This window comes from Oryzias latipes, chromosome 3 (genome assembly GCF_053564925.1).
Source record: "Oryzias latipes strain Hd-rR chromosome 3, Olatipes_Hd-rR_3.1".
NCBI classification, from domain to species: Eukaryota; Metazoa; Chordata; class Actinopteri; order Beloniformes; family Adrianichthyidae; genus Oryzias; species Oryzias latipes.
Genome location: NC_136239.1, coordinates 1,074,833 through 1,363,190, shown reverse-complemented (window position 1 = coordinate 1,363,190; position 288,358 = coordinate 1,074,833). Strand labels below are relative to the sequence as shown.

The window sequence follows — 288,358 nt, the reverse complement described above, 5'->3', positions numbered from 1 at the left end:
AGTGTGCAGCCGGCCGGCAGCAGCTTGACTGCGTTCTTTGGCTTCACAGACTCTGTGTGGGTCTGTAGCGGTCGTTGTCGTACACTTCCTGTGTTGTGACTGTTTTCTCCTTCCCAGATCTTTCCCTTTGCACTTTGATGAGACGACTCTGTTTGCTGGTGATGAGAAGGAAGCGGCTAAACTGAAGGTCAGACGCCAGTGAAACTGGCTTTGTTTGGATTCCACCAGCAGTTACTGTCGCCTTCCTACCAACACCCCCCTGAAGGAATGATAGTGAACGATGGCTAACTTCTGTTTCAGATGGCAAAAGTACATCTTTACCTTTTTACTCTCATGATTTGAGTTTTGGTTGAGATCTCTCTATATCTAAATATTTTTAAACATCTTAGATGCAAGACTAGTGTGACTTTTGTTTTAGATTTTCTAAAAGAACCTAAAGGTTTGGATCCCTGTGGCTTCACACTGAGGCTCTCCCTCGCAGCGGAGACCAAGAGTCAAAGCAGAAATCTTTTAACAGCAGAAAAGTTCATCTCACTGTGACAATAATGATGGTTTTATAGAGAAGATTCCCAGATGAGTTTGCCTCAAAGCTCCACACTGACGGCCAGAAAGATCAAATCCTGTCTATATCCTGCTTTTCTGAAGCCTTTCAGAGGAAATTATATCCATTAATGTGATCGTATGTTCCCTTTGGCACACTAAACAGTTTTTTATTAAATAGGACTTATTTTTGCAGCTCGCTTTCCAACCTTGAAGTAAGACGACTCGATCTCTGAGGCTCCGCCTTTCTCTCCTTGTGGGTCCCGCCCATTTCATGGCGTCATCCTAGAGGCGGCCTCAGCAGCGTGTCTGCGTTCCTCCCACCAAAACAAACAACTAAACTTTAGCAAAGATGGATGTTGATTTATTTAAATATCAATCAATGTTTCAGCAGCTGCTTCAACAGAAATATTAGCAGAGGAGCTACATTCCATCCATTGTCCTAAGGCCGGATAAAAGGTTCAACAATTACATGTTCATAGAAACAAAAGCGTTTAGCCGATCACCGCTAGCTACACTGAGAAAGGGGGCGTGTCTGTTAGCCTGGGGGCGGAGCTGGCAGCGCAGATTCTTCCTGGAAGGGGCGGTTCCTCACTTTGTGATGTCACAATGTGAAGACCCACTTGTTTTCATGGGTTGGGAGGGGGTGGTGCTCAGAGAGCAGGTTTTTAGAGGAATACTTAGAAATGAATGAACAGATGAAAATACCACTTTGGGGTTGTTTTTCACGAGTATTTAATGTTATAAAACACTTAACAGCTCAAAAAGTACATTTCGATAATATAGACCCTTTAAGCCCAGTTATTGTCCTTGGCTTTAGCTGAGGTCATTACAGTAAGGCCAAATCGTCTGTATTATAACAACTGTTCTCTAAAGCAAAGCACCGGCTTTAACATCAGATCCAACATGCTTTTTTTAGTCATGCTGGGCTTCCTGGCTGCTGGATCTTCTAACTTCTGTCTCTCCTGTAAATGTCAGGAGGACATCCGGCTGGCCTTTGTCAACATCTCCAGGATCATGGACTGTGTTGGCTGCTTCAAGTGTCGCCTGTGGGGAAAGCTGCAGGTACTCTTTCTAAATGAAGAGCAATTCTCTAAGCTCTTTTTAAAGTCCCAATCCAACCCTCTTCCCAGTGGTTTTTTCAGTATGATGATGCAGTTTTAGGAAAAATCCAAAACCTTTTTCTGGGACGTAGTTTCTGCAGAGCAGCAGGAGTTCAGTCAAAATTCACCTCTGAGTTGAGGGCGGGACCGTTGGCATAGAGTGAGCCAGCCTTCACTTCCCATCATCCCTGTGTTTATAGTCCCTCCCACTAGCTTACAGCCCCTCACAACCCCACAAGCTAACATTAAAGTGCAACAAAAGCAGCATCGCAGTTATCCAGTGGTCCAGTTCTGATCCAGATTCCAGCTCAGACCAGGAAAACAAAGACCATCGTGGATCTGTCTGTCTGCAGATGATCAGAATCAGGTGGATTCATGTCTCCAGTCGTGTCCAGACAGAATAAAGGCTGATGTTATTGCAACATGTTTGCACATTGCAGCTTTGACTGTTAGCGCATGTTAGCCTACTCCTGACCCTTCTACCGGCTCCGTTCTGCAGAGAATAAAACACTGGCTGCATGGCTTTAGAAAATGTTGAGCCCTAATAATAATGAGAACTCATCTCTAGAAGATCATCTGCTCTAAGCTGCAGCGCGTTTGTTTACAGCAGAACTCAATATTTCTTCCTTTACGGTCATTTCTGGTATTTCAGAGAGATCTGCTCACAATGATTATTCTGACTGAAAGTGTGGAGAATGGAAACGGTTGTTATAATCGGATCATGTTGTTCTGGAACCGTGGACACAGTTCAGTTCTAATGCCCTCTTTGACCTGACCAAAGACATTTGGCACATAGATCCACAGCTACTGTTGATTTAGGAGGAGCAAATGTGACGTTCCCGCCCTGGTTTTCCCCGCTCAGAACCCTGTGGGTGGAGTCAGAGATGATTCGCCCAGTCTTTCTGTGTCTTTGACGTTGACTTGATGTGGTTTCACGCCGGGTCTTGTGTTTTCTGCAGACTCAGGGATTAGGCACGGCCCTGAAGATTCTGTTTTCAGGACGGCAGATTGAAGCTCTGCCCAAATCCAGATTCCAGCTCAGCCGGCAGGAAGTCGTCTCGCTTCTCAACGCGTTTGGAAGGTGAAGTTCGGCTGCGTCTGCGCATTTTTACATGATTTATATTAAACGGACAGATTTTCAGCTTTTTTCCTGTAGCAATTTAGTTGTTTGTGGGTCAGAGTGGACATTTCTAAATCCCAAATAAGCGATCTGCTTCCTGTCAGAGACTGGACCACACCAGAACTGAGCAGAACCACACGCAGTGGTTGTGAGGTCACATTTCAAGTGTCTTCTGCCATTTTCTCTTCAGGATTTCCACGAGTGTCAGAGAGCTGCAGAACTTCCGATCTTTGCTGTCAGAGAACCGATGACATGTCTTACCTTCAGACGTGGACTCTGGAGACCCTGAGCCCCCAGTGCCAAGAGTCTCTGCTGCTGAAATGATGCCGGATCTGCTTTTGTGGTTCTTTTGGACTTGAAAGGAAACTTTGAGTCCTTCGATTTTTTTCTCATTCCCGCCAACGTTCAGATCTTTTTTCTTGGACTTTCCTGATCACAGAAGGAAACCTGAAGGGATCCATCAGTCCAAGGAGAGGAAATCTATGTGGTGTATTTCTTCAAATCAATGATGTCATGAATGGAGGGAAGATTTCTGTCCTCCTGCCCTGTTCCTGTAATCCAGCTGTTGTCCAGAGGATGGCGCCACTCGTAAAGAAACTGCTCCAAACGATGTCAATCAGGGACGATTCCTCTGTTTAAAAGTCATTTCACCCATGATTAAAGGGGAGGTTTTTAATTTGCACTTTTGCATTTGACTTTTTACATGTTTTTTAAAATACCCTAAAGTACACGTCAATGACTTGACCTTCCGTGACCTGATGAAAACACCGGAGCGGTGAACACGCAGAGGGAAACTGTAGAGTTTGAATATGAACTTCCTTAGTGCTCATCTGCAGCCTGTAGGAGGGATTTTAAACTAAAACTAAAGCAGTTTCTGTTCCATTGTCTTTGTGAGATCAATAAAGTTTGATTCTGTTTGAATGACTATAAAAAAAACGACTTAAAATGAAGTCGTCTGCTGCTGTTGGAGGATGGAAACCAGACCGTCAACGCAGAGCAGCTCAGCGGCTGAGTGAACAAACTGGATCCACAGTGGATCATAGCATCGGTGATCCACAGTGGATCATAGCATCGGTGATCCACAGTGGATCATAGCATCGGTGATCCACAGTGGATCATAGCATCGGTGAACGCGATCAGACTTTTTTGACGTACGATAAGTTTTTAACCAAATAGGCGACCAACTTGATTCCAGTGGATTCTGAAGTGAAGAAAAGCGGCGGGAGTTTCTTCCTCCACAGGTCATCTTTCCAGAGAGCAGCGCTTTTTCCCGGAGTCCCTGAAGGCAGCGTGCGGCCAGTAAAGTAGTTTTCCCGGAGTCCCTGAAGGCAGGGTGCGGCCAGTAAAGTATTTTTCCCGGAGTCCCTGAAGGCAGCGTGGGGACAGGAAAGTAGTTTTTCCCGCAGTCCCTGAGGGCAGCGCGGAGAGTGAAGGGTTTTTCCCACAGTCCCTGAACGCAGCGCGGACAGTGAGAGGTTTTCCCTGCAGTCCCTGAAGGCAGCGCGGATAGTCACACGTTTTTCCCGCAGTCCCTGAAGGCAGCGTGGACAATGTAAGTTTTTCCTGCAGTCCCTGAAGGCAGCCCAAGGACAGTGACGCGTTTTTTTCCGCAGTCCCTGAAGGCAGCGCGGACAGTGAGACGTTTTCCCTGCAGGCCCTGAAGGCAGCGCGGACAGTCACACGTTTTTCCAGCAGTCCCTGAAGGCAGCGTGGACAATGTAAGTTTTTCCCGCAGTCCCTGAAGGCAGCGCACGGACAGCGACGTGCTTTTCCCGCGGTCCCTGAAGGAAGCGCGGACAGTGAGGCGTTTTTCCCGCAGTCCCTGAAGGCAGCACGGACATTGACATGTTTTTTCCCGCAGTCCCTGAAGGCAGCGCGGACAGTGAGACATTTTGCCCGCAGTCCCTGAAAGCAGCGCGGACAGTGAGGCGTTTTTCCCGCAATCCCTGAAGGCAGCGCGGACAGTGAGGCGTTTCTCCCGCAGTCCCTGAAGGCAGCGCGGACAGTGACACGTTTTTTCCCTGCAGTCCCTGAAGGCAGCGCGGACAATGAGGCGATTTTCCCGCAGTCCCTGAAAGCAGCGCGGACAGTGAAGGGTTCTTCCCGCAATCCCTGAAGGCAGCGTGCACAGTGAACCGTTTTTCCCGCAGTCCCTGAAAGCAGCGCGGACAATGACATGTTTTTTCCCCGCAGTCCCTGAAGGCAGCGCGGACAGTGTTAGTTTTTCCCCGCAGTCCCTGAAGGCAGCGCGGACAGTAAAGGGTTCTTCCCGCAATCCCTGAAGACAGCGTACACAGTGAGCCGTTTTTCCCGCAGTCCCTGAAGGCAGCGCGGACAATGACACGTTTTTTCCCTGAAGTCCCTGAAGGCAGCGCGGACAATGAGGCGATTTTCCCGCAGTCCCTGAAAGCAGCGCGGACAGTGAAGGGTTCTTCCCGCAATCCCTGAAGGCAGCGTGCACAGTGAACCGTTTTTCCCGCAGTCCCTGAAGGCAGCGCGGACAGTGAAGGGTTAACCCGTGTAATCGGATGAATGGAGATTGCGGTGAGCAGCATCTGATTACAGACACGCCAGCAGCCTTCAGAGGGGAGAGACACGCGTGTCCGCGCGGAAGAGAAACACTTTTTCTTTCTGCTCACGGAGGAAAAGTTCACCGCAAGCAGAGAGAAACATCAAGACCTGCACAAGTTTCCCGCCGAAGAGGAGCTGTGAAGATCGGCTGTTCTGGTCGCGTGAACGGCCGAGTGCGGGGAAGAAACCCGCGGGATGTGGACGGAGCAGTGAAGACCACGTCTCGACAGCAGCCCCGGGGGCAATCTGCTGCAGCTCTGCGCCTCCGAGCCGGGGCAAAACAGGTAAGATCTCCCCTGGCCGACTGCGCATGTCCACTACAGCTGGGGGTTTGTGGGACGGAGGAACAAATGGCGCTAACGAGCTTAAGCAAAGTCTTTGACCGCCACCGTGGAGCCACAGCGCTCAGCCTTTACTGTTTTCTGCTACCAGCAGGGGGCAGAAAACCCCCCAAACTGATCACTTCTAACAAGTTTTTACCCGACCTGACTTTCTGATTGGAGCGCCCCCTGCAGGGAGGACGGCTAACGTTGACCACGCCCACTCCTCCGTCAAAGTCAAAATTACTTCGCTTTTTCAAAATTGCCAGTTGTGTTATTGGAATAATGGTGCAGAAGAGAGGGTTAGCCTTCTTACGCACAATAATTGTTCTGACGCAATGCATTGTGGTCTATATTCACCAGTCCAGTGAGCATCGATGCACACTGGGTTTGCAGAGACTTTTAGGAAATTTCCAGAGCACTCGGCTTTGGAATTGTAGATTCGGACGGCACTACAAAACGGTAAACGCACCATGTAGTGCACTATATATGCACTACATAGTGCACTATATGCTATATATATAGCATATAGTGCACTATATGCTATATATATAGCATATAGTGCACTATATGCAGTGAGTAGTGAAGTAGTTCAGAAACAACCACTCTGTTAGCATCTGAAGGTAATGTTCCAGAACAGCTAGCATTCGCACGGCCGCAGTCGTCTGACTTGTTGCTCATCATCTGGTTTATGGCTCAGCCAGAGGAGGACCCAGAGTCCAGACCCGCCTGGTGCTGTCTGGCTCATGTCTTGTGTGCTGCACTGTGATGTCTTCTCGTTGGCCAAATCCCACCTCTGACACCAGTGCAGCCGCTCCACCATAGCCTGACTGATCCTGGGCTAGGCTGGAACACGTGCAGAGCTGCAACATCCAAGCGGTTGGCACGTTGGAGATAGATATTTGTAGCTGAGGGAACATTTAATTACTGTTGTAATTAGAAGTTGAGATAACTGTTAGCTTAGATGACGTGTGGTCTTTAACTGTCTGCCTTACTGGGCATGCTCCAACATCAACAGGTGGGTTAATACCACCTTCTGCCTGTTGTGTTCAAGGCCAGGGCTTGATACCCTTTAAGGCAGACCTCCATGTCATGGCTTAGTGATGCCATGCTTGCATTTTCTGGGCGGTCTCAGGTGAGCGTCAGGTGCTACTTCCATGGAAGCTGAGCTCTGGAGGAACTTGTTTGTAGAGACTGAATTAGTTCTTCAGGATCTGGGAAGGGTTGCTAAACGCCCACATTTTCCTTCCTCATGTCCTTGTTCTGCCGTTCTGTGCAGGAAAGTCCTGTTTTCATGCCACCTGCAGCTCAGAATCACAGGTGTGTTGAAAAGCGGTCCAGTCTACCCTCCAAATTCAAAAAGAATCGTTGAGTTTCTTGATTGCGCCTGACAGTTTTGACTTTTTACACATTTATCTCAGGTCCAACCCTTATTGACGGCTTTAGCGGAACACCACTGGACGATGTACAGATGCTGTACTTTTTAGACTCGATAACTCTTTAATATAGAATTCTCTTTATATCCTGGATAAGTGTTCATAATGAGTTAGGACAAGAGTTACTCAGGGGCGCTCACACCACCACGCGTTTGTTCGTAAAGTAGAACATAGGCTGTGTCCAAATTCCCACCTTTACCCCTATATGGTGCGTTTGTCATTTTCTAGTTCTGTCTGAATCTCCAAAATCCAGAGCCCTACAAATTTCCCAGAAGTCTCTGTGGAAAAGCCAGTGTGCATCCATGCTCACTAGATCTGCAAATATGGACCACAATGCATTGCGTCGGAACAATTTTGACCAAAAGAATGTATTTTTTAAAATAAATTATCAACATTTTTATCTTCAAAAGACAATGGACTCATAAATAATCGTCCCAAAACGCTCATAATTAGATTTTAACTTATTTCTTACATATCTGCCATAAAAAAAGGTGAGCATGGCGTCTGAATTGGTTTTAAAATCCAGGGCACGACATCGTCCCGCTCTATCTAGTTTTATTAGTTAGCGGTCAGGGAGGGGATTCAGACACAACCATCGTCTCTGACGTCACCCAAAGGATTCTGGGCCGTTGAAACCTGAAATGAACGTTGGAGCAGAGGAAGCTCGGGATCAGGTGAAGCTAGCTTTGATCAGTCGATCTATGTGACCACCCACCTGCCAATCAAAAAGGGTCATTACCAGGCGGGGTTTACGTTCAGTGGAACTTTGAAAACATTGGCTTTGTGGGAAATTGGTCACTTTATGAAACCTGCCTTCAGTGGTTATTGAAGGAACTGCAACATTTGGGTTTTTGGGAAGGTGGGGGCTTGGGTTCTGCAGCCTGACATGAAGCAGCCTGACATTCCAGGTCTGTAATCTGCCAGAGTCCACTAGAATATTTAAGTTTGCTTGGAGTCTATCATTTAAAGAAAGCCAACAGTGCCTTGAAGATTTGGCAAAGCGGAGGAGGGGGGGGGGGGGGGGGGTACCGATGGCTATTTTGAAGTTAAATCTGCTCCTTCCCAATCTCAGGAGGTTCTCCGAGGATCCTGGTTTCAGGCTGTCCGATGTGACCAGCAGGAATCGGGTTCTGCTTTAATCTCTGCAGCTTTTGGGTGCCGGTGTGTGGGCGGTGCTGGTCCAACCGTGGCCTCAGTCATGTGGTTCTGGCTCAGTCATGTGGGTCTGGCCTGTGGCGAGCTTGAACAGATGTGTTTGGGAGCAGGATTTTTCTTGGACACTGCAGTCTCTACACTGCTCCTTGTTTCTCCGCCCAACAGGAAAACAGTTGGAGGCTGAGGGAGAATGGAGTAGTCCCACCGTACTGACCGGGTTTAACCAAAACGATCATCTGGACTTGGAGGAGTGACAAAACATTTCATGATAGGAGGCCGTACAGCAGGGCTGGGAGTCACTGGGTACCTCACCATACGATACAATTTCTGATATATTGCTCACGATAACGATACTATCACGATATGGCGATGATGTGATAATCTGTATATCGTCTCTAACAACTCACGATATATCAAACTTTAAGAAAGAAGAACTTGAAAAACTGCTTTTTGCTTTTATTTTTTAGTTTTTAAACACAATAATAATGAATAACTTGTGTCCTATTTGGTGTAATGAATAACAGACTTTTGCTTAAATCAGTAATACTCTGTCTCTGACAAATAATGACAATTTTCAATTTGAAATATCTGTTAAATTCAGTTAAACAATAGTGAACATGAACAGCAGTTCCATTATTTAGTACAAAATTGCTGTAAACAGGATAAAAAATGAATAAATCAAGTAGCTGCCAGGCACATTGGTATTAACTTATGAAAAACAAAAGCATAGCCATCGCAATATTAACCCTTGTTCTATCCTAGGCACTTTAACATTGGCAGTGGGGTCATCTAGACCCACTAGACAGTGCTCTGAACCTTTTTTCTTCAATGATTTGTGATCTTCAATGGTGTCCATGGATTACATGAAATCTTTCCACCTTTATCCACCTTTGTCATGGTAGGGGGAACACGTCAATGCAAGGGGGGGTCATCTAAGATAGCACAAGGGTTAAAGGAAATGGCTGTGAATCAGATATTAATTCTGTGAACTAATTCTAGTGTCTTTGTTAAAAATAAATGACACCATTTAGTGCAAATGTGGTGTAAACAAAAATAAAATTCTCCCAGAAAAATAAAAATCAAGTATCTAGAAACTTTCCTTTAAGTTATTTAAGACATAAACTGCTTTCAAAATAAATGACCAGGAATAAAATCCATGAACTTAAAGTGCATCTAAAAGTAAACATCTTTGTGAACAACACGTTTGGGTAAAGCTGCATGTGATGTATGTTTGGATGTTCATGTTTTTCTGGAGAACCACAGGCTTTTTAGCGTCAAGACGCTGCTGGTCTACCTTTGAGGAGAAGGGGGGGTCTAAGGGCAGGGATGCCCCTCTTTCTTCCGTTTCCATCTCAACCATAGCTCTGGTCTGGGCGTTCAGTGCAGGGATCATTGTTTCAGTATTTCTGAGAGGAAATATCAAAGCGTTCAACAAAAACCCAAATCCCTCGTTCTCCACCGCGCTGCAGGGACGGAGCCCCTAAGTTGTACATTTAAACAGCAAACCCGTTTGTGTCCCTGCTCTCTAGCAGACGGCGGTAGCTCCGCCTGGACAGAGCTATCCATGCCGGGCCGTGTCGGCTTCAGGCCATCAACAACCACGACTTTCTCACAAACCTCCAGGTGATGCAGCTTCAAAGCTGCCGGCGCGTCTTTTAGGTTGCCGCTCTCACTATTCTCCTTGTTTTTCCCCTCCGCCATCTTTGTTTGAATGTGTGTTCTTCTTCGTCCGCCTGCGACAGACAATCTCACAACGAAGAATCGTCTTAGCAAAGGATGGTTAATATAACGTTTTACAGGGTCTTTAAACGTAAATAAAAGGTCGATACTTGATGAAGACGCATCGAGAATCAATCACGGTACTAAATATCGCGATATCTCACCATATCGATATTTTGGCACACCCCTACTTTACAGTAGGGCAAATACCTATTTGAACACCCTGTGATCTTGCAAGTTCTCCCACTTAGGACATGTTCATCTAAGGTGCATGTCCACTGTGAGAGACCTCATCTAAAAAGAAAATCTGTAAAAACAGTAGCCTTTAGTTGCTATGAAACAGGGTTTCCTGTAGTTTTTTCACCAGGTTTGGCCCACTCCTCCTCCCAGATCTCCTCTAGATCAGTCAGGTTTCTAGGCTGTGGTTCAGAAACAGAGTTTGACCTCCCTCCAAAGAGTTTCTATTGGGTTGAGGTCTGGAGACTGGCTAGACTGCTCCAGAACCTGGATCTGCTCCTTATGGAGCCACTCCTTGGTTCTCCTCACTGGTGTCCATGGATTGTGTGTCTGTGTGCTCCGGGTCGTTGTCATGTCGGCAGACCCGGCCACGCCCATCTTCAATGCTCTAACTTAGAGAACGATGTTGTTCCCCAAAACCTCTCAGGACATGTTCTGGTCATCCTCTCCTAAATACAGTGGAGTCGTTTATGTGGAAAAAGACCTGCAGCTGAGCTCCAGAACAGCTGAGCTCCAGAACAGCCGAGCTCCAGAACAGCCGAGCTCCAGAACAGCCGAGCTCCAGAACAGCCGAGCCCCAGAACAGCCGAGCCCCAGAACAGCCGAGCCCCAGAACAGCCGAGCCCCAGAACAGCCGAGCCCCAGAACAGCCGAGCCCCAGAACAGCCGAGCCCCAGAACAGCCGAGGCCCAGAACAGCCGAGGCCCAGAACAGCCGAGGCCCAGAACAGCCGAGGCCCAGAACAGCCGAGCCCCAGAACAGCCGAGCCCCAGAACAGCCGAGCCCCAGAACAGCCGAGCCCCAGAACAGCCGAGCCCCAGAACAGCCGAGCCCCAGAACAGCCGAGCCCCAGAACAGCCGAGCCCCAGAACAGCCGAGCCCCAGAACAGCCGAGCCCCAGAACAGCCGAGCCCCAGAACAGCCGAGCTCCAGAACAGCCGAGCTCCGGCTTTCACCATGACTCCCAGAATGTGCTGCCTCCGCCCAGCTCCCAGCCTTCCTAACCGCTCTGCCGCCTGACTAACCTCTCCATGTTTTCTCTGCTCTGCTCCTGGGGGGTCCTCTCGCTCCTGCCTCTGCCCCTTTACCTTTCCAGCTGAGGAGGCGAAGGCCGTCTTCTGGTTGGACGTCTGTCCATTTCTATTTCGTCTCTGATAAGGTGAGTCCTGCTGCCTCTGTTTGGTTTTTAGAAGAAGAATTGCTCTTTTATGCTGCTGGTTCTGCTTTGTTTTATTGAACATATCTATGATTTACTCGACGTCTGTCGGAAACAGAAACTATTGAACAGAACCAAAGTCTGAGAGCTTTTGGACTGACCAATCCTCTGGTGCACCTTGTGCTGCCTTCAAGAGCATGAAGGAGTTCTGTTGAGACGGGAACCTCCGATCTTCATCTGCCTGTGGAGTCCTGTCGGTTCCTTTCAGTTTTTGGTTGGCTCTTGCAGTGGATGGAAATTTTGGTTGGGATTGTTTTAGCACCTGAATGCACCACGATCACGTTTGGTTTGGGATAAATCTGTTTAAACAGGACTACCAGGAATGATTACGGTTCCAGTGGGAATCCAGACTTTTCTGTGCTCGTGTCTGTTTTCAGGCGTTGTTGACTTTGGGGGCAGGGACAAATTCCAAATGGGACTAAAGTCGAAGGTGCAGCTTTTGCTCTGATTAGGGTCTCCAAACAAAACCTCCTTCTCGGTTGAAAATCGTCTTTCTGTTGGATTTCAACCGGCACACTTCCCTGTGAGTCAGGTGACTAAAACATCCTGAACTTTACGTAAGAAGCTGCTCCACATTGTCTGGTCTAAAAAACCATTTTAAGTATGTTTTTTATGGATGGTTCTGTTAGGCATGTCAGGGTTCTGATTTTTCCTTGATAAAGAGAAGCACCACACAGGAGAGGAGAGCCGGTCTGTCTGACTTCTGTCTTCCCGGCGCATGGAGCCTCTTTATTGAAAGCTGCAGGTTGCAGACGTGAACGTGGTCCTTCAATCAGGCGGGACAGGAAGGTCATGTCCTGTGTAGTCAGCCAGTGTGTTCTCACTGAAAGATGGAACTGAGACGATCATATAATGGTGGTTATAGCGTGTAAGCCAACGATGATTACGTAACCCCAACAACACAGACGGGTGTAGAAACGGGGCGACAGTTTGACCGTAGATCAGAAAGTAAAGAGTGGGATTCCTTTACTTTAGGACTTAAGGAGTTTCTGATCTGAAATGGTTCTGATGAGAAGTGCTGCTCTTCATCAAAAACTGCTGACCGATTACAACCTCTGATTGTCCAGCGCTTAGGGATGGTGGAACCGTCTCTGCCGGCTCCATAAAGGCATAGAAACCATGAGATCCACGACGGTAAACAGTCGGACGGTTTTTCCGTCCGCATGAATTCTCAGCTGCGTAGTCTTGGTCCAGGTCCGAGTCTCTTCTGTCCGGGTAATTTTCTCAAGATCAGGGGCATTGGCAGACGACAGTTCTGCTCATGTTCACCTTCGACCTTTGTGTCATTGAGAAGGTCACAGCTTCCTGTCGGCTGCAGGAAGGACCAGATCTGGTCCTGCTCTGACATTTGAAGTGGGTGGGAGCCTTGACCTCCCACGTTTGCCCACAGCGATCATCCTCATCCTAAGACCCGACTGGAACGCAGAAGAGTTTCCTCTGCCCTCTTCCTGGCGCCTGCAGCTGCAGGGAAGCTGTTGCTTCCCAGTAATCAGATTATTGGGCAGGAGTTTTCCAGGGGAGCTTATACGGTCTGGACTCGTCACTCCGTCCTCATCCCCTCCTCCTCTTCATCACTGGCTTGACCCACTTCTTGATAAACCAACAATCAGAATCCTCCTCCTGTCCTCTCTAGCAGATCTGCAGAGGACTGCAGCATTATTTACTGCTCTCGTTGTGCTTTTGTGTCTCTTTTGTTGTCTCAGCAGCAGGAGCTGACGACAGCCTCTGGGCTGTGGAGGATCCGTCTTTGAATGTCAGAAATAAAAAACTCTGGGACACCAAAGCTTTACAGCAATAAAAATCCAAAGACCAAAATAAAATGACTGACTGTGGTTACATGATGCACGCAGGTGTCCTGATCTACCAGCCCCAAATAACAACCTCCAGTCTGATTGGCTTAGCCAGGATGAGGTCACATGTGCAACACGCCGTGCTCCAGATAAGGAAATGCCCGTTTTCCTAAAATGTACTCTTGTTTTTTAGATGGATGGACTTAATGACACATTGGGTAAAGTTGGGTTCAGATGTTTTGTCTGAATCCATCTTAGCTTCCATGATCCAGCATTGACTGAGGAAATCCAACATTAGACATAAAAACATCTCATCCGTTAGCTGTTAATGTAGGAAATGTATCATTTTTCTATTTACATTTCTCAGTTGAAATCAGAATATTTGGGTAAATAAAGTTTTTCACATCCAAACTATCATTTATGTTTAACACTGTGTACATTTTGGAACAAATATTTCAAAAATAAACGAGTATTTAAATGAATTCTGTTGAGTTATCAATACATAGATTCAGGCATTTGGCTGTGGTACTTGTCCCCACACATATTATAGTACTTGTGGGTACTTGTACTCAAGAAAACAGTCTCCTGTCTGTTTTAAATTTTGTGAAATGTTTCATTGAGTCTCCTGCCTTCACATGAAGACAACTGAGTCCAGGAACCTCTGAGTTCTGGCGTTCTAAGTTCTGTTGTCAAGCGTTAGGAAGTTACCCAGTATAGGAAGTACAGCCGACACCAGAAACCTGATCTGGTTCAAGAGACCTGATGGTGGCAGATGGGGGCATGGAATGGTTGAGTCTGTGTTGATGAAGTTATCCTATAAATACGAAGGACTCGATGAGATGTTGTCAGTCTCAGGTCAGGACAAAAAAGGCCAGTTTTAGACGGAACGTTGTCAGAAGGCTCATAACCAGAAAACCCAGCTGGTTGGGAGGTTAGAGGTCCAGACACTCTGCCAGTGCCCTGAAGACATGCAGAACGCTTTAGTTCTGTTTAGCAGCCACAACCAGAACTGGGTGGAGACGCTCAGGAGAACCGTCCATATGAGCTTTGGGTGCACTTTGAAATTGAAACAGGCTGCTTAGCAGAAAACACTGTCGACACATTGCAGTGATGTCATCAGGCTCATTGATTTAAAGGGTCCGGTCTTCCTTTGCATACGCTACACTCTACAACAGGGGTGGGCAACTCCCGGCCTTAAGGGCCACTGTCCCTGCATATCTTTTCCAGATATCACTGCTCTGCTCACAGCTGATTACCTGGATCAGGTGTGTCCCACCAATCAGATGCCAGATCAGGGTAACCGGTGCGACCGTCAGTACCTATCCCTGCCTACGACCCCCCACAGTGTGCGGGGTGTGTCTAGGCCTTTATGAATGTCACCTCTGTCCCTCCTTTGTAAAGCTTTTGTCAAAGAAAGGAACTCTTGCAGTACACCACTCTATTATGGCCCGCTTTCAAATGCATTCTTATGCCTCTGGACCAACTCCTGTCCTCCTGTAATGACTCTATATGTCCCTGTATGACCCACAATCCTCACTATATGCACCTGCACCACCTCCAAACCCCCATAATGCCTCTGTAATGCCACTATAATGCTTCTGTTTGCCTATATACTGCCTCCATACTACTTCTGATCCCCTTCTAACACCTCATTGGTAACACCTCATTTTACATCTGTTCCCCTTGGAATGCCTTTGTATGCTTCTGTACCACTTCCAAACCTCCCTGTAACCTGTCCTTATGCTCCTCTAACACCACTTGGAACACCTCTGTATGCTGCTAAACTGTCTCTGATCACCCCATAACACCTTCTTTTGCCTGTCTGCCACCTCCAAACCCCCCAGTCAACTGTACACCTTTTTAATGTCCCATGATGCCTCTGGACACCTCTATACCACCTCTCACTCCTCCATAGGAAGGAGCAAAGTGCTCAGAAATAGTCTTGCCAGGATTAGAGACTGGCTGAAGGGTTGACCTCCTGAAACAATCCTATAAGGTGAGGGCAGAGGAAGCTGTTTACAAAAGGGAGGGAAAAGGTCTGAGAAAAGTCTGGATTAGGCGAGTCAAACTGCAGAACAGAAACTGAACAGCACAGCGACAAACGGTATATTTAAAAATGGGTTTTGAATTTGAGTGGCGTCTTAGAGCAAGCCCTCTGTCCTGTCTGAGCATAGAAGACCCCCTGGGGGGCTTTGGTGCAGATCGTCTGGTTGGATCCACCTGCAGCCGCAAACGTTGCTCGCTGTTGTCAACAGCAACAACACTGGCCAAAATACAGATCAGAGGTTTTTCTCAGCAGACGACATTGTATCTCCATGAATTCTTGAGTCTTTATCCATCCCTCTAGTCGTTAAAGAGGTGTTGTTCATGGCTCCTTGCCACTTCGACCAGCTGGTATCAGCTGTTGTCTTGAAGACAAAAACATGAGACCCTCAAGGAGACTTGAGAAGTGTTCAGATGATCTTGTTGCTCCCAGTAATGTTTCTGCTCTAAAAACAGTAATTAGCTTCCCGGGCAAAGTCAGTTGTTGGTCTACATGTTCAGACACGTCAGTGGCAGATTCCTCGCCTGCTTGCAGCATACTTTCTCCTCTCCTGTGACACAAACACACCGTTCTGTCATTTCCAACACTTCTGTGAAGGTTACACCGTCCATCCATACGAGGTGTTGCCCAATCCTGAGCATACCTCATGAACTAGACTGTGTCAGACCCGTCTACCATTTATGGTATGTAATGCCTTTAAGATTCATGGGAGTGCTCGCCCTGACTCCTGCTGCTGGCGGGACCACATTGTTCCCTGCAGACCTCGCCAAGGTTACAGCTGAACTGATGTTAGCGCCGCGCTGCTCCCAGTGCTGAGAGGCTGAGAGCAAAGGTGTCATCAGGCAAACAGCTGATCCGTGTGGGGCGGTTCCCTACAGAGTCTGTTCAGGCTGGAAATGTGTCCACTTGGCTTTTGCAAAACACACCAGTTGATGAAATAATATGAAGATATCAAACAGAATGTGCCCAAGACATTAAAACGGTTTGTAAAGGAGAGTCATGTGACATTGCATTATAAATTTAACACCGACTGGAAAGCAAAAATAAAACCATTCAAGATATAACTCATATTTTAGTCTTAGTTTTATGATGACCAAAACAGGAATATGAACAAAGACCATCGTGTTTGTGTGTCTCCAAGGCTGGATCCAGACTGGACACATTTGATTCGCTTAAAGTGAACCAGACTTCTTTTCCCCTGATAATCCAGAACAAATTTTCAGTCTGGACACACCCAAGCAGACCCTGGTCCGAAACCCGGAATAGGAAAGGAGCAACGATGAGACACAGCAACTCATTGAAATGTGGCTGGATGGATGCAGACTCATTGAAACATCTTCTAACGTGACAAACGTAGCTTGACGCACTGTTTTCCCAACAATCCATATGTCATAAACATCTACCCGTGAACCTTCTCAGCCGCCATCTTGTCAGTAACCGCCCCGCAGCCTGTCTGCAGCAAACCAAAGCAGCAATAAAAAGGGTTGTACTGACGTTGATGCAGACGTTCAAAACTGGTCTGTGAAATCTAAACTTTGAATAAGTGAACTATTCCGACAAGGATTGCAAAGCGCAGGACTTCCGTCATTTCAGCCTTTCTGCCCCGCCCTCGGAATTCCTAACCAATGACTGAAGAGATCTTTAGTCACATGGTTTTGTTTATAAGCTTTGGTTCAAAACAGGAAAGTTCAGCAACGGCAGACTGAATATAGACCAACCGAGCTTCAGGACCAAATGAAGTGGAATGAGTCCAGACCAGCAGACTCTTTCAGTCGGAATTCACCTAAAATCCATTTTCCTGACACGTTGAAGCCCTGGGCTGAGCCGGACCGGGTCTATGCTCTGACCTTTGCAGAGGTCTGCAAAGGTCAGGGAGACGCTCTCATGACTCCATTCAAACTGCTGTCTTAGGTTTGATGCCCCCCCCTTCCTATTTGACCAAAAACACTTGATAGAAATCCTCGTTAAAAACATTTGTTTTTCACATCAGAATAAACATGAAAAATAGCTGTAGTGCTTTTCTCTGCTCCATGCTTAGAAGTTTGCATAATGCTGACTGAGCCTCTGAAGCTACGGACACAGCAGGCGTGACGGGGGTTCAAGAACACACGTGTAGCCAATGGTGTTCACACTAGAGCAGGAAGGGGCTTCTATTGTTTTTCTACTGTTTACCATCCATCCATCCATCCATCCATCCATCCATCCATCCATCCATCCATCCATCCACCCACCCATCCATCCACCCATCCACCCACCCATCCATCCATCCGTCCATGATGGACACGTTGGACACGTTTAAAAGATGTTTCAATGGGTCTGCATCCATCCAGCCACATTTCAATGAGTTGCTGTGTCTCATCGTTGCTTCGTTCCTATTCCGGGTTCTTCTGAACAGCTTTTGTGTTGGTGTATCAGTCCTTTGCCTTTAAAATCTGTCAATATTTCACTCTTTGGGTGGGCTTTTTTATGGTTGATAAGCCTCTGTCACACAAAAGTGTTGAACTTTTCTGCATTCTGTTCCTAAAAGCAGAAGGTGCCTGATGGACTGAGAGTCTTGAGCTGTTTCATCTCCTTTTCTTTTCAACAGTCTCTTGTGCAGCCGCCATCATTCGGTGCTGCAAGGCCGACCCCAGCATGTCTTCAAACGGAGACCTGGGTTCGCTCGGGAGCTCGGACAGCTTCTGGGAGGTAAGCACTCTTCCCCTCACTACAAACCCGGCAGGCTGCCTCCCATCGGGTCTTCTCTGCTTCAGCTCATCAGAGGTCTCTGGCTGTTAGACCTGACCAGACGACCCTCAGACTGCTGTCCATCATTCAGCTCATTCAAGTGATGGACGGCAGTGTGGAGTTGGGTGTCTTGGGAATTGAACCCCTGACCCACACATTTGGTTTTCATCAACAATCTTTCATTCGTCTCATTAAAGTGTCAAAAAGGCTATGAGGTGCTGATGTGAAGACAGACGTTGGTTAATGAGTTCCTTTGCTGTATGCAGTATTGGATCGGATGCAGTCTTGCTGTTTTGTGGGTTTTTAATTTCAACAGTGCATTGTGTTCTGCGTCCTGATTGGCTGTTGACCGTGTCAATCAGTCTCCTCAGTGCCGTGTTTCCTGTGTGCAGTTTGCTGAAGATCTTTGTCATTCTTTAAAAAAGTGGGAGAAGGGATCATGAACAGATGGAACGGTTCAGACAGGAAGTTTATTAGTCAAAGTTATAATATGCAATTCAGGATTTGAAGATGAAAATACAATTTGTAATTTAGAATTCATATGACAATTTAAAAAAAAAACATTATTATTATTTTATTATTGTTACTTTAGACGATTTATCTTAGGGAAAATGGAGATTTTATGTTCCCAGCGATCTGCTCTGTTCTATTGTTGGTAGTAAAGTCAGTCCGCCGGTGTCTCACAAAGCGCAGATGTGAAAACAGCAGCAAACAAAAGGAGCGACTTCCACCAGGCAGAGAAGGCGATGTAAATGATCAGGCATTCTAAGGAAATTCAGATTTATCCAAACAGGCCCTGATAAAACACTGAGTAGTTAGGAATATAAAAGATCATAAAATACTTTTTCTTTGTGTTTATTTGATTTTATTAAAGACATTTTGATAAGAATGACGGTACAGCGATTTAGCCGTAGCTTCAGCTGTTTTAGGAAAAGTCCCGCCCCTTTAACTGTCTCCACCAATCATTCTTGGAGGCTTAATCACATGTCATCAGTCTGACCAATCAGAAGTGGTTAAAGTCTTCACTTCCTTGTTCTGATTCTGCTCATAAAGTCTCTCAGTTCCAACAGAAATACCAGCTAAAGCTCGTCTTTAGCGGTGTAGCTTTCCACAGAATCCGGTGTCAGACCGTGGAACAAGAGAACAAAACCATGAAGCTCAGAGAAGAGAGTCTGTCTGACATCACTACATCTCCCATGATGCATTGGGTTAAAGTGACAGTATCTCAGCGTACAATGAGTCTTCCTGTTAAACGTCTCAAACCACAACAAACACACATTTAACAGTTTTTAAGTCTTCTTGATGAAATCAGAGGTCAGAGGTCAACAGTTTAGTTCTCCTTCCAGGTTTGTGTTTCTTAACAGCCAAACATCCCAGAGTTTGGTCCAAGTCATCTTTCTGACTGAAACACTTTTCTAAGAACGTCTGGATTATTTTAGATGTTAAACTTAAGAAGAAGTAAGAACAACATTTAAGACACAGGATGAAGGTGAAACAGACACAATTAAACTAAACTGAAAGAATTTAATCATCTAAAAAGAAATAAAACACTTTTGTTAAAGTTTTCAAAGACTTCATCTTTGATTAAGACAAAAGAAAAACTAATAAAACTTCAACATCTTCACTTTTGTGTAGCTACAGAAAACATAAATATAATGTTAGTCTTTTTTGGGATCATATTGTTCTAAAATTACAGATGTCTTTGCACAATCATTGAAATAAATATTAAAAAAATAAATCACTATTTAGAAAGAATATATTTGTTTTTTGTGAGGTTAAATAAAATTACATGTTAATAAACTGGAGGGAAAAACAACTATCAGGGTAAAATGTCAAATAATTTAGTTGAAAATTACTACGGAAAACAAACTTAACTTTTATTCCAACTTTTAGAAAAAACAGCTGCAACTTCCAGCTTTTTCTGCCACAATCATCATAATAATGTACGTGAGATCATAGAGGGACTGTCCATCAGTTTTTATTTGTATTTACTTTTTACATTTTTTGATGCTGGTGTGCTGCAGGATTTTTATCAAGGTTAAAATGTGCCTTGGCTCAAAAAAGGTTGAAAAACACTGTCCTGGTAGGGATAACACGTGACAACAATGTGAGGCTGGGGTCATTTTGACCCCATAAGATAGCATAAAGGCCCGTACACACCGGGACAAATTTCGTCGGCGAAAACGCCTCGTGACTAAACAAAGGGCACCAATGAGAGTGTGCACACCGACGCGAAAAAACGGCTCGGGTTTTTTTTTTTTTTTTGACGCGTCGCGTCGAAATCTATTCGACCAATGAGAATGGCGCTTTTGCACACGTGTCTGGAGCTTCTGAAGTTACAGTAAAACACAACTTGGGGGCGCTCAAACACAAAACTGCCTTTCTGAGCACACATACCAGCGAAGAAGATAGACGCCAGGTAGCGTCTACACTGCCGCATAGAAATAATGACGGACATTCTAAAATATCCCCGAACCAAGCACCAGTTGGAGCTACTGATGCTTGAAATATTCATGTTTTCTTTGTTTGATTCTGACAAGCGTGTAAATACTTGCTCTCTTCTTCTGAGTGAAAAGCGACTTTAAGAAGCGTAAAGTTGCGCAGCGCCACCTTGTGTACAGGAGTATTTCTGTTTACATTAAGCGCCATCTAATGTCAGGGAATGAAATTGCATGTTCACTCGGCTCATCGTCAGCGAAAATCGCCTGGGTGCGAACACAAAAGACGTGGCGAAAAACGCTGGCGAATAACGCCTGGCGAATATTCGTCCCGGTGTGTACGGGCCTTTAGGGTTAAAGCTAAAACGAGTGAAAGATGCATTTATGTGTAGAACTGAGATCCAATGCACTTTTAAAAAATACAATTTCGTAAATATATACAGTCCAGACCAAAGGTTTGGACACACCTTCTCATTCAAATGAATGGGAAGGTGTGTCCAAACGTTTGTTAAAGCCATTCTTCTGCTGCTTTTTGGAAGACTTGAAGGTAATGGTTGTTTATCAAAAGTCTTTGCTGATTCCAGTTCTGTGACGGTGAGAAACCAGGGAGAGGACGGGATTTCTGCCTCACAGATCCTAACTAAAGTCAGACAGAGGCCGTGGTCGCCCGCCTCCCTGTCACACTTAGTTTGTAGGATTTGAGAGCAAATCCCCCTAAAACCGTTTTCCCTGCTCACTTGTGGCTGGTTTGCAATTCCACAGCCCGGAAACTACAAAAGGACGGTGAAGCGAATCGATGACGGTCACCGGCTCTGCAGCGAGCTCATCAGCTGCTTTCAGGAGCGGGCAAAGATCGAGAAGAGCTACTCGCTCCAGCTGAGTGACTGGGCCAAGAGGTGGAGGGGCATCGTGGAGAAAGGTCACCTCAACGTTTGACCCCTCATCACTCATGAGCACGACTCTAAGACAAGCGGCTCCATTGTGACGTGTTTGTTCTCAGGGCCCCAGTACGGCACTCTGGAGAAGGCGTGGCACGCCTTCATGCAGGCGGCAGACAGCCTCAGCGAGCTGCACATGGAGCTGCGCCAGCGGCTGGCGGTTGAAGACAGCGAGAAGGTGCGCAGCTGGCAGAAAGACGCCTTCCACAAGCAGCTGATGGGCGGCCTGCGAGAAACCAAGGAGGCAGACGACGGCTTCCGTAAAGCTCAGAAGCCCTGGGTGCGCAAGCTGAAGGAGGTGAGGCTCCGCCCACGTCCACGGGGTGGGATCTTATGGAGGGGACGCGTCTGTTTTTGATGTTCCAGTCCCCCGTCTGTGGAAAAAAAGCTCATCCTCTAAAAGTTCACATGACGTAAAAAAGACTTTGAACTTATGAAAAGTTGAAGAAAAAAGTGTGATAGATTTGTTTCAGTGCTCTGCTTGGTTACCATGGTTACCATGCTCGTCATCTTTGAAGCGCTGTGAGGGAACGACGTGGACCGCAGCAGGTCAGCTCAGACTTCCAGGTTGAAGCCGCGGCGCCGTCCTGCTGAGGAGCAGAGAAACCTTTCAGGACCTTCTGCAGTCCTGGCTGCCTTACAAACCTGCAGCGATGCTGCCTTTAGCTAAACTCTGGAAGCTCTCCTGCCCTAAAGTCTTCTGGATCATTCGGTCCTTTCATCCACTCGCTGCTGAGGGATGCAAAGGCTCCACCCACATCTAAGCAGCACGCGTGTCCTCGTCCCTGACGTACAGAGAGTCCTTCAGATGGTGAGGCTCTGATCTGACATTTGGAATAACTTTGTGTTTGAAAAGAATAAAAAAAGCTTTGTCCCAGGTCATCTGAGCCTCACCACCTGATATCAGCAAAGTTTGACCCGTTTGGGAGGTTCTCCGGCGAAATCTTCCATTTTTAGCCTTTTTGTTTTCTAAATCCTCCTCATTTTAAGTCCAGTCATTCAGTGGATTAAAATATAAAAATTGAGTTTCACTGTTTGTTTTCTGTTTTGAAGAAACTAGAAAAGGAGCTGATGTGACATTTTTGTGGAATAAAATTCAAAACCACTTTCCAAAACGTTGCTTTTTGACCCTTGAAGCTCACACCAGTCCTCTTCTCATCCTGTTGTGTTGTTGAGGTGAACATTTTTGGATTTTGTGACGGCTGTAGAGCTCCCATCCCTCACTGTTCTGTCCTTCCAGGTGGAGTCCAGTAAGAAGAGCTACCATCAGGCCAAGAAGGAGGAGTGGACCGCCGCCAACAGGGAAACGCACGCCAAGGCCGACCCGTCCAAGTCCCAGGAGGAAGTTCGCAAATTCACCAACCGCACCGAGCGCTGCAGCCAGGAGGCAGAAAAGGTACGACTCTCGCACGTGCACACAGCGTGAAGCTTGTCTGGGCGAGTCTGTGGGGCGGGTGGGGCGGGTAGGTCGACCCGAGGGTGTTTCTGCTAGTGAAACATGACGGGACTCGTCTCCTCCTGCTCCCCGCTGTAGAGGAGGCGAGGGAAAATGGAGGAGGGATCAGCCAAAGCACGGACGGCTCAGGCAGCCCTTTCTGACCAAGCTGAGACTCGATGTCTGAAGACAAACGGAAGACTTCTTTGCCACTGGAAAGGCTTTTCAGTTGTTGGTTCTAGTTGATGGTGAACTTGCTGCCAAATGAGCAGCGTAAACTCTAAACTGAAAGCTAGCTTGATATTTGAAATCCTAAGTTTGTCACAAATGGATTTGAATGACAACCTGTGTGAAAGTCAACCTTGTTGTATTTAGCGAACAGTCTGCATCCTGAACGGCCTGCAAAAAGAGACTCGTCTGAAGGAGTGATGTGGACTTCTGTGGAGCTGCTGTTCACCCCTCTGGGTGTGAAGCTGCTCCTGGCCATCAAACATCAGGGAACCCAGAAGATAGAAGGGTTCCACCACAGAGCCATGGGGAACACCACAGGAATCATTGGCATCCATAGAGTAGAATTTTAAGACCAAACATTAGAAACCATCAATGAGCCAACCTTTCAGGAGCCTGTCAGTCACCATGCAGGAGTTAAAGGAATCTAAAGGTCTAGACGTGATTCAGTAGATCATTTCACTCTAGAACTAAGCTAATCCTTGATGGACAGACGGACAGCAGACTATGGGCGGCTCTGGACCCAGACCAGACCCAGGAGAGCCGATCTCCCTCTGAAAGGCCCATCAGGCTGGATCTTCTGCTGGATCTTCTGGATCTGATCCCTTTAGATCTGATCCCTTTAGATCATCGCTCAACCTTTTTGAAGTCAGATGTGAACAAATACTTTGATGAACCGTAAACGTCTTTTCTTCTGGATTGTGCAGGATTTTGGTATCCGGGTCCTGAGTCAAGATTGATCAGTTCAGAACCAGCAGCTCCATGAAAAGCTTTCACAGAGGCGATTAGGAAAGAACTTCTGACCAGCTAACATCTGTTCATGACAAAGAGGCATCAAAGCTGAACCTACACGTGTTCAGGGGGGTGAATAGTTGCTTTTTCCATCTCCCAAACCCGTTTGTCCCTTTTGGGCTGCCGAACTCGTATTCACACCTGGACAATTTAGAGGAACCAATCAACCCATGAGGCATGTTTTAGGATGGAGGAAGAAGAGAACTGGTGAGGACAGACCGCGCAAATTCAGTTTCAGGTCCCCCGGCCAGGACTTGAACCAGGACCTTCGTCTTATTTACCAAAAAAGGCGTTTACACACTCTGGGTTAGAAAATAACAACCAATTGTTTGTTCCGGAGGCCGTTGGGTTTATAGATGGTTTCCTCTGTAGGGCGTTGTGTTCGCGGATTGTTTGTTATGCGAGGTATTTCTGCCAACAGGCATTTGTTGTGAGGATTTTTTATTCCATAATGTGCTACATAGATTGTTTGTTCCTTGGGGTGTATGGTTTGTAGATTGTTGTGTTTGTGGGTTGTTTGTTGTGTAGGAAGGTTGCCATGGCGATTGTTTTTGTTTTCCAAGATGTGGCACTTTATGGTCTGTGAACGGCAAACTGGGGTCTCTTCAGCTGGAAGATGAAGGATTACTTATTTAGTCTGGAATGCCAGAAGACACCCAGGTTGAGTCATTTCAGATGCAGCTGCTGCTGACGTGTGTGAGTGTTTTCTCTGGTTGTCTGTCAGGCGAAGGAGCGCTACCTGAAGTGTCTGGAGGAGCTGAACCGCTGCAACCCTCGTTACATGGAGGACATGGAGCAGGTGTTTGACCTCACCCAGGAGGCCGAGCGGAAGAGGCTACGATTCTTCAAAGAAGCTCTACTGGACATCCACACACACCTTGACCTGTCCGCCAAGGAGAGGTACGCCAACGCCCCCAACAACCCCCCCTCACACCTTTAAGAGCCGCCCGCGGTGCAGAGTCTTCAGGTTACCGTTTGTGTGCACATGAGTTAATGGAGAACTCCTGCTGTAATCCATTAACTGCTGACCCTCACTTTTTATTTAATCAGCTCCCTTTCCAATGCAAACATGAATAAAGTTGACCTTTGAAAAGCTTTTAGAAACGTTTGTACCGGCACCTTCATTGATTGAACCGTTTGTTCCTGAGTTTTGGGAACAAATCTCTGCAGTTGACATTGTGGTGGAAAATGATGCTTTTAGCCGTCCCAGCTAATGACAGAGCACCTGCTGCCCCCAACAACCCCACCCTGCTGAAACCCAAGCAAAGACTCCCAAACTGGAACTGGCAGAGCCTGTCATCAGGCTGGCTTTGATTACCCAAAACACAAAAGCTGCAATAAACATGTTTGGGGGGGAAAACGGCGAAGAAAGCCGTGGAGAAACATGAGATGCAGTTAAACGTGTCCAGCGGCTGCTTCCTGGATAGAATCTGTGTGGAGGAATGAGAATCTGCCCAACATAATGGTGGAGCTTTACTTCTAGCTTTGAGCAGCAGCATTTGAAGGTGTGTTGTAGAAGAGATGCTAGAGGTTCTGTCTGTCCTCAGCTTCAAAGGCCTGTACCGGGACCTGGGTCAGACCATCCGAGCAGCCAACGACAGCGAAGACCTGCGCTGGTGGAGGAACACCCACGGACCCGGCATGAGCATGGGCTGGCCACAGTTTGAGGTGCGGAAAAACGCAATCTGTTCTCCCCGGAGCGGGATTTTCCTGGAAAGGCTTAACACAGAAGTGTCTGGAGGACGGACGGTCGGTCCTGATCCGATGAAACATTAACATTCGCTTTAAGGAAGGGGGTGGGGTCACAACAGACTGCTGTGAGCTTTACACAGGCCCAGGGAATATTAAACAGGTTTACAGTGAATGCCTGGTTTTGTTACCAGGAACACTGAGTGGGGCAGGAATGTCACACACACACACACAGAACTACACACACTCACATATGTACCAGATCTTCCAAGACGTGCACACATTCACATGCTTGTGTACACCCGCACATGCGCACGCGTCTACACACACACACACACACGGGTGCACACACCAACAGACAGAGCTCCTCTGCATGGTTTTTTATTTGCAGAAGAAAGAGCACCTCACTGTTCTAGAAAGGGGGGGTCCGGTGAGGAGTGGCTGGTCCTCCTGTTCCATCCCGTCTCCTGTTATCACCTCCATCCATGTAGTGTTGTTTTTTGTTGTTTTTCGTTTCCATTGTGTATTGGTGTTTTGGGGAGCAGTGAGCCGGGCAGTGAGTGCTCGGGCCTCAGGGTCCGCGGACTCTGCTCTCCCAGTGATGTTGTCTTTGATGCGGGTTTGCTGCTACGCCAATGAAAACCTCAACTTTCTCAGCGTCCAAGGCTTTGGTTTTAACCTCAGGCCCCCATCGTTTCCCCCCCACAACCAAGGAGAGTCACCAGTAGAGGAGGAATCTTGTGTTGGGCATCATGAGCATCAAGTCATGCAGACATGTTCTGAGTAGAGGGTATCTGCTCCAGGACTGAAATGTCTGTGGATGGATGGGTGGAGGGAGGGAGGGAGGGTGGGAGGGAGGATGGACGGACAAACAGACAGACGGATGGATGGATGGATGGATGGATGGATGGATGGAGGAATTGTTGATGTTCCACTTAATGGGACAAAGGCAGGTCAGCCCCAAGAAGGATTCTTGGTCAGCTGGAAAACAATCATCAGGATTTACTGACTGCCTCATGGGACCTGTCACTGATGTCCTGCAGCAGACGTCAGTGCTGGGGAGACCAAACGCCAACACCTCTGCACCATAAGGGAATGGGAAGCTCATCAGGGGAGGGGGTCCACAGACCTGGTTCAGACAGCGTCAACCCGATGAGCTTCAGAAAAGGTCTCCATGTGTGCGTTTGTGTAGTGTGAGTGACGTGTGTTTGTGTAGTGAGAGTGACGTGTGTGTGTTTGTGTAGTGTGAGTGACGTGTGTGTGTTTGTGTAGAGAGAGTGACATGTGTGTTTGTGTTGTGAGAGACGTGTGTGTGTTTGTGTAGTGTGAGTGACGTGTGTGTGTTTGTGTAGTGAGAGTGACGTGTGTGTGTTTGTGTAGTGAGAGTGACGTGTGTGCGTTTGTCTAGTAAGAGGGACGTTTGTGCGTTTGTGTAGAGAGAGTGACGTGTGTGTTTGTGTTGTGAGAGACGTGTGTGTGTTTGTGCGTTAATGAGGTTTCCAGCCGGAGGGGAGGAGCTGTTCTTTAGAAGGTGGCGGGGTTCTGACCCGGCTTCATGTGGATTCTGAGGGGAAGAGCGGTCCAGAATCTCCTGGCAGACTCTCAGGAAGAGAAAACATGAAGAGAGTGGAAAACTGACGCTGACTCAGCAGATCCTCTCTGCCAACAGGCAGACACTGAAACGTTCCCAGGTTTTTCTGAACTGGACGAAGAAGAGTGGAGAGGCTCCGCCCCCTAAGGGATCTCCCGCCGTTCCCACAGAGCTGCTCACAAGAGAACCTTTGTCTACACACAGACACACAGTAGGACACACACAGAAACAAACACTAACACACACACCGGGACACACACACCGGGACACACACAATCACGCAAAGCAGTTTCTCCATGTGGAAAAGAAGCAAAGTTTCAAATGCATCATCCTAAAACCAGGTGCAGCACTAGAAATAAAGATTTAAGGGTTTGGATTAATCATTGCATTTGTTTTTATGCTCTATATGAGTATATGTAGTATGAGTGTCTATATATATATATATAATTAGTGATTAAAACTGAACTGAGAGGTAAACTGAATAAAGAGACTATTTTCATGTTTTGATTAAATATTTGATGTTAAAACTGTTACAAATAAAAACTAAAGATATCTTTGTTGTTTGTTCATGTGTGTGTGTTGATGTGTGTCTGTGTGTTTGTGTGTGTCCATGTACATTTGAGTGTGTTCATGTGTGTATTCATGTGTGCATTCATGTGAGTGTTCATTTGTGTGTTTGTGTGTGTTTTCATGTGTGTGTGTTCTTGTGTTGTGTACATGTGTGTGTTCATGTGTGTGTGTTCATGTGTGTTCATGTCTGTGTGTGTTCATGTGTGTTGTGTTCATGTGTGTGTGTTCGTGTGTTTTGTGTTCATGTGTTTTGTGTTCATGTGTGTGTATTCGTGTGTGTTGTGTTCATGTGTGTGTGTTTGTGTGTTGTGTTCATGTGTGTGTTCATGTGTGTGTTTATGTGTGTGTGTTGTGTTCATGTGTGTGTTCATGTGTGTGTGTGTTCGTGTGTGTTGTGTTCATGTGTGTGTGTTCATGTGTGTTATGTGTGTGTTCGTGTGTGTGTGTTTATGTGTGTTGTGTTCATGTGTGTTGTGTTCATGTGTGTGTTCATGAGTGTGTGTTCATGTGTGTGTGTGTGTTGTGTTCATGTTTTGTGTTCGTGTGTGTGTTGTGTTCATGTGTTGTGTTCTTGTGTGTGTGTGTTCATGTGTTGTGTTCGTGTGTTGTGTTCATGTGTGTGTGTTTATGTGTGTGTGTTCGTGTGTGTTGTGTTCATGTGTGTGTGTTTATGTGTGTGTGTTCGTGTGTGTTGTGTTCATGTGTTGTGTTCGTGTGTTGTGTTCATGTGTGTCTTCATGTGTGTTGTGTTCGTGTGTGTTGTGTTCATGTGTTGTGTTCATGTGTGTTGTGTTCATTTGTGTGTTCATGTGTGTTGTGTTCATGTGTTGTGTGTTTGTGTGTGTTGTGTTCGTGTTCTTGTGTGTGTGTGTGTGTTCGTGTGTTGTGTTCATGTGTGTGTGTTTGTGTGTGTTGTGTTCATGTGTGTGTTGTGTTCATGTGTGTGTTTGTTCATGTGTTGTGTTCGTGTGTGTTGTGTTCATGTGTTGTGTTCATGTGTTGTGTTCATGTGTGTTGTGTTCATGTGTTGTGTTCATTTGTGTTGTGTTCATTTGTGTTGTGTTCATGTGTGTGTGTGTTTGTGTGTGTTCGTGTGTTGTGTTCATGTGTGCGTGTGTTCATGTGTTGTGTTCGTGTGTGTGTGTGTTAGTGTGTGTTGTGTTCATGTGTTGTGTTCATGTGTGTCTTCATGTGTGTTGTGTTCGTGTGTGTTGTGTTCATTTGTGTGTTCATGTGTGTTGTGTTCATGTGTGTTGTGTTCATGTGTTGTGTTCATGTGTGTTCATGTGTGTGTTCATGTGTGTTGTGTTCATTTGTGTGTTCATGTGTGTTGTGTTCATGTGTGTCTTCATGTGTGTTGTGTTCATGTGTGTCTTCATGTGTGTTGTGTTCGTGTGTGTTGTGTTCATGTGTGTGTTCATGTGTTGTGTTCATGTGTGTCTTCATGTGTGTTGTGTTCGTGTGTGTTGTGTTCATGTGTTGTGTTCATGTGTGTTGTGTTCATTTGTGTGTTCATGTGTGTTGTGTTCATGTGTTGTGTTCATGTGTTGTGTTCATGTGTGTTGTGTTCATTTGTGTGTTCATGTGTTGTGTTCATGTGTGTGTTCATGTGTGTGTTTGCAGGAATGGACTCCTGAAGCCAGCCGCTCCATCAGCAGGAAGGAGCGAGGAAGACTCTCGGAGGACAACGTTGTCACTCTCACTAACATCGTCTCCTCAGGTGGAGTTGAGGCTCCGCCCAGCCCCATCACCGTGGATACTGGAAGGTAGGGGGAGGGGCATAATTCTTGGGAACTTGTCTTGGAGACGGTCAGATGGTGGGATGAGGTCCTAGTCAGAGGAGTGCGGTGGATGTATAAGGAGGTGATGACATCACAGAGATCAGCTGACGGCGTTCCTTTGAGTTCACGCTGACGGTTTCTGATGATGGAACTGTTCCTGACATACGTGAAACACGGAGACTCATGAGCCGCTGCTGCTCAAAGAAACAGACGCTTTTTCCAGATGCACAACCAGAGGATCTGGAGCCGGTTGTGGATTTGTTTTTGGATGGAATTATTCAGGTTTTGGCGTGCACGTACATGCACACGCACACGTAAACAAACAAACGCTGCCGGATATCTGAGGAGGCGGAGCCGACCGGAAAGTAGACTGGATCTGTGGGGGCGTCCATTCCAGACTAAACACCAGACTAGGATCACGTCTCTCAGTGTCTTCAGAGGCGAGACCAGCGGTGACCTCCTGACCTCCTGACCTCCTGACCTCCTGACCTGACCGTACCTCTGACAGCTTCCAAACCAACTCGGCTTCCCACTACTTTGAATTGGTTCGTCGCAGTGACATCAGCAGCAGCTCTGACGCTGTTTGTCATCTCTGTTTCATTTCATCGTCCGAGGAAGGAGACATCTTTAAAAATATAAACAACAGTTACAAATGTGAACTTGAACTGCAGAAAAACACACTTTATGTCACAACACGCCTGACAGACCAGTTCAGAGGTGAACTGTTCCATACAGCTGATGCATCGATCAGGCTAAAGTGGTTCTGTTTCTGACTGATCCTTCTGGTCATTTGCATATTTGAAACATTTTCGTTTGTCAGTCATGCCAACCACCAACAGCAGCAGATCGGTGGTGATCTGGGTGGACAGGGACCCACCGGTGCTGCTGACCGCAGCGTTCTGGTGGAAACGGGTCGTCTGTTGGTGGAAGAAGGAGACGCAGAACCAGAGAGGAGAACAGGAAAGACAGGAGTGAAGGACTGAAGTCTGAATGGAGACTTTGACAGAGAGTCGGTGGACATGATGGAAAGAAGGAAGGCGGATCTCCTGTGTGTTCAGGAGACCAGATGGAAAACATGCAGACTGGAAGCAGCTTCTGCATGTTTGACCGTGGCGTGGACGGAAAGAGGAACGGAGGAGGAGAAATCCTGGGGGAGGAGTTAGAATATGTGCGTCCCGACCTCTGCCCCTGCAGCGCTCCTCTTTTCAGACGGTCGCTGGAACACGAAACAGCGTCAAAGTGATGGACTGAAGGCTGGATGCTGTCACGGAAACCCCCCTGTCAGTCAGGAGGGGGGGACCGTCCAGCGTGAGGAGACGCGGCGTCCCCGTCTGAGACTGCAGACGGGCTGAAGGACGCCGTCCTCTGAGCTCTGAAAGCTTCTCTGCTCCTTTTCAGGGTGAAGGATTATTCGTCCGACTGGTCGGATGACGAGAGTCCGAAGAAGGCGGGGGCTGTGAACGGCGTGGGCGAGTTTGACCCGGATGAGGGGCGGACGGAGGGGGTGCCGGTCCGAGCCCTCTATGATTACACGGGTCAGGAGGCCGACGAGCTCAGCTTCAAAGCAGGTATGGAGCCGCGTATAAGCCACATCGTATTTGTTAAGCGACCTTCTAGGAACCCAAGGTCGCCGTAGGTAATAGTTAAGGTTAAAAGATGGATTTAAAACCTGGGGGGTGGGTGTGGCTACAGGAACAAGATCTGACAGGTATGATGGTCGTGGATGGATTCAGGAGTATGTGATGTAATCTGGTGTGTGATTGGCAGCCAGTGGAGCTGCAGACCAGGAGTGATGTGACTAGACTGTGAACCAGGACGGCTGTGGAATGAGGACTGAGGGAGGGGTGAAGACCACAGGGGGGGCTGTGGAAGATGACACCCAGACTCTTGACCTGGGGGGAGGGGGACATAGAGAAGTTCTGGATGCTGTTTATAATGGATTTAGTGCCGATCAGGAAACATTCAGTTTTCTCATTAATCAGTCATTCATTCATCTTCTAAACCCGTTTTCTCTCTTTTGGGGTCACGGGCTGCTGGAGCCTATCCCTGGACTGTTCGCCAGTCTGTCTCAGGGCCACAATCACACACCCACGTTTTTGGACGCTGGGAGGAAGCTGGAGAAAACCCACGCATGCAGGGGGGGGGGGGGGACATGCAAACTCCACACAGAAAGGCCCCCCATTGGTGTTCTTCTGCAGGTCCCCCAGCCGTACTTGAACCAGGGTTCTTCTTGCTGTGAGGCAAGAGCGCTAACCACTGCACCACCGTGCCGCCCCTTCTTATCCCTCTATCTGTGAGGGAGGTGGGAGGAAGAGAGGAATTTAGAGCTGAGTGTCGTCTGCATAACAATGGAAGTCAATCTTGTTTTTACGGAGGATCCGACCAAGAGGGAGAAGGTAAATGATAAATAGCAGGGGCCCCAGGACGGAGCCCTGGGGGACACCTGTCTTGACAGGAGCTGTGTGGGAAGTGAATGTTTGTAATGGGTTAAATTGGGTGCAGTCTGAGAGTGGAACCAGTTGAGAGGTATGTTTGTGACGCCTGTGGCGGACAGTCTGTCTAGGACGGTATGAGAGATGCTATGGAAGGCTGAGCTCAGGTCGAGGAAGAGGAGGATGAAGAGTAGGCGGAATCAGCAGCTAGGAGGTCGTGGCTGAATTTGAGGAGAGCCGTTTCTGTGCTGTGAAGAGAGCCAGACTGTTCTGACTGAACACGCGTGGACAGACAGACTGTTCTTCTAAATGATTCTGAGAGAGATGCACACCACGTTGTTCAATGAAAGTCAGTTCACCTGCAGTGTAGAAACATGACTTTATTACCAAGAAACGACAGGAATCATGGGAAGAAGGCTTTGGAGCACAAACACACGTGTGCAGGTGAACATGGATGCACAGGTGACTGTTCAGGTCAATCCTCTGCGGTCACGCTTTGTGCCTCAGAGTTTGACCTTCCTGCATGGAAAAGTAAAACCGTGTCACATGACTCAAAAGCGCCCTCTGCTGTCTGCTAGTGCAAGTTTTATGAAGTTCAAAAATGCACAATCTGACACGGATGGGGGTTTTCCCACATACCTGACACGGCGTGTCACACGGCACACGGAAAACCCCCATCCGTGTCTGATAACAGAAAAACCTAAGAAAGTCAGTTGACAATCCAGAGACTATGAACAATCAAAGCTGCCGTCAGACTTTTTCCGGGACGTCCGTGTTTCTGTCCAGGTGAGCAGCTGCTGAAGCTGGGGGAGGAAGATGAGCAGGGCTGGTGTAAAGGACAGCTGAGCAGTGGGCAGGTGGGCCTCTACCCAGCCAACTACGTTCAAGCCGCCTCCTCCTGATGACGGGCCGCCCTCCTGCCACGATCGACCCGACCCGGTTCAGACCAGAACACTGTGAGTCCGCATGGACCGGGGTCTGCAGACCACAAACCGGGGAAGGTTGGGGTCAGACCGCGGTTAGGCGGGAGGCCGCAGAGGGAAACGTCCGGCCTTCGTCCCTCAGGAGGAGCCGGCTCCACGCCGACCTGTTGTTCCACGTCTCAAAAATGTCCCCTGAGGCCCGAGGCGGCTCGCCTCTTCTGCGTTCAGAGACGGACACTCAAGCCAAGCCGCGCAGCTTCCTGAGGTTTATGTCCATCTAAACGTTTGTGGAACTCCGTTGGACTTTGACCTTTGGTTCTGGGTTTCATGAATTTAAAATTTCAACTTTTTGTGGTTTAGTTTAGATTTGCAATGGACTCTTCCAGCTGGTGCCGCCTTTTTGTTGGAAACGTTGATGGTTTTTACCGTTTTCTTCTTTCCTTTGCAGTCAGTTAAACCGAAGGTGTTGGGGGGGGTCATTTTTTCTCTCATTTCATCGGTTGTCATCCCGCTTCAGGGACTTTCCTTCTCTGCCGCTCTGCTGATGTGAACGTCTAGACTAACCTGTAACCTCTGAATGTGAGGAAGAGGAGGATGGACGCTCTGTCACGCTGAAATAAAGAGCTTTCTGCACCTGGAATGCCGTCTGTCTTCCTGTCTTTTTGGAGTTTCACTCCACATTTCCTGCCTGATTCCTTCTTTGAAGTGTTTGACGTAAACATGTGGGACTGAACACAGACTGATCCAAACTCCAGAACCAGATAATAATCCAGATTATTCCAGTTTCTAATAACTTTTTTGAGACGGTAACCCTTGTTCTATCCTAGGCACTTTAACTTTGGGAGTGGGGTCATCTAGACCCACTAGACAGTTGGGTCATCTAGACCCACTAGACAGTTGGGTCATCTAGACCCACTAGACAGTGCTCTGAACCTTTTTTCTTCAATGATTTGTGATCTTCACTGGTGTCCATGGATTACATGAAATCTTTCCACCTTTATCCACCTTTGTCATGGTAGGGGGGACACCTCAATGGAAGGGGGGGGGGGTGTTAATTAAGCACAGGGGTTGCTTTATGAATAAACTAAAATGGGTTTTAGGAATATTACAGACCAGTTTCCTCATGAAAAAGGACAGTTCTGTCAGCGGGACTGCAGGCTCTTCATGAGTGAATCCTGAAGCGCTCAAATCCAAAGACGCCTTTGTTTCATCTACAGAAAATATGCTGCAGGTCAGTAAGTCTGTTGAAGTCTCTGAAACTGGTGGGTAAGTCCTGCTTTCATGCATGAAGCTCTTCAGCACTACAAGCACCATGATGTCGCAGTGAAGCAACAACTTTCCTGTCAGACTTTGACTCTGCACTTTGTTCCACTAAACGCTGAGCTTGGTCTGTAACGTTTGTCATAGGAACACAGAATGTGAAACCAGAATCCAGGAAATCCCAACGTTTGATTATTAAAGAATTGAATGCAGCAGAAAATGAGGCTTATTCTCCTAAAAATCCAACAGTAAATACTCAGCGCTTCATTCACTTTGGACCTTTCTTAGAAGTTCTTTAGTCACATTCACACTGACGGCAGCAGAACACTTGGGACAAACAGCAGGTACAGCTGACTGTTACATAAGGTTTTAGTATTTTTACAAATACTTTCAGGTTCTCGAGGGTTCTAGCCACTTTCTGGACCTCAAAGGGAGTTGAAAGTCTGTGTTTTCCAACAAAACCCCCCAAACATCTTTGCTCTGGAGAAGATCCGCATGGAGCAATGGACCAAAACAGCAGCCACAGTGCAAAGGCCTACAGGAGACCTTTGACCTCTGCCATTACCCACACTACAAAATACTGAAGGGGGGTTTTGGGAAAACTCTTGGCTGCGGAAGATGTGAGCAGGTGACCAGGTGGAGAGGCGGGTGGGGGCGGGGCTTAGACTCACCCCTTATGATTCCAGACCCCCACCAAACTAACAGCTGCTTCCTAATAATAAATATTCCTCATCCATAGAATGAATCTACTTTATTGGGTCGACTGGATTTTATGAAAAGGTAAAGAAAAACTAGAAAGGAGTCTGCATCCAAGTGAATCTGTTTCCATCATCTTCCTCATCTGAACTCTGGTGTTTGACAGACAAAAGGAAAATGGAGAAAAGATCAAAGGAAACATCAGCGTCCAGATTAGAAAGAAGAAAAACACCCCAAGGATGAAGGAATGCAGGCGGGGGCCAAATGAACACTCACTAGGGGCCAAATACGACCACATGTACTGATGGAGGGGTAATATATGAAGCAACATTTGGTTAATGGTACAGACTCTGAAAGATAATAATGGAGGATGTGTAAAGGAAGGACAGAGGGAAGACTGTCACCAAGTTTCAGAAACCTTCAAGGGTAGAGATTAAAAAGGAAAGACATCCACCACTTAATGAAGTAATAAAACAGATCTTTCAAAATCTTTTACTCAGATGTGTTGAGATCAATGCCCACTTTTTCTTTTGTCTTCTTTATGTTTCTTCAAACTTAGTAAAGTTTGACAGCTCGTGGCTTGACGACTCGCGCCCCCAGCCGTCCCCCCAACTTCATCTGAAGCTCGTCTGCTGGACTTTACATGTGTAGTTGTAGCGTTAGATAAGTTCATTCTTCTCTAAGAGTTCTGGTAAATGCCTGTCCGTCCTGGGGGAGGATCCCTCCTTCATGTGGACACCCCTGAGGTTTCTTCGTTTTTTCCAGGTTCCGTTTTTTTTAGGAGTTTTTCCTTACAGAGAAGGGGGGTCTAAGGGCAGGGATGTCCAGTTTAGTCAGTTTAAAGTTTTAGTATTATTCTATTGAATTCTATGCATTTATGATCCTTTTTAATTGTATGTTTACTTTACAATTACAGGCACAAGGCCCACGGAGACGACTGTTGTTGTGAAGGTGGGCTATAGAAATAAAATTGAAAGTCTCCCTCCCACAATCTGAAGCCCACAATTGGTCTGCATGGGTGTGTGTTGCAGTAACATAAGCATGAATGCCACCAAGTAGCTGCTGGTTCATGGTTTATCCCTTGTGCTATCATTGAAGCAAAAAGGTCCAGCGCACTGTCCAGTGGGTCTAGATGACCCAACGTTAAAGTGACGTTTTTAGGCTAAGTCATAAAACCTGTGTCGGGTTCTGCAGAGGGCGGGGCTTGTATGAGGTAGGAGGGTTGGGGGCGTGTCCAGTGTTTGTCCAGGGCACCGCCTCTGTTTCAGCTCACCCGGGTGGTTTTAGCGGTATGCTAATGAAAGGGACGCATGGGAAACGAGAGATAAATCATCTATGTATCCATAAAAAAAGCATCCGATGGGATTTTTGGACTTTTTGGCTTTCAAAATAAGTCAAAGATTTGAAAACTGCAGACAATTTTATTAAATTAATTAACTAATTCTGTACAATAAACCTCATCCTCACAATGATTAATTTTTTTTCATTTCACATGGAGTAGTTTATGAAAACTGCCCAAAAATTACATTTGTACAGTTTAAAACTTGAAAAAACATTTTGTTCTTGCACAGGTGAAACCAAGTGAGGAGAAAAAACTGTTCTGATGGTCAGACGTCCTTTCCTCTGTAAAAAAAATATTTTCTGAAGGAACAATAAACACTTGAATTCTGATTCACGACTCGATCATATTTGTGAAAGATTTCTTTGTTCTTCATCAACGATTTTCTAAAATACTTTTATATGATTTCAAATAGGAGCTTTATGTAGGAGAATAAACCAACGATCAGTCCAACCAACGATCAGTCAAACCAAAGATCAGTCAACCCAACGATCAGTCCAACCAACGATCAGTCAAACCAAAGATCAGTTAAACCAAAGATCGGTCAAACCAAAGATCGGTCAAACCAAAGATCGGTCAAACCAACGATCGGTTAAACCAAAGATCAGTCAAACCAAAGATCAGTCAAACCAACGATCAGTCAAACCAAAGATCGGTCAAACCAAAGATCGGTCAAACCAAAGATCGGTCAAACCAAAGATCGGTCAAACCAACGATCGGTTAAACCAAAGATCAGTCCAACCAACGATCAGTCAAACCAAAGATCGGTCAAACCAAAGATCGGTCAAACCAATGATCGGTCAAACCAAAGATCGGTCAAACCAACGATCAGTCCAACCAACGATCAGTCAAACCAAAGATCAGTCAACCCAACGATCAGTCCAACCAACGATCAGTCAAACCAAAGATCAGTTAAACCAAAGATCGGTCAAACCAAAGATCGGTCAAACCAACGATCGGTTAAACCAAAGATCAGTCAAACCAAAGATCAGTCAAACCAACGATCAGTCAAACCAAAGATCAGTCAAACCAAAGATCAGTCCAACCAACGATCAGTCCAACCAAAGATCAGTCAACCCAAAGATCAGTCAACCCAACGATCAGTCAACCCAACGATCAGTCAACCCAACGATCAGTCCAACCAATGATCAGTCGAACCAACGATCAGTCAAACCAAAGATCAGTCAAACCAAAGATCGGTCAAACCAAAGATCAGTCAACCCAACGATCAGTCCAACCAACGATCAGTCAAACCAAAGATCAGTTAAACCAAAGATCGGTCAAACCAAAGATCGGTCAAACCAACGATCGGTTAAACCAAAGATCGGTCAAACCAAAGATCAGTCAACCCAACGATCAGTCCAACCAACGATCAGTCAAACCAAAGATCAGTTAAACCAAAGATCGGTCAAACCAAAGATCGGTCAAACCAACGATCGGTTAAACCAAAGATCAGTCAAACCAAAGATCAGTCAAACCAAAGATCAGTCAAACCAAAGATCTGTTAAACCAAAGATCGGTCAAACCAACGATCAGTCCAACCAACGATCAGTCCAACCAACGATCAGTCCAACCAAAGATCAGTCCAACCAAAGATCAGTCCAACCAAAGATCAGTCCAACCAAAGATCAGTCCAACCAAAGATCAGTCCAACCAAAGATCAGTCAAACCAAAGATCTGTTAAATCAAAGATCGGTCAAACCAAAGATCGGTTAAACCAAAGATCAGTCCAACCAACGATCAGTCCAACCAACGATCAGTCCAACCAAAGATCAGTCCAACCAAAGATCAGTCCAACCAAAGATCAGTCCAACCAAAGATCAGTCCAACCAAAGATCAGTCAAACCAAAGATCTGTTAAACCAAAGATCGGTCAAACCAACGATCGGTCAAACCAACGATCAGTCCAACCAACGATCAGTCCAACCAACGATCAGTCCAACCAACGATCAGTCCAACCAAAGATCAGTCCAACCAAAGATCAGTCAAACCAACGATCAGTCCAACCAACGATCAGTCCAACCAATGATCAGTCCAACCAAAGATCAGTCCAACCAAAGATCAGTCCAACGAACGATCAGTCAACCCAAAGATCAGTCAACCCAAAGATCAGTCAAACCAAAGATCAGTCAAACCAAAGATCAGTCAAACCAAAGATCGGTCAAACCAACGATCAGTCAACCCAAAGATCAGTCAAACCAACGATCAGTCAAACCAAAGATCAGTCAAACCAAAGATCAGTCAAACCAAAGATCAGTCAACCCAACGATCAGTCCAACCAACGATCAGTCAAACCAAAGATCAGTTAAACCAAAGATCGGTCAAACCAAAGATCGGTCAAACCAAAGATCGGTCAAACCAACGATCGGTTAAACCAAAGATCAGTCAAACCAAAGATCAGTCAAACCAACGATCAGTCAAACCAAAGATCGGTCAAACCAAAGATCGGTCAAACCAAAGATCGGTCAAACCAAAGATCGGTCAAACCAACGATCGGTTAAACCAAAGATCAGTCCAACCAACGATCAGTCAAACCAAAGATCGGTCAAACCAAAGATCGGTCAAACCAATGATCGGTCAAACCAAAGATCGGTCAAACCAACGATCAGTCCAACCAACGATCAGTCAAACCAAAGATCAGTCAACCCAACGATCAGTCCAACCAACGATCAGTCAAACCAAAGATCAGTTAAACCAAAGATCGGTCAAACCAAAGATCGGTCAAACCAAAGATCGGTCAAACCAACGATCGGTTAAACCAAAGATCAGTCAAACCAAAGATCAGTCAAACCAACGATCAGTCAAACCAAAGATCGGTCAAACCAAAGATCGGTCAAACCAAAGATCGGTCAAACCAACGATCGGTTAAACCAAAGATCAGTCCAACCAACGATCAGTCAAACCATAGATCGGTCAAACCAAAGATCGGTCAAACCAATGATCGGTCAAACCAAAGATCGGTCAAACCAACGATCAGTCCAACCAACGATCAGTCAAACCAAAGATCAGTCAACCCAACGATCAGTCCAACCAACGATCAGTCAAACCAAAGATCAGTTAAACCAAAGATCGGTCAAACCAAAGATCGGTCAAACCAACGATCGGTTAAACCAAAGATCAGTCAAACCAAAGATCAGTCAAACCAACGATCAGTCAACCCAAAGATCAGTCAAACCAACGATCAGTCAAACCAACGATCAGTCAAACCAAAGATCAGTCAAACCAAAGATCAGTCAACCCAACGATCAGTCCAACCAACGATCAGTCAAACCAAAGATCAGTTAAACCAAAGATCGGTCAAACCAAAGATCGGTCAAACCAAAGATCGGTCAAACCAACGATCGGTTAAACCAAAGATCAGTCAAACCAAAGATCAGTCAAACCAACGATCAGTCAAACCAAAGATCGGTCAAACCAAAGATCGGTCAAACCAAAGATCGGTCAAACCAAAGATCGGTCAAACCAACGATCGGTTAAACCAAAGATCAGTCCAACCAACGATCAGTCAAACCAAAGATCGGTCAAACCAAAGATCGGTCAAACCAATGATCGGTCAAACCAAAGATCGGTCAAACCAACGATCAGTCCAACCAACGATCAGTCAAACCAAAGATCAGTCAACCCAACGATCAGTCCAACCAACGATCAGTCAAACCAAAGATCAGTTAAACCAAAGATCGGTCAAACCAAAGATCGGTCAAACCAACGATCGGTTAAACCAAAGATCAGTCAAACCAAAGATCAGTCAAACCAACGATCAGTCAAACCAAAGATCAGTCAAACCAAAGATCAGTCCAACCAACGATCAGTCCAACCAAAGATCAGTCAACCCAAAGATCAGTCAACCCAACGATCAGTCAACCCAACGATCAGTCAACCCAACGATCAGTCCAACCAATGATCAGTCGAACCAACGATCAGTCAAACCAAAGATCAGTCAAACCAAAGATCGGTCAAACCAAAGATCAGTCAACCCAACGATCAGTCCAACCAACGATCAGTCAAACCAAAGATCAGTTAAACCAAAGATCGGTCAAACCAAAGATCGGTCAAACCAACGATCGGTTAAACCAAAGATCGGTCAAACCAAAGATCAGTCAACCCAACGATCAGTCCAACCAACGATCAGTCAAACCAAAGATCAGTTAAACCAAAGATCGGTCAAACCAAAGATCGGTCAAACCAACGATCGGTTAAACCAAAGATCAGTCAAACCAAAGATCAGTCAAACCAAAGATCAGTCAAACCAAAGATCTGTTAAACCAAAGATCGGTCAAACCAACGATCAGTCCAACCAACGATCAGTCCAACCAACGATCAGTCCAACCAAAGATCAGTCCAACCAAAGATCAGTCCAACCAAAGATCAGTCCAACCAAAGATCAGTCCAACCAAAGATCAGTCCAACCAAAGATCAGTCAAACCAAAGATCTGTTAAATCAAAGATCGGTCAAACCAAAGATCGGTTAAACCAAAGATCAGTCCAACCAACGATCAGTCCAACCAACGATCAGTCCAACCAAAGATCAGTCCAACCAAAGATCAGTCCAACCAAAGATCAGTCCAACCAAAGATCAGTCCAACCAAAGATCAGTCAAACCAAAGATCTGTTAAACCAAAGATCGGTCAAACCAACGATCGGTCAAACCAACGATCAGTCCAACCAACGATCAGTCCAACCAACGATCAGTCCAACCAACGATCAGTCCAACCAAAGATCAGTCCAACCAAAGATCAGTCAAACCAACGATCAGTCCAACCAACGATCAGTCCAACCAATGATCAGTCCAACCAAAGATCAGTCCAACCAAAGATCAGTCCAACGAACGATCAGTCAACCCAAAGATCAGTCAACCCAAAGATCAGTCAAACCAAAGATCAGTCAAACCAAAGATCAGTCAAACCAAAGATCGGTCAAACCAACGATCAGTCAACCCAAAGATCAGTCAAACCAACGATCAGTCAAACCAAAGATCAGTCAAACCAAAGATCAGTCAAACCAAAGATCAGTCAAACCAAAGATCAGTCAACCCAAAGATCAGTCAACCCAAAGATCAGTCAACCCAACGATCAGTCCAACCAAAGATCAGTCAACCCAAAGATCAGTCAACCCAAAGATCAGTCAAACCAAAGATCAGTCAAACCAAAGATCAGTCAAACCAAAGATCAGTCAAACCAAAGATCAGTCAAACCAAAGATCAGTCAAACCAATGATCAGTCAAACCAAAGATCAGTCCAACCAAAGATCAGTCCAACCAACGATCAGTCAACCCAAAGATCAGTCAACCCAAAGATCAGTCAAACCAAAGATCAGTCAAACCAATGATCAGTCAACCCAAAGATCGGTCAAACCAAAGATCGGTCAAACCAAAGATCGGTCCAACCAACGATCAGTCCAACCAACGATCAGTCAAACCAAAGATCAGTCAAACCAACGATCAGTCAACCCAAAGATCGGTCAAACCAAAGATCGGTCAAACCAAAGATCGGTCAAACCAACGATCGGTCCAACCAAAGATCAGTCCAACCAAAGATCAGTCCAACCAAAGATCAGTCCAACCAACGATCAGTCAAACCAAAGATCAGTCAAACCAACGATCAGTCAACCCAAAGATCGGTCAAACCAAAGATCGGTCAAACCAAAGATCGGTCAAACCAACGATCGGTCCAACCAAAGATCAGTCCAACCAAAGATCAGTCAACCCAAAGATCAGTCAAACCAAAGATCAGTCAAACCAAAGATCAGTCAAACCAAAGATCAGTCAAACCAAAGATCAGTCACTCCAAACCTTTCAGCCCAACAGGCACAAAACAGCAGGGGGTTCCTCGTTTTTCCTCTGCAGGCATCGGCGTTCAAACCCTCCCCTTGCTGTGGCCTTTAAACAGCTCAAATGACTGTAAAGAATCCTGCAAACCTTTTAAATGGTCAAACAATTCTGTATTGTTCCATATCTAAACAGTTCTGATCTGTGAACTTACTTTTCCGTCAGTTTTCACTGAAAGAGGAGCTGCTTCTGCAGCAGAAACACGGGACAGACGCTGATCCATGAGCCACATCACGTGTTGCTAAATTCCTAAAGTCTTCCAGAGTCCTGAGCAAATGTATTAGACTGTATTGGTCTCTTACTTCACGCCATCTTTTAAATGTTATTTTCAACCCTTTAGATTCATTCCTGGTATAAGAGAAGTGAGACATGGTTCCGGTCTGGACCCGAAACATTTGTCCTCCTGGATTTCTTCATGGGGGGGCCTTGCAGTATGAGAGTCTGTGGCCGAGTCTGCAGAGAGAACCGGACTCAGACTCTCTGCCTGCTCTTAGTCTGTTTGCAGATGATGTTGTCCTTTGAACTTCATGACCCAGATCTTCTGCAGTGTCTGGTACTGACCCGGTACTGTTCTGATAACAAGTTAGTCCAATAAAAGGGAACAAATCAGTTCCTTTTAGGAGAAAATCCTTTTTAATTTAACTCCTGAATCTTTGAAAAAACAAATTAAAGCTGCAACTTCCATCTTTTCTGGAAACCAAAACCAGGTTAAAATCTTAAAAAATGTTCAACGTTAGTACAAATGAAGAGAATGAAAAAGCAGAGTAAACAACCTTCTGGACATGATCTGAATGAGAAGTGAAGTGCTGAAAGTTTTATTCTGATGCTGAGAAAACCTCAGGAAGAGCAGCTTCTTCACAGCATTGCTGCTTTCAGACTGTGACCTTTCTAAAGTTGTCTTCATGCTTTGCTTTTCATTTTTATAAGTCGGCTTTGTCAAGATTAATAACTTCTAAAACGCTTTCTAGTCAAATGAGGAGATTGGCTGCTTTAGTTTTTCAGGGAACTGTTATTGAAATGATTCAGTTCAGACTAGTTTGGACATAAAAAGCCTCTGAAACGTCACAACTGGTCTGAACTTCAATAATTAGAGGGAATATTTCAATAAAACTGTCTTTTAGTCTTTCTTACGATAAGGAACATTCCAGTGTCTTTGGCCTCAAACTGGGCAGATCAAATCCGGGACAATCTGGGGTCGTTTCTGACTCGACCTGCGTCTGCTGACAGTGAGACTCGCTTTGGACATGCTTTTCTGGAGCTGGACGCACGACAAAAGCAAAGGACGGCCTCTTTACAAACCAAGGCATCAACAATCATCCAGACGGGAGCAAAACGGAGCAAAACGGAGCAGAAGAATAAATAAAACACAATCAAACATGTCCGTCACGTGTTTGGTGAGAATCGGCTTGACTCTGGTTTCCAGTCCTCACCAGGCCTGAAGGTTTTTGGAAACGTACAGTGGGGGGCGGGGGGTCCACGCTAAAGTCAGGCGTCAGCAGACAGAGTCTCTGCTTGAACTCACCAAAAGCCTCAGCAAAGGGGGGGCGGGTGTGAAAGCGGCAGCTCATCTGGTGGAATGCTGCTGGAAGGCCACGCCTCCCCAGCAGCAGCTGGAAGGCCACGCCTCCCCAGCAGCAGCTGGAAGGCCACGCCTCCCCAGCAGCAGCTGGAAGGCCACGCCTCCCCAGCAGCAGCTGGAAGGCCACGCCTCCCCAGCAGCAGCTGGAAGGCCACGCCTCCCCAGCAGCAGCTGGAAGGCCACGCCTCCCCAGCAGCAGCTGGAAGGCCACGCCTCCCCAGCAGCAGCTGGAAGGCCACGCCTCCCCAGCAGCAGCTGGAAACAGATGGGCGGAGCTACCAGTGCGGAGCGCTTGTGTTTTAGGTTTAGATTGTGATGTTGGCGCCGTGCAGACCGAGCCTCGGGGGGGGGGGCGGATACAGAAAGAGTCCGGTCTTGTCAGAGCTCTTTCTTTACCGGTCCTTCAGTTCTCTCGTCACTCGCTTCGTTATCCGGCCGCACAGCAGCCCCACCAGGAAGAGGACGCACACGCTGAGCGCCACCATGAAGAGGAGGTAGTTCTTGGAGGGCGACGTCATCACCTGCACCGCCAGGTCTGAGAAGCCCTCGGCTGGCGCCACCTGCAGACCAAACAGAAGAAACCCGTTTTAGAGAAGCACGTCGCACAGACTGGAACCACCTGACATGGAGCTGTGGAAAGGGGCGGGGCTAGCGCTGTGACCTTTGCAGCGTAGCTCCACATGTCGATGCGGTCTTGAAGTCTTTTCTTGCACTCGGGCTGCAGACGGACTCGCTTGACTTGCAAGGCCTCCATGAGACACGACATCTCTGAGTGACAGAAGTGCCAGAGAACTTTAAAGCATCACAACCAAACACAGAAACATCAAACCATAGATGTTAACAATGAGATTCGTTTTCATCCACCAAATCAGCTGCTGCAGCTGTGGAGAAGGAGAATATTCTGGAACCTAACTGCTGGTCTGAGATCAGATAGAAAACTAAATCCTCATGTCTCAGAGATGACCAAAGACTGAGGAAGAAGAGTTGTCCACCTCTTTTTCAGAGCCTGACAATATCCAAAGATTTGGAGAAACTGGAGGAATCTCTGTGCGTCAGGGACTAGACCTGTATTGGTGGTCTTTGGACCCTCAGAGTCTGCATCCCACTGTTTCAAGGACATTCCTAACTGAGCCAGAACCCTTGTAGAAACCTCTGAGGGTAAACCCAACCCACTGCAGGGGCAGGAAAGCAGTCTCTGCCCCCTACAGTAGGACGAGGAAGAAGCAGCTTTACAGCAGCGCAGCTTCATCCTGGAAGTCTGGACTGACCTGCAGCGGGTGCAGCAAACATCTGGAGCTCCATGAAAGACGCCTTTCATGGAGCTCCAGATGTGACTGAACATCTGTCAGTAGCTGCGTTTCCATGGAGAAAGTAATGACATGAAGGTCTGATCAGGATGAAATGCGTCATGTCAACACGGCGTTCAGAACATTCTGCCCCGATCAGCATTTATTCTGATGGAGATAGCTGGTTCTGCTGATTGTTGATCTGACTGTGGTTCATGGAAACACTTCATTCTGATCCTGGGTCACTGCTGCTCTGGTTTACGTCACGCATAGACGTGTGGCTCCAGAGGAGGCTTTGGACCGCAAACAGGACCGACCGGCTGGTCCGCGACGCCCGGTGCGACGGAAGCCCCCGGGAGGGAGCGCCCCCCCAGGGAGGGGCTTCGTGCCTCCTGACGTCTGGACCCTGCTCGGTCCAGGCTCAGCTGCCGGTGGACCGAGTCTCTGAGCAGAGCAGCTGGACTTCTAACTTTGTGATGAGGGGAGGATGCTGTGTTACGTGTGGGACGCTTCAGACTGCCATCCGTCCCGCCGCTCTAGGAGAACGAGCTGCTGGACTCAGGAGAACCGGGTCTCCCGGTAGAACCGTGTGTCCGGGCAGAGCTCGGACCGTCAGCTCACAGCGGCTTTGGGGCGGTGTGTGAGCCTAAAGCAGAAATGCTGCTAACAATCACCTGGATTTGTGTTTCCTGTCGTGTCCCGACAAAATAAAGGCTGATGTTATTCCACATATTAACGTGCAGCCAGGATGCAGATTGCAGCGTTTTATGTTCATCAGAGGCTAAATGTTGTTAGCGCCCGTTAGCCTCTCTTAGTCCTGGCTTCTTCCACAGAGAAATCACTGACCACACGGATTAAATTCAAATGATGAGCGAACAGACGCTTCATAATAACCGTAACATTAATAAAAGCACGTTTGGAAGATCGTCTCGTATAATACGGAGCTGCAGCTCGGCTCGTTTACAGCAGGACGGGTCTCCTCTTCCGGTATTTTAGAGAGAAGTGCGGATGTCCAAATGATTTATTCCCACTGAGAGCGTGTGAACGTTTGTTCTAATCAGGTTCTTCTGGGTCCATCTACACGGTTGGATTCTAATCTATGATGCCATCACAACATTCTGCACATGGAACCGCGGCATGTGAGCCAACTGCAGCTGCTCTGCACTGAAGCATCATGGGAAACCCACGTCGGCCCCTCCCAGGCGTGACGGCCGCACAGTGGTGCTTCAGGTCCAAAGCACAGGCAGTGTGGAGGACGGGGTCCACGAAGATGTCGGCTTTACTCTCCTTCAGCATGTTCAGCACCTCCTGCAGACAAACGCCACGGCTCATGACTCCGCCCTCATCTTCACAGAGACGTGACGACCTTTCCCGGACGTCAGTTTACCTTTTTGCAGTCGTCGTGTTTGACCTTGAGGAGGTTGACCTTCAGGCATTCCTCCACCTGACCCATCTGCTCCTGAGCAGCCGCCTCCTCGGCACAGAGGCTGGAGATCTGCAGGTGGAAGCAGCAAAGTTCAGAGCAAAGCATTCTGGGGGATTCTTCCTGAACAGAGACGCCCAATCAGGAGGAGCACCGTCACGGAAACGTGCAGCTGGGATAGGCTCCAGCAACCCTAAAGGCTTTAGGGAGAAAAAGATGTGAGGAAGAGCTGAGGGCCATGGATGCAGGGGGGGGGGGCTTCCCTATAGACTATCAGCTCATGTTGGGGGGGGGGGGGGGGGGGGGGCTTATGGTCAAAGACACACTTAACGGGAACACGACTTAAACTGCTGCTTCCAGATCTTTGTAATATTTTGGGATTTTCTCTTTGTTCAACATGAAACATTCCTTCAGAAACAGGAAGTTGAATCCATTTGTTTCATGACATCAACCACAGAGCGTCTACACCTCCCACTGTGGAAACATTTTGTTTTCTTTTACCTCTTCAGAGCAGTGCACCTTCAGCTGGGGGTCCAGTCTGTAGTCGAGTGCAGACTCCTGGAGAATCACCCGGATCTGGTCTTCACAATCTGAAGACAGCTTCTGAACAAAAGCCAAAACAGAGCCTGTAGCTTCACACCACGGATGTTTCCCCTTCAGTTCCTGCAGCGGCCCGGCCCAGGTGGATGTGTCTCACCTGGTCTGCGTACTTCAGTTTAAGGCAGGAGATGACCTGACCCTCCAGCTCAGAGTCCTCACTCGCTTTATTCAGGATGGACTTGCAGAACTTGGGAATGTCGACTCTACAAGCTTTTCTCAGGACGGGGTTGAGCCTGTAGTCTGGAAGAGGCAGAGGAGGAAGATGAAGGCAGCGGCGGACTTCAGCTGCTGCATGTTTTCCACCTGTTTCCAGGTGTTTACCTGTATTTTGGGTGATTTGTCTCTTGGTGATCATTTGCTTGCACTTGGGATCCATCAGCTCGCTGTTCTTGTTCTGCTTCAGGCACTGCAGGATGTTCCTGGCGTCTGCTTCAGTGCAGAAACGCTGCAGGAGCAGTTCAGGACCCCGTTAGCCACCACACCCACTGAGGCACGGTTAAAGGACGCCACAGCTGCTGTAACCGGGCAACGGGTGCTGTCGCTATGACAACAAGGTGACACTAAACATCCATTGTGGAGGACAATGGCAGAGCCTGCCAGGTTTTCTCCGTTGATGTGGAAACATCAAGCTTTCAGACGTCTGAGAGGATGAGGACTGATGAGGCCACTGATATTCAGGGTAAAGCAGCCCCTCTGTCTAGCTGGAAAAGTGTTGTTTCTTTATGTACAACACTCAGTTTCAGGAAGAAAATTCTCTGATCAGTTTGAGTCAAACGTCATTTTAAAAAGAGAAGGAAACAGACCAGCATCAGCAGGATTGTTCACACAGATCTAACCGTGATCTTGATTGGGCAGACAGATGAAAATAACCAAAATAATGAACTGAAGGTATTTTTCAGAGATGATGATGGAAAAAGGTATAATGTCATATTTGGTTGAGGGGCTTAGAGCACCAAGCAGCTCATACATCCAGACCAGGGGTCTCCAACCTGAACCTCTCAAAGATCCATGTGGATCAGTTTCCCACTGAGATGAAAGCACAGGGAGCCAAAACACTAGATGATGTTTTTGCTGATATATCACCATTTGGTGATACTTGTATTGATTCAAAATGCTGTCATGATATTGATTTAATTACATTATTTTTAGTCTTAATGTTTCCTTTGATCTTTTGTCCATTTTCCACAACCGTGAATAGACTTTTCTGTCTGTCAAACACTAGAGTGAAGATGATGGAAACAGATCCACTTTGATGCAGACTCCATCTATTTATGTATTTTATTTAAATCCAGTAGACCCAATAAATGATATTCATTTTATGGATGACAACTATGTTTTATTAGGAAGCAGCTGTTAGTTTGTCTGGAATCATAAGCGGTGAGTCTAAGCCCCGCCCCAACCCTATACCTGTTCATTGTTTTACCCTGCATGCAACCCCCCCCCCCAGGAAACTGTCCTACACAGACAGATCAACATACGGTCATCGTAGCAGGAAGGTGACAGGATAGTGGGGGCGCCCTGAACCACACCTCACTCTGACTTTTGCTACAATGCCTGCAATATCCTGACTGTGCAGTAACTCAATATTTATAATGCTGCGCTCACAGCAACTTATCTCATTCCATTCTATTTTATCCACAAATATTTAATATTTACCAGTTCTGTACATTTTGTTCATTTTTTGTTAAGAGTGTAAATACAGTATTTCTATTTCTATTTTATTTCTATTTTTATTTTATTTAACTTCTTCACTCCAAAGCTGCTGCAATTTCATTGTATCCTCATGTACAATGACAATAAATGATTCTGATTCTGATTATGAAATGGGGGGTTTTAGTCTAGCGGGATAGGAGGATTTTTTTTTGGGGGGGGGGCACTCACGTGTCCCCTACCAGATCACCACTGACTGTCTTATTAGAAAAACTTTCCATCCCATAACAGACTCTGGTTGGCGTTCACAGCTGCAGACACGCCCCCTCCACGTTCACAGCTGCAGACACGCCCCCTCCACGTTCACAGCTGCAGACACGCCCCCTCCACGTTCACAGCTGCTGACACACCCCCTCCACGTTCACAGCTGCAGACACGCCCCCTCCACGTTCACAGCTGCAGACACGCCCCCTCCACGTTCACAGCTGCAGACACGCCCCCTCCACGTTCACAGCTGCAGACACGCCCCCTCCACGTTCACAGCTGCAGACACGCCCCCTCCACGTTCACAGTTGCAGACACGCCCCCTCCACGTTCACAGCTGCAGACACGCCCCCTCCACGTTCACAGCTGCAGACACGCCCCCTCCACGTTCACAGTTGCAGACACGCCCCCTCCACGTTCACAGCTGCAGACACGCCCCCTCCACGTTCACAGCTGCAGACACGCCCCCTCCACGTTCACAGCTGCAGACACGCCCCCTCCACGTTCACAGTTGCAGACACGCCCCCTCCACGTTCACAGTTGCAGACACACTCCCTCCACGTTCACAGCTGCAGACACGCCCCCTCCACGTTCACAGTTGCAGACACGCCCCCTCCACGTTCACAGTTGCAGACACGCCCCCTCCACGTTCACAGTTGCAGACACACTCCCTCCACGTTCACAGCTGCAGACACGCCCCCTCCACGTTCACAGCTGCAGACACGCCCCCTCCACGTTCACAGTTGCAGACACGCCCCCTCCACGTTCACAGTTGCAGACACGCCCCCTCCACGTTCACAGTTGCAGACACACTCCCTCCACGTTCACAGCTGCAGACACGCCCCCTCCACGTTCACAGTTGCAGACACGCCCCCTCCACGTTCACAGTTGCAGACACACTCCCTCCACGTTCACAGCTGCAGACACGCCCCCTCCACGTTCACAGCTGCAGACACGCCCCCTCCACGTTCACAGCTGCAGACACGCCCCCTCCACGTTCACAGTTGCAGACACGCCCCCTCCACGTTCACAGCTGCAGACACGCCCCCTCCACGTTCACAGCTGCAGACACGCCCCCTCCACGTTCACAGCTGCAGACACGCCCCCTCCACGTTCACAGCTGCAGACACGCCCCTCCACGTTCACAGCTGCAGACACGCCCCCTCCACGTTCACAGCTGCAGACACGCCCCCTCCACGTTCACAGCTGCAGACACGCCCCCTCCACGTTCACAGCTGCAGACACGCCCCCTCCACGTTCACAGCTGCAGACACGCCCCCTCCACGTTCACAGCTGCAGACACGCCCCCTCCACGTTCACAGCTGCAGACACGCCCCCTCCACGTTCACAGCTGCAGACACGCCCCCTCCACGTTCACAGCTGCAGACACGCAGTGTAGAAATGGTGTAGAAATGTACCTTGATCATCTGCTTGCAGACCCTCATCAGCTGGTAGTCCAGCTCAGGGTCGCTCATCTCCACCTCCTGCAGCCTGAAGATCCGCTGGTGGCAGCGGGGGCTGAGGTGCCTCTTCTGCTCCTTCAGGCACTCGATCATCTGAGGAGTGTGAGAAACAGACGCAAGGAGGAGGAGAAGGATGGGAGAGGGTGAAGGAGATCCAGAGGAAGTACACAAACCTCCCCTGACATTTGTTACCTGGGCGTTACCAAACGGCACGTTGGGACACAGACGACTGATGTCCGGCTTGCAGGGATCGTACAGCTCCGGTTCCAGCCGGATGTCCTCTGACTGAGACATGAAGAGCTCAGTCATGTGATGCTAAGCTTTCCAGGCCTCAGCTTTAGGAAACGCCCAGTGTGCTCACCATCTCCAGCTCCTCCACACGGAGCTGCTTCCGACATTTCAGAGAGACCCGCTGCTCCCGGGCCTCTTGCAGCGTGTCGTTCCTCACGGTGGTGCTGAGACAGACGACCACGTCCACCCTGCAGAGGACGGACACTGTCAGTTCCACGCATCAATAAAAGAGCTCTGAATGTTTTCTTCTGAAAGCCCACTTCTTCTTGATGTTGGGACACAAACGCAGAACGTCCTCCTTGCAGGCCATCTTGAACTTATAGGAAAACCGGAAATCCTTCATTTGAATCTGAAAGTTGAGCACACAATGGTGACAAGTGGATTCATTTATTCTCATTACATGAAGCATTCTTCATTCTTCCTCATCACTGTGGGGTGCCTCAGGGGTCTATTGCTGGACTCCCTTTTCTTACTGTCCTTGCTGCACATGTCCCCATCAGGATCCTTCAAACTGGTCCTGGGCCACATGAACAAGGATTAAAAGAACCCAGTGGAATCTCTAAAGGACATCTTGTCCCTTCACTTGGACAATAGTTGCAGAGCGCTCAGTGAATCCATAGAGACGTCTTCATGCACATTTGATCCTACCAGTATGCTACGAGCAACAGGTCATAGGGAACACTGTTACAACACGTTAGGGTGAAGTATGTGAGACGCAGGCGTGTCATAAAGATTTTTCATTGTCTTCAACCCCTAAATCCTGCACACTGCACAGCAGCATGTTAGTGCTGTTCATGTGAAACGTTGAACCGACTGAGTGTAGTTTGTGTGGACGTCCTACAGGCTCTTACGCATCACGTGCACGCCCCGTGCATGCAGCATTTGTGCACGGACAGTCAGGAGCCAGTCCTTGAGTGTAGCATAAGGTCAGTCAGCGTCTCCTGTAGGTCATCCGTGTGTGTAGCTTCCATCAGCGGGGAAAGCGCGAGGCTTTTCCTGGTGGAGGCTCAGTCAAAGTTTGACTTGATCTTTTTTATTGTGATAATACATCACCATGGACAGTACTCAACCCTGAAGCTACTACAGGCCATTTTACTTAGTTTACTCTACACGGCTTCATTTCTGCTGCTTTTCTTAGTTATTTTCTATTATTTTCATCGTTGGATTTTTGTTTTCATTCTCATGATTGTAAAGCTTTCTTACAGGTTTACTGGGTTTCATTTGGGGCTAAAGCTCCTTCAGTCATGGGGAACGAATACATCTTCAGGAGAATATTGGCCACAGGTGGAAGGACTGGCAGGAAACTGTTCTTCAGCTGGAAATGGTCTAATAAAAGGCCTGAAGTCATCCAGGAGCCCAGTGGAAGCCTGCATCCTAATCTGAACTCACTGAGTGAAGTCCTCACCTCTAAACTTCTGCAAATTTAGCACATTGCAAACTCACAGATGTTAAAATCAAACTCTGATCATAAGAAGTTCTAAAATCCGTGTCTGGATTAAAGAGCTCTGTGACAAAATGCCAGAGTTCTTAACTTTCAAAGATCACAACGTCTATAAAGGATCTGAAGCTTCTCTTGCTCCAACTCAGATCAAAACGGAAGAAACGGCAGAGGAACCGTTGGATACCAGAATGCTTCAAACAGCTGGGAAGACTGTGACTGTTTCCCAGCATTCACATGAAGACAACCCCAAACTCTTCATCAGCCATGAACCCATGACAGACTAGAGCATCAGACCTCCTCACAGCGCTCAGGAGGAGGAAGCTGTTCCAGCAAACTGTCTGAAAAGACCTCATTTAGTGGATACAATCTACATTTGACCCGTTTTCTTATTGGATCTTATTGTTATGAATGAAATGTGCATCATTCAAATGACTTACAGTCTTTAATCTCTTCAGTGAAGAAAGTTTTTTGGTGTTTTAGAGAGAAGCAGAAAGAACTGACCAGCTGGAAGTGTGTGACCCCGACTGCACATTTGTCGTTCATCTCCTTCTGGTGTTTGTTCTGGACCAAACACTCCATCAGAACACCGGTGTCCATCTGGTTGTCTGTCGCATCCTGCAGGCACACAGACAACTGAGCCGGTTGGCGAACCGCTCCACATGCACGTGACTCCACAAAAGCTAATGCTGCGTTCACAATGAACGGGATTTGCTCAGTGTTTACACATGCAGCCAGTTTACCGTTGGATGCTCATTTAGAAATGTGTTCATTAATAGATGCTCCTGCTGCGTATGGGAGGAGCTACTGTCCCTCGTTGCTACATGAAAGGATTGACTATGTACAGTGGTGGACAAAATAGTTGGCCCCCCTCAGTTAAAGACAGAAAGTCCACAATGTTCACTGAAATGACTTGAAACGTTCAAAAGTAACAATAAATGAAAATGTATTAAAAAATAAATAATCAAAATCAGCCATTGCTTTTGAGTTGTTGATTAACAGAATTATTTAAAAAAACAAACTAGTGAAATATGGCTGGACTAAAATGATGGTACCTCCATAAAAGACTGAGAACTAATTGTCCAGGGGGTCATGATGAACTCAGGTTTGTCCTTTAATTGACATCACAGCTGTTTTCAAACCCAGAATCAGTCTGTCTGCCTATTTAAAGGGAGACAAATAGTGAAAAGGTGTGAACCACACTGAACATGGACAACAGAAAGCCAAGGAGAGACTTGTCCCAGGACATTAGAAACACAATTATAGACAAACACGGTAAAGGTAAAAAGGCTATAAAACCATCTCTAAGCAGCTTGGAGTTCCTGTGACCACAGTGGAACATATTATTCAGAAGTTTAAGACCCACGGGACAGTAGACAACCTCCCTGGACGATGGAAGAGGAAAATGGATGACAAACTGAGGAGACGGATAGTTGGATCTGTATCCAAAGAGCCCAGAACAACCTCCAAAGACATTAAAGGTGAACTCCTAGATCAAGCTACATCAGTGTCAGATCGCACCATTCATGGTTGTTTGAGACAGAGTGGACTTCATGGGAGACGACCAAAGAGGACACCACTGTTGAAAGGAAATTATCAAAAAGACAGACTGGAATTTGCAAACATGAATGTTGACAAGCCACAAAGCTTCTGGGAAAATGATGAGACCAAACTGGAGCTTTCTGGTGAGGCACATCAGCTCCATGTTGGTAGACTCAAAAATGAAGCATCCAACCAAAAGAACACTGTCCCTACTGTGAAACATGGAGGAGGCTCAGTTCTGTTTTGGGGCTGCTTTGCTGCATCTGCCACAGGAGGTCTGGAAGTTGTGAAGGTCAAATGAAATCTCCAGATTATCAAGGCATCCTGGGTAGAAATGTGCTGCCTAGTGTCAGAAAGCTTGGTCTCAGTCTCAGGTCATGGGTCTTCCAACAGGACAACCATCCAAAACACACAGCCAGAAACCCCCAAGAATGGCTCAGAGAAAAGCCTTGGACTATTCTGAAGTGTCCTTCTATGAGCCCAGATCTGAATCCCATTGAACATCAGTGGAAGGAGCTGAAACATGCCATTTGGAGAAGACACCCGTCAAACCTGAGACAACTGGAGCAGTTTGTTCATGAGGAGGGGGCCAAAATACCTGTGGACAGGTGCAGAAGGCTCATTGACAAATACAGAAACCGTTTCATTTCAGTGATTGCCTCAAAAGGTTGAGCAACAAAATATGAAGTTATGGGAACCATCATTTTTGTCCAGCCATATTTCATTAGTTAGTTTTTTTAAATACTTCTGTTAAACAACAACTCAAAAGTAATGGCTCATTTTGATTACCGTATTTTCCGGACTATAAGTCGCACCAGCCCAAAAATGCATTATAAAGTAGAAAAAAACACAGATAAGTCGCACTGGACTATAAGTCGCATTTTAACTTTCACAACCTTATATGACACAATCATAGCAGACTGTTTATCTAATAATTTCACCATAATTCTTTCTCATACTTATTTATTTATTCCTTTCATGAAGCATCATTGGCCAACTAATACTCTGTATTCATCATGTATTTGTAGAAACAGTTTTCACTTTTATTGCATTTCTGAATCTATGAAATCATTGGAAAATAGAATATTATGTTGTTAGCCTTCAAGATCTTACTGTAAAAAAAAGTTTGCTGATTCTCTGAGTCACTTAACATACTCTTAACACTTAACATACCTCATACATCAAATTTAGCCAGGAACATCATCTCTGTTCCTCACAAATGAACATAACAGGAGGGTTAACAATGTATTTATTTCAATTTATTTCTAATATAAGTCGCTGCGGAGTATAAGTCGCACCCCTTGCCAAACTATGAAAAAAAGGGCGACTTATAGTCCGGAAAATATGGTATTTAATTTTTAATTAATTTTAATTTATTGTTACTTATGAACGTTTCAAGTCATTTCAGTGAACATTGTGGACTTTCTGTCTTTAACTGAGGGGGAATCAGCTATTTTGTCCACCACTGTATTTATCAAATACACTCACTGGCCACTTTATCAGGTCCACCTTGCTAGTACAACGTTGGACCCCTTTTGCCATCAGAACTGTCTTCTGGAAACATTCCTCAGTTTGGTCCATGTTGACATGACAGCATCAGTTGCTGCAGATTTGTCTGCTGAACATCCATGATGCTGGTCTCCCGTTCCACCACATCCCAAAGGTTCTCTACTGGGTTCTGGTGACTGTGGAGGCCGTTTGAGTCCAGAGAACTCATTGTCATGTTCTAGAAACCAGTCTGAGATGATTCCAGCTTGATGACAAGGAGCCTTATCCTGCTGGAAGTAGCATCAGAAGATGGTCCACTGTGGTCAGAAAGGGATGGACATGGTCAGCAACAATACTCAGCCAGGCTCAGTTGGTACAAAGGGGTCCAAAGTACCAAGAAAATATCCCCCACACCATGACACCACCATCACACACCTGAAACGTTGCTACAAGGCAGGATGGATCCATGCTTTCATGCTGTTGACCCTACATCAGAATGTGGCAGCAGAAATAGAGACTCATCAGACCAGACAACGTTTTTCCATCTTCTAGGGTCCAGTTTTGGTGAGTCTGTGTGAAATGTAGCCTTAGTTTCCTGTTCTTAGCTGACAGCAGTGGTACCCGGTGTGGTCTTCTGCTGCTGTAGTCCATCTGCCTCCAGGTTGGACGTGTTGTTCTTTCAGAGATGCTCTTCTGCAGACCTCGGTTGGAACCAGTGGTTCTTTGAGTTCCTGTTGTCTTGCTATCAGCTGCATAGGCCATTCTCCTCTGAACTCTGGTGTCAACAAGGTATTGAGCAGTTGGAGAGGTGTACCTAATAAACTGGCCAGTGAGTGTACAGTCTATGCATGGAAAACATAGATGATGTTAAGAGTAGAGCTTTATTTATTTTGCAGAGCTCTACAAAACCATCAGTAATCACGTCTCCATGTCTGGATTCATGGGATCATCCAGAGACTCTCCCATTACAGCGAGTCTACTGCCGCTTCTGAATGACGGACACTTTCAGCAGTATTTCCATCTCTCTGTGACCCAGTTTGATGACTTCCTGTCCCGCATTAGTCCAAGGAGGGGAAATATAAAAATTTGGAGGACCTTTTCATTATTGCTTTTAAACAAATAAGAAAAATACCATAAAGGTCAGAGGGAGATGGACTTTTTGGACTCCAACCGCTGATGGTGTCATCAACACGTCACGGGCCAAAGCTGAGTTCTTGATTGGTTGATGTGATGCAAATTCTACGGCAAAGATCAGCGCGGCCAAATAATCAGCATGCATCAGAATTTTTGTCGTGCCACCCAAAACATTCAGTTGCCAGACCGCCGTGCCCGATGTTCAAGTTGCGCTGCAGAACCTCTGATCACAAACGTACATTGACTTAGCATTGAAACTGTCCCTGACGCGCAAATCCCGTTCAGTGTGAACTGATGTGAGCGTATGCTCCCTAGGCCGACAGTATCAACTGAACCGATGTGTATGTGCTCACATGGCAGTGGGCCTGAATGACGGGCTCACAGGCTCTGATGAGCAGCGCGTCTATCTGGATGTCCTAAACAACACAACACACAGTCATGCTCTCTGCTTTGTATTTGTGATGCGCAGTGAGGAAATCCACAGTGTCTGCTGAGCTCCAACCTCCGACTCCAGCTCTGTCAGGTTGCCCACGACGTCCCTGCAGCTCTGCACCAGGTCCTCCAGATGATCCTGCAGACACTCCAGCTCCTGTCCTCACAAACAGAAGCTCATCAGAAATCCTGCATGTTTCTCCAAACTGCAACGTCACACTGAACAGACACTGCCTGGTTGGGTGATGCATCTAACATGAGATGGTCACTGCTAGGGCCTGGAATCACCAATCATTTCCAGAAGTGATTTGATTCATCAGAGCCTGGATCGATTCCATTCACGATTCTTTCAATCCACTCACACAGTTTACACATTTAGACATATTTGTATAGAAGTACATTAATAATCTACATATGTTTTGAACATATTCACATTATTCTGAGGCAGTATTAGTGGAATAATAAACCAATGAGATTGTTAACACCATACAGTGTTCCATGATTTTTTAGAGAAGCTCCAACTAAAATGTACAGATTGTTGAGAAAGCTGTGTTTCCGTTTGGCCACTAGGTGGAGCTCTTGCTATAGGTTTGGCAATGAGTTTTATCACTAGAGGAGATGCGCCCGCTTGGGAAGACTGGCCAACGGTGGCGGAGCGCAACGCCATCTTGGTGAGGTCGTCGGCGCCCACATGACAATGATTTCTATAGCCTTTGGTGGCATCTAAGTAGCTTTTATATAATATATATATATAATATAAAATTTATATATATATAATTTTAATATAATATATATATCTATATATATATAGATATATATATACATAAAACCCTCAATATTTAAAAAACGCTCTTTAAAACCAACCACGTTAACTAAAGTTTAAATTGAGATTAAGATCAAAATATTTATTATCCCCAATAAAGAAACTTAAGTAGTAGTAAAAAAGTATTAAAGGATTGTTTATGTTGAATTTTATTTAAAAGATGTTTTAGACAGACAGACAGACAGACAGACAGACAGACAGACAGACAGACAGACAGACAGACAGACAGACAGACAGACAGACAGACAGACAGACAGACAGACAGACAGACAGACAGACAGACAGACAGACAGACAGACAGACAGACAGACGCCTCTCACCTGTCCAGCATCGTTCTTACTACTGCACCACTTTCCGAGGTCAGAGATGCAGCGTTTCTGCAGCTCTGGGTCTAACTTCACATCCAGCGCCCTCTGGTGGAGAACCCTCTGCACCTCCATTTTGCAGTCTCGTGACAACTACAGCACAAAAAACACGTTTCATGCTAGTTTAGGTGCATATTACCAACATGATACATATTAAATAGATCTGCTCCTGCATTACAGGTTTGCACATGTATGTCTTAAGTGAATGCTTAAAAACTGAACTTTATTCCACCTTTAAAGTGTTGTTATTCATGCATTCGTTAAAAAAAGGAAAGGTATATTTTCATCCATTTTCCTTTAGATCACGCGAACAGGCATGCAATAGCATGACGGGCTTTACGGCCTGAAATGGTTCAGGGTCAAAATTCAACAAACCATCTGATTCAACTCGATCCTTTTTTAATTTTTCAGACCTCCAAGAATCAAATTTATATGACTTCTCTTTGAGACCAACTCAGTATTACAGTTTAGGCCGCAGACCTCAGCTGAGACCCTGACTCCCCCGTCAGATAGCCCGTTAAATACCCTGATCTTCCACATTATCAGGCTTCACCACAATCGAACAATTTGCCCTTTGACATTTCCATAAATCTTGAAATTTAAAGCATGATTGTCAAACCGTGGGTGAGGTCAGTAATTAGGGCCCGAGCACGGAGTGCAAGGACCCTATTGTATCTGTAAGAGTTATTATTATTATTATTATTAGGGCCCGAGCACGGAGTGCAAGGACCCTATTGTATCTGTAAGAGTTATTATTAGGGCCCGAGCACGAAGTGCAAGGACCCTATTGTATCTGTTAGGTTTATTATTATTAGGGCCCGAGCACGGAGTGCAAGGACCCTATTGTATCTGTTAGGTTTATTATTATTTTTCTTCCGCCGGAAGAATCGCATTTTTGAGGCCTTTAACATACCCCAAAACTCACCAAATTTGGCACACACATCAGGGGTCGCGAAAAAATTTCGTATTTTATGAGAAATTGGCATGGGTGCGCAAAAATGGCTCGACAGCGCCACCTACACTGACTTTTGTCCCGACGCCCCGCATACGCTTTAACGTACAAGCTTGATTTTTTCAGGGCATGTTCATCAGATGGAAACCTACAAAAAAGTCTGTAGGTACCAAGCTGTCAGTCGCACAGGAAGTCTGCTATATTGATGACAATATGTCATTTTTGCTGTATTTTGGTCATTTGCAGGCCTCGCTCTAGAACGAACTCCTCCTAGAGATTTGAGAGTAATGACTCCAAACTTTGGTTTTGTAAACTAGACACATGTCCGATGTTAAATTGCAAAGCTTTTAAGTTTTTATGGATGTTTGTGACCATGGCGGCGCGTCAAAATTGGAGGTCGTTTCGAAAACACGCCATGAAAAGAAAAATGGCCATTACTCAGCCATGCATAATCCAATCTGATCCAAAATTGATGTGCATGATTGTAGTCTGACTCTGAACACATCTGCAGTGAAAAAATCTGGAAAAAGTGTAGCGCCACCTGCTGGTAAGAGGAAATGACATGTTTTACTTGGAGCATCACTACTCCGAGTAGAATGAGCCGACACACCTGAAAATGACGTCCACCTGTTGAAAAGCCATTGAAGTTTACTCTGACAAAAAACCATAACTTTCAATGCGGGGGTGTGGTCGTGACAGAGCGGCAAAGTTGGGCATCTCGCTATGCACACAAAAGTTGCTCTCACGTGCACATTCCTTGTCCAATCTCACTGAAATTCAATGGATATGATGAAGCTTCTATTCTGAACCCATGGATATGACAATCTTGGACGAGCTCTATAGTGCCACCTAGTTATTGCATTGGGCACATTCTGCCCTGTATTTTCTCTTTGCTTTGTCCGATGTGCATGAAATTAAAACTGGAGATACTCAGAAGGGTCCTCTCTCATCATGTAAAGTTTCATGGGTGTACACCTGACGGTGCCTGCGTAACAGGAAGTGGTCGATTATGTGCACCCAAATAATAGAAATTTATTATAAATCAGCCGTTTGTCTCAGGAAGCTGAGATTTCAGAATTAGATGCCTTTAATAACCTCCAGCTTTGATATGTAACACTATAGGGTCTACGAGAAACTTCATCACTTGATTTTTTTAATGAAATTTTGGAATGAACAAAGATTTTTAGCATAAATTCTGTTTAGGTTATCAGCACCAAGAATTCAACTTTCATAGGCATTTATGTGCTACTGCTTCCTAAAAAAATTCAGAATTATTGAAGTTACAGGTGAACTTTTAGACAACATTTCATCCAAAAAGGTCCGAAAACGTCTTTTTAGGCAAAACTGCAAACACCTATTTTTTTGCATAACTTATCTTTCAAATATCAGCACAAAAAAATTAAAAACGGTAGGGATCTGTGTTTGCTGCCTTCCATATTTCTTTCAGACTTAAAAGTGTAACAGATGATTTATAAAAAATCCTTTTTCATCCAAAAACCTGTGTTAAATCTGTCTAGACTCCAAACAAACATTTTTTTATGGTAACTTATGTTTCAACAATCGACACCAATTTTCACACACCTATAGCTGAACATGTCCCATAGCTCCCTGAATATTTTCATAGATATAAAATGAACTGGTCATTCTAACATCTAGCATTCTAACATCTAACATCTTACATGTCAAAGCCTCTCTCAGCCTGGCTCTGCTGAAGGAGTCGTGTTACAACCCCGCCCCCTCCTGCTGGGACCCCTGCTATGTAAATTAGCAAGCAGTGAACAGAGAGATGAGGAGTAAGAATGGCCATTACTCAGGCATGCATAATCCAAAGACAGCCAGTTAAACACTGAAAGACATATTTTTTCGGTATGTCTTTCATACATCTTTAGTATTAAAAACTCTCCAAGATGAATGTGCCTGACTCCACCTGCAGGTGGATCACAGACTTCCTGACGGACAGACAGCAGTATGTGAGGCTGGGGAAGCTCGTCTCAGATACTCGGACCACAAGCACCGGATCCCCCCAGGGCTGTGTCCTTTCACCCCTGTTACTCTCCCTGTACACAAACAGCTGCACAGCTGGTCACCTGTCTGTCAAACTCCTGAAGTTTGCTGACGACACCACACTCATCGGCCTCATCTCTGACGGAGATGAGTCGGCCTACAGGAGTGATATAGCCAGGCTGGTGTCATAGTGCAGCGCTAACAACCTGGAGCTTAATGCTCTGAAGACAGTGGAGATGACAGTGGACTTCAGGAAGGCCCCAGCCCCCCTCCCCCCTGTCATCCTCTGTGACTCCCCGGTGACCTCTGTGGAGTCCTTCTGCTTCCTGGGAACCATCATCAGCCAGGACCTCAAGTGGGAGCAGAACATCAGCTCCATCACTAAGAAGGTCCAGCAGAGGATGTACTTCCTGAGGCAGCTGAAGAAGTTTCACCTCCCTGAAAAGATGCTGGTAGACTTTTACACCGCCATCATCGAATCCACCCTCACGTCCTCCATCACAGTCTGGTTCGCTGCGGCCACGGCCAGAGACAAGGCCAAGCTGCAACGCGTCATCCACTCAGCAGAGAAGGTGATCGGCTGCCACCTCCCGTCTCTCCAGGAGCTGCACATCTCCAGGACCTGGAGGCGGGCAGCCAGGATTGTAGCCAACCCCTCTCATCCAGGACATAATCTCTTTCGGCCCCTCCCTTCTGGCAAGAGGCTCCGGTCCATCAGGACCAGGACCTCGCGCCACAAGAACAGCTTCTTCCCCACTGCAGTCAGACTGCTGAACAGTACCCCAACTCCCCCAGGTGACCCCCCCTCCCCCCCCCCCCCCCCCCGCCCACCAAAGGACTGTCGGTGCCACTTACAGGCCCCACCATCCCAGCCCATCTGTGCTCCCACTTTAATTCACCTTACTCTACTGTATATAGTGTGTTGTTGTTGTTAACTTAATTTTTAACTTATTCTTAATTGCACTATACACCAAGTCAAATTCCTCGTTTTGTAAAGTGCGCTCTACTGAACCTGGCAATAAAACTTTTTCTGATTTCTGATTCTGATTCTATTAATCATTGTTTTTTATTCATTCAAAATGCAATTAAATCAATATTTTATCTTTTTTCTTTTCCTTTTTCTTTTTTTTTTATCTCTTATATCCTTTTTTATAATCAATGTTTGAACTTCTTTTCCTTTCTATTGTCATGGTTTCAGTTTGTTGTCTTGTTTTTCGCTTTAGTTCTTGTTCTGCCTTGTTTGGTTCTGTTTCCTGTTTTATTTTGAAAGGTTTCCTGTCTTGTCATGTTTCTTGAGTTTTACTTCCTTTGGTCCCCATCTGCCCTAATCGTGTTCACCTGTGTCTTGTCTGCCCTGTCTGTATATAAGTCTTGTCTCTGCCTTCCTCCTGTGCTGGTCCATTAACTTCTGCTCATGTTGATCACGTCTTCTTGTCTGGCGTCCATGTCCCTTGCCATGCCACAGTAAGTTTTTGTTTTTAGTTTTGTCATCCTGCTCTGCAGCGCTTTTTGTTAGTTAAATAAACCCACTTGCCCTGAACCCGTTTGCCTCCCGTCTCTGCGCCTGGGTCCTACCTGCTCTCGAGCCTCCCCCCCACACGACATCTATACATCCAATGAAATTAAACTACAAATCAACAAACACAACTGATAACAAATGTCTCTAAAAAATGATGTGTATATTTGCAGAACCTTAAAAACACCAAACAAATAACAAATGCTTCCCAATTAAAGCACAAAAAATGGAACACAAAATGTAAAACCCAAGTTAGAAATTGCAATTTGAAAAAGATACTTTTTTCAGCAGCTTTTCAAAATCAATCACCAATTCTACTCTTCTGTGGATGAAACAAAGAACTCCAGAACAATGAAGCCATTTCTCTAAGTCTCTCTCACCTTCAGTTTTAAACAAGGTCTGTGAAAATCCACCATACATTGGTCACATGAACTCAGAGATCCTGCTAAAAGTGCACAATTGTAAAAGCTCTTTTATATAGACAACTGTTTGTTTGCTTAGAGCTCTAAATATAAAAAAAAATGCTTTTCTATCACCTAGACACAGATGGAGAACCATATCAACTGGATTAATAACAGGGTGGCATGTTTAGACAACATGAAGCTGTCCATCACATTTTTGACCTAAACATGTAAACACATCCTTGGCTCTGCGGTTAGGAAATGGTATTTGGGAATCTCTTTATACCAGGAGCCAGCCTGGCCATTGGAACATCGCCACAGTGCCCATCCAGACTGGGACAGCAACGGGGTCCACTTCAGAGCCGTGAGCTGCTGTGTTTAACTCCAGCTGTCCCAGCAAGGGAGACAACTGCAGCAACATCCACTGACCAAGCTGACAAGCCCTGGCAGAAAAGATCCCCACAAGAAAAACACTGGCTCAGGCAGGCTGATCAAAAAAAAATAGTTTTGCCATTGTCTTGCAGCTCGCAGATCAAGTGGTTTAGTTTTCCAGTAATGTCAGTCAAGAATGCAAGTTCAGATTCACAATGTTCATATTCACCATATTCAACAGACATCTCCTCCAATAGCACCTTAAAAATCCTGTGCTGTTTTGCTTTGCAGCTGAGGTTGTTTACGATTTTCAGAATAAGAGTCATTATATGTCCAGAGCCAATCACTTCTGCACATAAGGCCTGCTGGTGAATGACGCAGCAGTAATGCAGACATTTTGGAAAGTCTGGGTCAGCTTTACAGTGAGTGATGAAACCTGTTTGTCTATTGATCATAGCAGGAGTCCCATCTGCAGTCACTGCTACCAGCTTTTCTAATTGTACCTTTTTCTGCACAAAAACTCCTTCACCGTGTTATACATTTCAACTCCTCTTGTAGTTGTCTGTTAGGGCAGATGTGTCAGGAGTTCTTCTCTTGTGGAAACCAAAAGCTATGCTGTACTGTTGCCGTCCACAGACTCATCACACTGGACGTAAACCCTCTGCACTTTGCAAGATCCCGGTCCAGCTAATTGGCCAAGTTATCAGACATAGCTGACACTCATCTAGACATTGTAGTGGAAATTGAATGAGTTCTATTGTTCTCATCCTTAGGGACAGTGATAGCAATTATCATCATTGCTTGAATTTTTTTCATGCTATATGCAAAAGTCTTTGTCCCTTAAGGCAACAGATTACAGCCCCCCCCCCCCCCCCCCCCCCAGGCTGCTGTCGTATTAACAAAAGCTTGGAGCTCCAGAATGGACAAGAAAAAACGACGAGAATGGCTCGAGCAGGGCGTTGCTCACGGGGCGGTCGCTCGTGCCATGCGGTCGCACGTGCTCGGGCCCGCTAAATGCTACTTGTAGCTTTAATTATTATTATTATTCTTCCGACTTTTCCGTCGCCTTTTTGAGGCCTTTAACATACCCCAAAACTCACCAAATTTTGTATACACATCAGGAGTCGCGAAAAATTTCATATTTTATAGGAGAACGGCATAGGTAAACAAAAATGGCTCGATAGCGACACCTGCAAAATTTGTTTTCGCGAGCACCTCCATATGCTTTATAGTACAAACCTGATTTTAACAGGGCATGTTCATCGGATAGAAACCTACAAAAAAGTCTCTTGGGACCAAGCTGTCAGTCGCACAGGAAGTCTGATATTTTGATGACAATATGTCATTTTTGCTGTATTTTGGTCATTTGCAGGCCTCGCTCTAGAACGAACTCCTCCTAGAGATTTGAGAGTAATGACTCCAAACTTTGGTTTTGTAAACTAGACACATGTCCGATGTTAAATTGCAAAGCTTTTAAGTTTTTATGGATGTTTGTGACCATGGCGGCGCGTCAAAATTGGAGGTCGTTTCGAAAACACGCCATGAAAAGAAAAATGGCCATTACTCAGCCATGCATAATCCAATCTGATCCAAAATTGATGTGCATGATTGTAGTCTGACTCTGAACACATCTGCAGTGAAAAAATCTGGAAAAAGTGTAGCGCCACCTGCTGGCAAGAGGAAATGACATGTTTTACTTGGAGCATCACTACTCCGAGTAGGATGAGCCGACACACCTGAAAATGACGTCCACCTGTTGAAAAGCCATTGAAGTTTATTCTGACAAAAAAACCATAACTTTCAATGCGGGGGTGTGGTCGTGACAGAGCGGCAAAGTTGGGCATCTCGCTATGCACACAAAAGTTGCTCTCACGTGCACATTCCTTGTCCAATCTCACTGAAATTCAATGGATATGATGAAGCTTCTATTCTGAACCCATGGATATGACAATCTTGGACGAGCTCTATAGTGCCACCTAGTTATTGCATTGGGCACATTCTGCCCTGTATTTTCTCTTTGCTTTGTCCGATGTGCATGAAATTAAAACTGGAGATACTCAGAAGGGTCCTCTCTCATCATGTAAAGTTTCATGGGTGTACACCTGACGGTGCCTGCGTAACAGGAAGTGGTCGATTATGTGCACCCAAATAATAGAAATTTATTATAAATCAGCCGTTTGTCTCAGGAAGCTGAGATTTCAGAATTAGATGCCTTTAATAACCTCCAGCTTTGATATGTAACACTATAGGGTCTACGAGAAACTTCATCACTTGATTTTTTTAATGAAATTTTGGACTGAACAAAGATTTTTAGCATAAATTCTGTTTAGGTTATCAGCACCAAGAATTCAACTTTCATAGGCATTTATGTGCTACTGCTTCCTAAAAAAATTCAGAATGATTGAAGTTACAGGTGAACTTTTAGACAACATTTCATCCAAAAAGGTCCGAAAACGTCTTTTTAGGCAAAACTACAAACACCTATTTTTTTTCATAACTTAATCATCATATATCAACACCATTTATTTTTTTAAATGTAGGGATCTGTGTTTGCTGCCTTCCATATTTTTTTCAGAAGTCCAGGTGAAACAGATGATTTTAAAAAAATCCTGATTCATCCCAAAACCTGTGCTTTTTCCGTCTGGACTCCAAACAAGTGTGTTTTAAAATTACTTATGCTTCAAATATCCACACCAAGTTTCACACGCATATAGCTGAACATGTCTAAATGCTTCTTGAATATTCTTTACAGATATAAAATGAACTGGTCAACTGTAGGATGTCATTTCCTCTTACATGCTTCAGTCTTTTCCTCATGCTGCAGCCTGCTCCTCAATCTGCCCTGTTGCTGGAGTCAAATTTCACCCCCCCCCCCCCCCCCCCCACACACACACACACCAGCTGCCTGTTCATATGCTAACTAACCCAGAAGTGAGGTGACAATAGTTTAGACACAAGAGGGAGGGCAGACTGCTTTTTCATTTGTTTTGTATGTCTTTCATAGATTTTTATGAATAATCATTGCTTTTCTAGTCATGTAAAATGCAATTAACTTAATATTTTATCTTTTTTTTTTTTACAAACAAAACATATGAATGTGCTCCAAAACAAAACCCAACTCTCAGTACAGTTCTACAGATGTAACATAAGACTTAGACAGTAAATGTCTCTTTTATCCTTTTTTAATCAATGCTGCAACTTCTTTTCCTTAATATAAATCCAATGAAATTAAACTACAAAACCAAAAAACACAACCTATAGCAAATTTCTCTAAATAAATTATGTGTATATACAATATGTAGCACTTTTAAACAAAATAATAACAAATCCTTCCAATACAAGCACAGAAAAATGGAACACAAAATTTAAAACCCAAATTTGAAATGGCAATTTTAAAAAGATAATTTTTTCAGCCTGCTAAAAGTGCACAATTGTAAAAGCTCTTTTATATAGACAACTGTTTGGTTGCTTAGAGCTCTAAATATAAAAACAATGCCTTTATGGACGTGGCACGGATGGCACGGATGTTCAGCAGGGTAAACCCCAGGAAAGCGGCGGGACCTGATGGAGTTCCCGGCAAGGTTCTGCGGGCCTGCGCCGATCAACTCTCCCAGGTCTTCACAAAAATCTTCAACCTGTCGCTAGCTCAGGCTTTCATCCCTGCTTGCCTGAAGTCATCCACTATCATCCCGATACCCAAAAAGTCCTCATCCACAGCCTTCCTCACGGACTTCCGCCCAGTTGCACTCACTGCTGTCATCACAAAGTGTCTGGAGCGGCTGCTCCTGGGACACATCAAAGACTCCCTCCCTCCAATCTTCGTCCCCCACCAGTTTGCTTACAAAGCAAACAGATCAACGGATGATGCCATTTCCATCACCCTCCACACTGCGCTGAGCCACCTGGAACACAGAGACACCTACGCCAGGATGCTCTTTGTGGACTATAGCTCAGCCTTTAACACAATCATTCCTGACATTCTGGTCAACAAACTGTCTGAACTAGGACTCCACCCACTCACCTGCACGTGGATCAAGGACTTCCTGACAAACAGACCACAGACAGTCAAACTTGACCCCCACCTCTCCTCCACCCGGACGCTGAGCACAGGCTCCACACAGGGATGTGTGCTGAGTCCTCTGCTGTACACACTGTACACAGCAGACTGCAGACCAGCCCACACCAGCAACACCGTGGTGAAGTTTGCAGACGACACTACTGTGGTGGGGATGATCTCTGGGGACGACGAGACGGCCTACAGAGACGAAGTCCTGAAACTCTCAAGGTGGTGTCAGGCTAATAACCTCATCCTGAACACCACCAAGACCAAGGAGATCATCCTGGACTTCAGAAAAAACAGAACAGATCCACCCCCACTCTACATCGATGGAAACTGTGTGGAGAGGGTCCACAGCTTCACCCTCCTGGGCACCACCATCTCTGCTGACCTCACATGGTCTAACAACACCATGACTGTCATCAGGAAGGCCCAGCAACGCCTGCACTTCCTGAGAAAACTTAGGAGGAACGACGTCAGCCAGGAGCTGCTGGTAACGTTCTACCGCTCAACCATTGAGAGCATTCTGTCCTATGGCATCACAGTGTGGTTTTCCCACTGCACTGAAGCAGAACGGCAGAGTCTCCAGAGAGTGGTAAAGACAGCGCAGAGGATCATCGGCTGCCCCCTCCCCTCACTGAAGGACATTTACCAGTCTCGCTGCATCAGCAGAGTGACTAGCATCACCACTAACTCCACCCATTCTGCTTTCCCTCTGTTTGAACTGCTGCCCTCTGGAAGGAGGTACAGGTCCATCAGAACCAGGACAAACAGACTAAGAAACAGCTTTTTTCCATAGGCAATTATCATACGGAATGCACATACGTCCACCAACCACACCTCACTCTAATTTTACTACAATGCGTGCAATATCCTGACTGTCTAACCGGGTCACTGTGCAATAACTTGATATTTATTAAGCTGTGCTCACAGCAACTCATGTAATTCCTTTCTATTTTATTCACAAATATTTAATATTTAACAGTTTCTGTCCATATTGTTCATTTTTTGTTAAGAGTTGTAAATACAGTATTTCTTTTTCTATTCTATTTTTATTTTTATTTTATGTAACTCCTTCACTCCAAGGCTGCTGCAATTTCATTGTATCCCCATGTACAATGACAATAAACGATTCTGATTCTGATTATATCACTTAGACACAGATGGAGAACCATATCAACTGGATTGGTAACAGCAACAACCACCGACCAAGCCGGCAAGCCCTGGCAGAAAAGATCCCCACAAGAAACACTGCAGGCTGTTCCATAAAAAATATAGTTTTACCATTGCCTTGCAGATCACAGTTGAAGTGGTTTAGTTTTCCTAAAAAAATTCAGAATGATTGAAGTTACAGGTGAACTTTTAGACAACATTTGATCCAAAAAGGTCCGAAAACGTCTTTTTAGGCAAAACTGCAAACACCTATTTTTTTGCATAACTTATCTTTCAAATATCAGCACAAAAAAATTAAAAACGGTAGGGATCTGTGTTTGCTGCCTTCCATATTTTTTTCAGACTTAAAAGTGTAACAGATGATTTATAAAAAATCCTTTTTCATCCAAAAACCTGTGTTAAATCTGTCTAGACTCCAAACAAACATTTTTTTATGGTAACTTATGTTTCAACAATCGACACCAATTTTCACACACCTATAGCTGAACATGTCCCATAGCTCCCTGAATATTTTCATAGATATAAAATGAACTGGTCATTCTAACATCTAGCATTCTAACATCTAACATCTTACATGTCAAAGCCTCTCTCAGCCTGGCTCTGCTGAAGGAGTCGTGTTACAACCCCGCCCCCTCCTGCTGGGACCCCTGCTATGTAAATTAGCAAGCAGTGAACAGAGAGATGAGGAGTAAGAATGGCCATTACTCAGGCATGCATAATCCAAAGACAGCCAGTTAAACACTGAAAGACATATTTTTTCGGTATGTCTTTCATACATCTTTAGTATTAAAAACTCTCCAAGATGAATGTGCCTGACTCCACCTGCAGGTGGATCACAGACTTCCTGACGGACAGACAGCAGTATGTGAGGCTGGGGAAGCTCGTCTCAGATACTCGGACCACAAGCACCGGATCCCCCCAGGGCTGTGTCCTTTCACCCCTGTTACTCTCCCTGTACACAAACAGCTGCACAGCTGGTCACCTGTCTGTCAAACTCCTGAAGTTTGCTGACGACACCACACTCATCTGCCTCATCTCTGACGGAGATGAGTCGGCCTACAGGAGTGAAATAGCCAGGCTGGTGTCATAGTGCAGCGCTAACAACCTGGAGCTTAATGCTCTGAAGACAGTGGAGATGACAGTGGACTTCAGGAAGGCCCCAGCCCCCCTCCCCCCTGTCATCCTCTGTGACTCCCCGGTGACCTCTGTGGAGTCCTTCTGCTTCCTGGGAACCATCATCAGCCAGGACCTCAAGTGGGAGCAGAACATCAGCTCCATCACTAAGAAGGTCCAGCAGAGGATGTACTTCCTGAGGCAGCTGAAGAAGTTTCACCTCCCTGAAAAGATGCTGGTAGACTTTTACACCGCCATCATCGAATCCACCCTCACGTCCTCCATCACAGTCTGGTTCGCTGCGGCCACGGCCAGAGACAAGGCCAAGCTGCAACGCGTCATCCACTCAGCAGAGAAGGTGATCGGCTGCCACCTCCCGTCTCTCCAGGAGCTGCACATCTCCAGGACCTGGAGGCGGGCAGCCAGGATTGTAGCCAACCCCTCTCATCCAAGACATAATCTCTTTCGGCCCCTCCCTTCTGGCAAGAGGCTCCGGTCCATCAGGACCAGGACCTCGCGCCACAAGAACAGGTCCTTCCCCACTGCAGTCAGCCTGCTGAACAGTACCCCAACTCCCCCAGGTGACCCCCCCCCCCCCGCCCACCAAAGGACTGTCGGTGCCACTTACAGGTCCCACCATCCCAGCCCATCTGTGCTCCCACTTTAATTCACCTTACTCTACTGTATATAGTGTGTTGTTGTTGTTAACTTAATTTTTAACTTATTCTTAATTGCACTATACACCAAGTCAAATTCCTCGTTTTGTAAAGTGCGCTCTACTGAACCTGGCAATAAAACTTTTTCTGATTCCTGATTCTGATTCTGATTCTATTAATCATTGTTTTTTATTCATTCAAAATGCAATTAAATCAATATTTTATTTTTTTTCTTTTCCTTTTTCTTTTTTTTTATCTCTTATATCCTTTTTTATAATCAATGTTTGAACTTCTTTTCCTTTCTATTGTCATGGTTTCAGTTTGTTGTCTTTTTTTTCGCTTTAGTTCTTGTTCTGCCTTGTTTGGTTCTGTTTCCTGTTTTATTTTGAAAGGTTTCCTGTCTTGTCATGTTTCTTGAGTTTTACTTCCTTTGGTCCCCATCTGCCCTAATCGTGTTCACCTGTGTCTTGTCTGCCCTGTCTGTATATAAGTCTTGTCTCTGCCTTCCTCCTGTGCTGGTCCATTAACTTCTGCTCATGTTGATCACGTCTTCTTGTCTGGCGTCCATGTCCCTTGCCACGCCACAGTAAGTTTTTGTTTTTAGTTTTGTCATCCTGCTCTGCAGCGCTTTTTGTTAGTTAAATAAACCCACTTGCCCTGAACCCGTTTGCCTCCCGTCTCTGCGCCTGGGTCCTACCTGCTCTCGAGCCTCCCCCCCACACGACATCTATACATCCAATGAAATTAAACTACAAATCAACAAACACAACTGATAACAAATGTCTCTAAAAAATGATGTGTATATTTGCAGAACCTTAAAAACACCAAACAAATAACAAATGCTTCCCAATTAAAGCACAAAAAATGGAACACAAAATGTAAAACCCAAGTTAGAAATTGCAATTTGAAAAAGATACTTTTTTCAGCAGCTTTTCAAAATCAATCACCAATTCTACTCTTCTGTGGATGAAACAAAGTACTCCAGAACAATGAAGCCATTTCTCTAAGTCTCTCTCACCTTCAGTTTTAAACAAGGTCTGTGAAAATCCACCATACATTGGTCACATGAACTCAGAGACCTGCTAAAAGTGCACAATTGTAAAAGCTCTTTTATATAGACAACTGTTTGTTTGCTTAGAGCTCTAAATATAAAAAAAAATGCTTTTCTATCACCTAGACACAGATGGAGAACCATATCAACTGGATTAATAACAGGGTGGCATGTTTAGACAACATGAAGCTGTCCATCACATTTTTGACCTAAACATGTAAACACATCCTTGGCTCTGCGGTTAGGAAATGGTATTTGGGAATCTCTTTATACCAGGAGCCAGCCTGGCCATTGGAACATCGCCACAGTGCCCATCCAGACTGGGACAGCAACGGGGTCCACTTCAGAGCCGTGAGCTGCTGTGTTTAACTCCAGCTGTCCCAGCAAGGGAGACAACTGCAGCAACATCCACTGACCAAGCTGACAAGCCCTGGCAGAAAAGATCCCCACAAGAAAAACACTGGCTCAGGCAGGCTGGTCAATAAAAAAAAATTGTTTTGCCATTGTCTTGCAGCTCGCAGATCAAGTGGTTTAGTTTTCCAGTAATGTCAGTCAAGAATGCAAGTTCAGATTCACAATGTTCATATTCACCATATTCAACAGACATCTCCTCCAATAGCACCTTAAAAATCCTGTGCTGTTTTGCTTTGCAGCTGAGGTTGTTTACGATTTTCAGAATAAGAGTCATTATATGTCCAGAGCCAATCACTTCTGCACATAAGGCCTGCTGGTGAATGACGCAGCAGTAATGCAGACATTTTGGAAAGTCTGGGTCAGCTTTACAGTGAGTGATGAAACCTGTTTGTCTATTGATCATAGCAGGAGTCCCATCTGCAGTCACTGCTACCAGCTTTTCTAATTGTACCTTTTTCTGCACAAAAACTCCTTCACCGTGTTATACATTTCAACTCCTCTTGTAGTTGTCTGTTAGGGCAGATGTGTCAGGAGTTCTTCTCTTGTGGAAACCAAAAGCTATGCTGTACTGTTGCCGTCCACAGACTCATCACACTGGACGTTAACCACCTGCACTTTGCAAGATCCCGGTCCAGCTAATTGGCCAAGTTATCAGACATAGCTGACACTCATCTAGACATTGTAGTGGAAATTGAATGAGTTCTATTGTTCTCATCCTTAGGGACAGTGATAGCAATTATCATCATTGCTTGAATTTTTTTCATGCTATATGCAAAAGTCTTTGTCCCTTAAGGCAACAGATTACAGCCCCCCCCCCCCCCCCCCCCCCCCCCCCCCCAGGCTGCTGTCGTATTAACATTACCTTGGAGCTCCAGAATGGACAAGAAAAAACGACGAGAATGGCTCGAGCAGGGCGTTGCTCACGGGGCGGTCGCTCGTGCCGTGCGGTCGCACGTGCTCGGGCCCGCTAAATGCTACTTGTAGCTTTAATTATTATTATTCTTTTTCTTCCGACGGAAGAGTCGCCTTTTTGAGGCCTTTAACATACCCCAAAACTCACCAAATTTGGCACACACATCAGGAGTCGCGAAAAATTTCGTATTTTACAGGAGATTGGCATGGGCGCACAAAAACGGCTCGACAGCGCCACCTACAGTGACATTTGTCCCGAGCCCCCGCATATGCTTTGACATACAAGCTTGATTTTTTCAGGACATGTTCATCAGATGGAAACCTACAAAAAAGTCTCTTGGTACCAAGCTGTCAGTCGCACAGGAAGTCTGCTATATTGGTGTCAATATGTCATTTTTGCTCTATTTTGGACATTTGTAGGCCTCCTTCTAGAACGAACTCCTCCTAGAGATTTATGAATAATGACTCCAAACTTTGGTTTTGTAAACTAGACCCATGTCCGATGTTAAATTGCGAAGCTTTAAAGGTATTACGGATGTTTGTGACCGTGGCGGCGCGTCGAACTTGGAGGTCATTTTGAAAACACGCCATGAAAAGAAAAATGGCCATTACTCAGGCATGCAAAATCCAATCTGATCCAAAGTTGATATGCATGATTGTAGTCTGACTTTGAACACATCTGCAGTGGAAGAATCTGGAACAAGTGTAGCGCCACCTGCTGACAGCAGGAAATGACATGTTTGACTTGGAGCATCACTGCTCTGAGTAAGATGAGCCGACACACCTGAAAATGACGTCCACCTGTTGAAAAGCCATTGAAGTTTACTCTGACAAAAAACCATAACTTTCTAATCAGCGGTGTGGTCGTGACAGAGCGGCAAAGTTGGGCGTCTCGCCACGCACACAAAAGTTGCTCTCACGTGCACATTCCTTGTCCAATCTCACTGAAATTCAATGGATATGATGAAACTTCCATTCTGAACCCATGGATATGACAATCTTGGACGAGCTCTATAGCGCCACCTAGTTCTTGCATGAGGCACATTCTGCCCTGTATTTTCTCTTTGCTTCGTCCGATGTGCATGAAATTAAAACTGGAGATACTCAGAAGGGTCCTCTCTCATCATGTAAAGTTTCATGGGTGTACATCTGACGGTGCCTGCGTAACAGGAAGTGGTCGATTATGTGCACCCAAATAATAGAAATTTATTAGAAATCATCCGTTTGTCTCAGGAAGCTGAGATTTCAGAATAAGATGCCTTTAATAATTTCTAGCTTTGATATGTAACACTATAGGGTCTACGAGAAACTTCATCACTTGATTTTTTTAATGAAATTTTGGACTGAACAAAGATTTTTAGCATAAATTCTGTTTAGGTTATCAGCACCAAGAATTCAACTTTCATAGGCATTTATGTGTTACTGCTTCCTAAAAAAATTCAGAATGATTGAAGTTACAGGTGAACTTTTAGACAACATTTGATCCAAAAAGGTCCGAAAACGTCTTTTTAGGCAAAACTGCAAACACCTATTTTTTTGCATAACTTATCTTTCAAATATCAGCACAAAAAAATTAAAAACGGTAGGGATCTGTGTTTGCTGCCTTCCATATTTTTTTCAGACTTAAAAGTGTAACAGATGATTTATAAAAAATCCTTTTTCATCCAAAAACCTGTGTTAAATCTGTCTAGACTCCAAACAAACATTTTTTTATGGTAACTTATGTTTCAACAATCGACACCAATTTTCACACACCTATAGCTGAACATGTCCCATAGCTCCCTGAATATTTTCATAGATATAAAATGAACTGGTCATTCTAACATCTAGCATTCTAACATCTAACATCTTACATGTCAAAGCCTCTCTCAGCCTGGCTCTGCTGAAGGAGTCGTGTTACAACCCCGCCCCCTCCTGCTGGGACCCCTGCTATGTAAATTAGCAAGCAGTGAACAGAGAGATGAGGAGTAAGAATGGCCATTACTCAGGCATGCATAATCCAAAGACAGCCAGTTAAACACTGAAAGACATATTTTTTCGGTATGTCTTTCATACATCTTTAGTATTAAAAACTCTCCAAGATGAATGTGCCTGACTCCACCTGCAGGTGGATCACAGACTTCCTGATGGACAGACAGCAGTATGTGAGGCTGGGGAAGCTCGTCTCAGATACTCGGACCACAAGCACCGGATCCCCCCAGGGCTGTGTCCTTTCACCCCTGTTACTCTCCCTGTACACAAACAGCTGCACAGCTGGTCACCTGTCTGTCAAACTCCTGAAGTTTGCTGACGACACCACACTCATCGGCCTCATCTCTGACGGAGATGAGTCGGCCTACAGGAGTGAAATAGCCAGGCTGGTGTCATAGTGCAGCGCTAACAACCTGGAGCTTAATGCTCTGAAGACAGTGGAGATGACAGTGGACTTCAGGAAGGCCCCAGCCCCCCTCCCCCCTGTCATCCTCTGTGACTCCCCGGTGACCTCTGTGGAGTCCTTCTGCTTCCTGGGAACCATCATCAGCCAGGACCTCAAGTGGGAGCAGAACATCAGCTCCATCACTAAGAAGGTCCAGCAGAGGATGTACTTCCTGAGGCAGCTGAAGAAGTTTCACCTCCCTGAAAAGATGCTGGTAGACTTTTACACCGCCATCATCGAATCCACCCTCACGTCCTCCATCACAGTCTGGTTCGCTGCGGCCACGGCCAGAGACAAGGCCAAGCTGCAACGCGTCATCCACTCAGCAGAGAAGGTGATCGGCTGCCACCTCCCGTCTCTCCAGGAGCTGCACATCTCCAGGACCTGGAGGCGGGCAGCCAGGATTGTAGCCAACCCCTCTCATCCAGGACATAATCTCTTTCGGCCCCTCCCTTCTGGCAAGAGGCTCCGGTCCATCAGGACCAGGACCTCGCACCACAAGAACAGCTTCTTCCCCACTGCAGCCAGCCTGCTGAACAGAACCCCGACTCCCCCAGGTGACCCCCCCCCCCCCCCCCCGCCCACCAAAGGACTGTCGGTGCCACTTACAGGCCCCACCATCCCAGCCCATCTGTGCTCCCACTTTAATTCACCTTACTCTACTGTATATAGTGTGTTGTTGTTGTTAACTTAATTTTTAACTTATTCTTAATTGCACTATACACCAAGTCAAATTCCTCGTTTTGTAAAGTGCGCTCTACTGAACCTGGCAATAAAACTTTTTCTGATTCCTGATTCTGATTCTATTAATCATTGTTTTTTATTCATTCAAAATGCAATTAAATCAATATTTTATCTTTTTTCTTTTCCTTTTTCTTTTTTTTTTATCTCTTATATCCTTTTTTATAATCAATGTTTGAACTTCTTTTCCTTTCTATTGTCATGGTTTCAGTTTGTTGTCTTTTTTTTCGCTTTAGTTCTTGTTCTGTCTTGTTTGGTTCTGTTTCCTGTTTTATTTTGAAAGGTTTCCTGTCTTGTCATGTTTCTTGAGTTTTACTTCCTTTGGTCCCCATCTGCCCTAATCGTGTTCACCTGTGTCTTGTCTGCCCTGTCTGTATATAAGTCTTGTCTCTGCCTTCCTCCTGTGCTGGTCCATTAACTTCTGCTCATGTTGATCACGTCTTCTTGTCTGGCGTCCATGTCCCTTGCCATGCCACAGTAAGTTTTTGTTTTTAGTTTTGTCATCCTGCTCTGCAGCGCTTTTTGTTAGTTAAATAAACCCACTTGCCCTGAACCCGTTTGCCTCCCGTCTCTGCGCCTGGGTCCTACCTGCTCTCGAGCCTCCCCCCCACACGACATCTATACATCCAATGAAATTAAACTACAAATCAACAAACACAACTGATAACAAATGTCTCTAAAAAATGATGTGTATATTTGCAGAACCTTAAAAACACCAAACAAATAACAAATGCTTCCCAATTAAAGCACAAAAAATGGAACACAAAATGTAAAACCCAAGTTAGAAATTGCAATTTGGAAAAGATACTTTTTTCAGCAGCTTTTCAAAATCAATCACCAATTCTACTCTTCTGTGGATGAAACAAAGAACTCCAGAACAATGAAGCCATTTCTCTAAGTCTCTCTCACCTTCAGTTTTAAACAAGGTCTGTGAAAATCCACCATACATTGGTCACATGAACTCAGAGACCTGCTAAAAGTCCACAATTGTAAAAGCTCTTTTATATAGACAACTGTTTGTTTGCTTAGAGCTCTAAATATAAAAAAAAATGCTTTTCTATCACCTAGACACAGATGGAGAACCATATCAACTGGATTAATAACAGGGTGGCATGTTTAGACAACATGAAGCTGTCCATCACATTTTTGACCTAAACATGTAAACACATCCTTGGCTCTGCGGTTAGGAAATGGTATTTGGGAATCTCTTTATACCAGGAGCCAGCCTGGCCATTGGAACATCGCCACAGTGCCCATCCAGACTGGGACAGCAACGGGGTCCACTTCAGAGCCGTGAGCTGCTGTGTTTAACTCCAGCTGTCCCAGCAAGGGAGACAACTGCAGCAACATCCACTGACCAAGCTGACAAGCCCTGGCAGAAAAGATCCCCACAAGAAAAACACTGGCTCAGGCAGGCTGGTCAATAAAAAAAAATTGTTTTGCCATTGTCTTGCAGCTCGCAGATCAAGTGGTTTAGTTTTCCAGTAATGTCAGTCAAGAATGCAAGTTCAGATTCACAATGTTCATATTCACCATATTCAACAGACATCTCCTCCAATAGCACCTTAAAAATCCTGTGCTGTTTTGCTTTGCAGCTGAGGTTGTTTACGATTTTCAGAATAAGAGTCATTATATGTCCAGAGCCAATCACTTCTGCACATAAGGCCTGCTGGTGAATGACGCAGCAGTAATGCAGACATTTTGGAAAGTCTGGGTCAGCTTTACAGTGAGTGATGAAACCTGTTTGTCTATTGATCATAGCAGGAGTCCCATCTGCAGTCACTGCTACCAGCTTTTCTAATTGTACCTTTTTCTGCACAAAAACTCCTTCACCGTGTTATACATTTCAACTCCTCTTGTAGTTGTCTGTTAGGGCAGATGTGTCAGGAGTTCTTCTCTTGTGGAAACCAAAAGCTATGCTGTACTGTTGCCGTCCACAGACTCATCACACTGGACGTTAACCACCTGCACTTTGCAAGATCCCGGTCCAGCTAATTGGCCAAGTTATCAGACATAGCTGACACTCATCTAGACATTGTAGTGGAAATTGAATGAGTTCTATTGTTCTCATCCTTAGGGACAGTGATAGCAATTATCATCATTGCTTGAATTTTTTTCATGCTATATGCAAAAGTCTTTGTCCCTTAAGGCAACAGATTACAGCCCCCCCCCCCCCCCCCCCCCCCCCAGGCTGCTGTCGTATTAACATTACCTTGGAGCTCCAGAATGGACAAGAAAAAACGACGAGAATGGCTCGAGCAGGGCGTTGCTCACGGGGCGGTTGCTCGTGCCATGCGGTCGCACGTGCTCGGGCCCGCTAAATGCTACTTGTAGCTTTAATTTGTAGATTGTAATTTAATTTTCAGTAGCGATTAGCACTTTTCTCAACCCCTCGTTGGTTTAAATGAAACCTCGAGCTCTCACCTGATCCTCTGGGTTTACCTGTTAGTGGAAAACACCAGAGTTACACTGACAGGTGGCGTGTTCCCACGCCTATGCCTGTTTGCGTTTGAGCTGATGACGGCGTGTGTTTGTGAACTCGTCGTACCCGCCGGCCCTGCTCCTCTGTGCGGTAGGCATGGCGATACAGACAGGAAAAGACGGCCCCCGCTGGCATCAGGTCACTGGTCTCATTCCATCCATGAGTGTGGCAGAGTCGCGCGGCGTCGCCCTGACACTTCCTGTACAGGATGGGGTCCAGCCTGTAAGTGGAACACAGCAACATCTTCTGGTTTCTGCAGATTCTTTCTGGTTCTGTGTCATCTGTTGGAGATGCTTTGCTAAACTTTAGTCCAACCCCTTCTGCATGTGCTTCCTGTCACAACAACACGGCATGACGTCAGTCAGAACAGGTTTCATATTTGAGCAGTGAAAGTGAACCCTGAGCAGTGTTGCAGGGACCGCCCCCGTCCTTGCAGCCCATCTTTACCTGCCCTTCCTGGCTGAGCGGCTGCTACACGTCCCTCACTTTCCCCTCTGCCACCCTGGTCAGAGCTACTGGTGACAAACCCATAAAAAACAAACACTTTTTTCAAAATGGCAGCTTTTCTGTTGGCTGCTATGGAGATAAAACCATTTTATATTTTGGTCACCTGGTCGTGACGAACAGGTCTTTGTAATTTTCAGAAGAATTGGCAAAAGTAAACTTTTGGATTTTCTCGTTGATTAAGGTTTTTTCGTTAACCACGCCCACATTCATGACATCTTAGGTCAGGGGGGTCAAACTCATTTTCACTGAGGGCCACATCAGCATAGTGTCTGTCCTCAGAGGGCCAGAAATAACTTATACATGTAACTAAATGTAATGAAAAATGATTGTTACTACTCCTAAATGTTAAATAACTCATTATTTATTTATTATTACTTTTTAAAGTGACAATTCCAGCTGCAAAGAAACATATGTTTGCTTGTTACTTTAGCATAAATCCTTTTACATTCGATTCTATCAGGTTAGGTTATATAGACAGTGTTCAAGTCCTAATGTGTAGTTACCCAATCTGATATTTCATGTCTGATTCCCCCTAGATATGAATAAATACACACCCATTTTTATTTTAAGAAATTAAAAACTTTGATTCTCTCACATAAAATGACATGGAGGGCCACATTTGGCCCCCGGGCCTCGAGTTTGACACGTGTGTCTTAGGTCATATTGTTTTGTTCAACTTAAGTCAGGGATCAGTGTATTAGTTGTTTCTTTTTTTCTTTCGTATTAGTTGTTCCTAATATTTCGGTAAAAGATATGCAAGCAACAGGAAAACGCCACTTTTGTTGACTCGCCGCGCCTTAAAAGTCAACAACTTCTTATTTCAACATTTTTTCTCAAGTAGCTTCCTAATGATGCTCCAGGATATAGGAGGCGATGGATTAAAATCCTGGGGTGGAGTGTAAATTTGTAGACGGTACTAAAAAATCTTTTTTTTATTCAGGATGGCGGCTGAGGTCAAAGGTCGACGACGCGGCTGTGGTCAAAGGTCGACGACACTTCAGTTGTGGTTGTAGACGTAACCCTTGTGCTATCCTAAACACTGGTTTACACGTTGGTAGGGAGAACACGTCAATGTAAGGGGGGGGTCATCTGTGAAATTTGACAAAGATCACTCAAAGTTTTATATTCCTACATTGAGGGAAAAGGGTAAAAATCTGCAAATTTCACATTTTGCAACAACATGGCCGCCAAGCCATAGTTCCCGTAAACACTGAAAAACTTCCTTTGGATATCCCCGACACGTGTGTTTTGGTTTTTAGTCAGTGGATTAAGAGTTTTTTAAAAAATCCCATGACAGATTTTGGCCCCATTCCTTCTTTTTTTTTTTTTGTTCACTATGCCCAAAATTCCTTTTTACCACTTTTTACGATTTTGGTGAGTTTTTCAGTTTGTAGTGGGAGTGAAATTTTTGTTCAAAGAAGAGCTGGGAAAGAAGACAAACCCGGGCAAATGCCCAGTAGGGCTTGGTTTTCCCGGACAAATGATCTACCCTGCACTGAAGTCTAGACTTTCTTCAGGTCATAGGTTATTATTCACCAGTTAAACGATTCATTCTTTGCGTGGTTCAAGTTTTTCAGGGTTCCTTGACTTTCCCCACAGATCACGTTCCCGCCACACTTTCATGCTTCTCTGTATTTTGTGCTTTTGAAGACTTCTGGCAGACAGATCACTGGAGATCCTTGATTACTGTGATCTGCAGATCCTTTAGACGTCTGTTTATTGTGAGAGCAGCTAAGGAGACAAACTTTTCCTTTGGAAACATACAAACGTCAAACTTTCTGAACCCAGGATAGAAAAATCAATTAGCCAAATTCAATGAACTGAAGATTGCTGAAAGCAGGAACCATCAGCTGAGACTTTTTACACTTCAGCAGGAGGAACAGATCATACTCACTTCCAGTCTCTGGATATGAAATACTGTAGCTCTAGCAACCGGTGCTCACAGTCCTCCACCATCTTCTCTGTGTACAGATGCTCCATCAGGCACGACAGGATCCTATAAACATCCACAACAGCAAGGTCAGATGACAAGCCCGGCCCATCATTGGATCAGAACTTCTCAAAGACCCACTGCAATGACAATTCTGTTTTTGGTGCTTTAACATGTTCTTGTAGTGTTTTTCTCATGATGGACACATATAAAGAAAATGCAGATTAAAACTGTGGTTGAGTATTTCTTTATCGAAATTGCGGTGAATCAGGAGCAGATGAAAAAATGCTGTTTTGCCGTTTGTTATTTCAGGCGACCTTTGGTCTTGTGTCTTGAACACTTGGGTAAAACGAGGGGCAGAGCTGTCCAGTGATCACTACCTTGTGGTGAGATGGATTTGCTGGCGGGGAAGGAGGCAGGTAAGACTTGGGAGGCCCAAACGAACTGTCACGGTTTGTTGAGAACGTCTGGCTGAGCCCTTTGTCAGAAAAGTCTTGAATGAAAGTCATGAATTCCACATCCAGGAGAGCTTCAAAGAGATACTGAGACATCTAGTCCGTGTTGCAGCGGTAACCCCCAAATCCAGTGGTGGACACCTGAAGTAAAGGATGCCGTAAAGCTGAAGTCCTACCAGGCCTGGCTGGCTTGTGGGACTCCAGAGCCAGCCGACAGGTACCAGCACTCTAGGCAAGCTGCAGCACAGACTGTTGCGGCGGCAAAAACCCGGTCCTGGAAGGAGTTTGGTGAGACCATGGAGAAGGACTATCGGTTGGCCTCCAAGAAATTCTGGCCAACTGTCCGGCGCCTCAGAAGGGGAAAGCAGTTTTCTGCAGGAACCGTTTTCAGTCCAGGTGGGGAGTGGTTGACTTCAACTGGGGACATTGTCAGGCGGTGGAAGATATACTTTGAGGATTTCCACAATCCCACTGACACGCCTCCTCTAGAGGAAGCAGAGAATGAGGACTTTGGGGTGAGGCTGTCTGTCACCTGGGCTGAAATCATTGAGATGGTCAATGAGCTCCTCAGTGACAAGGCTCCAGGAGTGGACGATGTTCACCCTGAGTACCTCAAGTCTCTGGATGCTGTGGGAGTGTCTTGGCTGACACGTCTCTACAGCATCGCGTGGCAGTCGGGGACTGTACCACTGGACTGGGGTGGTGGTTCCCTTTTTTAAGAAGGGGGGCCGGAGGGTGTGTTCTAACTACCGGGGAATCCCACTCCTTAGTCTCCCTGGGAAAGTCTATGCCAGGGTACTGGAGAGGAGGGTCCGTCCGACAGATCCAGGAACAACAGTGCGGTTTCCGTCCTGGTCGTTGAACAGTGGACCAGCTCTAGACCCCCCTTCAGGGTGCTGGAGGGTTCGTGGGAGTTCGCTCATCCAGTCCATATGTGATTTGTGGATTTGGAGAAGGTGTTAGACCCAGACCACCGTCCTGTAGAGCAGTGGTCCCCAACCCCCGGGGGTCACTTGGTACCGGGCCACAGAGAAAGAATAAATAACTTACATTACTTCCGTCTTATTTATTTCGGAATCTGAAAGATGTTTTATTTTGAAATTGCCAGATTCTCTGTTACATCCGTCTATGTTACTCTAGACCAGGGGTGGCCGCTCTTTGCGTCTCATCATATTGTGGCGATCCGTTGGTTAGCCCCGCCTTCAGCCCCTGAGACTCATGATAAGTGGGGAATTGTGGGTGTAAAGTTCCTCCCCATGAGTCAGGGGCTGTTCAGGGGGCAGAATTCACAGCCATGCTGTTTGCCTGTTTCTGGGCCTAGTAACGTATGCAAGCATCAATGTTGGAAAGGGGCAATTCAAGCTACTCATTAGTTTGCTTATTCCTCTTTGATATTGTGCGAAGTCGGTTGATTGATTAGACTTGGATGTGTAGCGACAATAATTTCGACATACTGAGCCTCATTTCATAGGTAATTCATTTTTATACAACTCTCAAATACATCAGAAAGTATTAAAAATAAATAATAAAAAGACCGCCATGCAGTGTGTGTGTTTTGCTCCAGACACATAAGTGACCGTCAGTCGTTTGCGCGGGTTACGCCCAATGCCGGAAAAAATTACTAAACATTTGATGTGCGTGCAGACTGTTACCCTCATATTCAAAATGGCGAAATTCAGAGTATAAACAGAAACACATAACCTTTCTGGAAGAATGGGAAGATTCTTACTTTTTTACTGAACAGAATGGCATCACTATGTTTATTATTATGAGCTTTTGGAAGCAGTAAAATTACTCATGGCAGAAAAGAACAAAACGTATCCCGGACACCTGACTAAGCATGCCTGTGTGAATAGTGTGGCGACGGGGGGTTAGCCCCGCCTTCAGCCCCTAAGACTGATGGGAAGTGGGGAATCTTGGGTGTAAAACCATTAGTAAAATCATGATGTTTGAGTACTGGCGGTTGAGTTCAAGTAAATGCAAAGCTAAGCTAGTAGGAAGCAGGTCAATACTTGTGTCCTTGCGTCTGTGGTGAACGAGCTGAGTCGTTTCAATTTTCATAAACATGTCATCAATTAATTGATTTTCATGACAAAGATCTATCATAAAACTATAAATAAAAACTCTTGAATACTTTTTTTTTTTTTTTTTACTGAAGGTTAAAATTATTTTTTGCCACACTCAACTGAAATGAAACTTGAAACAAACACAAGTACAATACTTGCTGTACTGTTGAAGGGAGAGGAATGTTTTATGGAAAATAGTACGGCTTTAATTGCGTGTTTGTGTGTGTACGTATTGGCAGGTCAGTGTTCCCCCTTCGTCGTAGTGTTGCTATATTACTACTTTTGAAAGACCGGTCCGTGAAGACTTTGTGTGACGTCATACCGGTCCGTGGCGTTAAAAAGGTTGGGGACCACTGCTGTAGAGGGTGCTCTGGGAGTATGGGGTCCGGGGAGCCTTACTGAGAGCTGTCCGGTCTCTGTATGACTGGAGCAAGAGTTTGGTTCGCATAGCCAGCAGTAAGTCAGACCTGTTCCCGGTGCATTCTGGACTCTGGCAGTGCTGCCCTTTTTCACCGGTTCTGTTCATTGTTTTTATGGACACAGTTTCTAGGCGCAGCCAGGGGCCGGAAGGGGTCTGGTTTGGGGAACACAGGATTTCCTCTCTACTTTTTTAAGATGATGCATTCCTGTCGGCTTTGTGTATTCAGGTGTGTGTTTGGGTGTTAATGTAATCAGGTGTGTGTTTGTGTATTTGGGTGTGTGTCTGGGTGTTGTGTGTCTTTAGGTGTTTGTGTATTCAGGTGTGTGTTTGGGTGTTTGCGTTTGTTTGTGTGTGTCTGGGTGTTGTGTGTATTCAGGTGTGTGTTTGTGTAATCATGTGCGTGTTTGTGTATTCAGATGTGTGTTTGTGTATTCAGGTGTGTGTTTTGTGTAATCATGTGCGTGTTTGTGTATTCAGATGTGTGTTTAGGTGTTTGTGTTATCAGGTGTGTGTTTGTGTATTCGGGTGTGTGTCTGGGTGTTGTGTGTCTTTAGGTGTGTGTTTAGGCGTTTGTGTATTCAGGTGTGTGTTCAGGTGTTAATGTAATCAGGTGTGTGTTTGTGTATTCAGATGTGTGTTTAGGTGTTTGTGTATTCAGGTGTGTGTTTGTGTATTCGGGTGTGTGTCTGGGTGTTGTGTGTCTTTAGGTGTGTGTTTCGGTGTTTGTGTATTCGGGTGTGTGTTTCGGTGTTTGCGTTTTTGTGTGTGTGTTTGGGTGTTGTGTGTATTCAGGTGTGTGTTTGTGTAATCATGTGCGTGTTTGTGTATTCAGGTGTTTGTTTGTGTATCATGTGCGTGGTTGTGTATTCAGGTGTGTGTTTGTGTAATCATGTGCGTGGTTGTATATTCATGTGTGTGTTGGCGTGTTGCGTTCTCAGACTCACATTGGGTCTCCACTCCGGATGTGTTTGCAGGCGGTCTGGATGACGGACTCGCAGGCCTCGTTGAGGGCTCGGTCGATCCGATAGTCGGCTCCCGGGTCGGCAGACTGAATCAGAGTCTGCAGCTGTGACAAAAACAGACCATGAAATCAGAATCAAACCTCCAGTGGTTTGTTGAGTATATTCAATCTGAATTAAAATGATTCACATGGGAATGGAAACCCTTTCTTTTGGATTTTTCACCGGTCGGTTAAGCGCCTTACCGCGCCCTGGCAGACACTCCCAACAGTGCTGTGGTCGCCGCGGCCCACCCGCATCAGACAGTGCAGCGTGCGGCCTTTACGATGCAGGCCAGAGCAGTGAGCCTCGATCTCCGTCCGGCAGTGAAGGACGATCTCTGGACTGAGAGAAAAATCCTCCATCAGCATCCGCCGGTAGTCCAGCATCTCCCCCTGACATTCTCCACTAACCGGACGACCTAGAAAAATGAGAGGCAGGGCTCAAACAGTTGGAGAGGCCACACACGTCCTCCGCCTCCGAACCTTCAACACATGAACATGGTGACAACAAAAATGACCAAAAATAAAAATTAGCTGTTTGGTCACCACCAGGAACAACTTGACCATTGCAGATAAGTTTAGTCTCCCAGCAGCCTTTGCCCTGAGAATGGGAGATGATGTGTCCCAATCCACCGTCCCGTTGACCATCCATCCATCCATCTTCCTCCGCTTATCCGGGACCGGGTCGCCGGGGCAGCAGTCTAAGCAGAGATGCCCAGACTTCCCTCGCCCCAGCCACTTCCTCCAGCTCCTCTGGGGGAACCCCGAGGCGGTCCCAGGATAGGGTGTAGAGCTGGTCCACTGTTCCACGACCAGGACGGAAACCGCACTGTTGTTCCTGAATCCGAGGTTCGACTATCGGACGGACTCTCCTCTCCAGTACCCTGGCATAGACTTTCCCAGGGAGGCTGAGGAGTGTAATTCCCCTGTAGTTGGAACACACCCTCCGGTCCCCCTTCTTTAAGAGGGGAACCACCACCCCTGTCTGCCAGTCCAGTGGTACAGTTCCCGACTGCCACGCGATGCTGCAGACACGTGTCAGCCAAGACACTCCCACAGCATCCAGAGACTTGAGGTACTCAGGGCGGACCTCATCCACTCCCGGGGCCCCGCCACCGAGGAGCTCATTAACTACCTCGGTGACTTCAGCCCGGGTAATAGACAGGCTCACCCCAAAGACCTCATTCTCTGCTTCTTCAAAGGAAGGCGTGTCAGTGGGATTGAGGAGATCCTCAAAGTATTCCTTCCACCGCCCGACAATGTCCCCTGTCGAGGTCAACAGTCCCCCAACTGCACTTAAAACTGTGCCTGTGGAGAACTGCTTTCCCCTCCTGAGGCGCCGGACGGTTGGCCAGAATTTCTTCGAGGCCAACGGATAGTCCTTCTCCATGGCCTCACCGAAGTCCTCCCAGACCCGAGTTTTTGCTTCCGCAACGGTCTGGGCCGCAGCTCGCTTAGACTGCCGATACCTGTCAGCTGCCTCTGGAGTCCCACAAGCCAGCCAGACCTGGTAGGACTCTTTCTTCAGCTTGACGGCATCCCTTACTTCCGGTGTCCACCACCGGGTTCGGGGGTTACCGCCGCGACAGGCAACCTCCCTCTGTTTGAAGTTCTCCCGAATGTGGGAGTTAAAGACTTCCCTAATGGAGGGCTCAGCCAGACGTTCCCAGCAGACCCTCACAGTACGTTTGGGTCTTCCAAGTCTTTCCGGCCTCCTTCCCCGCCAGCGAATCCAACTCACCACCAGGTAGTGATCGGTGGAGAGCTCCGCCCCGCTCTTCACCCGAGTGGCCAAGAGACAAGGCCGAACGTCGCCTGAAACAACTACAAAGTCGATCATCAACCTCCTGCCTAGGGTGTCCTGATGCCAGGTGTATTGATGGACTCCCTTGTGCTCGAACATGGTGTTCGTTATGGACAAACTGTGACGAGCACAGAAGCCCAAAAACAAAACACCATTCAGGTTCAGATCGGGGGGGGGGCACTCCTACCAATCACGCCCCTCCAGGTGGCACTGTCATTGCCCACGTGGGCATTGAAGTCCCCCAGGAGGACAATGGAGTCCCCCGTTGGGGCACTTTCCAGTACCCCTTCGAGAGACACCAATAAGGCCTGGAACTCCAAGCTGCTGTTCGGCCCGTAAGCAGAAACCACAGTTAGAGACCTGTCCCCCACCCGAAGGCGGAGGGACAGGACCCTCTCGTCCACCGGGGTGAACTCCATCACTTGGCGGCTAAGCTGGGGGCTCACGAATAAGCCCACACCAGCCCACCGCCTCTCTGACCCGTTGACCAGTGCTTCCTAAATAACGCCTCCACATTTGTCCCGGTCCCATGAACAATAACAGAGACGTGCCCAGACTGAAACAGAGAGTTCAGTCTGGCCACGTGATCGTGACTAGGATGTGCATAGAATGTGAAATCCAAACCCACCCTTCTGCAATATGTGTCACTATAGGAAACCCCCCAAAATCCCCCTGTCGCCCTGCCTAATAGAATAGAATGAAGGTAAAAGGTTTGGCTAAGAGAATAAGTGTAATAACATGAAACGCTGAATGCAAACAGACAAACTCTCTAAACTAAAAAGTGGAGCGCTGGCTCAGCAGAAGATACTTTAGCTCAGCTGAAGCGGTCGTCCGATAGGGCCAGCTTTCAGATCGCTCGTCGAAAAGCAGCAGAAAACCTTTCACTGACGCAGAGTCTGTCATGAAATGTCTGAATGTTGTCATAGAGGAATGTTGATTGTATTGTTTTCAATCAGCAGGCGCGTTGAAGAAATCAGGGATAATGCATTTCCAGCAGAATTCAGCCTTTTTCCATGAGGACGGGATACAAACACAGACGAGCAGAACACAGTCTGCAGAAAGTTCATGTTTCATGGGCTGGTTTTTTGGGGAAGAACCCAATGAGTTATTTGGTTAAATATTTCATGAGTAGTGTTGTTGCCAAGTGTACACCTAACTATGGTACATGCTGTATACTTATATAGCGCTTTTCTACCTTCTTCAAAGGCCACACACACACAGTCACACACACACACACACACAGTCACACACACAGTCACACACACACAGTCTCACACACACACACACACAAACAGTCACACACACAGTCACCCAGTCACACACACACAGTCAAACACACACCGTCACACACACACCGTCACACACACACATTCACACACACACACCCACACCCACACACACACACACACACACAGTCACACCCAGTCACACACACAGTCACCCAGTCACACACACAGTCACACACACACACAGTCACACACACACAGTCACACACACACCCACCCAGTCACACACACACACAGTCACACACACACACAGTCACACACACTGTCACACACACAGTCACCCAGTCACACACAAACAGTCACACACACAGTCACCCAGTCACACACACACAGTCACACACACAGTCACCCAGTCACACACACAGTCACACACACACAGTCACACATGGGTGGGGGCTCTGCTGCCCAACACCAGCCAACCTTCAACCAGAGGAATCGTGGTGTTCAGTGTCTTGCCCAAGGACACTTTGACACATGGGCGGGCAAGGCGGGAATCGAACCTGGAATATTCCAATCAGAGGTCGACACGCCTTAATAATGCACAAGTTGAAGCTCTAATGAAATATGAGCAACAGATTTCACTCCCCCCCCCACGCACATATAACAAAATCCTAAACAAACATCAGAAAAACTCCTAGTCACTGAGAATACTACAGTTTAAATGGTTATTGTGTTTATTTACCACAACTAAACAAATGCAAGAAGAACACACCAGATGTTTGTGTAAAATGTGGATTTAAAGGCACAGTAAGACCTTGTATGTGGGAGTGTCACCAAATACTATTCTCTTGGAAGAAGTTAGAATGACAATAGAGAAAATCAAAACAGCTGACATTGAGCCCCGCCCTCTTCCTCTTGGCTATAAAATGTGATTTTAGTAAAACAGAGACGTTTATTGATATCAGATTGTAGGCTAAAAGGTGTATGGCACAAGCTTGGACCTACCTAGCATAAACCAGTGGCATAAACAAATGTATTATCTTCCTTTGGAAAGAATAAGGGGTGTGTTTGGCACTTGGGGGGCGGTATTCAGGGGTGTGTTTGACACTTGGGGGGCGGTATTCAGGGGTGTGTTTGACACTTGGGGGGCGGTATTCACTTTCATGTTGATCTGATTGGATGAAATTTGCTGGTCAAATTTGGCGAGGCAGCGGAGCGGCACTTTCATTTTTCAGTGGGGGGGGGGGCTAACAGGCGGCTCTTGAGCTGCATGTGGCTCTCTGCCTTTTATCATAGTTTCTATATTCAGTACTTTCACAACCATAAGGTGAAAGTCTTCCATTTTCTCCTACATGTACAGAGCGGCCCTAATGTGTTGTTGTGTGACTTTGGTAAAGAGGACCTAAAAGAGAACAGCATGAGAACGGTAAGGAGAGAGGTGAGGACGTGAAAGAAGACACCCCCCCATAGTACAAAGGTGCAGATGTGAGCTTAATGCAGAACAACTTCGTTTTGGAAACCCTGGAAATGCAAAGAGATTCGATTATGAGGCAAAGTTTAAACTGCAGCTATCAGCTACGCGGAGGAACACGGGAATAGAGCAGCTGTGGTTCGGTTAAATTAGATCTTCACAGATTCAGACTTCCTAGCTCAATAACTCTTCTGATAAACATTAAATGTATCTTAATCCTTTTGTATTTACACAGAGGGTGAACTACAAAAGCATTTCTAAAGAAAAAAGATCCTTTTGTGCCTTTTAAGCTGTGAATGCAGACATGCAGACATGTGACTAAAGCTGACGGGTCTGCCTTCACTGTTCTTTGGAGCCGCAACGAGACGGACTCTGACGATGACGGAAGGGAAGCTGGCGTGTTTGATAGAAATGCAGCCCAGCTGTTCATTTCAGATACAGAAGATGAGGACTTTGATGGATTTTTGGATGCTGATTGATGACTGAAAAAATGAAAAATAACCAACTCAGTTTTGCTCTTGCTGCCTTTTTTAAACACACACCAGCATGCATGTTTCACCGGGATGTGTTAACATTAGATACAGAATACACATCTATAACTGAAACGGCTCCGTTTAATCCAGTGCTGTTGTATTGTAAGGACAGGAGGGGGTTATGGGAGATAACATAGCTTTAATTGTGTGTGTGTGTCTGGCAGGTCAGTGTGTGGTGTGGCTCTTTGACTCACAGTTAAAAATTTCGTCTCTTTGTGTCAAACATGTTGGCCCCCCCTGTTTGTGTTAGAGGCCTTTATAAAAAACGGCGGATATAGCGTGGATTCTAGCGGTTGTGAGGCTGAATACGGCGCTCAGCTGTCTTTACGCTCTTTCACTGTATGGCAGCCATGAAACGCCAGCCTTTTCTTTTTGTTTTTGTTTACAAGGAAAACGTAACTAGAAATACTGAAGTTGCTGTCTTGTCATAACCGATTCCTTAATAAAAATTAGTGTGGGAAAAAAAGACTTTCCTTCTGAAAGCAGCCTGCAGTCACATGACCCCGACCCCCCAGGCTGGGTTTGAATCCAGGAGCATAAAGGGGGGTTAAACCTCAAAGACTTGTTAGTCTTTAGTCTTTGATCAGTTTCCCAGGTGACCACCAGGTGACTGTTTCACAATCAAGTTGTTCTTCACTCACCTGAAGTGAAACAACCACAAACAGAGACACTCATCTAGGTGTGTGACATTTGCTCTCTGCATTTGACCCCTCCCCTGTGGGATGGGTGAGCTGCAGACACAGCCGCGCTCTGTGAAACCATTTGGTGGTTTAACCCCCCAATCCAACCCCCTAATGCTGAATGTCAAAGAGGGGGGGGGGGCATTGGTATGACTCGGCCTGGATTTGAACTCACAACCCTCCAGTCACAGGGCGGACACTCTCCCACGTCAGGGGAATTCTAACAAACATACAGCCTTACCTGTGTACTTTTACCATTAGTCTTGTTTAACTAGGTGTAACATTTTGATTGACAGATGGCTGCTGCATCGTCAGCTCTGGAGTGGTCTTAGTGGGCGTGTCCCAAAACACAACAGGTGTCTTTGTTCCACCTTTCTGCCCATTTATTGAAGGACTTTGATGACATCATCTCCAGGCAACATGTCATCGGTCACAAAGCTGAGAACTGGCCTGACGCATGACCACACGGTCCAAATTAAACTACCTGAAGATTTACTGAAGGCATATTTCCTTTGTGCCTCTGAAACTCTTTTTAAAGCGATGATTCATCGATAATAAAAAAAACTCTCATCCCTGAAAGTGGGCCACACTTCAGACATCCAGGTACTTCCCATGAAGTGCTGGAACCTAACTTTCAGAGGAGCTCATTACCGGCCCAAATGGCGGATGTGTCGCCCCAGCCTTTCAATCCTGGTAAGTCCAGTGTAAATACATGGAGGTAATTGGACAGGAGATGCCCCCAGGCTCACCCCGGTGCACGGCGGCCTCCAGGCACAGCAGCAGGTGTGACAGGCGGGCCTCGCGGGCGCGTGGGAGGGCGGTGTCCAGGCTGCAGTGCTGCTTCTTCAAGTCCAGCTTACAGGCTTTGGCCAGAGAGTAGCTGACTCTGTAATCCTGGGAGATCAGCTTCTGCCGGGTGGTCAGGGCGTCCCGACACTGGGGGGCGTGGACACACCTGATCAGCGACCCACACTGCTGTTAGGGGGTTGGTCTTTTTTCTTACCTTTTCTGACATGGCCTCTTCAAACTTGTGGTTGAACAGGCATTTGTAAACTCTCCCCTCTCCAGCCTGAACCTGCAGGAAACAGTGAGAGAACTGCTGCAGAGCCGTCCTGTGGCACCACAACGTAAAGTCTTCAATGTGGCTTTTGCTTTGCTCTAATGCCAACTATAGGGCCAGCCCAGGAATGACATCATGATGTCATCATTCAGTTGTAAGCTAGCAGGAGAGAGTGTGAACAAAGGAATGATGGGAAATCAGCGTAGAGTTACTTCCACGCCAACAGTTCTGCCCCCAACCCCATAGAGAATTTCTGATGAAGTCCTGCCGCTCTGCAGAGAATTTGTCTTAAAAAATGACTAAAGGCTAAAAAGGGCATCATCGTGACTAAACGTGCACTGCCAGCAGCTTTAGAACAGAAAAGACAGCAGTGCAGTGCCACTGCAGACGTCATTCTGAAACAAGACCTTTTGAGTTCATCAATGATAACGGAAACAGTTACAGCATTTTAAGTGTCACTAGACCTGATTGAACCGTTTTCTAGGAGGCAAACATCAAACATAGAAGAGTTCCATCCGATTGGTCAAGAACGTGAAGGCGTCCGTCTGATTGGTCAAATGCATTCATGGATTTATTTGATTCCTTAAACGCTTCAAGCTGAAATAGAATTAACACATTTAAGGTAAACCTTCATTGCAATTTTTGCCAACGTTTGCAGGTTGTGACGACGCTAAACTTAGGATTCATTGTACAGGCCTAATTTATATCAATGGATTTTCTGTTTAAGCTTTATTGGTTGAATGCTATAAAGTATTCAACCATTGTTTTCCTGATTCTCTTTCTTAATTTTTCAGCTATTTTATCCGTTCAACTATTCAAATGTTCAGCTCTTTCCGCTTTTTCCAGCTGTGACTTTTGCTCCTTCAAATCCTTGAACTTTTCCAGATATTCCAGGATGTTTGCCTCCACTGAGATACGTGGGGGATCCTTGGTGCAGAAACTCGCTGGTTCGATACCCGGCTCTGGCATTTTTCACAAACATTTCTTTTCTTCTTTAGATGCAGCTCCTTCTAGTTATAATAAAAGTGTGATCATGTGTTTTGACCCAAAGCTGCTCCGTTCATTCTAAAGAGGCTATCGCGTCTGTCTTCGGTTCTGCTGCACACTATGTACTGGATGAAGAACATCATGCCTTAAAAATACAATGAGGCAAAAAGTAATCAGTCACTGAGTCTGAGATCCCACAGAAAAAGCTGAGTTTGGTCTGAATGTGAAATCCAGGAAACCCCATAGTTGGATTTCTGGAGAATGTCTTAGTATAATGTGTTTGGTGAATAACAAAGGTTCCCCTCAGTCCTTTGTGATGTCACTCTGGTTGGTCGGAGCAGAAGTCAAAGGTTTTCAGGATGAAACCGTAGCTGCTATTTGGGTCCATTCTTCCATGAAAGAATGTTTCTAGGATGAGCATTACAAACCAAACTCAGACTGTTTTGGTTATTTTATTTCATTCTTTATTTGTTAATTATTCTTATTTATTTATATTGTATTTTTTTAACTCAGACTTTTTAGTACCTACACATACAGAGAGGCCGGATGGGGGTAAAAAAATGAAACTTTCCTTCCACATTTTTCTCCCAGGAAAAGAAATTCTTGCCATTTCCCTCCACTTTGAATTTGGGACCCAGAGAAACGTCTCCGTTGAACGGCAGCAACAGACCATCTCTGCCTCTATAGACGGTATGTTTCTTTGCACTTAGGAAGAAGAAATTCTTTTTGCAAACCTTTTCCAATCTAAATTTTAAAGAAGGTCTTTTTTTAAGTGGAAATTCCACTAAAAACAATAAGTTAAAGCAAAATCCTTTGGCATGATTTGAATCTTTTGACAGGAATGTTTGGTTTCAGTGTAAATCAGTGTTTCCTCACGTTCAGACAGAATCTCTCCCGGTCGTCTCGACAGGCAAAGTACAGATGTCTGTCGAGGTGGAAGTCGTCTGAAGACAGCTCCGCCACCCGCAGGATGGCTTTCTGGCACTCCTCTTTGATTGGGCGGATGTGATTTTGCTGCTCCGCCTCTTTTACCAGAGCCTTCTCCAGACAGGCGATCACCTCTCCCTGAGAGTGGATGTCCTGTGAAAAGGTCGAGCACGGTGGTTCAGAGCAGCATCAGTGCTGAAACTTCTGCCAACAGGACTAAACCCAAGGCTTAAAAAAAGGTTCACAAAATGACAAACAGCTCAGTAGCCCCAAACCATGATACCACCACCTAATTGGACAGGCTTCTATGGTCTCATTGATCCAGCAGATTTTTCTAAAAGTTTCTCAAAGTTCATATGATTCAAAAATTCAAATTCAAATTAATGTTATTTCTATAGCCCCTTCATGTTAAACAAACAGCTCAAGGGGCTGCACATAAAAACAAACAAGGATGCAGAGAACACCCATCCCTACAGAGATGTTTCAGGTCAAACTAAGCTGAGTTTTCTGCACTGTACTGTCCAGCAGTGACGTCGGCCATGGTTTCCAGATCTATGAACGCTGCTGATCCCTGCAGTAACCTGGATTTTAATCTGGGTCTTTCTTAACCTCTGACCCCTGAGAAGGTTCCTGCCTGTTCCAGGTCATCTTCAGTGGTGGATAATGCTTAATAGTAAGTGTCTCAAAGCTGCAGGAGCGTTTTGATCCAATCTGAATGACATTTTGGTTGTTTCTGACTTTCTTCAGATGTCACCCGTATGTTTTGGAGATCTTTCAGTCTCTTACCTGTTAAAGGGATTTACTGAAAAAGAACAGGTGTGGCAGTCAGGGTCTGGGTCTGGGTCTGGGTCTGGCGCCAGCTTTGGGGCCAGACACCTTTTCACGCAGGGACATGTAAGGTTAACCACCGACGAAGTGTGCATTATCTGACCTAAACGCACGATAAGTAGATTTTAATTCATCTTTCCTCACCACCTTGTTGATCTTTGTCTCATCTTTAAATTGTTACAGTATTTAGTGTGACCAGCATTTAGATAACTAATTAGTGTTTCACTTTGTCACCCCACTATACATGTGCACTGATGACTGACCCCCCAGGTGAGAGATGACTTTTTAACTTGGTATCAGATCATCTTCATGTACATAAAAAATACTTTTGCAATAATAATTCCAAAGAATAAAAATATGCTCTTACAGCAGTCACAAAAGTGTTAGTTTGCTTTTCTTTGGATGAAGAACATAAGTCCACCTCTCACTCCTTTTCCTGCCCCCACCTTCTGCCCCACATTGATGCTTCCGCAGTGCAGCAGGTTGATGTCCTCCTTGCATTTGTCCATGAATCCACAGATGAGTCTGTAGTCACTGAAGACGATGCTGGTCATCTTGGTGACATACTGGTTACACTGGTACTCGCTGATGTTGCCACGGTGATCCACCAGGCAAGATACAAGGTAGCCCCTCCCTCTTTCTTCGTCGTTGCACTCCTTTATCTGCAGGTGCATTGGGGGGGAGGAGTCAAACAGAGCCACCAAGGTGAAACCATAAAGGGAAGTGAGGAAGGACGACCGACCTCTGCAATGGTGCTCTTGCAGACCTCCAAGGCCACAGACTCAAACTTAGGGTCGGTGGTCAGGTTGAGTTTGTAGCTCCACAGAAGCTAAACACGGGAAGGAAGAACACATACGTGACCCTTCACCAAGCACAGACGTGATTCTCTGCTGCCCACATCCTCAACAACAGGCCGACGTGTTGGACTGCTTTGTAACACGGGTCTGGACGGACCGGGTAGAACTCAGCAGCCGATGCAGGAGCAGAAGTTCCAGCATGAACACGCTGATGTACGGTCCAATCAGGAGCAGCTTCAACTCAAAAACAGGGTTGTACATTTGAATGAAAAAAAGGAAAATCTGAAAGCAGCGTCAAACTAGAATGTAATATTGAAGATTTAAGAAATGAATTGTACATTTGTACAAAAATAATAAAAAATTTAAACTTAAAACTGTAATTAGGATAAAATAATGTTTGCTTGCAGCTGTTTTTATGTTTTCAACTTTAGTTTCTTTGTCTGTTGTCCATCAGTTTCATTTCCTACAGTTTTCATTTTCAGAGTTGAGCCTAATTTCTTTGGGCTCAGTGGTGATGATGTCATTTCCTCTCCAGAACCACGTCTGTTGTTGGCCCCGCCTCTGTCATCCCTCCGCTGGGAGAACATCATCATCACCACTGGACGTCCCATCTAGACTATCCTCACCTGTTACTATCCTCACCTATTATTATCCTCACCCATCATTCCTCACCCTCACCTATTATTATCCTTACCTGCCATTGTGGGACAAAAGAGTTAGTTAATTATTATCATTATTAAGCGGCAAAAAATGAAAGAGAAACAGGAAAATAATGGGTTTTATGATTTATAGCTTAAAATATATATATATATATATATATATATATATATATATATATATATATATATATATATATATATATATATATATATATATCGACATAGACAGATGTATATCTATATGCTTATTAAAATGCATTTAAATAAGCATATAAATATGCTCCATAGCATTTAACCAATGACCAACCATTGACGCCGTTTGTGGTTCAGAGTTGAGATCTTATGTCAACACAAGTGTTCAGTGTTGTTAGTGTTTGAGGAAACAGCGTGTGCACGTGAGCTCATGTTTGTCTTTCAGTGGAAAGTGTTCACTACATGTTTGTGGTTTTGTTCGGTCTGACTGCAAAGATGACAGATGTAATGTCATTAAACATGTCTCCAAGTAGGACTTTCACTCAAAACGTTGAGTAACAAATAAATAATGAATGATTAATCACTGCTAATTAATTGCCTCTACAGGGCAGTTTTAGATGAGGTTTGGGCAGGAAGGCGTGATTATCTGGCAATGACAAAGGTTTAGGAGTCAGACATTATTGAAAACACAGATGCAGCCTAAACAGTATTTAGATTATGACATACAGACAGAGAAAACTTCTCATTTGAACTCTAAACATGCGTGTTTGGACTTGGTGGGGAAGTACTTACATGGTTGCAGTCGGGGGCAAGCTCCATGTGCTGCAGGAAGAGGAGAGAGAACGGTCAACTCTTCCATGGTAGGAAGACCATCTCTGAGGCTGAAGCCCCCCCACACTCATTCATTCAAGCAGGGAAACTGGTACATTTCCCACTGCAGCTTTTTCATGTCAAAACAACAAACCAACTATATAAAGAGGATTTCTAATTCAAAGTCAGGTTTTGCAGAACCTATGGAGGATGTTTACATGGATTATTTCAATAAAAATGAAGAAATGTGACTTTAATTTATTTGACTGTTGTTCATCTCCTTCAGACACCAGAACCTTCTGCACTAATGTTACTTTCTTGTCAGACTCCGTCTCTCTGTTCTGAGTTTTTGGTTATTTCAGGGATTCAAGCTACAGATTTTTCCTTTTTATCAGGGCATAAACTCTGCCAGCCTCCCTGCTGCTGGGAAAAGTGGTTCCTGCATGTTTCTAACAAATTGCATGAAATCGCACTTGTAGGGTTTATTGTAAAAAAAAACATTTAAAGAATTCAAATCTACAAAAATCTATTGAATGATTACAACCAAGAAAAAACGTCTTTTGGACATCGAGAACCTACAACCACAGGGAACACATTCCAAACCCAGCCAATCAATCAAACTGGTGACCTGTTCAGGACGAGCATCACCTTCATGGCTGGCTGGTTAGGGTTAGCTGGCAGGTTAGGGTTAGCTGGCAGGTTAGGGTTAGCTGGCTGGTTAAGGTTAGCTGGCTGGTTAGGGTTAGCTGGCAGGTTAGGGTTAGCTGGCAGGTTAGGGTTAGCTGGCTGGTTAGGGTTAGCTGGCTGGTTAGGGTTAGCTGGCAGGTTAGGGTTAGCTGGCAGGTTAGGGTTAGCTGGCAGGTTAGGGTTAGCTGGCTGGTTAGGGTTAGCTGGCTGGTTAGGGTTAGCTGGCAGGTTAGGGTTAGCTGGCTGGTTAGGGTTAGCTGGCAGGTTAGGGTTAGCTGGCTGGTTAGGGTTAGCTGGCTGGTTAGGGTTAGCTGGCAGGTTAGGGTTAGCTGGCTGGTTAGGGTTAGCTGGCAGGTTAGGGTTAGCTGGCTGGTTAGGGTTAGCTGGCTGGTTAGGGTTAGCTGGCAGGTTAGGGTTAGCTGGCTGGTTAGGGTTAGCTGGCTGGTTAGGGTTAGCTGGCTGGTTAGGGTTAGCTGGCAGGTTAGGGTTAGCTGGCTGGTTAGGGTTAGCTGGCAGGTTAGGGTTAGCTGGCTGGTTAGGGGTTAGCTGGCTGGTTAGGGTTAGCTGGCAGGTTAGGGTTAGCTGGCTGGTTAGGGTTAGCTGGCAGGTTAGGGTTAGCTGGCAGGTTAGGGTTAGCTGGCTGGTTAGGGTTAGCTGGCAGGTTAGGGTTAGCTGGCTGGTTAGGGTTAGCTGGCGGGTTAGGGTTAGCTGGCGGGTTAGGGATTAGCTGGCGGGTTAGGGTTAGCTGGCGGGTTAGGGTTAGCTGGCGGGTTAGGGTTAGCTGGCGGGTTAGGGTTAGCTGGCGGGTTAGGGTTAGCTGGCGGGTTAGGGTTAGTTGGCAGGTTAGGGTTAGCTGGCTGGTTAGGGTTAGCTGGCTGGTTAGGGTTAGCTGGCTGGTTAGGGTTAGCTGGCGGGTTAGGGTTAGCTGGCGGGTTAGATGGATGGATTTACAGTGATTGTTATGTTTAAACGTATCTGCTGTCATATTAGTCTTTTCACTTTGTCGTATTCATTTGCCACCGGTCCGCATTGACTGACACTGAGCTGGTGGAGAAGAATAAAACCGCATGTGGACCGCTGAGGTTCCCATTGAGGTTTTTGTTAAAGCGATCACAAGACTGACCATCTCTGCACGCCGGTCTGTGTTACGCTCCCTTTAACACGTTTGAGCACAAAGCAGAGTGAACACAGCAGGCGGTACATCATACCTCCGGGTCTGATGTGAAACTGTTCAAGTAAATGAGAACATCCAACATTTCAAAAACTTGACTATAGTTAATGATTAAGGTAAGTCTAAGAGAGCTCCTCTGGCTTAAACCCAAGGGACAAATCCATTCATCTGCAGATTTAACTGTCAATCATAAACTGGGAAGCAGCCAAGTATCACAAGACTTCCTGCTGAACTCAGTTCTGATCTTTGGAACAAGAACGTGTGCAAATGTTTACGAGCAAAATGAGCTGCTGGTCTACAGACAGGAAAAGAGTCAAAGAACATTTGCAGGTGAGCAGGAATCCGGAAAAACCCAGAGGGGCGTCCTCATCCACGGCACAGCGAGGTCCTCCATCCCACAACCAGTTCAAAATCCCTGCAGCAGCGGCTCTGGTAACTGTGCTGCTTTCACAGTGGGGATAAAAATACTGTGGGACACACAGCTTCCAAATAACAACTACATTTACTTTTAGTTTGTCACCAAACAGAACCATAAAACTTTATTGATTTTAGATTTGAACTATTCTGTTTGCTGGTTAGTCTGGAGTGTAACACTAACAGTTTCTATAAAACCACCTGACAGCAAACTGTCCCTAATGCCATATCGTTACAGTGAATTACAGTCTAGTTTTTCTTGTCCAAGAATAATTCCCTTACCAGCTTCCCTTAAAACAGGGGGGGGGTCGAACTCCTGGCCTTGAGGACCAGGAACCTCCATGGTTTCCAATGAACCTGCCACTGAAGCTGCTCATTGGCTAAACACAACACACCTGATCCAGGTAATCAGCAGCAGGTAGGAATGGTTTTTTACAAGAGCCAGCAGGATGTTGGCCCATGAGGCCTTGAGTTTGACATCCCATAATGCACAGTAGACCCTCCATAACAGTTCAGAGCCTGGTTTGAGCTTTTACACTCACTACGGACACATCCTTCTATCATCTCCAAAATGAATCCAACAACAAAAACTGTGTTCAATCCCGCCTGACTCAGCCCATTACCAAGCTTTGATGAGACCGTATACTGGCTGAGGAACACTGATGTAAAGCCATGTGGGTAGCAGTGTTTGTGTACACTAAAGTCTAGGTCGGGGGTCGGCAACCCGCGGCTCTTTAGCGCTGCCCTAGTGGCTCCCTGGAGCACTTTCAAAAATGTTTGAAAATGTAAAAAGATGGGGGAGAGAAATATAATTTTGGTTTTAATATGATTACTGAAGGAGGAAAAACAAGACACAAACATTATCAACGTTTTCCAATGCTGTAAGAATGAGTAGAAAAAACTGTAACGTCAAGCAGGTACGTCACTTGCAAATAGCCAAAAGGGAGTCAAGCTGTCTGGAAGCTGAGCTGTCAATCAATTGAATGCGCTGAAGAAATGTTCGTGTCCCAAACACGTCACGTCTCCAAACAGTTTCAGAAAAGAGCAGGCAGAAGCTTAGCTCAGAGTGTAATATTGTTTCTGGCATTAGACGCCCCTTTACTTAACCCTTGTTCTATCTTAGATGACCCCCCCCCCTTCCATTGAGGTGTTCTCCCTACCATGACAAAGGTGGATAAAGGTGGAAAGATTTCATGTAATCCATGGACACCAGTGAAGATCACAAATCATTGAAGAAAAAAGGTTCAGAGCACTGTCTAGTGGGTCTAAATGACCCCACTCCCAACGTTGAAGTGCCTAGGATAGAACAAGGGTTACAACACGCATCACATCGAACATTGCACAGGTGTCATCAACCTCTCTCCCTTCCACACTCATGGTGCAACAAAAAGAAACAAACATAAGAGGAAGAATAAACTAAGGTGGAACAACAAAACTGCCATTTAAAAAGAAATGTGGGCAAACAGAAACGCTCATGCTGATCCCTAATTAGATCAAGAGACCGCATCCCACAATCCCCTGCTGCTAACAGACCTAAAATGCACATGACCGCCACTACAATATGACTTTTTTTTAACTTTATTGTACAAAACGAAAGTACAATACAAAACACAAATTTACAAATTAAACTTCAGATATGCCAGGGGAGCATTCTTCTGTTTGAATCCTCAAAATAAAAATGACATCAAAAATCGGATTTCTTTATTACATTTCTTTAATTTTATCAAAGCAATGAAATTGATATAGTAACGACCTGGGGGTTAGCCCCTCCTTCAGCCCCTAAGGCTCATGGGAAGTGGGGAGTTTCGAGGTAGAACCTTGAGTGAGAGTGATGTGAACTGAAGTGGCATCCATGCTGTTTTGGCTGTTTAAGGGCTTGGACTAACGGGCTTGATGCTGAAAAGGAATTTTGGTGCACTTCCTGATTGTGTCTGTTTGAGTCTATCCGGGATCGTGTGGTGTTTGGTACGCAGACAGCGCTTCAATAAAGCCACTGCACAAATAGTTTGGCGTTATCTTCCCCGCTAAAGTGACGTCCCAGCTGGGTCGTTCCAATATAGTAATAAAGTCAAACAACAGAGCAGTCACGTGATGCGTCGTTCTCCCAGAATGCACTGCAGGGAAAATAAACATTTAATCATTTATAATGCTCATTATGTGCTTGAAGCAACTTAGTCATTTTGATAGCAGGATAATATAGATACACAATGCATGTGTTGCCTTCATTATAAGGCTTAAATAGGGCTTTTAATATTTTGCAGCTCCAGACATATTTGTTTTGTGCTTTTTTTCGTCCAATTTGGCTCTTTCAACATTTTGGGTTGCCGACCCCTACCATACCCTGTATGGAGGTATACATCCGCTAAGCCTTAGGAAGCGAAAAGACGTCATGTGTTTTGAGAAAACAACAGCTCCAGATGGGCAGATGTGAACACCAAGTTTCTAATCCTACCCAAAGACCCAAAACAGTTTGACCATTTTATTCATCAATTAAGTCAACAGAGAACCGATTCTAGTTCACAAAAACAACCGGGCCAAGAGGCAGGACAAAGGGCATGAGAACAACAGCAAAGCAACATTTAACCAACAATGATCGCAAAAAGGACAGTGGTGACAGAGTAAGAAAAGACACCCATTGGATTCTGATGGGGGAAATAAAGCCTTCATTGGGACCCTGTCCTGACATATACCCATCCTGTTTCACATCAACTTTGACCAGCATCCCTGTGAAAGGATCTCCTCCAAAAGATGCTGCCCCCGCCATGTCTCACAATAGGGATAGTGTGCCGCGGGGGGTGTGCAGTGTTAGTTTTCCATCCTTTGACTGCACAAGAGAACTGGACTGAGTAACCGCTCCCCTCTAGCCTTCCAAACAGGACGTTTCCAGCTTTATCCAGTCCTTCCAGGACTCCATGATGCTGGTAGTAGTTCACCGACATTCTCTATCAAACGTCAGAGAACGGCTCGATTTATGACGAGGTGTCTACTATCAGAAATGAATGCAGAGATGTGAACCGCACAATCCATCCATTTCTGATAATGGACACCTCCCAGGACTTATGGCCCTTCGAGGTGTTTAAACATGTAGATAAGCTAATTCTTCTCTAAGAGTTCTGGTCCATCGCCTGTTGTTCACCCTTCACCATCACCATATTTTAGGAGTTTTTCTCATTGAGAAGGAGGGTCAAAGGGCAGAAATGCCCGATTCAGTTTAGCCTGTTTTCCTATTGAATTCTATGATTTTATGTTTACTTTACAATTACCATACGAAGCCCATTGAGACGACTGTTGTTGTGATTTGGGGCCATTTAAATAAAATTGAATTAAAAATTGAATGGTCACTTATGAAAGAAATAAGAAATATATTATATGTGATTTAATATTAGATCACTTTGATCTGAAATATCCACTATTAACTCTGATTATTAAGTGTGGATAAATAAACCTTTTCTTTCATTGTTTAATGGAAAAAAAAAATCTTTTTAAAAAACAGTTTTTCCAGAGGACCATAGCAATAATAAAGAACATCATGGATATTTGACCAGAACGCGTCCATTATCAGCCAATCAGAATGGAGAATTCCCCGGGACCATGGAGTAAATAAACACATGTGGACCATGTTAGGGGTCCACCAGTCCCCAGGACCCCTGACTTCCAGATGGACCTCCAGGATTTCAGGTTGATGTTACTGTGACAAACAATTGGTTTTAGAAAAATCCATCTGGAATAAAGAACAACTGCTGCAAGTTTTACTCTAGTAATTTATGACAAAGTACACTAACCTACCTAAAATATTACAGATTCAACAATGTCTTTAGGTTGTCGTTTCTATCATTAACAGCCTTCCTACGGTAAATGTGGTTGTTTTGAAGCGGTTTCCTGGTCTTCTCGTCACGCATCAGCCGCTGCCTGACCGGCCTCGGGTCACCCACCCCAGCAGGTGGGGATGGGCAGCCGGCGGCGGCACCCCGCTGACTGACCGCCGTTGAGGCTCTGCCCGCCCGCACGGACGCAGCCCTCGGTCCGCCGCTGGCCGCTTACCTCTCTGCGGTCCTGCAGGCACTCCAGCACGGCCAGGTTGTTGGTCCATGTGTGCTTCGGACAGAGGCGGGACAGGTCCTCCCGACAGGCCTCCTCCTCCGCCAGCTTCCAGCCGCTCGCCCGTCGAGGCTGGGCGGCCGCTTCCTCCTTGGCTGGCAGGTCGACGGTTCTGACCGCCGGCGGGTTCGGCGGTTCGGCCGGTCCGCTGGACACTTTAAACCCGCGAACGGCGACACAGCTGTACAGACAAGCAGACAGCAGCAGCAGCGGCAGCGGGGGGCGACCGTGTGCCGCCATCTTCACAGAGCTGTCGGGATGCAGATGAGCGGCATCATTTCCGGTCAGCCGTCGGTGTCAAAATAAGATCTCGACTCTGACATGAGGAACCTGCGCCTGTCAGGATCCTTGGTGCAGAAGCTCGCTGGTTCGATACCCGGCTCTGGCATTTTTCACAAAAATATCTTTTTTGTTATTGTGCTGTTTTCACTTTATTTATGGTCAACTTAGAGAATTTCTTTATTATTGTTTTTTTTCTTGCCAATTATTACCCTTTAAGTTTCATTTTCATTCAGTAATCTAGCATGCAACCCTGCATTTTCATTTTCCTCTGGAAATCCTTGTTTCATTTTTATTGCACTCGGTTTTTGTTTAAGTTCTCCCTCTTAAATAGATGAGAGAGGCCTGTAATTTCCATTATAGGTAAACCTCAACTATGAGAGACAAAAAGAGAAAAAAATCCAGAAAATCACATTGTCTGATTTTTAAAGAATTTATTTGTAAATTATGGTGGAAAATAAGTATTTGGTCAAAAACTACAGTTCATCTCAATACTCATGACAGAAGTCAAACGTTTTCTGTAAGTCTTCACCTTCGACTCCTTAAACATAAACTGGACAATCGCTTTTAACCTCACCCATAGAAAATGCCTCGCTTCCGATTCCAACCAAATTAAGTCAATTCAGTCTCCATTTTTCTGCGATATGTCCTTCGCCCTGTTGGAACCTGATGTCCTCAGTAAGCCATGATTGGCCCATCAGTATTTCTATGGCAACCAATCCCTCCAATCAGGAGTGAACACGTTACAAGCCCACACCCCTACCACTGAAAGCGGGCTCTGGACAATCTGTCAATCAAACACTTTGAACGTTTGGTGCAAGGCCACCTACTTTTGAGTCATCTTATTGGTCACTTTATAACTTGAGTAATTTGCTCTACAGCAAAAAATCATTACAAAATAGGATTAGCAAGAACATGTTAAAAAAAGATAGAGCAAGAATGGTTACTGGCAAACACAATGACTGATTAATATCTGTTTATTTCTCAATAGGACTCTGGAATTTTGGCTTTTTGGGACCAACAGGTACTTCCTGTTAAGAACGCCAGAGGGATGGGTTGTTCAGTCCAGTTCTTATTTTACTGTTAATGGGCTTCACATAGTCTCACATAGATCTCCAGAACCTCTACCATGTTCTGTCCATCTGATGTCCTCATTCCTGATCCATCCTGGTCCCTCCCAAAGAAAACCTTAGCATCTTCATATCTGCTTCCTGTCTTCCTCAGTGTCTCTGGGTCCAACAACATGGCTGCTGTCACCACACTTTTCCACACATTTCCTTTCATTTCAGCTGAAACTCTTCTATCACACCTGACACTTTTCTCCACCCATTCCAACCTGCCTGGACTCGCGTCTTCCCTTCTTTTCCACCCTTTTGATTACTTTGGACTGTTGAACCTAGATACCTCAAATCCTCCTTCTTCATCTCTTCTTCCTGTAACCTCACTCTTCCTCTTGGGTTCTTCTCATTCACACAGATGTACTCGTCTTACTGCCGCTAACCTTCATTCCTCTCCTTTCCAGGACAAATCTCCACCTCTCTAGCTTCACCTCCACCTGTTCTCTGCTCTCTCTACAAATCACAGTATCGTCTGCAAACATCATAGTTCATGGTGGTTCCTGTCTAACCTCATCTGTCAGCCTGTTCATCACCATTGCAAACAGGAAGTGGCTCACAGCTGATCCCTGATGTAATCTCACCTCAACCTTTTGGTTAAAGAATAACTTTATTGTCCTTCTACGTCATACACTGAAATTGAGAGCAGTGCTGTCCTCTTCTGGTGCATTTGTAAAGAAAAATGAAAAATAAAATAAAATAAATAAACAAAATCAAATAAATTAATCAGACACACACATTCATACGTCCAGCCGATTAATGGCTCCTAATATTGTTCAAAGAAGTTAAAAATTGTCTTTTATAAGGCATTCAAAATCTAGCAGCATTTAAAACTGTGATGGCCCTTGGATAAAAAATGTTTTTTGGTCTATTTGTCCTTGATTTAATTGTTCTGTATCTTCAGCCTGAAGGCCCCAGTGGAAACAGAGAATGTCTGGGGTGGAATGAATCCTATAAAATGTTTTCAGCTTTTTTGAGGCATTGGGAGCTGTACAGTTCTTCCAGAGATGGGAGAAGGCGACCGATAATCCTCTGGGCTGTGGAGGTGACCCTCTCGATTGCTTTCCTGTCCGCCGCTGTGCAGCTGGAAAACCAGGCACAAACACAGCATGTTAAAATGTTCTCAATGGAGCAGCGGTAGAAGGACGTCAGCCGTTTCTCGCCCAGGTTGTTCTTTGAAAGTCTAAGGAAGTAAATTCTTCTGGGCCTTCTTCACCAGAGCAGTGGTGTTTGCGCTCCAGGTCAGGTCCTGCTGGATGGTAATGACCAGAAATTTGAAGGCAGCCACCCTGTTCACACAGTCCCCGCCGATGTACAACGACTGAATATGTATTTTTTTGTCTCCTGTAATCCATTACCAGTTCCTTGGTCTTGTTAGTGTTTAGACCCAGGTTGTTGTCCCCACACCAGACACCTCGCCCCGATAGGTGGACTCATGCCCCTGGAGATGAGCCCCAACATAGTGGTGAGGGTCTTTTCCTGGTTTCTGTCAGTCTGAGTCCTTCTGTTCTTTCTGCAGATTCTGGATCAGCAGTGAATGAACAACCAGAGGCAGAGCCACCAGTTGAATCAATAAAAAAGTTTGCCATTGCTTTACGTATGTGATTAATAATGTTGTTTCTAAGAGATGTAAATATCTGATGGTCACATGAAGTTTTGTTTTTTAGGGCTTTCTCTAAATTGTTTTGAGACTCTTTTCTTTGAAAAATGAGCCAGTGTGCCATTAATCATTCGTATAAGGAGATTTGAGCTTTCTTCAATGTTATTGTTTTCAATTTTATTTGTCCAATTGAGATGTTCAAGATGGACATTTCATGGACATTTTTACCTATAAAAGTGAAGGGTATCCCTCTGTCTGATCTGGTTGAACGTTGATTCCTAATTTTACTTACACAGAAAAAAAAATTGTGATCAGAGAGACCAGAAAGGAAGTTAAATGTCTTGGTAATTCTATCAGGTTTATTAGTAAAAATTGAATCAACTGTAGTTTTAGACAAAGTTGTTACTCTCGTTAGACCATTTATGATCTGTGTCAATGTCTGTTTATCAACAAGCTGTTTCAATTTCTTCCAGTCTGGTTTATTGTCCCACGGGATGTTGAGATCACCCATAACAATAATCTCTCTTGAGGAATTACAGTGATTTAAAATAGACTCCGCGCCAAGGACTCAAAAAGATGTCCTTGGCAGAGGTAGGCCTATTCAAGATTCAAGATATTTATTTGTCTTTGTCAGTGCAACAACGAAAATACGCTCGGAGCATCAACAACAGCCACTCAGTTCAATTCACCAAAAAAATAACCAATAAATAAATAAATAACCAAAGTGCAGCATCAGTACAAAAGGAAACACAGAAAAGACTTAACATGAAAAGAAATATAGATAAGTAAATAAGACATTAAATAATACATTCAGTGTACACAAGATCTTAAGTTATTGGCAGCAATGCAAAGTCCAGTTTTCACAGTGTGCTCAGATAAGGAGGTGGGGGGTGGGGGCAGTTGCTAGGAGGGACTGTTCAGCAGCCGTACAGCCTGTGGATAAAAGCTGTTGCTCAGTCTGGTTATTTTGGCCTTAATAGACCTGCACCTCCTTCCTGAGGGCAGCAGATGGAAGAAGTGGTGGGCTGGATGGTGCTGGTCATGCAGGATGTTGTGGACTCTCTTAGACAGCTGGTGGTGTAGAGGCTACTCATCTCTGGGAGAGTGGTCCCAATGATTTTCCCAGCTGTTTTCACCACCCGTTGGAGTCTTTGCTGATCCGCTTTTGTGCAGCTGTGAAACCACACTAGGAACCCAAATGTCAGAACTCTGCTGATGGCACAGTTGTAGAAGTTCACCATCAGCTGCCTGGAGATTTTTGCCGCCTTTAGTTTCCTCAGGTAGTACAAGCGTTGTTGGGCCTTGCCCACCACTGAGGCAGTGTGTGGACCCCATGATAGGTCCTCCGTCATTGTGACCCCCAGAAATTTAAGACTGGTCACCCTCTCCACCATCTCCGTGCCAAGAAGGCGACGCTGCAGCGAGACTGAAGGAGAACAGGAAGTTGGAGTTGTCCTTAACATTCAATTTAATAATTATGCCTCTCCCCCTAAGTACCCTAAGTATGCTCTATGATATTACATCTTTTATAATTATTTTAATGTTTTGTAATGTATGTAGCCTTTTTTAATCAGTTGGTATTTTAAATTATTTTAATTGATCATTTAACTACAAAAACCCATCAGGATACATGTCCCATAATGCATTGTTTTGTAGTCTGTACGGCAGCTTTCAGTCAGTTCAGTACTAAATTTGCAGCTCCTTTCGCTCAGGTTGGGGTCTTGCTTCCGCCCCTTTCTGGTGATATTTTTGTTTTGATTGACAGGTGATGTTAGAGCAAAAACAAAAATTTGTCTCACACCAGGTGATCTGTGCAGCGTTGCGTCCATCTGGGTGATCTCAAATTATTGTGCATCTTGGCTGCACGCATTTGGTGTCGCCAACATGAATTTCCATCCCCTAATGTTTACATACATTTAAGTATTGTTTGAAACTGTGAAATGACCAAAAGGTTACAACGGTAATCACTTGTTACTAAAAACTTTTTTTTATTCTAAATTTATGGTATTTTTTTGCTATTTGTACTGTCATGACAGCGATGCTGCTGTCAGTTTACCTTCTTGTTGCATCTTCAAAAGTGCAGAATAAAATGTGACACTGAATGTGAAACAGCACATTGTAATTTTTGCATCTATAATTAAAGTATTTATTTACTTTATTTATTTATTTTATTTACTGTATTTATAATACAGTGGAAATTAGTAGATCTGGTTAGAATGTTGATTTACGGTCTGCGCCCCTAAATTTTCTGGTTGTGCCCCTAAAATTTTCAGTTAGGGGCCACAGTGCTCCTAGTGAAAAAAGTTAGTCTGGAGCCCTGAGGATGTTCTGACCACATGTTTAAAAGTCTGAACTCAAGGAACTTTTCTTTGTCTCCAGACAAGCTGCATGGGATTCGGAATGTAACCTCTTGCATATTGCAGGCCTTGGTTTTGGACACCCAGATCGATCTGTTTTTATTCTGTTTTTAGAAATATTGTTAGGGAATAAATTTGTTAAACTTAATCCGGTGGAATCCCGTGGTTTTCTCCTTCTCGACTTTTTTGAACATGCAACAAGGAAAGTAATCTCAAAGCGACAGATATTTTCCTACAATATGTATCCAGTGAAGGTGGTATTGCAGCTTTGAAGTGTTTTATGACCAGTTTTTCCAGGCACTTTGCAGGGATGGAAGTGAGCGCCACGGGTTTGTAGTCATATAGACATGTGACCCTCGATTGCTTAGGTGGCTTAGGAATGGGGGTTATTGTAGCAGATTTGAAGCTGGTGGGGACCCATGCTGTGGAGAGCGACAAGTTGAAGATGGTGATAAAGATGTCAGTCAGCTCCGCTGCACAGTCCTTCAGCACCCGGCCCAGTACACCATCTGGCCCGGCTGCTTTCCTGGTGATGTTTTTGAAAACACACCTCACCTCGTGTGTGCTCAGGACTGGGGGGGTGTCGGTAGAGTGAGGGGGGGGGGGGGGGTGTCTTTGTTTTCTCTGTAAAAACAGGCATAGAAGAGGTTTAAGTCCTCAGCCGGTGTAGGAGAGTCCACTGGGGGTGGTGGTGATTTCCTCTTATGGTCCGTAATTCCCCTTATGCCCTCCCAGACCTGTCTGTGGTTTGTGGCGGAGTCAAAGCTGACTTCAATGCGCCTCTTGTGTTGTTGTTTAGCAGTGTTGATGCCTTTCCTTAAAGCAGTCCTGGCTTTGCTGTATGCTTCCTTATCCCCACCTTTGAGTGCGCGGTTCCTTGCTCGAATCAGTTGTTGTACTCCATTTGTCATCCAAGGTTGTTGATTTGGAAACACAAAAAGCTGTCTCCAGTTTGTAACTTTATCCACACAGAAACAGATATAATCCAAAACAGTGGAGGTGTAATTATCCAGAGTTTCACCGGTGACTGTGCCCTGCTCTCTGAATACATCCCAATCTGTGTGGTGGAAACAGTCCCGAAGAATAGGAACAGCATCACGTTGCCATGTTCTTAGTGTTTTTGTTGTCTTTTTCACCTTTTTGATTATGGGTGTATAAACTGGATGTAACAGAAGAGAAAGGTGGTCATATTGTCCGAGGTGAGGATAAACCTGGGCTTTGTATGCTTTTGCTATGTTACTGTACACCTGGTCCAGTGTCTTGTCTCCTCTGGTAGCACATTTCACATTATGGTGGAATTTATGAAGGACTGATTTTAAGTCAGCATTATTAAAGTCCCCAGCTGCAATAAGAATACAGTCTGGATGTGATACTAGGCCGTTGTTGATGCTGCTGTGTAGCTGTGCTAGCGCTAGCTTAGCATTAGCGTCCGGTGGAATATACACAGCACAGATGTAAACAGCAGAGAATTCCCTCGGGAGGTAAAACGATCAACATTTTAGTAGCAGGAGTTCCACCTCCGGGCTACACAGCTTATCCACTACGGTGAGGTTGGTGCACCAAGAGTTGTTTGTGTAGATGCATAGCCCTCCGCTCTTCTTACCCGACTCCGCAGTCCTGTTGGCCAGGTAGGCGGTGCGGCCCTCCAGCTCTATAGCCGTGTCCGGGATGGTGCTGTCCAGCCACGTTTCTGAGAGAATCATGCAGCAGCAGTCGTTAAAAGTCCTTTGTGCAGCTGTCAACAGTCGGATCTCATCCATCTTATTCCGGATTGATCGCACATTGGTATCTTTTATGTACCCCCCTTTCTGTTTCTCTGTCTTTTCTGAACAATTTGAATCCTGGAATATTATTGGCTGCTGTGGGTGAGGTCAAAGTCAGCCAACTTTCAGATGTTCCTCACATGTAAATATTGGAGTCACTTAGCAGATGTTCAATTTGCTCACTTTTATTAACATTACTGCAAATATTGATGTGTTCAAGTAGAATTTCTTTTGACCTGGAAAATCATATAACTTTTGCATTATTTTATTTAGTGTTTGGAAAAATAGCATTTTCCGTTGTTTTTGTATTACAGGATTGAGAATCTTTGCAGTTGAGAAAAGAGTTTTTGCAAATGCTGTTGACAATTAACTTATGAAACAATGTTAATTTGGGTTAAACACTGTTAATTGTGGTATACCTTTGTCAGATAGTTGTGTCCTGGGGAGCTGAGGTGAGAGCCCACTTAGCTGTAGCTGATAAGGGAACCTGTTTAGCTGGGGTGATAGCCAAGCCAGATGTTAGAGACAGACTGGTTAGCTGTATTCCACGCAAGTCTGTGCTCAGAACAGGTCCAGGATCTATGTCAATATCATCAGCCAAAATAAGTTTCATCCAAAGATTAATAACCCCCTGGAGGGGGGTGGTTCTTGATTTTATTTGTTCATGTTTACCTGGGGGTGGCCTTGCAAACAGAAGGTGTTGAAGAATTGGTCCCTGTGTCCCTGTGTCCTGTCAATAATGAACTCGTCTCTGCTGTCTGGTCAAGTCCCTGAGCACTTTAAGGAAGCTGTTGTACTTCCTCTCCTTAAAAAACCTGGGCTTGACCCCTCCCTCTTGAGCAGTTTTAGACCCATTTCTAACCTTCCTTTCATGTCTAAAATTTTAGAAAAGGTTGTTGCCAAACAACTTACAGCTGCTCTCGACAGTCATGGGATATTTGATCATTTTCAGTCAGGTTTTCGCAGAGCTCACTCCACTGAAACAGCCCTTCTCAGAGTCACTAATGACATCCTGATGCAGGGTGATGCAGGAAAATGCTCTGTGTTACTGTTATTAGACCTGACCGCAGCCTTTGACACTGTGGACCTTTACATCCTCTTGGACAGGCTGAAAAACTGTGTTGGGGTGTCCGGATCAGCCTTAAACTGGTTTTCATCATATTTGACTGGCAGATCTTTCTCTGTTGTCTTCTCCAAGTTTAAGTCTTCTTCTGCTCCTCTCACTTCTGGTGTGCCCCAAGGCTCAGTTTTGGGACCTTTATTGTTTATTTTATATCTGCTGCCTTTACAGCATATTTTAAGTTCTTTTAATGACATGTCTTATCACTTTTATGCTGACGATATTCAGCTTTATGTGTCTTTTAAACCCCAGGATGTTTTTAAAATACAGACTTTACAAAAGTGTCTGGACTCAGTTAAGAGCTGGATGAATCACAACTTTCTCCAACTCAATGAAGCCAAAACTGAGGTCCTAGTTTGTGCTCCTGACAGTTGTCTCCCCAAGATAATCCATGAGCTCGGCTCACTTGCTTCTTTTATCAAGCCCTCTGTCAGGAACCTAGGTGTAACTTTAGACCCGGTTTTATCCCTGGACTCCCATGTCGGGTCACTCGTTCGCTCTTGTTTTTATCATCTAAAAAACATTGCAAAATTGAGTCCAGTTGTGTCCCGTTCTGAGATGGAGATGCTCATTCACAGTTTTATATCCTCCCGTCTCGACTATTGCAACTCCATCTTCACATGTTTAAGTAAAAAATCTCTAGAACGGCTCCAGATTGTCCAGAACGCTGCTGCTAGGCTTTTAACCAAGTCATCCAAGTTCTCACACATCACCCCGTTGTTAATGCAGCTGCACTGGCTCCCCATTCACTACAGAGTGCATTTTAAAATCCTGGTCTTAACATACAGAGCTCTTAATGACCAAGCACCAGTCTACATAAAAGACCTGGTGCAGCCATACACTCCCAGCAGGTCACTGAGGTCATGTGACCAGGGTCTGCTGGCTGTTAAGAGAACCCGTTTAAAGACTAAAGGAGACAGAGCCTTTGCCACGGTGGCCCCATCCCTCTGGAACTCTCTTCCTCTCAGCCTCAGATCTGTGGACTCAGTGTTTTCTTTTAAAAAGCAGCTAAAAACATATCTTTTTAAAATAGCTTTTTCTTAATTTCTTTTTAACATGTGTTTTTACTGTGTTTTACTGTTGTTTTATCGTGTTGTACTGTGAAGCACTTTGTGATTTTTATCTGGAAAGGTGCTATACAAATAAAGTTTATTATATTATTATTAATTGTGTTATTATCCATTTTTCGTGGACACATCAGACTCTAGAAAAGATAAAATTAAAGTAAACCAACAGATAGATGTGTTGATGGCAAACTCCAAGGCGTTTAGATTTTATTAGCCATGCGTTTTGTACGAAAGCCCAAAAACAGACAAAAAACGTACACAGTGATGCATGAACACAAAGGTCTTGAATGAGGAATCCCAAAATGAGCATATATGCGCGTTTGTGTAGACTTTTCATTGAAAGTGGACGTGTGAACGTTACTGACTACGTTTCTCAGACATTAAGCCCAGCTGAGAAGAAATATTCTCAGATAAAAACAGAAGCATTGGGACTGGTTTATGGTGTGAAGAAATTTCACCAGTATTTGTGGGCCCAGCACTTTACACTAATTGATCATCGCCCCTCCTGGTGATGCTGTCCGGTAAACATGAAGGTCTACCAACTTTGGCAACTGCACGCATCCCACTGTGGGCAATCATTCTATCTGCTTATGACTACCTCATTGTTTATCGCAAGTCAAAAGAGCATAGTAATGCGAATGGTCTTTCCCGTGTTCCCTTACCGGAAACAAGTGATCATGGAACAGCAGGAACCTCAGTGCCAATTCACTATCTGCTGGAAGAGCATCTCCAAGAGGCGCCACTTAGTGCACAACAGGTGGCACAAGCAACCAGTACAGACAGTGAATTGTCAAGAGTCTACAAGTATGCAATGGAAGGTTGGCCTGGGCAACAGGAAGAACACCTAAAGCCGTTCAGCATGAGGAAAATGAACTTTCCATGGAACAAGGTTGTGTTCTTTGGGGAACAAGGCTTGTCATACCTTCCAAGCTGAGGGGGAAAATCCTTAAAGAAATACTTTTAGGACATCAAGGTATAGTCTGTTATCATGCCTCTATTTTTCCAATGTTGTGCCAAGGTATGTACAGTTGCAAATTCATATTGGCTATCTGTGTAAATGGTTACATATTTCCCTTCCATTAGTTTACATGCCTCCGTCAGAAAAATTAACTTTGCTGCTTGAGCTGAATAATGCGAAGGCAATGGCTCTGCTTTTATGGCTATGGTTTGAGTCACAACAGCATAACCTGTCTGGGTTTTTCTTTGTTAATTTTTCTTTAAAGAACCATCAACATAAAGTATTTGACCTTTTGGCAGTGGTTGATCTTTTAGGTCCTGTCGGCTCTTTGCTGTTTTTTCTGCTAATTCTTGGCAATCATGCAGACTTCCATCATAAGGAAGTGGCAACAATGTGGCAGGTTTCAAGGTGGTGCATCTTTCTATAGTGAGGTGCGGTTGGGACAATTATGTGGCCATGCAGGATAAGTCCCGCGAAGGCGACAAAAAAGTTTAGTTTGTCTGTAAAAGTAATGCTGAAACTGCATGCGGAATCTTAAGGGTCAGTGGATCGAATGGTACTATTGTTTCAATTACTTCTACTGCCATTGATGACGCAATCATCGCTCTAACGCAATGCGGCAGTGCACATGCCACACTATATCTAATTTTGAGGAGAAATGGGCTACATGTTTCATTTTTTCTCCATGTTGTTGGACTAAAACTGAGGTAATGAATTGACCTTTGCAGTCTACCATTTGTACAAAAGGTTTACTAAAATCAGGTAACGCTAAGGCTGTGCTGGACACCAGAACCTGTTTTATGTCACAAAAGGCCATGTTTGCTTCTTGTGTCCAGTTTACAAGGGAAGGCATTTTTAAACCTTCTTCCTACATTAACTTTTGAAGGGAAGCCGTTATTTCAGCATAGTTTGGTACCCAGTTCCTGCAATAATTAGTCAGGCCTAAAAATGACATAATTTGCTTTATCGTTAAAGGTTTTGGTGCTTGCAGTATTGCAGTTTTCTGTTCTTCCATAATTGTGCGTCTGTTAGGATTATGGTCTCCTCCCACTCCTACCGGGGAATCATCACCTCACCTGTTTCCAGTCTCCTCATCAACCTTCAGCCTATTTATGGACTCCTCACCTTCCAGCCGATGTCAGTCCGTCTGCTCTCAGCGATAGAGTATTGACCCACGCTAAGCTCTAGACCTTGTCTAAGCAGTTGCTATGCCTATGCAAAGAACCCTAATCCACTGTTTGTCTGCTCCTTCAGAAATTGCCTCCAGCATCTTCCTCACCTCTGATCTCATCTGCCATCCAGGATCCAGCCGTCAAAGCCAGAGCTTCCCCCCACTGGGACTGAATAAAGACTCTTTCTCATCTGCCATCTCTGTTCTGTCCTGCTTCTGGGTCCAGCCTCACTAACTCTAACAGAACGAACTGACCAGATATGGACCCAGCAGGCTCAGACTCCATTAACCAGACTCCATCTACCCATGCCTCCACCCTGGACCAACAAGGACAAATGATCAACGCTCTGTCTAACAATCAACAGACCATCTCGCAGCAACTAGCACAACTCCAATCCCTGCTTCAAACCATCGCAGATGCCACCCACCTACCTTTGTCATCAGCTGCTCCTCCTCCTCAGCCGCCTCCTGTGACTTCTTCACCCGTACATGAAGCATGTATTCCTAACCCAGATCCATATTCCGGAACCACCGATCACTGTCGTGGTTTTCTCCTGCAATGAACTCTGGTCTTCTCGCAACAGTCTGCCATGTGTTCCTCGGATGAAGCCAAGATCGCCTTCGTTGTTGGTTTATTGCGAGGTCGGGCTCTGGAATGGGCAGAAGCCTTCTTGGCTAATCGCAGCTCCACTCCATGTGTTTTCAAGCCTATTTGGGGCATTTCAAACAAGTGTTTGAAACGGCAGAAAAATACCACGACTCCTCCCGGAAACTGCTCAGTCTCCGACAGGAGAGACGTTCTGTGGCTGAGTACTCCGTTGACTTCCGCTTCCCAGGTTGGGACACGCGAGCCCTACAGGAAGTGTTCTATAACGGATTAACGGACTCAATCAAAGATGAACTGTTGCATTATGATAAACCGGCCTCCCTTGAGTCTTTGATTACACTTTCCATTCGAATTGATAACCGCCTCCGTGAGCGCCGCAGCTCACGAAACTACAAGTCCCAGCCAGCCTTCCCGAGACCCACGACACGTCAAGTCACGCCCCCTTCTGTTTTTTCTTCTGCCGAATTTCCTGCTCACTCATTAACCCCTGAGGAACCGATGCAGCTAGGAAGGACGCGTTTAACACTAAAGGAAAGAGAGGAACGTTGGACCAGAGGAGAATGTTTCTACTGTGGCAGTAAAAATCACCAAGTGGCAGTCTGAGCCCCCCAAAGCCAAAAGAGAGAGCCCTTCAGTGATCATGGGGACACTGAGGGGCGCTGATTCTGACTCTCAAACCCCAGCTAGAACCGAATTCCTGGTGTCTCTCTCATTTGGTTCCTGGTCGCGATCCATATCCGCCCTTATCGACTCCGGGGCTGAGGGAAACTTCATCAATAGGAACCTGGCCCTTGAAGCCGGACTAACTCTCCTTCCCCTAGACTCCTGCTTAAAGGTCAGTGCAGCTAACGGACAAACTCTTACTCAGATTCAGCACCAGACTACTCCTGTTACCCTATGTTTTCCAGGCAACCACTGTGAATCTCTCCAGTTCTATGTTTTTCAGGCCACTTCCTGCCAGATCATTTTTGGTCATCCATGGCTTAGTTTACATAATCCCCACATTGATTGGCAGAGAAATTGCATAATAAGTTGGAGTCCTTACTGTCACTCCACCTGTCTCCGCTCTGCTCTTCCTGATCTACAGACTACTAATTTGCCACCTGTTTCCCCAGATCTGTCTGGCGTTGTATCATGACCTTGCAGCAGTGTTCAGTAAACAAAAGGCTTCCACCCTTCCTCCTCATAGACCCTATGACATTGCCATAGATCTACTCCCAGGTGTGACCTTACCTTCATCCAAACTGTTTAGTCTCTCCAAACCAGAACTCACAGCCATGGAACAGTACATCAAGGAGTCCCTCGCTGCAGGCATAATCCGACCATCCTCTTCCCCCCTGGCAGCTGTTTTTTTCTTTGTGGAGAAGAAGGACAAGTCTCTCCGTCCCTGTATTGACTACCATCAACTTAATAAAATCACAATAAAGAACAAATACCCCTTGCTGTTATTAAATTCAGCCTTTGAGTATCTCCATGTAGCTTCGGTCTTTACCAAATTGGATCTCCGTAATGCTTACCATCTTGTGCGCATACGGGAGGGGGATGAATGGAAGACAGCATTTAACACACCTTTAGGCCACTTTGAGTACCTGGTGATGCCTTTTGGGTTAATCAATGCACTAGCAGTATTCCAGGCACTCGTAAATGACGTGCTCAGAGACTTTCTTAATCGTTCGTGTTTGTCTACCTGGACGACATTCTTATCTATTCCCCCTCTCTTGATTCCCATGTCCAACATGTGCATATGGTCCTCCAAAGACTCCTCAAAAATAAACTTTACGTCAAGGCGGAAAAGTGTGAATTCCATGTCCCCAAGATCTCATTCCTAGGTTTCGTTATTGAAAAGGGTCACGTTAACATGGATCCCGCTAAGGTCGCTGCCATTAAGGAATGGCCCCGACCAACCTCCTGTAAAAACCTTCAGCGTTTCCTTGGTTTTTCCAATTTCTATCGTCGCTTCATGCGCAACTTCAGCAGCATTGTACTATCCCTAACATCTCTTACATCTCCCAAGACTCCTTTTTTGTGGAGCCAGGAAGCCGAGGACGCCTTCAACCTCCTTAAGACCCGGTTCACCTCTGCCCCAGTGTTAGCCCAAGCCGATCCCTCTTGACAGTTTGTGGTGGAGATGGATGCCTCTGATACCGGGGTGGGGACGGTCCTCTCCCAACGCACTCCTGATGGAAAGCTTCATCTATGTGCATTCTTTTCCCGCAAACTGTCTCCCTCTGAGCACAATTACGACGTTGGTAATAGGGAATTGCTGGCCATTAAATTGGCCCTGGAAGAATGGCTCCATTGCCTGGAGGGTGCCGAACTTCCCTTTATAGTCTGGACAGATCATAAGAACTTCGAATATATCGGTTCTGCCAAAAGACTCAACCCTCGTCGTTGGGCTTTGTTTTTTAGCAGGTTTAATTTTACTGTTTCCTTTCACCCTGAGTAACGCAACGTTAATTCTGATGCGCTCTCCCGCCTGCATACCCCTGAAGAACCAGATACCTCCTCAAGCCCAATCCTCCCTCTTGTGTGCTTGCCAGTCTCTCCTGGGATATCGAGACCACCATCCAGCAAGCTCTGGCCACTGATCCGGACCCCGGAGGTGGACCACCCAATCGCCAGTATGTCCCAGCGTCGGTCCGGTCTCAAGTGTTGACTTGGATCCATGCGTCTCAGTTCTCCTGCCATCCTGGTGTCCGTCGGACTCTGCTACAAGTCCAGCGGCATTTCTGGTGGCCTTTCATCATCTCAGACACTAAGGCCTATGTGGCCGCTTGCACCACTTGCGCCACTAGCAAATCCTCCCATCAGGCTCCTGCTGGCCTTCTCAATCCACTTCCTGTCCCTTCCAGACCATGGTCTCACATAGCAGTGGATTTTGTCACTGGACTCCCCGCCTCTCAAGGGAACACTGTTATCTTGACTATAGTGGACAGATTCTCCAAGGCTGCTCACTTCGTGGCTCTGCCCAAGCTACCCACTGCTACTGAGACTGCCAGAAGCCTCACAGACAATGTTTTCCAGCTCCATGACATTCCCTGTGACAGTTTCTGATTGTGGCCCCCAGTTTTCTTCCCAAGTCTGGAAGAGCTTTTGCCAGGGACTGCCACGGCCAGCTTATCCTCTGGTTGCCATCCCCAAACCAATGGCCAGACCGAACGCACGAATCAGGACTTGGAGTCTGCCCTTCGTTGCGTTTGTTTTCAGAACCCCAGCTCGTGGTCGAACCATTTAAGCTGGATAGAATACGCCCATAACTCTCCTGTCTCTTCTGCCACTGGAAGGTCCCCTTTTGAGGCCTCTTTGGGCTACCAGCCCCCTCTGTTTCCCTACGAAGAGGTTGACTTAACTGTGGCAGATCATATCCGCAGCTGTCGCCGCACATAGCTACACAACGTGCCAAGACCTCTGATAACAGGCGCCCTTCTCCGGCCCCCCCTTACGCTCAAGTACAGAAGGTTTGGCTGTCCACTAAGGACCTTCCCCTTCACACCGAGTCACGGAAGTTGTCCCCTCGCTTCATTGGACCTTTCATTGTGGACTCAGTCGTTAATACTACCTGTGTCAAGTTACGTCTGCCGCGCTCCATGAGGGTTCATCAAGTCTTCCACGTCTCCCGCCTCAAACCTGTGATCTCCAGTTCGCTGTGCCCTCCGTCCAGACCCCCTCCTCCCGCCCGGCTGGTGGACGGCCATCCGGTCTACACTGTCCGTTGCCTTCTGGATGTGCACCGGCGGGGCCGTGGCCTCCAGTTCTTGGTGAACTGGGAGGGTTATAACCTGGAGGAGCGCTGCTGGGTGCCGTGTTCATTCATTGTGTACCCTGCTCTGGTGCAGGAGGAAAGGCAAGGCAAGGCAAGGCAAGTTTATTTGTATAGCACAATTCGTACACAAAGTAATTCAAGGTGCTTCACAAACAGAAAAATGCATTAAAATCACAATACATCATAGAAATAATCAACGTAAAATTTACTTTAAAAGAAAGGAAAAAATTTGAAAATTGAATTAAAAATAAAGGAAGGAAAGGAAAGAAAAGTGCAGATAGGACCTTTCAGTCATATACACGGCTGAACAGAAATGTTTTAAGTCTAGATTTGAACATGAACACAGAAGAGGGAGTTTCGCCATCTACACCCAGACCGTTTTTGTCCGCCAGGTGGCGTCCCTTGAGGGGGGGGGGGTCCTGTTAGGATTATGGTCTCCTCCCACTCCTACCGGGGAATCATCGCCTCACCTGTTTCCAGTCTCCTCATCAACCTTCAGCCAATTTATGGACTCATCACCTTCCAGATGATGTCAGTCCATCTGCTCTCAGCGGTAGAGTATTGACCCACGCTAAGCTCTAGACCTCGTCTAAGCCGTTTCTATGCCTATGCCAAGAACCCTAATCCACTGTTTGTCTGCTCCTTCATAAATTGCCTCCAGCGTCTTCTGATATCCTCTGCCATCCAGGATCCAGCCGTCAAAGCCAGAACTTCCCCCCACCACTGGGGGATAATAAAGTAATAAAGACTCTTTCTCATCTGCCATCTCTGTTCTGTCCTGCTTCTGGGTCCAGCCTCACTAACTCTACCAGCGTTCTGCTGTGCTTAAGCTATGACCAAGATAATTTACCTGTAATTTATTTTTACTGGCTTTGTGGCCTTCATCAGCTAAATGTTTTAACAGTGCCACTAAATCCTTCATATAAGTTTTTTTATCTGGTGATGCTATCAGAACATTGTCTACATAGATTAGTATTTGACTTCCCCCTGGAGGTTGGAATTTTGCCATGCTCGCTATCATTACTTGAAAATAAAAAGTAGGGCTTTCGCAATAACCTTGCGGTAGTCTGGTGTAAGTGTACCTTTGGCTGTCATATGTGAATGCAAACCAGTACTGGCTGTCCTTGTGGACAGGCACAGAAAAGAATGCATTACTGATGTCTACCACTGTGAAGATGGCGGCATCCGATCGTAACAAGTTCAGTAATGTATAGGGGTCAGCCACACAGGGTGCTCTTTGAATTGTTCCATCCTCCAACCAGTGGAGGGCGCCTGGTTTTTCACTGGAAATATGGGAGTGTTACATGGTGAGTTATTGCACTTGATAATTATTCCTGCAGCTTACCATATCTCCCAATTCGTGCCACTGCTGATTGTGCCCTTTCAGCATGGAAACGTGCAGGGGGCCCCACATGTGATTAAAATTCAACATGTTTTCTCCCATTTTTACACTCTAAAAAGAAAATAGTTGACCCAACTTAATTGAATTACTTCAATTGGTAAAACCTAATTTAATTAAGTTTATTCAACTTAATTTTTTTAGGGCTATTCAACTCAATTTGATAAGTTGATCTAACTTAAAAAAAATTTTTTTTATACATTTTAAATTGCCACATTTTTACTAAAGTTTCAACCAATGGGCCTTGTAATTTTTATAACAAAGACATGAATGACCCAGCAATGTCTCACAATACAAGGCAGAAGATCATGTGTTCTGATCTCTGTCTTTAATATTGGGACATAAGGTCACCTTCCAAAGGGGGTTGGTCATCATCCTCTCCCACACTCTAACTCATGGTGCAGAAAGAAGTAAAAATAACAGTTTAACACAGAGTAAAACAGCTAGACAACAAAACACAAGGACAAAAACTCACACTTACACCCCAATCTGCCCAGATAGGCAAAGAAAATGGTATCCCATAATTCCTTGCGCGGTCTTACGTTATGACGTCAAGATGCATTGACAGCTTCACACCAAAGTTACACCAACTTAATTGAATTACGCTGATTGAAAGTAAAATAACTATGTCAGACAACTATGTGTTATTTTTAAGTTGAATGATCTCAAAAAAATGATTTATTTTCCCCAAACTAAATAATTAAGTTAGAACAATGTAAAAAAGTTTATCTTTCCAACTACAGCCAAATACTCTTTTTAGAGTGTACAGCTACAGCTGCAGTTCTTTGTTCATCTGCATACAAATACGTAAAAGTGATTTTAGTTGGAGTTGCTCTTGCCAGCTGCTGTTCATACTCATAGTCTGGAGCAGGTGATTTTATGTACCACAAGGTCACGTACATTTCATCTGGAGACATTTCATCTTTTACATCTATGACATGTGTTTATTGGAGGTATGTTCACAACATCCAAGGTGTAATTGTAATAGGGGGAGCCTCCCCCTTTTACCACAAAGAGTCCGCCTTCTTTCATCTCATTTGTATGTTTAGCTTCAATGTTTCCTTGAGGAGTGGGGACGAGTGCGATGTTTAACAACCACAGTGCATCTCTTCCTAGCAGGTTGACTGGACATTCTGGAAACATGAGGACTGATAACTCATAACTGGTTCCACAAGGATCTGTTAGTTACACTAACTCTGACTGAGAAATGTACACGGTTTCACTATTAGCTGCTTTCACTGAAACTCGCGTTTCATGATTATGCTTTTTAGGGAGTCCTGTATTAGAAAATGCAAGGCCCCCTGTCCCCTGGCCTAGTCATGCTTGCTTTTTTTCGGGGCAGTCCCGAGCTATGTGTCCTTCCTTTCCACAGGTCCAACACCCTGACAAGGGGTAACCATAAGCTCCTCCCTGACGTCCTCCTCTACCTCTTCTGTTATGACCTCTAAAACCTCCCCTGCTTCGGCTGCCTCCACCATGATAAAACACGTCTGCTTCTGCTCCTCCCTCAAAAAATGCTCCCACAGTTTTTTTGTTTCTCTTTTCTTTCACTACCTTTTCAGCTTCTAGAGCGTGATTCGCATACTGTTCTAATGTTCCCGTACAGTGGCGGTTCTACCCTGAATTACTCCCCGGGCGAGACCCTCCCCAAATTAACACCAGAGGAACGCCAAAGACGTAAGGATGAGGGAGCCTGTTTTTACTGTGGTCTTCCGGGGCACATCGTTAACAAATGTCAGTTACGTTTAAAAACCAAAACCCCCCTGCTAGAAGACAAGCCACGGGCGGGTACATCTGCTTCTCTTTTTGAGAAAAAATTTCCGTTTGTTCCTGTCAAGTTTAGGGATGGGTACCGTGCCGCGGTATTGAACCAGCCCCGGGGCCACATTCTTCAAGACCGCAGTATCAGTAAAATCTGACCTGAACGGTTCTGCTATCGGTACTGGAGAAGTTACTTTTTCTTTTTTTGTGTCCCACAAGCGTTATCTGCCATATTTAACTCACCAAGTCAGTCAATTTTCCGTTAAATAATGATGATATTAATTTCGGTATTCTCATTGAAGCGGAGAGCTCTGTCTATCTATTGTCTGTCTATTTGTGTGCACGGGGGGCGGGGCTGTTGTTCAGACAGCACGCGCCGCGCGCGCACACACACAAGACAAGGCAGCGCACACACAGTCAGTGGCGATCTCGTAGGGGACACGTGAGCTCCCTAGACTAAGAACACCCGTTTCTGCGTAAAATTAATGAAGTTTGCATCAAGGAGCCCCTACCATCCTGTCACCTTGCTGCTACGATGACCGTATGTTGCGCTGTCTGCTGCCTCTCTACCTGTTTGTTTTGTGTAGAACATAGGCCCCAGCGTGTTCTACTGGACTGGGGGGTCAACCTCTTTCCCGGGTCACACATCGCACCACACCAGTACTCCTCATCACTTCGGGTAATCACAGAGAACACATTCAGTTTTTTGTTACTAAAACCCTTCAAACACCCATCGTTTTAGGATTCCCCTGGTTGCGTACCCACAATCCTCAATTTGCCTGGGTACACGGTAACATCGCAACCTGGAGTTCATTTTGTATGGCTAAATGTCTCTGATCCGCTGAACCTCTCATTCTCGCCAGCGTTCCCCCATGTTACCACGATTTAAAGTCTGTTTTCAGTAAATCTAAAGCCGGTTCACTTCCCCGGCCTAGGCCCTACGATTGTGCCATAGAATTACTTCCTGGCGCACCACTTCCTAAGAGCAGACTGTTCAATCTCTCTGGGCCGGAAAAGTTAGCCATAGAGATATATATTTAGGAGGCACTCTCTGCTGGTCTTAAAAGACCCTCCTCTTCTCCAGTTGGCGCGGGATATTTTTTCGTCGAGAAGAAGGATAAGACCCTGCGTCCATGCATAGACATCCAGGAGTTAAATCAAATCACCGTAAAAGATAAATACTCCCTTCCTCTTATCAGCTCTGCTTTTGATACTTTCCAGGAAACACGGCTTTTCACGAAACTAGATCTACAAAAGGCTTATCATTTGGTCCGCATTAAAGAGGGAGATGAGTGGAAGACTGCATTTAACACCCCGTTGGGCCACTTCGGATACCTAGTCATGCCCTTTGGCTTCATTGACGCCCCCGCAGGTTTTCAACGCCTATAGTAAACGACATCCTCTGTGACTTCCTCAACCGCTTTGTTTTTGTGTATCTTGATGATATTCTTATTTATTCCCCCGATATTTCCCAGCACACGTACTTCTCATCCTTGAACGCCTACTTGAAAATCAGCTTTATGTGAAAGCTGAAAAATGTGAGTTTCACGCCTCTACAATCTTGTTCCTAGGTTATGTTTTTGAAGCAAGAAACATTAAACCTGTTCCTGCTAAGATCGAGGCTGTCTCCAATTGGGAGCCTCCTGAGAACAGGATAAAGCTCCAACAGTTCTTAGGGTTCGCCAATTTCTACCAGAGAGTCATTCGTAACTACAGCACCATAGCTTCTCCACTTACACAACTCACCTCCACCAAGAGAACCTACTCCTGGGGTCCTCAAGCCCAGTAAGCATTTGACAAACTCAAGGAACTGTTCATAACGGCACCCATCCTCATCTAACCAGACCCTATTAGTTAGTTCGTTGTGGAGATTAACGCCTCAGACACTGGGGTGGGGCCAGTTCTTTCTAAACGTGAGAAAACTTCAGGCAAATTAAAACTGTGCGCCTTCTTCTCCCGCAAACTATCACCAGCTAAGAGGAACTACGACGTGGGTAATCGTGAACTGCTAGCTATCAAGTTAGCCTAAGAAGAATGGCGTCACTGGCTGGAGGGAGCTCAACATCCGTTGATTGTGTGGACCGACCAAGGAACCTGGCTTATTTAAGATCTGCCAAGAGACTCAATTCTTGAAAAGCCCGCTGGTGTTTATTCTTCGATAGATTCAACTTCTCTATAACCTACAGACCTGGTTAGCCGTAACATTAAACCAGATGCACTCTCTCGTAAATACAGCTCCAGTGATGATTCCGGCTCTTCCACCATCTTACCATCCACCTGCATTATTGAAAATCTCACCTGGGATGTCTAGTCCAGAGTGCTACAGGCACAAGGTGAGGAGCCTAATCACCCTGCAGCACCTCCTAACATTCTGTATGTTGGGAGAATGTATGTTGGCACATCTGTACATCCCTCCATACAGATGTGCTCTCTTGGGGTCACGTTTCCCATATAGCCTGTCATGCCGGCATCCACAGAACCTTGAACCTCCTGAGACGACGTTTCTTCTCCATGGAGAAGGACGTCAGGGAATTCGTTGCCGCTTGTACCACTTGTGCACGTTCTAAGACCTCCAACATGCCCCCAGCCAGGCTTCTGCAACCGCTTCCTGTGCCCGGATGTCCTTGGTCTCACATCGCATGGATTTCATCACTGGACTGCCACCCTCACAGGGTAACAATGTTATACTCACCGTTGTGAACCATTTCTCTAAAGCCGCCCAGTTCCTCCCTCTCACCCAGTTGCCGTGGCGGAAATGGCGGAGATTCTGGTCCAGAAGGTTTTCCGACATCATGGCATCCCTACGGACATTGTTTCTGACCGTGGACCCCAGTTTATCTCACAGGTTTGGAGGGCTTTCTGCTCGGCGTTAGGGGCCACACGGTCAGCCTGACATTCGGCTACCATCCTCAATCTAATGGCCAAGCGAAGAGGGCTAACCAAGAGCTTGAGGCCGCTCTTCGTCGCCTAGCAGCTCAGAATCTTGCCGATTGGTCCAAGTATTTTGTCTGGATAGAGTACGCCCATAATAACCACCCATCATCTGACACAGGAGTGTCTCCTTTTGAAGCTTCTCTGGGGTACTCACCACCCTTGTTCCCCTCACAGGAGCTGGACTTAGCTGTTCCATCGATTCAACACCTTCAGCAACTGCTGCATCGCTAACCGGCACAGGGTGGTGGGACCCACGTACTAAACAGGTCAGAAAGTTTGGCTTTCCTCATGCAATATCCCCATCCAGGCCTCTTCCCGTAAACTGGCACCTCGTTTCATTGGTCCCTACACCATTGGATGCATCATCAACCCCACCTGTGTCCGTTTACGGCTTCCGGCAGGTCTCAAAATTCACCCATCATTACACGTATCCCAGATTAAGGAAAGGAAAAGCCCTCTTTGCCTGCCGTCCGCTTACCCTCCTCCCGCTCGTATCATTGACGGCGCTCCTGCCTACACCGTTAGCAGGGTTCTGGATGTCCGGCGTCGGGGTTATCAGTACCTGGTGGATTGGGAGGTTTACGGTCCAGAGGAATGATCTCCTGTTCCCTCATCCTGAACTGTTCCCTCATCGACGATTTCTTCCGCGCCCACCTGGATCGTCGTCCTGGACCGCCCGGTGGGGGTCGTTGAGGGGGGGTACTGTCATGGTGCCTCTGCCGGTTCTCCTCCCCCTCCCCTCTCTCATCGCACCCGAAGATTGGAACCAGCTGTGGACACTTAGCTCATCACCTCACCACCTACATAAGGAGATCCAGCCCAGCATTCATCGCCAGTTCGTTACCTACCTTGGTGCTTGTTTGGTCTTCTAGTTGTTCTGGCTATATCACGTCCTGGCTTGCTACTTCCCTTGCCTGTTGATCCGCTTCCAGGTTCTTCTATCACCACGAATGTCCACATGGGAGATCTTCATCACGATCTGCTCCGGCCATCCTCGCCTCACGCTCGCTCCACTCCATTCTCGCCTTGATTCCCAACCTTAGCTCCGAAGACCCCTCAAACTGCTGCTACGCTGCCTCAGCTTCGGAGCTCCAAGCTAGTGAATGTAATCAACAAGACTTTGTTACTTTCCTGCCTGGGAAAATTAAAGACTCTTTGTTTCTCGCTACTTGCCTGATTTTTCTTCCGGGTTGCCAGCATCTGGGTCTGCTACGTCATATATACCATGACAGGAAGCACTCACTCAGCACGTAATATTTCTAAGGTGATAAAATGCACTCTTTGTTACTTGGTTTGCGTGTGCTTCAAAGTCAAGATATGCATATAAAATCACACAGAGTTTTCTGACTTTACTGCACACATTCCGATTAAAAGTTGATAAATAGGACCCTATTTCTCTCTCAGCTTCAGGACCAATAATTAAAATGTCAGTTTTGTCCTGATTGAGCTTTAAGAAGTTCTCTCCCATCCATGTTTCAACATCTAAAACACAACTTAAAAGGTCATCAATGGGTCCCATGTCTTTAGGAGACACAGCCACATATAACTGGGTGTCATCAGCGTGACTATGAAAGTTTATGCCATGTCAGTCTGTGCCTCCCAGATGATACATCATTTACACTGATGATCTAGGGTAGGATTCAAACCAGCTGTACACAGTTCCAGTGATTCCAACCATGTCATGCAGTCTGGTTAGAAGAATGGAGTGGTCAACTGTGTCAAAGGCTGCACTCAGGTCCAGCAATACTAAAACAGATGTTTTCTTTTTGTCAGAGTTGGACCTGAGATCATTTATAGCCTTGACCAGCGCCATCTCTGTGGAGTGATGTGATCTAAAACCAGACTGAAATTTTTCTAAAATATTATTTTTATTAATAAAATCATTTAGTTGAATAAAAACTCGTTTTTCTAAAATCTTAATTAAAAATGGCAGGTTTGACACTGGTCGGTAATTATCTAGATTTGAAGCATCTAAACCACTCTTCTTCAGAGTGGGTCTCACTATAGCAGTCTTTAAAGACGTGGGGAAGATCCCAGTCTGAAGAGAGCGGTTAACGATGTTCAGGAGTTCCTCTTCACAGGATGAACACACCGACAGATTGAACTGTTAGTGGTCGTTGGTTGATATTAAATCTAATGTTATTTATCTTATCAGTGAAGTGGACTGCAAACTCTTCACATTTTAAACTGCTAAGAATAGAAAAAGGGCTGGAAGAGATTGGATTGATTAGTCGGTCAATGGTGGAAAAAAGAATCTTTGGATTAGAATAATCTATTAGTTTTGAATAGTTTTCCTGCTTTGCATGTTTACTAAATTTGTTGTATTGTGTTAGTTTTTCCTTAAAGATTTGGTAATGAACTGTTAGTTTTGTTTTGCGCCAATTTCGTTCTGCAACCCTACAGATTTTTTAAGTCTCTCCTCTGTTCTCCAAGGAGGAGGTGCTTTTGCTTTGGCTGTTTTTATTTATAAAGGAGCGACTTTGTCCATTATTGATATGAGCTTGTTATTCAAAGTTTGGACAGATACATCAACAGACGAACTTAGAGTGTTTGGTTTGTTGTGTTCCAGATTGAGCTCAGCTCAGTGCAGAGCTTTAGTCTGCTGTGGTTGATTGAGTGAATGAGAGTCAGGTGTGCAGCATCCAGGAAGTGTGGTCAGAACTCTGGAGATGGTTCCTGCTGGTGACCAGAGGGGGACGTAGAGCTCTGAAAGCTGACAGTAATGAAGAGGAGTCTGATTTTTGAAAACCTGTTCTTGTGAATTGTAATATGGGGCGGCTTTTTTATTTATTTTTTCAGTGGCGGGAAAAACATCGACCAATAAAATGAATGAGTAGTTCAGAGGTCCAATGAAATTGTATGATTAATCACAACTTCCGTTCTAATTTTTCGCAGCGGGAAAAATGTGTTCCCCAGTAACAGTCGGCCAATAAAATAAATGAGTTGTTCAAAGGGGTCCAATGAAATTGTATTGTAGCCGGTTCCTCCGCAGGTGCATGCCATGACGGCAGAAACAAGAGGGAAGACAATAGAAAGGTTCAAGCCCTTTTATTTTTATATTGCCATACCAAAGCAGCGGCACTGCAACCAAAAGATGATGACATACAATAATGTGATATACACAAGTATATTTAAAGAAACAGGTGAAACATTAAACACACTAAATATATGAATGTGAAAGCAAACGCATACCATAAACAGCAACCCCATGACACGACACACCGCAAAACCGGAAACGGCCAAGTGTTACATCCCACACACACACCTGTTCTCCTTATATACTGCATCACCCCCCCCCCCCCCCCCCAACCAAATCCCCATTGGTCACACTTATGCCCTCCCAAGAAAAGATCAGTGCCCCACTGATCTGCCATGAGATGGTAACACCAACTTGGGCAAACGAAAAGGGTTAGAGTGTAACCTTGCAGTGGAACGAGTCTTCCGGCGAGGCCCAACAGGCCCAGATACTACAGGTCCCAACTGTGTGTCATCTGCTCCCACTTCAACCCCACATGCTGAGGAAGGCACTGTGGGAACTGGCACACACGGTGCGGAAGTGTCAAGAGAAGTAGCTGAAGCCTCAGCCCCACCCCTACAAGATTACGGTAATCACTTCCATAATATTAAATTCAGTCGTTACTAACCCTCATCAACACGGACAATACGAGAAGAAAAGCGTATGATGCAGCTTTTAAGTTAAAAGCGATCGCTGTGGCAGTAAAAGAAGGAAATCGAGCTGCCGCCCGTAATCTTGGCATAAACGAATCAATCCAAAAACTGAGCCAGTGCAAAAAGACAACCAAAGCTTTCAGAGGTAACCATAGCAGATGGCCTGAGCTTGAAAACTTCCTGGAGGAAGAGCAGGTGGCCGGGGTGTTTCCACTGTACAAATAAGACTGAAGGCTAAAGCGATCGCCTCCCATATGAAAATAGAAAATTTTAAAGGTGGGCCGTCGTGGTGTTATAGATTCATGAAACGGAAAAGCCTGTCTGTTAGGGCAAGAACAGCTTTGTGTTAGCAGCCCCCTCCTGACTACGAGGAGAAACTTGCTTCGTTCCGCACATTCACGCAGACAAAGATAGCGGAGAATTCTATCGGCCCGGATGAAATAATAAACGTGGACGAAGTCCCTCTGACGTTTGACCTGCCTGTCACTCGAACTGTAAATAAAAAAGGTGACTCCTCCGTCATACTGAAATCAAGCGGTCACGAGAGAACACCTTTCACCTGCGTTCAGCATCGGGCCTAAAGCTTCCACCGATGATCATTTTTAAACGGCTGACAATGCCAAAGGAAAAATTCCCAAAGGGAATTGTGATGAAAGTGAATCAGAAAGGTTGGATGTCCGAGAGCCTGATGAAGGACTGGCTCACAGAGTGCTGTTCAAAGCGACCAGGGGATTTTATCGTAGAAAAAAAACATTGCTCGTTATGGACAGCATGAGGGCCCACATAACAGATTCTGTGAAAGCTGCCATAAAGAGTACAGACTCAATTCCAGCTGTGATTCCTGGGGGTACCACAAAGTATCTACAGCCACTGGATATCAGCGTGAACCGAGCATTTAAGGTGGCCCTGCGCGAAGAGTGGGAGACTTGGATGACAGCCGGCGAGAAATCCTTTACCAAAACAGGACGAATGCGAAGAGCATCTTTAACTCAAGTCTGCGAGTGGATCTTAAACATGTCAAAACATCAACCATCACCAACGAGTTTCAAAAGGCTGGGCTGCTGCGCGATGAAGACGGCGCACACTCAAGTGACACTGAAAACGAGGAGACTGTGGGCCTTGTGAGTGATGAGACCCTGAGGTTGTTTAATTCGGACACTGAGTTAGAGGACTTTGATGGTTTTAGTGCGCAGGAGAGTGATGAGTGATGTTTTCTGGTAGGATTCAGTGGTATTGGTTAAGTTATGAGTTATTAAATTATACGTTATTAGAAGAAACTTGAATACTGTTCTTGCACTGTTAAGTAAAAAAAAGTTTCAGCAACCCATAGTGTACAAGTAGGTGTGTGTTCCGATACAAACGTATGATATATTTTAGAGTAGCTGCATTAGGTATTTGTTTATTTGTTTAAAATAAGAGGATTTAAAAAAAACGTTTTTAAAAAAATCTTCACTTTTAATATCTTTCTGTGTGTGTGTGTGTGTCGCAATGTTAATTTTGTTGACTAAATATTTTCGTCATTATTTTCGTCACGAATATTATTTTGCTGACGAAAACGAAACGAAAACTAGAAAATAAGTCACTGATATAGACTAAAACTATGACTAAATTGATTGACATTATCGTCAACGAACAAAGGACGAAACGAAAATAGACTGTGACGAAAATCCAATCAGCAGACGGGAGAGATGAACAAAAGAACCAATCGGCAAAACGGAACAGGCGAAACTGCATGAGAGAAGAGAACCAATCACAGCTTGACTTTTTGACTGAGCTCCCGGGAAGACGGCATTCAAAGAGCGACAAAATGTCCAAAGCTTGGAGAAAAAGAAGGGGAGACTTGAGGGCTCACTTCACATTTGACGACGAAGAAAAAAAAAACAAAGTGTGAAGCATGCGGAGCGATCATTCGTGGCAAGAATTTAAAAAGGCATTTACAGACGAGCCACCCGGACATTTTCTCAAAGGTAAATTCACAACGATGCTGTTTTGTTTATTGAGCTTAGCAAAATTGGAAGACTGCAGTGTGTAGTAGAGCCCTGCGCGGGACTATTTTCTTCATCCCGCTCCCGCCCGCACCCGCCGAATTTCTGACCAATCCCGCCCGCACCCGCAAAACTCTGAGAATTTAGTCCCGCACAGTAATAGAGATGCATTGATTTTGTGTCGTCTCCCGTCCCGCAGGAAAACACACGTATTTGTATTGTAGAAAATGTATGTATTAATATCTTATTCTTTATTATGTTACAGCTTTATCTTTAGTGTGAAGTGAACTTATTTTGAACTATCCAGATTTATGGTCGTGTGACATTCCTTTTTGCTTTATGGTTGCAGCATCCTGTGAAGACATAGGATGTTCTTTGTGCAAACTTAGGTGTTTTTCATAGGTGCCATAAATATGCCATGGGCGATATCCGTACCATCTGGGTTGAAGATTCTTCCCCTGGGAAAGTGTGAAGATTCGTGTTCTCATGTGGAGGTTGAAGCTGACCTTTGCTCTGGATACCGGTAAAAGGAACCTTGAGTTGTCCAGGAATGATTTACTCTGACCAGATGGGGACTCTCTTGATCATCGGACTGTGTGCGCCGATGAAATGGGCCCCCGAGAGGCGGAGCGGATCCGAAGCTGGCAATCGTCAGCTATTGGCCAGAGGAAGCAGGCGGGCTATCAGCTGACGAATCAGAGCGACCAGGGGCGGAGGACCAGCGACCATGATCTTTCCGGAAGGCGGGGATTCAAACACATCTTAAAAAGACTGTTTTCAAACTTTTCCGTTGTTCTTGGGTATATCTACGAATAATTCGCATGTAACTTGTGCGTCAGTAGATCTTTACTTGAGAATCCAGATATCTGCATTAATGTTTTAATCTGTGCTTTAGAACTATTGTCAGGGAAATAAACTCAGTGTATTTTTGAACCGGTTGAATCCTTGTTTGTTTTACCACTCTCGACTATCGAACACGCATGGATGGAAAGAACTCAAAAACGGACGATTCTCTTTCCATCAATTTTGGTGACCTCGAGACGTGAAGTCGGGGGCGGATAAGAACGCAGACCAGACCGGTTGGACCACAACATAGTGGCTTATTACAAGAATACTGAGACTTTCGGCCGAAAGCGGGTGACGCACTCCCCCACGTGCTTGACTTCCCTCGAGGCCTCATAGAGTACGGTAAGCAGAAGCCTTTTATGAATTTCTGCGTATTGAATAACTCAAATCAAGGGGAAGTGGGGTGTGTGGGCAGCATAGCGCACCCGAATAAATACGTTTTGGGTTCACCCTCCCTAGAACAGCGAATTGAACGGTGGCAAAATATAAACTTTGGGCAGCAGCAAATTTTGAAAAATTGGACATTTATAAATTATGCAGGTTTTTCGTCTGTTCGGCCTGTACAAAATTGAACGTTGGCAAATTGGGAGCTTGTGATATTTGGAAAGCAGTAAATTGACTAAGGTTTGCGTCTGTTCAACCTGTTAAAAAATCCCTTACAAAAAACAGAGTTATTATAGGAACTAATTTTGCGCGTCTAGGATTTTCGGAAACACCAAGGAGGCTTCGGCCTCTACAAATTTTTTTTTATAAACGGAGAGAAACCAAAGAAGGATTCAAAATAATCATGAATGGTGAATTTGATAGAGGAATTAAGGAAAATGGTGCATTTTATCCAGACAACTTCAATGACAAAGACAAAAACAAACGACTTGACTATGACGACAAAGACTTAACTGCTGATGAATGGATGGAAATGTATGAGATTTTGGAAAGACAGGTGTTGGCTGGAATAGAGAAGAAACAGAAGGATAAGGAGAAAGAGAAATTGAGTAAGGTATGGGCTCAGATGGATTTGAAACGGACTCGAAGTTGGATGGCATTTAGTCAACAATTAAGGCAGAAAGAGGATGTAATAGTAAAACAGGTTCAAGACTTGGATGAGAAGGTGCAAAAACAATCACGGAAAGAAAAAAGAGAAGCTAAGCAGAAGCAAAAGGAAGCTGACGAGACTAGGCGCACATTGCATCAACTGACCCTGGCTGCAACAGCGATGGCCACAATAAAAACAGAACAAGAAAGCCATAAACGTAGTGTGACACCGTCTTCCCCAAAGCTCCCTCTTCCAGGACTTTACCCCTCCCTTCCAGTAGGGACAGATTCCTCCCCTGTACCCCCCCCCCCCCCCCCCTTACAATTCACAGGAAATGTATCCAATGTTGAAAATATGTGGAGAAATCGCTTGCGACCTGGAGGAGGAATTGACCCCCCAAGAAAAGCACCACATAGTTTCCATGTTGCGGGAAAGACGAACCAGGATGGGTGAAGAAAGAGCAGACCCATTCCAAGACCTCATAAATCTACAAGCAGAACCCCCCTCTGCTCCCCGGGTAAGTGCAGATGAAAGCACAGATGTTTATCCTTCCCTTCACAGCTCTCCAGCTACACCTAGAGGAGCTGCCTCAAGGGTCACTGACCCCAAGGGCAAACAATTCCTCCGCTGCTATGAGGACATGACTACACGTAAGGAGAAGGCTGTGGAGAGTTTGGCAGGTTAGTATACATCACCAGGTGAGTTCAAAAAATATCACAGATTAATTTTTCCAGAACAGGATGTTGACAAATATGAGGAGGAAAAGGAGGAGAACGATGACGACGAATCACCTCCACACCAACCACGTCTCCTCACCTCAAATCAGGATTTGGATAAGGTAAAAAGAGTGAAACACAGTATGACTTTAAGAAGTGAAACTAAACAGCACAGGGACGCAAAACACATGTTTCCTATGATAGCAACAGGAGCTGGTGTGCCTATTTATCAGCCACTCCCACTTAAGGATGTTTCAACACTGGCTGAACGTTTACCACGTGTGTCAAATGGAAGTCGCAATTTCCTCCAGCAATTATGCACAGTTATGCAAGGCCATGTTCCCTGTATGGGTGATTTAAGACAGATACTAGGTGTAACGGCCACAGTCACTGAGATCCAGTCTATTGAACAGCGTGCAGGTGTGCAGGACCACCCGGACTCCACTCTTTTAGTGGACGTTCAAGTTCCAGTTTTTACTGCAATCAGAGAACTTTTTCCAGATCCACAGATTGCAGCACCATCCAGCTTCCCCTACACTGGTAAGGAAGCCAACACACATTATTCTGAGTGTGTCCAGAAATGGACAGACAGCACAGGCAGAGATCCCAGCCTGTCACCTTCTGAAACGGTCATGTTTAGAACAGCGATCCTGGCAGGATTGCCGCAGGATCTGCAGGATTTATTAAAAGCAGACCCAGACTTGATGTCTGGTGATGAACCTAGATTTAAAAGACATTTGGATTATCATTGCAAATTATACTTGGAGAAAAAGGGCAAAGCAGAGGGAGAGGTTGAGCAACTGAGGACACAATTACTGAAACTTCAACTTGCACAGGCCAGAAAAGAATCCACTCAGGATAAAAAAGGTGTTAAAAAGGAGGATAACATGATGAGTTTAATCCCCTCAGAGCCAGCAGCAATGATGTGGCAGGCTCAGGCATTCAGAGGCCGGGGCAGGAGAAGGGCTGCATATTTTGGAGGACGTGGACCACCCAGGAGACCCCCCCCAGCAGCAGCTGGAGATGGATGCTTCATCTGTAGCGCTCCAGATCATTGGGTACAGAACTGCCCACAACGAGGTACCCAACAGCAACATGCACAGTCTAGGGGCCGAGGGCGACCTGGACAGCCCCCACGACCGCTCCAAGCCCCTCCTCCACCGTGGAAAGAACCACAGGGGTGGCAAGTTGGACAATACCACTAGGGGTGCCCAGGAGGCCAGAAACCATTTGGTGATGCAGGAGCCATGGTCCCTTTCAAGCTCAGAGGTACTCCCATGATGGGACTGATAGACACTGGTGCCACCTGTTCCTCTATAAATTGTCAGTTGCCTCCACCTGCTCTGACAAATGAAAATATGAATCTTGTTGGCTTCTCTGGGAAACCCCAAAACCTGCAAAAGACCATTCCACTGACATTTCAACTGGCTGGTCAGACGGTGGAACATTCATTTGTGCATTCACCACAAACGCCTGTGAATCTGTTGGGAAGGGACATTCTTGTCAAAACAGGAGCCAGCATCCTATGTTCTGCAGATGGGATACAGATCGCCTTCCCAAATGGACATGTTCTGGCTGGGTGCCATGCCACACACTATGATGGACAGTGGTTGCTGCAGCCTCAATCACAGACAACCCCCACGGCAGACATCTATTGGGCCCTGCTAGACCCCGAGTCTTCTGACACGCCAGGTGTGTTCCACGAATTCCAGGTATGGAAGCCATGGATTCTGTCTTTGAAGCCCTATTTTCCGCCTCTGGATGACCTGCACTGCACACTATATTATGACAGAGAGGATGATCAACTATATCAGGAAGCATTTCATCAGGTAGAAGGCCACACGTGGCATTTGAACTCCACTGATATATATATCGGCCATGAGGGTGTAGCAGCTCATTGTGCATTAACACATTCACAAATGCAATGGTATCGGATGTCAAACACAGCGGTACCGCACATTTCATTAGCATTATCCCCTGGTCACGAGGCTCGGCAACTAGGGCCTATGACAAAAAGGGGAGTTAACAACACAGATTGGCAAAACTGTGCTCTTCCAGGTGTCCAATTTTCTCCCTCCACAAAAATGTACAGGATAACTTTGCCTTTAACGACGAACTCCTCAGTCCTGGAGCATGTGTGCATCGCCAGACATCATGGAAGAGAGATGACAGATCATGAAGATGCAGAGGTGATGTTAAAAACATTGCCTGCCTCTTTATGGTCCACAGGTCCATTTGATGTTGGTTCATGCTCTGCCGTCCCTCCGGTGGAGATTCAGGTAACTGCAGGAGCACAGGTGTTCAGACCACAGTACCGATGGGTGCAGGAAGCAGATGCAGGGATGGAGGAAACTCTGACTGGGTTGTGGAACTCAGGTGTCATTGAGCATTCGCATTCTTAGTGGTGTACTCCTTTGAGACCGGTTTTAAAAGCAGATGGTAAAACTTATCGAATGGCACATGATTTAAGGGCTGGTAATGATGTAACCATCACTCCAGTCCTTCCTGTGCCTGATCCACATCGCATGCTTTCAACTTTAACCCCACAATGTGTGTGGTTCACTGCTATTGATTTAGCAAACGCCTTCTTTTGCATTCCATTACATGAGAACAGCAGACACCTCTTCGCATTTCAGTATAAAGGTGTCCGCTTGCAGTACACACGCTTGCCACAAGGATTTAAAAATTCTCCTGGCATTTTCAATCAATGTTTGAAGTCTCTTTTGCAGGATACTGTGCTTCCAGAGGGATGTGTTTTGTTGATGTATGTTGATGATCTTCTGCTCGCAGCTCCAACTGCTGAAACCTGTCTTCAGGCAACGAAAGATCTTCTCCTGAAGCTGTATGATTTGGGTTTCAAAGTCTCTCAGAAGAAACTGCAATGTTGCAGAAGGGAAGTCACATTTTTAGGCAGAACTGTTTCCAGCACAGGATCATCGATGTCCACAGAACATAGAGAATGTCTATTTTGCAGCATAAACGTCCAGAGACAGTAAGAGAAATGTTGGCATTTTTGGGTCTTTGTGGTTACAGCAGACATTTTCTTCCTTGTTTTGTGGAGCGCACTGCGCCCTTGAGGACAATGATTAAAGAAAAGGGTGCAACTAACCTCGCGGCTGTGCTGGACTGGACCCCAGTGACTGATGAGATTTTTGTAACATTAGTGCAAGACATGGCATGCGCTGCTGCTCTCGCAGCCCCAGATTATACTCAGCCATTTTTTCTTGACGCTACAATGACGCCCACAGTTGTTAATGCTGTTCTTTTCCAGAAAAATCAGGGCAGACGGGATGTGCTAATGTATTGTAGCATCTCCCTGGATGCCGTTGAAGCCCGTTCGCCGCTATGTACTCGTTATGCTGCAGGTTTGGCGAAAGTGATTCTCAAAACAGCACACATCGTGATGTCACATCCGTTGATCATTTTGACGGAGCACTCAGTCACGTCATATGTTGCGTCATCATCTTTCACGCTATCGTCTTTAAGACAGACGAGGCTGCTGAAAACTCTGACAGCTCCGAACATTCAGTACCAACACACTGGCATTAACATGTCAGAGGGGATTTCTATGGATCCTCATTCTTGCTCTGTAGCTGTGGCGAAAGAACTGCGAACCAGGCCAGATTTGGAAACGAAGCCTCTTCCAGAAGGAAGAATTTTCTTTACAGATGGTTGCTGTTTTCGCTCAACATCTGGAACTCTGCAGGCAGCGGCTGCTGTGGTGGAGTGCTCTAAAGGTGAGTTCATCACCCTAACATCACAAATTTTGACAGTTAAACCATCGGCCCAAGCAGCAGAGGTCTTGGCTCTGTGCTTGGCCCTTGAAGCTGCACCTGGAGAACAGGTAACAGTATACTCTGACTCTGCTTATGCAGTGTCGGATGCATTGTTAGATCTTGCTGCATGGAAGAGGAACTGTTTTCTTACAGCGAGAGGGGAGCCTATCGCTCATAAGGACCTGATGCAGCGCCTGGAGCTTGCACTGCAACTTCCCTCCAGAGTGGCTGTGGTCAAAGTTCCAGGTCACAGTAAAGGTAACACCCTGACAACACGAGGAAATAACGCTGCTGACGCGGCTGCTAAGGCAGCAGCAGGGTACACCCCCACACATCAAATGGTGAGTGTTTACACACCACCTGAGCTGTTGGACAGCCCCACTCATGATGACCTGGTGACCCTGCAATCCATAAGCTCGCCAGAGCAGAAATCATACTGGCTTCAAAAAGGTGCCGTGAAATCATCAGATGGCTTGTGGGTAGGTCCATATGGTCAGCCTGTGGTACCAGACGGACCTCTTCTTCGACGCATCCTCAAGGAAAGCCATGGTCCAGCGCATCTGGGACCATCTATCATGATGACAAAGCTGCTCATGTGGTGGCACCCCAGGTTGCGTGATGTCTGTCATGATTATGTGCACAACTGTACAGTGTGTCAGTCCTATAATGTTAGGCCCACCCTCAAACCTCTGCCAGGGAGTTTTGACCCTGCCCCCTGGCCAGGAGCCGAGATTGTGATTGACTACACTGACATGATCAACCCCGTGCAAGGTAAGCGATATTTGCTTGTTGTTGTTGATTCTTTTTCAGGGTGGCCTGAAGCTTATCCTTGCAAAAGAGAGGATTCCATCTCAGTGATCAAAGCACTGGTAAATCACTACATACCCACACATGGTTTCCTTGCGAAAATAAGATCTGACAATGGGACTCATTTCAACGGTAAGCACCTCCAGCAAGTTGAAGCATCTCTTGGATTGCAACATAAGTTTGGTTGTGTTTACCATCCTTCTTCACAGGGCTCTGTGGAGCGCATGAATCGCACGCTCAAAGAAAAATTGGCAAAAATATGCACCTCGACTAATATAGATTGGGTTACTGCTCTTCCTCTAGCTTTGTTAGCCGTCAGACAATCCGTAAATCGCAGAACAGGTTTCTCTCCGTTCGAACTTTTGACCGGTAGATTAATGCCAGGTCCTTCGTCGACTATTAGACCCTTAGACGACGCCCACTCACCCAATAGGTCCTTGGTTACCTATTGGAAGTTGTTGCATGCTTTTGCCTCCACTTTTTCTGCGCAGGTTAAGGATAAGGACGAGCCTCCAGCTGAACCACCAGGTGATAACCTGGCTGACTGGACTCACGTGTACCTGAAAGCGTTCAAAAGGAAGTGGTCAGAACCCAGGTGGACGGGTCCTTATCGTGTCACGGCTCGAACGACGTCTGCTGTGCAGCTGCAAGGCAGAGACAATAAGTGGTATCATTACTCGATGTTGCGACCTTGCCTTTCACAGGACAGTGGACAGGACGCCTGATTGACCTTGACGATGCACAGGACTGTTTGTTGTTTTTTATGTTTACTTAATTTCATATTTTTACTACATTTTATATTTTCAATTTATGTTTTTGCTTCAATTTCTATTTTTGCTTTTGATTAAGATTTTTACATTCGAGTTTGATTTTTGACTTCAACTTATTTTTCTATAATTTTGTCTTTTGACTTTGCAATGTTTCCTTCTACTACTGGCCTGGGACTTCCCCAGACCAAGAGAGGGACATGGACATGGGGAGTTAGCAGTTTTGTTGTATTTTTACTGTTTCTTTTATGGATCTTCTTCCTTGATTTACCTGAGATTCGAGCTAATCGTGCTAAATATAACCTGACTCAAACCCATAGGCAGACTGCTACAGTACGTAACCGAACAAGGCGAAATGTTGTATATGAAGTATGGCCATTCGCTACGGAAGTTGAACAACGACTGTGTGGTTTTTCCACGCCTAAAATGGGGATCTTGTATTTCTGCTACCCTCACAATCAGACTGTGGATGTGTTAGTAGTAATACCAAGGGGATCTTTGAAACACAGGACTCTAGGAGCAACAAGTAAGTGGCAGGGATATCATTGGTATATGCGTGACTCAGTTGGAAATGGGGGTTGGGGATCAATATTTAGATCTACAACAGAATCATCCTGGGGACGAGGTACCTATGGGTGGACACCTCCAGCTCGAAATTGGTCTAAAATCATTTCCAACTTCACTGTCACCGACTCGCTTTTCACCTTCCGTGTCGACACTACCAGACAACTTTTTCCGATCCAATACCACCAACAAGATGCTACTGAATCATATTCGGAAGTTAGTCCAACATCCAGTTGCTCCCGCATGTTTATATGTGCGTGGGCAAATGGGCGTGATCCGTGTTGGCAGGTTGGTTTCTGTCCAGACATGACTGTTAACATTACTACTCCCACTAGCCCCATGTGGAAAGGACCAGGCTCTGACTCTCCGGGAAAGGTAAACATCATAACTGGAATTCCTTCCACAGATGTTTGGTTCCAGATTGTGACAGGCATCAGTGGGGAAGCTAACAACTGGTTGCTGATGGTTGAACAAGCAGCAAATGTGATAGAGGAAGACTGTGTTGTGTGTATGGGCCCCCGTCCTTTGTTGCGTGTGGTTCCCGCAGCAGTTCCAGCAGAATGTGTCGCTGACTTAATGACTAACACGATTCCTTTTAGCCCGGACTGTCGGAAACTGGATCGCTTTTATCCTCTGGCCCCCAGTGATAAAAGTAAGCCTGTTTTTGACCGACGTGTGGCCCCTCAAAATTTCTCATGTTTCGTGTTGCGTTATGGAAATGGTAGTCGGTTTATAGGTAATGTTACTGACAATTGGTGTAATAACACACAAGTTCTGACTCATTTCCAGCCACTCTCACGAGCGGACATTTGGATATGGTGTGGCACAAATCAAATATTTGACAGATTACCCCTGAATGCCGCCGGACGGTGTGCATTGGTCACTTTAATCTTACCCGTTTTTATTCAACCGATGAATTTGACAGGTGTCGCACCCCCGCTGACCCACCAGCCTACCTGGAGACGGTCCAAGCGTGAAACGGGCTGGATGGGCCAGAATGATCCGACATACATTGACTCTCTTGGTGTCCCTAGAGGCGTTCCAGATGAGTATAAATTAGTGAATCAGGTGGCTTTTGGGTTTGAAAGTATTTTATTATGGATTACCCCTAATAAAAATGTGGACAGAATTAACTACATTCATTACAATGTTCAGAAGTTAGGCAATTACACTGTTGCAGGTTTTGAAGCTGTGCATGAACAATTGAAGGCTACGTCTCTAATGGCATTCCAAAACAGAATTGCATTGGATATGTTATTGGCGGAGAAATCTGGTGTTTGTGGTATTTTTGGTGATCAGTGTTGTACTTTTATCCCCAATAATATGCAAGCTGGTGGTAAGTTGTCAGTTGCTATTGAAGGAATGCGCACGTTAAATAAGAAAATGAAGGACCATTCAGGTGTGGACACATCCATGTGGGATGACTGGATGAAAGTGTTTGGTCCCTGGAAGAATTTGATCTCTTCTATTCTTGTTGCAGTTGCCGTTTTTACAGCTATTACTGCGTGTGGTTCCCGCAGCAGTTCCAGCAGAATGTGTCGCTGACTTAATGACTAACACGATTCCTTTTAGCCCGGACTGTCGGAAACTGGATCGCTTTTATCCTCTGGCCCCCAGTGATAAAAGTAAGCCTGTTTTTGACCGACGTGTGGCCCCTCAAAATTTCTCATGTTTCGTGTTGCGTTATGGAAATGGTAGTCGGTTTATAGGTAATGTTACTGACAATTGGTGTAATAACACACAAGTTCTGACTCATTTCCAGCCACTCTCACGAGCGGACATTTGGATATGGTGTGGCACAAATCAAATATTTGACAGATTACCCCTGAATGCCGCCGGACGGTGTGCATTGGTCACTTTAATCTTACCCGTTTTTATTCAACCGATGAATTTGACAGGTGTCGCACCCCCGCTGACCCACCAGCCTACCTGGAGACGGTCCAAGCGTGAAACGGGCTGGATGGGCCAGAATGATCCGACATACATTGACTCTCTTGGTGTCCCTAGAGGCGTTCCAGATGAGTATAAATTAGTGAATCAGGTGGCTTTTGGGTTTGAAAGTATTTTATTATGGATTACCCCTAATAAAAATGTGGACAGAATTAACTACATTCATTACAATGTTCAGAAGTTAGGCAATTACACTGTTGCAGGTTTTGAAGCTGTGCATGAACAATTGAAGGCTACGTCTCTAATGGCATTCCAAAACAGAATTGCATTGGATATGTTATTGGCGGAGAAATCTGGTGTTTGTGGTATTTTTGGTGATCAGTGTTGTACTTTTATCCCCAATAATATGCAAGCTGGTGGTAAGTTGTCAGTTGCTATTGAAGGAATGCGCACGTTAAATAAGAAAATGAAGGACCATTCAGGTGTGGACACATCCATGTGGGATGACTGGATGAAAGTGTTTGGTCCCTGGAAGAATTTGATCTCTTCTATTCTTGTTGCAGTTGCCGTTTTTACAGCTATTCTCACTCTGTGTGGTTGTTGCTGCATTCCCTGCATTAGGTCACTTCTGACACGCCTCATAGAGAAGGCGGTGGGCGACAAGGATCGTGAGCATGGGCAATATGCCATGTTGCCTGTCAGTGATCCTTTTCCCCCACCCCAGCTGTCAACTCAGTTTGTGTGATTTTGTTCTGCCTTAACATGTCTCGCATTCCTCCCCCTTAATTCCAGGTGTTCTTTTGCTTTACAGGAACTGTTATCTTTTTTACGGTTATGCTTTTTTACTATTTGACTTTGACTTACACTGAATTAGACTTTGAATTTGTTTTATTTACCTTGTTTACTACTTTAGTTTTTGTACTATATAACTTTACTTAATGACATTGTGCCAAGGGGTTAGGTCGATCTTGTGAGCATGGGCATCCTTAGGGGTGGTTGTCGCAGGAGCACGGAACCGTCGCGAGACTTTTCCTGTCAGACTACACACTGAATGTTTAACTGATGCTCCAGACAGGTTTCACTCGCACGTTCATGCATGGACGCCTAACTCCTTTGAATTATTTTGTGTTCCAGATTGTGCGGGTTTTGGACCACAGCTGTCAGGTTAGTTTAGGTTTGTAATGTTTTGTTGTTTTTGAGTGTTGTAGTGTTAAGTCTTTTAGGTGATCACACTTTGTGTGATCAAGAGAGGGAAATGTAGAAAATGTATGTTTTAATATCTTATTCTTTATTATGTTACAGCTTTATCCTTAGTGTGAAGTGAACTTATTTTGAACTATCCAGATTTATGGTCGTGTGACATTCCTTTTTGCTTTATGGTTGCAGCATCCTGTGAAGACATAGGATGTTCTTTGTGCAAACTTAGGTGTTTTTCATAGGTGCCATAAATATGCCATGGGCGATATCCGTACCATCTGGGTTGAAGATTCTTCCCCTGGGAAAGTGTGAAGATTCGTGTTCTCATGTGGAGGTTGAAGCTGACCTTTGCTCTGGATACCGGTAAAAGGAACCTTGAGTTGTCCAGGAATGATTTACTCTGACCAGATGGGGACTCTCTTGATCATCGGACTGTGTGCGCCGGTGAAATGGGCCCCCGAGAGGCGGAGCGGATCCGAAGCTGGCAATCGTCAGCTATTGGCCAGAGGAAGCAGGCGGGCTATCAGCTGACGAATCAGAGCGACCAGGGGCGGAGGACCAGCGACCATGATCTTTCCGGAAGGCGGGGATTCAAACACATCTTAAAAAGACTGTTTTCAAACTTTTCCGTTGTTCTTGGGTAAATCTACGAATAATTCGCATGTAACTTGTGCGTCAGTAGATCTTTACTTGAGAATCCAGATATCTGCATTAATGTTTTAATCTGTGCTTTAGAACTATTGTCAGGGAAATAAACTCAGTGTATTTTTGAACCGGTTGAATCCTTGTTTGTTTTACCACTCTCGACTATCGAACACGCATGGATGGAAAGAACTGGAAAGTGGACGATCTCTTTCCATCAATTTTGGTGACCTCGAGACGTGAAGTCGGGGGCGGATAAGAACGCAGACCAGACCGGTTGGACCACAACATAGTGGCTTATTACAAGAATACTGAGACTTTCGGCCGAAAGCGGGTGACGCACTCCCCCACGTGCTTGACTTCCCTCGAGGCCTCATAGAGTACGGTAAGCAGAAGCCTTTTATGAATTTCTGCGTATTGAATAACTCAAATCAAGGGGAAGTGGGGTGTGTGGGCAGCATAGCGCACCCGAATAAATACGTTTTGGGTTCACCCTCCCTAGAACAGCGAATTGAACGGTGGCAAAATATAAACTTTGGGCAGCAGCAAATTTTGAAAAATTGGACATTTATAAATTATGCAGGTTTTTCGTCTGTTCGGCCTGTACAAAATTGAACGTTGGCAAATTGGGAGCTTGTGATATTTGGAAAGCAGTAAATTGACTAAGGTTTGCGTCTGTTCAACCTGTTAAAAAATCCCTTACAAAAAACAGAGTTATTATAGGAACTAATTTTGCGCGTCTAGGATTTTCGGAAACACCAAGGAGGCTTCGGCCTCTACAAATTTTTTTTTATAAACGGAGAGAAACCAAAGAAGGATTCAAAATAATCATGAATGGTGAATTTGATAGAGGAATTAAGGAAAATGGTGCATTTTATCCAGACAACTTCAATGACAAAGACAAAAACAAACGACTTGACTATGACGACAAAGACTTAACTGCTGATGAATGGATGGAAATGTATGAGATTTTGGAAAGACAGGTGTTGGCTGGAATAGAGAAGAAACAGAAGGATAAGGAGAAAGAGAAATTGAGTAAGGTATGGGCTCAGATGGATTTGAAACGGACTCGAAGTTGGATGGCATTTAGTCAACAATTAAGGCAGAAAGAGGATGTAATAGTAAAACAGGTTCAAGACTTGGATGAGAAGGTGCAAAAACAATCACGGAAAGAAAAAAGAGAAGCTAAGCAGAAGCAAAAGGAAGCTGACGAGACTAGGCGCACATTGCATCAACTGACCCTGGCTGCAACAGCGATGGCCACAATAAAAACAGAACAAGAAAGCCATAAACGTAGTGTGACACCGTCTTCCCCAAAGCTCCCTCTTCCAGGACTTTACCCCTCCCTTCCAGTAGGGACAGATTCCTCCCCTGTACCCCCCCCCCCCCCCCCCTTACAATTCACAGGAAATGTATCCAATGTTGAAAATATGTGGAGAAATCGCTTGCGACCTGGAGGAGGAATTGACCCCCCAAGAAAAGCACCACATAGTTTCCATGTTGCGGGAAAGACGAACCAGGATGGGTGAAGAAAGAGCAGACCCATTCCAAGACCTCATAAATCTACAAGCAGAACCCCCCTCTGCTCCCCGGGTAAGTGCAGATGAAAGCACAGATGTTTATCCTTCCCTTCACAGCTCTCCAGCTACACCTAGAGGAGCTGCCTCAAGGGTCACTGACCCCAAGGGCAAACAATTCCTCCGCTGCTATGAGGACATGACTACACGTAAGGAGAAGGCTGTGGAGAGTTTGGCAGGTTAGTATACATCACCAGGTGAGTTCAAAAAATATCACAGATTAATTTTTCCAGAACAGGATGTTGACAAATATGAGGAGGAAAAGGAGGAGAACGATGACGACGAATCACCTCCACACCAACCACGTCTCCTCACCTCAAATCAGGATTTGGATAAGGTAAAAAGAGTGAAACACAGTATGACTTTAAGAAGTGAAACTAAACAGCACAGGGACGCAAAACACATGTTTCCTATGATAGCAACAGGAGCTGGTGTGCCTATTTATCAGCCACTCCCACTTAAGGATGTTTCAACACTGGCTGAACGTTTACCACGTGTGTCAAATGGAAGTCGCAATTTCCTCCAGCAATTATGCACAGTTATGCAAGGCCATGTTCCCTGTATGGGTGATTTAAGACAGATACTAGGTGTAACGGCCACAGTCACTGAGATCCAGTCTATTGAACAGCGTGCAGGTGTGCAGGACCACCCGGACTCCACTCTTTTAGTGGACGTTCAAGTTCCAGTTTTTACTGCAATCAGAGAACTTTTTCCAGATCCACAGATTGCAGCACCATCCAGCTTCCCCTACACTGGTAAGGAAGCCAACACACATTATTCTGAGTGTGTCCAGAAATGGACAGACAGCACAGGCAGAGATCCCAGCCTGTCACCTTCTGAAACGGTCATGTTTAGAACAGCGATCCTGGCAGGATTGCCGCAGGATCTGCAGGATTTATTAAAAGCAGACCCAGACTTGATGTCTGGTGATGAACCTAGATTTAAAAGACATTTGGATTATCATTGCAAATTATACTTGGAGAAAAAGGGCAAAGCAGAGGGAGAGGTTGAGCAACTGAGGACACAATTACTGAAACTTCAACTTGCACAGGCCAGAAAAGAATCCACTCAGGATAAAAAAGGTGTTAAAAAGGAGGATAACATGATGAGTTTAATCCCCTCAGAGCCAGCAGCAATGATGTGGCAGGCTCAGGCATTCAGAGGCCGGGGCAGGAGAAGGGCTGCATATTTTGGAGGACGTGGACCACCCAGGAGACCCCCCCCAGCAGCAGCTGGAGATGGATGCTTCATCTGTAGCGCTCCAGATCATTGGGTACAGAACTGCCCACAACGAGGTACCCAACAGCAACATGCACAGTCTAGGGGCCGAGGGCGACCTGGACAGCCCCCACGACCGCTCCAAGCCCCTCCTCCACCGTGGAAAGAACCACAGGGGTGGCAAGTTGGACAATACCACTAGGGGTGCCCAGGAGGCCAGAAACCATTTGGTGATGCAGGAGCCATGGTCCCTTTCAAGCTCAGAGGTACTCCCATGATGGGACTGATAGACACTGGTGCCACCTGTTCCTCTATAAATTGTCAGTTGCCTCCACCTGCTCTGACAAATGAAAATATGAATCTTGTTGGCTTCTCTGGGAAACCCCAAAACCTGCAAAAGACCATTCCACTGACATTTCAACTGGCTGGTCAGACGGTGGAACATTCATTTGTGCATTCACCACAAACGCCTGTGAATCTGTTGGGAAGGGACATTCTTGTCAAAACAGGAGCCAGCATCCTATGTTCTGCAGATGGGATACAGATCGCCTTCCCAAATGGACATTCAGTATTGATATTATTACAGAGATTCATGTTGTCCTCCAGCCTCATCTTTTCATGAATTCTTCTTTTGTTTGATGTGCAACTTAATTATTAAATATGTTTTTACTAATCCAGTTGTTCACTGACAGTCACACGTTCCCAGATGTTTTTAGGGAAAGTGGGGGCTCCTCGGTTCAGGGAGGTTCTGACAGAGTGATGTTTAGCTCTTCTGGTTCTAATGGTTTTGGAGGAGGTTCTGCCTTAGATTTGGATTCATGGAGAGTTTGAACGTCAGCCTGCAGCTTTGCTCCGAGACGGTGGAGAGAAGAAAACACTTCTTCATTGTTGCTCTTTACACATTTTTTAATTTCTCTCCATTCAGCAGCAGCTCACTGACGCGTAGACTTGATGACTTTTGAGTTGTGACAGCTCAGAGGGATGGGATTCTGCTTTTGCTGTAAAATGTGACAGTCTTTAAAAATAATCCTCCCGTGTGTGCGTGTGCAGACAGACGGACTGAAGCGCGCTGAACTAGCTGGTAAAAATGCAGGTCAAAGTCATTTGAATTTATGGAGGAAAAAGACATTGTAATGGTTCAACAGGACTTTAAGCTCCACAGACAAAGCCCAAATTAATGAAGGGAGGTTTTTGGGTTGTTTGTTTCGTTTCCCTGGCCTGCACAAAAAAAAAAGACAAACACACAATACATTCAAATATAATTCCGTTTTTATCAACAACTTTGAACATAAAAATACACTGTTTTACAAAAAAATATACATAATATGATGAATTAGGCTACATGAAAAACAACAGTTTTATAACTACTAGCCATATGTCGCAGGTATTCTGTTTGAAAAATACAAATAAGAATAAAAACATTCAAACTTAGGCAGCATGCTCAATAATACTGGCATCATCATCACACCTCTTGGCAACGAGGGGCTGTGCTCAAAAAACAACACTCATAAATAACATAAAATAAACAACTTTAACTAATGAATTTAATAAATGAATTACTTTGCAATATTGCTGTGGAGGAAGAGAATGTTGCTAATCGACTGCGGTCCCAAACCCGTGCGTCTCTCTTCCAAGATGCGCCCACAAACACTAAAGACCCGCTCTGAAGGCGCACTGGATGCGGGGATACTAAAGATGAAACGTGCCAGCCTTGAGAGCGCTGTTTGTTGAACTTCCACCATTGAAGCACGCTGTCTGGGTCTGGGTTATCAGAGAGCCGGGAGCTGAGATATTCAGCAATTTCATCATCCATCGGCTTTGGCACTGAAGCAACAGACGCATCATCTTCCCAGTCTGCAAAACGGTCTGTGGTGCTTTGCTTTTTGGCTGGTGGCTCATCCTCTGCTGTGGCTGGGTCCAGGTGAAACTGCATCTTCTGGATAATTTCCTTTGCACCTTTGGATTGGATTTGATTACTATAAAAATTAATGTGTATTTTGAAAATTGCTCATTAGATTTTTTTATTTATTCATTGTCTTTTATCTGCGTTTCTTTTTTTTAAACTGCTTTTCACTTATTCTATTGTCATTGCACTCTGTTTAGTTTATGTCTGTAAAAGGTTACATATAGCGTACCTTTAACCACTTCATCTATTTCATCTGGGGGCAGCATCCGTAGCATTCGCATTTTAGGAGTCAGGAGCGTTGCAATTCTGTACATCATGTGGAGAGGTGATGCAGATGTGTCACCGGTACCCATCAGTTCTTCCAGACGCGAGGCACACACATTGGCGACTCCAGAGAGCAAGGGCTGGAGCGTTGCTGCTTGGCAGTATTCAATGAGTTTCACTGACCACGGCAGTGGAAGTGATGCGCTGGGAATGGAGTTGTCAGACTCTAAGTCATTCGTAGCTTCCTTGAATAACCTAAGGAACGCAACTACTGTTTTTAACGTGTTTGCATTGATCTGTGCAGTTCTTTCATACTGGTTATTTCTAAGCAGTATTGTGGAGATCTCTTCATGCTGTTGCAGTATGGAATCCAGCATTTCATCATATGAATTCCATCGTGTCTCGATGGATTGCTTAAGGGATTTTTTTAAGCTGTTTTAAAGTCCTGAATGTTTGAAATATTTCACCTGTTATTTTGCACTGGTCAACAGTTCGGACAGCTCAGTATTTTCAGCCAACACGTCTGGCGCAAATGCACTTGATAGGGTGACGTTCAGGATGTGTGCGTTGCAGTTCAGCCTGGTGTATCCGCGCAGGGCAGCAACTATGTTGGCTCCACGATCAGTGACAAACACAACACGGCCGGATAGAAGTGACGCATCAATTCCAAATTCACGGAGTTTCTGGAACAGCAGGCTCCTGATATTCTCCCCTGTCTTTGACACATCACTCTCATAGGGAGCCGCGAATAATACCCTGGAAACGAGGTCGAAGTTGTTATTAGTATAATGGATGGTGCCGGATATGAAGGAAGTTTTATGATAATCCTCCGTCCATAAATCGGTTGTGATGGCACATCCATACGTATCAACGATCGGCTTTATCTCCGCTGCCACTGACGCCTGCAGAACTTGGGCACGCCCCTTGACATGTCTGGATACAGTGGTTGGATGAGGTAAAACATCTTTAACGTCAAATTTGCCATATTTAGCAGCGGCATCAACAAATTGTTGTGATATATTAACAAAGCCTTTCCCGGCGACAAAGTCACATGGCCTTATGTCTAGACAGCACATTTCCACACATTTCTCTGTAGTTTCTTGCTTAATGTGTGTAGGGAGATGTTTTTCCTTGAAAACCAGCTTACTTTGACCGGGGAGAACAGAGCAAGTGTGTCGCCTCAACCCAGACGTGCCGGATTTGTGCCCATTGTAGATGAGCATTTTACTACATTTGTCACAACGAACAAAGTCCAGCTCCTTTCCCTCCTCGTCACTAACTATTGAGAAAGTCCTCCAAATGTCAGACTTTCCTTGTTTCGCCTTTGTGCTGTAAATACCTCGTTTGAGGTTCTTTTCTGCTTTATTAATTGACATTTTTCAGCTAGGCAGCCTGCTCCTCTCTTATCCCGCGGTGGTTTTTTTTGTCCGCCCGCTCCCGCCCGCGGCACAATTATAACCGCCCGCTCCCGCGAGATTTGGGTTGGGTCCCGCGGGACCCGATCCCAATGCAGCCCTCTAGTGTGTAGATGTTGAAGCATTAAATATTACGAACTGAAAAGTACTGTATATAGCCCCTTCTTCAAGTTAGATGAGAGCACCATATACTAATATGTAATAGTATGCTATATACATTTGATAAATACTAATGTTTAGTATATTTTATAATGTTCTTCTTGTTGACATTATCACAAATATTTCTAGATTAGTTATGTGAAACGTGACTGTTCACATCCTATCATTATGCATACTAATCTAGCAATATTGTGGTATTTAAAACATACAATATTGCCAGACAAATTAATACCTTATAAAATCTTTTTTCTTTATCCACCTAGCTGCCAACTTATTAAATATTTACTTTTTTTCACGCTTTTATTTGCATTTATTGTTTTAATATTTACTGCTTGCACAAATTAATAAAGTGATTAAAATGAATAAAAAATATAAACATATTTAAATTTATTTTCCTTTTTTATATCACAGCTACAGAAGTCTCCTGATGAAGGTGGTGAACCAAAAGCAAAAAAGGCAAAAATGTCTAATCAAAACATTGCTGAAGCACTGTTAGGTACTACAAAGTACAAAAGTAATGCCAGAGAACAAGTAAAAGAGGAGGCTTTAGCAAAATGGATGATATATAGAATGGACGGTCAGGGTTACCACTGACTACAGTAGAAGATGAGGACTTCATTCTCATGATAGAAGCATTTGATAAGAAGCTGACAGTGCCAAAGAAAACAAAGATAAACAATCTGATTGAAAAACACTATGAGGAAGAAATGACAAAGTTTAAGAAACGACTGTGTGGTGCTCGTAAAGTGTCAATTGGAATTGACCTATGGACTAAAAAGGGACTGTCTGCATCATTCCTTGGCATAAGTTGTTGCTTTTTTTGTGTTGATCAAAACAATCCAGAACACATCCTGCTCGCTCTTGAACAAGTTGCCCATCCACACACTGCCCAGTCCATTAAGGCCTGCGTGGATAAGTGCATGCAGGAATGGGGCATTTCAAATGACAAGATTCTGACTGTAATAACAGACAATGGTAGCAATATGGTAGCAGCATTTAAACACACTACTCAAGAAGAAGAGGGTAGCTCAGAGGATCAAGAGGAGTCTCCCCGAGGTGAAAGTGATTCAGAGGAGACTGAAGACCATCAGTAAGTCACTTTTATTCATAATTTCATTTGACAGTAAGTTAATGTATTATCTCATTTACCTGATATGTATTTACTTTCTTTTTGGTAGCTATCAAAACATGGAGATGGATATGGAAAGAATGCCATGTGTGGTAGAGGGCTGCATTGGGATTGGGTACGCCGGGTCCCGCGGGACCCAACCCAAATCTCGCGGGATTGGGCGGTTTGAATTGTGCTGCGGGCGGGAGCGGGCGGCAAAAAAAAAAACGCGGGATCAGTGTTGCCATGAATATCTCATGAATATATAATAGCGGACTACGTTGTGAGGCTGTTGGATTCTTATGTACTGAAGCTCCGTGAACGCACCAGGTAGAGACGCCTAATGGCCTCTGTCATCTAACCTGTTGTTGGGGGTGTGCAACGCCCCGCCTCGCCTCTTACTAAGAGCGCGCTTCAGGCCGTCTGTCTGCGCGCCCACACACGCACACTTTTAACCGAACAGGATTTGGGAAAATATATTTAATATTTAAGTTGCACACTACACAAAAGAGGAATGCATGAAAAGATGAGGCTGGAGGAGGGACATGAATCTCTTTAATAATTTCAATAAAAATACGTGTTTTTTTCCTGCGGGACGGGAGACGATACAAAATCAATGCATTTCTATTACTGTGCGGGACTAAATTCTCAGAGTTTTGCGGGTGCGGGCGGGAGTGTAACGCATACGTTGCAGGAGCGGGCGGGATTGGTCAGAAATTCAGCGGGCGCGGGATGAAGAAAATAGTCCCGCGCAGGGCTCTAATGTGTGGTTCACACGCTGCAGCTTGTCGTCCACATGCTAAACAAGGAGTCAAGTGTGAAGCGAATCCTTGACAAAGCACGATTAATTGTGAAGCTCTTTCGGAAGTCATCTGTTGCAACACAGAAGATTTTGGATAACTGTGGTGTAATTGTTTTGAATGATTGTCCCACGTGCTGGTCAAGTACATATTACATGATTGCACGACTCCTCAAAGTTAAAGATCCTCTTTGTGAAATAGCAAATGAGATGGGGTGGGACAACTTACTTTCTAGTGAGTGGCAGAAGCTCAGCTCATTGCATGAACTCTTGTTGCCTTTTGCTGAACACACACAGACTCTTCAGAGTGACACAATGTCTATGTCCCTGATCGTCCCAGCCCTTTTGGATTTGCATAGCCACCTTACTGATTTTGAAGAAAACACAAGTCATCGGGATTTTGCCACGCTAGCACGAAAAAGAAAGTAAATTTAAACCAGCGCTTTGCCTGGGTATTGGATTCATCAGATGAAAATTTCTCCCCACAAAACTTCTAAATGTTTAGAAATTATTTTGTAAAATTCTTTGTAATAATTTTTTTATTTGTAAGTCCTGCAACAATGCATTTTTCATTTTGAGCTTCGTTTGATCTTTAAAGGCTGACTATTTCTCCTATTTAACAACCACAAACGATTTATATATATCTATATCTATCTATCTATCTATCTATCTATCTATCTATCTATCTATCTATCTATCTATCTATCTATCTATCTATCTATCTATCTATCTATCTATCTATCTATCTATCTATCTATCTATCTATATATATAAAGATAGATATATATATATATCTATATATATATAAAAACGCCCCTCTCACCCTCCGCGGGTGGTTTCTCCTCCAAGCTCGGGTCCTCTACCAGAGGCCTGGGAGCTTGAGGGTCCTGCAGTATCTTAGCTGTTCCTGTTCTTTTCTGGACTGAGAGGTCTGAGGTCTTTCCAGGTATCTGTTGTAGCCACTCCTCCAGCTTGGGGGTTACTGCCCGGAGTGCTCCAATTACCACAGGCACCACTGTCACCTTCACTTTCCAGGCTTTCTCCAGTTCTTCTCTGAGTCCCTGGTATTTCTCCAGTTTCTCATGTTCCTTCTTCCTGATGTTCCCATCGCTTGGCACTGCCACATCCACCACAACGGCTTTCCTCTGTTCTTTATCCACCACTACAATGTCTGGTTGGTTCTCCATTACCATCCTATCAGTCTGGATCTGGAAGTCCCACAGGATCTTTGCCCTCTCATTCTCTACCACCTTCAGAGGTGTTTCCCATTTTGACCTTGGGGTTTCCAGTTCATATTCTGCACACATGTTCCTGTATATTATTCCAGCCACTTGATTGTGGCGCTCCATGTATGCTTTACCTGCCAGCATCTTACACCCTGCAGTTATGTGCTGGATTGTTTCAGACGCCTCTTTGCACAGCCTATACATTGGGTCTTGTCTGGTGTGGTAGATCTGAGCCTCTATGGCTCTGGTGCTCAGGGCTTGTTTCTGAGCTGCCAGGATTAGAGCTTCAGTGCTGTCCTGTAGGCCAGCCCTTTCTAGCCATTGGTAGGACTTCTTGATATCAGCCACTGCAGTCATGGTCCGGTGGTACATCCCATGCAGGGGTTTGTCCTCCCATGAGGATCTGTCCTCCAGCACTGTATCCTCTGCTCTCCATTGCCTGAGACATTCACTGAGCACACTGTCATTTGGGGCCTTGAGCTTGATGTACTCATGGATCTTGGATATTTCACCCTGGACAGTGGCTTCTACACTCACTAGTCCTCGGCCTCCTTCCTTGCGGCTAGCATAAAGTCTCAAGGTGCTGGATTTGGGATGGAACCCTCCATGCATGGTGAGGAGCTTTCGTGTTTTAACATCCGTGGTCTGTATCTCTTCCTTTGGCCATCTTATTATTCCTGCAGGGTATCTGATAACTGGCAGTGCGTAGCTGTTTATTGCCCGGGTCTTGTTCTTGCCATTGAGCTGGCTTCTCAGGACTTGCCTTACTCGTTGGAGGTATTTAGCTGTGGCAGCTTTCCTTGTTGCCTGCTCCAGGTTGCCATTTGCCTGCAGAATTCCAAGGTACTTGTAACTGTCCTCGATGTCTGCTATTGTTCCTTCTGGGAGTGAGACCCCTCCTGTGTGGACTACCTTGCCTCTCTTTGTCACCATCCGGCTGCATCTACAGCCCGAATGACACCCCAATGTCAGTACTGTAGATCCTGGTGGTGTGGATCAGGGAGTCAATGTCATGCTCGCTCTTAGCATATAGCTTGATGTCATCCATGTAGAGCAGGTGACTGATGTTGGCCCCATTTCTGAGTCGGTATCCATAGCCAGTCTTGTTGAATATTTGGCTGAGGGGGTTCAGACCTATGCAGAACAGCAGTGGGGACAGAGCATCACCTTGGTATATCCCAGATTTGATGGCCACTTGTGCAAGTGGCTTCCCATTGGCTTCAAGGGTGGTTTTCCACAGCTTCATTGAGTTTCCTATGAAGGCTCTTAGAGTCCTGTTGATGTTGTACAGCTCCAAGCATTCAGTGATCCATGTGTGTGGCATTGAGTCAAAGGCTTTCTTGTAATCAATCCAGGCTGTGCACAGGTTGGTGTGTCGTGACTTGCAGTCTTGAGCGACTGTTCTGTCGACCAGGAGTTGGTGTTTGGCTCTTCTGGAGTCTCTACCAATGCCCTTCTGTGTGTTACTTATGAATTGATCCATGTGCCTATTTATCTTGGTTGCAATGATGCCTGACATGAGCTTCCATGTTGTGGACAGACAGGTTATTGGCCGGTAGTTGGATGGGATTGCACCCTTTGAGGGATCCTTCTGGATCAGGATCGTTCGCCCTTCCGTTAGCCATTCGGGGTGAGTCCCATCTCTTAGCAGCAGGTTCATTTGTGCTGCCAGGCGCTCGTGGAGTGTGGTAAGCTTCTTTAGCCAGAGGCATGTGTAGCCCAGGTGGTTTTACCTACTTTGTTTTGCCTTAACCGTCTGTTAGTTTCCTTTCTGCACATTTTTTTTTTTTCTTTTTTTTTTTAACTTGTCCTGTCCAACAGCTGGGCAGACAGACGAGAGCTGAGGGCCTCTTGTGTTGGACATATTTTGCTTTAATAAGAGGGGTTATTAATCTTCTGACAAACCAAAGGTATGTCTGAATAAACCCCTTTTGTAATTGAGGCCAAACTTTATTAATTTCAATCATGTCTGAAAATCTTTGGTGTTGGACCGGACGGAAAAGGAAAGAGGGGAAGAAGAGAGAGGGACGCTAGAGAGAGGGGGGGGTAAGGGGTGATAATAGGAGGGGAAGGGGGATAAGACCATGAAGCAGCATACAGCAACAAGTTTACTGGTTGTTAATCATTATGGTAAGGTTCAAATGCAGTACAAAAAGGGCGGGGCCCGTCCACACACACACTCAAATGTTATAAACACACCTGCTAGCTGCAAAAATGTCCACCTGTCGACATGTACACAAAACAGATAGTGTTCACACACGCATACTTATGCCTTAAAACCAACTAGTGTAAAATATTTCAGTCATTCAGTCATGCAAACTGTTAGTGCAAAGGTGAGCTAACACCAGTGCTCAGGTGAGGTTTTATGTTCTTCTAAAATGGATGGTGGAACGTGAAAAGAAGGAGGGAGAGTGCCCAGCCATCCCCACCCCAAGACCCCCACCGCAGCAGCAGCGGCAGCCGGAATCCCCCCAACGCCACACGGGAACCGGCAGGGAACAACCGCCGCCCGGGCGACCAAGCCCGCCACCCAGGCCAGGGCCAGCAGGGCCGCCGCAAGGCCCCAGAGCCAGAGGCCAGGGAAGCACGGAGGGAAAGAGAGCGCCGCCCCAGCCCAACCAGGAGAGCAGCCCCCCCGCCGCGCCGGGAGAACCCAACGCAGAGCCCCACCGGAGAAGGACGCCCACAGCCCCAAACGAGCACCCCACCACCACCCAGGAGTTCCGGGCATCCCCCCGCCCCAACCCCAGGTACGAGCCAGGACCCCCCAAGGGAGACCCGCTCCGCACTCCAGGCAGCCATCCGCCCGGGCCACGGTTGGTCCAGGGAGGAGCGAGGCAGGGGGCCCGCCGCCCCCGCCCAGGAGGGGGGAACCCCGGGGAAAAAAAGAGGGCCCACAAGGGGTGTTATAAATATGGCCCGACCAGGCTCGGCCACAGTTGGAAATTTGGCGGGGCCCAGCACTCAGGAGCAAGGACCAGAACCCACCCCCCAGGGACCAGACACCCCCGGCTCAGATGTAATGTGAACTCCCCCACCGCGCGGAGAGAGCACCGCCGGGCCCAGGAAGCCGGCACCCCGGGGACACGGCCGCCGTTGCAAAGGGGCCCGCACCCCCCACCAGGGAAGAGGCAGGGGACAGATGGACCCAGGTCCCACCTTCCTTGCAAAATGTGTGTGCGTGTATGTGTGTTTGAGATGGTGTGTGTGTGCATGTGTGTGTGTTTATGTTGGGATGTATATATTGAGGGGGGAGGGGTGTGTGTACTAAGGGGGGTGCAGTTAAAATTGGCGGGTAGAGCACTAAGGGGACATCTCCTGATTACTCACATTGACATCCCCTCACCCTCCCCACCAAGGGGCCCTAAATGTCTAAGGTGCGGTTAAAATTGGCGGGTAGGGTGCTAGGAGGACATCCGCTGCTTGCTGGCAGTGATGTCCAAGCACCCCCCCTACCAAGGGCCCTACATGTCTAAGGTGCAAATAAAACCGAAAGAGGGGGGGCCCACTCCATACGGCAACCATAAGAGGGGGGCCACTGCCTAGTAAACCCCCCCCCCAAGGCTCATCGCAGGCTAAGCCCCCCACCCCCTCACCCTATTATGAGGTTATATGAGGAAGGAGGTAAGTTGGGGACAGCTGATAGACTGTCCCCCGGTGGTCAAACAGCTGTCCCCCGCCCCCCCCCCAGCAAGGGGGCCAGGCCCACCCAGCCCAGGGGCCCCACCCCCGGAGGCGCCGACACCCCAGGCCCAGCACCACCCCCCCCACACAGAGAGAGAGGAGCCAGAAAGCGCCGCCCCCCCCCCGGAGCAAGGCCAGGCCCCCACCCCCAAACGCCGGCCCTATAAGAGCTCTGGTCAGGCCTCGACGGGACCGAGGCAGCCAACCGGCCGGGGAAACCGCCGATGGCCTCAGCGGAGACCCCGACCCGTCAACCCCCCCTGCCCCGTACCAATAGTGGACCCCCCCCCTCCCCAGAATGCCCCCCCACAGGTCAGGGCCGACAAGACCCCCCCCCCCCCCCCCCCCCCCCCCAGACCCCGCAGCCGAAGCGGAGGACACCCAGAGCGACCGGGGGCCCCAAGAGGGTTGTCCCGTCCCGCCCCAGAGCCAGGGAAGGGCCGATCCCAGCCCCAGGCGTAGATGGGAAGCCCATCCAGCGCCGCTGGGCCCCCCCCCCGAGCAGCGCCCCCCGCCAACCCCCCCCAGCACAGGCAAAGGGACCACCCCCCCAAGCCAAGCCAGACCACCACCCCACCCCCCCACCACGCACCCCCACACCCAAGCCCAAAGGACCACGCAGCGCCCCAGCCCGCCCCACCCAGGCGCCGGACCCGATCCCCCGACCAACGGAGCCCCCAACAACCCCCGCCAGGCACCGGAGGCCCCGACCCCCACCCCAGCCCACGGCAGAAGGGCAAGGAGCAGCGACGACCAGGCCCCCCCCCACCCCCTAAGTCACGGAGTTAGCTATGGGAGACCAGAGAGACCGAATTCTTTCGAAGTTACTTGAACTTTGGGCTGACATTTTTTCCAAGCTGATATGATCAAGCAGCAGATTTCTGTGTTGACTTATATTTATATATTTTTTTGCTTTTCCAATTTATTAAAATAGTTTTTTTAGCAATGCAAAGAGTTATGAAAATTATAGGGCCTAATCCTCCTTCTACATTGATGGCACTCATGTCACCAAGCACACAAAGTGACGGTGAAGCTGTGATTGAAACCTTAAGCCAGACTGATAGATCGGCACATACCTGCCGCCAGAGAGCCTGGACAGGCGTGCAGAACCATAGTGCATGCATGTAATTGTCGGGTAGATTACTGTCACAGTGCTGACAAATGTCTGAGTTACTGAGACCCATCTTGAACAGCCTCTGTCCAGTGTAGTAAATTCTGTGAAGAGTTTTGAAATGCACATTTCTGGTCACCTTCTGTTTCCCCTTCGACGTCACTCTATCACGTGAGCTAGTTGGCCAATCACAGCCTTGCTTCTCGCGTCATCAGGACATTACGTGATACGGCGCGACCAGTCGCGTACGCTTATTAGGGTGTAGGGAATCAATGGTTTAAGACGCGGCGGGGAAGCTACATGGGCGGTACGGTATCGGTCTGAATTTACATCTCGTTAACCACCATTTTCCGCTAAGTGATTATTTTGGTAACATGTTGTCATAGGAGCCCTCTAATAGTTTTCTGCTGTTCCCCTGAACGGTCCGACAGACCTTCATTTGACTCTCCCCACCGCAACGCCTTCCTTATGCCACTATGGACATCCTCTGAACAGTGGGCGAGTCTTGTTTGAACATTTTCTTCCTGTGGTGCAGTTAAAGAGAAACTGGACTCTTCTCCTCTGACAAAGCCTATCTCAACAAGAGTATAGTAATGCTGATGTGTTTACTTCTTGAAGTGCTTTTGTATATATATGTTGAATGGCCATTCTGTGTTTCACTATTTATCACTGTAAATCATCTGCGCAAGTCATTAAAGGTGCTAATCCATGAACAATTCCAGTCTCCTAGCCCTCCCTCCTTGAGACGAGAACTAGACTTCTGATCCCTAGTCCATTAGCCATTTAGTTGCTTATTCATATCAATTAGTAGCTTCCGGTGTCAAAGGTGCTACACATGTATCATGTCAGGGCCCGGTGCTGTCCAGTTCTTCATACCTGAGACTTTTCTTGGATGTCAGCCACTGTGATGGTTACTGGATTCTGTTCAGGGAGGTTGCTATGTTCTTTTCTCAGAGAGACCAGCCACTGGGCATTACTGTTATGTGCTGTCTCTTTCTCCCAAATACTTTTCCAGTACTGTTCAGTTTCTAGCCTTGGTGGGTCTGTTTTGACCCTGCCACTGAGCGTACACTCTTGCAGGTTGAGTTGCGAAGAGCCTGTTTATTCGTCTGGCTTCATTGTCTCTTGTGTACCTCTTTAGGTGACTGCTCAAGGCTAGGAGCCTTTGGTTGGCAGTTTCCAGTGCTTCAGGTATGGACATCTGATTTTATCTCTTAGGTACTTGCTTTCTCATTGTACCTCTTTGAGCCTCTGTCAGCTTACTCACATCCTTCCGAGTTGCCTTGATTTTGGCCTCTAACCGTTGCTTCCATGGTGGGTACTGTTTTCTTCCATGGTTGCTCTTGTAGCCAAGCATCTCAGGGATCACTGCTGCTGAAGTGTATGGAATCTCTGATATATCTGATACAGTGCTGGAAGACAGATCCTCATGGGAGGACAAACCCCTGCATGTGATGTACCACCGGACCATAACTGAAGTGGCTGATATCAAGAAGTCCTAAGAATGGCTAGAAAGTGCTGGCCTACAGGACAGCACTGAAGCGCTCATCCTGGCAGCTCAGAAACAAGCCCTGAGCAGCAGAGCGATAGAGGCTCAGATCTACCACATCAGACAAGACCCAAGGTGTAGGCTGTGCAAAGAGGCGCCTGAAACAATCCAGCATAACTGCAGGGTGTAAGATGCTGGCAGGGAGAGCATACATGGAGTTCCACAATCAAGTGGCAGGAATAATATGCAGGAACATGTTTCCAAAATAGGGCTGAAACGATTCCTCGAGTTACTCGAGTTACTCGATTACAAAAATTCCTCGAGGCAAAAACTCTGCCTCGAAGCCTCGTTAAATTCCTATGACGCGCACTATACGCGGGATTTGATTGTGTCACACGGCCCGTTTATTCACACGGACCTTTTGAATTTAGTTGGCGCGATGGCGGAGAATAGATCTATAAATAAACGGCAGAAATTGTCTAAAGTGTGGGATCATTACACACTTAATAAAGAAGAGAACAAGGTGCAGTGTCTCCACTGCAAAATAGAGCTGGCATACCACAACAGCACATCTTCCATGATTCAGCATCTGAACAGAAGACATCTGAGTGACCGCGGGAACCCCAACGCCTTAGGCGCGGGATCCGCGCGTGCGAGGGGCGGCGTCAGCAGCTCCGCGCCCCCTCCGCGGCGACCAGTGCGGGCCGCCTCGGCTGGCGGCAGGAGCCCCTAGCTGTGGTATTCAGGCAACCGGGCCTCCTTTGAACACTCTAATTTTTTCAAAGTAAACGCTTCGGACCCCGCGGGACACTCAGCCAAGAGCATCGAGGGGGCGCCGAGAGGCAGGGGCTGGGACAGGCGGTAACTCGCCTTTCGGCGGACCGCGAGGCTTCTTTAAGCATTGCAAAAATACAAAAGCATTATTTTTACACGAAATATAAACAATGATAATGATCAAATATGTTTTTCTGATTCTTTTATTTTTAATGGCCTTCCACTTTGGTGTTGTGCCAGTCTTCTGTCCCCCCCCCCCCCCCCCCCCATTCAAAATGTTCTAGCTCCGCCACTTCTCAAGACCAACTTAAAAACACCAAAGTAACATTTGCATCAGAGCGGATCTTTAAAATCAAATGCTTGTTCATTTTACAACCACATCATTTTTGTTATGCATTATTTGTTTTGGTTGTTCAAAAACACACACAAATCGTTTTATCCGATTACTTGATTAATCGATCGATTACGTGCTAGATTAATCGATTACAAAAAGAATCGATAGCTGCAGCCTTAGTGCAGAATATGAACTGGAAACCCCAAGGTCAAAATGGGAAACACCTCTGAAGGTGGTAGAGAATGAGAGGGCAAAGATCCTGTGGGACTTCCAGATCCAGACTGATAGGATGGTAATGGAGAACCAACCAGACATTGTAGTGGTGGATAAAGAACAGAGGAAAGCCGTTGTGGTGGATGTGGCAGTGCCAAGCGATGGGAACATCAGGAAGAAGGAACATGAGAAACTGGAGAAATACCAGGGACTCAGAGAAGAACTGGAGAAAGCATGGAAAGTGAAGGTGACAGTGGTGCCTGTGGTAATTGGAGCACTCCGGGCAGTAACCCCCAAGCTGGAGGAGTGGCTACAACAGATACCTGGAAAGACCTCAGACCTCTCAGTCCAGAAAAGAACAGGAACAGCTAAGATACTGCAGGACCCTCAAGCTCCCAGGCCTCTGGTAGAGGACCCGAGCTTGGAGGAGAAACCACCCGCGGAGGGTGAGAGGGGCGTTGTTTTTAATCTATATATATGTAGATAGATAGATATAGATATATATGTCTATATATGTATATAGATATATATCTATATATCTATATCTATCTATCTATCTATCTATCTATATATATATAGATATAGATATATAGATATATATATATATATAGACAAGGGCTGCACGGTGAAGCAGTGGTTGGCGCTCTTGCCTCACAGCAAGAAGGCCCCCGGTTCAAGTCCCAGCTGGGGGACGTGAAAAACAACATCAATGGGGGACCTTTCTGTGTGGAGTTTGCATGTTCTCCCTGTGTATGCGTGGCAATAGACAGCATTGTCATGTGGCGGCCGCCGACCTCACCAAGATGGCGTCGCGCTCCGCCAGGCTTCCCAAGGGGGCGTGTCTCCTCTAGCGATGTAACTCATTGGATCCAACGCTCCACTAGATGACGGAAACGAGCAAAGCCGCTGCTAAGCCCCAAGAAGAAGAACTCCATTCAGTCACGTGATGACGCTCCTGTGACGCGGCGGTGGTTGGAGTTCGGGTGGAGCAGTTATAGTCCCTCTACATCAGGGCATTAGATATTTTTCCAGGTTTCCTCCTCAAACTAATCGGAGATTCGGCGTCATCGTCAGAGCAGCCAGTGTTTCCCCCCGCAGACAGACAGACAGACATACAGACAGACAGACAGGATGACGGCGGCGGTGTTCTTCGGCTGCACCTTCATCGCTTTTGGCCCGGCCATCTCTCTGTTCCTGTTCACCATCGCCAGAGAGCCGCTCAGGGTCATTTTCCTCATCGCAGGGTGAGCATGAAACTGGTGTTTGTGGCTGCGGTGAAGTCTTTCCCTTCGAGCCGCGACGGCTTCTTGAAGGCAAACGAGACCGAGCTAGCTAGCTAGCTAGCATAGCAGCGCTATCTTCATCAACTTCCGGGTTCGTTCAGCGGTGGTTCGGAAACTCAGCGTCCTATTTGACATTTATGCGTTCGAATCCCAAAGTTAGAGAACACATTCGAGTCCAAACGGCTCCTGGTGTTCGCCTAAAGGCCGACAAACCGAAAAACGAAAACTTACGCTGCTAGCAAAGATCCTTAGGCTTCGGTCAAGGAAGGTGTCAACAATCACACGCCATTACTTTGAAAATAACTTTTCTGTTCTCACCAAACCACATCATTTTAACCTTAAAATATTTTTAGTTTCGTGTTTAGTATTAGCTTTGGCAGTTGACCAAAATGTTGTCATTTCTTCCTAGTTTTGCAGTGTTGTTTGGGTGTTTCTGCATATTATCCGCTGGATCTTTTTACTGACGTACGTAACGGTCTGCATTGTAAAGAGGATCTTTATCAGACAAAGAGGATGCTGGTTTCCGCACAGAAACTGTTATAGCCATCGCAGGTAGTTGCAGCCCATATCATTTAATTTGATGATGCTATTGAAACGTTGAGTATTTTTAAAACAATATATTTCGAGTAGAAATGCTAGAATGAGCTTGTTTGTTGTTTTATTGCTAGTGTTTCTCACCAGAACTTTGGTTCGGTTCTGTGTTCTCCTGCTGTGAAGCTGCATGATGCTCAGGTCTGTACTGGTTACCTCGAGACCAGATGAGTAAGAACAGAACTGCTTCATCGTCTTTAGGCTGCAGTGGAAAACCTGAGCCCTCAGTTTTTTTGGGGACCTTTGAGTCACAGCGGGTTCCTTTCAAATAAATAAATAAAATAGGCTCGCTTGATAAACCGTAAGTGTATCGACATTGCAATATCGTGAAAAACGCGTGCCGCTAAAGACGGTGTAAACCACAAACAATGGTTACCTAAATGTTAACACACATCCATAGACAGATACCATTAAAAGACAAAGTTCTTGATTGTTGTCCATGTTAGTTTCGGTCAGTACTACCAGGTACTACTAACTAGCAGTATACTTCATCTTGACTTTTATGTAACTAAGTTGTTACAGTAAAATGGAAATGATGTGTTAGTCATTTGCTTTGCCATTTGTTCATGGATCACGCATCATATTGATCACTAATATCACTAGATTTCCTCATATCGTGCAGCCCTACTTTAAAATGTTAGACTGTAATCATCTTGGTGGGAATTATGGAGTCTAGCTTCACAAAGCAGCATCTTTTGTTCACCTTTCGGCATATCCCTTCAGGGATTACCACAGCGAATCAGCTTTCACTGGTTCGCACAGGTGCTTTGGCAGAGAGTTTTATGCCAGAAGCCCTTCTGGACACCACCCCCTATTTAATCCGGCTGGGGGCCAAAGAAAACAAACCCTGATTTCCCAAACGGGTGTGTCTTATCAAGAGTGTAGCGATGCGATACTTATCACAATATGTCCCACGATATGGTATCACTTACATCCCAAGACTGAATCGCAACAGTTTTTCAATAGATCCTTAAAGACTATGACTTACAAAAAACATCTACCTGAATATTAATACGCCTTTCATTGTAATAAAAGAGTAAAATTCATTTAATTTAATTATATATATCTACACTGACCAAAAATATAAACGCAACACTTTTGTTATTGCTCCCATTTTTTATGGTATGAACTCAAAGATGTGAAACATTTTCCACATACACAAAGTAACCAGTTCTCTGAAATATTGTTCACAAATCTGTCTAAATCTGTGATAGTGAGCACTTCTCCTTTGCCAAGACAATCCATCCCACCTCACAGGTGTGCAGGGCTCCAGACTGCGAGCAATTGGTCGCATTTTTGCGACCAAAATTTGAGAGTGTGCGACTGAATTTTACATCCAGTCGCACATGTGCGACCAGTAAATTTGCCTCCCCCACCCTTCGTATTTTTTTATACATTAAACGTGAAAGGGGCACGTCAATGATCAATGAGACGCGAGCGCACACGCACGCAGGCAGACACACACTCGCGCACATAATCATCAAACGCGAGCACACACTCTCGCGTGATGCCCGTCTGTGAGGCGGCCACTGCGTGTGAGAAGAATAGGGAAAGCCACTGTAAGTGGCTAAAATGCGTGTAGGGGGAGGGGCCTAGAGATAATCGAGTGCGCGTAAACATCTGTGGGAAGGAAACGGAGACAAATATCACAACCTGATATGTGCGTCTGAACTATGAGTAAGTGAACTATTGATTCGTTCTTCAGACCTGCGGCTAGTGTACCAGTGCCAGAGTGTACAGCAGGGGTCTCAAACTCGCGGCCCGCGGGCTATTTGCGGCCCCCAAGATGATATTTTGCGGTCCCCGCCTTAATATGAAGGTTTAATGTTACTGCAGGCCGCCAGTTTGTATGAATGACACTTTTTCATTGTCGTGCGCGTAGCTGACAAAGCAACCAATCACAGTGGGGTATATGACTCTTGGGGGCGTGGCAATGACAGGACTTGAAAGAAGGAAACCTGACAGCCCCCTCCCTCCCCGGACCACATTAAGGAGTTCCTTACTTTCCTTTAGAACGTATTTATTCGCTCGTAATTTTCTAAATACATGCAGTCCGTGCTGAACTTTTCTCTGGGCCGCACAGAACCGGAGGAAGGTTCAGGTTTTGGTTACGGTTACGGCGGCGCATCAAACGGTTATGCACGGCCGTTACGGCAGCACACCGCTCCCGCGGGAGTCGGGTCAGCTGAGGAGAATAAATGTCCCACACCTACATGCGTGACAGCTAACGGGGCTTGAACTTTAAACACGTGCGAGCAAAAACAACATTAGTTTTAGACACACTGAAAATACGTGGGGAAAATGCAACGATAGACGTGTTTGAGATGAACCAGCACCTCGCCTGGATCGTTGGGGACACCAGGCGGGGGGGCTGTGAGATGAAAGCGAATCTGCAGCAAGACTGAAGGAGAACAGGAAGTTGGAGTTGTCCTTAACATTCAATTTAGTTTTAATATTCTTCTCCCCCTTAGTATGATCTGAGTTATTATATATTTTATCATTATTTTAATGTTTTGTAATGTATGTAGCCTTTTTTAATGAATTGGTATTTTAAATTATTTTAATTGATCACTCCACTACAAAAACAGGGCTCGACATAGCCATTTGTCCGCTGGCCCGGTCCTGTTTTTCGAGCAGTGCGGACCACAAGACTTTACTTTTCACTTGTCCGCTCGGGCCACTAAAATATTTAACGGTTTATATATTCTTCACCTTTTTCAATAAAGTAAATTTTGCGAAAACGTGTAGATTTACCTCGTCTTCATAATTTAGTTTTTCTGCTAGTCCTGTGTTAAGACTTCAAGGGTTTCTATGGGAAACCTTTGATCACTTCTCCTTCTCTCCCGCCTGCGCGCGCGGCTTTCACTGCCGAGCACCACGCGGCACGCGCTCACTACTTTTTTTTTTCAAACTTTATTGAATGTAACAATTCAATACAAAACAATGTTAAACAGCAACAACGAAGGCACAAGCCAGTGGGTTATTATTACATTTGATTATAAATCCGTCACTGAAGAGAGACTGAAGCATGTCAGAGATGTGGAAGACATGGCAGGAATAGATAGGAATATATTGGATGGAGTAGTGGGTATAATTAGTAGTATGGACAGCAAGATATTTAATGAATGCATTGAAGATGAAACTGTATCCACTAAGCTTTAAGATGAATGTCAAAGAATCAAAGGCAACTCCAAATACCTGAATCTCAGACTCAAATGCAGTAGAATGTTAAACTACTTAATTTTGTTTTTCTTTACAACACTGTAAGCAGTAAGTATTTCTAGTTAGCTGAATGATCTCAGTTAGACCTGCACAATATGAGGAAAACTCGCGATATGCGATATCAGAGATTAAAATTGCGATAACGATATAATTTGCGGTATATAAACAAACAGCAAAATAACCAAATAACCATTCCCAGTTTAAAAATTATACTCCAAATGACCCACGTTGACATAGGTTACAAACATCTAACATAACAGGGCTCCATCTGATTGGTCAACAATGTGAAGGCGTCCATCCGATTGGTCAAATGCATTAAGGGATTTATTTGATTCGTTAAATGGTTCAAGCTGCCATTAGATTGTTTTAACACATTTAAGGTTTATGATTTATTGCGATATTTGCCGTTAGAAGCACCATGAAAACTTCTGAACTAGTGTTACCTACTACACTGCAGTGCTCTCTTCAAAACATCTGAAACAGACTAGAGCAGATTTAAGTTTGATATGGTCTATTTTCAGTCATTGAAAAGTGTAGAAATAAGTGATGTCACCAGAATGCACCAAATTGTACCATATTAAAAGTTTCCGGGGGGGCATGCCCACAGACCCCCCTAAAGTTGCAAGCACCTGCGGAGCGGCGGGTCCCGCTATGCGCGGTGTCGGGCCAGTAACTTTCAGGCAGGGCCAGTAAGTTTCAAAAACTACTGGCCCTGTGGGCCAGTGCAAATTTCTGGGCTATGTCAACCCCTGAAAAACCATCAGGACACATGTCCCATAATGCATTGTTTTGTAGTCTGTAGGGCAGCTTTCAGTCAGTTCAGTTTCCAGCTGTGTCCGGGTAGGTTTGCCCCTTGCTCCCACCCCTTTCTCGCGATATTTTTGTGATGATTGACAGGTGAAGTTGGAGCAAAAACAAAAATATATGTCACACACCAGGTGATCTGTGCAGCGTTGAGTTCACCTGGGTGATCTCAAACACACTTATTGTGCATCTTGGCTGCACCTATTTGGTGTCACAAAGATAAATTTCCATCAGTTTTCTTTACTTATTTGTACTGTCATGACAGCGATGGTGCTGTCAGTTTACCTTCTTGTTGCATCTTCAAAAGTGCAGAATAAAATGTGACACTGAATTTGAAACAGCACATTGTAATTTCTGCATCTATTATTAAAGTATTTATTAGTAATACAGTGGAAAATAGTAGATTTGGTTAGCATGTTGATTTACGGTATGCGCCCCTAAATTTTCTGGTTGTGCCCCTAAAATTTTCAGTTAGGGGCCACTGTGCTCCTAGTGAAAAAAGTTAGTCTGGAGCCCTGGTGTGCCATATCAAGATGCTGATTAGACAGCATGATTATTGCACAGGTGTGCCTTAGACTGGCCACAAGAAAAGGCCACTCTGAAATCTTCAGTTTTGTTTTATTGAGGGCGTCAGGGGACTCAGACAACCAGTCAGTATCTGGTGTGACCACCATTTGCCTCATGAAGTGCGACACATCTCCTTGGCATAGAGTTGATCAGGTTGTCTATTGTGGCCTGTGGAATGTTGGTCCACTCTTCTTCAATGGCTGTGCCAAGTTGCTGGATATTGGCAGGAACTGGAACACGCTGCCGTGTACGCCGATCAAGAGCATCCCAAACATGCCCAATGGGTGACATGTCCGGTGAGGATGCTGGCCATGCAAGAACTGGGAGGTTTTCAGCTTCCAAGAATTGTGTCCAGATCCTTGCAACATGGGGCCGTGCATTATCATGCTGCAACATGAAGTGATTTTGTTGGATGTACGGCACAACAATGGGCCCCAGGATCTCGTCACGGTATCTCTGTGCATTCAAAATGCCATCAATGAAATGCACCTGTGTTCTCCGCCCATAACATATGCCTGCCCATACCATGACCCCACCACCACCATGGGCTACTCCATCCACAACATTGACATCAGAAAACCGCTCACCCACACGACGCCACACATGCTGTCTGCCATCTGCCCTGAACAGTGTAAACCTGGATTCATCCATGAAGAGAACACCTCTCCAACGTGCCAGACGCCATCGCATGTGAGCATTTGCCCACTCAAGTCGGTTACAACGACGAACTGGAGTGAGGTCGAGACCTCGATGAGGACGACGAGCATGCAGATGAGCTTCCCTGAGACGGTTTCTGACAGTTTGTGCAGACATTCTGTAGTTATGCAAACCGATTGTTTCAGCATCTGTCCAAGTGGCTGGTCTCAGACGATCTTGGAGGTGGACATGCTGGATGTGGAGGTCTTGGGCTGGTGTGGTTACACGTGGTCTGCTGTTGTGAGGCCGGTTGGTTATGCTGCCAAATTCTGGGAAATGCCTTTGGAGACGGCTTATGGTGGAGAAATGGACATTCAATTCCCTAGCAACAACTCTGGTGGACATTCCTGCTATCAGCATGCCAAATGCACGTTCCCTCCAAACTTGCGACATCTGTGGCATTGTGCTGTGTGATACAACTGAAGATTTCAGAGTGGCCTTTTCTTGTGGCCAGTCTAAGGCACACCTGTGCAATAATCATGCTGTCTAATCAGCATCTTGATATGGCACACCTGTGAGGTGGGATGGATTGTCTTGGCAAAGGAGAAGTGCTCACTATCACAGATTTAGACAGATTTGTGAACAATATTTCAGAGAACTGCTTATTTTGTGTATGTGGAAAATGTTTCACATCTTTGAGTTCAGACCATACAAAATGGGAGAATAAACAAAAGTGTTGCGTTTATATTTTTGGTCAGTGTATATATATATATATATATATATATATATATATATATATATATATATATATATATATATATATATATATATATATATATATATATATATATATATATATTAAAGAGAACAGTGAGCATTGTCCGATTTTTCCAATAAAATCTTTTTCTGTATAGGAAAAAACCATAGAATGAATGTGCCTGAACCAATCTGTCTCAACAACAAGAAAAGCGACGCTGACTGAATATTTAAAAGGAGCCGCCTCTAGCTGAGGTCTGGTTGTTTTGTGCGTGTAGAGCTCATGGAGGCTCAGTGGGTGGAGCCGCAAACTAGCGGCCAGAGGTTTAGGTGGAAAACAAGAGTCAGACGCTGAAGGACGCTCAGAAATAATGACATACATTTGGTCCTGACAGCATTTTGAATCCATACAAGAAGCGCTGAATAGTATATTTTCCTACAGGCATAATTAGGTTCTTTTTAGGAAGAAAAAAACCTCGTTTTCTAGGACATAGTTCCTGCAGAGCGGCAGGAGCTCTTTAGAAATTCACCTCTGAGTTGTGGATGGGACTGTTGGCGTAGAGTAAAGGCCCGTACACACCGGAACGAATATTCGCCAGGCGTTATTCGCCAGGCGTTATTCGCCAGCGTTTTTCGCCACGTTTTTTGTGTTCACACCCAGGCGATTTTCGCTGACGATGAGCCGAGCGAACATGCAATTTCATTCCCTGACATTAGATGGCGCTCAATGTAAACAGAAATACTCCTGTACACAAGGTGGAGCTGCGCAACTTTACGCTTCTTAAAGTCGCTTTTCACTCAGAAGAAGAGAGCAAGTATTTACACGCTTGTCAGAATCAAACAGAGAAAACATGAATATTTCAAGCATCAGTAGCTCCAACTGGTGCTTGGTTCGGGGATATTTTAGAATGTCCGTCATTATTTCTATGCGGCTGTGTGTAGACGCTACTTGGCGTCTATCTTCTTCGCTGGTATGTGTGCTCAGCAAGGCAGTTTTGTGTTTGAGCGCCCCCAAGTTGTGTTTTACTGTAACTTCAGAAGCTCCAGACACGTGTGCAAAAGCGCCATTCTCATTGGTCGAGTAGATTTCGACGCGACGCGTCGAAAAAAAAAAACGAACCCGAGGCGTTTTTTTTTTTTGACGCTTTAACGCGTGGCGTTTTTTCGCGTCGGTGTGCACACTCTCGTTGGTGCCCTTTGTTTAGTCACGAGGCGTTAAACGTCGGCGAAAATCGCAGGCGAAATTCGTCCCGGTGTGAACAGGCCTTAACTTGTGAACTAACTATAGGTGTTGTAGATTGACTGTGTGTGAGCGCGGAGCGTCTTGTGTAGTTATAGTAGGAAGGTGCGCACACGTGTGTTGGGGGTGCGTGTTGATTCTTTTGCAGCGGACCGCTCTGGAGCTGCACGCAAGTTTCACCAGTGCTCTCTGGTACAGACATCTTCTCAGAATATTATTTATTGCCCAGTAATAAACAGACTGCAGACACTTTGTCACCTTTCCGGTAGCCGTGAAGCCTGACACCCATGGAGAAGGCGGGGCAGGAGGCTCCGCCTTTGTTTATACAGACACGTATCGTAACGTTACGCTGCAAAAAATAGTTCCCAAACAAAACATGTAGTGATTTTCATGGAAATCTAACAGTGCGCGTTCATGTTTGGTGTTACGGATTGAAGGAGGACAGTTACCCCCCCCCCCAACACAAAATCCTCCGTTGGGCGGCCGTGTCGCGCACTTAGGAACGCACGCAGCTTGTAATGGAAATGAATACAATGGAAATTTATAATTAGAAAGCAGTAAATTTGTCGTATTTCCTCACGAGACGGAAACTTCTGTTGTAGAATAAGGATGTGTGCTTCTGAAAGCGCGCCTGTTTGTGTAAACGGAGCCGCGTGCCACGTGCAGCGCGAAGTTAGACACTGAGAGCACGCGCGGTGGGAGAAAAGGAGACAACAGTCTGAAAGAAAGAAAGTCTGAACACTAGCAGAAAAAGGAAATTATCACCAAAGATGAACGTGTTTATTATAGTTCCAAGCACGCACCATATGCAAAACGTAAAAAAAAAAAAAAAAAAAAAAAGTGCGGTGATGCGGTTATCGTCACAGCCCTAGCGGCGCATCAAACCAAAAAAACGAACCCGGGGCGTTTATTGAAAAGTGACGCTTTGACGCGTGGCGTTTTTTCGCGTCGGTGTGCACACTCACATTGGTGCCCTTTGTTTAGTCACGAGGCGTTAAATGTCGGCAAATATCGCGGGCGAAATTCGTCCCGTGGTGAACGGGCCTTAAGCCTGTCCCCACTTCCCGTCACCCATCTGTTTATGTGTTCTCCTGCTAGCTTACAGCCCCTCACACCCCCAACCCAACATTGGCGGTGCAACCACATAAGGGAGCATCATCAGATCTGACCAGTCCTGATCCAGATTCTGATCCAGATTTCAGCTCAGACCAGGAAGACAAAGACGTTTCTGGATCTGTTGGTCTGACAGTGGATGATCAGAATGGAGCAGAGCAGAGAGATGTTGGCCTTCACTGTTTGTAACAATTACAAGCTTTCGCTCTGCAGCATTTTTTCATCTGCTTCTGATTCACAGCAATTTGAATAGGGATGGGTATCCTTAAGGGTTTAACGGTACTGCTACTCTTATTGATACTGCTTATCGATCCAGTATTTTAACGATAGTCTCATCGACGAAAAATGAATAAATGAATAACAAATTAAGAACATAAAGTGTTTTATTTCCTCATTATGCAACATTGTTTTTTGTTGTTGCGTGGATGTGTTAGACCAGGGGTCTGCAACCTGAACCTCTCAAAGAGACTCAGTTTCCCACTGAGATGAAAGCACAGGGAGCCAAAACACTAGGTGTGTTAAAAAAATTATGTCTCCCCTAGGAGATCACCACTGACTGTTTTATTAGAAAAACTTTCCATCCCATAACAGACTGTGGTTATGTGATGGCATATGGGACGCCCCCTCCACGTTCACGCTGCTGTCTTCCTCCTGTCTGCTCTGACGGTGTTAAAGGCTCCACCACAATCTGAGAACATGATGGTTATTTTACTAAACCACAGAGAGCCGCCGCTCGGGGAGGAAAGAGCCGCATTTTGGACCGTTTAGCTCTTTCTGCCATCATATATCTTTGGTAGCGTTCCTGTGTGAGCACGCCACATACTGTCTGAACAACAGCCCCGCCCCCTGCACACAAATAGCCAGACAGACCTCTCCTCTTCAGTGAGAATAGCAAAATTAATATCATCATTAATTAACGGAAAATGTAGAGTTAAATATGGCAGATAACCTTTATATCTTGTGGGACACAAAAAAAGCGACTTCTCCAGAACCGATAGCAGAACCTTTGAGGTCAGATCTCAACGATACTGCGGTCTTGAAGAATGTTGCCCTGGAGCTCGGTCAATACCGGGGCTCGGTAGCCATCCCTAGTTTTGAAGTTTAATTTTCTTTATGTATGTCCTCTTTCTTCAGCTAAACCACAAGAACCTTTAAAAACAACTAAAACATCATTTTCATTGGAGTGGGTTTTAAAGCAAAAGTTTATAAATAATATCCAAGTAAAAAGAATTCAGTGGTAAATGGCGTATGCTTGAATAGCTCCTCCCTCCTTTCCTCAAAGGCCCAAAGCGGGTCAGCAGAGGTTCTGCCCCCTCATAACAAAGGGAGCTCTGTTGGTGGGGTAACATGTGATCCACGCCACAAGATCTGCAGATCAGGGGTCTCCAGCCCTGCTTCTTGCCTGTTTTCTAGCAGATCCAGCTTGAGTCTCTGCTGGATTGGGTTTTCTGACCACACCTGATCCAGGTGTTCCGCATCAAGCAGGAAGCAGAGGGTTAGCTGGAAAACCAGCAGGGAGGTTCCAGTGCTGAATTGTGCAGCTCAGAGTAAATGATGGTTTGATTGTCCTGTTCTTCCTTCCTGAAGGGCCTTCTTCTGGTTGGTGTCGCTGCTGCTGTCCTCGCTGGTCTGGTTCATCTCGGTCCAGATCAGTAACAAAGAGAGTGCGGCGCAGCAGAAAGGCCTGCTCATCTTCGGCGTGGTTCTGTCGGTTCTGCTCCAGGAAACTTTCCGCTTCGGTTACTACAAGTTACTGAAGTAAGAGTCCGCCTCTGTGGTTCAGCGTTTGCACCGCCCGTCATGTTTGTTCCAGTCAGCTGCTCACTATTTTTTAACTTCCAAATTCCTGTAAGACTGTTTGGTTCTGAGCACAGCCCCCTCCCTGGCCTGGGACTTTCCCGTTTTTGTGTTTGTTCCGTTGTTGTGGCTGGATGAGTCTGATGGGTTTGTGTCCCGCAGGAAAGCCAACGAAGGCCTCCTCACTCTCAGTCAGGAGGAAACCATGCCCATCTCCATTCGACAGCTGGCCTACGGTAAGTCTGGCCGCACTTCCCCTCATTTCAGCATTCAGGGTGTTTACTTTAAAAAATCTGATGGAAATAAGTATTTATGGTGATTTTTTTAGAAGAATTATTCCGCCTTAAATCCACTTCAACTCTCTTGGCTTCTATGGAAACCAACCAAAGCAGCAGATAGGAGGTCCAGTCCTCCTTTCTGTTCGGTGCTGATTATTGGACGGTCAAACGTGGCGCTCCTGGTGCCGGAGCGAGTGTCTGCATGGAACACGCTCTGGTTAACACGAAGACTTCCTTGTGGTTTGTTCCAGTTTCTGGCCTGGGCTTTGGCTTCATGAGTGGGGCTTTCTCTGTCGTCAACATCCTGGCTGATTCTGCCGGGCCCGGGACCATCGGGATCCACGGAGACTCGCAACACTACTTCCTGTCTTCAGGTACAAACTGGCGACACTGTATGTGGCCCTGCCCACTTTGACCTGTCTAACAGTGGCCTCGCCTAAAAACCTTATTGATCTCACAAAGAGGAATGACCTTGTTGCATAGCTCTATGAAAACAGCAGATGGATGATCAAGAACCCAAAATACACTTAAAAATGACCAACACTATTTATGGTCCAGTGTCTCCAAGTCGTAGAGTCTGAGATCTGACAGGAAGACAGATCTGTGAAAGCGCTGCTCGGTGCAGCGAGGTGTTTAAGTCTCAGTGCAGCCATTAGGTTTCTGTAGCATCCTCTTCTCATCCTCCACGGTCTCCTCAGCCTCTCCTGTGATCCCATGTCGTTGTTGCCAAGCAACAACACCCGACTGTGTAAGCCCGGGCGACCGCTTCAGACTCAGAAGATGGTGTGAAACACCCCAAACAGGAGTAGTGGACGCCACCGCACTCATTACGTGAAAAAAGTTCATGGCCGTCAAAAACGGGTTAATAAAAAGAGAATACCAAAAGAAAAAAGCCCAAACAGAAGTTAGCTAACACAGTGATAGGGCAACTGGTAGCCTAATGTGACGCCGGTTTGAGAAACAACAGAGCAGCTAGTACTGGTACTAACTAGGCTCGTGGTAGAAGATGTTTTTCTGGGTTCTGCTGCGTAAACACTCAGAACTAAGAAGAACCGCCCACTTCCAGTTGGAGACCAGAAGCCACGTCCTCTTCTGCCAGAAGCCCGTCCCCTGGTTGAACTGGGTCCTTGTCCCCGGCGTGGGAACCCGCCTCAGTGCTGGTGGCCTCTCCTGTGACCAGGAAGTGGACGTCTGAGTCCTAAAGGTCTTTTGGTTGTGTTCCCTCCAGCTTTCATGACGATGGCCATCATCCTGCTCCACATGTTCTGGGGCGTGGTCTTCTTTGACGCATGTGAGAAGCGCTGCTGGTGGGCGGTGGGCCTGGTTGTCATCGTCCACCTGCTGGTCTCCTGCCTGGTGAGTCCTCAGAGGGTCAAAGCGGCGACTTTCCTCTGCAGAGCCGTTGTTTCCTTTTTTCTTTTCTTCAGGATTCTAACAGAAAATTCTTTCTCCTCTTCTGCAGACCTTCCAGAATCCAGATTACACTGCCACTCTGGTTCCTGCCTATGTGATCTTGTTTGGGATGGGGGTCTGGGCGTTTTATACCGCCGGTGGGTCCCTGAGAAACCTGAAACTCTGCCTCACGTGCAAAGATAAGGACTTCCTGCTGTCCAACCACAGGCCAAGATAACGGCGTGCTCAGCTGAGGTCCAGGACTCCTGCAGGTTTTCTTCACGTCACGCGTCTCTCTAGAAGAGTCTGGGTGGACCACCGTCTGTATCTCCACAGTGATTAGGGTTCAGAGAGGCTGCTTTCAGCCGTCTCCTGGTAGATCCTCGTTTCTCCTCTCTTTTGTTGGACTTCATTTTGAGATGCAGCTCACCGTCTTTGGTGAAGAAAACCATGAGTCTCCTGCATGTTTCTGTTGCTTTTCTCAAAAGAACCAGACGTCTTCTTTGATTTTTGTTTCATTATATTACCTCTGAGTTCGTGGTCAACCACTGGAGTCTGGAAAGACGTTTCCTCACAGCAAATGTTTACTTCCCCTGAAACGGCTTTCTATTGTTTTCTTCAACAACCTGCTGGATTCACGTTAAAGACTTCAATGTCTGCTCCGGATCCCAAACAACAACTTTTCTACTGTTAGTGAAGATTTCAACTTGTTTTTTTGAAGTGATAAGAGCTTGGTGGGGACAAATGTAGTTAGAGGAATGACAAAACTTTAAATTGTAAATATGTTGACATAAATATGATTTGACTTGTTGCTTCAGCTGTCAGTCAGATGAGCATGATCAGCGGATCTCCTGGGGATCAGCGGACAGCAACGATAAAGGCAGTCTGGTCATGTCTGAAGTGAGGATGGATCTGGAATTTTTTGTGCTGTAAAGGTTCAGAACCGAACAGAAAATCTCGCCTCCTTTAGTTTTAAGAGAAGCCAAATAGTGAATTCCTTCCTGTTCTGACTTTTCTGTGTTTTGGTCGTTTGAACTTCTTCATACTTTAGCTCTCACAACATTTGCTGTTAAAATGTTCAGCTTTAGACAAAGACTTTGTTCAAACAAAAATATGAAGAGCTTTATGTTTGACTAACATTTAAAAACGGTGTGATCAGCTAATTCAGCAATATTGACTATCTTGAGAATCTGACAATAGAAAAATGGCATTTGTGAAGGAAAGAGGGTGTACTGAACGGGTTAAACCAACGCAAACCTGCATGTCAGTAGAAATGTAAATAAAGGTGTTTAAAGTCTCTGTAGAAATTCCCTTTTTTATAATCGTTTGCTCTGATGAAGGTACTTTTCATTACTTTCAAAAGGTTAAGAAGTACTGTAGTTACATTTGATAAAATCTCACTACTTTCCACCTAAAGTTACTGCTTCACCTTTTTGCAGAACATTTTTCATTCTCAAATCATTTAGTTCAACTTGTACTACATAAAATGATTAAATGAACTGAGTTTAATAAAAGATCAAATGTGTTTACACGTCTGTGGAAACCGCTTCTGCTGCTGTGTGGGTTTGACCTGGACTTTGGACTGGCTGACTTTTTGTTTGGTCACGTGATCAGATTCTCCTCTGTTCTGTTCTCTGCTTTCTGATTGGTAAACTGGTGTAATCTCCTGCCCTCGTGTTGGCGTGCTCCTGCCCCTCCCCTCTGCGTCTGTGACTTTGACGTAAATTGACGTGTGTGACCGTCAAACATCACCTGACTTTGAAATAAAGGGTGATTTTTACATTTTTTATTTTTCCCATGATGTCTGTGTGATACACACCCTCAAGCATCGCCGTCACGCTCATCGTCCATCTTTATGAAGGGTCGGGATGTTGACGCTGATCAATCATCAGGGCTGAGGATTGCCAATCATTTCCAGAAGTGATTTGATTCATCGGAGCCTGGATCGATTCCATTCACGATTCTCAGTCCACTCCATTCAGTTTTGAATTTACACGGTTTACACATTTAGACATATTTGTATAGATGTACATTAATAATCTACATGAGAAAACATAGACAGAAAGCTCCCTGGAGGAACGATGATCTAGTCAGGGCACAGAAACAACGGTACCGCAGAGCTGAGCGAAAGTGGCGCAAGTCAAAACTCCAGGTTCATTATGGAATATATAAGGCGGAGTTGTACGCTTACAACCAGATCTTATGCAGAACAAGGGAAAGGTACTTCTCTGAAATAATTGGAAGTTGCAGCAGCAACTCTCGTATCCTGTTCACAACAGTTAACAGATTAACTAACCCTCCAACCCAGCTACCAATAGAACTGGTTTGCACACCTAAATGTAATGAGTTTGCTGTATTTTTTAATGACAAGGTTCAGGGCATTAAAAAAGCCATCAACTCCACAACACATATAACTATCGAACGGCCACCTACTCACTCTAAGCTGACTCACTTTGTACCTGTCACTGACCAAACTGTCCAAGAGACCATCACCCGTCTGAGCTCGTCTACATGCTGCCTTGATGTGTTACCCACTAGATTTCTAAAGTCTGTCCTGAACAGTGTGATGCCATCAATTACTCAAATAGTTAACATGTCTCTTCAATCTGGAATATTTCCGGAGGCATTTAAAACTGTCGTCATTAAACCTCTCCTGAAGAAAAGCGGTCTTGATCCCACTGTACTGAATAATTACAGACCTATCTCTAATCTGCCATTTTTAGGAAAAGTCCTTGAAAAAGTTGTCTACCAACAGCTCACTGATTTTCTCTTATTAAACAATTCATTTGATGTTTTCCAGTCAGGTTTTAGACCCCATCATAGCACAGAAACTGCTCTTATCAAGGTAACCAACGACATCCGCCTGAACACTGATGATGGCAAAGTCTCTGTCTTAATCCTGCTAGACCTGAGCGCTGCCTTTGATACTGTTGATCATGGGATCCTTTTGCACAGACTCCAAGACTGGGTTGGCATCTCTGGATCTGCCCTAAGTTGGATCAAGTCTTATCTGGAAGACAGGAAATATTTTGTTGAAATTGGGAGTTGTGTCTCAGACTACATGGCCTTGACCTGTGGTGTGCCCCAGGGATCGATCCTGGGACCCCTTCTGTTCAACCTCTACATGCTGCCACTAGGGCAGTTAATACGCAGTAATAACATATCTTATCACAACTATGCAGATGATACTCAGATCTATGTGTCACTGACAACAGGTGAATATGGGCCGGTGGATTCACTCAGCCACTGCCTCCAACAGATCAGCGCGTGGATGCAGAACAACTTTCTCCAGCTAAACTCAAACAAGACCCAAGTTATTATTTTTGGCCCACAGAAACAAAGAGAAAGTGTCAGCAGCTACCTTCATTCTCTGTCTCTTAAACCCTCAAATCAAGTCAGAAATCTAGGGGTAATCATGGACTCTGACCTGAACTTTAACAGCCATATCAAGTCAGTAACATCAGCGGCATTTTACCATCTGAAAAACATTGCCAAAATCAAAAGCATAGTGTCAAAGCCAGACCTGGAGATACTTATTCATGCATTTGTCTCCAGTAGGTTAGACTACTGTGACGGCCTGCTCACCGGCCTCTCCAAACGAGCTGTAAAACAGCTTCAGTACATCCAGAATGCTGCTGCACGAGTCCTGACCAGAACCAGGAAGTATGATCACATTAGTCCTGTGCTCAGGTCTCTGCACTGGCTCCCTGTACCTCAAAGAATAGACTTCAAAGCAGCTCTGCTTGTGTACAAGTCTCTCCATGGCCGAGCACCAAAGTACATCTCTGACATGTTAGTGCCATATGAACCATCTCGTACTCTGAGGACCTCAGGGACCGGCCTCCTGTTGATTCCCAGAGTCAGAACTAAACAAGGGGAATCAGCGTTTCAATATTCTGCAGCTAAAATCTGGAACAGCCTCCCTGAAGTCGTAAGACAGGCCTCTTCTGTGTTCATGTTCAAATCTAGACTTAAAACATTTCTGTTTAGCTGTGTATATGACTGAAAGGTCTTATCTGCACTTTTCTTTCCTTCCTTTATTTTTAAATCAATTTTCAAAAAATTTTTTTCTTTTCTTTTAAAGTAAATTTTACGTTGATTATTTCTATGATGTATTGTGATTTTAATGCATTTTTCTGTTTTGTGAAGCACCTTGAATTACTTTGTGTACGAATTGTGCTATACAAATAAACTTGCCTTGCCTTACATATTCACATTATTCTGATGCAGTATTACTGGAATAATAAACCAATGAGATTGTTAACACCATACAGTGTTCCATGATTTCTATGATCCATGAACAGAGAAGCTCTAACTAAAATGTACAGATTGTTTCCGTTTGGCCACTAGGTGGAGCTCACTTTATGCCACAAGATTAGACCACAAATGGTTACTTTAAAAAAGAGTTTGGAAAATTCCTGCCTGTGAGTCAATAAAGCTGTTCATTTATTCAGAAAGTATGTTTACGTCGACCGAGTGTTAGCATTAGCCGTCCTATGCAAAATCCCATTATACGTTAGCATCAAGCTAGCAGAGTTTTACTGCTGTTATTGTTAAAATGACTGTAAATGTATCCGAGTAGATTAGGTTCCATGAACCTTCTGATTGTGTTTTCTAAAGTCTCTGGCAGTTTTACAGTTGGACACCATCCAAAGCTCACCAAATACAGTGGATCCAGAGGACATCCACCTGCCAGGTGTCACATCATCCATCCAGGCCAGGGTCAGCAGGACCCCCCATGCCAGAGAGCAGGGGGCAGAGACTGCAAGCTCCAGCCCAGTCAGAAAAGCAGCCCCCTCTGCCATACCGCTCAGGAGCATGTTCTGAGCATGCACCAACTCCAACCCCACGCCAGGGACCCCCAAGGTAGACCTTGTCAATGGTAGACCTTGGGGGTCCCTGAGGAGAATTGTAACCAACTGTTGAAATTCTGGCGAGGCCCAGTGCTCGAGGGCAAGGACCAAAACCCCCACCACAGGGACGCGGAAACCCCCAGGCTCAGATGTGATGTGATCCCTGGTTTTTGGTCTTGCTCAGGGATGCCCCCTCCCTGCGAGGAGAGAGGGCCGCCGGGGCCAGGAAGCCAGCACCCAAGGAACAAGGCTGCCGTTGCTGAGGGCCTGGTACCCCCCCTCCAGGGATGAGGTAGGGGACAGATGGTCAGAGGTCCCGCCTTCCTTGTGAAATGCATGTTTGTTTGTGATCATGTGTGTGTTTTTGTGTATGTTGGGGTGTCGATTGTTGTGGGGTAAAGGGTGCAGTTAAAACTGATGGGAGGGGCATGGAGAGGACACCTGATCAGAATAACCCTACTTGCTCTGCTACTTTTTTTAACATGTACTTGAAAATACTCTTTTTTTTCAAGATTTTTTTTCTCTAATTGAAGTTATTCAAAATTTTTATTTGATTTTGATTTGAAATGGTTTATTTCAACCAATCAAATAAGAATAATACACAAAAACATTACAATCAGTTATACATTCATACAATGACGTATCCAACTTAGGATAATTAGACAATAAATTAAATATTGCTTTAAAGGGAGTGGGGGGAACTTCTGTAATCCCACCCCTGTTCTACTGTAACCATTTTAATATAAGATTGATAATTATCCGGTTCATAACTATTTTAGAAATCAACATGGTAAATGCAGATCAGTTATCTAAAATATGTGCAGATTACAGTAATTATAAAAATCATGTATATAATTAAAAAAATAATACTTTATCAGTAAAATAGACGTAACACTGTCTCGAAAATCTTCATAAACGCGGAACCGGAAGTCGAATTAAAAACTGACCAATCAGACACCTCCATAAAAGGCCTGGAACATTCAAAACGTTTGATTGACAGGTTCTCGCCAGGCGACAGTAGTTACCATAGAAACATTGATTCAGAACGCTTCGGACCAATGATCGTTTACTGAAAAAAAGCCGACTGAATGGATTCAGTGGCCAGAAGTAAACCATTTTCTACGGATGGTGTCACATTCTCTCAGTCCAGGTCTGTGACCTTCAATGGTTTCAGACACATCCTCAATGCTTGTAACCCTTGTTCTATCCTAGGCACGTTAACGTTGGGAGTGGGGTCATCTAGACCCACTAGACAGTGGGGTCATCTAGACCCACTAGACAGTGCTCTGAACCTTTTTTCTTCAATGATTTGTGATCTTCACTGGTGTCCATGGATTACATGAAATCTTTCCACCTTTATCCACCTTTGTCATGGTAGGGAGAACACCTCAATGGAAGGGGGGGGGGTCATCTAAGATAGAACAAGGGTTAACTTAACTACACATATGACATACTGTAATTCATTTACAAACGTAAAAATCTAATAGATATGAACTTTTTATGAAGACTTTTTTATGAGTCAACTGTGTTCTGATGATTTCCAAAAATATTTTTTTCTTAGGACAAATTGTTAAATGCATTGTGCTCTACATATGCCTGCTGTACTGTAAGCATTGATACCAATTTTTTTGTTTTTTGCTAAGACTTGTGGGAAGTTTCCACAACACTGGATTTTAGGACTGCCAGACCTCTGGTGTGAGAAAGACACAGGCCCACACAGAAAGATGTGAGGTGTTCTGGTGAAGGCCCCCCAGCCGGGTCTAGAACCGGGACTCTCTTGTTCGAAGGCAGGAGCACGAACCGCTGCACCACGGCATCTCAAAAAAGCTCTTCAGTATGAGGCTGAGTTCATGTCACAACGTCTCTTCACTCATACGTTTTTACACCAAGGTTTCATTTACTCTAAATGTTTTAGTCTAATAAAGATAGAACTGAGGTCAAAGTTCAATCAGCTTATAGCTTTTAGGTTGACTTGACTTGATTGCTACTTTTGAGTTCTATGATTGTAAAACCTTCGAACTCAGTACTGTTGGGGTTCACGGTGCGCCGTAGCCTCTAGTGCACTAAGTAGAGGTTGAATTCAGACAAAACTTGTGTCTTCGTTTTTCTAAAGACCTAAATTCATGTCAGGATTGATAAATCTGAAAATATTTCTGTCTTCCTTTCTGTCTGCAGCTTTTGCTGGGATTCAGCCGCTCTGTTATATTTTAGCCTTTGTTAGCGTAAAGCTTATATTCAGAGTGTGTGGTGGTGGTGGTGGTGGTGGTGGTGGGGGGGGGGGGTCACTGCTCCCGTTTCAGTGTGATTGTGTCTGAGATGAAAGGCTCTGGTTGGAATCTGCAGTAAATTAAAATCAATGAAACAGGCTGAGGACAAACTGTGGAAACCTGGAGTCAGTCAGTCAGTCAGTTCTTCCTGCAGCCTCTTGGGTTTTGTTCGTTCAGCTTGAAAATGGAGTTTAGATTTCTGAAATGAAAGTCTTCCTGACTGGATCACACAGAGGCGGAGCCGTCGGCTCTGTGGTGGAGCGGCTGCCTTTGTCAGACAGACACTGGACTTTCAGATGGAAATGAAGGTGTGTGCAGCCGCTGAACCAGGGTCCACAACACTCAGAGGACTCTGGCTGAGCCAAAAACAGCGTCTGCTGTCTGGCCTAGTAGGAGAGCGTCCCCCCATAAAGTGTAATCTGATTACTACATAAATGACAGAAGTGGTAAAAGTCGATTAACGGCTGATGCTTGGATTTGTTTTCTGATTGGAAGTCAGCCCAGACACACTGGCTCTGTGCGTCAGCGGTTGGTGGATTTCACTGAAACAGAAGTTCTCCAAAAACGGGACGTTCCAGTATTTGAAGTAAATGATACCCGTCTTTAAACGAATTCCAAGTGGTTTCTTCAATATCTTCTTCTCTTCACATTAAACTGTTGAGTAGAAACTGAGGAAAACTTTCCGTTTGTGGGACTCGGTGGTCTTGACTGTTATTAGAAAACAGCAACAAAAACCCCAGAGGACAAACGTCAGAAAAACAAAGAAACAAATAAAAGCAAACAGGAAGTCTGTTCATGCACTTCCTGTCTATGAAATCCTCTTGTTTGGTTGGAGGTTTGGATCGGTTCTAGAGTTTTGTGGGCACTCGGATGAGAATGTACTGAGCATGCGCATGTGTTGTTTTCTCCCATGTCCATATGTGAGTCGTTTGTTATCTCGATATACACACTAGGAGGCGGTGTTGTACATGTGGCTGGAGTACAGGGGTAACGGCGAGTCTGTCTTATAATTAAAGCCTGTTCAAACAACGGAGGTAGTCCTGACTCATCAATATTACAGTATAGTATTGTGCTTTTCACACATTCCCCCTAAAGTCCTTACATTCCACCAACCAGTTTGTGTTCATGGGGTTATCGTGCGTTTGCTGTGTTGGCTCCTAAACTATGGAATCCATTGGAACCAGCAGTTAGAAAAGGGGAATTAGAGAAGTCACGATTTTGGAGAGTTTTAAGAAGAATTGTTCCTCCATTTCAGCGCTTTGGTATCAGCTCATGGTTTTATCCGGTTTATGCTCTTTATTCTTTTATGTTTTGTTCTCCCTGCTCCCCCTGGCTGGAGGTGGAAGCTTCTTAATCAATCAATCAATCAATCAATCAATCAATGATGATGAAAATCTGGATTCAGCCCTGAAAGACAGAAGACCAGTGGCGTGCGTTGAGGTTGATGGCTGGTGAGGCACTGACTCCTCTGGAGTCAGATTTACAATGAAAGAACTAAATATTTCACCTTTCATCCAACAGCAGCAACAGCTTAGAATACACACAAGAACATATTTGTCCCACAGAGAATATTTCTTTAATAGACATGGATAGAACACTCTTCTTGTGTATAAAATATTCATATATACTGTAAACAAATGAAAGTATACAGATGTGTTCAGCACACATTTGACCATCAGTAACTACTCCTGGTAATTTTCCAACTTCAAATTCTGGAGCTTTAATCAGTTATCAAATATTGTCTCTGAAAATGATCATAAATGATTTTACTCACATTTTTCCAATTACTCCCAAGTTATTTTTAAAAAACAAATATTGAAAAACGTGTTTGGCTTTACTTTTTCAGTCCATGTGTCGATCCTTCTCCACAAAAAGCTCTATGATCTGCTGGAAAGTCTTCCTTATTTTCCTTAAGTTCATATGAGTACATGAGTTTCTCCTCTCAATGGAGACAGACATTTTATTTATTTATTTATTTTTGCTTGTTGGCTGATTTTTTTATTATTATTTTTATTGAACAATTGCAACATACAAAACAAGAAAATGCAACAATTATGCACATATAATGTACAATAGAATTCTGAATACAGAATAAGCGTGTTACATCATTAAGAAATTTTTAATTATTAGTAACAATCACAAAAGAAAATAAAAAATAAAAATAAAGAAATAAAATAAAACTAAGAAAGGAAAAAAATAAAATAATAAATAGAAAGAGAAAATGGGAGAGTAAACTTATGTCAGTAGTCCAAAAGATTTACAAATGTCAATTGTTTTTTGAGCTTTTGTATTTTTTGAAGCTTAAATTAAGTTTAAATATTGCTGCAGTTCAAGTTTGAACACAAAGAAATCAGGTTTTTTATTGGAGAATTTGCTTTTGTGAATATGAAATTTAGCCATAAATAATATGTTTACACAAAAGAAAGCATCACGATTTCTGACATCAAAGCTCTGAAAACCAAATAGTATATTTTTATGGCATGCATGCCTCACCTGAAGCCTTTTCTGCGGGCCTACAGCAGGGCTTCCGCCGCACGTCTCTGCTAACATTGAGTCCTGCAGTCAGACATGAGGCAAAGCGCTTCAGAGCCTCATCAGGAGATTCAGCTCCGTCTGTGATCGCACTACACTCAAATTCTGCGATTTTAACCTCAGAAACTGTGGAAAACGTGTGAGGACTGAAAATGTTTATTTAACACAGATCATTGGAACATAATATATACTTAATTTACCTTTTCTATTTTATCATGATTATGGCAGGTGAGGCTCTGCCTCACTTGCCTCACCTGACCACACGTCACTGTGGAAGACAGTCTTCAGTTCTTGAGAATCATCCTTCAGGTGTGTCTCCCCGGCCCCGCCCCCATCTGCGCATATTTTATGCTAATGAGCAGGTGCGGCGCCTCTTCAGGCGCGCGCCGGCGGCCCGCGGAGCAGATGCACCGGATGGAGGCCAGCAGGCGGCCGCGGGAGCTCAACCGGAGGGTCTTCAGCAGGTGATGCTGTCGGTGCTGCGGATGGATCGCCGGTTCGGACGGATTGGGCCTTTTCGCTGCTGCGTGACTGCGTGGCTCATCCTCGTCAGTCACGGTGAGTGGGTCTCCTGCAGCTGTCAGTCACGCAGCTGCGCATGGAGGGAAAGCGGCGGGTCCTGCGTGGAAAGGTTTCCTGACGTTTGGTGTCATTTCAGCGCATCTGTGCTGCTCTGCTGACAGAGAAAACCTCTCTGACTGGAGAAGGTGAGTGGATCATCGAACATCTGCAGATGATTCAGCAGAGTCAAACTACAGAAAAATGTTAGATTCATCCACAGCTGTGACAGCATGATCATGTGGACTATTCTGGGGGGGTTCAACCGTTTTTTTCTTTCTTTCTGCATTTGTCCATTTATGTGTCTAAAGAAACAAACATGAAGGGAAACCTTAGGAGAGCTACAGTAATTCAGTCAAAACATGCATGCACACACAGAGAAAGCTGGTTCTGGATCATGAAAACGGGTTTGTTTTTCCTCTTTGGGATGCACGGACCCCCACCTGTTGAAGCCTGAAAGCACGGCTTTGAAAACATTGGTGCAGGTTGGTGGCGTGGACTTCATATGGTGGGGAGTCCTGCTGCTTCTCCCCTTCCTTCACGACCCCACAAACATTGATTAACACAAAATGACACCAATAAATAAACTGTTCTTTCTTACAACAACTTTATAAATTCAGGTTTCATTAAAACACAGTTTAAAACCAATTAGATGTGTTTTTCAATCACATTTACAGTCATATTGAAGAGAATCGGCTCAGATCCTACAGACATTTCATCCTGATATTCAGCCTTGATCGTTTTGTTCAATGTTGCTGTTTTTGCACCCAAATAAAAACTGAAGTAGAAAAGAAGCTTTCATAGATGTAAAAACATTCGATTCATTCATTCACGGCTCAACAGAGACAGACAAACAGAACATTAACACCAGTTAGAATCCAATGAGTGCAGGATATTCCCAGAAGAACCAGTGAGCGTAACTGTACTTTGTTAACCATCAGATGATCGGTGACTGTGGTGAGACTGGCACAGAAATGATGAATATGATGTTTTTGTGTGGCGGGTCCTGCTGCTGCTGCTGCTGCTGCTGCTGGTGGTATCGGTGGGGAGCAGCAGGAACAAACCTCTCCTTGTTTTCTCTGTCCCAGCAGCGGGAGCAGCAGGAGAAAACAGGAGAAATGGGACACCACTTCCCAGGGAGGGCAGGTAGGCCCATGCATTGATCATTGATGCTGATGGAACTTTTTCAGGCGGCAAAAACACTCAGAGCAGTGAAACACACATAAGACTGAAAGACCTAGTCCAGATGTGAAACAAGCCTGAACGACAAGTCTGCATGTTTTCACAGCAACAACCAAGTCCGGTTCTGGCTGGGGGACGGGTTTCCTATTGAAAAATGCTCTTTGCTTTTGTTCTGGGAGCAGATCCGTGTGGAGCGTCTCATGATGATCAGTGCAGGTTGTTGGCCTTTGGAAGCAGACGTGAGGGAATCCCAGCAGGACTCTATAGCAGCTGCTCGCTCGTCTCACTGATCCTGTATCAAAGCTGCCATCTGCTTCAATATGGTGGCCCTTTGTCCGGCCGTCCTTTGGCGCCGGGCGACAGGAGAATCCGCCTCAAAGCATGGGAGCTTAGAAAGGAACAAAGCAATGGGAAGGACAGGCTCATCTGTCTCTGGTCAGAGCGTTTGATCTGCTCCCTGCTCTGATCTGAGACAGCGATCAGTGATTAATAATTCATAGACAAACTCTCCAAGTCACCATCTGCTTTGACATGAGAGCCCCTTTGAACTGTCCCGTCCCAGGGGGCTCAAGTTGTTGGAGCAGTTGGAGTGGAGTAGAAATGCTGAACTAAATCTATTTGCTTTTGCTTAATTCCCCCTGTATTGGTGGGGTTAGGGACCAGAGACATAAGCAGGATCCCCAAATACGCCGAACCACCGTCCATCACCGATCCTTCCTCATCAAAAACCCTTCTGAAACTTTTCCGATGCTTTGTGAAGCATTTATCAAAGAACGTTGGAATATTGCTCAACATAAAGAAGTGTTTTCATTCAGATCAGTAGACTGTACTTTATAACACATTAGGAGTCTCTCTGTCACTCTGGAGCGCGTTCTTCCTCCTTCATCATCTTCATCCACAAGAGGCCGCTTTCCTCCATCATTCATTTATCCGGGTGATAATTCCTCTCCACAATGATCTTCCTCAGCTATCAGGATCTCTTCCAGCTGCTTCTGAGTCAGCTGATGCCATTTCTCCGTGCAGGGACACAGACTGCGGTTATGGCCATTCAGGAAGGGGTTAAATAGCTGTCAAATATTCCTTAGCAGCCAGCGAGGAAGCCGACGGGCCGGTGTGCTCTTCATCTCTGCTCCCCCCCTCAGAAATCCCAGCAGCACCTCCTTTGGATGCAAACGTCTCATCCGAGCGTCCTGAGCTGAGTCTTTGTGACGTACCTGAGGAGTCGCGTGAATGAAAGAAAATCTGTGAATTGCAAAAAAACAGTGTCTGATAAAAAATCATTTAAGTACGCAGTATGATTTATAGACACAATGAACCTCTTTGAATCAAAATCTGTGAATATAGAAACGTGAATCATCACTGTACAGGGGGGACACAGATGGAAACATTTTACAAACAGTTCAGCTCCTAAAAAGGAACAGATTTGATTGGAAACTCGGTTCTGCATTTCATTCAGCAGTAGTTGGATTTGAAATCTTCACGCTGATGGAACTGCTAAATAAAACATAATGACTCTGATAACTAAACTGCTTCAGTGCCTTCAGAGAATCATTGTGATTGTTGTTAAACTAGGAGGGATGAACATGTTGTTGTGGGGCTGGGTCGGGGTCCTGCTGCTGGGATGGGGTGGGACACTTCCTCCTCCTCCTTTTCAAGCAATTAGTTTAACTGCTTTTGAAAAACTTCACATTAATTGTAATCATTGTGTTTGATGTTTGAGTCCAAATATGTCTATTTACTTCTAATGACTTTATTTACAAATGTATGTAAATATATATGGATGGTTATGGATCTCTTTTACCTTCAATTTTTATTTTTTCCAGTTCTACCATAACAAAAGAACTTTAGTTTGATATTTCTATGTATCCATGTATCCCTCTTTTGGTTGTCTTCAGTAGTTTTTATTATTTCAAATCAGTTTCAAAAGTTTGGCAACAACCAGCATGAAAAGGAAATGTGTCTGTCTCCAAAAAGTCTGACAGCGTCCACAAGCTCCCTGATCTGCCCCTCAAGCTCCCTGATTTGCCCCTCAAGCTCCCCGATCTGCCCCTCAGCTCCCTGATCTGCCCCTCAAGATCCCCGATCTGCCCCTCAAGCTCCCTGATCTGCCCCTCAAGCTCCCTGATTTGCCCCTCAGCTCCCTGATCTGCCCCTCAAGATCCCCGATCTGCCCCTCAGCTCCCTGATCTGCCCCTCAAGCTCCCTGATTTGCCCCTCAGCTCCCTGATCTGCCCCTCAAGATCCCTGATCTGCCCCTCAAGTTCCCCGATCTGCCCCTCAGCTCCCTGATCTGCCCCTCAAGTTCCCCCGATCTGCCCCTCAAGCTCTCTGATCTGCCCCTCAAGCTCCCTGATTTGCCCCTCAGCTCCCTGATCTGCCCCTCAAGCTCCCCGATCTGCCCCTCAGCTCCCTGATCTGCCCCTCAAGTTCCCCCGATCTGCCCCTCAAGCTCCCTGATCTGCCCCTCAAGCTCCCTGATTTGCCCCTCAAGCTCCCTGATCTGCCCCTCAAGCTCCCTGATTTGCCCCTCAGCTCCCTGATCTGCCCCTCAAGATCCCCGATCTGCCCCTCAAGTTCCCCGATCTGCCCCTCAAGCTCCCTGATCTGCCCCTCAAGATCCCCGATCTGCCCCTCAAGTTCCCCCGATCTGCCCCTCAAGCTCCCTGATTTGCCCCTCAGCTCCCTGATCTGCCCCTCAAGATCCCCGATCTGCCCCTCAAGTTCCCCGATCTGCCCCTCAGCTCCCTGATCTGCCCCTCAAGCTCCCTGATTTGCCCCTCAGCTCCCTGATCTGCCCCTCAAGATCCCTGATCTGCCCCTCAAGTTCCCCGATCTGCCCCTCAGCTCCCTGATCTGCCCCTCAAGTTCCCCCGATCTGCCCCTCAAGCTCCCTGATCTGCCCCTCAAGCTCCCTGATTTGCCCCTCAGCTCCCTGATCTGCCCCTCAAGATCCCCGATCTGCCCCTCAGCTCCCCGATCTGCCCCTCAAGTTCCCCGATCTGCCCCTCAAGTTCCCCGATCTGCCCCTCAAGCTCCCTGATCTGCCCCTCAAGTTCCCCGATCTGCCCCTCAAGTTCCCCGATCTGCCCCTCAAGTTCCCCGATCTGCCCCTCAAGCTCCCTGATCTGCCCCTCAGCTCCCCGATCTGCCCCTCAAGTTCCCCGATCTGCCCCTCAAGTTCCCCGATCTGCCCCTCAAGCTCCCCGATCTGCCCCTCAGCTCCCTGATCTGCCCCTCAGCTCCCAGATCTGCCCCTCAGCTCCCTGATCTGCCCCTCAAGCTCCCTGATCTGCCCCTCAACTCCCTGATCTGCCCCTCAAGCTCCCTGATCTGCCCCTCAGCTCCCCGATCTGCCCCTCAAGTTCCCCGATCTGCCCCTCAAGTTCCCCGATCTGCCCCTCAGCTCCCTGATCTGCCCCTCAAGCTCCCCGATCTGCCCCTCAGCTCCCTGATCTGCCCCTCAGCTCCCCGATCTGCCCCTCAAGCTCCCCGATCTGCCCCTCAAGCCCCCTGATCTGCCCCTCAAGCTCCCTGATCTGCCCCTCAAGCTCCCTGATTTGCCCCTCAGCTCCCTGATCTGCCCCTCAAGTTCCCCGATCTGCCCCTCAGCTCCCTGATCTGCCCCTCAAGTTCCCCGATCTGCCCTTCAAGCTCCCTGATCTGCCCCTCAAGCTCCCTGATCTGCCCCTCAAGCTCCCTGATTTGCCCCTCAAGCTCCCTGATCTGCCCTTTAAGATCCCCGATCTGCCCCTCAGCTCCCTGATCTGCCCCTCAGCTCCCTGATCTGCCCCTCAAGCTCCCTGATCTGCCCCTCAGTTCCCCGATCTGCCCCTCAGCTCCCTGATCTGCCCCTCAGCTTCCTGATCTGCCCCTCAGCTCCCTGATCTGCCCCTCAAGCTCCCTGAACTGCCCCTCAAGCTCCCTGATCTGCCCCTCAAGCTCCCCGATCTGCCCCTCAAGCTCCCTGATCTGCCCCTCAGCTCCCTGATCTGCCCCTCAGCTTCCTGATCTGCCCCTCAGCTCCCTGATCTGCCCCTCAAGCTCCCTGAACTGCCCCTCAAGCTCACTGATTTGCCCCTCAAGCTCCCTGAACTGCCCCTCAAGCTCCCTGATCTGCCCCTCAAGCTCCCTGAACTGCCCCTCAAGCTCCCTGATCTGCCCCTCAAGCCCCCTGATCTGCCCCTCAGCTCCCTGATCTGCCCCTCAGCTCCCTGATCTGCCCCTCAGCTCCCTGATCTGCCCCTCAAGCTCCCTGAACTGCCCCTCAAGCCCCCTGATCTGCCCCTCAAGCTCCCTGATCTGCCCCTCAGCTTCCTGATCTGCCCCCCTAAGCTCCCTGAACTGCCCCTCAAGCTCCCTGATCTGCCCCTCAGCTCCCTGATCTGCCCCTCAGCTCCCTGATCTGCCCCTCAAGCTCCCTGATCTGCCCCTCAAGTTCCCTGATCTGCCCCTCAAGCTCCCCGATCTGCCCCTCAGTTCCCTGATCTGCCCCTCAAGCTCCCTGATCTGCCCCTCAAGCTCCCTGATCTGCCCCTCAAGCTCCCTGAACTGCCCCTCAAGTTCCCTGATCTGCCCCTCAAGCTCCCTGAACTGCCCCTCAGCTCCCTGATCTGCCCCTCAAGCTCCCTGATCTGCCCCTCAAGCCCCCTGATCTGCCCCTCAGCTCCCTGATCTGCCCCTCAGCTCCCTGATCTGCCCCTCAGCTTCCTGATCTGCCCCTCAGCTCCCTGATCTTCCCCTCAAGCTCCCTGAACTGCCCCTCAAGCTCCCTGATCTGCCCCTCAGCTCCCTGATCTGCCCCTCAGCTCCCTGATCTGCCCCTCAAGCTCCCTGATCTGCCCCTCAAGCCCCCTGATCTGCCCCTCAAGCTCCCCGATCTGCCCCTCAGCTCCCCGATCTGCCCCTCAAGCTCCCTGATCTGCCCCTCAAGCTCCCTGATCTGCCCCTCAAGTTCCCTGAACTGCCCCTCAAGTTCCCTGATCTGCCCCTCAAGCTCCCTGAACTGCCCCTCAGCTCCCTGATCTGCCCCTCAAGCTCCCTGAACTGCCCCTCAAGCTCCCTGATCTGCCCCTCAAGCCCCCTGATCTGCCCCTCAGCTCCCTGATCTGCCCCTCAGCTCCCTGATCTGCCCCTCAGCTCCCTGATCTGCCCCTCAAGCTCCCTGAACTGCCCCTCAAGCCCCCTGATCTGCCCCTCAAGCTCCCTGATCTGCCCCTCAGCTCCCTGATCTGCCCCTCAAGCTCCCTGATCTGCCCCTCAAGCCCCCTGATCTGCCCCTCAAGCTCCCCGATCTGCCCCTCAAGCTCCCTGATCTGCCCCTCAAGCTCCCTGATCTGCCCCTCAAGTTCCCTGATCTGCCCCTCAAGCTCCCTGAACTGCCCCTCAGCTCCCTGATCTGCCCCTCAAGCTCCCTGATCTGCCCCTCAAGCCCCCTGATCTGCCCCTCAGCTCCCTGATCTGCCCCTCAGCTTCCTGATCTGCCCCTCAGCTCCCTGATCTGCCCCTCAAGCTCCCTGAACTGCCCCTCAAGCTCCCTGATCTGCCCCTCAGCTCCCTGATCTGCCCCTCAGCTCCCTGATCTGCCCCTCAAGCTCCCTGATCTGCCCCTCAAGCCCCCTGATCTGCCCCTCAAGCTCCCCGATCTGCCCCTCAGCTCCCTGATCTGCCCCTCAAGCTCCCTGATCTGCCCCTCAAGCTCCCTGATCTGCCCCTCAAGCTCCCTGAACTGCCCCTCAAGTTCCCTGATCTGCCCCTCAAGCTCCCTGAACTGCCCCTCAGCTCCCTGATCTGCCCCTCAAGCTTCCTGAACTGCCCCTCAAGCTCCCTGATCTGCCCCTCAAGCCCCCTGATCTGCCCCTCAGCTCCCTGATCTGCCCCTCAGCTCCCTGATCTGCCCCTCAGCTCCCTGATCTGCCCCTCAAGCTCCCTGAACTGCCCCTCAAGCCCCCTGATCTGCCCCTCAAGCTCCCTGATCTGCCCCTCAGCTCCCTGATCTGCCCCTCAAGCTCCCTGATCTGCCCCTCAAGCCCCCTGATCTGCCCCTCAAGCTCCCCGATCTGCCCCTCAGCTCCCTGATCTGCCCCTCAAGCTCCCCGATCTGCCCCTCAGCTCCCTGATCTGCCCCTCAAGCTCCCTGATCTGCTCCTCAAGCTCCCTGATCTGCCCCTCAAGCTCCCTGATCTGCCCCTCAGCTCCCTGATCTGCCCCTCAGCTCCCTGATCTGCCCCTCAGCTCCCTGATCTGCCCCTCAAGCTCCCTGATCTGCCCCTCAAGCTCCCTGATCTGCCCCTCAAGCCCCCTGATCTGCCCCTCAAGCTCCCCGATCTGCCCCTCAAGCTCCCTGATCTGCCCCTCAAGCTCCCCGATCTGCCCCTCAAGCTCCCTGATCTGCCCCTCAAGCTCCCTGATCTGCCCCTCAAGTTCCCTGATCTGCCCCTCAAGCCCCCTGATCTGCCCCTCAAGCCCCCTGATCTGCCCCTCAAGTTCCCTGATCTGCCCCTCAAGTTCCCTGATCTGCCCCTCAAGCCCCCTGATCTGCCCCTCAGCTCCCTGATCTGCCCCTCAAGCTCCCTGATCTGCCCCTCAAGCCCCCTGATCTGCCCCTCAAGCTCCCCGATCTGCCCCTCAGCTCCCTGATCTGCCCCTCAAGCTCCCTGATCTGCCCCTCAAGCTCCCTGATCTGCCCCTCAGCTCCCTGATCTGCCCCTCAGCTCCCTGATCTGCCCCTCAAGCTCCCTGATTTGCCCCTCAAGCTCCCTGATCTGCCCCTCAAGCCCCCTGATCTGCCCCTCAAGCTCCCCGATCTGCCCCTCAAGCTCCCTGATCTGCCCCTCAAGCTCCCTGATCTGCCCCTCAAGCTCCCTGAACTGCCCCTCAAGCCCCCTGATCTGCCCCTCAAGCTCCCTGATCTGCCCCTCAAGCCCCCTGATCTGCCCCTCAAGCTCCCTGATCTGCCCCTCAAGCTCCCTGATCTGCCCCGTCCAGCGTGCCCATCAGGTGCAGCAGTAGGACATGCACATTGCTGCGTTCCCCGCTCGTATTTTAAGGCTGGGTTTTCTGCACGTATTTAAAGTGAAACCAGGCCGGATCCGCTCAGCAGCAGCCGGGACGGGCTCTGGAAACCCCCCTGCCCTGAAAGGGACACGGGGGTTAAAAACTGGATGGAAGTTCAGGAGAACTGTGGGATCCATCCACCATGATGGATGTTTTCTACCCGCTGTCACCAAAAGCCTCATGTGCCTAAAGTTCAGTCTCTGACCCCCCCAGAGTTCAGATGGTTGAACTTTGGCCTGCCGCCACTCGCCACAACAATGGCGCCATGCTGCTCAAATCACACCGCTGTAGGCAGACCTTCACCCCCCCCATCATTCAAATTATGCTGCAGGACCCCAGATCAGGACCTGCAACATTTCGACTTTTTTATCAAAACTTAATTTCGACTTTAATGTTGCTATTCCAACTTTTTTTCCTGTAAAAAAGTTTTTTCTTGTAGAATTCCACGTTCTTTCTGGTGTTTCATTTTCTGAGCTTAATCATCCACCTGCATGTTAGCATCACATCAGTTCTGAGCCTCAGCAGGGCTGCTCGCTGCTGCAATGGAGTTCCCATTCTAATGTCATTCAAAGTATTTTCATGGACTTATCAAAGCTCTTCATTTTATCAGACAGCAGCGTCTGGTTCACTCATTTGTTTTGTTGTTCCACACTTTGTTCAAAAAGTGTCCATTTGGAACCAAAAAGGTCACTTTTTACTGTTTCTTTATCGCTAAACTTCTGAGAATAGAGACTGTCAGTCTGTGACCCCCCCCCCCTGTGTTATGGTCTTCACTCATTAAAAACACAGCTTGCAGAAAGGGGGAGGGGGAATGGAAGGCGGGGCTACTAAACTTAGGCATTAAAGGCTTTAGACAAGAATTTGGAAACAGAGGCTTCAGATAAACATGAAACATGACTTTGAGACATTTAGGTTGTGGGATTTTGGTTAAAAAGTTCATAATTCTAATTAAAACTCCACTGGGAAGGTTTTTTAAAGAAATTTCATAGGAAGACTTTAAAAAGCTTTTATGTTTTTACTGTTAAATTTGTAAGTTATGTAATTAACCCCCCCCACCCCCACCACAGAGCTGAGGAATGACTGAACAATCTTCAATCATCTTTATTTGAGCTCTATGATCCACAGGAGAAAGTCTCTGCCTCTTTGTCTGATTGCTGGTTTGTGTTGTTGTCCAAAAACACTTTGTGTTTACATGCATGTGTTCAAATCACAAGCATTTAGACTTGAAGCTTGTTTATTTGCTAAATAGATTTAGATAAATCCATAATCCACCTTTGAAATATAACTTAGAGATAAGATAAATTGTTGGATGAAGTTTCTGTTGATTTACGCTCTTTCTCCAATGATCTCCAGACAGCCTTTGTTCTGCCGGACATCAACACAACTGCCCCCAGTCAATCACTGGTCGGTTGGATTCCTGTGTCCAACCTGACGTCCTCCACAGATGAAAGGACAGAAAATGCCTCATGGACCGACAGCTCTGATTCGTCAACTGTTACCAACATACCCACATCGACGGCTAGCCAAAAACTACACAGCACTACAAAAAACAGTACATCGCAGATTAGGGCGTCATCAGCCAGGACTACACCATCCAAAAAGCCTCAGACCAACCCAGTAACTTTCCCTGACCAACATCACAAAAAATCCTTAGTCAGTGCAACACAAACCAAACTAGGACGTCCTGCAATGGTGTCTACTCCATCCTCTTCTAGGGCTGTACAGTACACCCAATCAAAGACCAGTCCTGTACTTCACACCCAAAAAGGAACAACCACAGCTTCAAAAACTGCACAAGAACCTGGACAGTCACCAACCACCAAAAAGCAAGCACACGATAAAAAAGGACAGAGTATCGTAGAAACAACAAATCATTCCCAAACCAACAAAACATCAATCAGCCGGTCACCAAACAAGACAATGCTCCAGAGTCCACAACCACCCATCACTACATGGCAGACCGAGCCACTGCAGTCCAGCAACACGGCAACAACCACAGAAACGCCCGTCCAATTATCAAGTACTGTTGCATCACTCAGTCAAGTTAACGGTGTCATCAGGCATCTGTCAGTCCCAAACAGCACACCACCAGCCAGCCAGGTACATGGTAGAATGACACAAGCCAGCCCGTTCCCAGATCCAGACCCATCCACCCAGACTGAAATGGCAAACCAGCAATCTAAAGGCTCAGCATCACATACTTCACTGACAGCTAAGACAGTCCATCAATCGCAAGTTAACCTCTCACCAGTAACCACAAAACCAGCAGACACATCGCAAGATATCATTCTACCTCCAGTTGGGTCTGTAACAGAGACGAAACCACTGAACCAATCACTTGATGCCAAGAAATCTGACAGCCAATCACCAAAAAGCTCAGAGGCACCTGAAAAACTATCAGGCAGTTCCTCAACAGAGAAGCCGGCCAGAAACTCTGCAATTAGAACGCCACAAACTACGCAGTCACTGCCAAACACTGCACAATCGGGACAGTCACCAATAAGTAGAGAATCTTTTGATCAATTTCAAAGCATCACAGCTGCTCCCTACACCTCAACTGCAAAATCAAGACAAGGTTTATTTGACAGAAATCTCTTACAAACATCCTTAAAAACATCAGCACTCAGGCCTTCAGGACTGGCTGATGAACCAATACATACGCCACAACCTTCTGGTCCCAACGCACCAAGCATGACGGCTACCAATCAGTCACCATCTACTTCTGGAACCATTGATCGATCACAGAATAGCTCAACACAGTCAACACCTGCTCTAGAACCCACAGCAAACCGAGCTTTTCCACCAGAGCAGCCTCCCGCTAATGTTTCAGTTCTCACCAAGCAGACCAAGGAGGCCCTGGGATCATCCAGACGCAGAATTTCAGGTGAGTGAAGGAGGCGTCATGAAACCAGCATGAAAGGGAATCAATGATGTATCTACAAGGACCCAGCAGTCTAAAGTCTTTGCAGTGGTTGTCTTTGGCCAAGTAGCCCACTCTCCATGGCGCGGAGTTCAGGTCACCTTCATCTTCACGGGGTCTTTACTCCAAAGGTTGCTGCGGTTAAATGGTGGATTTATACTAAAATATTTGGTTCATGATGTTCTGTCATAGATGTCAAAGGTTCCATAGAAAACAGAAATGTAAGACCCTAGTTCTTTACATTAATGAATGCTGGAGTAACAGAAGCAAAGAGAAAACGCGTTTAAAGTGAATGCAGAAATAAAGAAGGTGTAATTGATTCAATGTTTTTGCTAAAGGCCCAGAAGTTTCACTCAAAAGGTCAACAGAGAAAGTCAACAGTTTAGCAAAGCCAGTTGCTCACTCAATTTTAAACTGCAGCAGGATAAAAAAAACAAACAGATACAGAAAAGACGATTATCTTTTTAAATGTGTAAATTAGAAAAAGTTCTAATTTAAGCTTAACTTAATTTAGTCCTGTGTGTGAAAGACAGGCTAAGGCTGTTAAGATCATCATTCTATGTGTTAAATAGTTCAAAAGATTATCTTTTCATTTCCAACCAATCTGGTTCCAGTAGTCGGTCTCTCAGCACATGTCGCTGTCCTCATGATGAATTCATCAAACACATGGTTGTCAATATCATGATGTAGTAGGTGTTGTGTTCAGGGAGCATCGTACTAACGGAATCTGCACTCATTTGTTAGGAAGGGGTCCTTGTATTTAACATAGCATGAAAGCCCCCCATAGCATGTGAGTTTTAACATGGAGTCATTTGTTTTCCCAGGAGAGTCATGTGATTTTCCCTGTCTCAATGGAGGACAGTGTGTTCAGCAGTCATGTGACTGCAGCTTGTATCACGCCACTGGACTCAGGTGTCAGACAGGTAAACCCTGACACACACCTGACAAAGATTACCGTCTTTTTGCTGACACTACCATTCTTGTAAATAGTTAAGATTAATCTTTACCTAAGAATTTCTGATGAAGCAGATGTGTTGGACCCTATCAGCAGTGTTTGTTATGTGTGTTGTGTTCGTTGACAGTCGTAAATCTGGGCTTTGAGAGGGAGATGACATGTCGGACGTGGGGCCAATACAACTTTGAGACCTTTGACGGCCTCTACTATTACTTCCCCGGTCGGTGCTCGTACACCTTATTGAAGGACTGTGGGGAAACCACACAGGGCGGGCTGGTCGTCCAGGTTAGTTCACTTGAATTGACTCCACCCACTTTTGACCTGACGGGGAAGATTGGATTTATTTATTTATTTACACACACATAAACCTCTAACAAGGATAGTCATATCATAGAAAACAGGATGATGTGAGGGTGTGTGAAAATTGACTGTATATCAGAACTGGACTGAGTGACCCCTCCCCCACGGTAAACAGGAAGTACCTGCTGGCTCCAAGAAGCCAGAATCCCAAAGACGTCTATAGAGACATAAACAGCTGTTACTCCGTCGTTCTCCTGATAATCCTCTTTTTCCCAAGACAGTTTCAGAGGTTTATTCTAAAAAAATCTCTTTTTTATTCTTGTTTGTCTTAGTTCTGATGCATCTGTAGCGCCTCCTAGAGGGCAACAGGTCAATGTGAACAGTCCCTACTGTGTGTGACAGAAACGTGTCCGGGTTCATTTACATAAATAAAACCGGACACGACCTGAGATTCTGCAGAGACCGGCTATATTCTAAGGGAAGGATTTCTCCAGAAGATTAGTGCCACCAGCTAACAACAGCTACCTACCAGGTTCCTGCAGGAGACTGTTGTCATGGGAACGCAGCAACAGTGCAGTATATTTCAATGTTTGTTTATGGAACCTTTTTGACAGCAAAATGAAGAAATCTAAATCTATGAATGTATTCTTTTAAAGTCTATCATTTTTTATGGTGAATTTGTGTGAGACAGCAGAGTCGTAGCTTCTGCTATGCTTTTATTGGGGGTTACATAATTAAACAGAATAATGGCTGTTTTTATCATTTGATCAGAAATCTTAAATTGTGAAAAGGGGGCAAACAGCAAAAGCTGTTACTTCCTGGTCCTTTTATCATATTTAAATGAATGTTTGAACCTAAAAACCGTTTTTAATGAATGAAATAACCGATCCAAATGAAATGAAAAGCAGGGTGGATAGGTTTGGGATGCTTCTTCTTAGGTAACAATCAGCAGCGACAGACAGCTGTCTATGCTATTATTCCTGTTAAGCTGTTCATTTGAGTAGAAGTGGAGCCGCTGCAATTCCCTGAGTTACCACCAGGGTTCCAAAACAGGCTTGTTGGCTTCATGTTAGCCAGTCAAACTGCACAGCAGAAACTGTCATCCTCTCTCCCTGGTTCCATCTTTTCACTTCAGATTTAATATCCATGATGATGGTGTAGTGGAACACTTTTGGAATCAGGTTTATATTTAAAATAGTCTATAAAATAAGGCAGATGGCATCACTTTGCACATTTCTAGCAGTTTGTTCTCTGAACATAACGGACATGGAGGGCTCACTTGGGATTACTTCATTGTTTCTTTTCTCCTTTCTGGAGTCACAAGCTCACATTTCCTTTTTCGTCTTCAAGGTGCACAATGATCCAGAGTGCAGCTCCGCCCCCTACACCTGCCAGCGCTCCGTCAGCATCTTCCTGCCATGGGAGGGCGAGATCCGTCTGCACGCTTCCAACGTTACTTTCAAAGGGCGAAGGTCAGCATCACACCCAGTTGCGTGTTTTTAGGCCCTACCCCTCTGGCTCCTCCCTAATGCTCCAATTGTTGGGGCATTTGGAGCTGTAGCGGTGTCCGAGCTTGTCTTTTAGGGGGAAGCCTTAGGACTTTGTATCCCTCCGCCGGTAGGGTGATCCGTGCCGCGCTGTGCTGCGGAGGACAAATGCATTTCTGGCTGTGCTCTGAAGCAGACATGTAAATGTTAGGAAGGAGTTTTTGTTTTAGCACTTATTAAACCCATGTTGTGTGTTTTCCAAGCGCTGGCAGCTTCTCGCTAATGCAGATGAGCGGCGACTATTGATGACATCATCGAGTGGAAGCTGTGTGGGAATTCCTTCCCTCCTCCCTGCATGTTGGTCGTTTTCTAGAGCTGTCTGAATCGACAGTTCCAAAACCCAGAGGCCTGGAAATTTCCCAGAAGTCTCTGCATCGATGCTCACTAGATCGGCGAATATAGACCACAATGCATTGCATCGTATTTAAATGTATTTTTTTGATAAATCATCAACGTTTCTATTTGCAGAAGACAGTGGATCATAAATAATCGTCACAAAACGCTCATATTAATTAGATTTAAACTTCATGAAATCAATGATGTCGGATCCACCGTTTAAAAAAAAAAAGAAAAAGTTAGTGAGAGCGTGGCGTCTGAATTGCTTTTATAATCCAGGGTACATAGGTTTTCTGTAGTTAGGGGTCAGGGCGGGAATTCGGACACAGCTCCTATTTTTCCCTAACTTTCCGCTTGGGGGGCTGAATGTGGGGGTAGGGAGAAGCCGGGGGGTAGGGGTAGAACTGGGGTCGGCCTCAGTGTGACTAACATGTTGACCAACGAGGTCCGCTGTGCTCAGGCTGCAGCTGCCCCACCACCTCCACCACCTGCAGCTGGAGCAGATCTCCCAGTACGTGCTGGTGACGCAGCAGCAGGGCTTCACGCTGGCGTGGGAGGGGCGCACCGGCTCCGTCTACATCAAACTCAGCCCCGACTTTGTGGGCGGGACCTGCGGCTTGTGCGGCAACTTTAACGCAGAAGTCCAGGACGACATGACCACGAGTTACGGTGAGACGCTTTGACAGTGACGCAGCAGGAAAGCAGACCGGCGGAGGGAGAACTGCTGAGGTCTAGAAGAAGAAGACGTGTCTGTGGAGCCGTGGTGGCGTTCAGCCGCCAAGGCCTGCTGTCATCTGCTCTCTAAAGAATCTTCTGTCCCGCAGGACATCACCCGGACCGAAGGATCGGATGGTTTTCACAATTTCCCAATACTATGGGGGCCGTTTGTGAAGGGACAGAGTCAAATATTAACAACAATGTTTTTGGTTATTTTTCCTGGTTTAGGAGAAAAAAAGCTGGTTTTATTTTTCAAATGCATGTTTTCACCTTCTAGTTTATGTATTCATAAAAGTTACTTTTACTAACTAAATATTAAGTTGGCAAGCTACATATTTAATATAAAGTTACATATTTTTTGTAATTAAATATTTAGTTTAGAAACTAAAAGTTTCTAAACTAAATATGTAATTTCAGAAAAAATAAACATTTAGTTAGCAAATTAAATATTTAGATGTGACCTAAATATTAACATGTTAAATAAATATTTTAAGTTAAATATTCAACTAAATGCAAATGAAGTTGCTGATAAACGGAAATGGACTTCCAAAATAAAAGCTGGATGTTGCTCTGTCTCTGAGCTGATTCTCTCCAGAATCAGGTTCTTGTTGTTGTTCATACATGTAGAGTTGGCTCAGCTGGATCTTTGGGTTTTTGCTTGTTTCGCTGTATGTCGAGGACCCCCTTGAAAACGAGATGACACATGTCAAGGGGCAAACAAACAAATGTGAAATGTGAGTTCAAGTTCAAAAAGATTTATTTCCCACGTGTGAAAAGGTATTATGGGGGCTGATTCTACTAATCTTGCATTATTCGATCAGCGCCCCCCACTGTTGGATGGAAAATAAGATCTTATTGATTTGGATTCAGGGATTGTGATCAATGAAGCAGACAGAAGGCTGTGGACCAGAACGGCTCGGTTCTAGACTACAAAAGTGAACAGATCGCCAGTCCACCTCTGCTGTCAATCAAACACATGCATTTAAAAAGGACAGGTTCAATGTTCGAAGGGGGGGGTGCAGCAGAGGCTGTACAGGAAATTATCCAAAGTGTTGCGATGTACCTACTTACTAAAGATTAGCGGTTGAAATGATTCGTCCAACGTTTTCAGCCAGCAGGTTGGACGTCTTTGACCAGTAAAGCACGAGGACATGATGGACGACCAATCAGTTCAGAGACAGAGCAAAATCCAGCTTTTATTTTGAAAGTCCATTTCCGCTAAGTTCCTATTTAGTTAGTAGGTAAACACTCAGCACCCAACGAAACATTTAACTAAAACTAAATATCAAAAGCTAAATATTTCGTTTAAATATTGATTTTAACATATTTTGTTAAAAAATTTAAATGTTTAGTTGGAAAACTAAATATTTCATTTGCAAACTTAATGTTTAATTTTCTAAAGTATTCTAAAGTACAATATGGAAAAAACTTTTTTTGTTGAGTTCTCTTTACAAATGTTTACACATGTCACCAGGTTAAGTCTACAACCACTGATATTTTATCGACCTTTGACCTCGGGGATAGGCTGCCATCTTGAATTAAAAAAAAAAGAATCTTTCCTACCATGTCTAACTGTAAACTCCTCCTAGGGATTTTAGTCTATCGCCTCCTAACTGCTGGAGCCTCGTCGGAAAGCTATCCTGGAAAAAATGTTGGCTTTAAAGTTTGTAGATTTTGAACGGTGTTACCAGAGTGTTGTGAAAATGTCACACATGAATCTTTGACTGAAGCTAAACAAAACAATATAACACTAAATATGAACATATTAGAAATGTGGGTGTGGTTGCCCAGAAAATCCAAAAGTTAACTCTCCCCGACTCTTCTAAAATGACATGGACCTGCCTGTTCACTATCCCCAGGTGAGCACAAAATAAAATGGTTGCTATGGAGATAAAACCAACAAAAAAGCAGCCTTTTTTTCATGAATTTAGCGTGTGCAACTCTGACCAGGAAGGCAGTGGTCATACAGCACAGCTCGCCACTTTGATCCTTTAAGTCAGGGGTTCTCTGCCCGGGGGCCAATGGCGGCCTGCGGGAAGATTTTCTGTGGCCCTCAATAAAAGAGAGCCAGAGCAGGTTCCTTTGAGGAAAAACGTTGTGTTGGTGAGGAGAAAAGGTGCTTTCTAGCTAAGTGGACAAATGCTAACTTTGTCGTACCTCATGGATAAAGTCCTGCGCCGCATTTGCAAGCAGGTAAAGGCAACGCTCAAAGAATTCAATATAAATCGCTACTATGTTACAAATTATAGAAATTATGACAAATTTACCGGTGAGGAGCGCAGCAATAAGCTCCATCAACTACAGTGAGGCTGTGCTGCACAGCAGATGTTCACAGAAATGTCTAAATCCAGTGACGCTGAGACTGAAGCTGGTAGCTACGTTGTGGCTTTGGAAACGGTCCGGTGTAGCAAACCCTTCAGTGACGGGGAGTTTGTAAAAGAATAAATGCTGAAAGTAGCTGACATTGTTTGTCCAGAGCAAAAGAAAAAGTTTGAAGAAATAAGTCTGTCAAATGATACAATTACTAGACGAGTAGAAGATCTGGACAGAAACCTCTGGAAAACATCTGGAGGGTCTGGTTAACTGTACCAATGACACTTAAAGTTACTAAAGACAACATTTTTCTGTTTCTTCATTTTTTTCACCCCCAGTCTAATGTCGTGTTCCTAGTTTGGCCCTTCGCTGCAAAAACCCTGAGAAGCCCTGCTTTAGTTTGTAAGCTAGCTTGTTTGGTTGGACCTGGTTTAGTTTTGTTGTTTCTCTCTGAGGGTTTTTCATCAGGTCACAGCTGTAAACTAAAAATGGCATTTTGTCTTCCTAGAGGATAAATAAAGATAAAGATACCTTTTTCCAAGTGAAAATGGAGAGTTCAATAACACAACACTGGGGGTTTGAAGAAAAGCATCCATGCAAAGCTCAGGCTTTATTAAACAGTAAGAATGTTTTTTTTGTAGGTCTTCTGACTCACGACGTAGAAATGTTTGGGAACAGCTGGATGGAGATGGATCCTCATCAGAACACATGTCCTCCGGTTGGCTCCTCTTTCCCGTCTCCCTGTAATGCTTTGGACGTTCAAGTCTTGATGGTAAGAAAACACACAAAAGAAAACAACCAAATCAGACAAGAACAGACCGACCATTTCCTGTCTCTGTGCAGAGAGTGGAGGAGGTCTGCTCCATGCTCCTCAGCCCCCCCTTTCAGAGCTGTCACGACTTTGTCAGCCCGTTGCCCTACATGGCCAGTTGCTCCAACGACCTCTGCAGGTAACGTAACACAAGAGACTATTGGAAGAAAGACTATTGTCTTTACTTTAAACATGAAAACACCTACATTTGTGCTTCAGAAACCAACATAAACCAAGTTTCTTCAAATCTTTGTCTGGTTTTATGTTCCTGCAGCTGCTAGAAGGATTATTTTAGATGAATTTTAAACTGACAGGCATTTAGGATGTTTTGGCTGTTTGTCATTTGAAGAGTCCTTTTTCTTCTTTATTTGGTTGATCTTTTATATTGGAACCCTGACACAGATATGCAGCCCCTCCTGTTGTTACCCCTCTCAGAGCACTAAACAGCAGCCAGATTAGCAGATGATAGTCGATCCTGATAGTGTCCCCAGTTTAGTTTGGACCTGACGGAACCAGGGGACTCGTTCAGCGGTTGGGGACAGATCTGAGCAAAGCTGCAGCCCTTCTCTTGTTTTTGGTTGGCTTTCAGGTCCGGTCCCAGCGGTGATGTGGTATGCCAGGTGCTCAGCGAGTACGCGCGGGCCTGCGCCCACGCCGACCACCCGCTGCTCGACTGGAGGCGGGACATTCCTCAGTGTGGTATGCGGTCTGAGAGTGTGGTTCAACCCAATGAACCTTTGCAGGAATTGTCTTTGTTAGAATCTATTTCCTGATGTAAAACATGAACTGAGTTCCATCTTCTGCAAAAGTCTCAAAGATAGAATATTTTTTGGAACTTGTTTTTTTTGTGATGCCAGCTTGTTTCTCCCCCCCCGCTCAGTGCCGCCGTGTCCGGCGGGGCTGCAGTACCGGGAATGCATCAGCTGCTGCCCGGCGACCTGCAGCCTGGAGCGCACGTGCATCGACAGCCGGCTGGCCTGTTTGGACGGCTGCTACTGTCCTGACGGTGACTCCCTCATGTCATTGTGAACAGCACCTGTTCTGCTTTCAACTCTTTCAGTTTCTGTCTTTAAAAATCCATCTTTCACACAACCATTTATTTTAAGAAGTGTCAAAACTTCCGATGTTTCTGAAAACTAACATTTTTCTATTTTTGGAAAGGTTTAGTGGATGTGACTAATGAGTACTTTTACTGAAACTGAGAGAAATATAACCTTTATTTAAACGTACATGTTGTATTTATTTCAAAGAGGCTTTAACTGTGATGATTTCGTTTGTGGGTTTTTTCTGGAATGATCACATTTCCAGGTTTTTTGCGGTAACTGATGGAGCTCATGGTCATGTGTGTCCTGCATGTGTCAGGGCTGATTTTTCAGGACGGGGGCTGCGTGGAGGCGTCAGACTGCCCGTGCGAGCACCACGGCGTGTTTTATCCTGCTGGACAGATGCTGCAGGAGGAATGCAACAACTGGTGAGCGTCTCCTCTCTGTTTGCTCCTGGACCTTCGGGTCCGTCCTCTGGACCTGCAGGCTGCTCACTTTTACCCGTTACAATGCATTCCATTTAAAGCAACTTTGTTTTATTTGATCTTAGACTTTTACACATCATGTTTAAGCCCCGCCCATTTCCACCTTACTTATTTTTCTGCATTTTAATATTTTTTTTATTAAGGAAGTTAAAGTCAAGCTTATTTATCTAGAAGATGTCTCCAAAATTCTTGTTTTTTTAGTTTGTTTTTGATTTGATTTCAAATCAAATCACAGAAGAATAATGCACAAATAAACATTACAATCATCAGTTATACATTCATACAATGACGGGTCAAATTATTTATAGATAATTAGTTTATATAATAGATCCTCACATCCACGTCTAAACTCTGAACGCCCTGTGGATTTTTGCCCTCAAAGCCAAACGTTCTGCATTGTTCTGCATCGTTCTGTGGAGTTGGCTGCGTGTTCCTCTGCATGAATCTCCTGTGGATGCTCTGCTCTCTGTTCCAGCACATGTGTGGGAGGAGTGTGGAACTGCACTGACCACAGCTGCCCAGGTGTGTTATCCTGCTCCTCCTTTACTAAATAACGTCAAAGCGAGGGAGGTCCTCCCTCAGGGAAGCTCAGCAGGAGCTCCAGCAGGAACAGCTGCTTTTACTGGCTGATGATGGACTTGAGCGGGAAAACAAACCCAAAGGTCAAAAAAACTCATCTTAGTGAAATCAAACCAGTTAAAAACTGTCAGAGGGCTTCACATCCATGGTTTTTACCTTTCAGCTTCCACTTCCCCCAGTCCTGTTTTTTACCTGGATCAGGGGATTCAAGCATGAATCTGAACCCAGAGTCCAGATTAGACAATAGACAAAACTGCAACCACACCGTTTCCATGAAATCCTAATCATGTGAATAAGCACAAACCGACTGACGCCATCAGTCCTTCAGAAACACGGTGACGGATGTGAACAGTACTTTGATTGACAGCAGATATCTTTACATTTCTGCCACACCACTAGCGCTCATCATCATGTGTCAAAGGAGACGTCGGCGTCTTCTTCAGGCCGTAGAGTGGCCAGCTCCTTAAATGTGGGAGGGGCTACAGATGAAGCCATTCTGGGAAATGGTGGTTGGTGATTTTCCAACAATTCCACATGACACTCAACTTCTGATGATCTGTGACGCTGTGGGACCTCTGGCGGCGCCGCTGTACGGCGCCCAAGGCCGCCAGTTCTTACCTAGAACACATCAGATTTTCTTTCCACTTTTAACCTTTATTCCCTGCTTTTGAATATTCTTCAAAAACATTTCAACAGAAATCTGAAGATGTCATTGAGAATATTATCTTGAAGAGAATAAGCTTTTTACTGGGACCATGTTAGCATATCCAGATTGTTTCCAGTGAGGAACTGAAAGCAGTTTTTCTGTCTTGTCTTTTGAATTTCCTCTTTAATCCAAACTACGGTGGCAGAAACCCGAAAACCATCGCAGCAAAAAAAAGGAACTGTGCAAACCAAAAAAGAAACGCTGCTGCAAATATAAACCAAGAAATATCTACTGTTACCCACAGCTGAGGTTATTGTTATTAATGATGAAAACAACCACAGTCATAAGCTGCCTGGCGTCAGATGGACGTTGGCTCTCGTTCTTGCTTTAGTGGTGTTTGTCAGGCGTAGACGCTGCTCTGCAGTCAGACGCACGGTGGTTCATGGATCTGTTTTGCTGCGTGTTGGAGTAAAGTTCCAGACCTGGATGCTGCTGTCGTTAGTGTCTTTCTGGGTTTCCCTGTGTTAGCCAAAGTGGCAATAAACCGACATCCTCCAGTTTGACGTCCAACCTGGCCTTACCAAGTAACACATTAGAAAGTTCACATAGGGACATCCAACACTAACATCTTCACTTTCTCGTTGGTTTTCTCATTCATATCCTGCTCTTGTTTTCTCACAGCAGTGCATGGACAAAAGCAATCTCCAATGATCCACTTCCCCTCTAGCTTTTGCACAGGTGTTTCTTTTTATTCATAGCATTTCATTTATTGCAAAATATTTTCTTTTCCTTTGCTGGAGCGTTTCTTTTTGTCTGCAGTTTCTTTTTTGTTTGCACAGTTCTTGTAGTTTCCTGCCATGGTGGGTCTCTGCCACCGTTCCAGAGGACTAAAAGGAGGACAGTCTGGATGAGAATACCTACCAGATCTTAAAGTGCTAGCTGTTCTGACAAACTTGGAGGGTAAAAGTGTGTCTTTCTGCACAGGCGAGTGCTCGGTGACAGGCGACATGTTTTTCCAGTCCTTTGACGGGCGGATCTTTACTTTCCCTGCATCGTGTCAGTACGTCCTGGTCAAAAGTCGCCTTTCAGGAAAATTCACCGTCACCATCCAGAACGCCCCCTGTGGGCCGGTGAGTATTTTCTTTCTGTCTTTTCTGCTCCAAATGTGTTCTTCGGTTACGCTCCAGGCCGATTGTCCGCCGCGTAGATCAGATCAGGAGCGAAGCGCCCGAAAACCCCCCAGAGGAGTTGAGGTCATTTCTCTGCTGCAAATGCTGCATGAAGTAATGATGGAGAAACCTGACAAAGAACTGAGGAAACCCCCACCTCCAGTTTGCCAGCAGTCTTTGAGCTGAACATGTAGTGTGGGGGGCGGGGGGGGCAAGATATAAGATGTCCCACTCATCAGAGCAGAGGCCCGAGACCTCCACCAGCCAACTGAGCAGGATTACCTTATCTGGCCCGGCCAATAGAGCCGCCGACAGCTTTGTAGTGGCTGGAGGGAGGGGGGCAGAGAAAAGGTCATGTCGGAAAATTGGAGGTGAATGATGGGAAGAGGAGAAGGGGGTGGGGGCGCTAAAACCTTTTGGCCATGAAGCTCTCCCGCTTATGAGAGAAGCAATTGATGAAGCCGGCCGTCCCACGCCAAGACGATCAGAGCTGGAGCAAGAACACGCTTTTATTTTGAAATTATTTCTTGTAGACTGCAGAGGAAATACTTTCATGTTTCTAATTTAACTTGAAAAAGAAAATATCCTTTCTCCAGAAACTAAAACAGAAGACATAATTTGGTTTGTAACCAATCCTAACCCAGCAGGGATCTGGGGCCTCATTTCTAAAGCTTTGCGTAGGATTTGTGTCAGAAGTGGCGTACGGATGAAACATAGGACGTGCGTACGCACAGAAATATTCGGATTTATAAAACCGTGCGCACGCACATCCTACGCATCTTTCCCTTTATAAATCACAACCGATTCTAAATGCAGCGCAGCTTTTGCGGCTACATGACACGCCCATAGTTGCCCATAAATAGTCCGTGAAACGCCCACAAATGAATATTCATGGCTTGCTAAATCATGGCAAACACAGAGAGGAAATCAAAAAAACGTAACTTCACTCAATGTGAAGTAGAAGTTATCGTTGGCGAGGTGGAAAAGAGGAGAAAAGTGTTGTTTGGAGGGCACAGTGTGGGCATTACTAATGCCAAAAAGGCACGTGAGCGGCAAACGGTGGCAGACGCCGTGAATGCTGTAGCCTCACAACCTCGGACCGTGGCCGAAATAAAAAAGAAATGAAAGAAATGATCGGACATCAAAGTCGAGGCAAAAAAACGTCTAGCGCTGCATCGGCAGAGTGTGTCCGCCACGTGGGGGGGGGGGGGGGGGGGGGGGCCCTCTTGATGAGAAACTGGCCGCTATTATTGGGGAATCCCTATTAAGTCCCCCTTATCGGCGTCCTCCTCCGCCTCAGTCACCTGACTGAGACGCGCCAGGGTCAGGGTGACACAGGTAAGAGAAATAATTCAAATGAATGCAGTCAAGTCACATGTATGCAGGCTACACAATTACAGATTATTAATATAGAAAAATTTTATTTTAGTTGCTGGGTGTTCCAGCGGGGCCAGTGGTTACGATGCTGCAGCTGAGCAGCCGTCTGGCCCCAGCGTCTCCACGGCACGCGGCTCTCAACCCTCCAGCAGTGGACGCGTCCTCACCGATGCAGTCCTTGAATGCAGAGGGAAGTCAGTAGTTCAATCAGAGAGGTGGCCAAGGAGTTGGGCGAAATCAAGATCGCCCTGACTGAAATAAACTGCACGATGAGGGAATTCTTAAATAAATAATATTTTCCACACCTCTTTTTCTTTATAAGCGACGCATCACTTCCAAACGCTGGCGCACAGCAGCAGCAAATGGCTCAAATGCGTGGGGATGGGGTTCAGGGTCGGGGCCAACACAGCAATCAGCGCCAGGGGGTAGAGGCACGTTTTTAAGCTGGGCCACATTGTGTAGCACAGCACATGCCGGCACGATTTGGCACACACTGTCACTTTCACGTGTTTCTTCCATCTGCCGACGGTGTCGCCGTTTCTCATTTCACCCGTTTTTGTGCGTACGCCTGGGTCAGAGCGTGAAGGACCGCACATTTTCCCGTCAAGTTTGCTTTTTATAAATCTCAACTATTGCGTAGAGAGTGGCGTACGCCTTCTTTTGTGCGTACGCAACGTTTATAAATGAGGCCCCTGATCCTGAATTCACTTAGACTCATTAAGTCCTGACTGGACAGGATTTACAATCAAACTCCAAATTTCAAAACCAGTTACATATCATGAAGCTAGTGTTATATTTGAAAAAGGAGACACTTTTAAATTATTAAAATGTTTTTTTTTTATATTCAGATTTACATCATTTGATCTCATTCGGTTCATTATCAGTTAGTTTTCACAAATTCAGTCCAAAAACAAATTTTCTTTGCTTCTAAATGAAAGTTGACTTCTAAACACATGTAAAAACCCAGACCCAAAGTGGAGGTTTACCTAATAAAGTTCACATGAAAATCACAGTGAATGCAGATCCACTGTATCTGTTTGTGATGGTTTTAGTCTGGATACAACATTTGCAGTTTTTTAGATGGGTGTTAACACAACAATCCATTTAGGAAGTTGAGGTTTAGCTGCTCATAAACATTTTGACTTGTAAACTCTCCTACAGACTTTTCTGTCTCATCAGTTTCTGCAAAGTGAGTACTGTAAACTCTGGGCTACAGAGCCCACCTGATTACAAGCCGCACCCTCTACATTTTAAAAGGGTAAAGTGTTTTATTCACACAACCGTCCATGTATATTAGCCGCATGTGCCCACGTCTACACATGTTATAGTTTACGTTCTGCCCTGTCTCCGTACTCAGAGAGGGAGCGGGAGACACAGATTGCATTTTCTCCTTTCCAGAATTATAACTTGCTCATTTGAACACACACACAAACAGCCAAACAGCATGGAGGTCACATCTGCTCACAGCCCCTCAGTCATGGTGAGGGGCTGTCTTCGTGTCGGACAGGCTTTAATCAGAATGTCACATTTTTAGTCCGTGAAAGGTCAGATGATAAGAAACGGAACAAGTTTGGCTCTTTTGGAAGAGCTGTAAAAAGAATGGGAGCTTTCAGACCAAGGAGTGGCTGTTTGACCTTTCTAACGATGCATTTGTGGAGCTGGGAAATCTGAAGGAGCAACAGCAAAAATCTGCCCACCAGTTTCTTTCTAAAATGGTGGTAACGGATTGACCAAACGTCCACGGCTGACACAGTAGACTGCTGTCCGTCAGGCATTGGCTCTCAGAGGCTCAGTCCAGGTGAGGGAACATGATGGAGATGCTCCTCTGAGCTGCAGACGGAGCAGCTGTCTTCAGCCTTTGAGAAGCAGCTCAGATCATCACCCCTCTTTGGAGAAAATCCTTAGGATGAACTAAAAGCAGCAGCGGCAGACCTTACCAACAGAGCTTCAGAACCACCATGCTCTGACACTTTGAGGGCCATCAGGGCAGAAACAGAGAATGGGTGAGGACGGTCAGGAGATGGTCCAGCTTCCTCACAAATGTCCTTTGGTGTCTTTTTTAACGTGACAGCATCCGAAAACCTCTGAACACTGAATGCAGGGCTTTCCCTGAAATCGGTGCAGGCGGTTTTAATCTGTCATGAAGGGAAAACTCTGCGTCTGTGTCTCCCGTCTCCCTGACTGTGCTTCTGCTGTGTAGGAGAATGTGATCTTGTCTGAATTGCAGGATTTGGATGGGGCGTGCATCCAATCAGTTAGCCTGGTCGTTGACGAGGATCCAAGAACAGAGATGACTCTGAGCCACATGGGAGAGGTCTTCATGGCCGGACAGTACCGCATCTCGCTGCCCTACTATGACGGTAAGCTCCTGCTCTGTTATCTGGCTTTGGACCGGACTTATTTCAGTTGTCATGGCTGTGATGGATTGAATGGCAGCTTTGCTATTGAGCCATCATTTTCCAAAGACTGATTGGGTCAGGGCTAACAATGTGTTGGTCCAAATGCTTTTCCTTTGAGCTTTGCCCACTTTTGCCTTCAGTGTCTTCATGTTGGACTCTTTGTGTGTTCCATGTGAAACTCTGCTGGAGGATCTGATAGGGAGGGCTACACTGAACACGTCTTTATGTTGGCTCTGAAATCACACTTTGTTTTCTTTTTTTCACTGCACAATAAAAGCACAGCACAGCTGAGAAACACAAAAATCCCTAAAAGCTCAAATGTTAGCCGGCCTGTCACTGCTGCATGTCCATTAGCAGCCCTTTAAACAGCAGATCACTGCAGGAAATCCTGAATGTTCTTCATCCTTAACTAGAAACCAAGTTTGGGAGATTTTCCTTGTAAGTTTTTATTTCTGCTCAGCTTGAATATTCCTGGAGCTCATCCTGACTCATCTTTTCTTGCAGTTGTTAAAATTCTCTTAAAGGGTCTATTTCATGCTTTTCTTAGGCCTTTTATAGTAAACTATATCTATGTATATGATATGATATTAACTTTGATACACTACAGAAAGATTCATTATTTTACAAGTTCTTTTCCTACCCGGAAGTAAGACAACTCCATCTCTGAGGCTCCGCCTTTCTCTCCTTTTTGTGTCCCGCCCATTTCATGACATCATCCTCAGCAACGTGTCTGAGTTTCTCCTATGAAAACAAACAAAATCTGAACTTTAACAAAGATGGATGTTCAGATTGAGCTGGCAGAGCAGACTCTTCCTGGAGGGGGCCTATCTCACTTATGTCACAGTAGCTGCGTTTCCATGGAGAAAGTAATGACATGAAGGTCTGATCAGGATGAAATGCGTCATGTCAACACGGCGTTCAGAACATTCTGCCCCGATCAGCATTTATTCTGATGGAGATAGCTGGTTCTGCTGATTGTTGATCTGACTGTGGTTCATGGAAACACTTCATTCTGATCCTGGGTCACTGCTGCTCTGGTTTACGTCACGCATAGACGTGTGGCTCCAGAGGAGGCTTTGGACCGCAAACAGGACCGACCGCTCTGCGTGAGCGAGCTGCTGCACTCAGGAGAACCGGGTCTGGCGGTTGAACCGGGTCTGGCGGTAGAACCGGGTCTCGCGGTAGAACCGGGTCTGGCGGTAGAAGCGGGTCTAGCGGTAGAACCGGGTCTGGCGGTAGAACCAGGTCTGGCGGTAGAAGTGGGTCTAGCGGTAGAACCGGGTCTGGCGGTAGAACCGGGTCTGGCGGTAGAAGCGGGTCTACCGGTAGAACCGGGTCTGGCGGTAGAAGCGGGTCTGGCGGTAGAAGTGGGTCTAGCGGTAGAACCGGGTCTGGCGGTAGAACCGGGTCTGGCGGTAGAAGCGGGTCTCGCGGTAGAACCGGGTCTGGCGGTAGAAGCGGGTCTAGCGGTAGAACCGGGTCTGGCGGTAGAACCAGGTCTGGCGGTAGAAGTGGGTCTAGCGGTAGAACCGGGTCTGGCGGTAGAACCGGGTCTGGCGGTAGAAGCGGGTCTAGCGGTAGAACCAGGTCTGGCGGTAGAAGTGGGTCTAGCGGTAGAACCGGGTCTGGCGGTAGAACCGGGTCTGGCGGTAGAAGCGGGTCTACCGGTAGAACCGGGTCTGGCGGTAGAAGCGGGTCTGGCGGTAGAAGTGGGTCTAGCGGTAGAACCGGGTCTGGCGGTAGAACCGGGTCTGGCGGTAGAAGCGGGTCTCGCGGTAGAACCGGGTCTGGCGGTAGAAGCGGGTCTAGCGGTAGAACCGGGTCTGGCGGTAGAACCAGGTCTGGCGGTAGAAGTGGGTCTAGCGGTAGAACCGGGTCTGGCGGTAGAACCGGGTCTGGCGGTAGAAGCGGGTCTAGCGGTAGAACCAGGTCTGGCGGTAGAAGCGGGTCTGGTGGTAGAACCGGGTCTCTAAGAAGAACCGGGTCTGGCGGTAGAAGTGGGTCTCTAAGAAGAACCGGGTCTGGCGGTAGAACCGGGTCTGGCGGTAGAACCGGGTCTCTAAGAAGAACCGGGTCTGGCGGTAGAAGTGGGTCTCTAAGAAGAACCGGGTCTCGCTATAGAACCGGGTCTGGCGGTAGAACCGGGTCTGGCGGTAGAACCGGGTCTGGCGGTAGAAGCGGGTCTGGCGGTAGAAGTGGGTCTGGCGGTAGAAGCGGGTCTCTAAGAAGAACCGGGTCTGGCGGTAGAAGTGGGTCTGGCTGTAGAAGCGGGTCTCTAAGAAGAACCGGGTCTGGCGGTAGAAGTGGGTCTGGCTGTAGAAGCGGGTCTCTAAGAAGAACCGGGTCTGGCGGTAGAAGTGGGTCTGGCGGTAGAAGCGGGTCTCTAAGAAGAACCGGGTCTGGCGGTAGAAGTGGGTCTGGCTGTAGAAGCGGGTCTCTAAGAAGAACCGGGTCTGGCGGTAGAACCGGGTCTGGCGGTAGAACCGGGTCTGGCGGTAGAAGTGGGTCTGGCTGTAGAAGCGGGTCTGGCGGTATAACCGGGTCTCGCTATAGAACCGGGTCTGGCGGTAGAACCGGGTCTGGCGGTAGAACCGGGTCTGGCGGTAGAAGCGGGTCTGGCGGTAGAAGTGGGTCTGGCGGTAGAAGCGGGTCTCTAAGAAGAACCGGGTCTGGCGGTAGAAGTGGGTCTGGCTGTAGAAGCGGGTCTCTAAGAAGAACCGGGTCTGGCGGTAGAAGTGGGTCTGGCTGTAGAAGCGGGTCTCTAAGAAGAACCGGGTCTGGCGGTAGAAGTGGGTCTGGCGGTAGAAGCGGGTCTCTAAGAAGAACCGGGTCTGGCGGTAGAAGTGGGTCTGGCTGTAGAAGCGGGTCTCTAAGAAGAACCGGGTCTGGCGGTAGAACCGGGTCTGGCGGTAGAACCGGGTCTGGCGGTAGAAGTGGGTCTGGCTGTAGAAGCGGGTCTGGCGGTATAACCGGGTCTGGCGGTAGAAGTGGGTCTGGCTGTAGAAGCGGGTCTCTAAGAAGAACCGGGTCTGGCGGTAGAAGCGGGTCTGGCGGTAGAAGCGGGTCTGGCAGTAGAAGCGGGTCTGGCGGTAAAAGCGGGTCTCCAAGCAGAGGAGCGGCTCTGGGACGATGCAGAAATGCTGCTCAGTCCTGAGAAACCGTGTAAACAATCAGGTGATTCCTGTTTCCAGTGGTGTCCAGACAGAATCAATGCTGATGTCATTGCAACATGTTTCCACATTGCAGCTTTGACCGCATGGATTTGAACTGCATCCACGGCTAAATGTTGTTGTTGGTACGTGTTAGCCTAACCTGACCCTTCTTCCAGCTCCTAATAATAATCCTAACAATAAGAAATCATCTCTAGAAGATCATCTGCTCTAAGCTGCAGCTCCTTTGTTTACAGCAGAACTCAATATTTCTTCTTCTACGGTCATTTCTGGTATTTCAGAGTAACGGTTGTTATAATCGGATCATGTTTTTGTGGAACCGTGGACACAGTTCAGTTCTAATGCCATCTTTGATCTGACCAAAGACATTTTGCACATAGAGCTGCACTGTGAGAACCAGCTCATTTTCATGGGGGGGGATGCTCAGAGTGCATGTTTTTAGAGGAATACTCAGAAATGCGTAAATGGATCAAGATACCACTTTGGGGTATTTTTGTGAGGAATTAACTTTGTAATACACTTAAAAGCTCCAAAAAGTTGATTTTTGCCTGATATAGACCCTTCAAACTCACAAACAGAAACTTTTATCTTTACTGCTCCTCAGAATACTTCTTTTTCTGAAGACATTTCCTAAACTAATGAAGTGTAAAAGGAATTTTAAAACATTTGTGGGCAAGACTGCTGGCATGGAGTAACCCCGCCCCCACTTGCCATCATCTGTTAACATTCTTTCCCGCTAGCTTACAGCCCCTCACAACCCCAACCTAAGGTTACTGGTGCAAAACAAAAATGACAAACAAGTCCTGAGTCCTGCTCCTGATTCACAGTGATATGAATGAAGAAATACTAAGAAATGCAGTTTTAATCTGAATTTTCCTTCTAAATGCTACCCATCATCAGAAAAAGGACATGTTAAAAACACCAAAAACACCATTTCCACTGGAGTAGATCTATATTACAATGATGTGCAGAAAAGCGGTTAATTTAATGTAAAGTCTTGCATTTGTAAAGCTCATTTTTAATAGAATAGTATAGAGAAGAATAGACTTTCTTGTCATTGTGACATGTTGTATGCACAACAAAATACCAGAAAGTGTCTATCAGTCGCATATTCAGAAAGTAAGCAACACAAACAATATTATTATCAACTCAGGGTACGTTTCACACGTCCCTACCCTCATACACATCCACCTATTGAACTGCCAGTCCACTTATGGTGAAAATCACTCCAAGATTTGAAAAGTCCCAGTTTCTCCTGGGATTGTGTGAGGAGCTTCACGAAATGAAACTGAAGCTTCCTTCTTGTCTTGAATGGAAAAACCAGTTCCACCTGTGTGATCACCTGTCCACCTCTGCCTCTGGTTGGTTTGCTATGTGCACCGCTTCATCCATACATGTGCTAAACTGTGTGCAGCACAGAAATGGTTACACATCCAGGCCTGCATAACATGGGATGACATGGGTTGACATGCGTTTGGCATGTCTTTGTGGTTTCATGGAGCATGAGAGAGTCAGCGTTGGCCCCACACTGTTCCTGCATGTCACAATGATCCTAAATCCACTCAATTCTCCTCAAAAGGACAGGACAAATGCATGCTGGGGCTCCTTTTTAAACACATATCTGTACCCAGATGGACATTCTCCAGGTTTTTCGTCTTCGTAATGAAATAAAACTTGACCCAAAAAGCAGCTGGCTGTATTTCTCCATGCCGAGCTTAAAGCACCTCCTCCTCTTCCTCCTCCACAGATGTCTTCCACATCCAGGAGCTGTCCTCCATGTTCCTCCAGGTGAGGACGGCGTTCGGCCTGCAGCTGCAGTACAGCTGGGCGGAGTTCCGCCTCTACCTGCAGGCGGAAGAGCGGTGGAAGGACGACACGGTGGGGCTGTGCGGAACCTTCAACGGCAACATTCAAGATGACTTCCTGTAAGTGTGCGGCGCTCACCTGTGATCTCTGGTGTGTTATAACCAGCCCCCCCCTCCAACCACCAGCAGAGAGTGACTTCAGTTTCAGAGGAGCGATGGGAGGCGACAGCAAAGTGCTCTCCCTCCCTGTAATGCACACGGCCTCGGCGGCTCGCCATCAAAGCCTCACTCTCTGATCAGCTTTTTTTATGCAGCCAGATGAGCTCTGACTGGACACAGCAGTCCCACAAGGAATGCTGTTGATGGAATAGGGACTCCACTGTGCCCCACGGTGACGGCGGACCATGAAGTCCGGATGTTGACTAACAGCTGTAAAAGGATCCACATGACTGGATGGTCGCTCGCTGCTCCAGGCCGTGAAACTCTGCCTAAAAGGCTGCAAGTTGGTGCTGACAGAACACAGCCATCGCCTGGATTATATAGATCCAAATCGGGCTCAGAGTCTATGCATGTCTACTGCAAAGATCATGTCAGCTCAATATGACGTCATTGAATTCACAAAGTCAAAATCTAATTTTAATGAGCGTTTTGTGACGATTATTTATGATCCACTGTCTTTTAAAGATAAAAACGTTGATGGTTTATAAAAAAAATACATTTAAATACATGTTTTTGGAAAACATTGTTCTGCAGCAATGCATTGTGGTCTATATACGCTGATCTAGTGAGCATGGATGCACACTGGTTTTTCACAGAGACTTCTGGGAAATTTCCAGGGCTCTGGATTTTAGCATGTAGATCCAGACACAACTAGAACATGGAAAACGCTCTGAAGAGTGAGGAGGGAAGGAATTCAGACGCAACGTATGTCAATATGAGACAGAGACACCTGATTGGTTAGAATCTGGACCAATCAGCAGCTGTTTGATGGCAGCTTTGTCACAATAAACTGAAACTTATAAACGCAGATTCAAAGATCGGGAAAAATGTCAGATGAGACACAAAACATGCGAAAACATTTGTGTAGCAAATGCAAAAATATTTTTTGAAAGCGAAAAGAAAGTTTTTTAAAGCAAATATTAAATATTGTCATTTGCTTAAGTTTTGTCTGCAATGTGTGGCATAAATATTCCCTCACAAGCTTTTGGTACTTTGTATCTACAAAGCTTTTAAGATTGTTTTTAAGGGGAGGAATGCCTGCGGCAAAGATGACTCCGCCCACTTTCTTTTGTTGTAATGACCTTCAGCAAATTAATGAATTTCAACAGTAGCTCCGCCCTAACCGATCCATTCCATTTTTCTATGGACCTATAAGCAACAGGGCCCAAAAATGAAATGGTTCGGTCCAGTTTAGTGGGTCCATTTATGGAAACACTCAAAATGCTGGACTAGGCCAGACCGTACACCTCAGTGGAAACCAGGCATAAGTGTGTGTGCTGTGTTCCTTTGACACAAGGGTGACCCGTTCAGGGTAAACCCCATCTTTGTCCAACAGTACTGGGATAGGCTCCAGCATCCTGTGCACAGTCAAATTAGAAGAGTCACTTCAACTCTCATAGAGTTAGATTTAAAACAGAAATCTCTATTTAGGTCCAGTCTGGATTCAGTTAAAAGAACACTTTTCTTAGCGTTGATAGGACAGATTTGGAGCAACACTCTTTTTAGCTGAATTTCAACACAGTGTTGGATTTTTGTCACTATAGTGTTAAGTGTCAAAGATTAACTCTTCCAGTGAAGAGTTTAAATGATCCCTCCACAGCTCCATTCACACACATATACACACACATACACATCACACAACATGAAAAAATAGCACAATGCATGTTTTTTTTTGATCAAAGGTGGGCATTGAAGGCGGCGGTGCTGCTTGGAGGTGAGCAGTGATAGCTGAGGTGGTGCGTAGAGGCAGGCAGTGGGCGCAGCGAGCACCTGCGGGCCATACAACGCCGCTTCCGGCTTTAATTGTGCTTATTCCTGACATAAAGTAAACACTGTTTAGGAAGAGGATAGCTGAATGCCTGATGCACCTTCAACAGCTAAGCTTTTAGCTTCAGATAGCTTTAAAATCTGTTGTTGGATGGATGGATTGATGGATGGATGGATGGGTTAATGGATGGATGCATGGATGCATGGATGCATGGATTCATGGATGGATGTATGGAGGGAGGGAGGGAGGGAGGGAGGGAGGGAGGGAAGGATGGGTGGGTGGATTGATGGATGGATGGACGGATGGAGGGGGGGAGGGAGGGAGGGAGGGAAGGATGGATGGATGGATGCATGGATGGATGCATGGATTGATGGATAGATGGATGGATGGATAAAGGATGGATGGATGGATAAAGGATGGATTTAGGGATGCATGGATGGATGCATGGATGGATGGATGGATGGATGGATGCATGGATGGATGGATGGATGGATGGATGCATGGATTGATGGATAGATGGATGGATGGATTGATGGATGCATGGATGGATGGATAAAGGATGGATGGATGGATGGATAAAGGATGGATGGATGGATGCATGGATGGATGGATGGATGGATAGATGATGGATGGATGGATGGATGGATGGATCGATGCATGGATTCATGGATGGATGGATCGATGCATGGATGGATGGATGGATGGATGGATGCATAGATGGATGCATGGATTCATGGATAGATGCATGGATGGATGCATGGATGGATTGATGGATGCATGGATGGATCAATGGATGGATGGATGGATGCGTGGATGGATGGATGGATGGATTGATGGATGCATGGATGGATTAATGGATAGATGGATAAAGGATGGATGGATGGATAAAGGATGGATTTAGGGATGCATGGATGGATGCATGGATGGATGGATGGATGGATGGATGCATGGATGGATGGATGGATGGATGGATGGATGCATGGATTGATGGATAGATGGATGGATGGATTGATGGATGCATGGATGGATGGATAAAGGATGGATGGATGGATGGATAAAGGATGGATGGATGGATGCATGGATGGATGGATGGATGGATGGATGGATGCATGGATTCATGGATGGATGGATCGATGCATGGATGGATGGATGGATGGATGGATGGATGGATGCATAGATGGATGCATGGATTCATGGATAGATGCATGGATGGATGCATGGATGGATTGATGGATGCATGGATGGATCAATGGATGGATGGATGGATGCGTGGATGGATGGATGGATGGATTGATGGATGCATGGATGGATGGATGCATGGATGGATGGATGGATGCATGGATGGATAGATGCATGGATGGATGGATAAAGGATGGATGGATGGATGGATAAAGGATGGATTTAGGGATGCATGGATGGATGCATGGATGGATGGATGCATGTATTCATGGATGGATGGATCGATGCATGGATGGATGGATGGATGGATGGATGGATGGATTCATGGATGGATGGATGGATGCATGCAGGCATGGATGGATGGATGGATTCATGGATGGATGGATGGATGGATGGATGCATGCATGCATGGATGGATGGATGGATGCATGGATGGATGGATGGATGGATGGATGCATGGATGGATGGATGGATGGATGGATGGATGGATGCATGGATGCATGGTCCTGCATTCTTCAGAACTCCCCTTGTCACATGACCACACAGACTCCTGGGTTCCTGACATCCAGGTCTGCTGTAAACGTGGTGCAGTGAGATGATGTCAGACCTGCTGCTTTTCTATCTCCTGCTTTTTATGGATTTGAACCACAGGACACTCAAACGAGCAGTTGGCTGATGTTTTCAGGTCTGCTGTCTGCTTCTTCAGTTTTAGAGTCTCACCATTAGTGAAGGCAGATCAAACCAGATGAAGGTGAGGGGTAGTTATCAGCATACCTGCCCCTTCAAAGTAAGACTGAACCGTTGTCTGGTGTTCGTGGTATGAACTGCTGTGTAGATCTGCTTCTCTTTGGATTGCAGGTCCCCATCAGGAATGATAGAAAGCACCCCACAGCTGTTCGGGAACAGCTGGAAGGTCTCGTCTGCTTGTTCGTCCAGTCTGAGCGTCTCTCCCATCGACCCCTGTGACAGCCACCAGCAGGCAGGTGGGTCTGTCAGCCTTTGCTTTGCTGAAGTGCACTTCCAGCTAAAGGTTTCACCAAACTAGATTCATTCAGCTGTAAAACAGTAGCGACCTTTTTCTATCCATTCGTTTTGGTGCTAAATGTTCCATTTTTTGTGAGTCTTGGGCCTCAGCTGGCTGCAGGTTCTTGATTGATTTGTCTGGAAGAAGATTGACCCACTGCCTGCATGTTTCCACATGTGAACTGCTTCCCATCCATGCTCAGTGAGCTACGCCTCGTCGATGTGTGATGTGCTGAATCAGGACCTGTTCGCCGCCTGTCATGACTACCTCAGCCCCGCCCCCTTCCATCAGCAGTGCCGGGCAAACACCTGCAGGTGTGGGACGCCCTGCCTTTGCTCCACGCTGGCTCACTACGCTCGACACTGCCGCAAATTCTCCGTCATCGTTGACTTTCGATCCCACATTCCTGACTGTGGTAAGGATCCGTGTGGCTCCGTTGGAGCTATTATTCCTCTGCTGTGAAACACTTTATTATGCCGTAATATCTAGGAACAGATAATTATTCCAGATTACTGAGTATCAGCTGTTTGCATTCTTGCAGATTTTTAAACTTTTTGTTTAGATGTGTTGGCAGTATCACAATCTGAAGACCAGCAACGTGTTTTTGTAAATGTGAAAAGAACTAAAACATGTGATGGTTTCACTTCCAACAACCTTTAATCTATTGACAAAGCATTCCCAGTGGTCTTTTAATTATGATTTTATGATTTTTTTAAATAAAAAATAAAAAACTGGTGTTTTCAATGACATTGTTTCTGCAGAGCAGCAGGAGTTCTTTAGGAAGGTGCTTCTGACTAAGGCTTCCCATCATTCCTCTGATTACACTCTCTCCTGCTAGCTTACAGCCCCTCTCACCCCCTAACTAGCATTAGCAGTGCAACAAAAATGGTGAGCAATACTGGATGTTTCCAGCCGTACAGTTTGGAGCTGGATGGCAGCTCAGACGAGGAAAATGTAGATGTCTATGGATTTATTTTTGCACACATGGACGCATGTGAACGAAGTGGAGCAGGGACTGTGCGGTCGGCTGATGGTAGTTTGTGTGTAACAAATACAAGCTTAATTTTCAAGCAACAAGCTTTCATCTGCTCCTGATTTCAAACAATTTGAATGGAGAAATAGCTGCCAGCTGTGGCACGCGTTCTCTAGGTTGCCGACCCCTGATGTATGTACTCCATGACCAGAAAAATGCCACAAGAACATGTTGAAAACACCATTTTCATTGGACTGGGTCTTCAGGTGACATAAGCTGCCAGCAGACGACATCGACATGTTGATTAGAGACGTTTCTCTCTTTCATTCACTAGATGAGCTACAGCGTTCCCTCTCTATATCACGGTTCACCTTCCTCAGTATTGTACAGATTTTTCAGTGCAGTTTTGGTTCCTTTTGTTAACAGCCCATTGTGTTCTGCTACCTGATTGGCTGTTGCCCGTGTCAATCTCCTCTGTGCTGTGTCTGCTGTACAGAATGCGTTCAGTTTACCACGTTTACATAAATCTTTGTGTCCTGGACTCATTTCACCATGTAGGTCTAACCCTGGGGGTTTAAACAAGAGAGAAAAGAGTGAGGAAGTGTCTGTCTGTCTGAGAAAAGTGTGTCATGTGAGTAGTGGGAAGTTTTACAGCCTTAAAACATCTGTAATCCTACTTTGCAGATTTCCCCAATAGCAGGTTCTTTAAGGAACTGTGATTTTAAATTTGCTGCTGCTGAAGGTTTTAAAGGGTCTATACCAGGAAAAGTGCACTTTTTAAAAGCATTTAAGTGTTATAATGTTCAGTCCTCATGAAAAGAACCCCCAAGTTGGTATTTCAATCCATTCACTGAGTATTCCTCTAAAAACCTGCTCTCTGAGCACCAGCCCCCCCCGACCCACCAAAACGGTTCCTCACATTGTGACATCACAATGTGAGGAACCGCCCCTTCCAAGAAGAGTCTGCTGCCAGCACCGCCCCCAGGCGAACACTTTCTTCATGGAAGTGGGTGGTGCTGGCCCCCTCTGCTAACACACACACACACACACACTTTCTCAGTGGAAGTGTGGGGGGGGTGTTTGCTGATTTCCATATGTGATCGGAAAACAATTTCCTTTTCTATGCACAAAATGCACGTCCATCTTTGCAAAAATGTGGATGTTGTTTGTTTTGGTCGGAGAAACGCAGACAAACTGCTGAGGCTGGCTCTAGGATGAAATGGGCGTCACCCACAGGGAGAGAAAGGCGGAGCCTCAGAGATCGCGTCGTCTTACTTCCGGGTGGGAAAAAGGGCGACAAAATTACCTCATATTTAATTTCTAAGCTTGTTCTTTAGTGTAGCATGATCATATGGATATATTTTACTCTGAAAGGCTGAATTCAATTCACATGCTTAGTTGCACCCAGAATTATTCTGACACATTGCCCCCCCCCCACTCATCCAGTGGATGAGAGACATTATGTTTTATTATAAATTTAGAAAGAATTAGCTACACCCTGCAGAGACGGGAGGGGAAATGGTTCAGTGTCTGGACCACCTTTTTTAATGTGGTGTCAAAACACATTAATCTCTTAGTGTTGTCTTTTTTGAAAAAATGTAAAAACTCAATATATAAAAAAAAAAAAAGAAAGGCTTAATTAAAGCATGATACAGGCCCTTGAAAATTCTCAGTCGTTACTATGGCTACCATGGTGCAGCATCTTCTCTTTAGTGTCCGAACATGGAGGTTATGAACTTTTTGGCTTTTAGTGTTGGCATGTGGGTCAATCCTAAATGTAATTAAAGTATTGACATTGATATGGTAAACGACTAGATCTGCAGCATAAACCTTTCCTCGCTATGGGAATGCCTTTGCTTTTCCTTGATTCTAGACTCTTGTTAGACCCCATTTTTAATTTAATAATCTTGCACACAGAAGATACATTTACCTCATTAGATGGTGGATTCATATTTTTTTAATTAGTTAGTATTTTATGCTCCTGTTGAACCATTTTTAGACTTAAGCAGTTTAACGCTAAGGTCATTTCATGAATAAAACCATGACATTTCTCGTTTTTTTAAATAATTGGTGTTAGTCAATATGAGTTATTTATTTGTTGACTTGTTAAAGTCAAACTGATGAAAAGAGCGGCACTTTTGATTTTACCGTGTGACTTTAAAACCGGGTTGTGTCTATAGAAATCAGAATAAAGTAGGGATTTAGCATCAGTTTTTGTTTGTTGAGTATATTTGGTCTTATATGAAGCATTGGTCATGTATAAAGTGCTGCTCATGTATGAAGTGCTGGTCATGTATGAAGTGTTGCTCATGTATGAAGTGCTGGTCTTGTATGAAGCATTGATCATGTATGAAGCATTGGTCATGTATGAAGTGCTGGTCATGTATGAAGTGCTGGTCATGTATGAAGTGCTGGTCATGTATGAAGTGCTGGTCATGTATGAAGCGTTGCTCATGTTTGAAGTGTTTGTCATGTATGAAGCAGTGCTCATGTATGAAGTGTTGGTCATGTATGAAGTGTTGCTTATGTATGAAGTGCTGGTCATGTATGAAGTGCTGGTCATGTATGAAGTGCTGGTCATGTATGAAGCATTGATCATGTATGAAGCATTGGTCATGTATGAAGCATTGGTCATGTATGAAGCATTGATCATGTATGAAGTGCTGGTCATGTATGAAGTGTTGCTCATGTATGAAGTGCTGGTCTTGTATGAAGCATTGGTCATGTATGAAGTGCTGGTCATGTATGAAGTGCTGGTCATGTATGAAGTGCTGGTCATGTATGAAGTGCTGGTCATGTATGAAGCGTTGCTCATGTTTGAAGTGTTGGTAATGTATGAAGCGTTGCTCATGTATGAAGTGTTGGTCATGTATGAAGTGTTGGTCATGTATGAAGTGTTGCTTATGTATGAAGTGCTGGTCATGTATGAAGTGCTGGTCATGTATGAAGTGCTGGTCATGTATGAAGCATTGATCATGTATGAAGCATTGGTCATGTATGAAGCATTGGTCATGTGTGAAGCATTGATCATGTATGAAGTGCTGGTCATGTATGAAGTGTTGCTCATGTATGAAGTGTTGCTCATGTATGAAGTGCTGGTCATGTATGAAGTGCTGGTCATGTATGAAGGGTTGCTCATGTATGAAGTCTTGCTCATGTATGAAGTTTTGGTCATCTATGAAGCATTGATCATGTATGAAGTGTTGCTCATGTATGAAGTGCTGGTCATGTATGAAGCATTGATCATGTATGATGTTTTGCTCATGTATGAAGTGTTGGTCATCTATGAAGCATTGATCATGTATGAAGTGTTGGTCATGTTTGAAGTCTTGCTCATGTATGAAGCGTTGCTCATGTATGAAGTGTTGGTCATGTATGAAGTGCTGGTCATGTATGAAGTGCTGGTTATGTATGAAGTGTTGGTCATGTATGAAGTGTTGGTCATGTATGAAGTCTTGCTCATGTATGAAGTGTTGGTCATCTATGAAGCATTGATCATGAATGAAGTGCTGGTCATGTATGAAGTGGTGTTCATCTATGAAGCACTGATCATGTATGAAGTGTTGGTCATGTTTGAAGTGTTGGTCATGTATGAAGTGTTGGTCATGTTTGAAGTGTTGGTCATGTATGAAGTGTTGGTCATGTTTGAAGCATTGATCATGTATGAAGTGCTGGTCATGTATGAAGTGTTGCTCGTGTATGAAGTGTTGCTCATGTATGAAGTGCTGGCCATGTATGAAGCGTTGCTCATGTATGAAGTGCTGGTCATGTATGAAATGCTGGTCATGTATGAAGGGTTGCTCATGTATGAAGTGTTGGTCATGTATGAAGCATTGATCATGTATGAAGTCTTGCTCATGTATGAAGTGTTGGTCATCTATGAAGCATTGATCATGTATGAAGTTTTGCTCATATATGAAGTGTTGGTCATGTATGAAGCGTTGCTCATGTATGAAGTGCTGGTCATCTATGAAGCATTGATCATGTATGAAGCGTTGCTCATGTATGAAGTGTTGGTCATGTATGAAGTGCTGGTCATGTATGAAATGCTGGTTATGTATGAAGTCTTGCTCATGTATGAAGTGTTGGTCATGTATGAAGTCTTGCTCATGTATGAAGTGTTGGTCATCTATGAAGCATTGATCATGTATGAAGTGTTGGTCATGTTTGAAGTCTTGCTCATGTATGAAGTGTTGGTCATGTATGAAGTGCTGGTCATGTATGAAGCGTTGCTCATGTATGAAGTGTTGGTCATGTATGAAGTGCTGGTCATGTATGAAGTGTTGCTCATGTATGAAGTGTTACTCATGTATGTAGTGCTGTTCATGTATGAAGCGTTGCTCATGTATGAAGTGCTGGTCATTTATGAAAGGTTGCTCATGTATGAAGTCTTGCTCATGTATGAAGTTTTGGTCATCTATGAAGCATTGATCATGTATGAAGTGTTGGTCATGTTTGAAGTGTTGGTCATGTATGTAGTGCTGTTCATGTATGAAGCGTTGCTCATGTATGAAGTGCTAGTCATGTATGAAGTGCTGGTCATGTATGAAGGGTTGCTCATGTATGAAGTGCTGGTCATGTATGAAGCATTGATCATGTATGAAGTCTTGCTCATGTATGAAGTGTTGGTCATCTATGAAGCATTGATCATGTATGAAGTGTTGGTCATGTTTGAAGTGTTGGTCATGTATGAAGCGTTGCTCATGTATGAAGTGTTGGTCATGTATGAAGTGCTGGTCATGTATGAAGTGCTGGTTATGTATGAAGTGTTGGTCATCTATGAAGCATTGATCATGTATGAAGTGTTGGTCATGTTTGAAGTGTTGGTCATGTTTGAAGTCTTGCTCATGTATGAAGCGTTGCTCATGTATGAAGTGTTGGTCATGTATGAAGTGCTGGTCATGTATGAAGTGCTGGTTATGTATGAAGTGTTGGTCATGTATGAAGTGTTGGTCATGTATGAAGTCTTGCTCATGTATGAAGTGTTGGTCATCTATGAAGCATTGATCATGAATGAAGTGCTGGTCATGTATGAAGTGGTGTTCATCTATGAAGCACTGATCATGTATGAAGTGTTGGTCATGTTTGAAGTGTTGGTCATGTATGAAGTGTTGGTCATGTTTGAAGTGTTGGTCATGTATGAAGTGTTGGTCATGTTTGAAGCATTGATCATGTATGAAGTGCTGGTCATGTATGAAGTGTTGCTCGTGTATGAAGTGTTGCTCATGTATGAAGTGCTGGCCATGTATGAAGCGTTGCTCATGTATGAAGTGCTGGTCATGTATGAAATGCTGGTCATGTATGAAGGGTTGCTCATGTATGAAGTGTTGGTCATGTATGAAGCATTGATCATGTATGAAGTCTTGCTCATGTATGAAGTGTTGGTCATCTATGAAGCATTGATCATGTATGAAGTTTTGCTCATATATGAAGTGTTGGTCATGTATGAAGCGTTGCTCATGTATGAAGTGCTGGTCATCTATGAAGCATTGATCATGTATGAAGCGTTGCTCATGTATGAAGTGTTGGTCATGTATGAAGTGCTGGTCATGTATGAAATGCTGGTTATGTATGAAGTCTTGCTCATGTATGAAGTGTTGGTCATGTATGAAGTCTTGCTCATGTATGAAGTGTTGGTCATCTATGAAGCATTGATCATGTATGAAGTGTTGGTCATGTTTGAAGTCTTGCTCATGTATGAAGTGTTGGTCATGTATGAAGTGCTGGTCATGTATGAAGCGTTGCTCATGTATGAAGTGTTGGTCATGTATGAAGTGCTGGTCATGTATGAAGTGTTGCTCATGTATGAAGTGTTACTCATGTATGTAGTGCTGTTCATGTATGAAGCGTTGCTCATGTATGAAGTGCTGGTCATTTATGAAGGGTTGCTCATGTATGAAGTCTTGCTCATGTATGAAGTTTTGGTCATCTATGAAGCATTGATCATGTATGAAGTGTTGGTCATGTTTGAAGTGTTGGTCATGTATGTAGTGCTGTTCATGTATGAAGCGTTGCTCATGTATGAAGTGCTAGTCATGTATGAAGTGCTGGTCATGTATGAAGGGTTGCTCATGTATGAAGTGCTGGTCATGTATGAAGCATTGATCATGTATGAAGTCTTGCTCATGTATGAAGTGTTGGTCATCTATGAAGCATTGATCATGTATGAAGTGTTGGTCATGTTTGAAGTGTTGGTCATGTATGAAGCGTTGCTCATGTATGAAGTGTTGGTCATGTATGAAGTGCTGGTCATGTATGAAGTGCTGGTTATGTATGAAGTGTTGGTCATCTATGAAGCATTGATCATGTATGAAGTGTTGGTCATGTTTGAAGTGTTGGTCATGCATGAAGTGTTGGTCATGTTTGAAGTGTTGGTCATGTATGAAGCGTTGCTCATGTATGAAGTGTTGGTCATGTACGAAGTGCTGGTCATGTATGAAGTGCTGGTTATGTATGAAGTGCTGCTCATGTATGAAGTGTTGGTCATGTTTGAAGTGTTGGTCATGTATGAAGTGTTGGTCATGTTTGAAGTGTTGGTCATGTATGAAGTGTTGGTCATGTTTGAAGTGTTGGTCATGTATGAAGCGTTGCTCATGTATGAAGTGTTGGTCATGTATGAAGTGCTGGTCATGTATGAAGCGTTGCTCATGTATGAAGTGTTGGTCATGTATGAAGTGCTGGTCATGTATGAAGTGCTGGTCATGTATGAAGCATTGCTCATGTATGAAGTGCTGGTCATGTATGAAGCACTGCTCATGTATGAAGTGTTGGTCATGTATGAAGTGTTGCTCATGCTATCTTCTGCTGCAGCCGTCAGCTGCCCTGCCACCATGGAGTATAGCAGCTGTGTGTCCTCCTGCCAGCGGCGGTGCTCCTCCCTCGCCGCCCTGCAGCGCTGTGGCGAGGAGTGTGAGGAGGGGTGCGCGTGCCCTCAAGGATCCTTCTACAACCACAGAACACACACCTGTGTTCACAGGTAAGCTGGGCTGCTACCATATCAGCTACATTTACAAAGTAAATTTTCTATTTCTGGTATCAAGGAGATGTATTCAAAGGTTAATTTCTGTTCAGGAAAATATGTGAAAGGTTTTCTCCACGTGCCAGTTTAGCTAAAATTAATTGAGATTTAGCTTAAAAATTGTCCTTCATTTGAGAGATTATTTAGCCCTAAGCAGGAAAGCCCATTGAAAATGATAAAAAAAACAACTAGTGAGACTTCCAAAAAACCCTCTGAGTTTGGGGTATTTTATCTGTTTTAGACCCAGCCGGTTTCTGGAGTCCTGGTTTGGTTTTCTAGGAATCTGTCTGGTTTGGAGGGGCAGCGTAGCTTTGGATTCAAAAGCAAATGGAAATAAAAAAACGTGAACGATATTCCACCATAAAGTCACATTAGCATCTGCTCTGCAGCACAGGTCAGCTCTGATGTGGACCTGGAAGTTCTCCTGAAGGACTTTGCTAATTGTCTTTTTCAGACGGCTTCACCCCCCAAGACTCGCTGCCTAATTCTTCTTTAATGTCTGAGGTTCTTACATCCAAGTTCAGTGCAGGGCTTTACTTAGCATGTGATCAAGTTACAAGCAGGAATCTACCATGAACCCCCCCTTTCATTAGGGACGACACAGAAATCTGATAACCAGTGAGAATGAGTTTGTAGAGCGACTGTTACTATGTTACAAAGGCCTTAAGCTTCAGCTTAGCTCAACATTAACCTCAATGATTGCAGGAATGAGGTCTGGTGCCATTAACATTCCTTTTTACTCACTTGGAATACTCCTTTTAAGGTGAAACAAGTCCACTTGACAGTAATTCGTGCAGAGAAGAGAAAAACTGTGAACATTTGAGTTAACTGCTGGTTTAATGGAAACTCTGAATTACTGAGATGGAAGGGAACGCTAGAGCGACTCTTCCTGGACAAAACTGCCCCTCATCCCAACAGAAGTATAAACCGGTTTGGTAAACTTTGACCTCAGTTATAGGAACAATTATCTGCTGAAGTTGACCTTTGGAAAAATCTGTCTGTAATGAACTTTATGGTATTAAATACTCCGTGGAGGTCAGTGTGGGATTTCCATGTTTCTACATTGATTCTTTGTTCTCCAGCATCACGTGTTTTAGTGCAGACGATGTGTCTGAATAATCAGAATCCAAACATTTTAGTAGTGATTGTAATGTGACGTGTCGCTTTGAACTCTTCTTAATGTCTGACTTTGGCTGCAACCTTTCATCAACAATGTCGACCAAAAAAACAACTACAACGTCAGCGTTAAGTCACAACCGCACCATGCACAGATAAAGGCTACATACAGGACATTTCTGGTATTTGATTCAGTGCTATTGCTGATTCTGGCATTATGGGTACAGGGAAGCTAACAACTAAAACTATTTTCAAAATAGCTTAGAATAAAAGAGAAGTTAGAAGAAGAAGCTGAGGGGTGGAGCCAAGTGGACATCCGATGCTTTAGGGGGGTAAAAATGAAAGTCAAAGGAGGCGCATGACCCAAACCGGCCAGTCTCACAACAGTGTACAGACATTCATGACACTTTGAACATAGTTACATTTAAACACATGGATAAATAGATGGATTTTATTAAGTACTTGTGGAATAATTAGTTTGGAATACTTTGAGGTACCTTGGGGCAGCTGTGGAGCAGTGGCAGGGCAGTCGACCTCTGATTGGAATATTGGATGATTGCAGGTTCGATTCCAGTCTTACCCGCCCATGTGTCAAAGTGTCCTTGGGCAAGACACTGAACCCCGCGTTTCCTCTGGTGGAAGGTTGGCTGGTGTTTGGCAGCAGAGCCCCCCTCAGTGTGTGAATGTGTCTGTGTGACTGTAAGGCGCTTTGGGCCTTTGAGGAAGGTAGAAAAGCGCTTTATAAGTATACGCCATCCCACTCTGATGGGATCTATCAAGGACAAACGAAGTGGAGTGCTGTACTGAGCGTGCTCCAAATCCATCCCGCTTGTTTACCATGTCTCCTTACACATGTCATGATTGATGGCGTCACATCCATTGGCTTGTATGCGCCCGTTTAAGGCAATTTTCAGCTCTTGGGTCTTTGCTTTTTTACCCTGATAGGAAGTCATGAAGCCCCCACCTTTAAATAAAAGAGGGCCTCCAGTGTGGCTCCACTGGTGCATGCATGTCCCAGTGATGGTCAGAGGGACTGTAGGCGTGTAGCCACGCCTTAGTCATTCTGCCCCAGGGCAGCTGTGGTACATCAGTAGTCACCATCACCAAGTATGAATGAATGATGGACACTTTGGAAGAACATTGAGCATCAAGATTAAGCACAGATAAATCTAATCCATGTTTTAAGCCTGCTTTAGCTTTATTTCTAACACTTTTATTGCAAAACATGGACTGAGTTTCCAGAATAGAGATATCTGCAGGTGTAACGTAAGCTCCTCCCAGCAGTAAGAGTGTTTAAATGACCAGAACACTATCTGGATTTTCTTATGAAGTAAATGCAGGAGGTCTGTGCTTTAGTGTTGACTGTCATGTTTTCACAGGAGCCAGTGTCCATGCAGTTTGTTTGGAGCCGACTATGAACCAGGAGATGTGATGGTGACGTCTGCAGGTGTTAGGTAAGACGCTCTTTGCTGCCTCTGATCTAGTCAAATGCAGATGATAAAGCATTTCTTTAAAATGTGGTCATAAATAATCCACCCTTCTAAATGCCTCTGCCCCCTCCTGGCCTAGTTAAATGATGATGATGATGATGACTTTATTAATCCCACAATGGGGAAATTTCATATATCTGTGGCAGCAAAAAACGACATTCAGAAATAATCTATATAATATAACATCAAAAAATGACATAAAAATGACATTCATATTAAATTATTAAAAATTATAATTACAAATATTATTGAAATTATTATCGAAAATGAGATTCATATTAAATAAATAAATATTACATTTTAAATACCAATACTAATAATAATAATCACAAAAATAAACATAAAATATATACAGAAATATTTTTTCTTTTTTTTTAAATTGTAAATTGTACAAATTGTAAAAACATCAACAACTGCAACAAACGTAAATGAATCAATCAATAAAAGAAAGAAAAACTCCCCTGGGACCGTGGAGTGTCACTTTAACACGGTGTTGTACAGAGTGATGGCTGTGGGGAGGAATGTACCTGCCCCCTGCTTGCCTTGTTAATTGCCCTTGCCCCTCCTTGCTTTGTTAATTGCCCTTGCCCCTCCTCGTTGAAGCAGACAGTCTCTTGGTTCTTTTTACATTTGGTTTGGTTCCTAATCTTATTTGCAAGAGGACTAAATCTTTAAACAGAGGCATGAGTTTGACAAATGCTGCTGCATTGGTCAGAATTAATGAGGGGCAGAGCAACATTAATCTTGAATGATGCGTGTTTTGTCAGTAGAATTCTTCTCTTCTCAAAGTTCTCAACATCTTTTAATGTTGACGATCATCTGTTTGGAAACCTGTTTTGGATTGTTTGCATCATAACTGCGATTTGACGAAGCTTCTTTGCAGAAGGTCTCTGCTGTATCCACCGATCAAACCGGCGCCGTGGTTCCCAGTCTCTTATCATCTTCTTCTTCATACCACCAACCAACTATGTTTCTCACCAGAACTTCCAGTCTGCCTCAGATCAATTTGTTCCTTCATGTGGGTTTGGTGGAGACACGTTTAGACAGCTTAAGCTCTCTAATGACCAACTACGGGAGCTTGACAGTTCCAAAAAGGCTAACGATGTTTGCAGTTGAGCCAAATCAGGTTCACTGTTAGTGGAGCCAACCGGACTGAGTGTGTCTGGAAGTGGACCAACAGCTTCTTTCAGTTGATTGCTAATAATGATAATGATCAAGAATAGAGGAGAGGAAGGGTAGAAGTAGATGAGAAAAGAGGACAGAACCCCAGTGCACCATAGTTACCCCAGCTTCAACTTCTAGCAGCTACTAACAACTAATAGTTATTGTTATTAAGTTTAATTTAAACACATTAACATTAAGTTAAATAATCTCTGAATACTAACTAGTCTGACAATAAGCCTGTCCACAGAGGAACGTTTTCAGTCTAACTTTGAATGTAGAAACTGAGTCGGCCTCTCTTCCATGAGCTGGGAGTTTATTCCATAAGACAGGGGCTTGGTGGCTAAACGCTCTACCTCCAACCGTACTTTTACTAATTCTAGGAACCACAAGCAGTCCTGCATTTAGTGAGTGAAGTGTTCTGATTGGGTGGTAAGGGACTATGAGGTCCTTAATATAGGACAGGGCCAGTCCATGTAAGGCCTTATAGGTTAACAGGAGGATCTTGAACTTGATTCTGGAATGAACTGGGATCCAGTGAAGTGAAACCAACACAGGAGTGATGTGATCTCTTCTGCTAGTTCCAGCTAACAATCTAGCTGCTGCGTTCTGAACAAGCTGGAGACTTCTTAAGGAACTCTTAGGACACGCTGCTAACAAGGAGTTACAGTAATCCAGTAGGGTTGTGCCGATGGACGATACCATCATCCATCGTGATGGGTGACTGACCTCACGATGGAGAGACACCATTGTGAAGCCACGCTGCGGGTCATCACCATCACCATAATATAATGTCAATTTCCATGCGGGAACCTCCCAAATGGATAAATAAAGTTGTCTATCTATAAGCCACGGTTACATGAGCAAAATATCTTGATGGAATCAATGGTTGGATTAGAATTCAACCGTGTACATGGGCCCAGAAAAACCTTTTCAGATTATAAAAAACGTTCACATGGGTCACACTTTCGGTCAGAATAAATCATTCACACATGCGCAGTAGTCTTTTAAATACAGAAAGAAAATATTAGTTCCGCCGAGGGGCTACATACATAGATACGTCAGCTCGGTAATATGCAAGATAATACTCTAAACGTGCTTTTATTAATGTTATGGTTATTATGAAGCGCCTATTCGCTCATCATTTGATTTTAATCCGTGTGGTCAGTGCTTTTTTTGTTGAAGAACGGAGCCAGAAAGAAGCCCGTGTTATTAGCAGTATGCTAACACGCGCTAACAACATTAGCTTTGGGTGAACATAAATCAATGTGGGAAACACTGCAATCTGCAGCCTGGCTGCACGTAAATATGTGGAATAACATCAGCCTTTATTTTGTCGGGACACGACTGGAAACACAAATCCAGGTGATTGTTTGAACCGTTTCTGAGGACTGAGCAGCATTTCTGCTTTAAGCTCACACACTGCCCCAAAGCCGCTAAGTGAGCTGATGGTCCGAGCTCTGCCCGGACACACACTTTGGTAGCTCGTTCACGTAGAGCTGCGGGACAGATCACAGTCCTAAGTCTCCCACACGTAACAAAGCATCCTCCCTCTGGTGAGGTTTTTAGGACCTAGTATAATGACCTCAGTTTTTTCTGGGTTCAAGAGGAGGTCATTAATTGTCATCCAGGTCTTTATGTCACTGATGCAGGTGTTCAGTTTCTCTATATTGTCATTCTGGTCAGGTTTCATGGATAAATACAACTGTGTGTCGTCGGCATAACAATGAAAATTAATGCTGTGTTTCCTGATGTTTCCTAGGGGTAGCATATAAAGCGTAAACAGGATCGGTCCCAAGACTGAGCCCTGTGGGACTCCATAGTTGACTCGAGTGCACTGAGAGGAATGTCCATCTACATTAACGAACTGATACCTATGGGACAGATAGGATTTAAACCACTGGAGAGCAGATCCTCTGATCCCTATGTCCTGCTCTAATCTATGGAGTAAAATACCGTGGTCGATAGTGTCAAAGGCAGCACTGAGGTCCAACAGGACCAGAATAGAAAGTAGTCCCTTTTCTGAGGCCAATAACAAGTCATTAGAGACTCTAACTAGTGCAGTTTCCGTACTGTGGTGAGGTCTAAACCCCGACTGAAAGTCTTCAAAGTGGCTGTTGTCCTGTAGGTGGCAGTAAAGCTGCTTAACTACAACTCTTTCTAGGATTTTAGAAATAAAGGGCAGGTTTGATATCGGTCTATAGTTGGCCAACATGCTAGGATCCAAACTAGGCTTTTTCAGAAGAGGTTTAACAACTGCATATTTAATTGTGCAGGGACCCCCCCCCCCGTTACACAGACATTTCTGTCACTGTTGTAACGGCTGTCATGCATCAGAAAAATGACCAAAATGGTTAATAAAAAAATGAGAAAATTTTGCTTGTTTACACTGTTTACAGATTCAGCATATGGGAAAATGTGGACAAGCTTTTATCTTTTTAATGAAATGATCTTTTAGTTTTGAATAACAGTTGAGGTTCATGCATACGTTTGACACTGGAACTAACAGAGAGGAGAACATAAAGTCTTTTTTCTCAAAGTCACCACTTTGGATGAGGTGTTTGTTTCCCAGATGAAAGTCCCAGCTGTCCTTAGGGTGGATGAGGCTGTCAGTGAGTGAAGAACGCTCAAACCCGTAAGGGCACACGCGTGACCCGCACAAGATATCACGTATGAGTCGTAGACCGCTCAGTAAACCCGTGGAGACACAACGTTAGTGCACATTTGTTTTCTACTGGCAACGGTCGTGATGAACACTCAGACACGCATAAGGCTGTGGGAGGGGAGACGCAGGCCCGTCCTACAGATTTGTCTACTTCTTCCACCCGCACACATCCTGCAGACTGAGCAAGGACGCCGTTAGTGCTGTTCACGTGACACGTGCACACCATGTGCGTCCAGCATTTGGGTGCAGTCAGTATGGAGCCAGAACTGGCACCTTACTGACGAAAAGGCTCGTCCCAGACTGCCTGATGTGCTTTGTAGTTCTTTTTGCCGTTTCTTTAGCAACATGAAGCAGTTAAATGATGGTAGAATCTTTAAGTGTTTGATGGTTTTGGGTTTTTTCAGTGAAAAAATGTCAAATAAAAACTAAAGTGTTTGATTAAAGAAAACAGCTAAAAAGGGAATCATTTCAAAAGCTTTAGGGCCAATGAAACTTGAAAAATAATCTGATTACAACAGTTCTAGAAGACCAGAAGCATGGAGGAACAAGATTTGACGACAAAACCAATGAAGCCAGCTGTAAACAGAAGCTCAGTCTGTTGGGACTGCAGAAACCAGAAGCATTGGATGAAAACTGGACTTGAATAGAGAAGGAACAGACGCAGAGCGTCCTAACTCTGCCGGTTGTGTTGCTGTTGTCTCCCTTGGTGACCTCGGTCTGTGTTCCTCTACAGACTCTGCCTGAACGGTAAACTGGTGTCCCAAAGCCCGGACTCTGGTGAGTTACCCGCTCAACTCTCATGGTCTCTGACCGGGTTCCTGAAATGTTCAGGGTTCTCCTTCTTCCTTCCAGAGAGGTTGTGTCCAGCAGGTCAGCTCTACCAGAACTGCTCGGATGGAGATGACGCCTTCCTGCCAGGAAGAGGTGTGGCCTGCGAGCGCACCTGTGAGTCTCACCTGCTCAACATCCCCTGCTCCTCCCACGATTCCTGTGTGTCCGGATGCGTCTGCCCCCACGGGTGAGTTCAGGAGTCTGGCTCATGTGCTGGCTCGTCAGTCTGTCGTTGGTGTTCAGTCGGGTAACATCCAGACCTGAACATCTGTCTGTCGTACAGCAAGAGGTCGCTCATCTGCTCATCTTCAGGCGTCCATGTTCAGTTTGACTGTGGCTCAGGGAGACTTTTTCACTTTAGGACTGGATAAACCAGAGAACAGCGTTTAGTTCCGTTCACCTGGTCACCAATAATCAGATCTTTATCGTGTGTCTAGAGGTATCCGAGTCTTCAGGTGATCACATGAGCAGCCTGACCTGAAATATTTTCCCGAAATGGGATTTCCATCCCAGAGTTCTCCCAGATAGTCTGTGTTGTTACTGACATATTCTCGGTATTCTCATTACTTTGCTCTTGGCTAAAAGGGGCGTGGTCACAGGAAATGCTTCCTCTTTATAACGTCAGTGTCTTAGAAGAGACTCCCAAATAGTAATATGCTGCAGATGACTTGGCATTTGAACGTTCCAACATTTGAGCTCTGAAACTGTCACGTGTGGATGATTTAACATTTGTTTTAAACCAGACCAGGCCTTCCAAGTGTGCGTTAAAAAGTAATAACGCACACTTGGAAGGCCATTTGCCTGCTTATACCATGGTCACTTACAAAAGCAATACATATTAACCAGTTTTTAGTCCTTACTTCTTGTTTTTTTTCCGATTTGGATCGCTTTTCTCACAAAAAGTCGCGCAGCACCACCACCACAGTCAAGATTCGGCGATATATATATATATATATATATATATATATATATATATATATATATATATATATATATATATATATATATATATATATATTTATATACTGATCTTTCCGATGGGTTGAAGAAAGCATCAGTTCAGAGAGAAAGTTCTCCTCTTACTGCTTGTTTTTGTCCAAATGATGATGAAGCAAAAGGTTGTTTTAATGAAGCCGGCGCAGTGATACAAAACATTTAAGCTAGGTGACCGGAACTTCTTTTTTCACTGTGCGGTTATCAGGTTTTAATGCACACCCAGCAGCCAATCAGAATCGAGTATTCAACCGGTCCGTGGTATAACAGATCAGTAATAAACTGTTAGTTAATGACTTCTCAATGGCTTTGGGAAAAAACAGTTAGCATTTTGTTAAGGATTTATAAATGTGCCTTATAGATAACTAATACATACTGTTAGTAAGCGAGTTATAAATGACCTGTTCACTATATGTTAATAATTATAACTGTAATTTCATAATTAGTAATATGTCATGAACAAGCTGTTAGTGAATTACTCACTGTTGACTTGTTAAGTACGGTTAATAGTTTTTCTGTGTTACTAGGATGTTATTTCAATCTTTCAACCTTTGTTCATAACTTTGCAAACCTTTTCTGTTACAAAACGTGCTGAAAGTCAAAGTTCAAGTCCACCAGACTTTTTTACTTCCTCTGTCTAAATGTTGTCAGAAAGTTTATTTAAACAGTAGTTTTAGTTTTTAGACATTTTAGAATTTAAATCACTTTGATTTAATAAAAATCCACTAATATACGTGAATTCCCTACCACTGAGCAGTGCGGTTTCATGGCTGCATGGTTGCCGCCGCCGCCACTTTAAGACCCTGATTGGTTGTTGGTGGACAAAAGGCTGGAAAGCAGCAGATGATGTGAACAGACATCCTGGGCAGATTACAGCCATCTGATCCCGCTAAGCCCCCGCGGTTGTCAGCCTGCAAACAGGGTCAAGTGGTTCCACTCTGTGAAATCAAGCCGCAGTCATCTTGATATCAGGATGCTGAGGTGGGGGCTGGCGTAGAGCCCCTTCTGATGAGTCGCTCACACAGATTCTAACGTCATGTGACCGACGGCGTCTGTTAACTCTGCTACTTTTGTTTGTGCTGCTGTTTCTGCTGCTGCTGCTGCTATCCAACACCTAGAAGTCTAATAAAGGATATTTCATTCACCTCTTTTTTGTATGTGTGGAGTAAAATGATGTTTTTCACAGTTTGATTTTTTTTCAATATCCATATTTTTTTTATGGTCAACAAAAACGATATTTCCATAAATGAGAATCTCTGAAATGTAAGTTGTTAGGTCATGTGGTCTTAACTCTGATAAGTCATCAGTTTGGATTCCCAAAGCCTCACAGATGACGTTTCAATCACTGAGAATTACAACTAATCACAACCATATATACATATTTGCTTCATAACTACGTCATAGTAGAGATAAATGATTCCATCTGCAGTAGCGTCTGCAGCCACCCTCATCATGGTTTAATAACTCATGTGCAGGTGTGGGGGTGGGTACCTGCCCCCACACAGGTGACTTGTCTTTCACATTTTATGCAGAGCAGACGACGTGAGTATCTGAACTTCTTAAACAAATGTCAAACCAGAAGGAAGAGTGAACATTTACTGCAGAATCTCTTCCTTCAACAGACCTTCTAACTCTTTTTGTCACAAATGAGTTTTCAGCTAACAGCAGCATTAGCAACAACAGAATTAGCCTCCCTTTCTCCCTGACACAGGTTTCTGTATTTCCCCGATTGGATTTGATTTAAACGTCCCAGAATATCTGAGCACACAGGAGGTCGGATTGTTCCTTTGGCCCACAGAAAGCAGGACCTTTATGATGACGCACGCCGCATCCGTGCTGCCTGATAACCTGAGACCCAGTGTTGCACGTGCACAAAAAGGTTCATTCATGCACCCTCCGAAAAACCACCCGGTTGATTCCTATATGTGTGACGTCAGCCGGAAGTTCAGAAACCTTTAGAAAAATCCTTTTAAGAAGAAATATGTGTTAAAGATGACTGAGTACTATTGTTATTTACACATTTGTTGCATGAATTTCTACCTTTTTACTGTTATTCAGAATGTATTTCTGTATTTAATTTTAAAAATTGTGAAGCGGCTGGGATGAGGGTCAGCACCGCTAAATCTGAGGCCATGGTTCTCAACCAGAGAAAGGTATTTTGTCCTCTCTGGGTGGGTGGAGTGTCCCTGCCCCAGGGGGAGGGGTTTTAAGATCTTGGGGTCTTGTTCACGAGTGAGGGAAGACCGGATCGTGAGATTGACAGGCGGATCGGAGCGGCGTCGGTAGTTATGCGGTTGCTGTATCGGTCCGTTGTGGTGAAGAGAGAGCAGAGCGGAGGAGCGGAACCACCACCCCTGTCTGCCAGTCCAGTGGTACAGTCCCCAACTGCCACATGGTGCTGCAGAGACGTGTCAGCCAAGACACGCCCACAGCATCCACAGACTTGAGTTATTTCGGGTGAACTTTGTCCACTCCGGTAGTCTTGCCACTGAGGATCTTGTCAGCTACCTCAGTGACTTCAGCCCGGGTGATGGACAGCCTCACCCAAACCCCAAGTCCTCATTCTCTGCTTCCTCTAGAGGAGGCGTGTCAGTGGGATTGAGGAGATCCTGGAAGTATTCCGTCCACCACCCAACAATGTCCCCAGTTGAAGTCAACAGCTCCCCACTTGCACTGAAAATGGTGCCTGCAGAAAACTGCTTTCCCCTCCTGAGGCGCCGGACGGTTTGCCAGAATCTCTTGGAGGCCAACCGATGGTCCTTCTCCATGGTCTCACCAGTTCTCACCTTTATGAGAAGCACTATCAAAGATTTTGCAACGTCGCCTGGATTGGCATCGCTGGGGCCCCACCCTGGAGCCAGGCCTGGGGTTGGGGCTCCACTCTCAGGTCAGGTCTAGCCCGACAGAACGCCATCAAATTCTGACATGGATAAGTGAGGAACCGCCCCTTCCAGGAAGAGCCTGCTCTTCTAGCCCCGCCCCCAGGCTAACACACACTCCCACATTCTCCGTGGAGCTAGCGGTGATCGGCTAAACACTGTACTTTTCTATGCACATTATGCACATCTGTGTTTGCAAAAGTTTGGATGTTTTATAACTGGACGACACCCACAAGGAGCGAAAGGCGGAGCTTAAGGGATCGGGTCGTCTTACTTAACAGGATTGGAAAATAATTTAGGAAAATGACAAATATTTCAGTTAAAAAAATGTTCTTTTGTGTGCCAAAGGTAATATATTACCTTGTAGCATGTATTTATGTAGTTTACTCTGAAAGGTTTAATAAAGCAGGCCTGAAGTCTTTCTTAAATGTCATCCAGTCATGAAATCTTTTTGTTTCCAGTCTTTGGTTTTCTATCCGGTGACATCTCTGCTGCTGTGACATTGTTTATTTTGCTGAGAGAATTTCTTCGTTTTTTAGTCATAATTAATTTGTCCGGTCTATTTGGATTTCCTCTGAGCTCAGAAACAGCACATTGTGAGGATAAATGAGGCACATGTGGGTTTTTCTGCCAGAAAGGGGCAGTAGTGCCAAAGACGTGGCACTTCTTTGAGAGAAGATCTCATCACGAGTTTTTTTTGTACAGCTTGATACAGAGACAACTATTAAAACAGTAAAAAAGAAAACATCCACCCCGGTGGAAATTGCAAGTAGAAAGAATTGGAAACCTCTAATGGAAAATAATTAGCCTATGTGCTGACAGAAGAGTCCATTGTGTTTTCCTCACAATGAGCCACTTTGTTTATGATCCATTCATTGGGTCTTTCTGTTGGTTCACCTCTGCTGACCCGATATGAACTTATTCAGGTGCAAACTGAAGCATGGAGCTCACTGCCATTCATTTAGATTCAGGCACAATCCAATAGTCATGAAATAAACTATCTTTTCTTGGGTTTAGACCTTTCTGGGGATTTGCTGTATCTACAGGTAAAATCCAGGTGGATGATCATCAACATGAACCTGCTGTGGCTGACAGGAACACAGAACATGATCAAAACCAAGACACTGACCTGAAAGAACCAAATCCTCAGACATCACATTAAGTTATGAAAAAAAAGCTAGAAATACATAAAATAATTATGGAGATCAATGAAAAGTTCAATTAAAGCAACAGAGAATAATAAAGTAATAATAATTGGCAGCTGGATGGCTCAGGTGGTTAAGGGCAGGACTGGTACCTGGAACCAGGATCCGATTCAGGAGGCCATTCCCCAGCTAGGTCCTAACTATAATCAGGTTATTGTGGTTTCTGGGCCTGTAGACAGCCTGTCAGTCTGCATAAGTGAGAGCACAAAGGAAAGGGGAGGACTGTCCAGCATTACTGACAGACTCCTCAAGCTGGATGGAATAGAGTGTGTATCTACAGCAGCTGGATGTTCACAGCATCCCAGTTACATTAGAGAGACGTTCACTGCAGAGGTACAGCGGTCGGCCTCTGGCCGGAAGATCGCAGCTTAAGCCTATGTGCCAAAGTGTCCTTGAGCAAGACACTGAACCCCACATTGCTCCTGGTGGTTATAGGTTGGCAGTGTTCGGCACCAGTGTGTGAATGGGACTGGGCGCGATATAAATATACGCCATTTACCACATTATGCACAGCGGTGTTAACATGTAAATCTCCATTTAGAGTCCTTTCATCAGTAACAGGGAGCTTAGTCCAATAAAACAAGGAGTTCATAAACGGGTGTAGAATATAGTCGTATATCAAAGCAGATCCACTTCCAACACTGGTTTCCCATACAGATCATCATGTTGGAGATTTTTCTTCAGCTGTTCTGAAGGTCACACAAAACTCAGCAAGAATGTAGACCTGAACACCGAACAATCAAAGCTTCAGCTTTCCTTTTCCTTGAAGACTTTTTGTTTTTTCTTAACTCCGTCTGCTCACATGATGGAGGACATTTATAAAAAGAAATAACCTTTGACTTACATTTCTGAGGATTTCTTTATTCAAATCGTGAATCCGGAGCAGACTATCTGAAAAAGATGGCATTTGGGACATAGAAAATTTGTTGAGGGGGCCACAACAGGGTGGGGAGGGGTGATAGGATTGCTCTGCTCCAATGGTCCCACCCACAATGCAGGGGTAAATTGCAAAGGAACTCCTGCTGCTCTGCAGAAGCTATGTCCTAGAACACAGAACTGTTTTTGTAAATTTGAGGTAAGGGTTTAGGACAACGTAAGTCTTATAACACATGTGTCAATACCACTAGAGGTTAGCTGTCGGGTATAAGAGCCGGCAGAACCAGAGTTAAACCCAGTCCGAGTGAGTCTAGGTGGGTTCCAGGTGAGTCCCCGTCGGTAATCCTGCACACCTCTGGAGACAAAACGCAAAGCAGCAGACAGATGCCAGACGGCGGCAACAGGAGAAATGACAGAAAGAGGGAGACAGAAGGACCAGAACCTGCCTGACCACGACGATCAGAACAAAAAGAGAAAGAGAAGGCCTTGAAGATAGACCAGAAGATGATCAGAGTGGGACTTTATCAACTGAGATTAGTGAAGTAAACTTCCAATCTAGACTTCATCAAACTTGAAGTACCTGAAACTGAACGGCCTTCGTGTTTTGCTTGACTCTTAAGTAGATCCTTTTGTAATACCCAAAGGGTTTTTATGTTGATCATTGTTAAAAGCCAACAGGTGTTTGCAAATATCAGCATATTGGAAAAGATAAATGTGTGTCTTTGGGATGGATGTCACTATGAAACTGTCCTCACCCTTATGACACTCTAAGGTCTTCTGTCTTACGGAGGACACAGTGTCTGTGGTTACCTACAAGAAGGTCCCGTTTGGACTCATCTGACCCCAGAACTCAGACCCACTTTGAAACAGTCCATTTGCAATGATGCGGTTCTGCACGGTGGTTCAATTGGACCTTTTTAAACTGTGGCTTCCTCTCTGAAAAAGCCTCTCCTCATCACAGTTACCAAACAAACAAAGCCTCACACTTCATCACAAACACACTTGACGTCAAACGGACCTGCCTGGGTTTGCTTTGGACGGCCTCGTGTGCTGACTGGATGCTGTGTTTCCTCAAATGCCTCACATTCTTTGGTGGACTACATGAAGGTTGTCTGACATCAGGCTGTTTTTCCTTCGTCATCAAGAGGTTCTCTCACATCACATTGCTTGACTTTCATGTGTCTTTTCCCTCCAGTCTACTGAAACATGGCGACGAGTGCTTTGAACCTGCAGCATGCCCCTGCCTTTGGAAAGGAAAGGAATATTTCCCCGGTGACAGAGTGTCCTCCCCTTGCTACCAGTGGTATGTATTTGATTTAAATATCATATCTTCCTTTAGGTTCATATAAATGTCCTGAATCCGTGCAAATTTCAGACAATCACCTGCTAATAGATACCTTTCAGAGTGACAATAAATCTCCAAAGTTCTGGGTCCATTTTCAAGGATTAGACCTGAAAGCCTGGATGTTGTCAGACGGTGACCTGATATCCATAACTCTGTTATCAGAGGGGAGAAAAGGACCTGAGAACAGAGCAGGTCCTGTTGGACTCTCTGACTCCATCCACTTCAAACTGTTCATCTCTGATGAAAGGAACCACTCTCCCAGCCGTCCCGCTTTTTCTCCCATCCTTCCATTACTTTTCAAGCCCCGGCCAAGTGGAGCGGCGTAGCTGACAGCCTAATGGTTCTGTGAGCGAGGGATCTTCTTTGTGCCTCCGTTAGCCCACGCCTCTGCAGAACGGAGGGCATTAGAGGCAGAACTTGCTGGAAGAGGCTGATGCTGAATGACTGAAGCTGTGCCATCTTTGTAGTGCCTGCCAGGATGGGACGTTCCAGTGTGCGTTTCGTCCGTGTCCGTCCATGTGCACGGCTTACGGGGATCGCCACTACCGGACGTTTGATGGACTGCTGTTCGACTATGTTGGTGCCTGCAAAGTTTATCTTGTAAAGGTACAAAACTTATCCTTGGTGTGCATTTTACCAACCTGCTGGACTGGTGGGAGATTTTACTGTTTCTGCTCAGAAAAAGGACAGACAGGAAGGCAGAACTCCCTGTTTAAACTTTGATTCCATAACTGCAGCAGCAGGCATCAGTCTAACCAGTCCTTAACAACAGTCATCAAACATTATTAACACATAAGGGCTTTCCATCGTTTTTCTGGTGCTCTGCTGTTTTTCATTTAGAGTAAAACCATAGATACAACTACAACGGATAACTCAGATTTACTCACTTAATCTGGGTTCTCTGAGTGGCAGGAGTGATATGGCTGAACCCTGTGTTACGTTCACAAACGTACAGGTCTAGGGCGGAGGTGTACGTACCATAAACACACACAATGAGGAACTTTTAAAGATTTTATTGAACTTGGAGAAGGGGAGGTAGGGACTAAGGTTGGGCCAAAGGAATGAAATTAATAGAACAAAACCCAGCCTGGCTATCAAAGCGCTAAAACTAAAACAGGAAAAGAGTGAGAGACTCACTGCCTTATCTATAAAGTGGTGATAAAACATACAAGGGGTGGCACCAACCAACTTGCCTAGTGTGTCTAACAGAAAGCACGCTGCATGAGGTGTACAGGGTACCCTGTCTTACCTGTCCACAAACCTCCCACAATCTCCAACACAGCAAGCTCAAAACATTCAACTGGTTGTGATCCGGAAAGAGCTGTGTCCTCCATTGATTCACAGGAGCTTATATGTAGGGCTGGTGGCTGGCTCTGGGCCTGATTGTGCAGCTGGTCAGGTCCACCAGGTGTCTTCACTCAGCTCTTTAAGCACATGCAGAGGAAGGAAACAAAAGAAAGTCATGAAAAACCCCTGCATGTAACACCTGACTGGCTGGTTGGTGATGGCTTTGCTAGCGTCACCTTTCTCAGAGTGGCCAGCCCTACAAAGTGCAGGGGCGTGAGACGTTGAGAGAGGCCTGAAACAAGCGGGAAATGTTCTTAGTGGGGAATATGATGCAGTTTTCATTGTGTTTAAATGCTGACATTAGCGATCTTGTCTAAATGCAGCTTGAAGCTCCTCTAGACCAGTACAGCTGATGGGTATAACAGTCCAAGTAAGGGTTGCAGGCTCCATGAATGCCGTCTCTCCTCTTTTCAGAGCAGTGCCGATGCCGTGTTCAGTGTCACGGCGGAGAACGTGGACTGTTTCGACACCGGCGTCATCTGCAAGAAATATCTGCTGATCAATGTCGGGGCGTCTCTGCTGTCGTTGGACGACCACATGGGAAAACCAGTACGGCTCATTTTTCCTTTCATATAGACTTCTTTGAAACTACAGTGGAAAAGCTCCTCAGGACGTCAGAGAAATGATTCAAAAACTGCAACTTCAACAAGCTCAGCTGCTGCAAACGGCTTTTATGAACAAACCAGAGACACGGATGTGGGGGTCCTGGATCCTGACAGTGATTATTCATCAAATCTGTGAAAAACAGTAGTGGCCACATATTTCCTTTAGCATTAATGCATTTTATGCTGGCAGGTGAGGATGATGACTTCCTCACCTGCCTCCCCTGGATGAGATCTGGACTCCTGCAGAGTCCTGTAAAATCCTGAGACACCCCTGAAACTTCCAACAAATATGTCTCATATACTTCAAACTTTGGTTATAAAGCAGAATACACGATAATAAATGTGCTGCAGCTTATTACACCAGACCCCCTACTGAGAGAACTGGTTCCCACCGCCTCGTGTCCTACTGCAGATGATTTCCTTTGCTGCTGTCTGTCTGTAAATGTTCTCATGAACAGACAAATGTTTTGCCTCTTTTTGAACGTTTCACATCCTCTTCCTGTGCAGAATCCGTCCAGTGTGATTGACAGGAATCAGAGGCTGTTCATTTGGCAGGCCGGACTCTTCACGGTGGTTCATTTCCCAGAGGAGGACATCACCGTCCTTTGGGACCACAAGACCACGGTTCACGTTCAGGTTGGACCTCACTGGCAGGTAAACGTCTCCAGACTATCCTCCTGATATCTGACCAAGCAGCTTTCATGTGTGAGGAAGCTGTTGGGCATTAGTGTTACTCAGCACCACGGCTTTTCTACGCTGATCTACTCTCTAACTCCATCTTAATCCATGAGGATGCATACTTATGGAAACATATCGGAATATATTATCTAAATTCCTTCATGTGTAAAAAAAAATAGAGTTTGCATAAATCTGTTAAACACCCAAACTAGTGTGGTTCGGAGATCCTCACTTGCTGTTTTTTTCCGGAGGATTTGAGGAAGCGGCTGTCTCTTCAGAGTTTGAATGTGTTCAGGGACGGCTGAGCGGGCTGTGTGGAAACTTCGATCTGAAGACGGTGAATGAGATGAGGACTCCGGAGAACATGGACTCTCCCACGCCACAGGAGTTTGGGAACAGCTGGACCGCGACTGAGGCGAGCAAAGCCGAGTTATCGTCAGAATGAGTTCAGCTCATGCTGCTTGTTAGATCATGAAAAGCTGATGGCTTTTGTGTAGTCCTCCCCAGACGCGCCACGGTGCTCATAGATCCACGTCGTTGTCTTGGATAACATCCATGTGAATGTGTGTGTCCACCTGCAGTGTGTCAACAGTCCGGACATCAGACACCCCTGCAGTCTGAACCCCCTCAGAGAGCCTTATGCCAAGCATCAGTGTGCCGTTCTTCTCAGTGAAGTCTTCCAAACCTGCCACCCAGTGGTGAGTTTCAGTACTGCACCCTTCAGCTTTGAGGCTTAACCTAAGCAAAGATGTGGTTTTGTTTTTTGTTTTTTTCTAATCCAACAGTTCAGCTGAAGCCCAGCTTGACGCTCTTGGAGCATCAAGCACTTTTATGGAAAAAATATACTTAATGGATCAAATAGCCTCAAACAGAAAATCCCATCCTGTGCACAAACATTCGTTAATAAAAGCTGTCACATTTGATGGAAGTGTCTTTGGAGCTCAGCATTTGCCTGTCAGACCTTCATCCATGAGACGTGTTCAGTGTTTGTCTTTAACAAAGTTCAGGTGGGAGAACGTCGTCTCTCACTTCTGCTGAGAATTCATTTCTTGTGTTGATGTAAATGTCAGCGTTCCACGAGTCAAACATTGTTTTGGGGGCTTCGACCCTTCCTGTGATTCCTTTTAACCTTGACGCTACGTCTTGGCTTGGTCGGCGCCAGATTGGGGCGACTCACTCCTCACAGAGCGGGGGTGTTCAACCAGTTGATGCTCAGGGGACTGACAGGAAGGCAGAGGTGTTTTTTTCCTCAAGATTAATTCATAGAGTGTTTAGAAATGACATCTGCAAGTGACACGCGGTTCACCTCGGCAGCGTGCATGTATCTCCACCCCCACATGCACGTGCACACTGCCACACTGCTCCCTGTCTGCTTCATCCCTCCTCCTTACCTGCAGTGGATTGATGGACAGATGTCTTCCGCTCATTTAGAGTCAGAATTTCACTTTTGGATGTCTTTCTGCAGATCTAGTATAAATGTTTCACAGCTTTAAATCATAACGTATTCAAATTAGCATCTCTTCACTCGTATCCCCTCACTTTCTCCCCCTCTCCCTTTTTTTCCTCAACCCCCCCCTTCACCCCCCTCTCTCTTTCTTGTTCTGACCCCCCCATTCACACTTTTCCCCTCTGTCTTCCCTCTGTATAGAAAAATAGAAAATATTTATATGAAATGCAATAACAAAATAAAACAAAACAAAAAGGGGTTTATTCAAATATACACCTGCTGTGTCAGAAGTTCTATAACCTCTTTTTGTGATAGTAAAACCTGTCCAACCCAAAAGGCCTTCAGCTCTAAACTGTTCGCTCAGCTGTTGGACAGAACAAGTTAGACAAAAGGAGCTTCTCCTCCACACAGTGAGGAATCATCTGAGGTGGTCTCCTGACACCCTAACTGAGACTTCTGCCCCTCCCACCCAAACCCGGGACCACAGAACACGGACAGACATGTTTCTTTACCTCCACAGCAGCGTGCTGCATGTGATTTACTAGGGATGTAACAATTAATCGATTAATCAATAAATCGATCTATATTCCAACAATCAAACCAGATCGATCTGCCTGAGGCAAGTTCTTATTTAAATCGATCTATATCGTTATAAAATTGTTGCAAAATGAAACTAGTTGCTTAAATGGATATTGGAAAATACCATCTGGATTGAGGTACTGTAAATTTATTTTACTGTAACATAAACCAATCACAGCATCAACACACATGTGATGTCATCAACACGGATCAGTCCATCATTCCAGTCCAATGTGTGGTTTTCTACATTGAGGATGTAGTTTCTGAAAACGAGCTCCTCGGTCGCCCCTGAAGTCATGTAGTCAGATATCAAGTCAGTGCAGTGGAGTTGGACGGGCGTTCTCCTTGCTGTGCTGGAGCGTGACGCCGGCGGCTGTCCTTTGTCTCGTTCAGGTGGATGTCAGCTGGTTCTACGAGAACTGCCTCGCAGACACGTGCGCCTGCAGCCGTGGGGGCGACTGCGAGTGCTTCTGCAGCAGCGTGGCGGCGTACGCCCAGCGCTGCTGCCATGAGGGCGTGCCTGTCGATTGGCGTTCTCCTTCTCTTTGTCGTAAGTGAAATCAATCCACCCTTTTAGGGTCATTTGATCAGAAAAAGAATGATTCAAGCTTTATTGGAACGCAGAAAAATCCTGCAAAAAGTGAGAAAAATCAAACATTTGTTGTTTTTCTTTCAGAAGAACGAAGGATTGAACTTTAAACCTAAACAATAAATCTGATTTGTACAAATTCAGTCTGTTTTAGATTAACATTTGTATTAATAAACCTAATCTTCTGTTAGAAGTTGGATTGAAAACACTTACAATAAAATGAATATATTTCTAGTATCTGTGATGTTTTCTGATAAATCCTCTGATTCTCTTCCCACAGCTCATGATTGTGAGTTCTACAACAAAGGTACGAAGAATTCCCTAACAGCCTCTAAATGCACCACACATCCACTTTTTACCACTTTTTCTATCTGTGTGGAACATACTTTAGATTTTGGCTTGAAACACAACTCGAAGTCCAAAAACTGAGACTTTTTCCTAACAAAACTAAAGAGTCAAGACATTTTACACAAAATCAGCTCATTTTAAGTGTAGATCAGGTCTCAGGACAGTTGCAGCCAAGCTAGTTACCATGGTTACCGTGGTGCAGCATCTCCTGTTCTAAACAGTTTAACTAGCAGAGTTTCCATGGACAAAGTAATGACATGAAGGTCTGATCAGGATGAAATGCGTCATGTCAACACGGCGTTCAGAACATTCTGCCCCGATCAGCATTTATTCTGATGGAGATAGCTGGTTCTGCTGATTGTTGATCTGATTGTGGTTTATGGGTCACTGCTGCTCTGGTTTACGTCACGCACAGACGTGTGGCTCCAGAGGAGGCTTTGGACCGCAGTCCGTCCGGCCGCTCTGCGTGAGCGAGCTGCTGGACTCTGGAGAAGCGGGTCATGCGGTAGAACCAGGTCTGGCGGTAGATCTGGGTCTGGTGGTAGAACCGGGTCTCTAAGAAGAACCGGGTCTGGCGGTAGAAGCGGGTCTGGCGGTAGAAGCGGGTCTGGCTGTAGAAGCGGGTCTCCAAGCAGAGGAGCGGCTCTGGGACGATGCAGAAATGCTGCTCAGTCCTGAGAAACCGTGTAAACAATCAGGTGATTCCTGTTTCCAGTGGTGTCCAGACAGAATCAATGCTGATGTCATTGCAACATGTTTCCACATTGCAGCTTTGACCGCATGGATTTGAACTGCATCCACGGCTAAATGTTGTTGTTGGTACGTGTTAGCCTAACCTGACCCTTCTTCCAGCTCCTAATAATAATCCTAACAATAAGAAATCATCTCTAGAAGATCATCTGCTCTAAGCTGCAGCTCCTTTGTTTACAGCAGAACTCAATATTTCTTCTTCTACGGTCATTTCTGGTATTTCAGAGTAACGGTTGTTATAATCGGATCATGTTTTTGTGGAACCGTGGACACAGTTCAGTTCTAATGCCATCTTTGATCTGACCAAAGACATTTTGCACATAGAACCGCAGATTTTGTCAACATACTGAGTTTCTGCAGCTTTGGTTTGAATTTCATCCAATTCTTGTGGACAGTCTGGGTCCATCAGGACAGCCCGGTTCTTCTGGACCGTGTTCAGACATGGCTTCATCCCTGTCATCCTCTGTAGAGGGGAGGATGGATTCCCCCCCAGAGGTTTCAGGTGGAGTCGCTGCCCCCGTCATGCTGATGGGGATGCAGAGGCAGACCCCGCTGTAGCTTTTGGTTTGACCCATCCATGGATTTGAACACAAACCTGAGGGAGACACTCTTCCCTATGCCACAGGGGTTCACACACACTTTCCCAGACTGGCGAGCTCCTGTCCACCTTAGCTTGCAGCAGACCGTTATGTTACAGATCCTCATAGAATCTGAGTCTAGGTCGTGTGGTCTCTGCAGCAGTGTGACATTTGAAATGAGCTCATTGTGTGAATCAAACTCAAACCTGTCACGATGTTTGGAACAATGAGGAACAATGTTTGTCCGTTTATTCCTTTCACATTAAACCCATTTAGAAGCTTTTGGAAATGAGATGGAAATAGTTCCTCTAGTGAATCTGCTTCCATTCACATTCTATGAACAGAAGCAGATTTATTCATCCATGAAAGTTAGTCGCTGCATTTGACCCCTCCCCTTGGGAAGTGGTGAGCTGCAGAGGAACCATTTGCTGATTAACCCCCCCCCATCCAAACCCTTAAACGTCAAGCATTTGGGGGAACACTGAAATGGGGTCAGACACTCTACCACAGGGCCACTGAGCTGGTTGCAAAGTGAAAAGGATCTTTTATGTCCTCCTTTGTAACCTGATCACCTTTTGAATAAATTAGCCTTAGAGCTGTGCTGCACATGCTCCCTAATAAACTCCAGGATCCAGTCATGTTTGACTAGAATTATTCATTTCTTCATGGAAGGGTTGCCCATCGGTCTTGAACAGTGTAGAACCCGTTCTTCCTGGGGTCCATAATCTGATTACTTGGTTCAAACATGGGGTTCAGTTGCTTTTGTGCCTCAATATCAGAGCAGAATTTGGAGAAATCGTTCCTAAAGAAAGAAAAATGTTGACGCATGTCCTGTTTCCAGTTCTGGGAAAAGGCCCCATCCAGCTGTTGACGCTCAGAGATCCCACCGCTGTGGTGGCGGCCAGCAGGTCCGGCGGCCTGGTGTTCCTGCAGCAAGCCAACACCAGCGCCCCTGCCGCCGCCGCCGCCGTCTTCTCCCAGTTCATGATGACTCCAGGCCTCAGCAAAGCTCGGCGACACGGTGAGTTTACCCCGACGCTCCATGACCCTTCTCAGGAATCTGTCTGCTTCACTGCAGCAGCTGGAAGAGGACCGACAAGACCGTTGACTGTATAGAGAACTGGACTGAGCGAGTGTGACGTCACCCATAGAAAAGGCTTTCCTGCTGGCTCGACAGTGATTGGTCCCAGTCAATGTTTCTATGGCAACTACTGTCACCAATCACGAGTGGCTCGAGAGACTCTGTCAATCAAACGATCAAGATGGGGGCCAGCAGCTATCACATGCTTTTACTGAGGCATCTGATTGGTCAGTTTATAGCTTGAGTAACCTAAAGTACAGAAAAAAATATCAAGAAGATGTCAAGAAAACTGTATCAGAGCAGGAATGGTTATTCTGACCAATAGAATGAGCCGGCAGGTACTTCCTGTTTGGAACACCAGAGGGGAGGGCTCAGCTAGTCCAGATCTCAGATACAGTCAATGGCCAAGACCTTTCAGGATGAAGAACTCTCTTTCTCACTGGGCAGATCCGTCTGATACCAAACGTTTTACTCAGATTAAAAAAAATGCATTCTAAATAAAACAAATCAAATTACAAATGACAATTTTACCATTAGTCTAACAAACAATGATTCTTCACTGGTTGAACTGAATGCTGAACACATTAAGGATTTATGTTTTCTTTGACGTTTGTGAGCTGGACAGGAACACGCCTCTGAAACAAAACTCTTTTTGCGTTTTTTTCACCTGTTGTCTGCTCCATGACTTGTCCAGATTCCTCCCGGGTCTCCTTTGAAGCGGCAGAAAGACCCAACTACTTCCTGCATGCGAGTCAGACTGGACAAATGAGGCTGGCCAAGTGGGAGAACAGTGAGAGGTTCTGGACCGGAGCCACATTCATCATCCGCAGGAACACCTGGATCCCGGGTTTCGACTCCTTTGAATCCCAAGCTAAAGCCGGTTTCTTCCTTCACGCCAAGCCGTCACGGGTCCACCTGCTGAAGTACAAAGCCACGGAGAGCTTCCGCAGGGCCACGCTGTTCCGACTGGCTGGTAAATGCACAACCCTGTCAGAGGGTGTATGTCTGCAGAGAGGCTGTACGTCTGCAGAGACGGTGCGCGTCTGCAGAGAGGCTGCACGTCTGCAGAGACGATGCGCTTCTGCAGGGAGGCTGCGCGTCTGCAGAGACGGTGCGCATCTGCAGGGAGGCTGCGCGTCTGCAGAGACGGTGAGCATCTGCAGAGACGGTGCGGGTCTGCAGAGACGGTGCGCGTCTGCAGAGACGATGCGCTTCTGCAGGGAGGCTGCGCGTCTGCAGAGACGATGCGCTTCTGTAGGGAGGCTGCGCGTCTGCAGAGACGGTGCGCATCTGCAGGGAGGCTGCGCGTCTGCAGAGACGATGCGCTTCTGTAGGGAGGCTGCGCGTCTGCAGAGACGATGCGCTTCTGTAGGGAGGCTGCGCGTCTGCAGAGACGGTGCGCTTCTGCAGGGAGGCTGCGCGTCTGCAGAGACGATGCGCTTCTGTAGGGAGGCTGCGCGTCTGCAGAGACGGTGCGCATCTGCAGGGAGGCTGCGCGTCTGCAGAGACGGTGCGCATCTGCAGGGAGGCTGCGCGTCTGCAGAGACGGTGCGCGTCTGCAGAGACGATGCGCTTCTGCAGGGAGGCTGCGCGTCTGCAGAGACGGTGCGCGTCTGCAGAGACGATGCGCTTCTGCAAGGAGGCTGCGCGTCTGCAGAGACGATGCGCTTCTGTAGGGAGGCTGCGCGTCTGCAGAGACGGTGCGCTTCTGCAGGGAGGCTGCGCGTCTGCAGAGACGATGCGCTTCTGTAGGGAGGCTGCGCGTCTGCAGAGACGGTGCGCATCTGCAGGGAGGCTGCGCGTCTGCAGAGACGGTGCGCATCTGCAGGGAGGCTGCGCGTCTGCAGAGACGGTGCGCGTCTGCAGAGACGATGCGCTTCTGCAGGGAGGCTGCGCGTCTGCAGAGACGGTGCGCGTCTGCAGAGACGATGCGCTTCTGCAAGGAGGCTGCGCGTCTGCAGAGACGATGCGCTTCTGCAGGGAGGCTGCGCGTCTGCAGAGACGGTGCGCGTCTGCAGAGAGGCTGCGCGTCTGCAGAGACGATGCGCTTCTGCAGGGAGGCTGCGCGTCTGCAGAGACGGTGCGCGTCTGCAGAGACGATGCGCTTCTGCAGGGAGGCTGCGCGTCTGCAGAGACGGTGCGCGTCTGCAGAGACGATGCGCTTCTGCAAGGAGGCTGCGTGTCTGCAGAGACGATGCGCTTCTGCAGGGAGGCTGCGCGTCTGCAGAGACGGTGCGGGTCTGCAGAGACGGTGCGCGTCTGCAGAGACGATGCGCTTCTGCAGGGAGGCTGTGCGTCTGCAGAGACGGTGCGCGTTTGCAGAGACGGTGCGCGTCTGCAGAGACGATGCGCTTCTGCAGGGAGGCTGCGCGTCTGCAGAGACGGTGCGCGTCTGCAGAGACGGTGCGCGTCTGCAGAGACGATGCGCTTCTGCAGGGAGGCTGCGCGTCTGCAGAGACGGTGCGGGTCTGCAGAGACGGTGCGCGTCTGCAGAGACGATGCGCTTCTGCAGGGAGGCTGCGCGTCTGCAGAGACGGTGCGCGTCTGCAGAGACGGTGCGCGTCTGCAGAGACGATGCGCTTCTGCAGGGAGGCTGTGCGTCTGCAGAGACGGTGCGCGTTTGCAGAGACGGTGCGCGTCTGCAGAGACGATGCGCTTCTGCAGGGAGGCTGCGCGTCTGCAGAGACGGTGCGCGTCTGCAGAGACGGTGCGCGTCTGCAGAGACGATGCGCTTCTGCAGAGAGTCTGCACGTCTGCAGACAGAGAGCCTGCACGTCTGACTCAATAAATGTCTGATGCGCCGGAGCTCCTCCCTGCACCGTGGACTCAAAGATGCACTTCTTTGCTATTTTAAAATGAAACCCCAGAAATTACAGTTCTTCCAGAAAGCTCCTTTATCTGTGTGCAAACTTGGTGTTTTTGTTTGTGCCCAGGTCCTGGTCCAGACAGCCAACCTGGTCCTCGGTGTCAGTGGAGGTACGATGCTTGTGTCCGCCCCTGCTTCAGGACCTGCAGCGACCCGTCGGCTGAAGCTTGCACCGGGATCCCACAGTGAGACCTTTGCCATTCCAGTGAAAGTTCTGTCAGAACAAATGCCAAACACACTCCAAACCCTTCAGCCTTTTCTTCAGTACAAGCTATAAAAGATCCAATTGTTACTCCTTAAAAAAACCTTTGGGTGCCGACAGCCTTTGTTTTATTTAGGACCTTAAGAAAACTTAAGCTTTAATAAAACGTAGAAATTATTTATGAAAGTGTTAATGGCCGATGAAGTGTGCATTACCAGAAATTACACCATGGTCCGGGTGAATTCTCGAATTTGATTGGCTGCTGGGTGTGCATTAAAACGTGATAATCCACATTGAAAATGTAGACTTAAAAAAGTAGTTCCGGTCACATAGCCTAAATGTTCTGTATCACTGCTCTGGCCTCTTTGAAACAAAGTTTATCTTCATCATCTGGACAGAAACAAACGGGAAGAGGAGAACTTTCTCTCTGATCTTTACTTAACACATCGTGATCATTGATATGGCTTTATATGGCTGGACCTTGACTGCAGCGGTGGTGAGGCACTGCACCACGTAGCAAATAGTCCGCTTTTTGTGAAAAAAGCAATTCAAACGGAAAAACTAACAAGAATAAAGGACTAAAAACTGACTGAATATTTATTTCTTTTGTAAGTGACCGTGGTATAAGCGGGTTCATGGCCTTTGAAGTGTGCATTATCAGAATTGAACGCACGTAAAGCAACAGCGTGCGTTCATTTCTGATAATGCACACTTCGTCAGCCATTAACCCTTACTTAACGCACGCTGTGGAGCTGAATCATCTGATGCAAAGTAGAGAATGGTTGCTTCTGTGAGGTGCGTTTATTCTGATAATGCACACTCCAAAGGCCATTTACCTGCTTATACCATGTTACGTGGTAAGATGCGTTATCACGGTAATGTGGCAAGTAAAGTCATATGTATGCTGGTGGTCATGATGTGTTAAGTAAAGCATCAGTTCTCCTCTCACCGCTTGTTTCTGTGCAGACGATGAAGATGAAGTTTGTTTTAAAGAAGCCGGCGCAGTGACTGGAACTACTTTTTTAGGTGTACATTATCACTGTGGTTCATCAGGTTTTAATGCACACCCAGCAGCCAATCAGAATCGAGTATTCACCAGGACCATGGTATAATTAATGCTAAAATACCCAAAGTCCTTATGGCCTTCTTGAAAAGTAAACGGGCTCCACTTGCCACTTTACATTCTCTTAAGAGTACAGTCAGAGGATTAATACGCTGAGACAATAATATGGTAAGACAAGCATCTACTTTTACAGTTAGAAATAATCCACAGACTAGTAAAGTCTGGATGTCTGTTCACAGCAGAAGAGCACATGTGACACTTTTTAACGTGTAATTAAACAGAATGTGGGACATATTGTTCATATGTGTCATTGCTTAATTACAACAGCAAAAACTTCTCAGTCCCTGTTGTTCTGGAATGAAGGACCTGCAGATGAGCTGGTCTGTTTTTAAGAAGGGACTTTCAGTCGTGCAGAAGCTCAGGACCCGGCAGGTCTCGGGTTTGTGGGACAAACCAACACAAACTGGATCGGTCATATCTCAAAGTGTGCGCGAAAACACTGAATCCACAGTTTTTGTCTGCAAACACGTCCTTTGTGAAATGATTTCTAAAAATGATAGAACTCAAAGATGGTGATTTTTTTCTCCCAGGATAATTTAAACCATTCTAAAAACTTAGAGATGTTTATTCTAATGAACAGTTAATTAGATGTTAAGTCTTTCAAAGAGAATTAATACTCAGATCATTGTTTTTGGATCATAACAGTAAAGAAAAATGCCTTTTTGCTTGAAGGTTTATTGGGTCATGCCCTGTGGCGACCTCAGATCTGAATTTATTGAATGCTGTCTGAATTGAATTGAATTAACAGGCAGAAGTTTGTTAGGGATTTTTCAAGAAATGTCAGGATTTTATCTAAGATTCTTTGTTTTCCCGCTTTAGTTTCAGAAAATTTGTTAAAATGTGAGTTAAATGTGTCCTTGTTGGTTTTAAAGTTCTTTATTTTTTGTCACAGAGTGGAGGGCTGCCTTCCTTTCTGCCCCCCACATATGGTCCTGGACGAGGTTACCCATCGGTGCGTCTATATGGAAGACTGTAAGTGCTCATTTAGGTGTTGCAGAGGATTCTCATGCACATTATTTTTACCTCAGATGAGGCTTCTGGGTGCAGTGAACAAAGACATGAAGGTAGCTGCTGTTAGAGGAGAGGATGCACACGACAGGGTTATATGGAGGTAGCTGATTGGCTGTGGCCCCCCCGAAGGGAAAAGCTGAAAGGAAAAGAAAAGGAGAGAATTTTAGAAAGCTTTCCTGTCAGTCTGTAGCTACGTTCCCACCGCCCTCTGCAAAGCGCGTTTGAGCCACCACTTCCAATGAAAAGGCTCTATAAAGAGGGGAATGTGCACGTTTCGTGCTCATGAGCTCTAAGCTTTCACAGACACGTGTCGCTATGCAAGTTTTCTACGACCCTTTTTGGGCTCTGTGCGTTCATTGAATGTGAATTGAAGTTAAACTGTTTGAACTTTGGCCACTCGGGGAACGGATCAGGAGGATCAAAGTAGACAACAGATGGATGCTGAGTCGAGGTTTATTGTATGTCTGTATGTTTCAGAATAAGGCGCTTTGTGTTTCCAGCAAATGAAAGGCACAGTACAAATAATTAAAGTTAGAAGTTTAGAGTTGGAGGCCGGACAGTTGGCTTTGAGTGGGGCTATCGGATAGCTCAGAGCCGGCTTGGTACAGAGCCAGAGGTCCAGATAGCAGCATAGACCTTCCTAGTGACGTGTGGATGGCATCCCTTGTAAGTCTTGGTTTGTGCCAACAGATTGAAAATTGATCATGGAGGAAAAATGTATATTTGCATTTGATCCCCTGCCAGAATTATGTGACACCAAGTCTCTCATGTATCTGAATAGAGTTGTGAAAGAAAAAGTCTGGAGCAAGTTCTGTGTGGTTTGCACCACTTCCAGCGGACATGCACTAGTATCGGGTAGCAACAGTCCGGTGGGAACACCATGTGGTACATGCGTGTTCAAGAATGTGCTTTTAGCCCATGGTGTACGTACCATAAGGCTTGAGCTTCTTTCACTACCTTTTTGCTCCTCTAAGGCGTTGTTGCTCCGTCTCGCTGGTTCTTGTCAAACGATTATTAGAAGAACATTTTGCTTTCCTCCATTGACTCTGTCTTTGAGGTGGTGCTGATAGTGTTGGGATGTCTTTAGTATGATATTACTCTTTCCTGTAACAAAGTAGTGTAAGACTATGTGTAAAATGCCAAATGAATTTTGAGTTATGTTTTACATGCTTAGAAACTTGTGCTTTACAACAAAAAAACTCCCAAAATCAATTATTTCAGAATTAGAACAGAGGGCGGGAGCAGTTAGCAACTTAGTGCAGCAATTACAAAAGGCAAAGAGGTAAATACTTGTATAGCACTTTTCTACTCCTTACAATCACTGTCCCAACTACACACAGTCACACACACTGATGGCGGCTCCGCTGCCGAACATTGGCACCAGCCTTCCACCAGGGGCAAGGTGGGGTTGACTTGCTCAAGGACACATCAACCCCTGCACCACAGTCGCCCTTAATCTTTGATTAACTTAAATCAGTCACCTATATAATGCTGTTATTTTAAGTTTTTCTTTTAACCCTTGTGCTATCCTATGACCCCCCCCCCTTCCATTGAGGTGTTCTCCCTACCATGACAAAGGTGGATAAAGGTGGAAAGATTTCATGTAATCCATGGCATTGGGCGACCGTGGTGCAGTGGTAGGCTGGTCGACCCATGATCGTAATATTGCAGGTTCGATTCCCGCCTTGCACGCTCATGTGTCGAAGTGTCCTTGGGCAATACACTGAACCCCACCTTGCCTCTGGTGGGAGGTTGGTGCCAGTGTTCGGCAGTGGAGCCGCCATCAGTGTGTGAATGTGTGTGTGCATGGGTGAATGGGACTGTGACTGTAAAGCACTTTGGGCCTTCGAAATAGGGTAGAAAGCGCTATATAAGTATACACCATTTACCATTTACCATTACCATCACAAATCCTTGAAGATAAAAGGTTCAGAGCACTGTCTAGTGGGCCTAGATGACCCAACTCCCAATGTTAACGTGCCTAGGATAGAACAAGGGTTACAGCAATTTCTTGTTTTGTTTTGTGTTTTTCTGTGTTTTGAATGTAGAAATTCAGAAATTTCACAATGAAAGTTCCATGTGTCTTCAGTTGAAATCAATAGTTGTCTTTATCAAAGTAAAAGTTTATCAAAGTAAGTTCATAAGTAAAAATATGTAAGATAAAAATGTATTCCAATAAATTCATTCAAATGTCAATGCAATCAAACCATAAACTTGTAACTCTAAATCAAGTCAACTTGGTAGTGCTACTCAGCTTTTCTTTTCAACCCACAAGCTACTTCAAGAACCATATTTTCCCCTCTGGTGCAGTGCTTTTCTAAACGTTATCATTTTTTTGGACAAATTTCAGGCTTTGAGATTCCAGCTGGCCATGTGCCCACGACACCACCGGCTGCAGCCTTCTCTGCTCGTACCAGCCCAGGAACATCTACTTCCACCTCTTCCATGAAGACCACCATCTATACCACCAAGCCCAGCTCCCAGCCTGACACCGTCACAACCTCTAAAGCTTATGGACCTTTCAGTACAAAGGAGTCTCCGCTTTCTCCAATCAGACACCCAACTGCGGTGGAACCACTCTCTAGTGTGGTCGTGACTGAACATCTGTCTGCCACTTCATCAAATACAACAACAATCAGATCACCAAGCACCACAGTTAGCCCATTTACCCCCTCTAGAACCATGACAACTGCTACAACTTCAACTACAACCACAGCAGTACCCTTCAGAACTTCAGTGGGGGGTTTGACCATGAGTAGCATTTCTACTGAAGTATATACAGAAGACAACATCACAGAAACAACGGTAGGAGCCTATCAGGTGGGAAAATCTTCCACCCCAGTTCTTGCTACAGTCTCAGAGCTTTCTATACACAAGGCAACTGTTCCCGGTACAGATGTCACTGTAGATACAGGAACCAGCACCAAATCTACAACTGTAAAGGAACTACCCACAACGCCACCTGCCATTCTGCCTGGTGTACCCAGTGAAGCATCCACAACATCTGGATCAGTTTCACCTCTTGCAGAAAGAAAAACTATATTCATGCCAACATTGCCTTCAGAAGAGAAAATACAGTCAGTCACACCAGTGATACCATTCAATACCAATAAAACAACACAGCAAACATTACCTACAGACCTCTATTTGGTGAACTTTACCACAACCACAATTCCCAAGCTACTTCCCACAAATTCCACCCACATCAAACCTGCTTCAATGGCTGCCTCATCCATCACTACAAACTTGAAAACAACAAGGGAAGTGACCATAACAGAACTCCCAGAATCTAAAATTTCTGGAGTTTCCACAAAAGCAGCATCTCCTCTTTCAAGGATTACGCACACAACATATCCTGCCTCCTCTGTATTCTGGCATGGAGCTGCCCGAGTGACTGACAAAACACCCACAAGTGGTGTGACCTCTAGACCCCTAGTTGTTCCTGAGAGTTTCAACATGTCCACAAATCTTTTCACCACACAGTCTACCACAATATCAGTGTCTCCTACAGAAACAACCGCTACACCATTGTCAGAAACAACAGAAAGCTCTACCTCTCCTGTCACTACTGATCAAACTGCCAAGCCATGGCATCCTCCCCATAGAGAAACCTCCTTTACCACCGTCTACAAACCCACTGTGAAGGCACCATCAGAGGTCTCTTCAGAAAGTGTGGTTACCTCCACTACAGTCCCTCAACCTCCAGTCACACCTACAACAATTCTTACCTCTTCCACAGGCAGAACAACCCAAACTACAACATCAGAAACTCCAACTGCAGAAAGGGGAGCCACTACAACCAGGAAACTGGTTACCACACAACCGATGCCTGGTACTATTAAGAGCCCCCAGACCACAGCTTCAACAACCCTACTACCACCCACTGTTGTCAGCACTACACTCAGGCCTGTAGTTGCCCAAAGAATTACAGAAGTATCACATGCTGAAACAGGAAGACTGCAGTTCACAACCAAAGATACAACTCCTCCTCCTCCACCTGTCTATCCTCTGTCAACAAGAATCTCAGACGTAGCTAAAAGCCCAACTACTATCCAGGACACAGTCATTACTCTGCTAGTGTCCACACCAAAATCTGAACCCACTACAATACCTGACACCACCAAACAGACAACCACCTCCAGGACAACAGCCAGTGTACCTGTAGCCACAAAAGTTACCTCGAATATTACATCAACTGGCAGGTCAACCATCAGACCCACCACTGCCAGTTTTATCACAAGAACAAAGCCATCAGGAGAAACCACTACATCAACCACAGTTGGACCATCAACAGTGGTACCAAGTCACAGCCCCGCTATCACGTCTAGAGTGTCACCTGCAGCTGTAGTCAATGCAACAACACATAGCAGTACAACAGATCTTCACCTAACCACTATAGTTGCCTCAGATCCCAACAATGTGCCAGGCCCCTCATCTACTTCTACCCCCATAGTAACCACTAGTGAGCTCACTTCATCTGGGAGAGTCTCCCCAGCCAAAGAAGCTTCTGTGTCCCTTTCAAAAGTGCTCACACCTACACTAATTTCTGAGATTTCTGGTTCCAATACGACTTTAGCTCCATCTGACCCCACAGACAAAACAACAGCAGCTCTTGGAGTCACTAGTCCCAGTATAGTTGTGCCTTCAGCACCTGCAGGAGCAACCAGTTATAAACCAGAGGATACAACACCTTTAACTGTACCACCTTCAAGGATGTGCACTGTACGTCAACTTTAATTTGATTTCACAGATCTCTGAATCAGATCCACTTTTAGATTAGCTCTTTTCTACTGTTTCATTGTTCTGTTCTATTGTCTCCCAGCCTCCATATGTGGAGATTGTGGATGAGTGCACCAAGTACATCTGCGTCAAGAACCAGCTTGTCCTGTTCAACAAGTCCCAGAGCTGCCCTTTCTCAGCTGAACCGCCAAATTGTGGCTTGCTCGGTTTCGCAGTTTTAGTCAATGGAGACAAATGCTGCCCTAAATGGGACTGTCCATGTAAGGACATGCACGAACATTGTTATTTCTGAGAATTTCAATTCTCAAAATGTAACCAGGCTTACTGTTTTCCAGGTCGATGCTCAATGTTTCCTGATCTAAATGTGATCACATTCGATGGGAACAGTGTTGCCATCTACAAGGCGGCCCTGTACATAGTTACCCAGCTGCCCAATGAAACTGTTACTGTGATGGTACAGGAGTGTCCTGCTGACTCAGAGTCTCTGGTGAGCGACTCCTCCTTCATTTCAGAAAGAGGTTGTATTACTGAGAAACCAAAATTAACTGTGCTGGTAAACATGAAAAGGTCTACTTTCTGAAAGCTCCATAAAACTGAAATTATCTCTAAAAATCAACTTTCATTGGTCAAAACAAGGTTTCTTTGACAAGATGAGCTGTGTTTTCCCACCAATCATGAATCAAGTTCTACCTAATGCTGACCTGTTTTCTTACCAAACACTGGATCATATCCAAAGACGTGGGGTTTCTTTGTGGTGATCTTATTAGGGGTGTAACAAATCATTTTAGCAAAGATTCAATTCATATCACAATGTGTGGTTGGTGATACAAGTCATTGTCGATATCGGTTCATTTTGAACAATCCGATTCACTGACCTACTGTAAACTTAATCATCTTTGGCCAAGAATTCAACCAGTGTGACTCAGAGATAAATACATGGTTACTGAGCAGCGCTGCTATCACATGTGTGTTGTCCCATGTGATGCGCTTGGTTGTTTTTTTTATATAATAGTAAAGAAAACCTACCACGTCTCAATCTAAATGGTAAATTCCAATGATTTGATTTGAATTATTTTATTCTGAAACAATTTTATAATGGTATAGGTTGGTTTGATTCGATTAGCAACTTGGCTCTGACAGATTTATCTGGTTGGATTGTAGGAATATAAATCGATTCATGGTATAATCGTTACACCACCAGTATTTAAAATGTAGGAATCAGACAGGGTGCAGCTTGTGTGGTGATCCTACAGGCGTCCTACAGTCACTTTTGTATCATGTGCACACCGCTTGTGTGCAGCATTTGCAGGCGGTCAGTAAGGAGCCGGTACTGGGGTCAAGACACCGTACAACAGCATCACCAGTACGTCCTAAGCGCCTGTAACTTACAAATACTTTACAAGACACTTATCACACGCACAACAATGGTATATTCCCTTAAGGTGGTTGAACGAGCCTCAAGAGAATTAAAAGACACACCTGCACTCTCTTTAAGATGCAGCTGTGTGTGTGTGGGTGAATGGGAATGTGACTGTAAAGCACGCTGGGCCTTAAATCCAAGGTAGGAGTGGGCGATACTGGGAATTTGGGTATTGATCAGACATCAAGTAATTACAAGGCGAGTATCACCGATATCAATACCGATGCCAATACTTTTCTTGAACTGTTTGGTAATAGAATAATTTTGGCAATACACCTTTGTTTTTGTTAATTAATGTTATTCATGTTAATGCATGAGAAAACACAAGACGGAGACTTTTGGCAAAAAAATGTTAATTGACTAATTCTAACAATGTGAACGGGACATACGTATATATGTATATGAATAACAGCATAATACAGTAATAACAATTTTAAATAACGGTAACTAGAGCAAAATTTAAAAAATTTAATGGCAGCAGTGTCTCAGGTGGTCGAGCAGGTCGTCCAATGGTTGAAAGGTCAGCGGTTCGATCCCTGCTTCCCCCAGCCAACCGTTATTGTGTCCTTGGGCAAGACACTTCACCCCCCCTGCCTCCAGTGTTGCTCATCTGGTGTGTGAATGTGTATGAATGTCCCGGTGATGGTCAGAGGGGGCGTTGACCTGGCAGCCACGCCTCTGTCAGTCTGCCCCAGGGCGGCTGTGGTACATCAGTAGTTAGTCAGTAGTTCAAGTATGAATGGATGGTGGACACATTGGAAGAATTTTAAGTGTCTGGAAAAACAGATAAATCTAATCCATTATTACTATAACTAATATTGAATTAAGTTGTCAGAATAACAGCACCACAAACAACTATTTAAAAATAATAAAGGCAGTAAAAAATATCAAAGACACTAATGTAAAAAGTGAACAAAAGCAGCTCTGTCATAAATTGAAAACTCTAAAAATACTGCCTTTGATGCAAAGATGTTGCTGTTTAATGAGTCCACTCTCTAATGAAGCAGGAAGGGGAGGGGCAAGTGTGTAAGCAGCAACGACAGAGGGGGGGGGGGGGGGGGGTGCGCTGATTACACAGACAAACGATGTTGCCAGATTGGGCAGTTTCCACAACTTAGGCACGTATTTACTCAAATTTGTCTGTTTTTGCCCAATATGGCAACACTGGTTGACTGAAAGATGGTGCGGTTGCATGAAGTCTGTGTGTAAATTCCAGCTTATTACTGTACATATTGAAGAAAAACTGCTATGAAAGTACCGATCTCATCACGCTATTATCAATACTTCACCTTCGTATCAATACTATCAATATTCTGATTAATACACCCATCCCTAAAGCAGAGTAGTAAAATGCTATATAGGTATTTACCATTTATCAACAAATAAAAAAAGTTAAGCCTAACCTTAACCGAAGCCTTCTATGCATTTAAACAAGCATCTAGTGACTCTTAAAACTGCGTTGGAAAAGCCAACACTTTACAAATTCATCTGCCTTGTTTTCTCTCCCAATAATAAGCTTCTCTGGAACTTCACCAACCTGTGTCTGGTGTCACTTAACATCACTCACCAATCCAACCATGTGCTCATCAACAGGCTGCAAAGAAGGGTAAGAAATACTTCAATTCTGTTCTCCAACATGAATTTACCCATGTATTTATAATGGGAACGTGTGTTTATTTTAATGTGCTAGCTCTACGTCAACACGCGGTACGCTAAAGCCCGTTTCAAGAAGTATGGCTTTGAGATATACGACACAGGAAACATGTACCTGATCCGAAGCCCGGCTGGCCTCAAGCTACAGTGGTACCACAGCACCGGCATGATGGTGATCGAGACAGACAGCAAGGTTCCAACAATGGGCCTCTGTGGTGAGATGAGAGTGAACTGTCTCTTTTTAACACGAAGCCGTAATGCTGTCAGCTTCTCCTCTGCTAGCTCTTCTTCTAAATGTAGAATTAGAGTTAAGAAACTTCCTCAAGGGCTTCTCATTGTCTGGCTTATTCCCTTTACATTTAACTTGATTGAAATTAGGACTAACAATAAAATACCATATTGCTGTGTCACAATGAGACTATGCCTGCCTTGGGATTGGAAGAGTCTGAGTTTAACCCCTTCATGCTATATGCTCTAATTTGCAACATACCATATGATCCGAGACTCTTCCCCATCACAAAGTGGTTAAATTCTTAGTGAGTTATTCCACAGACATCAAAATGGGACCTATGGCCTCCTACCTCCACAGTCACCAGTAGATGTTAGTTTGTCGAAACCAGCAGATGCTTCCCCAGTGGGGCCATGTAAGACACACCTCGCTCCCTGCTCCCCTCCACGACCCCCCAGGGGCCTGGAAAACCCCCAAACCCCGTATCCGTACAGGTGCATGTGACTTAAGCTGCGTTCACACAGAGCGTGTTCACATTAGACAAGCAGGGAGGGGCTTCTTCTTCTTTTGTTTTTGTACGGTTTACTGGCGCATGTCCTCCACCAACAGTTAGAAGAGGCGTAGTGCCAAAGGTCAAAGCGGTGCAAATCTGGTGAATCTTGCTTCAGGCTTTTTCTTTTCAGCTCTGTTCCGATTCATCAAAGACCTGGTGTCATATAATTCTGTCTGGGCACAAACCACAATCCAAATGGCTGGCACTTCTCTGAATTGAAAGGGGTCACAATCCACACGTCATTGGTCAAAGTTTGAGCTTGTTAAACATTCAACACGGGTTCAATGGACGCACCTTTTGTACGTAGAGCCTGAAAACGGTAAAATGTCCATAGTTATGCACGGATGCAAGAGCCTGACACAAGTGGGGGCTTAAAGGTGCGTTGCCGAGGGCAGTGGGGACATAGTTTGAGGCTTAAACACAGCGCAAAGGTATCCGATTCAATTCAATTCAATTCAATTTTATTTGTATAGCCCAAAATCACAACAACAGTCGTCTCGATGGGCTTCGAAGTAAAACATGAAATCAAAAGGATCACGAATACAAAGAGTTCAATAGAAAAATACTAAAATGAACTAACAAACTGACTAAGCTATACTGGCATCCCTGCCCTTAGACCCCCCTTCACGGTAAGGAAAAGCTCCCAAAAAAACCGGATTCCGGAAAAAACGAAGAAACCTCAGGGGTGCCCACATGAAGGAGGGATCCTCCCCCAGGACGGACAGGCGATTTACCAGAACTCTTAGAGAAGAATTAACTTATCTAAATCTACAACTACATATATAAAAGTCCAGCAGACGAGCTTCATCCAGCCGTGGTTATCGGGACAGTCAAAGGCGCGAGTCGAGCCGGAGACAGGAACCACAGCCAGGTGTAGGAGCAGGAGCAGAGACGAGGTACTCGGTCAGGAACTGGAGCACGGATGAACCAACTGGAGTCTGGAAGCACTCCCACTCCCCAGGAGGGGAGAGGAAAAGAGGGACAATACATGAATCACTGCACCAAACAGAGGCATGGAGAACTAAATGATAAATTATGATCAAGAATAGAGGAGAGGAAGGGTAGAAGTAAAAAAGGAAAGAGGACAGAACCCCAGTGTACCATAGTTACCCCAGCTTCAACTTCTAGCAGCCTTTTAAAAGAAATAGTTATTATTAAGTTTAATTTAAACAAACTAACATTAAGTTAAATAATCTCTGAATACTAGCCAGTCTGACAATAATCCTGTCCAAAGAGGAATGTTTTCAGTCTAGCTTTGAATGTAGAAAATGAGTCGGCCTCTCTTATATGAGCTGGGAGTTTATTCCATAAGACAGGGGCTTGGTGGCTAAACGCTCTACCTCCAACCGTACTTTTACCAATTCTAGGAACCACAAGCAGTCCTGCATTTAGTGAGTGAAGTGTTCTGATTGGTTGGTAAGGGACTATGAGGTCCTTAATATAGGACGGGGCCATTCCATGTAAGGCCTTATAGGTTAACAGGAGGATCTTGAACTTAATTCTAGAATCAACTGGGAGCCAATGGAGCGAAACTAACACAGGAGTGATGTGATCTCTTCTGCTGGTTCCTGCTAACAATCTAGCTGCTGCGTTCTGAACAAGCTGGAGACTTCTTAAGGAACTCTTAGCACACGCTGCTAACAAGGAGTTACAGTAATCCAGCCTCGACGTAACAAATGCATGGATGAGTTTTTCAGCATCACTCTTAGAAAGTATATTTCTGATCTTAGCAATATTCCGCAGGTGAAAAAAGGCAGTTCTACACGCCTGAGATATATGAGCCTTAAATGATAAATCCTGGTCAAGTAAAACCCCAAGGTTTCTAACTGTGGAATTGGGGGCTATACTTATACCATCCAGGGAGACTATCTGAGCAGACAGAGCATCTCTGAGGTTTTTAGGACCAAGTATAATGACCTCAGTTTTTTCTGGGTTCAAGAGGAGGTAATTAATTGTCATCCAGGTCTTGATGTCACTGATGCAGGCGTTCAGTTTCTCTATCTGGTCATTCTGGTCAGGCTTCATGGATAAATACAACTGCGTATCGTCGGCATAACAATGAAAATTAATGCTGTGTTTCCTGATTATGTTTCCTAGGGGTAGCATATAAAGCGTAAACAGGATCGGTCCTAACACTGAGCCCTGTGGGACTCCATAGTTGACTCGAGTGCACTGAGAGGAATGGCCATTTACATTAACGAACTGATACCTATCAGACAGATAGGATTTAAACCACTGGAGAGCAGATCCTCTGATCCCTATGTCCTGCTCTAATCTATGGAGTAAAATACCGTGGTCGATAGTGTCAAAGGCTGCACTGAGGTCCAACAGGACCAGAATAGAAAGTAGTCCCTTTTCTGAGGCCAATAACAAGTCATTAGAGACTCTAACTAGTGCAGTTTCCGTACTGTGGTGAGGTCTAAACCCCGACTGAAAGTCTTCAAAGTGGCTGTTGTCCTGTAGGTGGCAGTAAAGCTGCTTAACTACAACTCTTTCTAGGATTTTAGAAATAAAGGGCAGGTTTGATATCGGTCAAACCTGCCCGATGAGCCAAAAGAACCATACTTTGGAACTGCAATCGCTCATTATGGTATAGATTGGCTACAGGATGTTTTCCCAGCTTAACATTAAATTGTACACTCAGTACATATGGCGTACACTGACGTGCTGTTGTGAGAAGTTTAAAAAAGTTTTTGTTTCATCAAACTTGTATGAACATGTCAGGTGTCTGCGATGGAGACCCAACAGATGACCTCACCCTTCCCAACGGTTCCGTGCTGGGAGCAGGTGAAGATCCAGCTCTATTCATTGACAGCTGGCAGGTCTCCAACACCACCAGCTACATCAGCCAAAGCCGTCGACGGGACCTCAACTGCTCCACCAGTGACTGCTCCACCTGCTTGTCCATGCTGGAGAACGCCACGTTTACAGCCTGCCACGCCTTTGTAAGGGACACCAGCTCTGAACTCCGTTAGGGTGAAACTGTCTGATATGGAGGAGCCATGAAAACGTTTTTTTCATGAGCCCATCTGGATCTAAGGCACACATCCTTGAGATTGATTGTTTTTGTGTTCCAGGTGCCTCCCAGCACCTTTTGTGAGGTTTGGGTGCGAGACTCTGAGTACGTTAATAACCAGTGTGTGGCTCTGGCTGCATATGTGGCATCTTGTCATAAGTTCAACATCTGCATTGAATGGAGGAGACCGAACTACTGCCGTAAGAAAAGCTTTTTCAGCTGCCCTTTTTTCTAGAGCAAACATTGGTTTTAACAAACGGGAGCAGGACTCACATTCACTGTGCTATGCCTAGTTGTGGTATTATATTACCCAGCCTGAGCTAAGTGGCAGTGGGAGTTGTACTACCAACCAGCAAGTTATGAGGTTTTTCAGGTTATGACGCCATTAAAATCGCTTCATACATTTCTAAGGGATTACCTATGGAAACAGCAGATGTATAAATGTGATTCTTTGATGTGTTTGTGGTTTGTTTTTCAGCCTTCATATGTGCCGCCACACTTCGGTACCAGGCGTGTCTGCCGGCATGCACCTCTCAGTCTTGCCCGAATCACGACTTCGATGCAGATCCAGAGCAGTGCTCAGGCTTGACTGAAGGCTGCGTCTGTCCTGAGGGAACCCTCCTCCATCGACAGTACTCTGCACTCTGCATCCCCCCTGAGAAATGCGGTAGGTTCAGCTGCAAACAGCTCAGCTGTGGACGCTGAACTCCTACTTAGTGGCTGCTGGATTGAAAGCTGGATTAGACATAAGCTTGGTTTGTACAGGTTAAGGTGTTGATAGTTTTGGATTGGGCTTGCAGTGAGCAGCTCAAATCACTTTTATGATTTATTCACATCGGACATCATTTGCACGTCATGGGCGTGGAGTTTCAGCGTTAAGTCTATACTTCACTCCGTATTGCTCTCATATTTCCTCAGGTTTCTTTGGCTAAAGCATCTGTTTAAACAGAAATGTAAATCTGTCTTTCCTTTGCTGTCTTCGGGATCCTTGTCATCAGAAACCAAAGCGTCTTGGTTCTTCTGTGGGCAGATGTTCAGTCACTCTCATACTGGGGGGGGGGTGTTTGTGTGCAGCCTGCACAGACAGTGCTGGTGTTCCCCGCGCCAATGGTGAGGTCTGGAAAGCCTCCCGGGACGGCTGCTGCATGTACCGCTGCGACAATGACACCATCCTGCCCGTGCAGGACGACTGCTCCCGTTTGCCTCAGCCTGTGTGCCAGCGGGCTGGAGAGATGATCATCAGCATGGCCCACGAGTCCAGCTGCTGTCCACATAAAGTCTGCCGTGAGTCCAGGAGAATCTCCTGTCAGACGTGTTTAAAGCAAATGCTGGATGAAGCAGTTTGTAATGTGTTGATGCGATGTTGATCTGACTCTGCAGTGTGTAACCAGAGCCTGTGTGACCAGGTGCCCCCCATCTGTAAATATGGGGAGAAGCTGGTGTCGTACCACAGGGAGGACTCCTGCTGTCCAGACTATGTTTGTGGTGAGTTTCTACTGATACTGTTGATGGTGGTGATGGAAGTTTGGACTCTACTGCAGTGCGTGAAGTGACTGGACAGCCAGAGTGGGCACACCAGGCAAACCACAGTGGATAACCGTTGGCGTGAGGGTACGGTTTGTTTGGTCAAAGCGAGCAGGACACGGCTTGTAAAGCTGGGACAGGGATGGTTGGGTGGACTCTGGTGTGGTCCGCCTCTGCTGTGACATTCTGTAAAACATTTCCCCTCATGTTCCTGTCAGTCATGCTAATGTCTTAGAGTCTCAACATCTTAGCATAAGAATACTGTGCAATCATGACTGTAGCCATGTTGTGTAGACAAATCGTAGTGAGGAGCTTAAAAAAGGCTCTTACCTCCATGTTTGTCAAAGCTCTTCTTTCAGTTTTCAGTTACGACTCACTGCCACAGGTGGCATAAAATCCTGGAGCCAAATCCTCCTGAGCAGTCTGGAGCTTTTCTCTCACACTTGAACAAAACTCTGAACGCATTTCTCTGTGTAACCAGCTCTAGACCTGCTGTCACGTCCTGTGTTTCAGAGTGTGATGCTGGACTCTGCGTGGCAAACATCCCCACCTGCAGAGAGGATCAGACCCTCGTTGCCACCAGAGCGGACGGCAGCTGCTGTGTGGCTCATATCTGCAGTCAGTTCCCCTTCAATGCTCTGTCCGTCCTCCGGTGAAGGACCAGCAGCTTGACGGTTGTTGGTTCTGTTCTCTGCTTCCTGCAGTGTGCTCCTCCTGTTTGCTCACGGCCCCTGTCTGTCAGGACGGCGAGGTGATTGCTGTCAACAACGCCACCACAGATCGCTGCTGCCCCGTTTACCAGTGTGGTGAGCTCACACACATTCACAAAGGCTGTCCCCCTCCTAGTCAGATTTTCCTGCACTCCCTGCTTCTAATCACCTGGATCAGGTGTTTTTGCCAGTTAAGTGGCTACGAGTGAAGGGCGACTGGGAAACACGGGACACGCCCCTCAAGCTCCCTGATCTGCCCCTCAAGGTGCCTGATCTGCCCCTCAAGCTCCCTGATCTGCCCCTCAAGCTCCCTGATCTGCCCCTCAAGCTCCCTGATCTGCCCCTCAAGGTGCCTGATCTGCCCCTCAAGCTGCCTGATCTGCCCCTCAAGCTGCCTGATCTGCCCCTCAAGCTCCCTGATCTGCCCCTCAAGCTGCCTGATCTGCCCCTCAAGCTCCCTGATCTGCCCCTCAAGCTGCCTGATCTTCCCCTCAAGCTGCCTGATCTGCCCCTCAAGCTGCCTGATCTGCCCCTCAAGCTGCCTGATCTGCCCCTCAAGCTGCCTGATCTGCCCCTCAAGCCCCCTGATCTGCCCCACAAGCTGCCTGATCTGCCCCTCAAGCTGCCTGATCTGCCCCTCAAGCTGCCTGATCTGCCCCTCAAGCTGCCTGATCTGCCCCACAAGCTGCCTGATCTGCCCCTCAAGCTGCCTGATCTGCCCCACAAGCTGCCTGATCTGCCCCTCAAGCTGCCTGATCTGCCCCTCAAGCTGCCTGATCTGCCCCTCAAGCTGCCTGATCTGCCCCTCAAGCTGCCTGATCTGCCCCACAAGCTGCCTGATCTGCCCCTCAAGCTCCCTGATCTGCCCCTCAAGCTGCCTGATCTGCCCCTCAAGCTGCCTGATCTGCCCCTCAAGCTGCCTGATCTGCCCCTCAAGCTCCCTGATCTGCCCCTCAAGCTGCCTGATCTGCCCCTCAAGCTGCCTGATCTGCCCCTCAAGCTGCCTGATCTGCCCCTCAAGCTGCCTGATCTGCCCCACAAGCTGCCTGATCTGCCCCTCAAGCTCCCTGATCTGCCCCTCAAGCTGCCTGATCTGCCCCACAAGCTGCCTGATCTGCCCCTCAAGCTCCCTGATCTGCCCCTCAAGCTGCCTGATCTGCCCCTCAAGCTGCCTGATCTGCCCCTCAAGCTGCCTGATCTGCCCCTCAAGCTGCCTGATCTGCCCCTCAAGCTGCCTGATCTGCCCCACAAGCTGCCTGATCTGCCCCTCAAGCTCCCTGATCTGCCCCTCAAGCTGCCTGATCTGCCCCACAAGCTGCCTGATCTGCCCCTCAAGCTCCCTGATCTGCCCCTCAAGCTGCCTGATCTGCCCCTCAAGCTGCCTGATCTGCCCCTCAAGCTGCCTGATCTGCCCCTCAAGCTGCCTGATCTGCCCCTCAAGCTGCCTGATCTGCCCCTCAAGCTGCCTGATCTGCCCCTCAAGCTGCCTGATCTGCCCCTCAAGCTGCCTGATCTGCCCCATCCAGCGTGCACATCAGGTCCAGCACGTTTCTAAAGTTAAACCTAGAGTTAAAGTCCCAGATGTCTTCCCCACATTTGTGTTCTCTCTCAGTTTGAAGGCTTGCTGTCCCGCATTAACCAGAGAGGGTAAAAATAAAAACAAAAACAAAAAAAATAGGTGAGGCAAGTGAGGCTCTGCCTCACCTGTCATTGTGATAAAATAGAAAAACCTAGCGGCTTTGTATGACGGCGCAAATCCGCTTTCCTCTGGGACAAAGTTTGCTGGAATTAAGAGGTATGATAGTCAAAAGAACTGCACTTGGTGGTGTAGTGGTTAGCTCTGTCACCTTACACCAAGATCAGCCTTGTTCAAATCCCAGTTGGGGCCTTCCTCCCTGAACATGCCGTTTTTTTCCCCTGGGGACCACGCCTTCCTCCCACAGTGAAAAAAACATCCTGCCTAGATGAATTGGTGACCTTGGGTTATCCTGAGGTGCGAATGTGTGTGTTGCACTGTGACGGACAGGTGAAGCATTAGGGGAGGCCCCGCCCTCTGACATTAGTGGCTGAAATAGGCTCCAACAACCCTGTGACCACAAAGGGCAGGAAGCTGGTTGCTATGGCTACTATGTTGTCATGACTTTCTTCCTGTCACAGGACGGAGGCAAAAAAGTTCTGTCTCTGATCATTTTGTTGTGTGCGTGTGTTGTCAGTGTGTGAGCCCTACAGGTGTCCTCAGCTCAGCTGTCCTCTGGGGATGTCGGTGGTGGCCATGTCCACTCCGAACCGCTGCTGTCCAAAGCAGACTTGTGGTAGGACACTCAATGCCGCCAACATGTAACCATTCAAACACAGAATCTGATACCCGGACTCAAAGGAAAATAATGCTCTCTGTTTTCAGAATGTGCCTGTGAGAAGATCCCTTTCCCAAACTGCCGCCTGGTACGTCCTGACCATGAACACCAAGTCCATTTCCAGCCATTGACTTTGCATCTGAGTGGAAAGTTTCTGCGCTTTGTCCGTGTGCTCTGCAGGGGGAAACTGCTCAACTGGACCAGGCATTTTTGTTTGACCTGCAGAACCCGTGTTCCTGTAAAAGATACAGGTGTGGTAAGTTCTCCAGAGGATTTCCTAATGAGGAAGCTGCCAGCTGACTGAGACTAGTCTGGAGCTGCAGCTACCCGAACTGTAAAGGAAGCGTTAAATTCCCACCCAACCATATTTTTTCTTTTGTAAAATCCTTCCCAGTGGTCTTTTAAATATGATTGTGCCATTTTTAGCCAAAATTTAATAAAACATTTTCTAGGACATATTTTATGCCCAGTGGCAGTAGCACAATAGAAATTCAATTGCGGTTTGTGGGCGGGACTGTTGCCTCAAAGGAACTCCGCCCTCTCCCCATCGCTGAGAGCTCTGCTTCCGCTCACGCACGGGCTTATAGCCTCAAGCTAGCATTAGCGGTGCATAAATAATGACCAGCAATATTGGATCAATCCAGCCTTACAGTTTTGAGCCAGAGGCCAGCTTGGACCTTAACCAAGGCGGGCCCGGTTCTGCTCAAGGGGGGGAGGAGCAGAGTGGAGAAGAGAGACTTTGACACAACCATTTCAGTGACTACCTCGTTAGTCTGAGCTTTTTCAAGCATCCGCTTTTCTGATCCAACGCAAATTGAATGGAAAAATTCTCTGAAACGCAGTTTTAATCATAACTTCTTTTATATAAGGAAACGCGGAGCACATCTGCCGACCGATAGAATGAGTCTGACGTGGACTCAGCGTTGTGGAGTATGCATGAGTCATAGTTTCTTCTAATGTTTAATAACTCCTCGCGATTATACACCAGAAGAGAGTCGATGGTCGATGGTAAAAAACAATATATTATACAAAAAGCTGAGCAGAGCCAAGCGGCTAACCAGCCACCCCGGCGCTGAGCTCCCTCTTTCGTATTTCATATTACTACGCATAGAAAACAAGACTTCCTTTTATTTATTAATGTTTACATTCTAAATTCTCTACATGTTATGCTTCAACTTCTCTGAAAGAGAGAAGCTCCACTTCTTGATGTCCACTTAAATCACTGGGTAGTTAGCTCATCCTTGAGGACCAGCCCTAGTCTGAGATGCCTCACCTGGGTTTTAGGGGGTAAAATGTGCTGTTTGTGTGTGTGCAGTGCGCGAGGAAGTCTGCGTGTTTGGTGATCGCAGTGTTCTGCAGCCAGGCCAGACTCTGCTGGAGCACAGAGACGGGGGTCTGTGCATCACCAGGCAGTGCAGCCACGCCCGTGACCCGGCCAGCGGCTTCTACCTGCTCCAGACATCCAGTGTCAACTGCTCCGCCCACTGCCAAGCAGTAAGACCAGCACACAATTGTACCCCAATACACAGCAGTACACAACAGTACACTGCAATACACCAGTCTAAAATATTACATCCCAGTAAACAACAGTTCACCAGAACACACGAGTGCACTACAGTAAATAGAAGTCTAAAATTGCACAAACCAGTACCATGCTCCACAACAGTACACCAGTATACAAACGTGCACAACCGAATGATAAAACCCACTAATGCACAACAGTACATGCCATTGCCCATATAGTACACAACAGTGCACCACACTACATTCTAGTCAACAGCAGTACATACCAGTGTAAACTGCAATACACTAGTGCATTAGAACACACAGTAAACTACAATACAGTACCCCTGCACCAGTAGACAATAACACATGCCAGTACACAACTGTACATCATTCCACTACAGTACAGACCAGTTCACAAAAATTCAGACCACTACACACGAGTGCACAACAGAGCACTAGTACACATTAGAGCAGACTATTACAAAGCAGTCTACAAGAATGCATATCAGTACACACCAGTGCACAGCAATCTAATTTCCCTCCAGTCTACTATAGTACACACAGGAAAAATACCAGTTCCTCTCAGGATATACCACTCCACAATAGTGTACCACAGAATACCAATTCACAAGAGTACATTAGTACAAATTAGAGTACTCGTAGTCTACAGTACTCACCAGTCTACAACTCAGAAAAAGAATACAAGTCAGTGCATCTACCAAACTACATTATGGGGCGGGCGTGGTGTAGAGGTAAGGCGGTCGACCTGTGATCGGAAGATTACAGCTTCGATTCCCGCCATGCCCGCCTATGTGTTGACGTGTTCTTGGGCAAGACACTGACATTGCCTCTGGTGGTTACAGGTTCAAGGAAGGTAGAAAAGGGCTATACAAGTATACACCATTTGCCAGTACACAAAAATACATATATTTCTCCAACAGTACAAACCAGTACACAACACACAATAGTACTAAATTGTAAAGGTACATACCTGTACACATCACTACAAAACTTTACATGATGTTTCACAGCCTTAGGCATCAACACTATTAGGAAAAAATATTCTGTCTTTTACACCTGCAATGCATTTAGTAAGCAGATCTTAAAATTTTCCTCTTGCCTTGAATTTTTCTCACAACAAGCCAACTTACATTTCGACTTCCCAACAAGCTTTTGTTGTGTACACACGTCACTCAGCTGGTGAGCTGTGGAGGGTCACATGACTATAGCTTAGCAATGTTAATGGGTCCCAATACACATGGAGGCCCTTGTGCACCCTAAATGTTTTTGTCTCAAAGGCATGCTGTCGATACAAATTCAAATTCAAATTAATTTTATTTATAAAGCACCTTTCATGTCAAACAGACAGCTCAAGGTGCTTTCCATAAAAAAACAAACAAGAATACAATAAAAACAAGTATATATAAGCCCCTCAAAATAAAACACACAAAAACAAGCACAAGTAAAAGAGAAATAACAGAGCTTAAGAAAAGAGAACCCAGAAGGCGCCGTCCGCCCTGTCCTCCTGTTGGCCGGGGTGTCAGCATCCAAGCAACACAAGCACACTCCATTCCCAGCACCCCCCACCCCAGAGACCCCCAACCCCCAGGCCCAGAGCACCAAACGTGGGCGCACCAGGCCCGGCAGCCCGGGGAGTCGTTACAAAAGGTGCCAGAGGGCAAGCATGGAAAGAATCTCTTCGAGCCCGAACATTAACACCCCGGCCAAGGGGGAGAAAACACTCAAACGGTCTAAAATGTAAAAGTAATAAAATAAGAAAGTTAAAATATAAAAACAGGTAAAATATGCAAATATTAATTAAAATAAGATAAGATGATTTAGTGCCTAAAAAAGTCTAAAATATAAATTAGAATAAGTTAGAATATAAAAAGACTAAAAGTTATTAAACAACTAAATATTTGATAAAACAGCATATAAAATATAAGAGTAAAAATACCACATATAAGATCTATTTAAAAGCTAAGTTAAATAGATGAGTCTTTAGTTTCTTTTTAAAAACCTCAACAGTGGATGAGGCCCTCACATCCTCAGGCAGGCTGTTCCACAGACGAGGTCCGCAGTGTCTAAACGAGGCCTCGCCGTGGTTTTTTGTCTTGACTCTAGGGACCATCAGCAGGCCCGCGCCTGAGGATCTTAGGGCTCTGGGAGGTTCATAATCTAAAAGCAAATCTGATATAAAAGAAGGACCTAGGCCATGGACAGTCTTAAAAACTATTAAAAGAATCTTAAAATCAATCCTGAAGCTGACAGGGAGCCAGTGCAAAGATTTAAGGATCGGTGTAATGTGCTCCCTCTTCCTGGTTCTCGTTAGAAGGCGTGCAGCAGAGTTCTGGACTAGCTGCACGCGATTGAGAGTGGTTTTCTTTACAGCAGAAAAGAGGGCATTACAGTAATCTAATCTTGATGAAATAAAAGCATGAATTAAGATTTCAGCACTGGCTCTAGAGAGAAAGGGTCTCACTCGGGCGATATTTCTGAGATGGTAAAATGCAGTCTTGGTTACTTGATTGACGTGATTTTCAAAGTTAAGATCTGCATCTAAAATCACACAGAGGTTCCTTACTGTATCACATATTTTCATAAAGTGGGTTGACTGATAAAATTGGACCCTATCTCTCTCAGCTTCAGAACCGATAACCAAGACTTCAGTCTTGCCCTGATTGAGCTGCAAAAAGTTCTCTCCCATCCACATTTTAATATCTAAAATACAGTTTAAAAGGCTATCCAGGGGTCCAGTGTCATCAGGAGACACAGCTACATATAGTTGTGTGTCATCGGCATAGCTATGAAAGTCAATGCCGTGTCTCCTGATGACATCACCAAGCGGAAGCATGTAAAGATTAAAAAGTGTGGGACCCAGGATGGAGCCTTGAGGCACCCCACAAGTCAGTTTGTGCCTTTCAGATGAGAAATCATTTAAATTAACAATAAAATCTCTGTTTGAAAGGTAGGATTTAAACCAACTAAAAGCTGTCCCGGTAATTCCAACCATGTCATGAAGTCTGTTTAAAGGGATTGAGTGGTCAACTGTGTCAAAGGCTGCACTCAGGTCCAGTAAAACTAGTACAGATACTTTCTTCATGTCAGCATTGGACCTGAGATCATTTAAGACCCTGACAAGTGCCATCTCTGTTGAGTGATGAGATCTAAAACCAGACTGAAACTTTTCTAAAATGTTATTTTCATTAATAAAATCATTCAGTTGAGTAAAAACAAGCTTTTCTAAAATTTTACTTAAAAATGACAGCTTGGATACCGGCCGGTAGTTGTTTAGATCGGATATATCTAAACCACTCTTCTTCAGACTGGGCCTCACTATAGCTGTCTTTAGGGTTGCAGGGAAGACTCCAGTCTGAAGAGAGCAGTTCAAGATATTTAGTAATTCCTCCTCACACGATGTGAAAACTGACTTAAAAAGTGAGGTGGGGATGGGATCAAGAGAACACGTTTTTGTTTTCATTTGGGACATCACTTCTCCGAGTGCTGCAGCATCAATCAAGACAAAACTGTCGAGCGTTTTCTCACTGATAGGAGGACAAGCAGTAGAAAGGTCAACACAGGGTCGTTGATTCCTTCCCTGTAGGATAGATGATCTAATGTCATCTATCTTAGTGGTGAAGTGGACTGCAAACCCCCTCACAGGTTTTACTGTCAAAGTTGGATGGTGGGCCAGAGGTTGGGTTGATTATTTTATCAATTGTGGCAAAGAGGATTTTTGGCTTTGACTGGTTTTCTGCTATAAACTTTGAAAAGTAGTCTTGCCTTGCCTTTTTAATAGAGTTATTGTAATGTATTAGAGTGTTTTTAAAAATTTGGTAATGTACTGTGAGTTTTGATTTTCGCCAATGTCGTTCTGCCCTTCTTGTCATTCTTTTAAGTCTCTTAACATCTTCTGTTCTCCAGGGAGATGGAACTTTCTCTTTAACAGTTTGTAGTTTAAATGGGGCGACTTTGTCCAGAATTCCGGTGAGTTTATTACTGAAATGCTGTACTGATACGTCCAATGATGGATATGGAAGAGTTGGTTGCTGATGTTCCAAGTGTGAGATAAAGTTTTCAGCCACTTCAGGGTGTAGACGGCGCCTTCTAATGGTTCTCTCAGGGGGTTTCTCAATCATGCAGTCGTGTACTTTAAAAAACACACAAGGATGATCAGAAATGCCCACATCCACAACAGAAGTCACTGAGGCTTTCAGGCCGTGAGTAATAATGAGGTCCAGAGTGTGACCTCTGTTGTGGGTGGGCACACCCACAACAGAGGTCATGTTGAACAAAATCCATAACTGTTAAAATGTTCATAAAATCATGGACATGAACTCCTGAAGGGTCATCAATGTGTAAATTAAAATCACCTAGAACCATTATTTTTCTAAATCTATGTATACTAAAGAAGAAAGCAGTTCAGAAAAATCAGAAATAAAAGATGAATTATATTTAGGAGGTCTGTACACGATCAAACACAACATGACGGGATTATTAAATACAATGGCCTGGTATTCAAACGAGGAATATTCATTGAACATGGTGTCTTTAAAGCCAATGCTTGCAGATAAAATTGCAGCAGTCCCACCACCCCGGCCTTGTTTTCTGTCCTTATTTGTGAAATTAAAAAGGGGTGGTGTTTCCTCTGACAGAGAGATTGGTGCACCAGAATTCCAAGTCTCTGTTAAAAACAGGCCATTAAGATTGTGATCTAAAATAAAGTCATGAATAAGAAATGATTTGTTTGAAAGTGATTGAACATTTAATAGTGCGAAATTCAGTTTGGTTGATTTATTGCTCTGATTGGGTTGGTGGTGACTGGATGAGTTCTGGATGTGCACTGTTTTAAGATTATTATAGTTCCTGTTACGTTTCTTAGGGTAAACAGGTCGTGTGAATGTAACAGAGGGTATGGTAAAGGTGACATGTGGTGGTGATACACATAACCAGTAAGCTCTAACAGAACTTGTTAACTTCTCAGAGATGAAAATGAAGCCAGAAGTGAACAAGGCAGTGACAGTGTAAAGTGAGTTTGTCAGTCTGAAAATAACCCTGGGACCATTGCTGATTATCAAAAAGAGAATTGTTTAAGGTCTTTCATGTTAGTTTTGTCTCGTAGGGGGCTAAGGACATACCCAGGCGCTGAGAGGAGGAGGCAGGAGGTTCCAGGGAACAAGATCTTTAAAAACTTAAAACAAACTAGAAAACATAACCACTGCAGAGCAGGCAAGCAAACTCGAAACTAAAAACACTAGAAACAGGGAACTGCAAAACTATGGACCAGCACAGGAGGTCCATAAAACCTCCTGACACCTCCAGAGACAGAACAGACGAGACAAAGGTGGAAACAATCAGGACAGATGGGGACAAAAAGCACAACTCGAAACCATGATACACAACAGGAAACCTTTCAAAATAAAACAGGAAACAGAACTAAAATAGAACCAAAAAAACAAAAGCCAAGAACTCAAACCGTAACAAGTACCAACCGTAACTTTTTTGTGCTGAGGACAGAAATGACAAAAACGTGAATGTGCTATTTATTCCTTTAGGGCAGAGTTTAAATTTTTTTTTTTTGAACTTGTGTAATCCTGCGTGTCCCAGAATCAGATCTATGTGCCTCCCAAAGACCAGTCAACTTGCTGTGGAGTCTGCAAGAACATTTCCTGCCTCTACCAACATGAAAATGGAACCACAAGTCTCTACAAGGTAAGAAGACCAACTACCCTTGTCTGAATGATCTGGGGTATACCCATTGTGCCTCATGAATCATCTAAATCATTCAAGAACCTTGACAAATGTCTTTTGTCAACAAACAGTGAAACAAAAGTCTTCTTAACTTTATGCTTTTGAACTTCCTTTTGGAGCAATAACTGCAATAGAGTTGCATGTTATTTTCTTTAATTAGAAGAGTAGAACCAAAAACTACATTTGAAGTAAATAGGTCTGCACAATAAATCGCAAGTTTATCGTTATCGCGAGTTCAAGCTGTGCAATCTGCATATCGCAAAATACTGCAAAAATTGCAATAAATTGTTACCTTAGATGTGCTAAAACAATCTTATGGCAGCCTGAAGTATTCAACAAATCAATTAAATCCATTTATGCATTGGACCAATCGGATGGACCCCTTGACGTTGTTGACCAATCGGATGGAGCACTTTTAAGTTAGATGTTAACCTTCTATGTAGACGAGGGTCATCTGGAGTTTAGTTTTGAAACGGTTTCAGTGAAATGGAAATTATGTTTTTGGTTGTTTTGCTATTCGTGCAAATACCGCAAGTTATATTGTCATCGCAATATTGATCACTTATATTGCACGTCGCGGGTTTTCCTCATATCGTCCAGCCCTAGTAGAAAAACATCGTTTTTTAGCCCTCAGTTTTATAAACTCCCTGTTTAATTACTTCTATTTGGACGATATGATGAATTGCTTTTGAACATTAGGACTATGAAATGCTTGCCTTACAAACATTTCATTGAAGGTTCCAGGAGCACAGGCTCAACCACATCTGCAGCCCATAAGCTTTAATACCACCAGCTGATATGTGATGTACAAGAAAACACAGAGCAGAACAAACATGTTCTGATCCAGTGTCTTTTACACAGTTACACAGTCTAAAAAAAGCTCCTTTCAGTTTTGATGTTGCACCAGTTCAGGTGTTTTAATTTTCCCTTTGGCTTTTGACTTGAAATATATAAAACTATCTGAATATTTTGTGTTGTGCTCTAAGCAGACTGTTTTAATTAAAGTTCAGACTTAATCAGCATGAGTCATATAAAGCTGAATTGCCAGTATTTCCATGTGTAGAGGAGCTAGAAGGACTTCCAGGTGAAGGTGGATCTGCTGACACTGTCCTTGTTTTCAGCCAGGACGGTCCTGGGCTTCAAACTGCATGAAGTTTGACTGCAGCGACACTCAGTTTGGACCGACGCTCATCACCTATGCCTTTAGCTGCCCCCCCTTCAATGAGACGGAGTGCATGAAGGTGAGACACCCGTTCAGAGGAGAACACTGTCACATTTCCTTTGCTTTTTAAAAGAAAACGACAGCAGCACGACTGACCTGGATTTAGCAATGTCTCCACTGAATTCCTACTGAAACCTACCTGGGTCCTTGTGCTGTCTTGTGGGGTCCAGATGACCCCACTCCCATCGTTAACATGTATGGATAGCACAAGAGAACATCCAACATTTATACTTCTGTTTATATTTTTTACTTGTCATATGACTAGATAAAAGAGTTACGTATCATCAGACTGGAATGTTTTTAAAATGAGCTTTTCTTATCTTCTGCTACAAAAGTCTTGCTGCTGTTCAGAGGCAAAGTTCCTACATGTTGGGTCTCAACTCGACCAACACTTCTCAACTATATTTGAGCAGGAAGAAAGGACACGGACTCACTTTAAATCTTTTCTCGAGAGAGAGAGAGAGCAGACAGGAACACACTCAATCACCCAATCAATCAATCAATCAATCAATCAATCAATCAATCAATCAATCAATCAATCAATCAATCAATCAATCAATCAATCAATCAATCAATCAATCAATCAATCAATCAATCAATCAATCAATCAATCAATCAATCAATCAATCAATCAAATCTTTATTTATATAGCACTTTAACATCTGCCGGACATCCAAAGTGCTGCACAAGTATAAATACACTAAAACCATAGGTAGAATTCAAAGAAGCACAGTAAAACGATAATGAAATCATCAATAAAAGAAAATAAAAAGTTGTCTAATTATCATTCTCTCTGGTGTTAAAAGCCAATGTAAAAAGAGGAGTTTTTAGCAGAGATTTTAAAACATTTAAGGATCTGGCAGATCTCACTGACGGGAAGATGATTCCAGAGTTTAGGAGCAGCCACTGAAAACGCTCTGTCCCCCTTGGTCACCAGTCGAGTCCTTGGAACCTCTAAGAGCATCTGGTCTACAGATCGCAGAGCTCTATGAGGACGATGGCTCTGAAGGAGCTCAGAAAGATAAGGAGGTGCCAGACCATTTAAACATTTAAAAACCAAGAGTAAGATTTTAAAATCAATTCTAAAAGAAACAGGCAGCCAGTGCAGAGAGCGCAGTATTGTTGTGACGTGATCACGCCGTCTGGTCCCCGTTAGACGTCGGGCAGTGGAATTCTGGACCAGCTGAAGGATTTCTTGCACATCTGCATATAATTAATATCCACTTCAGATAGATAGATAGATAGATAGATAGACTGTAATAATCCCGAAGGAAATTTTAAGTGAATTCAAATGAATTCAGTACAATTTAGAGCTTTTCGACAGTATTTATTGTCACATAACAGAAAACACATGGAACTGTGCGCCACACGCACGCACGCACGCACACACACACAACAGGAACACTACCAGGACAACTGCCGACATCACCAAGAAAACTAGATGAGAGAGGATCCACAGTCCCTCCCCAGAAGAAGGAACATTAAAAAACTGTCGGAACATTTTCAGTCTATCAGAGTTGAATTTCAAAACGGGAAAATTGCTGCTTAATTCAGCCTTTCTGTAGGAAAAAAATCCTAAATGTCCCTTTTACAAGTTTCTTCAGTTCATAAACATTTTCAGCAGGTTGGGAACTTTATGTGATTGAATCTTCATTTTCTTTCAAATATTTGCAGCTGGTTTAAACTTAGACTTTGTGATGAAGATTTTACCTTAAACGTCAAAGTGGTGCTAACAACCGGACACTAACTTTGGCTTCGACAAACTTTTAAGGTATGACGGCTAAATAAAGCGAACTAAAACATAACAACCGTCCATAAAGTCTGCGGCAAGACAGGCGGATGTGGTGAACAGAATAATAAATAAATAAAAATAATAATAATAATAAAAATAAAACTTTATTTTGAACTTAAAAATAAATAAATAAATAAATAAAAGCTAGCAAATAAATTTTTTTTCTGTCTACGGACCGGTACCGAGTGGCCCTCGGACCGGTACTGGATTGCAGCCCGGGGGGCTGATTTAATGGGGACAGGCAGCCCGTCGAAAAACGACTAGTTGGCGACACGTCCCCATCAAAAAATGACGTGGAGGGGCCCCTGAACATATGTCCATTTATGACATGTTGGGAGTGAGAAAGTGTTGGTCGCCATGACAACAGGAGCAACATCATTTAAATAGAGGCACCCATAGTATTAGTTTTGCGTCAAGTTTGGATCCAGGTCTGGATCTGGGTCCACATGACTCAGCGTCTGGGTCTGGATCCGGATTGTGGTCCATTAGTTAGTGAGCCCTGGTCAAAAACAAAGAACGTGCTGCTGCAAACTCCCCTTTGACCTTGAATCAAAGCTTGTACATTGTTGAAACCAAACAAACATGTGATGTCAAATCTTTCAGTTGTTTTTCAGAAATGTTTTAAATGTTTTGCTCTGATCTGCTCTCAGATTGGTGGAACCGTCGTAAATTACATGGACGGATGCTGCAAGACGTGTGAGTATCTGATCCAGAGAATAGCAGCAGTTTGTGTAGTTAGCATAGAGCTGTAGCCTGCAGCTGGAACTGAAGAGTGCCTGTCAACATGCTTCCAGCATGTTAGCCCTTCAGTTTGCTAGTTTCAGTCCAAAACCCAGAAATGGCTAAATGCCAAATCCCAGCTACGGTTTGCAGTCGTCTGCAGGTTACATTTCAGGTGTGTCAGTAAAATACAATTGTACATCTGCAAAAACATTAGCAAGCGCAGATTCAAACCAATTTGTCCTCCTGTAAAACACATTTGATTCTGAGTAAAAAGGTGTAAATATTGAACACCTGATCAAATGTTTTTGGCAATAAGGACAAATTGGTTTTGCAAAAGCACAAAGTGAGTCTGCACCTGGAACTTTACAGATGCAGACACTAAGTTGCTTATTTACACGAGTGAACATCATTTTACATCAGCAACATACTTCATGAAGGAATATGACTCCATACAGTTTGCATTTCAATGAATCCATTCTCAAAAAAGGAAAAATCTTTCACTGAACAGCAACTGAAGACATGAAAGTGGGTTTGTGGTTTATGTGCTGCAGCTTATTGTGATGTACCAATCCCACCAGGTACTGGATTCCACCTGTTCCCTTTCCCTGTTAGCACAGTGACCCCCACAGTAAACACAAACTGCGAAAGAGGTACAATGGAACGAGGCTTGCCAGTGCCATTGTTGATATTCAACAATGTACTCCCTCCACTAAAGAACAAGAAGACAAAACCCATGATTCCTAAAACTGACTCCTGACACTGCTCTGCACAACAATCCTCTCAACTTCTGTCTCATTTTGGGCCTTAATGCATACAATTCTGCAAAAATGAAAAGAATGAAGCCACCAGGTCTGTTGCAGATCTGACATTCTCCATAATTCAGACTGGAGACGTTGAACCAAAAGAGCTCAGGGTGTCATAAGACATGATTATTGGCCACAAAGTGATGTCAGACTTGAGAGGACAAGGACAATGTTTGGCCCGCCCCTCCCCTCCCTGTGTATCACACACTCATTAGCACTGTCTGGGCAGTGCATTGTTGATCACCAACAATGTACTGTTGGTAGTGGCCCAGTAGTTGGGCTTAGAGGTGTGCATGCATCAGTAGATGATGGTGTTGGGTTCTTCTTCTCACTAAAGCTTTTGTAGTGGACCTGCATGCTACAGTGCTTCAAACTGTGGGGGGGCCACCACACCAAAGCTCCACACAGCAAAAGTCTTATAAAAAGATTCACCATCTGTGCTCTGGATTCCAGCCTAATCTACAGTCCAACTTTGAATTTTTGGAACTTAAGAGCGTTCTGCTCACTTTGAGGTGAAAATCTCTCTGGATGTCATGTTTACGAACACACAGGTCGCACTGTGTTCATGAAGGAAGGCCAGCCACTGTTGTGACATATTTCAGTGTGTGCCATTTACGCTCCACATTCCCCCCCTCCTCTGGGGAGTGATGACCTACACTCAGAAGCCACTTGGTGGTTTAACCCCCCCAAGTCTAGGCCGTGTGAAGCAAGGAAACATCATGGTCCATTTTAGTCTTTGATATGACTAACTGGATTTGAAACCACAAATTCCCCATCATTTTACCATTGGCTGATAAATGAAATCAAACTAAAAAAATTATAAAAATTGAAATGTAGCTATTGGCAAAGATTTACTGTTTTTATAGTCTTGGGTGGCCAATTCATCCTTATCAGACGTTTCCTGACAGAACATTTCCTATGATGCAAACTCATTCTGACCTCAATCAGTAGGAAGTAGTAGAAATCTAGGGCTGGGTTGATAAAATCGATCTGAATCGAACTTAGATCAATAATCCATCCCTAAAAGTAGAGATTCATCTTTTATGTCTTTTCTTGATGGTAAGATCAAGCTTTACAACAATCATAAAAAGTAAACGTCTGCTAGCTTGATGCTAACGTATAATGGGATTTCCCATAGGAGGGCTAACGCTAACGCTCGGTCGACCTAAACCACGGGTATAACATATGGTGTTAACAATCTCATTGGTTTATTATTCCACTAATACATTTTACAGTATATGAACTGTATCAGATTAATCTGAATATGTTCAAAACATATGTAGATTATTTATGTACTTCTATGCAAATATGTCTAAATGTGTAAACCGTGTAAATTCAAAATTGAATGGAGTGGACAGAGAATTGAAAAAAATAGTTAATCAAATTGAATCGATTCTCAAAATTAGTGGTGATAACTAACCCTATAGAAAACTGTGGGGTGGTCTTGATGGGTGGGGAAGAAAGGGCAGCACGCCTGCTGATTGGTTGGAAAAATACCAAAGTAGAATCGAGAGAAGTGCTTCTCAAAGCCGTGAAATGTTTGGTGACTGTAAGAGCCGGATGAGCCTCTAAACGGTTTAACGTTTAACCTGAAAGCTCCACTCGTGGGAATTCTAAGAATCCAAGTCAACACTGTAAATCATTGCTGACAGATGAAATGAACTTCCATTTCTGTCTGCATGAAATGAAGAAAGAAAAGCTAAACTGGTTTCTGAGATTCAAGCATACAACATTTAACATGCTAGAAGGGACGATTAATTGACTTATTCAATGAGTTGATTCATGCGCCCATGAAACCAGATCAAACCAGATTGATCTGTTTGACTTTGAGTTGATAATCAAATTGGCTTATACCATTATAAAATCCTTTCAAAAGGAAATAAATCAAACACATTGATCTTGGACCATACCATTTGGATTGAGACATGGGACATTTATTTTAATATAATGTAAAAATGACCAAGTGCGTCGTGAAAATGTGAATGGATTTGACATTCATTCTAGTTTACTTGTTGGTTTGGACACAGATTTCATTTAAACTTGATGATCTGGAAGAAATCCAAGAATCTGGAAAACTGTTCAGTAGCAGGAATTTCTGTCTGAGTCTCACTGCTGGAAGTTTGGATGAAGAGGATCTGGATCCACTTTAGGACAGAGGATCGGATTGTTCAGAATGAACCAAAATCAACTGAATCGGATCGTCAACCACAAACATAGAATTGAAATTAAAATGAGTCATTACACCCCTACTAAAAATGAAACCATCATATTAAGGATTTTTATACTGTATCAGTAAAAAACAACACCAAACAAGAGAAAACAAACCAAAGCAGCTGCTATACAGTTTGGTGGTCTTATAGCTGCATTGTCCCGTCCTGAGGTCAGGAAGGCACATGGAATTTCAGAATCAGCCTAAAACACCGGAGAAACTTACTGGAGTTCTAGGTCTTTATGAAGCAAACTTGACCCAGGAACAGGTCATTCAATCCCGGCAGGTCAAGTAAATCCAGACCCAAGTGGTTCTTTGATTCTAGCAGACATGGATCTGTGCTCACAGTCAGGGAGAGATGCTGGTCAAACTCACTCACTGAGCAGAAAAACATGGACAAACTGCAAAGTAAAGAAAAAACCTCTGAACCTTATGAACCAAAGGATTTTCACACTACTGAGGAAAGAAACAGTAGTTTCTAATAAAACAGTAGGAACATAACTAGATCACATTTAAGCAGGTGGAAATGCTCAACTTCCTCCTGCTGTCAGCATCACACCACGACGTCAAACTTTGGCATTTTAGATAAAATATCTGCAAGAAATGTTATTTAAAAATGTCTATTAACATTTACAACTTCAGGTCTATAGTTAAGTCGATTATTTTCTCAGACTGCATCTGTACGTCAGTGCTGACAATGTCTTCATATCTTTATGGTTTTCCTTGATTTCTTATCTAGTGTTCTTTGTTCTGATTCCCATTCAAGATGAATGCTAAGTGATTTTTTTCCTCACAGCAGTTTAATTGGTTTATTTAGTGTCACTCGACTGTTTCAACGAGTCTTGATCTGGTTCTGCCCTGAACTCTGATCTTCTTTTCCTGCTGGCGTTTCTGTTGCGGTTCTGCATTCGAGTGTCCAGGTTGTTGTACTTCAAGGACACTCCAACGGTTTACTATGTTTTTGTTTTTGCTTGTCTCTGATTAGGCAAAGAGGACGGAAAGTCTTGTCAGAAGGTGACGGTGCGGATGACGATCAGGAAAAACGACTGTCGCAGCAACAGACCAGTAAATTGTGTCTTCTTTTCTCTGTCTGTCAAACATCTTTGCAGCCAAAACCTTTCAGTCTGGTCAAAGAAAAACAAAAAGTCCTAAAGAACACACTTTAGTGTATTTTTGTCATTGAAGCACCCTTGAGCATGGCACTCAACCACAGCAAGCCCTCACTGAATGGATTAGTAAAAAAAGTTGGTATCCCACGTGAGTTTACTCACAAGAACTTTCCATTTGGACCCATCTGACCAAAGGGCACTGTTCCATTAGAAACACTCTATTTGAAATGAGTCTGGTTCCACAGGACACCACGGTTCTTTTGGATCAGGGCTACCCAATCATCAAACCCTCAGATCTACCACCGGCCTGTTTTCTAAATCTCCATCACTGCTTTTTGCTGATTAGCTGACTCAGATGTCTCTAGATTCTGATTGACTGAACACACCTTATCCAGGACTCGGTTTCTTCTGTTGGTAGAGCTTCAGTTCATCTGTTTCTGGAGCAGTTCCTGATCCTTCAGAAACGTCCCCGACACTGTCATTGACATCATTCCTGATGCGCAGAGATTTTTTTCCCAAACCTTAGATGATGTTTTGCTGAGAGTCTCTGCATTTTGGGGATTTCAGTTTATACCTGATCGTGCTACCCACCTGATACCAGGTAACTCAATTGGTGGGTAGATGTTCTCCCAGATCAGGGGTCTGTAACCTGAAGCAACCTGAAGCTCTGGAGCCATATTGTGGCTCTTTGACCCCCTCCGTTGTGGCGGGGTAACTTAGTATCTCCTACTTGGTCACGGTCCATGAGAAATGTACCTGCATGGCTCTTTGGGCGTTAAAGCTTGCAGACCCCCGTCCTACACGTATCCTGTTAACAACCTACTACTTGTAGCAGGCGTTCCATTTATCATTTCGTGGATAAATGTCTTTTTTCACCTCTTCAGATGCGTGGACATCACATTTGAGGTTAAATTACCACAGTAGTTCATTCTGCTTAACTGGGGCACCGTGACTCCGTGTATGGAAGGTTATGTAACTTATCCTTCCGGTGTTCTGTTGAGTAAAATAGTGGCTCATTGTTTTAAAATGTTGGTAGTTTTTATTAAATTAAATTAAAATAAGAATATTGTGTACGCTCTACTAGAATTATGGTTTTAAAGGGAAAATGGATCATATGAAAATAGAAAGCCTAATACTAGCAGAACAGGGATGAATGACCACAGAAACCTTTGCAGTAGTTTTTAAAGTATTTCTAGTTTCATCATGAACCAGCAGACCGCCCTGTGTTGGTTTCATCCAGCATTTGATGTAATTGACATGATGACACAGGAGTGTATCACGCTGATGGCCTTCCTGACCTTCTCTGTCCTTCAGGTGAACATTGTGTCGTGCGATGGAAAGTGCCCGTCAGCGAGCATCTACAACTATAACATCAACACGTACGCTCGCTTCTGCAAGTGCTGCAGGGAGACGGGGCTGCAGCGGCGCTCCGTGCAGCTCTACTGCAGCAGCAACGCCACCTGGGTCACCTACTCCATCCAGGAGCCCACCGACTGCTCCTGCCAGTGGTCCTGACCCGCAGCCGGCCCAGGACACGCACACGCAGGCACCAACACACACGGAAGAGGACGTCGGAGCCGTGGTGCTCCTGGGACTCGGGAGGTCGGGACAGACTGACCGTTAATGTGGGAGGGGTTCTGCTGTCAGCTCGTCATCATCACCGCAGGGGGAGCTGCTGCAGTTTCAGCCACAGGACGCAGCAGCTCAAAATGTTTCACGGTTTCAGTGAAAAAACTAATTTCCCTGAAAGTCAGTGAGCTCTTCTCTGTTTCTGTACAATTCTTATGGTGTGTTGAACAGCAGTCAGATACAATAAAGGCATCTGCAAATCCTTAAGGGCTCATAGTGGGACTTTGATTTTGTTTTAGTTTCCTACATTTATTTTCATTTAAGGACTCCAACTGAGCAGAAACTTCTCCCTTTGTTATTTTAAACCACTTTAATATGAAAACATGTGAAAAGAGCAGCTTACACTACACAACCGTGTGACATCACACATCCAGCTCCCAGGATGATGCTCCACCTTCCCCGTCTGCGTATCAGTCACTGCAGAGGGAGAATGGGCAGAAAACCTCAGACTCTAGACGAGGCTCGGCCTAAAGCCTGAAGCTGTGCAGCTGTGAACAGACGACTGCGTCGCTGCAGAGGCAGCTGTGGTACAATGTTCTGCTGCTTTTGCATCACTGCAATGTAAAAGGAGGGTTCCCCAAAAGCCTTTTAGCGACCTGACTCTTGTTTAAATTACTCAAAGTACATAGAAAAGCTTAACGCATTGTTTAACACTTTCACCTCATTATGGGGGGTGGACTTTGGTCGTAAATGTTCCTCTGTGTTCCAGGGAGGTGAGTGAAATAGAAATCAGAACTGAAAGAAAAGCAAATGCAGACTAACACAAAGCCCTGCCTGCCTAAACGGCCTGTTCACACAAAGTGGCAAAACAAAAAAAGGTCAGAGTAGAGTTTTTGCAGGAATCAGACAGTAAAATATGATGCTTTTCGAAAGCATCGCCTTCAGGATCGAACTCCACAACGTCATGACAGGTTTGTTTTTCTGGAAAGAAGAGACTGAAGCGCCCGCTGCAGTAGCTCTGCTCGCCGCTGCCATCACGTTCAGCTGGAGTGGGTTGGATTTACAGGCGGAGCTGCACTGCAGACACACGTCTACCTGTGTTCAGTTCATGTCTCTAAAAACTAAAATCAGATCAAACTACATTAGTTTCAACTAGAAGTTAAAAACATATTTAAACAAATGAAAATGTCAATCATGACCTTGCAGATTGGTTTATTCTTCTTGCAGTGATCCATCACTAACCAGCAGCGTCCCAGTGATGGAGGGAGGCCACAGATAGAAATCATACGAGGGGTTACATTTGTTATTATACTAA

The 288,358-nt window shown here is 45.4% G+C and overlaps 5 protein-coding genes across 14 annotated transcripts in view; 4 read left to right on the top strand and 1 right to left on the bottom strand.

Moving 5' to 3' along the window:
- ero1a (endoplasmic reticulum oxidoreductase 1 alpha) overlaps positions 1 to 3,445 on the top strand; it is a 13,522-nt gene extending 10,077 nt beyond the window's left edge. The window contains exons 12-15 of one of the 2 annotated variants that reach the window (XM_023951399.2): positions 118 to 187; positions 1,519 to 1,605; positions 2,603 to 2,724; positions 2,954 to 3,445. In XM_023951399.2, coding sequence (XP_023807167.1) covers positions 118 to 187; positions 1,519 to 1,605; positions 2,603 to 2,724; positions 2,954 to 3,014 — 340 coding nt within the window. In that variant the 3' untranslated portion in view covers positions 3,015 to 3,445. Of the gene's footprint in view, positions 1 to 117; positions 310 to 1,518; positions 1,606 to 2,602; positions 2,725 to 2,953 lie in introns of those variants that run through there. The other variant, XR_013654750.1, reaches the window with a different exon arrangement.
- Positions 3,446 to 5,222: 1,777 nt separating this feature from the next.
- pacsin3 (protein kinase C and casein kinase substrate in neurons 3) lies at positions 5,223 to 33,435 on the top strand. Of its 4 annotated transcripts, XM_078944114.1 has the most exons (12): positions 5,327 to 5,618; positions 8,411 to 8,548; positions 11,298 to 11,360; positions 17,839 to 17,939; positions 21,179 to 21,335; positions 21,417 to 21,652; positions 22,595 to 22,750; positions 24,534 to 24,709; positions 25,357 to 25,477; positions 29,283 to 29,425; positions 30,839 to 31,008; positions 32,659 to 33,435. In XM_078944114.1, exons 4-12 carry the CDS (start codon positions 17,886 to 17,888, stop codon positions 32,772 to 32,774), a joined length of 1,329 nt encoding a protein of 442 aa, XP_078800240.1. In that variant the 5' UTR covers positions 5,327 to 5,618; positions 8,411 to 8,548; positions 11,298 to 11,360; positions 17,839 to 17,885; the 3' UTR covers positions 32,775 to 33,435. The 4 variants fall into 4 exon arrangements, with proteins under 4 accessions (XP_023807174.1, XP_023807180.1, XP_078800240.1 ...); XM_023951406.2 differs by lacking the exon at positions 8,411 to 8,548 and having other exon boundaries at positions 5,223 to 5,618; XM_023951420.2 differs by lacking the exon at positions 11,298 to 11,360 and having other exon boundaries at positions 5,480 to 5,618.
- Positions 33,436 to 42,523: 9,088 nt separating this feature from the next.
- LOC101160143 (Golgi apparatus protein 1) lies at positions 42,524 to 102,813 on the bottom strand. 4 transcript variants are annotated; one of them, XM_023951386.2, is made up of 26 exons: positions 102,399 to 102,813; positions 96,068 to 96,097; positions 94,589 to 94,675; positions 94,293 to 94,508; positions 92,968 to 93,171; positions 91,048 to 91,119; positions 90,794 to 90,980; positions 84,535 to 84,749; positions 84,275 to 84,396; positions 80,353 to 80,454; positions 78,018 to 78,171; positions 57,647 to 57,784; positions 56,574 to 56,660; positions 56,425 to 56,487; positions 52,412 to 52,525; positions 50,730 to 50,818; positions 50,540 to 50,657; positions 50,371 to 50,463; positions 50,134 to 50,271; positions 47,123 to 47,246; positions 46,899 to 47,041; positions 46,703 to 46,804; positions 46,166 to 46,273; positions 45,966 to 46,086; positions 44,154 to 44,260; positions 42,524 to 44,052 (listed from the first exon to the last, which is right to left on the bottom strand). In XM_023951386.2, the coding sequence occupies exons 1-26, from the start codon at positions 102,693 to 102,695 to the stop codon at positions 43,885 to 43,887; spliced, it is 3,399 nt and encodes a 1,132-aa protein (XP_023807154.1). In that variant the 5' UTR covers positions 102,696 to 102,813; the 3' UTR covers positions 42,524 to 43,884. The 4 variants fall into 4 exon arrangements, with proteins under 4 accessions (XP_023807154.1, XP_023807159.1, XP_023807161.1 ...); XM_023951391.2 differs by having other exon boundaries at positions 46,703 to 46,801; XM_023951393.2 differs by lacking the exon at positions 56,425 to 56,487.
- Positions 102,814 to 160,388: 57,575 nt separating this feature from the next.
- Positions 160,389 to 174,724, top strand: aph1b (aph-1B gamma-secretase subunit). Its single transcript, XM_004086057.5, has 6 exons — positions 160,389 to 160,762; positions 171,318 to 171,488; positions 171,690 to 171,763; positions 172,057 to 172,179; positions 173,034 to 173,161; positions 173,268 to 174,724. Exons 1-6 carry the CDS (start codon positions 160,650 to 160,652, stop codon positions 173,433 to 173,435), a joined length of 777 nt encoding a protein of 258 aa, XP_004086105.1. The 5' UTR covers positions 160,389 to 160,649; the 3' UTR covers positions 173,436 to 174,724.
- Positions 174,725 to 183,218: 8,494 nt separating this feature from the next.
- Positions 183,219 to 287,310, top strand: otog (otogelin). Of its 3 annotated transcripts, none has more exons than XM_023951366.2 (57): positions 183,219 to 183,407; positions 183,508 to 183,556; positions 184,496 to 184,553; positions 192,996 to 194,526; positions 195,387 to 195,485; positions 195,645 to 195,802; positions 197,168 to 197,289; positions 198,161 to 198,369; positions 201,372 to 201,502; positions 201,574 to 201,680; positions 202,131 to 202,240; positions 202,422 to 202,547; positions 202,904 to 203,012; positions 203,545 to 203,591; positions 205,279 to 205,424; positions 209,068 to 209,200; positions 214,157 to 214,334; positions 218,239 to 218,363; positions 218,607 to 218,819; positions 226,188 to 226,353; positions 228,891 to 228,965; positions 233,561 to 233,604; positions 233,680 to 233,845; positions 240,807 to 240,914; positions 241,424 to 241,562; positions 242,718 to 242,852; positions 243,416 to 243,562; positions 243,882 to 244,001; positions 244,168 to 244,284; positions 246,006 to 246,162; positions 246,482 to 246,508; positions 248,719 to 248,898; positions 249,653 to 249,931; positions 251,892 to 252,009; positions 254,042 to 254,121; positions 256,511 to 258,882; positions 258,983 to 259,160; positions 259,236 to 259,387; positions 261,837 to 261,926; positions 262,011 to 262,188; positions 265,480 to 265,700; positions 265,833 to 265,971; positions 266,250 to 266,438; positions 266,846 to 267,055; positions 267,152 to 267,256; positions 267,809 to 267,913; positions 268,000 to 268,101; positions 270,219 to 270,317; positions 270,407 to 270,447; positions 270,540 to 270,615; positions 271,675 to 271,853; positions 277,473 to 277,577; positions 278,738 to 278,857; positions 281,281 to 281,326; positions 281,932 to 282,003; positions 285,351 to 285,430; positions 286,789 to 287,310. In XM_023951366.2, the coding sequence occupies exons 1-57, from the start codon at positions 183,317 to 183,319 to the stop codon at positions 286,987 to 286,989; spliced, it is 10,860 nt and encodes a 3,619-aa protein (XP_023807134.2). In that variant the 5' UTR covers positions 183,219 to 183,316; the 3' UTR covers positions 286,990 to 287,310. The 3 variants fall into 3 exon arrangements, with proteins under 3 accessions (XP_023807134.2, XP_078800237.1, XP_023807135.2); XM_078944111.1 differs by having other exon boundaries at positions 183,226 to 183,407; positions 184,499 to 184,553; XM_023951367.2 differs by lacking the exon at positions 281,932 to 282,003 and having other exon boundaries at positions 183,226 to 183,407.
- Positions 287,311 to 288,358: the final 1,048 nt, after the last annotated feature.

What these genes read in the sequence shown, in the direction of transcription:
- pacsin3 (XM_023951406.2), top strand. Translation starts at nt 17,886, where the DNA reads ATGTCTTCAAACGGAGACCTGGGTTCGCTCGGGAGCTCGGACAGCTTC. An exon ending in TGGGCTGGCCACAGTTTGAG is followed by an intron (nt 25,478 to 29,282) that starts GTGCGGAAAAAC and finishes GTGTGTTTGCAG; the next exon opens with GAATGGACTCCTGAAGCCAG. An exon ending in CGAGCTCAGCTTCAAAGCAG is followed by an intron (nt 31,009 to 32,658) that starts GTATGGAGCCGC and finishes GTTTCTGTCCAG; the next exon opens with GTGAGCAGCTGCTGAAGCTG.
- LOC101160143 (XM_023951386.2), bottom strand. Translation starts at nt 102,695, where the DNA reads ATGGCGGCACACGGTCGCCCCCCGCTGCCGCTGCTGCTGCTGTCTGCT. An exon ending in TGCCGTTTGGTAACGCCCAG is followed by an intron (nt 50,272 to 50,370) that starts GTAACAAATGTC and finishes CACACTCCTCAG; the next exon opens with ATGATCGAGTGCCTGAAGGA. An exon ending in TGTGGAGCTACGCTGCAAAG is followed by an intron (nt 44,053 to 44,153) that starts GTCACAGCGCTA and finishes TTTGGTCTGCAG; the next exon opens with GTGGCGCCAGCCGAGGGCTT.
- aph1b (XM_004086057.5), top strand. Translation starts at nt 160,650, where the DNA reads ATGACGGCGGCGGTGTTCTTCGGCTGCACCTTCATCGCTTTTGGCCCG. An exon ending in GGTTACTACAAGTTACTGAA is followed by an intron (nt 171,489 to 171,689) that starts GTAAGAGTCCGC and finishes TGTGTCCCGCAG; the next exon opens with GAAAGCCAACGAAGGCCTCC. An exon ending in ACACTACTTCCTGTCTTCAG is followed by an intron (nt 172,180 to 173,033) that starts GTACAAACTGGC and finishes TGTTCCCTCCAG; the next exon opens with CTTTCATGACGATGGCCATC.
- otog (XM_023951366.2), top strand. Translation starts at nt 183,317, where the DNA reads ATGCTGTCGGTGCTGCGGATGGATCGCCGGTTCGGACGGATTGGGCCT. An exon ending in GCTCATCCTCGTCAGTCACG is followed by an intron (nt 183,408 to 183,507) that starts GTGAGTGGGTCT and finishes GTGTCATTTCAG; the next exon opens with CGCATCTGTGCTGCTCTGCT. An exon ending in TGGACTCAGGTGTCAGACAG is followed by an intron (nt 195,486 to 195,644) that starts GTAAACCCTGAC and finishes GTTCGTTGACAG; the next exon opens with TCGTAAATCTGGGCTTTGAG.